Source organism: Dermacentor albipictus, chromosome 9 (genome assembly GCF_038994185.2).
Source record: "Dermacentor albipictus isolate Rhodes 1998 colony chromosome 9, USDA_Dalb.pri_finalv2, whole genome shotgun sequence".
NCBI lineage: Eukaryota > Metazoa > Arthropoda > Arachnida > Ixodida > Ixodidae > Dermacentor > Dermacentor albipictus.
In genome coordinates, this window is record NC_091829.1 from 112,874,590 (window position 1) to 113,162,947 (window position 288,358).

Consider the following 288,358-nt stretch of genomic DNA (forward strand, 5'->3'; position numbering starts at 1 on the left):
GGCTCGTCTACACCCTGATTTCGTAATGCCTCCATGACTGCTGAGGTTTCGACAGAATCAAACGCTTTCTCGTAATCAATGCAAGCTATATATAAGGGTTGGTTATATTCCGCGCATTCCTCTATCACCTGATTGATAGTGTGAATATGATCTATTGTTGAGTAGCTTTTACGGAATCCTGCCTGGGCCTTTGCTTGACAGAAGTCTAGGGTGTTCCTGATTCTATTTGCGATTACCTTAGTAAATAGTTTGTAGGCAACGGACAGTAAGCTGATCGGTCTATAATTTTTCAAGTCTTTGGCGTCCCCTTTCTTATGGATTAGGATTATGTTAGCGTTCTTCCAAGATTCCGGTATGCTCGAGGTCATGAGGCATTGCGTATACAAGGTGGCCAGTTTCCCTAGAACAATCTGTCCACCATCCTTCAACAAATCCACTGTTACCTGATCCTCCCCAGCTGCCTTTCCCCTTTGCATATCTCCTAAGGCTTTCTTTACTTCTTCCGGCGTTACCTTTGGTATTTCGAATTCCTCTATACTATTTTCTCTTCCAATATTGTCGTGGATGCCACTGGTACTGTATAAATCTCTATAGAACTCCTCAGCCACTTGAACTATCTCACCCATATTAGTAATGATATTGCCGGCTTTGTCTCTTAACGCATACATCTGATTCTTGCCAATTCCTAGTTTCTTCTTCACTGTTTTTAGGCTTCCTCCGTTCCTGAGAGCATGTTCAATTCTATCCATATTATACTTCCTTATGTCAGCTGTCTTATGCTTGTTGATTACCTTCGAAAGTTCTGCCAGTTCTATTCTAGCTGTAGGGTTAGAAGCTTTCATACATTGACGTTTCTTGATCAGATCTTTCGTCTCCTGCGACATTTTGCTGGTATCCTGCCTTACGGAGTTACCACCGACTTCCATTGCACACTCCTTAATGATGCCCACAAGATTGTCGTTCATTGCTTCAACACTAAGGTCCTCTTCCTTAATTAAAGCCGAATCCCTGTTCTGTAGCTTGATCTGGAATTCCTCTATTTTTCCTCTTACTGCTAACTCATTAATCGGCTTCTTACGTACAAGTTTCTTCTGTTCCCTCCTCAGGTCTAGGCTAATTCGAGTTCTTACCATCCTGTGGTCACTGCAGCGCACCTTGCCGAGCACGTCCACATCTTGTATGATGCCAGGGTTAGCGCAGAGTATCAAGTCTATCTCGTTTCTAGTCTCGCCGTTCGGGCTCCTCCACGTCCACTTTCGGCTATCCCACTTGCGGAAGAAGGTATTCATTATCCTCATATTATTCTGTTCCGCAAACCCTACTAATAACTCTCCCCTGCTATTCCTAGCGCCTATGCCATATTACCCCACTGCCTTGTCTCAAACCTGCTTCTTGTCTACTTTGGCATTAAAGTGGCCCATTAGTATAGTGCATTTAGTTTTCACTCTACACATCGCCGACTCCACGTCTTCATAGAAGCTTTCGACTTCCTGGTCATCATGACTGGATGTAGGGGCGTAGACCTGTACAATCTTCATTTTGCACCTCTTAGTAAGTTTCACAACAAGACCTGCCACCCTCTCGTTAATGCTATAGAATTCCTGTATGTTACCAGCTATATTCTTATTAATCAGGAATCCGACTCCTAGTTCCATTTCTCCGCTAAGCCTCGGTAGCACAGGACGTGCCCGCTTTTTAGCACTGTATATATGCTGCTTTTGCATTGTGAAACATAGTTCCAGCGCACATTTGAACAAGGACGAGGCGAGAAAGACAACACGAACGCCGGCATTGTGAAACATAGTTCCAGCGCACATTTGAACAAGGACGAGGCGAGAAAGGCGTTCGTGTTGTCGTGTTGTTCGGCATTCGTGTTGTCTTTCTCGCCTCGTCCTTGTTCAAATGTGCGCTGGAACTATGTTTCACAATGCTAATCATAACCAACTAGCCCAGCTGTCCATACTTATGCTGCTTTTCGCCCCCTAACTTCACTGAGCCCAATTATATCCCATTTACTGCCCTCTAATTCCTCCAATTCCTCTAATTCCTCCTGTTTGCTTAGGCGCTCGCACATGCTGAGCCACTCCTCCAAGTTAATGGGGTTGGCCCGGAAAAGGACCCGGGATCACGTGTTTGTGTGAGGGTGATAAACTGGGTTGTGGTCGCCGGCGTAGCCCGCAGCGAAGTGTCATCAGCTGGAGGCATGGCGGTAGATTCGAGGTGACGTCCGCTGCGAAGTTCCATTGTCAGAAGTACACCGCAACTACACCAAATAAATGTAACGTGAAAACACAGTAGCGAAACTATTTACAGATTGTATTTACAAGGATAGCAAGCACTGGCCAACATGGAAGCCAGCCAACACAAGCCAGGCATGTCGTCATCAGATAAGCAGTGGCCGCTTACGGGTACGTCCCACTTAATCCACAGGTCAACATCGTCGTCTTCTAGTAGCACGTAGTAATATTCTGGCTGCTCATTGTCACTCCGGAGTGTGAACACAGCACTTGACCCGTGATTGCTTTGTTAATAAGCTTGACAGACTCCGCTCAATTTGAATTCCTACAGATCAATACAAACCTCACGCTGGCTACTGCATTGGCGACAGCAAAGCCAAACACGCCAGAAAACAGCAGGATGATTTGAAATGATGAGACCAGAAAATCCCTAAGAGCTTTGCGAATCTGAAATACGAAACCGTTCAAAATTTCTTCAACAATTCTAGGAAAAATGATGGGGCCATAGCTCCAGTTTTGCGCCTAGAAAGGCTACCTCAAGATGAGATATCCCGCTAGAAGACGGATCTGCGCGAGGTGCAAGAAGAATGGCCGTTTCGCAAAGTTTTGTCAAGATAACCTAGCGTCTATGCCGATGAGGTGAAGGGGAAAAGTACTGAATACTCTCCTGGTTCCTTCAAAGTGATTCCTTGGAAAGTTCTGTTCGCCAATGTCAAAATTAACGGTTGTCCCAATTGCGTGCCAAGATACCGATGATACCAACTATACCGAGATACCAACTTGCGTGCCAAATTGTCGATGAAAGCATTCCCGCGATGTCCAAACACTTCAAGCGAAGCAAATTGCTTGAAGGTCCGAGGTATAGACCTAGACTTACTAGGCAATTTTCAAGCATAGAATGCCTGGAAACAGAAACATTCGACCCAGATGATTTACTCGTCAATAGCCTGAAGACGTCTCTCTTGGGGCTATACCAGCTATCGAAGCGTTAAGCGTGGTTTGTTTTCTAGACGTCGTTAGCTCGATGGGGACAGAAGAACCGTCGGTTGAAGACCTTTCTGCACTTGTCATTGAAGATCTGAGTGCACTGCCTACTTCGGACAGTTTCCTGATCAAAAGCTAGGTTCATAATGTACCGTTCGTATGCGATATTGTTAAACAGGATGGCCATACAAGCACTAAATTCCGTACTACATTCAGTTCTCCTACAGAGATCAAGAAATGATCACCACATGCCACGATCTTCTGCTGAAGGTGGTTGTCTGATTGTTCCGAAGACCGTTAGAGGCGATTTTAAGTACGGAACACACAAGGGACACCAAATAATTGTGTGATGCCGAAGCCAAGTTCGATAAGCAATTTGGTGGCCCGTATTACTGAACGCGAAACACCGTACTTGCTGAAGAGCCAAATTTCATATATGTGCCTTGCACGGAGTGCACCTAAGAGAGCCAATGTTCTCCTCCGAGACACCTTAAAACTCATGGCCAAAATATTTCTGCGGACTTGTTCCACCAGGATGGCAAAGACTGCGCAGTACTCGCGAACTATAGGGCCAGATTTGCGGAACTCGCTTCGCTTTCAGGATCGACACGTTCGAAATCACTCATCGGCATAATAACAGAGATCGCACGGCAGAGAATTTCCGAGGCGCTGATTACAGACAACGATCCCGAGTTCAGTCCAGAAAAAATTTACAGCATTTGCTTCATACTGCCGCTAGGTGTCACGAGCCAGTGCTGAGGAAGACGTTGGGACTGGAACGCACGCTCGGCAAGAGGCGGGCGCTGAAGAAGAACCTGAGGACACCGGCTTGAGTTACTATACGCCATCTTGTACAATTGTCTGCCTCGCCGCCGCCGGGTACATCTTCCGTTGCCTTTTCGTGACAAAACTGGTGGAGTTGCGGGGTACGGTTCATCCGATGCCACAAACCCCTCCAGGTTGCAGGAGCACCAGTCCTCTACTAGGGAACATACCTGTTCACCGGGCAAGCAGGAGAATCCGAGAATTTCCTCCGGAGCTTGCTCATCTCTCCGCAACAACATCGACGCCCCCACACACCGGTATGGAAGGAACGTCGACGTCCCTACCGACCATTAGGCAAGGTACGGCCACAACGGCAACTCAGTATCTGCTGCAGAATCTCCGAGCGCCGAAAGTGTTCCACGGGAATATCTTCGAGGATGTAGAAGACTGGTTAGTCCAGTTTGAGCGCGTTGGCGAAGTTAAGGAACGTCTACTTCAGCATGAACGACGGTGCCCGCCCTTGCTACGATTACCGACAAGGGCTCATCAAAACGTGGCTCGAATTCCGTCGTGCCTTGCTGGAGACTTACACCAGTGCAGACCGCCGTGAACGCGTCGAACGGGTGATCCAATCCCGCATTCATCTGTCGAACGAGAGTGTGACGTCGTACGTCGAGGCTTTGACGCGCCTCTTCCGTCGGGTGGACCCAACCATGTTCGAGGAAAAGAAACTGCACCATCTAATGCGGGGAGTTAAGGAATAGCTATTTGCTGGCACGGAATGACAGAAAGCTGAGCTAGTTGGTAAGGATTCATTATGCAAAAAAGAGGTGAGGCGTGCAGACAGGACACAAGAGTAGAGAAGTAAAATACATGAACGCCGTCGTTCGTGTTGTCCACTTCTCTACTTTTGTTTCCTGTCTGCACGCCTCACTTCTTGTTTGCTGGCCTTGTTCGAAGCCCGCCGAAGACCGTGGCTGAATTGTTAACCGAAGTCACCACGATGGAAAAGATGTTACACCAGCTCTCAGCTCTCTATGAAAGGCAAGTGAACGCAACTTCACCTTCGGACTAGGGCTCAGCTCCGTATGACAGGCGCGTGAACTCTGCTTCACTGGCGGACGCGATTGCCTTTGGAAACGTGGACGTTTTCCGAGACCACATCCGCTCTGTGGTGCGTGATGAGCTTCAACGGCCCACCTTCCCCCCTCAGCCCACGCTAGGTTCCATTTCTGCCCTTGTGAGGAATGAAGTGCAGCAAGCGATCCAAGGTCCCGTTCCAAGCAGCAATGCACCACCTGTGACAGCACAGTTGCAGCGGCAGTCGTATGCGGCAGTTTTGAGGCGAGTACCTGGCCCCGCTCCAACCCATTTCGACGCCGCCACGTCTTACGCCACGTCATGCGTCCCGCCGGTCCCATCAGTGCAACTGATCCAACGTATGGAGGATCGGCGCCCACTCGAAAGAAAATCTTACGTCTGGCGTACCCCGCACAGAAGGCCTCTGCGCTATCACTGTGGAGAAGCCGGTCACGTATAACGCGAGTGCCCATACCGCAACCTCGGACTGCAAGGTTTTGCGGCGGATACACCGAGGGCCAGATATGGCAAAAGGCCTAGGGCGATTGAAGAATACCTGAACCAGCAGAGTATGCCACTGTGCCCGTGGCTGCAGTCGTGCTCGCCATCCGCCAGGGGTTCTTCCCCAGCTCCTAGAAGTCCTCCAATGGTAGCGCAGGGACGATCGCTAAGCCATCATCCAGGAAAGTAAGAGCAGCGACCTTCAGGGGCGAGGCCACTGATCATTGCCCTTCCGACGACCTCCCGTTGATCCGAGCACAGTCTATTCAGCACGATTCAACGACGACAGCAGCCGAACTCAGCGACAGACTCTCGCAAGACATACCTGTTGTGCTCAACGGCCGCCATGTTAGTGCTTTGTTGGATATGGGGCCGACTACTCAAACTTGTGCGGAAAACTAGTGACGGAACTTAGAAAAGCTATCACGCCTTGGTCTGGAACGCACATTCGTACTGCTGGCAGGCATATCGTAACACCGTTGGGCATGTGCACAGTCAGACTACAAATTCGTGGGTCCACGTCTCCAGCCAGCTGCCTTATACTCCGCGATTGTTCTCGGGACCTCATCTTGGGCGGTGACTTTATGCGAGAGTATGGTGCCATTATAGACCTCCGGGAGCGCACAATGACTTTTTCGACTGAGAGAACAGCGAACGGCCGCGACAATTGCCGACGTAACACGCTTCGGGTTTACGCCGAAAGCGTAACTGTACCACCACGCGCAAGTGTCCTGGTAATGGTCGTATGCGACGATGTGCGTGACGGCGAAGCTGTTGCAGAGAGCAATTCCTCTCTTATGCTGATTCATGGTGTATGTGCAGCCCGCAGTCTCATTGTGCTTCGGGGTGGACGTTCTGCACTCCTCGTGACGAATTTCAGCCAGGAACATCGACACCTGTTTCGTCGTACTACTATCGCTTTCGCTCAGCCCATAGCCGACGTTGCTGAATGCTTTGTGTCTATGACGAAGGAGAACCCAGCTCAGACACTCGGCAATATCGACATCAGTTCAGACCTTTTGGAGGAAAAGCAGAAAGCGCGGCGCGAGTTGCTCCTTAGGTTCAAGGAGTGCTTAGTATCTTCTTCTAAGGTACGCCAGACGCCCATCACGAGACATTCAATAATCACGTATGACGATTCTCGTCCAATACGACAACTGCCTTATCGCATATCGGCGAAAGAGCGCAATGCGATTATAGCACAAGTGAAAGAAATGCTTGACGATGACGTCATACAACCATCCCAAAGCCCTTGGTCGTGGCCGGTGGTCCTTCTCCAAAAGAAAGACGGAACGCTTAGGTTCTGCGTTGACTATAGAAAGTTGAATAACGTCACCAAAAAAACGTTTATCCGCTTCCGCGGATCGATGATTCGTTAGATCGACTGCGGCCAACCAGGCATTTTTCATCCATAGATCTGAAAAGCGGATATTGTCAAATCGAAGTTGACGACCGAGATCGCGAAAAAACTGCCTTGGTTACCCCAGATGGACTGTACGAATTTAAAGTACTTGCATTCGGCCTGTGTTCTGCACCGGCCACATTCCACCGAATGATGGGCACTGTTCTGAGGGGTCTGAAGTGGCACAGTTGTTTTGTATACTTAGATGACGTCGTCATGCTTGCGGCGACCTTCGAAGAACATCTGAAGCGTTTAGAGGCGGTACTTGAGGCGCTCCGCTCCGCTAATCTCACACTAAATCCAGAAAAGTGTCACTTCGGTTACGAAGAGTTGAAGTTTCTCGGTCATGTCGTGAACGCCGACGGTGTCCAGCCTGACCCAGACAAAACATCCGCTGTTGCTGCTTTTCCGACTCCTCGTGACAAGAAAGCAGTACGCGGCTTTCTCGGTCTGTGTGCGTACTATCGTCGCCTTATCGCAAATTTCTCCCGGATCGCCGAACCACTCATACGCCTCACGCGAGAAGACACACCTTTCGTTTGGACGGATGAGCAGGACGCAGATTTCACCGCAGGAATCGGAAACAGGTGGATTATTGTCGCCACGGACTATCTAACACGCTACGCCGAGACGAAAGCTGTACAACGTGCCAGGGCCTACGATGTTGCCCAGTAACTATCGATCACATAGTCGTCAGACATGGTGCCCCATCACATGTCATCACCGACAGAGGCACTGCCTTTACAGCCCAACTGATAGAGGACATATTCGAGCTGAGCTGCACGCAGCATCACAAGGCGGCTGCCTAGCATTCGCAGACCAACGGACTGACGGAACGGCTAAACAAAACCATTGCTGACATGCTGTCTATGCATGTGGACGTCCAGCATAAAACATGGGATCAAGTCCCGCCATACGTTACATTCGTGTACAACACCATTCAGGAAACCACACGATTCACACCCTTCCGGATTGTCTACGGGCGTGAGGTCCAGAACACGCTAGACGCTATACTCCTGCACGACACCGACGCATCACTTACTTCCGACGCCGTGCAACTTACTCAACACGCAGAGGAAGCTCATCAACTCGCGCGCATACACATCACGAAGCAGCAGAGTACAGATGCACGACGCTACAATCTCCGACATCGGCAAGTCGAGTACCAGCCAGGTAACCAAGTCTAGGTGTGGACTCCAGTCCGTCACCAGGGGTTGTCTGAGAAGCTCTTTAGTAGATACTTTGGAGCCTACAAAGTGATACGCCGCGTTAGTGAAGGGAGCTGTGAGGTCATTCCCGATGGTGCCGCGATCAGTGTATATCATAGCGATCACAAAGTCACTGTGACCATCGTTATTAAGTAACAGTGAGTGATTCAATAAAGTCTTTACCGCAAATTTTCTCACCACGATGTTCGCAGCTTCGCTGGTCATCCACCTTCACATAATAGAATGGGCCATGACATATTTTTTTTTACAGCGGAGCTGTATGCCTATACCATCCAAGCAAATTTCGTGTCGTAAGCAAAAACTCCCCATACGTGGGCCCACCCCGAAGCAAGGGACCGGCTAGTAGACCGACTAGCGGCGGAACTGAAGCGGGCGTTAAGCACTCCCCATACGTGGGACGATCCCCAAGATTGTGCAATGCCGCGCCAACCCGCGGCGGAGGCGAAGCAGACGTTAAGCACTCCCCGTACGTGGGCAGATCCGACGATTGTGCAATTCCGGGCCGAGCCGCGGCGGAGGTGAAGCAGGCGTTAAGCACTCCCCATACGTAGGTCGATCCCAAAGATAGTGCAATGCCGGGCCTACCCGCGGTGGAGGTGAAGCAGGCGTTAAGCACTCCCCATACGTCGGCCGATCCCGAAGATAGCGCGATGCTGGGCCGACCTGCGGCGGAGGTGCAGTTCGCCATTAAGGGGCCCACATAAACAGCTTCGCTGGTCATCCTTCTTCACATAGTGGAAGGGCATTGAGTATTTTTACGTGAAAAACCGCAATATGATTATGTTAGCATGCCGCAGAGGGGAACTCTCCATTACTTGTGACCACATGGGGTTATTTTCCGTGCACGCAATGCACGGTACACAGGCGTTTCTGCGCTTGCCCCATCATGAAGCGGCAGCGGCGACCAAAATTTGATTGCGCGCCTTCCGGCTTAGCAGCGCAATGCCAAATACACTACGCCACAACAGCGCATAACATTGTTTGGGCTTCTGTAACGCTTTACGAGAGAGGTAACCAAGTCTGGGTGTGGACTCCAGTCCGTCACCAGGGGTTGTCTGAGAAGCTCTTTAGTAGATACTTTGTACCCTACAAAGTTATACGCCGCGTTAGTGAAGGGAGCTGTGAGGTCATTCCCGATGGTGCCGCGTCGCCTCGACGTCGACAGCACCACTCAGAGATAGTGCATGTTATTCGCCTCAAGCCGTATTTCGCACGTTGAGGCGGCACCAATCCGATCTCATACGACTTCCACACTTCCACTTTCTAGTTTAGTAAACATCGGGTCGATGCCTTTCCTTTGGCGGGGGAATAATGCCGCTAGGTGTCATGCGCCAGCGCTGAGAAAGAAGTTGGAATTGGAAAGCGCGCTAGGCAAGAGGCGGGCGCTGAAGAAGTAGAAGCTGAGAACTCCGGCTTGAGTTATTGCACGCCATCTTGTAGAATTGTCTGCCTCGCCAACGCCGGGTACATCTTCCATTGTCTTTTCGTGACAATACCATGGATTCAAACATGTCACCAGCAGTCGATGTAACCATCAAGCCAATGACCTGCATCTATCTCTCTGTGTGTTTCGCTGCCGCACGAAGCCCCTCAACGGCATTCTCAGCCCGGCTGAGCCCTTGATGGAATGAAAGCTGCGCAACCCGTTGCCACTGCTGCCTGAAGAGTGTTGGACCCGCTCTACAGGCCGAAAAACTTGGACGGAGGAGGACTGTCGCTATCGCCACAGACAAAAATGGGAACTCTACAATCCACACAGTACACATCGTTGCCGCCTATGTCAGGCGAACATGAAGTCGGGCTTCCAGAGTTCCAATGCGCCGCGAAGGTTGCTGGTCAAGCTAATACACCTACGTCAATTGCAGTTGAATCGAAGCATCGACAACCGAGGCGGAACCACAAAGTTGACAATACTATGTCATCTCCTCTGACACTCGCTAGTGTCACAGGACGTGCAGTCGACAGAGCCTCGGCCAATGGGAAAAGAAATATAGAAGAGGCAGTGCGACATATCCGTAATGTGCCCGGACAGATATCGATTTTTCACATAAGAAACGCACGTTTTACTGAAAATAACGGCAGATGTATATTTAGGGGCGCATCTAGCGGCAAGCGCTATGTTATGCAAGCGAGAATCACGCCTGTAGCGGAGACGGCTTGAAGCATTATAGAGAAGCAAACGTTCCCTTTGTGCGCCTGCCACCGACGTGTACGCTTCCTTCACGGGATGCATCCGGCATCCTAGAGTGAGCGCAGCACCGTTCTTCGTAATCAAATAATAAATGACGACACCCAACATTTATTTATTTATTTATTTATTTATTTATTTAAAATACTCTCAATGCCTAATGGCGTTACAGAGAGGAGTGGTGAATCATTATACAATGTCACATATAGAAGTCTGAAAGGTTGATTGAACCGGGTTGCTGGCTACCGAGGCGGGGAGGTGGTTCCATTCGGATGCTGCCTTGGGCAGAAATGAATTGAAGAAAAGGTTTGGTATGGCAACTTGGTACTTGTGTCTTGATGTTCTGGTGAATTTGCGATGAAATATAAGGGGGTGACGTTAAAAGGTTATTTCTTAATTCTGGGTTAGTATAGTACATTTTATGAAAGAGTGATAACGGGTCGAGTTTCTTTCTTGGTGATAGGTCTGGCAGATGAAGGCTAAATTTGATGGCGGATACACTGGCACTGCGGGAATAATTGCATACAATGAAAAATGCATAGCGACTTTGAATGGCTTCAAGTAAGAATGTTAGTTGAGCTGTAGAGTGATCCCAAATTCATAAAGCATACTCTAGCTTAGGCCTTACTAAGTTTTTATATAATGTAAGTTTTAGAGAAGAGGATGCGCGAGAAAAATTGCAACGTAAGAGACCTAGTGTTCTATTGGCAGAGTTTGTAACTTATTCTATGTGAGTTTGTAATGACAGATTGTTAGTAATGGGAACACCTAAATATTTATAGCAAGTGACAGAGGACAGAACATAGTCGTTAATTTTGTATGAGGATGTAGAAACAGCACTACCGTGATAAAACTTTATCATTTTAAATCTGCTGACATTTATTTTCATTGACCACTGCAAGAATTAGGTCTTACTTTTAGAAAACAATGTTGAAAATAGCATTCATGGTCACACCACTAAGAAATTGTGTTCAGGTAAGACTGAAGTAAAAAGGAATCGTCTGGCTTACTTATTTCACGATAAATAACGCAGTCATAAGCATAAAGACGAATGTTAGACGTCAATTTCTCCGGCAAATCGTTAATGTAAATGAGAAATTAAAGAGGCCCAAGGACTGAGCCTTGTGGCACTCCAGAAGTTACGACACAGGTTAGTGAGACGGAATTGTTAGCAGATACGAACTGAGTCCCTTTGTCGAGAAAGCATTCAATCCACTTATGTAAATAGGGGTCAATGTTAAGTCGGCTTAATTTCAGAAGGAGACAATGGCATACTGTTCCCAAGGATTTTTTCAAAGTCTAAAAAGACGCATTCAATGCAAGAACCTCGGTCTAGAGATGAAAACAGGCCATTAGTAAACATAGCTAGTTGTCTCACATGAAAGAAATGTTTCGGAAACCATGATGATATTTACTAAAAATGTTGTTAGATTCAAGGAAAAGCACGAGATTAGAGAAAATGATGTATTCCAGAAGTTTCCCACGAATGCTGGTTAACGAGGTGGTCTGTAGTTGATAGCGCATGAAGGGCTACCTTGTTTTGGAATAGGCACCACCTTCCCCGCCTTCCAGTCGCTTGGCAGCGCACCGCATTCTAAGAACTGCTTGAAAAGTTTAGATGCACACACACACACATATATATATAATATATGTGTGTTTTGACTAATCCATTCGTCATTTTTTAATGTCTTTTATACAGGTTTGTTGGAAGCTATTAGCTTTCTGAATAGAACTACGGTAGGTGCTCCAAAAAGGACGCAGCGCCAACTCCCTACCTTTCCACGAAGGATATAGGCAACGACGTCATCAAGCATGTCGCATGAAGCGGCTTTCCAGGCTGCTCAGTTCACTTTCTGGTTTGTTGTGCTGTTTGTTCTTAACATTCAATAAATTTTCCGAGCTTCCAAGCAAATCGGCACGTGTTTTAGGAGAACCTATGCAATTTAAAAAACGAATTGTCTGAATATGGCAATAAAAACCCGGCCGCGCTTGCGCTTTCACATAACGGGTTTTTCCCCCTGTGGGGACAGGGACTCAGACAGCTGCAATGTGCGTTTACTTAATCTTGCTTCATGTATATATATATATATATATATATATATATATATATATATATATATATATATATATATATATATATATATATATATATAAGAAGCATACACTATAATGAGGAAGAACGCCTGGACGTAGGCAGCAGGATTGCCAAAAGCATCACGTGTAGCAGAAGCTCGAGCTTCGCGACAGTGCTCCATGAAGCGCTTCATCCGTCATCAGCCCGTCGTGTATTAAACTTCCTTTATAATTGGTGGACGTGCTGGGTACATTTAAACTCTACCATCCTATAACTCCTTAGTCGGACGCTACCTGCCCCCATGCCAGACGCCAACCAGCAGACGCTTCCGTCGCCGTCTGTTCTCTGCGCTTGCTCTATTCGCCAGCGGGATCCTACCATCTTCAGCGGGACGGACGACAACGACGTTGAAGATTGGCTTGCTTCTACGCGCGGGTGAGCGCCCATAACAAATGGGATGACTCGACCAGGCTAACCAACGTCGTTTTCTATCTCGCGGGAATCACCAACCTCTGATTCAAGAACCATGAGGCGGATTTCCGAACGTGGTCTTCGTTCAAGGCGAATTTTACTGCCGTATTTGCCCGTCCCGCCGTCCGCAAACTCCGAGCCGAGCAGCCTTTGCGCACATGTCTACAGGACGCGGGTGAAACATTCCCCAGTTGCATAGAGGACGTTGTCGATCTCTGTAAACACGTCAATGCCACCATATCAGAAGCAGTTCATACATTAAGCAAATCATGAAAGGAATTGATGATGATGCCTTTCAAACGCCACTGGTCAAGAACCCGAACCCTGTTTGCGACGTTATCACCCTCTGTCCGAGCTACGACGAGCTACGCAAACAGCGAGCTTTGGCGAGGCCTCCTCCTACAACCGATGCGTCGATCTCCAGCCTGGCCGTTGGTTCCAACCAAGCGTCGCTGATCACGCAGATCAAGGCCTTTGTTCGCGCAGAATTTGCATGACAGCTGTCCCTCTTAGCATTCACCAAGGTGCCTGCTAGTCCTTTGCCATCTGCTCTGCGCAAGGCCAAGCAAGGAGAAGTCGCTGACACCCTACCGGTTGCTGTCCAGCAGCCGCTTGCGACCGCTCCGCTCACTTATGCTGCAGTAGCGGCCTGGACACACCAAGAGCCAATACGACCCTTTCGGCAGCCCCTACGCCACCCTTCTCCTCACCTTTCCTGGGTCGGTCCTCCTGTTGCCAACCCGTGGCGTACGCACGACAATCGGTCGATATGCTTTGCATCTATCTGTGCATGTAAATGCCTGCATGCATGTATGCGTTCATGTAAATACATGTATCCCGGACAAGTCACAGGGTTCTGCCACCCGGGACAAACAATTGACAGTGATCTCCGGGCACCTCGTCATCCGGTCGACTCCAATGCAAACTACGCTCCATCTGACCCTCCATCATCCCGTACTCTGACTGATCGTCCTCTCTTCGACCATAGCCGTTCGCCATCCCCACGTCGCTTTTCGCTTTCAGCGATGCGTCGGCGGCCCGTCTCTAACAACGACGTAAACTAGACGACGCAGTTCCCGATGCATGAACTGCGCCAGTTTCGAAATGCCTAAGTCTTCATTCCTTACCTGTTAATGTTATTGGCCTGTTTGTCCAAGGTGTCGCTACAGTCGCTCTTGCTGATACCGGGACAGCTGTTTCTGTTGTGGATGCCAGATTTTGCCAATCACTTCATATGGTAATAACGCCTGTTTATGGGTTGTCACTGTGGACTGCAAGTGCTCAACCTATCGAACAAACCGCGGCCGCTGCAGCCCGTGTCCTGATTAAAGACGTTGTGTAAACTACACAATTAGTAGTGCTCTCATCCTGCTCCCACGCAATAATTCTAGAAAGGGATTTTCTCACTTCTCACAACGCTGTAATCGATTGCGCTCTCGATGAGGTTGGTTGAATTCACCCAGCTCACTGACCTCACCTTAATTGATCCTCGTTCTTTTGCTAAAGTTGTCATAAAGGAATACGCCAATGCACCACCGTTCTCGTCATCACTTGTACCAGTCTCATGTGATGCTATCAACGATGGAACAGTCTTCCTCACGCCATCCGACCTCTTCGTCTTCCTCTGCCTTTTGCTACTCTTGACCTCGCCGGCGGTTTCAGCATAAAGCCCATTTATAACATGCTTCCATCTCCGCTGACATTGCTTCGTCACGAATGCTATGGCCACGTCGAGACCATCGATTCTACGCAGATTGTATCCGCCACGACGAGGCGTCCCCTACGGCCGTACTTGGCCTGAGCGCCCTCCCTGCTCCTGATCCCTCATCCACGGATGTTTTCAGCCCATTCATCACCGAGGATCTGACACCCTCGCAGCAATCCCAGCTTCCTACCATTCTGCAGCACTTTCGAACTTTTTTCCGAACTTCCGAACAAGCATTCTTAGGCCGCACATGAACAGTCGAGCACCACATCGACACTGGCTCCCACTCACCACTGCGACAACGTCCATATCGCCTATGAGCTGTGGAACACCGCGGCATTGCCGGCCAGGTTGACGACATGCTCAGTCGTCGTCATCGTCTTTATCATCATATCGTCTTTATAACATCATCGCCTTTAGCTTCTCCTGTGGTATTGTCAGAAAAAAAATACGACTTCATACGCTTACGTGTAGATTTTCGGCGCTTAAACAGGATCACACTGAAATACGTTTACCCATTGCAGCGCATTGATGATGCCCTGGACTGCTTGCGAGGAGCCTAGTTCTTCTCTTCATTGGACATGTGGTCAGCCTACTGGCAGGTCCCGATGGCGGAGGCTGATCGCCCAAAAGCTGATTTTGTTACACTAGATGGCCTATATGAGTTCACCGTCATGCCTTTCGGACTTTGCAACGCGCCTGGCTACATTCGAAAGAATGATGGATAACGTTTTGCGCGGCCTTAAATGGAAGATATGTCTATGTTACCTTGACGACATCATGATGTTCGCTCCCGATTTCTCAACACAACTGGGTACGTGCAGTACGTGCTGAGTTTCTTAACCAACGCCGGTCTGCAGCTTAATCTCAAAAAATGTCGCTTTGCCGCACGTAAGTTGATGATCCTGGGTTACGCTGTATCCAAGGATGGCATTCTTCCGGATCCCGAGAAATTGCAGGCCGTCTCTGCTTAAAACTTCACAGTTTTATTGGCTTGGAATATATAAGAAACACAGAAGGTCAGGTAAGTCCACACTGCAGTTTGTGTGCGTTTATCTAAGCCCCTGTGTCTACAGCGGCCAAAAGCCGTTATGTGAAGGCGCAACTGCGGCCGGCTTTTTTTGCCAAATGAAGACAATTATTTTTTTAAATTGCATACGTTCTCCTAAAACATGTGCCGATTTGCGTGGAAGCTAAGAAATATAATATATATATATATATATATATATATATATATATATATATATATATATATATATATATATATATATATATATATATATCGCTACCATGTACCGCCGCGAGGGAAGCACGTCGCTGGCGTAACTCGCACAGCCAACGCATTCGTCACTGCCCTATCACCTTTTAAGCGGCAGCACGCCCTGCTAAATATTATATATATATATATATATATATATATACTGATATTCATGTCTAAACGAGTTAAGCGTAATTTCTTCTTCAGGATCCCTATACAGGGTGTTTCAGCTAAATTTATCCAGGGTATGAAAATATGCCGATTCACTCTAAGACGACGCGACCAAATGCATGTTGCTCACTTTTGTATGTAGTGTGTTACGCCATTTTTTTATTTTGCTTAATTCGATAATTAGTCAAAAATAATTCACCAACTTCAGCAGCAATGAAGCCAGGAAGAAAATTGCATATACAAAATTGCAGAGTGGTTTGCAAAGCGTCCGAATAAACAATTTCTGTCTGCGTATCTATAAAGTATTGGTGTTTTTCAGGTTTCTGCGGATGCCCGCGAAATACAAAAATAAGCACCACGTGGCCCGCCTGCTTGCGCATCGTGAATGCACTACTCCCAAGCGTTCTGCGCACAAAGGAACGTAACACTTGTCCGGGTGTGGTGTTGCTGTGTCTGCTTATCGCTACCATGTACCGCCGCGAGGGAAGCACGTCGCTGGCGTAACTCGCACAGCCAACGCATTCGTCACTGCCCTATCACCTTTTAAGCGGCAGCACGCCCTGCTAAATATTATGTTCGTTTGTAAGCTGACGTAGCGCTTGTCTGTGGTATTTGTTTCCTTGTGTCCTCGTCTTTTTCGCGCTGTTTCAACTCAGTTCTAAGTATGAACCAACTAGCCCTCATCAAGATCTTACTAGTACGCTGACCATTTGGGAGCGCTGCAATCATGGCGCTCAAGCTGGTATGTCACGTGTTATTTTGTTTTATTTCGCGGGCAACCGCAGTAAGCTGAAAAACACTAATACTTAGTGGAAAGAAACTGTCCAATTGAACGTCTTGCAAGCGCTCTACAACTTTCTAATCGGAATTTTTCGCCTAACTTTGTTCCCTAAGAAGTAGGTAAATTTATCTTCACTAATTATCTAATTCAGCAAAACAGAAAAAGTAGCATGGCGCACTACATACAAAAGTGAGCAACATGCATTTGGTCGTGCCGTCTTAGAGTGCATTCGTATAGTTTTAAACTCTGACTAAAGTTAGCTGAAACACCCCGTATATAACAGAGGAACGTTGGCTAATCGGGACGCTCACCCCAGTCCGTGTGTGTTTATCATGCGTCCTCGCCTCAGAGGTGCGAAAAGCGTATATAGTAAAAATGAGACCTCATATCGCTGTTACAATCCATGATTGGTGGTTTACATAGTAAAGTTTGAGATTGGGGGTTAGTCGGCATACGTAGTCAGATAACCCTTATTTTACCCATTATGCAATAATCCCTTTTTAGGAGATTTTTAAGTAAATAATGTGAAATAAAAAGAACATTAGAAAAAAAATTGAGACGACGGAAGGACGATGTGAGCGCTACATCGGCTGTCTTTTGCCTTGTCGCCTGTTTTGCGATACCTGTAGCCATGATAGTTACATGTGATGAGTATTTCGGATATTGTTTTTCATCTATATATGCCTTCTTTTGGCAACAATGGTTTATTAATTGCAAATATCAACTTTCAGACCTATCATTACTTATTAAACTGGTTGCCGCCCCCTAAAGTAAAATCTTGAGGCAGAGGCCTTTGCGGTGATGAAATACAATAAATAAATATATAACCCAGAGACCCCGCTCACTACTGGAATGTACCTTATGCGACGCATCTTGCGGCTAGCTCGTTATGCAATATTAGTCCTCTTTTTTCAGTGAAGCTGTATGTGGCTAGGGTTCCGTGCATTTTTGTTCTCCGTCAAGAAAAACTATCATCAATGGCTCACCCCTGTAAGCAAACAGAGATTGTTATGGCTCATAGCCTCGTACGGCAGAGGTTACATTCACTCAGCAAATTGACGCGAACAGTGCGCACAATTTTTTTTTCTAATTACGCATACAACATACACAACAGCATGTCAAAAACTGTCATCATCAACGGCTCTTACAACCGTAAGCAATGGGTCATACATCCGTAACCTGTCAAGCAATGCAATGGCTCATAGCCCCGTAAGGTTCATTGCTACTCACTTTGCGTGGGTTAGTTGCGATGCCACTACACCTGTCTTCGTTGTTGGATTTGTCAGGACTAAAAAGGTGGTAGTTTGGACTGTTCGCGTGGCAGCCATATCGCTTGCGATGCCACACCGATCCGGCCTAACCGACAACCCAGCGGCGTACACTCTTCGATATAACGTTACCACATAATGTGTTTGCAATTGCCAGTGTACCGATCAGTGTATATCATAGCGATCACAAAGTCATTGTGACCATTGTTATTAAGTAACAGTGAGTGATGCAATAAAGTCTTTACCACAAATTTTCTCACCACGATGTTCGCAGCTTCGCTGGTCATCCACCTTCACAGAATAGAATGGGTCAGGACTTATATTTTTTACAGCGAAGCTGTATACCTATACCGTCCAAGAAAATTTCGTGTCCTAAGCGAAAACTCCCCATACGTGGGCCGATCCCGAAGCAAGGGCAATGCCGGACTGACTAGTGGCGGAAGTGAAGCGGGCGGTAAGCACTCGCCGTGCATGGGCCACTCCCGAGGATAGTGAAATGCCGGGACGAACCGCGGCGGAGGTGAAGGAGGCGTTAAGTACTTCCCGTGCGTGGGCCGATCTCGAAGATAGTGGAATGCCGGCCCGACCCGGGGCTGAATTGAAGCAGGCGTTAAGCACTCCCCGTGCATGGGCCACTCCCAAGGATAGAGCAATGCCGGGCGGAACCGCGGCGGAGGTGAAGGAGGTGTTAAGTACTTCCCGTGTGTGGGCCGATATCGAAGATAGTGGAATGCCGGCCCGACCCGCGCCTGAAGTGAAGCAGGCGTTAAGCAATCCCCGTGCATGGGCCACTCCCAAGGATAGTGCAATGCCGGGCGGAACCGCGGCGGAGGTAAAGGAGGTGTTAAGTACTTCCCGTGCGTGGGCCGATATCGAAGTTAGTGTAATGCCGGCCCGACCCGCGGCTGAAGTGAAGCAGGCGTTAAGCACTCCCCGTGCATGGGCCACTCCCAAGGATAGTGCAATGCCGGGCGGAACCGCGACGGAGGTGAAGGAGGCGTTAAGTACTTCCCGTGCGTGGGCCGATATCGAAGATAGTGGAATGCCGGCCCGACCCGCGGCTGAAGTGAAGCAGGCGTTAAGCACTCCCCGTGCATGGGCCACTCCCAAGGATAGTGCAACGCCGCGCGGAACCACGGCGGAGGTGAAGGAGGCGTTAAGTACTTCCCGTGCGTGGGCCGATATCGAAGTTAGTGGAATGCCGGCCCGACCCGCGGCTGAAGTGAAGCAGGCGTTAAGCACTCCCCGTGCATGGGCCACTCCCAAGGATAGTGCAATGCCGGGCGGAACCGCGACGGAGGTGAAGGAGGCGTTATGTACTTCCCGTGCGTGGGCCGATATCGAAGATAGTGGAATGCCTGGCCGACCCGCGGCTGAAGTGAAGCAGGCGTTAAGCACTCCCCGTGCATGGGCCACTCCCAAGGATAGTGCAAGGCCGGGCGGAACCGCGGCGGAGGTGAAGGAGGCGTTAAGTACTTCCCGTGCGTGGGCCGCTATCGAAGATAGTGGAATGCCGGCCCGACCCGGGGCTGAAGTGAAGCAGGCGTTAAGCACTCCCCGTGCATGGGCCACTCCCAAGGATAGTGCAATGCCGGGCGGAACCGCGGCGGAGGTGAAGGAGGCGTTAAGTACTTCCCGTGCGTGGGCCGATATCGAAGATAGTGGAATGCCGGCCCGACCCGCGGCTGAAGTGAAGCAGGCGTTAAGCACTCCCCGTGCATGGGCCACTCCCAAGGATAGTGCAATGCCGGGTGGAACCGCGACGGAGGTGAAGGAGGCGTTAAGTACTTCTCGTGTGTGGGCCGATATCGGAGATAGTGGAATGCCTGGCCGACCCGCGGCTGAAGTGAAGCAGGCGTTAAGCACTCCCCCTGCATGGGCCACTCCCAAGGATAGTGCAATGCCGTGCGGAACCGCGGCGGAGGTGAAGGAGGCGTTAAGTACTTCCCGTGCGTGGGCCGATCTCGAAGGTAGTGGAATGCGGGCTCGACCCGAAGTGAAGCAGGCGTTAAGCACTCCCCGTGCATGGGCCACTCCCAAGGATAGTGCAATGCCGGGCGGAACCGCGACGGAGGTGAAGGAGGCGTTAAGTACTTCCCGTGCGTGGGCCGATCTCGAAGATAGTGGAATGCGGGCTCGACCCGAAGTGAAGCAGGCGTTAAGCACTCCCCGTGCATGGGCCACTCCCAAGGATAGTGCAATGCCGGGCGGAACCGCGGCGGAGGTGAAGGAGGCGTTAAGTACTTCCCGTGCGTGGGCCGATCTCGAAGATTGTGGAATGCGGGCTCGACCCGAAGTGAAGCAGGCGTTAAGCACTCCCCGTGCATGGGCCACTCCCAAGGATAGTGCAATGCCGGGCGGAACCGTGACGGAGGTGAAGGAGGCGTTAAGTACTTCTCGTGCGTGGGCCGATATCGAAGATAGTGGAATGCCGGCCCGACCCGCGGCTGAAGTGAAGCAGGCGTTAAGCACTCCCCGTGCATGGGCAACTCCCAAGGATAGTGCAATGCCGGGCGGAACCGTGACGGAGGTGAAGGAGGCGTTAAGTACTTCTCGTGCGTGGGCCGATATCGAAGATAGTGGAAAGCCGGCCCGACCCGCGGCTGAAGTGAAGCAGGCGTTAAGCACTCCCCGTGCATGGGCCACTCCCAAGGATAGTGCAATGCCGGGCGGAACCGCGACGGAGGTGAAGGAGGCGTTAAGTACTTCCCGTGCGTGGGCCGATATCGAAGATAGTGGAATGCCGGCCCGACCCGCGGCTGAAGTGAAGCAGGCGTTAAGCACTCCCCGTGCATGGGCCACTCCTAAGGATAGTGCAATGCCGGGCGGAACCGCGACGGAGGTGAAGGAGGAGTTAAGTACTTCTCGTGCGTGGGCCGATATCGAAGATAGTGGAATGCCTGGCCGACCCGCGGCTGAAGTGAAGCAGGCGTTAAGCACTCCCCGTGCATGGGCCACTCCCAAGCATAGTGCAATGCCAGGCGGAACCGCGGCGGAGGTGAAGGAGGCGTTAAGTACTTCCCGTGCGTGGGCCGATATCGAAGTTAGTGGAATGCCGGCCCGACCCGGGGCTGAAGTGAAGCAGGCGTTAAGCACTCCCCGTGCATGGGCCACTCCCAAGGATAGTGCAATGCCGGGCGGAACCGCGACGGAGGTGAAGGAGGCGTTAAGTACTTCCCGGGCGTGGGCCGATCTCGAAGATAGTGGAATGCGGGCTCGACCCGAAGTGAAGCAGGCGTAAGCACTCCCCGTGCATGGGCCACTCCCAAGGATAGTGCAATGCCGGGCGGAACCGCGGCGGAGGTGAAGGAGGCGATAAGTACTTCCCGTGCGTGGGCCGATCTCGAAGATAGTGGAAAGCCGGCCCGACCCGCGGCTGAAGTGAAGCAGGCGTTAAGCACTCCCCGTGCATGGGCCACTCCCAAGGATAGTGCAATGCCGGGCGGAACCGTGACGGAGGTGAAGGAGGCGTTAAGTACTTCTCGTGCGTGGGCCGATATCGAAGATAGTGGAATGCCGGCCCGACCCGCGGCTGAAGTGAAGCAGGCGTTAAGCACTCCCCGTGCATGGGCAACTCCCAAGGATAGTGCAATGCCGGGCGGAACCGTGACGGAGGTGAAGGAGGCGTTAAGTACTTCTCGTGCGTGGGCCGATATCGAAGATAGTGGAAAGCCGGCCCGACCCGCGGCTGAAGTGAAGCAGGCGTTAAGCACTCCCCGTGCATGGGCCACTCCCAAGGATAGTGCAATGCCGGGCGGAACCGCGACGGAGGTGAAGGAGGCGTTAAGTACTTCCCGTGCGTGGGCCGATATCGAAGTTAGTGGAATGCCGGCCCGACCCGCGGCTGAAGTGAAGCAGGCGTTAAGCACTCCCCGTGCATGGGCCACTCCTAAGGATAGTGCAATGCCGGGCGGAACCGCGACGGAGGTGAAGGAGGAGTTAAGTACTTCTCGTGCGTGGGCCGATATCGAAGATAGTGGAATGCCTGGCCGACCCGCGGCTGAAGTGAAGCAGGCGTTAAGTACTCCCCGTGCATGGGCCACTCCCAAGGATAGTGCAATGCCAGGCGGAACCGCGGCGGAGGTGAAGGAGGCGTTAAGTACTTCCCGTGCGTGGGCCGATATCGAAGTTAGTGGAATGCCGGCCCGACCCGGGGCTGAAGTGAAGCAGGTGTTAAGCACTCCCCGTGCATGGGCCACTCCCAAGGATAGTGCAATGCCGGGCGGAACCGCGACGGAGGTGAAGGAGGCGTTAAGTACTTCCCGGGCGTGGGCCGATCTCGAAGATAGTGGAATGCGGGCTCGACCCGAAGTGAAGCAGGCGTAAGCACTCCCCGTGCATGGGCCACTCCCAAGGATAGTGCAATGCCGGGCGGAACCGCGGCGGAGGTGAAGGAGGCGATAAGTACTTCCCGTGCGTGGGCCGATCTCGAAAATAGTGGAATGCCGGCCCGACCCGAAGTGAAGCAGGCGTTAAGCACTCCCCGTGCATGGGCCACTCCCAAGGATAGTGCAATGCCGGGCGGAACCGTGACGGAGGTCAAGGAGGCGTTAAGTACTTCTCGTGCGTGGGCCGATATCGAAGATAGTGGAATGCCTGGCCGACCCGTGGCTGAAGTGAAGCAGGCGTTAAGCACTCCCCGTGCATGGGCCACTCCCAAGGATAGTGCAATGCCGGGCGGAACCGCGGCGGAGGTGAAGGAGGCGTTAAGTACTTCTCGTGCGTGGGCCGATATCGAAGATAGTGGAATGCCGGCCCGACCCGCGGCTGAAGTGAAGCAGGCGTTAAGCACTCCCCGTGCATGGGCAACTCCCAAGGATAGTGCAATGCCGGGCGGAACCGCGACGGAGGTGAAGGAGGCGTTAAGTACTTCTCGTGCGTGGGCCGATATCGAAGATAGTGGAATGCCGGCCCGACCCGCGGCTGAAGTGAAGCAGGCGTTAAGCACTCCCCGTGCATGGGCCACTCCCAAGGATAGTGCAATGCCGGGCGGAACCACGACGGAGGTGAAGGAGGCGTTAAGTACTTCCCGTGCGTGGGCCGATATCGAAGATAGTGGAATGCCGGCCCGACCCGCGGCTGAAGTGAAGCAGGCGTTAAGCACTCCCCGTGCATGGGCCACTCCCAAGGATAGTGCAATGCCGGGCGGAACCGCGACGGAGGTGAAGGAGGAGTTAAGTACTTCTCGTGCGTGGGCCGATATCGAAGATAGTGGAATGCCTGGCCGACCCGCGGCTGAAGTGATGCAGGCGTTAAGCACTCCCCGTGCATGGGCCACTCCCAAGGATAGTGCAATGCCGGGCGGAACCGCGGCGGAGGTGAAGGAGGCGTTAAGTACTTCCCGTGCGTGGGCCGATATCGAAGATAGTGGAATGCCGGCCCGACCCGGGGCTGAAGTGAAGCAGGCGTTAGGCACTCCCCGTGCATGGGCCACTCCCAAGGATAGTGCAATGCCGGGCGGAACCGCGGCGGAGGTGAAGGAGGCGTTAAGTACTTCCCGTGCGTGGGCCGATATCGAAGATAGTGGAATGCCGGCCCGACCCGCGGCTGAAGTGAAGCAGGCGTTAAGCACTCCCCGTGCATGGGCCACTCCCAAGGATAGTGCAATGACGGGCGGAACCGCGACCCAGGTGAAGGAGGCGTTAAGTACTTCTCGTGCGTGGGCCGATATCGAAGATAGTGGAATGCCTGGCCGACCCGCGGCTGAAGTGAAGCAGGCGTTAAGCACTCCCCGTGCATGGGCCACTCCCAAGGATAGTGCAATGCGGGCGGAACCGCGGCGGAGGTGAAGGAGGCGTTAAGTACTTCCCGTGCGTGGGCCGATCTCGAAGATAGTGGAATGCGGGCTCGACCCGAAGTGAAGCAGGCGTTAAGCACTCCCCGTGCATGGGCCACTCCCAAGGATAGTGCAATGCCGGGCGGAACCGCGACGGAGGTGAAGGAGGCGTTAAGTACTTCCCGGGCGTGGGCCGATCTCGAAGATAGTGGAATGCGGGCTCGACCCGAAGTGAAGCAGGCGTAAGCACTCCCCGTGCATGGGCCACTCCCAAGGATAGTGCAATGCCGGGCGGAACCGCGGCGGAGGTGAAGGAGGCGATAAGTACTTCCCGTGCGTGGGCCGATCTCGAAGATAGTGGAATGCCGGCCCGACCCGAAGTGAAGCAGGCGTTAAGCACTCCCCGTGCATGGGCCACTCCCAAGGATAGTGCAATGCCGGGCGGAACCGTGACGGAGGTGAAAGAGGCGTTAAGTACTTCTCGTGCGTGGGCCGATATCGAAGATAGTGGAATGCCTGGCCGACCCGCGGCTGAAGTGAAGCAGGCGTTAAGCACTCCCCGTGCATGGGCCACTCCCAAGGATAGTGCAATGCCGGGCGGAACCGCGGCGGAGGTGAAGGAGGCGTTAAGTACTTCCCGTGCGTGGGCCGATATCGAAGATAGTGGAATGCCGGCCCGACCCGCGGCTGAAGTGAAGCAGGCGTTAAGCACTCCCCGTGCATGGGCCACTCCCAAGGATAGTGCAATGCCGGGCGGAACCGCGACGGAGGTGAAGGAGGCGTTAAGTACTTCTCGTGCGTGGGCCGATATCGAAGTTAGTGTGTAGCGGCAGCAGCATCGGCGTCGCACGAGAGTTGACGCGGACGCTCGCGTCTACACGAGGCTCGAGCGGCTGGCGCGTTCCGGCGCAGGCTAGCGTTCCGAAGATCATTAAAAAGAATGCTACGCTAAGCGACGGAGTGTTGGTTTTTCCTCTCCTGCGAGAGCCCGATACTTTGACGGTCTACGTGGTCGCTCGTCGCCGCAGTTTGGTGACCCCGGACGTGATATTGCCATACGCTCCTGTGGTAGAGACGACCAACGACCAGACCGACGCTACGAGAGCTCAAGGCCAGGACCCTTCCGAGGAACGCGGTGAGCCCTCCTGTTCCGCCATCGCTGTCCGCCTCCCACAGTACTGGGACCAGCATCCTTCGGCGTGGTTTCTTCAGGCCGAAGCGCAATTTCAAGTCGCTGGTATCCGCTCTCAAGCCTCGAAGTTCCATTACGCCGTCGCAGCGCTCTCGCCCGCCGCCATTGACGAGGTAGCAGATTTGTTGAACTCCCCATTGTCTGCCGCCGCCTATGACGATCTCAAGGCAGCACTGCTACAGCGCACAGCAGCTTCACAGCGTTCTCGCATCCAGCAGCTTCTGTCCGCTGAAGAACTCGGCGACCGACGCCCTAGTCAACTTCTTCGCCTAATGAGCCAGCTGCTCGGAAACAACGCGAGATCCATCGACGACACGCTGTTGCGCGAACTGTTTTTGCAACGACTCCCGGCTAACGTGCAGATGGTCCTGGCGACAGCCTCTACCATGGACTTTACCGGACTTGCCGCTTTGGCCGACAAAGTCGTGGAAGTAGCCACCCCAACCATCGCAGCCTCGTCACCGTCTCCGGGTGACAATACAACCGCTCTGCAAACTCTTCCCTGCTCTTCTGCAGTGCAATCTCCGCTCGACTCCTTGTGTGAGCGCCTGGAACGCATCATCTGTGGAACGGAGCATCGCCGCACGTCTCGTCGCCCACGCAGCCGTAGTTCCAGCAGATCAAGACGCACGGGCACTCGCAATGAAGCCTCAACTACAACGCCTGGCGTTTGCTACTACCACCGCCGTTTTGGAAACGACGCTCGTCACTGTCGGCGTCCCTGCGCTTGGCAGGGAAACAGGCCGGCCGACCTCTAACGGCGACGAGTGGTCCGGTCCAGCACACAAGTCGCCTTTTCTACGTGACGGACAGAGTTACGGGACAACGATTCTTAGTCGATACAGGTGCTGACGTCAGCATTCTACCCGCCCAGCGCTCCGACCGAAAAGCGACTCCTGTGTCGTTTTTGCAAGCCGTCAACGGCACCAGGATTCCAGTTTTCTCGTCACGCTCCGTCATGCTAAACCTTGGCCTTCGACGAGCGTTCCGCTGGATTTTCCTGGTTGCAGACGTCCGTCATCCAGTCATTGGAGCAGACTTCTTGCATAACTACGGACTCCTTGTCGACATCCAACGACGCCGTCTCATCGACTCCGTGACCCAGCTATCCGTTCCCGGCGTCCCATCATCAGGCACATCGCCCATAGCGCCTATTTCTGCCACGTTGGACGAACCTTTCGCCGCACTCCTACGCGAGTTTCCCACTTTGACGCGCCTACCGGACTGGACGCAACCGGTGCTACATGACGTGTGCCATCACATCGTCACCTCCGGCCCACCGGTCTACTTCCGACCCCGGCGTTTGTCCCCGGAGAAACTCAAGATCGCTCGCGCGGAGTTCGAACACATGCTGCAACTTGGAATCATCCGCCCTTCTTCCAGTAACTGGGCATCACCACTTCACATGGTGCCTAAGAAGACGGGCGACTGGCGCCCCTGCGGCGATTACCGGGCACTAAACAACGTCACAGTTCCTGATCGCTACCCTCTACCGAACATTCAGGACTTCACGGTAGCGTTGCACGGTGCGACGATCTTTTCTAAGATCGATCTCGTTCGCGCCTACCATCAACTACCGGTCGCTGAAGAAGACATTCCCAAGACCGCCATCACCACGCCCTTCGGTCTTCTCGAATTTCTCCGCATGCCTTTCGGTTTACGGAACGCGGGCCAATCCTTTCAGCGTTTCATCGATTCCGTCACCCGATGTCTGCCTTTCGTTTTTGCATACATTGACGACCTCCTCGTGGCAAGCTCTTCGGCCGAAGAACATCTTCACCACTTGCGGTTGTTGTTTTCACGCCTTGCCAGTAAAGGAATTGTCATCAACGCCGCCAAGAGTGAATTCGGTCAAACCGAACTCGAGTTCCTCGGTCATATCGTCGACGCTAACGGCATTCGACCTCTGCCGTCCAAGATTCGCGTCATCGAAAACTTTCCCCGACCGACCACACTCACCAAGCTTCGCCAATTTCTCGGATTCGTCAATTTCTACCGCCGATTCATTCCCGAGTGCGCACGACTTATGGCTCCGCTAGACGCTCTCCTGGTAAACAAGCGCAAACAAGTGCTTCAGTGGACTGAAGAGGCCGCAGACGCTTTCGCAAAAGTCAAGTCTGCCCTCGCCGACGCCACGCTGCTTAGACACCCAAAGCCAGACGCACCCACTGCCATCATGACCGACGCTTCAAATACCGCCGTTGGTGCCGTTCTGCAGCAATTCATCGACAATGAGTGGCATCCACTCGCTTTTTTCTCCAAGAAACTGAAGCCTGCGCAGTCCCGCTACAGCGTTTTCGGCCGTGAATTACTCGCTGTTTACCTGGCTATCAAGCATTTTCGCCATTTCCTCGAAGGCCGTGCATTCACTGTCTTGACTGACCACAAGCCCCTTGTGCACGCAACGAATCGTTCGGCGTCCTGTTACTCGCCCCGCGAGATTCGACAGCTTTCCTACATCTCCGAGTTTACAACAACGTTCCGCCACATCAAGGGCACCGACAACATTCCAGCTAACGTCCTGAGTCGTGTCAATGTCGTTTCCACGTTGACATCGGAACCTTTCATCATCGAGGCCGACTTACTCGCCAGTCAACAGCGTGACGACACTGAACTTCGCACACTCCGGAATTCGTCAACGTCCCTGAAATTGGAAGACGTCGTTGTGACCCCAGATGGTACGTCCATCGTCTGCGACACTTCTAACGACACACCTAGACCATACATTCCGGCATCCCTTCGCAGACGTCTATTCGAAACCGTGCACAACCTGTCGCACCCTGCCATACGCGCGACACAGAAGCTTCTTTCCAGTCGTTTCGTTTGGCCTCGGCTAAACGCGCAAGTTCGCGATTGGGTTCGCTGCTGTTTGTCGTGTCAACGTTCGAAGATCCAGCGTCACCCCATTCCGCCTGCCAAGTCTTTTCTTCCACCGGATGCTCGTTTTGACACCGTACACCTGGACCTCGTCGGCCCTCTTCCACCTTCGAAAGGATACTGCTACATACAGACATGCATCGACCGTTACACACGGTGGCCAGAAGCTACACTTATATCTGATATCTCAGCGCCCACTGTTGCAGCAGCGTTCGTGTCTACGTGAATAGCAAGGTTCGGCTGCCCATCCACAATAATCACAGATCGCGGTCGACAGTTTGACTCGGCGCTCTTCAACGAGCTACTCAAACTACTCGGAACGACACGTTTTCGCACAACCGCTTACCACCCGCAGTCCAACGGACTAGTTGAACGTTTTCACCGGCATCTCAAGGCCTCCCTTATGGCACATGAATCACCGGAGAAGTGGGTCCTACATTTACCCCTCGTCTTACTTGGCATCAGAGCCGCACTCAAGAGCGACCTAGGTTGCTCCTGTGCTGAGCTAGTTTACGGCACTCACCTACGCCTTCCGTGCGATTTCTTTGTCGCCACCCCCAAAACGCCTATGCCATCACCTGACGAATACGTCGCCGACCTGCAAGCCTTCTTCAGCCAGATGCGCCCCGTGCCTACACGTTCACAAGAAGCAAGGTCCCCGTACGTTTCTCCCGCACTCAGCTCTGCTACCCACGTTTTCGTGCGTAACTGTGCCGTGCGGGAGCCTCTACAACCACACTACTCCGGGCCATATTGTGTTCTAGAGCGTCGTCCGACGACGTTTGTTGTCAATGTCAACGGCCGATCAGACACAATTGCCCTGGAACGTCTCAAACCCGCCTACATCGAAGCACCCGCGCCCTCAGCCCCACCAGTATGCGACGCGACTCTGCTGCATCCTTCGCCGCCGCCAGCGAACGTGACACCGAAGACCAACGCCAAGACACGCCGCGTCACGTGGACTTTCCATCGTTCGTCGAACTTTCCTCCTCTCTAGGGGGGGAGCCCTCTGTAGCGGCAGCAGCATCGGCGTCGCACGAGAGTTGACGCGGACGCTCGCGTCTACACGAGGCTCGAGCGGCTGGCGCATTCCGGCGCAGGCTAGCGTTCCGAAGATCATTAAAAAGAATGCTACGCTAAGCGACGGAGTGTTGGTTTTTCCTCTCCTGCGAGAGCCCGATACTTTGACGGTCTACGTGGTCGCTCGTCGCCGCAAGTGGAATGCCTGGCCGACCCGCGGCTGAAGTGAAGCAGGCGTTAAGCACTCCCCGTGCATGGGCCACTCCCAAGGATAGTGCAATGGCGGGCGGAACCGCGGCGGAGGTGAAGGAGGCGTTAAGTACTTCCCGTGCGTGGGCCGATATCGAAGATAGTGGAATGCGGGCTCGACCCGAAGTGAAGCAGGCGTTAAGCACTCCCCGTGCATGGGCCACTCCCAAGGATAGTGCAATGCCGGGCGGAACCGTGACGGAGGTGAAGGAGGCGTTAAGTACTTCCTGTGCGTGGGCCGATCTCGAAGATAGTGGAATGCGGGCTCGACCCAAGTGAAGCAGGCGTTAAGCACTCCCCGTGCATGGGCCTACTCCCAAGGATAGTGCAATGCCGGGCGGAACCGCGGCGGAGGTGAAGGAGGCGTTAAGTACATCCCGTGCGTGGGCCGATCTCGAAGATAGTGGAATGCGGGCTCGACCCGAAGTGAAGCAGGCGTTAAGCACTCCCCGTGCATGGGCCACTCCCAAGGATAGTGCAATGCCGGGCGGAACCGCGACGGAGGTGAAGGAGGCGTTAAGTACTTCTCGCGCGTTCGCCGATATCGAAGATAGTGGAATGCCGGCGCGACCCGCGGCTGAAGTGAAGCAGGTGTTAAGCACTCCCCATACGTGGGTCGATCCCAAAGATAGTGCAATGCCGGGCCTACCCACGGTGGAGGTGAAGCAGGCGTCAAGCACTCCCCATACGTGGGCCGATCCCGAAGATAGTGCGATGCCGGGCCGACCTGCGGCGGAAGTGCAGTTCGCCATTAAGGGGCCCACATAAACAGCTTTGCTGTTCATCCTTCTTCATAGAGTGGAAGGGCATTGAGTATTTTTACGTGCTAAAACCGCGATATGATTAAGTTAGCACGCCGCAGAGGGGAACTCTCCATTACTTGTGACCACATGGGGTTATTTTCGGTGCACGCAGTGCACGGTACACAGGCGTTTCTGCATTTGCCCCATCATGATGCGGCAGCGGCGACCGAAATTTGATTGCGCGCCTTCAGGCTTAGCAGCGCAATGCCAAATACACTACGCCACAACAGCGCATAACTTTTTTTGGGCGTCTGTAACGCTTTACGAGAGATACGACCACGTTTCTGTATCGACAGATATCGTGTGTGTATATGATGACCGCAGGAACTATGTGACGACAGCAGGGCAGCATGGCCATATGTTTTTTGTTTGCTCCTGTGAAAAGCTTCGCGCTTTCCTGACACACAGATGGGTATAATAACTAAATGCAACGTTTATATCAGTGCCGTACACCATTCGCAAACTATACCGAAACGCAAGCATCAGTTCTGCATATGCGCACGGTGAAATGTACTCCAACCGATGTTAAAAGCGCCCGGATTGCAATGTTTTTGGGGAAAAAACATGTTTATAAGAGGTCTATGGGGCCCAATATGTGATACAGAAATTACATTTATTTTTATTTTATGGTCTTAAATTACCCCGAAAGAAGACGTATTACATATGGGGTGAGGGTAATATCTAAATATGTTTAGGCGCTCTATATATAGCATATAGGCTACAGTAACACGTGCCCATTACAAAGGATTGGCCTGGTATGGGCACACCACTCACACGGCACGTGGTATAACATATAATATTTGGAGTTTTACGTGCCAAAACCACTTTCTGATTATGAGGCACGCCGTAGTGGAGGACTCCGGAAATTTCGACCACCTGGGGTTCTTTAACGGGCACCTAAATCTAAGCACACGGGTGTTTTCGCATTTCGCCCCCATCGAAATGCGGCCGCCGTGGCCGGGATTCGATCCCGCGACCTCGTGCTCAGCAGCCTAACACCATAGCCACTGAGCAACCACGGCGGGTATTTAGGTAGGTCAAACAAGCCAATAAATATTGTGGGCAAAAAAAAAACTCAATCAAGACGTTTTTATGGTTTGTAGAAAAATCTGTGAGCCAACATTCGAGACACAGAGCATAGGCAGACTCACTGGCAGTAACTTGTGGTTTGATTGCGTGCTGTATAAGACGCTTTAATTGCCGAGACCGCGGAGAAAGTTACGAAACGCGGGATAGTTAAAAAACAAAAACAAAGCTTGGCTTTTTTTTTTAATCGTCAATCTACACATTTTCTTTCGTTCGTCACTCATTTCAGCCCAGTCTTTAAATTACCTTTAGCCCGGAATGATTTTTTATAAATGTTTCAACCTATTTTCTTTCTCTTTTTTTTTACCCGCCGTGGTTGCTCAGTGGCTATGGGGTTAGGCTGCTGAGCACGAGGTCGCGGGATTGAATCCCGGCCACGGCGGCCGCATTTCGATGGGGGCGAAATGCGAAAACACCCGTGTGCTTAGATTTAGGTGCCCGTTAAAGAACCCCAGGTGGTCGAAATTTCCGTAGTCCTCCACTACGGCGTGCCTCATAATGAGAAAGTGGTTTTGGCACTTAAAACACCATAATTTTTTTTTTCTCTTTTTACTCAAAGCCAACAATTTATGGAGACACATTTTGCTCGCAAGCACTGGTGCCGCCGTTATCTCAACTAACGTGTCTATATTTAAGCAGTACGCGTTTCTTTTCCCCTTAACCAATCGAAGCTAATGCACCAATTAGCCGTCCCTATAAATCTAGGAGGTACTGCGAATGTTTTATAACGGCTCAGATGACTTACATATTTCGGCTTGCCGAAGCCTTTAAAATATTTGAAAGGCGCGATTTCCACCAACTTTCTTCATCGGTTTTTCCATAACATGTGATTGTCGAATGAATACACAGAAACGATATGAGGAAGTCAACAAAGGCTCACACACAGACGCACAGACACAATGACGAGCGATTAGCATCTGCGCGATTCAATCTTTGAACAATGTAGTTGGGTGGACAGGCACAACTGCACAGCCGTTGCATCCTGGATGTGATATGGTCTCCACAACACAAGTAGTCCATTTGCATGTTGGAGGCCGTCCAAAATCGTCCAAAAAACTAGCGATCGTAGCGCAACCATGATTGCTAGTTAAGCATATTGCGAGTCAAATTTGACTTATCACTTCACACATTGAGTAGTCGTCGTGAACGTGTGACTCGCCACCTTGCTCCAATAAATATTTAGTTAAACTCATCATTGACGCTCCCCGAGAGCACATGCTGCAAGTCATGACGACTGAATAATGAATAAAGCTTTACTCCCATTTGTCGAAACACAACAGGCATTTGATTTCTCGGTCTTTTTCACGAGCCATTCGCTTATGCGTTTGGCTGCCTGACGTCACTGTCATTCAAGCGAACAAAAATAAATTCAGGGTACACTTGTCCCTGCATTTCTTGTCTTCAAGGTTTGTTATTCTGTATGATAGGTATTACCATTTAACGTCACGCTCGTTTTTCCTGTTATTTTTTTAATTTCTTGTTTTACGTTTTTTAAGCTACGGTTGTTCCCTACAATGTTCTATTATGTACGGAGGAATGGTCCTGGTAAGGTTATGCAATGTTTTGTGAATTACCCCAAACTGTAATATTTCTATTGAATATTCTTTTCTTTTTTTCATTTCTAACCCTGTTTTGGAATCATGTTGTCTACTAAGTTTATTGGTTCTCTTGCCTTAATGTGCTTATTTATTTGCGTATACTAAGTCATCACTTAATTTCAGCTGCGTTTTTTTTTGTAATGCCCCCTTTCCTCTTACTCAATTCTACGCACGCGGACCGAAGGTATAGTGAAATAAATAAATACATAAATAAATAATTCTATTTATTTATTTATTTATTTATTTATTTATTTATTTATTTATTTATTTATTTATTTATTTCAGATTGTTTGGAGGGAGAATGCATTAGGGAAATGCCGAAAAAAATGAGAAGAAAATGCAGCATTCCTCAAGTTTATTGTGTCAGCCATGAGTAAAAGTGATGCTTCAGCAATGCTTAGGCTGAGAAAGCAAGTGACTACGTAAAACAATGCAATATACAAGATACCTATTGATCACAAGGTTAAATAGAAGCAAAGAGACTTTTGAGCAGCGTGAAAAGAATTGGCGAACAAAAAGAAGTTTTACGTACTCAATATTACATATGTATGCGTTCCATCTTTACAGCCCACAGGCCTGTTGCGCTTCGAGAAAACATATTGTTGACGAGGCTACTTAGCACGACAAATCCGCAACGCGCAAAAGGAGGGAAGACAATGACTTCCTGAGCATTGTCTTCTTGTTGCCGCAATTTTCCTCATCAGCTATGCAAGACCAACTAGCGCAACAAGTTATTATTCTTGAGAAAACGTACTTTTCGAGGGGAGGAGAAATTTCTGGAAGCTTCCCCTTGACATGGCCTCCTCCGTTTATGAAAAAAGTTTGCGTAAGGAATCGCTGTCTAAATGTACCGGTACAAATGAATCGTTTCGCTTGCCTTCTTTTGCACCGAATTTGAATAAATTTGTTGCACCTGAAGGAGACGTTAAAGAACACAGCGAATGCAGGCAGTGCAGTAATAAATTAGGCTACCCATATTTTCTTGCGCAGACTGGCAAAAAATGCGCCACATTCTCGAAAAAAAAGCACTAAAGCACTCCTGCTTGGGCCAAGCAATGGCCTGCAGTATTCTGAAACAAATAAATAAATAAAACTCCTCAACGCTGTGGAAGCTGCGCAAGAGGTTCGGTCAAGAAAAGCTATCACTCCACTTGTTGCGTCTGCGCTTCGCTACGAGCCAAAAGCGTTCACTCGCGTGAGCATGCACATGAGGGTCCTCGCGATGGGTCACAAATAAACAGAAGCGGAAACGTACTCCAAAAATTAAATAATCTAAAACAACGCCTTAGCAGCCGTATCCCACAGTGCATTTGTTTCTAAGAATTACATCTTGTTTCATTCAATAATGATCGTACGTAAAAAAAATTGCGCACAACCACGGTCAGGGAAGAGTGAACTATATCCAAACGCGAACGAAGCCACTGCAAGAAGTCTCTCTAGCCTCCACAGCGTTGACTGCTATGCATTGAACTGAGTATAGCTACAACATTGAGACGAAGGGGAACCGAGGGGTTCGATTTTGTTAATCATGACCAAGTCAAGCCAACAGGCAAGGAAAGCATAGGGAAATTAGCTGTGGTTGAAATGAAATGTACAAAACAATGAAGAAAAGGAAAAAGAAAGTGGACGAAAACATAACTTGTCGCCGGCGAGAGCCCAACACACAACATCCTCATTAAGCGTGCGTCGCACTACCAATTTTGCTGCTGTGAAGGCTGAAACGCACGCGTGATGCGGATCTTGTGGGTGCGACTCCCGCCGGCTACAAGTAATCTTTTCCGTTGCAGAACCCATGGCACACACAAGACAAGCGGGCAATTTTTTACTCCTGCGGAACTGCTGGCAGAAGGTGCGCGTATAGGCCGGCACCGGAAGCCACCTACTGCTGGCAACCGACTTTCAACGACCCACCAAAAGAATTTCAACTCCGTGTTTGACCGCATCCGCCTTTCAATTCTGTGAGCCCATCGGTCGTCGACCGCTGTCCCCTCGCCGTTGCTCCATCTCGCCCATGAGCCGTCGACCTAGCACTCGTCCCCAGAAAAACCAGTCACCGCAGTTTGAGATGCGAGAACTGCGTGCCCTGCTAAACCTTCAAGGCTTCCGATTTGCCCTCGTAACGTGATTGATGTGATCGTGGATCGGCACTCCTAGACACGGAAGCCGCACTTTCTGTAACGCATGCCCAGCTCTACCGCAGACTTCGCAAAGTGATGACGTCGCTTTCAGGTCGTTCACTATGCACGCCTAGCACGCAACACAGCAAGCCAGCAGGTGCCTGCACAGCCCGAGTCGTCACTGAAGAGGAAATTAATGTTATTGAGCTATTTTGTCCACGCCTCTTGTTCTCATGAGGTCGTCTCGGGATAACATTTTCTTTCAAGCCATCATGCCGTCATTGACTGCGCCCGCCCTCATGTTGCGCTCTTTCCTCTTTGTGACGCGCCATTTGAAGAGCAGCCTCCTGCCGAACTTGTCACAGAAGACATCGACATACCTCCGCGGCTATCTGTGATCGTCCCCTTGTCTCGCGACTCCCTATGTGTCGGTAGTGTGCTTTTTAGGCCATCTGACCTCTTCGTCCGTCGCCGAATCTGCCATTCGCTGTGCTACATTTCCGTGCAGGTGCTGTGTCCATGTGCGTTTGTAACACAACGTCGCTCCCGCTTCATTTGTTACGCCACGAGTGCCTCGGTCCCGCTGAGCCGGTGCACGTATCTTCCGGCGCGTATGGAGACCCAGTTGCCTCTAAAATCGCCGCTGTAGACCCTGTTTCTTCGAGTCCCTCACTGCACCTCTGCCACATCCATCGACCGCAACCTTACTCTGACGCAGTGGGCCTAGCTCCTCCGCCTTCTTCCTCAATTTATCGCTTGATTTGATTGTCACAGTTTTTTTTTTATAGAGGGACAGCTGTGTCCTACACCATCGACACTGGCTCTCGTGTTCCTCCGGGGCAGCCACCTTACCGGGTTTCGGCCACAGATAGGCGGTTTATTGATGAGCAGGTGACCGACGTGCTCACTAGAGGCGTTTTTCAGCCATGAAACAGTCCATGGACATCCCCAGTCATTCTAGGTAAAAAAAAAGATGATGTCATGCGATTTTGCATCGGTTACCATCGTTCCAATATGGTCACGCGAATAGATGCCTATCCTTCACCGCGCATAGACGACGGACTTGATTTTCCTACGAGGAGCCGATTTTTTTTCTACCTTAGATCTTCGCTCGTGATAATGGCAGGTGCAATGGCCGAGACTGGTCGCTGTAAGATCACATTTGTCACACCTGACGGGTTGTGTTAATTGAATGTCATGCCGCTCCCAATTTATAATGCGCAGGCCAAATTTAAACAGATTATGGACACTATATTGCGCCTATTGGCGCAAACATACCTGAAGGGATAAACATGCCTCTGTTACTTAGGCGATGTTTTGGAATTCTCGTCCGACTTCGACACATATCTTCAACACTTGAGACAAGTTTTGACCTGCCTTACATGGCTGGCCTGTAGCTTAACTTAAAGACGCCTTTTTTTGGTGAAAAACAAATAACTATATTGGGTCATGCTGTTTCCAAGCATGCCGTATTTACTGATCCGCTAAGCTGCCCACCGTGGCTAAATTTCCTAAGCCAACGACATTTAAGGCACTGCGTGGCTTCATAGGTCTGTGCTCATATTTTCGCCGTATTATGTGAAATTTCGCTAACCACCGTGTCCAGCAATTGCACCTCTCACACAGATGCAATTGCTGTTACCAATGACCTTTCCAGCTGGTCAGAAGGGCGTCACGCCGCATTTACCACCTTATATCGTCTGCTTACCTTACGAACAATTTTATGTCACTTCGATCCTAATGCTCCTAGGGAACTTGACATTGACGCCAGCGGCGTCGGTCTGGGTGAAGCGCTAGCTTAACGACAACCTGGGTTTGGCGAGCATGTCATTGCCTGCCAGCCGAACTCTCACCAAAGTCGAAGCGAACTACTCGGACTTAAAACGAATGCTTAGCCGCTGTGTGGGTTCTTGCTAAATTTCAGCCTTACCTTTACGATCGACCTTTCAACATTCTCGCATACCACCACGCGCTTTGCTAGTTGTTGACCCTGAGAAACCCGACCGACCGCTTGGCGATATGAGCCTTACGCCTACAGGAATAGCTCAGTGCTGTCTACCGCTCCGAGCGCAAACATTCGGACGCCGACACTTTGTCACGTTTGCCAATGTGACTCGACGTCAAGGGCGTTTCGCCCCTGACGCCTGCTCTTTTTCGTTTGCACATCAGCTACTTGGCTTCAGAGCAGCAAAATGACCCATGGATAGCCGTTGTTCTGAACCTTTTAAACAAACCTGTCGGACTACAGGTTGTCTAGGGTGCTCCGCAGTCAAGAATCACATTTCGCAGTTCGAGATGGACTTTTCTACCGCTGAAATTAGGAATGCGATGGCCGCAAGTGGCTTCTAGCAGTCCTGCGCCAACTCCGTAGCGATATCGGCGCTTCTTTTCACACCGGCCTGCAGTGTGGCCATGGCCGTGTGTTCAAGACCTACACGCGGCTTCGACTTCGATTTTACTGGTTGGACACGTGTGATTTATTCACCAAGTACGTCCGCTCGTGTCCCGATTGCCAACATCCGAAATTGGCTCCTCATCCAGCCACTCCGTTGCAGCCACTTCCATGCCCAGTCCACCCCTTTGACCATGTCCGGGTTGGTTTATCTGGTCCTCTCCCATGTATGGCTGCTGACAACCATTGTGCCATAGTGGTGATCGATCACCTGACCCGACATGCAGAAACATGGGGCTCTTTTATGTTCACTCAATCTACAGTACACGGGCATTTTTTGCATTTCGGCCGCATCGAAGTGCGGCTGCCACGCGCGGGATTATATCCAGTAATCTCGTGCATGACCGCGCAACGGTATACCCGCTAAGCCACTGCGATGGGTCATATGACACTGACCCGCGTCAACTACCCTAACAAATTCAGTTCACGGAACTGCGATGAGTGTTTTCGGTGCATAGTGACGAATATGTAAACTTCGTGCATCAAAATTCTGTCAAATTTATTCATTTTGGCAATTGTTTGCGATAACTGGGAATTTCCGAACAAAATTTTGCTTGCTGCAGTGGGTAGACTTCCCCTTGCTCTCTTCAGTGCATTAAATGTCATTGATATTAGTTCAGCGGTTGTGCAAAGAAAACCCTTACGCGTTTCACGTGTGCTAAATTTGAGCAGAGAAATAGGAGCTGACCCACTCTTGTAGCTCGGTGACTATGGCTGCGCAGCGTGGAGCACTAGGTCGGGGCTTCCATCCCGCCGCAGCAGCCGCATTCGGGCGGTAAAATTATTTCGGAGCCTCCTACAACAGCCTGCCTCGTAGATAGATGGCCGTTATGCTACATAATACCACCGAATATTTTTTATTTCTCGGAGTTGGTACAGAGTTGAAGCCTCCTACAAAACTCAACTCAGATTTTGGTTCACGTGCGGCTGTGAGGTTGCTGTGCGAAGAATCTGTGTTGTCATTATTCTGGTACGGTCCACGGAAGACACGGCAGCGAAAGCCACTTTTCTATGCGGAAAAGATTGAGCTCGTAAACCACATCCCCCAAGAACGCGATAAACACAATCGTGGAGCTTCCGTACGTCCATATTCTGCACGCGTCCTCACCTGCCAGTGTCACGTTCGTCGCCTTTCGTATACGTACCAGCGATCATGAAGGCTTCGACTACATCGATTGGAACGACTGGCAGTGCATGCGTGCCGTGTCAGCGGCAGTGAAGTAAATATGAAACATTTATTGCGCCCCGGCGCTCACTTTCAGTCACCAACTATCCAAGCTATACGATGACTGGACAAACGGCCGCTGTCCGTGAAGGCGCTACTCGAACATCATTGCCATCGGCGGTCGGCCAACAAGGTTGCGAATACTTTTGTGTTCCTTGAGGGAGACTGGCGTGTGAGAGCGCGTTTGGCATAATGGCACCCCCCCCCCCGCGCTTGAGTGAACTCACCCCTTTCTCGCTCACCGCTTCGTTCCACCTTCGCGTTCCCTCCCCCCAGCTTAGGGTAGCCAACCAGACGATCCTCTAGCGATGCGTTCTGCAAGAGTTTCGACTAGTGAACATGCCCATTTCGTCTGTTGATGAAGTGCTGATCGACTGTGGTGCCTGGTTTCTGCGTACGCGCAGCCCAGCCCAGCCGAACAAAATTTCAACAGCAGACGAAATGTACATGTCCACTAGGTGGACTCTTCAAGAATACATGCCCTGGTTAACAAACTCTGCCTTCTGCCATCCTTACCTCCTATTTCTCGGAGGCTTAGCGCCGAATGCTCGCGGCTGCTGAGATCTATGTGACGTGTCCATTTGGCGATGTCCCACCAAACAAAGCGAAGGAAACTTAATACACAAACGTTCGTTTACTAATGTGTCGCCGCCCCTAAGGCATCAAACGGGGTGAAAACTGATCTGAACCCCGTTGGGTCTCTTATCGCGAGCTTCGTGACCCAAAAGCCAATAATTCAGTCATACTCATTCCTTCATTGAGTCAGTTAATAAGACAAATAATCAACGAGTCAGTAAGTCAGCTGGTCAGTCAATCAGCCAGATGAACCAATTTTCAATCCGACGAACAAAAATATCGATGAATTGATCACTTCTGTTCGGCTTCTAGATGTTCCAGTTGTAGTCACCAAACTGCCCAACATTCGAAACATTCATCGAACAATTCCTCTATCCTGTCCGTGCTATTAAAGGAATAATTTACGAATAATATTTATCGGCCAAGCGATAAAAAAATGAAAGAAAACAAAAATACAACGAAAATAAAACTGCACCGGAGTTTTCGAGTATGCGTAACCATACTCCCGAATTTCAGTTGGCCCACCAACAAATTTCAAGTTGGCCCACTCCAATTCTTTTTAGATGGCCGAATGCCAAATTTCTAGTTGGCCCACCCCTACTATAGGCTTCCCCGTACATTTTCTGTGGAGCCATACGTATCCCTACGGATCTGCATAAATCTGATCATATGGGTATTCGCTCAGATCAGATTCTTTATTTGTATTTGGTTTCAGTTCTTCCTTATTGCTTATCAAACTAATTATCAAAATTTGCACTGTTACAACGATTAAATGTCTTCGCTAACTACGCAGTTTCGGGAAGAACAAAGAATCACACGCTTCGCCTGACGGACAGATTTTGCTTGATTACTCGCCAAAGAATACTTACGCATTAAAAAGATGCTAGCGACTAATGGCTACAAACAAGACGTCGAGTGGTCGCAAAAACATGCTTATTACGACAATTAAGAAATTAACAAATGTGGTTACTGTTTCTTCTGCACCTTACAAAAATCACCAGTCACCTTTCCTCCAAGCTTTACTTCGCTTCCGCCAGCTTGGTCGCCATTGCTCCCCGTCGCGTTATCACCTGGCTTCGGCCGCCGCCGCTGTGACGAGGCAGATTTCAGCAGCAGACGACGGGGAACAGACGGCGTCTCGCACCCGTGTGGTAGTCAAGCCCGCCGGAAGCAACCGCAACAATTTTTTGTCAAGCCGCTTTTGTCTGGAACTTCATGACCGCTTTTGTGTCCTGTTTTTTTATTTTATTCCTGCCTCGAAAATGTGAACCTTGTCTGTGGGAAGAAACCAGCCTCGTACAGGTCGCTTATCGACGCAATCTCGGTTCGATGCGCAAAGTTTTCTGGGTAACGGCGTAATTTCCGTGCCTCGTGGCAGAATCTCGCCGTCCTAGCCACCGGTGCGTGCGTAGTTTTAAGCGCCGCGCTTTTTTTTTTCTTTCCGCGTCCCTTTAGAACTCGCGTGCTATCTTTTAGGCGAAAGCCGGTTATTAGTTGTGGCTTTTTAATTCGTCTCACCCGCCGCACATACCACCTAAACCTCCCCCTTTTAGAACCCGTCAGCTTAGCTAATCTCATTATCGCGCGCGTGTTCAACACTAATTGACGCCGGGACATTAGCCTCCAGCCGCACTTATCGGGACTCCGGCCATTATTTGGTGCTAAGCCTACCGTTTCCTACCGCAAGCGGCTTACCGACTCAGCGCCGACGGCGAAGCTTCCGGAACGACGTGTGGCCTTCACGTCGTCTGACAAGCCTGTGTCTTGTGCTCCACCGCCATGTCATCGTGTCTGCGACAGTCTGAGGACGACGGGTGCATCTTTTACATTGACGACGGTGAGTCTCCTTACTGTTTTCTTTTATCGGCTATCTCAGGTACTGGGCGCTCTTAAATGAATACTTAGAGCTGGCGACTTCAAAGCTAGTCGGTGCTTGAGAGTTTAGGGAAAACACTTGGATTAAACACGGTTACCACGAAGAAGGAGCTCGTACATCACAATATCTCACGGTGGTAGTTCTGGAGAAACCACATGGAGAGCGCGGAAACGATTCTGTCGCAGTGACGACGAACTTGTTGGCGCGGGCAGACGGCCATTGTGCATGTGCAGCTTTGCATTGCGTTGCTTAATAGCGGTGTGACCTTATGTTACTGATATATGACATGTGTATAAGCGAGGATAGCGCATAGTCGGTCATGTGACACACATTTTGATTATCGCTGGTCGATCTACACATAAACGCTTCTACATTTATTTATTTTTTCTGCAGGCGCTGCTAGTGTGCTTCACTTTTCATTTTCCACTTCGGTAGTTATTGCTCTAGATATATTTCCCGGCGTTTTCTTATTTATTTTTCTGTTCCCTGCCTCCAACCCTGAATGCTTTCCAAATCTCTGTCTTCCAAATGAAAGGGTTGCATTAAGACAGTTTATCCTCGTGAATGGCAAGTTTTTCACGCGCTCTTCCTTTCGTTATTCCCGCGTTAAGGTAGCATATTGTGCCGCGCAGCTCTAATATGGTAATTAACGAATACGCAGACCTGTCAGTAAATTTTGTCCGTATATGTTTATCCTATTAGCCCCTGCTTGTGCAAGCATTGCATTTTTTTTTTACCAGAAGCAAGAGCCTTAAATCTTCCTGTGGCGAATACGATAAAAGGCGTGTTTGCATAATCTGCGCGTGTCGGCGCGTGCAGTCTCCTTAATATTCAAAAATAGAGCTTAGTCTGCATATTTAATAATTATCCTTATTCAGGTATCGTGCATATCATTATCGTTGAAAACAGAATCATCGTTGCTAAACGTGACGGGCATTTGCGTTTCGTATTCTTTTCTTAAGAGAAGTAATTATCATTTTTAAATACTGCAACCCACCTCACGCTTGAGTACATGGCCATTGTATTGCGTTCGCATTATTTCCGCTTGCCTGAGAGTTGTTCTCTGAATTCTGACAGTGAATCCTCTTATGATAAGCTACTTTCGAGTTCGGCGACATTCGCTAAGTATTTTGAAGGCCGAACAAGATTACCTACAACTCGGTAAACGGTCCTTAGATCGAGATTTGAAACTATGTTTGCCCCATTTTCGTCCGTTGCCTTATTCGCCTGTCGTTGCTACATGGACTGCCCTCATTCTTTCCCCAAACAAAAGTTAATTACTTTTCCTTGCAGACGACTTTGACGAAAGCAAAATTATGAATGGGTCATCTTTATTTTAGGAGCTGTTTAGGAGCGAAAGCTAATTACGGCATTCGGGCACGAGGATAAATGAAATGAAAATATGAATCGCCGGGCATTAGCGACCGAGTCTCGCCCACAGGCTGGCGCCATCTCGTTTTCAGTTCGTGATTTGCGACATTTTCCAGCGAGCACTTCGAGTGCATCGGTTGCTTGGGAAACGTGAACTTTAATGAATTAGGGAACTGCGCGTGTCGGTGCTGATGTCATTCACAAGTGTGCCAGCACCAGACCGTTATTCATTTCGGAAGTTTTTCTTCCCTTACAACCGGTATAGTTGTTTCCTGGTTTGCATCACTGGCGCTCACGTGGCCGTCTGTAAACGTAACTTGGCGATGTGTTGAAGAACGAAAGACAATTAGGCAATGTCCACTTGCTTCAATTGGTTAGTCAAATAGTCAAACATTAGTTTATACGCAAGGAGGAAGAGGGAGTCGGGAAAAGGCTGCTTAAGAACAACTTGAAGTGCGTGGCATGTATTGTTTGATTGGTTAATTTAACTTAGTGTCACGATGTACGGCCGTGGTTGCGTAGAGTCATTAGCATTGCACTGCTACGTTCCAGGTTGCAGGACGAAATGCCGGCCATGGCGACCGGATTTCAGTGGGGCCGAATTGCAAAAACGCCCGTGTAACTTTCAGTGGGTTAGCGGCTCGGCACGTATCTTTTAGGCGCCCGAGATTTGTTCGCATGTACTCAAAGCTCGTTCGACGAACGTTTTATCGCTCCGTTGCCAACGGAACGAGGCAGCAACGGCCCGGACTCAGACCCGCGACCTCGTGCTCTCAGCGTTCGCTGCATATTCACGGGTTGCACGTGCAGGGTTGAGCAGCATATACTGCTACGGTGCCGATCTGGTCTCTTCCTTCGCGTCACGGCGAACAAACGCGTAGCGTCCGAGGCACCTCGCTTTCTTTCCAGCTTGTTTGCTATTTCGCAGCCAAGCAAAGTAGAATATTCTACCGGGGGGGCCCGTCCCATTTACGCTGCCTGTAGGCGCACTCTTCGCCGCATTCGCGTTTGGTGCAAGCACGGAACCCGCGTTGCAAGCATAATGCACGAACGACGCAGCGGTCACTCCAGCAGCGAGCGCAATCTTCGCCCGCGCCTGCAGCAGTCGCGCCTCGCCGGCGAACCTTGTTTGCGGAAGCGTGCACGCGGCCGCGCAGTTGCCGGAGTCGTACTTCACGCCGGCCCGGGAGCGAGCTTGTTCGAGCGCGCCGCCATTTTCTCGCGGCGACGCGCGAATCGCTTCGTCACCGTCGCGGAGCGCAGCGGCGCGCCGTCTGCTCGGCGCGCGATAACGCGGCGCCGATCTGTTGCCGGAGGCAGTCGGCCGGGATGCCAGTTTACCCCGGCTTCTCGTAATTGCGTGCACCGCTGCGGGATGCAGCGGTGACTCTTGTCTGCCACCGTCCGCGTATGGTAGTAGCCTTGCGAGCCTCCACTCAACGACGCCGTGGCATCATCTATAAGTACTTGTGGTGTTTTTTTTTTCCTGGTGCCTTAAGCGATGCACTAGGTACAAATGCAGTGCGCAGAACTGCGGTCTGTATGTGTGTGTGTATTTTACGTGCCGGAGCGACAATGCGATGAGTCACGCTGTAGTGGGGGACTACGGACTAATTTCCACCACCTCGGTTTCCCTAGCCTAAATTGAAATGCAAGTGCACGTGGGTTTTTGCATTTTTTTCCCCCATAAAGACATACGGCCGTAGCGAGCGGAATCACACTGGCTACGTTGAGCCCGGCATCACAACGCCATAGCCACCGGCCTACCACAGCGTGTGTGCGTATGTTGACATAGTGCGCCACGCCATCATGTACTCGCGAGCTCCACCACTCACCCTTTCGAGAGCGAGTTGCTTTGAATGAGTCGCGCGTCCACCGTCATCGAGGCTTCGCGGACGCCCCTTTAGAAAAGGCATAACTGCTCGTGGATTGGAGTACATCGTGCTTCTCAACCGCTTGCCGCAGTATCGGTACCCCCAATCGCACAATCGTGGCGTAAAAAACGCCGGAGCCCAGCTTATTCCGTGCACAGATTCAGAAAACCACTGTTGTGTTCTTTAAGCATCAACGTTAAGCTCTCTCGTTTTCCAGTGACCGACGAGGGCGGAATGCAAAAACTCTCCCCTGTCCACGGCGCTTTGAGCACGCACTATAGAACCACACGTGGTCTAATTATTCTGCAACCTTTCGCTGCGGCGTTACTCCTAAGCCACGCTGAAGCTTCGGGATGACGCCGCGCGGTAGCCCAGCGGCTAGATCGTTCTCGTGGGTTATATGCGGGCCACGGTGGCCGCAAATGGAAAAAATACTAACAAAGAAAAAAAAGCGTTCGTTTAGTGTGCACACGAAGCAAGGCAAACCGCATGTAGTGAAAATTGGTTTTACGTGGCGAAGCGCGGGATAGTTGGCCGCACACAAAAAGCTGAGAAGGGAACCGCCGACTTGCGCGCGCAGAAGCCGGTAGTGTGCTACTCAGCGCCGCCGTATCCCAGCACCTGAGACTGTGTACCCAATATCAGCCGGCGCGAAGTCAAGCCCCAAGCCGGAGTCATATCTTCGGCAAGAGCCATATCGAGAAAATTCGCTCTCGTGGACACGCGAGAACGTCCCGGAAAGCCCGCAGAGCACGCGATGGTCGCTATGCAGCTTTTGCAATGCTGTGCGCGCGCGCAAGAGACCGTGTGTGCTCCTTTGTATTGCGCATGCGCACTGTTGCCTCCGCGGATTTCCTGTGTACGCTGTGGTGTTGCTGTGGTGCCCGACTGTCCAATGACGGCATAAAGTACGCTCACGCGAAATACGGTTTCACTTCGTGCAACGAGGGTCGTTCTTTTCATTGCTATCATTGTCAAAGTCTACCATATATCTCATTTAGCTTTGTTTCTCACTTACAAACTTATCAGATGACCTGACATCCGCTTGTTAGCGACATTTCTCACATGCCGTAGACATGATTTTTTTGTTGTCATACTTACACTACTTGACCTGCCCTTCCTTCTGCTCTTTTATTTTCTTTTTTTGGCAATATACTATATTCGATGATACATTGGATGGCCGTTTTTCTTGAATATGCATGTTCAATTGGGTTCGAAATATTCCCTATCGGAACACCCCGCACATGATATATACAGGCGATAGCGGAATGATGAAATTAAAATGGACGCAGCTATGTGAATTGGACACTGTAGGAACCGAAGTTTCGTGGCCGCCCACGTTTATTCAGGCGTTCTCGTCCAGTCCGATGATGTCCCACGGCAGTGCATGCAGGCCTAATCCCTCGGCGTTTTACTCGTAAGTGCGCCAGCCGTTCTTCGCCTTAGGCGGTGCGGCTACTGAATGCAGCGCCGCTGAAGAGCAATACGTGTGTCGAATATTACAGTTTCAATCTCAACCAGAATGTTCGATAGCTATCTAGCTGGGTATCAAATTTAAAGTGTAGGGCAGATAACGGCTGGTCGGTTAAAATCACAAAACGGGTTTGATGAAAAAAAAAAGAAAACACTGTGGAAGGCGGCAGAGGACTAGCGGTGGTGGGGCGAAATCAGGACATTCGCAGGTGGTGTCAGGGCGCGCGAGACAAGAGTCGGAGGAGATCGCTGGGAGATTACTTCATCCTACAGTATATGGGTAAATAGGGGCTCGAGATGATAATAGCAACGAGGACGACAATTGCGTGCACCGGTGCCGAAGGCAGCACGCACGCCACGCGAACACATGTTCCACATGCACCCTGGACAACGCTGCGCGCAATTCTCGGAAACGCAGCGTGTGGGCGCGCGGTCGAGTGCTTGTGTGCGTATAGTACCTACGGTGCTTCCGCGCACGCGCGAGCGAGCAGCAATCTCGGCCGCCCGCATGATTCATGGCGGGCTTCTTCGTTCCGCGAGCAAATTGAAGCGCTAGGGCGGCGTGCATATGGCACGAGTTGGAAAAGTTCTTCGGGGCTTCAAGGCCCGGCGCAGAGAACGTTAAATAAGGGCGGACGCGGAAACGAGTACGGCGACGTGTCTTACGCTATACTCGTGCTTTCGGCTTGAGGAGTTGGCGTTTTTTCTCCTTTTTTTTTAAATTTCAATAAGAAAACCCACATACCCGCAACTTCCCCGTCATTCTGGCTTACTACCTTGTCCGAAACAACTTTGCATGCGCTAGCGCATATGAAATGAACAGCTCCATCGCGAAGCATGAAGAAGCAAAAAACTCTCCTTTATCAACAAATTTGGTACTATAGGTATAGCGCGTGGTTCTGCATAGATTCGTGTTTTCTTGTATGAAGTTATCCTCCCACTGGAAGCAATATCAGCGACTAAAACTGGACTTGATTTGCCAAACTTCTGACCAAAAAGGAGACTCGCCCGCTTATATGTCTTTCATGAAATTTACTTCCCTAATTCTTGACCAACACCCGGTCAGATTTTGTCGCCGCTTTGCTTCTCGTGGTGAATAGACCACAATTTCGAGGTGCCGATGTGAAAGTGCCCAGTAATACTTAACTCCCAATCATGATTGCACAATCCAGCTAAAATGAAACGCCCAGCAAGCGTCTCTCACCATCACTCTTGATCATTTTTGTTTCTTGCTGCCCTATCTACCAATTTATTAATGGAAAGGGAGCAGCGCGAATGACAAGAATCCATGGAACATGACATAAACAAGCGCTGACTGGCAACTGAAGTTTATTTCGTTAGAGTTGCTATGGTAGCACAGAAGATCACGCATGCGCATTGTGACCTAGAAACAAAGCTGGAAATCAAACAAAGAGAAACAAGACAAACGGCGCTGAAGTCACATTATCGGCGGGCAAGATTCATAACTTCATTTTCATGAAAGGCAAATTGAGGCTCACTAATGCAGGCGCGCTCGCCCTTTCTTGTGTGGTATACTTTCACGACAAGACGCGTGCTCTTATGCTCGGTAGCGATGTAAAATTTAATCTGCGTCACAAAACTCGCTAGGTCGCATATCGTCACGTAGTCAAGAGTGCACGTGCCTCGACTTGGAAGCATGGCATATAAAAAGGAAGCAGCACAAACGTATTATTGAACTTTCCCTTTACCTACACGAAAAAGACATTATCTATGTGGACTGCTGATAATGTAATCCATGTCCTGTGTTTACTTTCATTTTTACGATTTACTTTTTTTCTGGTTTGTTTCTTTCTTTGATTCCTGTTGACAACATGCTCGCGTGATTTGCTGCGTTACATAGCCACTGTTCTTCAAGAACAAATTCCAGTTGCGAACAGGCAGCAGTACTGCGTAATGTAATACTCCTACTACGGGGTCTTGCAAGAAATGAACTCAAATGAAAATAGAAGTGTGGGTAAGACAGACAGTATTGTATAAGCCATCTAGCCCGCAAGAGAGTATACTTCAATTGTGAGTTAGCGTTTGTTTACGTAACCTTTCAATGTGGCAATGCCATTTCCGCTGGCGACATTTATCGTAAAGGAGCCGCTGCCTGACCCAGCTAGCAATTATTTTGTGTTAGCCGCATACGTAAGCCACTCTTTTCTCGAGCACCATGAAGCAATAAGAACTTTTCAAATGAAGACAGAGCTATCCTGTACGGGACCGGCAGAGCAGCAGCGATTGTTCCGTGGCAATGCCGTTTGTGCTGCTGAGCTTCAAGTGGCGGGTGCGATTCCCGAGAATGGTTAGCCGTATCTCAATGAGGGGGGGGGGGGGGGGGGAGCAAAAAATATAAATGGCGATCTAGCTGTAAACGCTAGATAAATGCGTCAACATTTCCTCCCACTTTTCCACGGTCCAGAATTCACGACTTCAACCACGTTCACCACATTGCGAAGCTCTTGCAACTGAGTTGAAAGTTACTGTTCGTGTCGTCGTTTTGTGTTCTCTTACCCTGTCCACGTCTTTATTAGCGGTCAACATAACATGCAGTAAACGCCAACTAGACCAAACTCAAGTTCTTCTGAAACTGTGTGTAAGGTCACCGAAAGGCGTCCTCTCTTTTCGAAAAGTGATGTGCAACTGATGGTGGTCGGGAACAGACCCCTCTCAGTGGCGCTCTCTATAATTTATACCTCTACCACGTGACCAGCTTCCCCCACACACCAACTTTTTTCGTCACACTCCCGATAGTGACACAATAACACGCACGTTCAGCGTAGCCCATCTCACAATGGCTGTCGTGCGTTAATGCGATGAGCGTTCTTCCAATGTAGCGACACGCAGTATTGCTGAAGACACCTTCATTTAGAGTAAGCATGTAGGGTTCACCCGCAGCCGTGGCTCAGAGTCTGCGGCGTTGCTTTGCTTAGCACGTGGTGGCGGCTTCAATTCCTGAGCGCGGCCTCTGTGTTTAGTTTGGGAACAAATTAAGAGCAAAATAAAAACAACCGCGTACCGCACAGTGTTAGCACGTAAAGGGACTCCAGGTGCTGAGAAGTTCTTCCGGAGCGATCCATTACCACGTGACTCATAATTTTATAGTGGTTTCGACGCGTAAAGCAGGCGAATTTAGCTTTTTAGCCTGCGTGGTAGTGGAGGTCGACTAAGAATGTTAATCGCCATAATACATGATGTTCCACATCTCCAGCAAAAACCACAGCGTCTCCATCTTCTGACGCCGCAAAGAAAGCTTCACTATTGGCGGGCTTCAAACCGCAGCCACTTTTGTCCCTGTGGTACTGTATAATTCTGGTTCGGCGTATTACCGACGCCGAGAGAGAGAAAGGGGGAGAGAGAAAAAACAAGGGTAGGAAAGGCAGGGAGGTCAACTAGAACAGCATCCGGTTTGCTACCCTACACGGGGGAAAAGGGGAATAGAAAGAGGAGCAAAGGGGGAGAGTAAGCACTGAGTACGTGTGGGAGGGACACCACACACAAGGACACCATAAACAGTCTCTTAAGCCCGTGCACTTCAAGTACCGCACTAGTGCACGAATCGCTTTTCGAGCCAGTAACGAATGAACTACGCCGCGATTGCATGGCGTCTTTCTCCACCACAAATCTTTAATTTTAATTGTTAATTAGAAGAGCCCGTGTTAATTTCACGAGTCAGACATGTAACTTTATTTTTTGTTTCGTTTATTTTCATTCTTTCTCTTTTTTTTCGCGAGTAAGAAGGACGTTTCAGCGGCGAGATAGCAGGCAGAACAGGTCAAAGCGGGCACAATGGGCCTAAAATAATCATCGCATGAAAATAAACCCCTTTTCTACTGATATTCAGGTGCACGTTAAAGAACTGGGAAATTATTTGTCAAGTAGGAAATAAACGTTATTATTATTAAAGGAAGATTGTAAGTCATCAATATATAATCCCTACCCTCCACTTTGCGGCGCCTATTGTAGTTGCAGTGCTGATTATGAAAGTTAAATCCCGGTCAACAGGAATGGCAGCCTTCTAAGTAAGATTGTGTCCCGTCTCACTAACTGGTTGCTGTTTTTGTTCGTTCTGGTTAGTTACAGTATTCTGAGGGATGGGGAGGCCAGCTAAATAGCACTAGAAACGAAACACAACCGTGGCTTTTCTGATAAGTTTTTGAACAGAGCAGCAGTTATAGCACCCATATAAGAGCGTTCGAAGGGCGGTAAAGTGGACAAGCGTGTTGGATTCATAACGTACGCCCCGAAAATCTCCAGAAAGGTTGGTTATACGTTCAGCGAGGGTTAAGTAAGGAAAAAGGTGCAAAAACGACAGACGACTGACTACGCTAATCCCCGCTAATTTGCCACACATTCAGCACGTGACGTCGTATTTTGACTGCATCTGCTTTCGACTATTTTATTAGTTTATATTGTTTGTTGTTGCGGTTGTTTTCGGCTGTTCTACAGCCGGAACCTTACGAATTCCTTGATCGACCTTTTGGCCTACTTTAGCTTTCACTAACCTGAAGTTATCTGAAATGGCGTTTTCCGTGCCGAAACCACTTTGTGATTATGAGACACGCCGTAGTAGGGGAATCATGAAATTTCGGCCACCTGGGGTTCTTTAGCGTGCACCTAAATCTAAGTACACGGTTGTTTTTGCATTTCGCCCCCATCTAAATGCGGCCGCCGTGGCCGGGGTTCGATCCCGCGACTTTGTGCTCAGCAGCCCAAGACCATAGACACTAAGAAACCACGGCGGGTAACCTGAAGTTATCACGAAATTTGTCACTCTTAAAGGGGCTGACAACTGGCCGGAATGTGTTGTGAGACACTGATGGAAATGAAATGGCCGTTATTTGTAGTTATAAAAATTCAGCCCGCTGTTCACGATTCAGGTACGAATAATAAGTTTATATTGACGAAGAAAGTATCAAAAACAAGTAAGTGGCGAGACCTGGCTGGAAACCATGGTACTTCAGATGTACTGTATGAGATTACGTAAGTCGACTGTTATTAAGTGCGTCGTAATTACTGCTTAAAATTGCAGTTGCAATATTATTAGACATTCATGCATTATTCTATGCTTCGGAAATCTACGGCAACACGCTGAACCCAATATCACGTGTAAAGGCGTAGTTTCGTTTTCAATCAGATTAGTTTCGTTTTTAGTGGTTAACTACCAAAGCAGTTGCACAGGAACCCAAGAAAACACGTAGCTATTATTGCAGAAATCGTTTAACAATTCGGAAAACATGAATCGCAGGAACATCGACATCATAATCAAAATTATACCTTGTTAGAGCTACGGTCACACTTTTCGTCTGTCTCCCACTAATGCCGGCATATAATCGCTATCACTCTCACCTATCACCGTTTTCAGCATGGTTTAGTGAATGACTACATCCTCACTGCTTATGGAAAAATTCTGATAAAAAAAGTCCCACGGCGTTTTCCGCGTTAGCACTTCATAGTTAAGCACTCTGACCGGTAAGCTTCCCATAATACCAAACAAACGGGTACCATGAAATTTGGCTGTCAGTCCCATTAAGCCAAAAACCGGAACGTATAATTTTCATGCGCTGAATTTGACGGCTGAAAACATATTTATGCGCTCATATCCCAATGTATAGCCTAAACCATTGTTTTTGATATGCTGTGGTGAGTTTTAATTGTGCAAATTTCAGCAAATCAAGATTTAATTCATAAATAACTTACTAATTATTGTTTATTCAATTATCACTTCACTCTTTTCTTGCTAACATTACTTGTGGTTAGAAATTAATATGAGCAAATTGTTTTATTATTTTTATGCGAAGTGGTGCCTGGGTTTTATGGCGCTTAATAACAGTAAAGCAATTGATTCGTTGAGCATGTGAATTGAGCCTGTAAATCTAGTCATTAATAAACATACATCATAACTATGTAACGAATATTTTTATTATAGTCTCAAGAACAAACTTTCCCGCAAAACTTGCATGCAGATTGCGAAGCTGACGGTTGCGTTTCGGAAGAGAACAAGAAATACGTGAACTGCAATCTCTATCGTATTGATATTTTCTAAAGGCTTTGAAAAGTATATTTTACGACGACTAGCTTCCTTCAACGATTGTCATAAAATTGGAAACTCATCACAGTGTGGATTCCGCAAACACTGGTCTACTGAGCTAGCGCTTCTCGAACAAAAGGTATAATATATTCTGTGAAACTTGGAACTGAAAATATGGTACTCGAATTTGCGTAGAGTTCTCAAATGCCTATGATGTAGCTAATCGTAGCATCTTTCTGAATAAGCATGAACATTCGAGTATATTCGGTAAAGCCTATTATTGACTTAAATATTGTCTAAAGCTCCATTCAAAAAAAGAAGGAAAAAACGGAGGACGGTTAAGTTTCACCTTGAAGGGTGGAACGCGATAGCATTGAAGATCTCTGACGGCTTCTCACGCTTCCCAGTAACTGCGGCTTATGTAACCGTAATGCTTTCCTGGAAACGCAGGCGGCGAACGCTATGCACGAAGGCGAGCTTTCTGGTAGAAACGCGGCCTCTTACGTGGGCCGATATCGGACGTAGTGCACAGCCAGGCCGTAAGAATTACGTCATTTTCGGGTTTCTGTTATTGTTGAGAAGATTTAGCATAAATGGCATGCGCTGGTGGTGTTTTTGAATTCTTTGAATTTTGAATTTCAGAATTCTGAGGATTAGCTTTGTCGAGCCTGTACGACAAGGTATGAGCAACTTTAGTGATATAATGGCGTTGCTATATAACCCGCATATACCGCATGTCATATATCATGGCATTGAACATACATGTACACCCGTGAGCAAAAGTATATGGACCACAGGGTCGCCGAAAAAAAAAAACAGAATTTCTTCGTAATTAACACGCATAAACGGAAACTGATGAGTGCACTGGAAAATTCGTAATTTTAAGTTTCAACCGCAGTCTTTAATTTCAAGTTGCATTCACAGACAGAGCAGAAAATTAATTTTATCGCGCAATCCCTGGTCCGTATACTTTTGCGCGCGGGTGTACCTCAATATACGCGGAAACTTTCGCCTACGGAAACGCCGGCGCAGGACGCCGGCACCGCATTTTCTGTGACATGAGGCCATTAACGCTGTCGAGTTAAAAATAAATTTTATCCTCTAATGCTTGTAAAGTTGGAATCCTGCTTATATAGAGCTCAGATACATTGGTTCGACAGTGGTTCCACATATAGCAAAGGACATTTTCCGAGATATGTTCTGCTTCGTATAAGAACCACTGGGGTTAGATAAGGGTGCATGTGTGTTCGTTGTGAAGGTACGAACTGGCAGTCATTTGTTGCACACCCTTACAGTTTTTATATTATCACGCAGGCGTTGACTACATGGCGTTTCAGTGACCTTACGGGTGCACGGGGCGGCGGTAACCTGACGTTATAACCTGTAGTGTATAGGATTCCCCTGAAATGCGGTAGGTCTTATATAGGACAGACTGGTAGATGTCTTAACATCAGGTTACAAGAACACAGCAACAAAGTGCGTAAAGGGTGGGAAGGCTTCCTTCATGTTCACTGGCCGCAATGCGGCTGCGTCCCAATTTTTGAGGAGACGACTATCTTAGCTAGGCATTCCAATAAAAGTACCAGAATTATCATTGAAGCAGCAGCGATTGCCGATTGCGACTCAGTAAGCCATCAATCGCACTAACAGATAAAGAACTGGTTTTCCTGAGGTCGCACATGCGCTCTCGTTCATCTTAGGTAATAAATTCTGAATGCATTCTCATGTCGGGTTGCTGCTTGTAGAGGGCGCTTTTGTAGTGGTATATAGGGTATATACGTTTGTTTCTGAAAATAAAAATCAGTTGGAAGTCAGCGCTTGTCCACGTCGTCCTTTTTTGTCCTCCGTCTATGTATGCGCTGTAAGTGACGATTGACACCATGGGATACCAACTAGCCCATACTCAAACCTTGCTAGTGTATATAGTATCTCATTGTACCATAACATAATCACCCGCCACGTACTTTTCCCTGTATTACCCACTTCCCCTTTCCCCAGTAAGGAGTAGCAGGCTAGAGACACGCTCTCCAGGCCGACCTCTCCTCCTTTCTCTTCATTAAAATCTACTGCTCCTCCTCCCTACGGGGTGATCATTTTTATGTTCTCCGGAATTAGTAAAAATAACTTGTGCTACATAATTCTTGTCATTCAGCTCGTTTCTGGCGTCTGAAAGGTTCACTGAACGCACGTACCCAGTTCACTGAATGGCACATACTTAATGGCGCATACCCAGCGACCACAGTGGCATGTGCTCAAAGACGCATGACCTGCAGTGCATACCCAGTGGCCCCAATACCATAGTGGGGGATCATTTAACAGCGTAAGCTGTTATGGCTCATTCCAATGGCGCTTTTGGTTGGCGGTGGCGTCCGCCGCCGTCGCCGGTGTCCGTAGCAGCTATCGCCGGGAATGAGAACAAAACTAGCCAGTTCTCGCCGGGATCGAGCGCGGGCCCGCTGTGTGGTCATAGCTAGTCTACCACTCAGCCACGCCAGCGCTTGCTAGCATTACGCAGGAAAACGCCCTATAAACGAGTCCTAGCTCGCGAGGAGACACGCGAAGTCACATGCGCGCCGCGTAGCATTGATGCGTGCCAAGTTGCTTTGTAGTTGCACATTATTACACCAGATGAAATGCCATGTAGCAGATGCACAGGTAGCAGTAGAAGCCAGTTAAGAAGGTTTGGGGGGAAAAACAAGTGTAGGGAAATGTATACGAGAATGCTAGAAAATATGTACCCGATTAAATCAAGCTGGCGAGGTGACTGTGTCACCGCCGTGTTTCGAAGAGCATGCCAATAAATCATCATTATTACTATCTTATCGTGCCACTTGCTTTGCGATGTGAGATGCGCTCCGCGTAGCGCTTATACGTGCGCACTTTACATTGCAGTTGAGTGTTATTACAACAGGAAGCACTTATGTAACTGTTTGCATAGGTGACGGTACAAGGTTGATAGGGGAAATCTTGAAGAAGAAAGAAGATTCTGGAGATGTATCAATGATGATATAATGAGAAACATGAACGGTATGCCTGTATAATTCAAGCAGGGTAGGTGACCGTATTTCACCGTCCCGTTTCAAAGGGAAGTCATTACATCATCGTCGACATAAGCATCGTCCCATGCCATTCGACATGGATGGCTGGATGGATGTTATGAGCGTCCCCTTTGGAACGGGGTGGTGAGTTGCGCCACCAAGCTCTTGCTATTATACTGCCTAATGTCCTACTTAGGTTCAACTATGAAAAAAAAAAACCACTATGAACTACCACGCCCAACTTTTCTAATCCCGTATTGTGAACTGTGCTTTTGTACGTCTCCGTCATTTGTCGTTTCCCTACTTTTCTTCCACCAGTCCTCCAATTGCCTCTTATTAATGCATATTGCGGACATGTTTACTTTTCCACTGATCCCGCTGAACTCAAGGGCTTCAAAGAGGCCAGTGGTGCCTAAATCGACCACTGGATAGACGTCTTCACATTCTAATAAAACATGGTCCGTCGTTTCCCTAGCTTTTCCGCAGCAAGCACATGCTTCTTCTTCCTTCTTATATCTCGCTTTATAGGTGCGTGTTCTAAGGCATCCCGATCTCACTTCGAAAAGTAATGAGCTTCCCTTTGAGTTATCATAAATGGTTTCTTTCCTGATTTCGTTTTTTTCCTCTCAAGTAGTTACCCATAGCAGGTTTCTTTTCCATTGCCGCCACCCATGAGATTATTTCAGCCTCTCTGACTTCCCACTTGACCTTGTTTGTTGCTGTGTTGCCCATCCTACAGGCCCCATACTTGCTGGTAAGCTTCCTAGTTCTTTTCCTCCACTGTGAATCAATGTTTTTCCTGTACAGATACCTGAACACTATCCCAGCCCGTTTACTTTCTTCCATATTCCTCAGCCGTTCTTCATACCCTATTTTACTGCGAGCTTCCCTCACTTCAAAACTAGTCCAGCCCATATCCCCCTGCACAGCTTCATTTGTAATCTTCCCGTGAGCGCCCAATGCGAGGCGACCCACTTTCCTTTGGTTCCCGTCGAGTCCTGATTGTACCCCTGATTTAAAGCAACCAACTGCATTTCCAAAAGTAAGTCCTGGAACCATTGCATCTTTGCACATACCTCGGAGGACCTCGTACCTATTGTATCCCCATAGCGCTCTGTGCTTCATTATGGCTGCATTTCTCGTCCCCTTCACTGTTATGGTTTTTCCTCTGTTTCAATATATCTATTGCCTTCGTTTATCCATATACCAAAGTATTTATATTCTGTTACACGAGGTATTTCATAGTCCTGTATCTCCACTGTCTGTTCACTGTTTTCATTGAATACCATAACACCTGATTTTCTAACACTAAATTTCAAACCTAAATTATTGCCTTCCTGTCCACAGATATTAGCCAGACGTTGCAAATAACTTTGCTTGTTAGCTAGCAACGCAATGTCGTCCGCATAAAATGAACCAGGGAGTTGCTGCTCTTCTATTGTACCCGCCTGTTTGTATGAGAGATTAAACCCGATATTACTTCCTTCTAGCGCCCTCCGTCCTCACCATGTACATCATAAACAGCAGTGCGGATAAAGGGCACCCCTGCCTCAGTCCCTTGTTGATATGAACTTTCTCCTCGCTCCTCATCCCTTCCCATTCAACGGAAACGGTATTTTCTAGGTAAATCTCTCTCAAAAGTTGTAGAAAATCGTTACCTAAGCCTTCCCCTTCCAGAATATCCCACAAAACGTTGCGCTCTACGTTGTCATAGGCTCCTGTAATGTCTAAAAAGGCCACATACAACGGTTTGTTTTCTGCTTTTGATATTTCAATACACTGTAACATGCGATGTGACACGCGCGCCACGTAGCGTCGATACGTATAAACTTAGCATTGCAGTTCCGTTATATTCCACCAGGTGTCCCGACATGTAGCAGTTGTATATAGCAGTTGCGTGCGGCGTGTAGCTGGACCTGGTTAACCTAACCACGCTAGGTGGCTATTTTTCGCCGCCCCACTTCGAAGGGGATGCCAACAAAGTATCATTATCATCGTCCTTGACAATAACGTACCGTGCCACGGGTCAAGATATGTGACATGTGCGCCACGTAGTCTGGATACCTGTGTTCGCTCTTCGGTGGTGCACTATTCATGGCACCTCCTCTCAAGCTACGAACCGCTGCTGAAGAAGCGAATGGTAGAGCTGCGTGCGTCGCTGCAACCAGGCAACGTCGAGCTCAGCGGACCGCTATGCAGACAGGAGGACAAGCTGCAGCGCAAGCCACCACTTGCCGTCAACGCCGGGCGGGCAGTTCGTATCCTTCTCGTGAACATGACGCGAAGAGATTTCGTCGTGATGACCCTGTAGTGGGTGGTGCCGAAAATGGAGCTCCTATGGAGGCGCTCCTCAAGCTTGCGCTGTGACTGTGCGGCGCGTATCACGCAGGCCCATGATTTCTTAAGATTTCGATAATTTTTTTAATATCCCTTGTGACAGCGTATTTCTTGTCGATGAGATAGATTATCCAACGAGGCGGATATCGCTAGCACCACAGATCGAAACACGTATTTAAGTAATTAGCAAACACCCAGTAATTAACTCCTTAATTATTTATCTCACGGCACATACTGCACCTTACGAAGTGCTGCCGGTGCGTTTGCGAGAAGTTGCCGCTTGAATCTCCAGATGACACTAGGCACTAGTTACGGGATGTTCCCAAAGTGTGGGATGAAATACACGAGCGTTTAAGTAAGTGTGGAGTGATTGAGTGTAACAACAATCTATGTTATGGCGTGTTTGATGGCGCATATCTCCACACTTCTCATTCTGTAAATTCATTCTACGTGGATACCCCTCGCAACCTGAACGTCTACAATTCGTAAGTTGCAAGATATGCCTTGAAATATCAGGAAGGTAATTCGTGGCTTTCTTAATTAGTTGAGTACGTGTTTAATGTTCATGGGCAAGTTATGTCCACCTCCGTGAATCATTCAGCTCATGGATTAGAATTGTTATCGGGAACAGGCGATGTCTAAAAATTCCGGAAGCTCCATATAATGTAAATGATGAAAGCACAGGCTGCATAAAATGCAGACAAGTGAATCGATTTGCTCATCCATCTCTCGTCGAGGGCTAGTTCGCTTCCAAGTGTATACATGTAGATGCTCTGCTAACTGTTCCTGTGAGGTAAGTAATGGTATTTTAAATGGTACAGGGTCTCATGGTACAGAATACAGCTACGTTTCCGATTGACCGATTCAGGATAGGTAGTGTTGAGTGAATATATACGTCAATTTGGCAGATTGTTCCTGCTGAAGATGGTCGTTTGTTGCGTTCTGTTTTCAAAACCCTGATCTGGGGGCCGTGGAGCTGAAACGCACTTGTCCATGCTCTAACCCCAACTCTTGTATCATACACATGATGAGCCTGAAACAGTGGGGCTAACGAAAACTACCATCAAGGAAAACGAAGTAAGAAGTAGCAATAAAAAATGGAAGACCGCGTAACATAAGGATAACATAATTTTTATCCGGCCTATACAACAAAAAAGGTAAATACGCCTAAGCCAGCGTAAACCATCAGGACGCCTCAATTGAAGTTGAGCACGGCTGCTGTCGAAGACGTGAAGCTCGTACATAACTGACATTTCAGTTTTTCGATCTTGGCTTCTGTTTCCTATTCCAATATTCCACTATGTACGAGGATCGTCCATATCAAGCGCGTTTTCTTTGCGTTTAAGATCCACTTGCACTGCAAGCAACTACCTACATATCGCTGTCCGGTCTTTCCGAAAGAATGGTCCCTCTGAGAACGCTTTTGGCATGCGACGGATGTCTAGCGGACGTTAGGTAATGCGTTCCGGTCGCCGTGACCCGATTGTAATATAGGCGCAGTGCGTACGCTCCCGTGCACGGGGCCTTGACCGTCTGAGGAGAGACAAGCGCACTCGCGTGATATATGACCCGTGCGCTGTCCTTTGCCATACGAGCACTAGTCGTGTCGCTCTGGCACGGGGCAATAACGGTGACCTACGGCCAAGAACGATCGCGTTTTGTTATCTCGTCTCCTCAGAAGGAAGGTGAGGAGAGTTACGCTTCTATTTCCAATATGTCAGTATTTCCCCTCATAAGCTGTGGTTTTACCGTTCGGGAAGCGGAATTTTTTTTGTCCATGAATATCCTCTCTGTTGTCAATGTCGCAAGGTACGCAAGTCTGTCTGTCTGTCTGTCTGTCTGTCTGTCTGTCTGTCTGTCTGTCTGTCTGTCTGTCTGTCTGTCTGTCTGTCTGTCTGTCTGTCTGTCTGTCTGTCTGTCTGTCTGTCTGTCTGTCTGTCTGTCTGTCTGTCTGTCTGTCTGTCTGTCTGTCTGTCTGTCTGTCTGTCTGTCTGTCTGTCTGTCTGTCTGTCTGTCTGTCTGTCTGTCTGTCTGTCTGTCTGTCTGTCTGTCTGTCTGTCTGTCTGTCTGTCTGTCTGTCTGTCTGTCTGTCTGTCTGTCTGTCTGTCTGTCTGTCTGTCTGTCTGTCTGTCTGTCTGTCTGTCTGTCTGTCTGTCTGTCTGTCTGTCTGTCTGTCTGTCTGTCTGTCTGTCTGTCTGTCTGTCTGTCTGTCTGTCTGTCTGTCTGTCTGTCTGTCTGTCTGTCTGTCTGTCTGTCTGTCTGTCTGTCTGTCTGTCTGTCTGTCTGTCTGTCTGTCTGTGCGTGCGTGCGTGCGTGCGTGCGTGCGTATGTGTGTGCTACCCTGCAATTCGCGGAAAACGCTTACGTCCTCGTAACTTCTACTTCCTACCTCCCCTTCATATTGAAAGCCGCACCAACAAAGCCCTCCCACGACGATTCCACGCTGCAGTCTCTTTTCGTGCTTATTGCTGGCGAGACTGACTTCTCGTCCGTTACTCACGCGCTTTGAGAGCGCAACGAGTACGGCAAGAGTTACGAGGTGCCCGCATTATTGGTTCCACGAGTGATGGCGCTTGTCCTCTGGCGTCACTGTACCGACCCATATCGGCTCCTCTACTTCCAGAGGGGACGGTCTTGCTGGCCCATCGTCATTTATTGCATCTTTTCTTTTTCTCACGTTACACCAGTGCTTGCCGAATGCCTCCATGCAGTACACGTGTCCTGTCTCTGCGATGTTCAGTGAGTTTAACTGATCTCATACTCTTTTTGGGTACTATGTTATGCCTGATTTGCGTATTACATCACGGCGAGGCTTTCAATCAAGGCCAATCTGACTGCGCACTGACCGCGATCAATTTCGCGCAATTGTTGGCGAGCACCACGATTACTCCGATCATATGTATTTCTGCAGCAGCCCACGGGGAAAAGCTTCCCATTAGACTTGACCGGCCCTGGCGGCTCATGAGCGTTCTAACCGCCAGCCCAATCCCGGCCACGGCGGCCGCATTTCGATGGGGGCGAAATGCGCAAACACCTGTGTACTTAGATTTAGGTGCGCGTTAAAGAACCCCAGGTCATCCGAATTTACGGAGTCCTCCACTCCGACCTTCCTCATAATCAAATGGAGGGTCGGGCACGTAAAGCTCCATTGTTTATTCACTTATTTGTAACAGCGAGCCTGTGGCATCGCGAAACATACGATCACGCGCCTTCTCCGCCCACTACGCCGGAACAGAAAGCGTGTCTTTAGGTTCTTTCGATATGCAGAGAGCCCCCATTTATGTCTTCAGAAAAAAAAAAAGTGGGTGATGCCTCGAGACACGTACTTATAAATTTTCGCATGACTTACGGGAAACTTGTAAAATTGTGATTACATACCAGGGAAACGCGTTGAAAACCTACGAGGTAATGCATTATCGCACTTACCGTCGTTGTCTTTGTCTACTAAATTTAGCTGGCTATGTGCGGGTGAAATTCCCGAAACATAGAAGCTGCTATTCGGCCCCCTTTGGCTGCTTCTGCATACGCCTGCTTCGGACGTTTCATCTCACTCTGCTTCCAATGTGCGAAGGCGGCAAAATCAAAACTTTCAACAAACGCATATCGCGGGTCCTACGCGTTTTTTTGAACCATGACAACGCGAAGCTTTCGCTGTGTTTGTGTGAGCGTTTATACTTAAGGGTGACGTCTGACGTTTTTTTTTTCTCTCTTTTTTTTTCCTTGGGGCTTTACGTGCCAAAACCACTTTCTGATTATGAGGCACGCCGTAGTGGAGGACGACGTAGTGGATTCTTTAACGTGCACCTAACTCTAAGTACACGGGTGTTCTCGCATTTCGCCTCCATCAAAATGCGGCCGCCTTGGCGGGATACGATCCCGCGATCTAGTGCTTAGCAGCCCAACAGCATAGCCAGCCCACGACGTTGTTTCCTGCGTAGCATTTGCCAGTATCTTTTGTTATTCCGCTTCTTCGGAGGTCTGCCTAAGCATCCCTGGTTGTGGCGTTCCACTGCTGCTTAAATTTATACATTACCCGTAAACAGTTCCATGTCAGCACTCTGTTCGGCGAGAGTGATACACCCATGCTTGAGCTTTTAATACTATTACCCTCCTTTGGCAACTTCACCCTGTTTTGGGTATTTGTTTGTTTGTCTATATTCATGCCTAACCTTTTTCCTGCCAGCTTGGTTCAGTAGGTAGTCCGTGATCAAATAGAGCAGTGGCTTGAGGAACCGGGTTTTAAACCAACCATTGTGCCAACTTTGCTCACGGGGTATGTGTGTCTCGGTATGTTCCTCCTTTCATAATAATCTCTATATAAGACAAAAACATGTCAACATAACCCCAACAACTATAGCATAGATTGCAAATAGCATTGAAGTCGGCAATTGTATCTAAAGATGGATGCGCCTCCCAATTTTGTACAGTCAAGCTCTTAGGCGCCCGTTACCTCGGCTAGGGTTGGCGTTGGCGGAGGCGCAGGCGGCTAAAAGCGTGTACACTCGCGCAAAAAAGCGCGCCGCGAAAGCTGCCCTGCGGAAGCTTTTTCGTTCCGAGAGAGGGCCCGGTCCTGGACCGATTTTTCGCGGCTTTCCGCGACGGCAAGCGAGTCGCGAATGCCGTAGAACGATGAGAGCGGCCCTTTCACTGACGTGATCGGGGGAAACCGGTGTTATGCGGACCCACCCAACCGCTCAATTTGTACTCGCATGTGGTGTTGGCCACACCGCTCGCTTCATACTATCGTATGCTCACGCCAGCTCTCGCTCGCGCATGTTTCGTTTGTTATGGTTTGCGATTGCTTTTTACAAAGGTGAGTATAAGCCGAGACGTTTCGACGGTATGGTTTCTGGGGAAAGTCCGTCCTATCCGATTCTACACAAGACAGGCCCTCAATACAAGGACGTGGCGGCGACACCCAGTAACTCATTGTCACTGTATTTCGCTCACGGCTACGCCGCAATAAAAAGGAGCATAGCAGCACGATTGTGATCGTTGCCAACGATGTCGTCATCTCCATAAGACATGACTCGCTTGAAGATTGAATGATGGGGAACGTAAACACAACGCCGATTTGTCAGCTGACGAAAGAAAACGCACGTGACGTCGCGCACCTACACGCAGAGTAAAACAGAGAAGGCGAGACTTTCATGCTGTCATATGACTGCCGCAGCGGCTCGCTGCCTGTTGGTGTGGCCGCTCCGTCGCCGCTGCGTATTGCCGCCGCCGGCGCACCAAGCGCGCTTTTCCGCTCGTGTGTATGCCCCTTAACCGAGCGAACTAGCACAGCAAAAGATGAAAGCGCCAACTCGGAGCGGCAAATGGGACACGAGCCACGAACGGCAGAAACCGATGAGAGTGACCCCTTCAGTGACATGCGCGCGGGAAACTGGTATTAAGCCTAGCAGTAGCTACACTAATAGGCAAAGCGTATAAAGCTGCAAAGCATGCACAACTCGTGCTGCTGGGAGATTTTAACGCGCATCATTCGTCCTGGGGCTATCAAAAATGTCAAAGGGCACTAAACTCTGGGAGACCGCTCAAGTCCTTGGTTTTACTCTTCTTGTTGACCCTGAAAGACCAACCCGCATAGGCAATAGCGTGAGTCAAAACACCTCGCCTGATTTGACCTTCACCAGGAACATAGAGAATGCCATCTGGGAGAATACCGAACTAAACGTTCGCAGTGACCATTACATTCTCTCCATTATGGTACCATCCAGAGGCTACAAACGAAATAAGCTGAAAACTAAGCACCGCTAAAAAAAAAATTACGCTTCCGCTATGTTCGCAATGGACGCGAACCCGCAACCATTACAAACCTTGAAGAGTAGATATCCACTCTTCTCAAAGACGCAGCAAACACGACCACGGAGGTAGACCAGGAGGAGGACGGCCCGGCTCCTGATGCTAAACTGGTCCACCTGCGGTCTGCGCAGCAGAGCTTGCAGAAGCGCTGGCTCGCGCAGAAGCACGACCGTGGCCTACGCGGACGCATCGCGCAACTCGAACGGGATATCGAGAAATACAACAGCTCAGTCAGGAACACTGGCACCAGCTATGTGACCTGCTTAACGGCCAGATAGGGCGCAAAGACAGCTGGTGCCTGCTTAAACACCTACGTGACCCCAGTCAGACTAAAACAGCATCACAAGAGAACCTTCGGAGGATCATGCACTCTTTCCCGGGAGATAATGATGCCCTTTTTGAAGCTCTTCAAAACCGCTACTTTAATACAAGCACCAATATTCCTCTACCCGTTGCTTACACCGGAAAAGAAAACAGGGAATTAGACAGCGAAATTATGGAATGTGAAGTACACGCTGTCTTAAACAACCTCAACACTACAGCGGCGGCTGGCAAGGACCGCATCACTAATAAAATGCTACGGAACCTAGACGATCAGTCGGTTACCGAAATCACCAATTTTTTCAACATCCACTGGAAAGAGGGAACTATACCCACCAGCTGGAAACATGCAAACGTAATTTTCATACCCAAACCAGGCAAGAAGCTAGAGCTAGAGAATATCCGCCCTATTTCTTTAACCCCTTGCCTGGGGAAGGTTATGGAACACGCAATTCTTAACAGGCTAAACGAGTATACTGAAAGCAATGGGCTGCTGCCACATACGTTGATAGGCTTCAGATCAAATCTGTCAACTCAAGACATTATGTGGCAAATTCAGCAAGATATCCTACACACGGGCCCTATAAGAGCCACCCGTACAATTCTAGGGCTGGACGTGAGTAAAGCGTTTGACAATGTGTCACATGCTTCAATACTCACAAATATAGCCCAAATGAATGTCGGGAAACGCACTTATTGCTATATTACAAGCTTTCTCAAGGATCGCACTGCAGAAATACATTTTGGGGACACTAAAAGCGGACAATTTCGATTAGGTACAAGGGGCACCCCTCAGGGTGCGGTCCTCTCCCCCTCCTTTTTTAATGTGACTATGGGAAACCTGCCTCCATTACTGGAAAGGATCCCGCATATCAAACACTCCATTTATGCGGATGATATAACTATCTGGACCAATAGCGGCTCCGATGGAGAAATCACGGAAGCATTACAAGCGGCCGCGGATACCGTACACAATTTTGTGCGACGGAATGGTCTAGCGTGCTCGCCGAAAAAATCGGAGCTTCTCGTCATCCGAGATAAATCAACCAAACACGCCACCGAAAGGGACGCCACCTTACCTATACGAGTCAGTATGGAAGACGGCCCAGTTCCGCCCGTACTGACTATAAGACTTCTGGGCATGCTAATTCAACATAACACATATAATTCTGAGGCGATTGCCCGATTACAGATGACAGCCCGCCAAATATGTGGCTTAATCAGACGAGTAGCCACACGACACCGCGGTATGAAGGCGGCTGATATTTGCCATCTGACGCAGACTTTCCTCATCAGTCGAATTGTGTATTCCTTCCCTTACTACCACCTACGCCTTTCTGACAAGGAAAAGGTTAACAGCGTCATTCGCACAGCTTATAAAGCTGCCCTTGGTCTCCCGAGGTACGCGAACACTGAACGATTACTTGAGCTAGGTATATACAATACCCTAGACGAACTCGTGGAGGCCCATAAAAAAGCCCAACGTAAACGACTCTCCAGCACCGCAACTGGCAGGGTCATTCTAAGTAAACTCGGGCTGAATCCCGTTATGAATTCAGCAGGAAGAAGAACATTACTCGGCGCGGTCAAACGCCGTTTGGTTATAAAACCATTACCCAAGAACATGCTCCCTGGGAGACACGACAAGAGGAGGTCTGCCAGAGCCAAGGCCCTTCAAGAAAGGTACAAAAGCAACCAGCACAGCGCTCATGTCTATGCAGCAAAGCAAAATCGCCAAACTTGCGTAGTGAGCGTCGTGACTGGAGAGGGAAGTACCCTTAACGCCGCGACCATAAAAACAGTGTCCACCATGGAAGCGGAAGAGACTGCCATTGCTTTGGCCATCATGAATCCCACCGTGCAAACTATCATAAGCGACACAAAAAGGGCAATGGTCAACTTTTCGAGAGGCAGCATAGGCGTCTGTGCAGCGCGAGTCCTACGGGACATTACAAATGAAAATACTGTAGAACTCGTACGGGTCCCTGCCAATTCGGGGAATCGAGGGAATGATGAGGCGCACTGGGTAGCCCGAGGTCTAATCAACCGGGAGGTGTGCCCCTCAGACTCGGATCCCATGGATGAGGCACCGACGACATACGAAGAGATAACAAACTATTACAGGCAAAAAAGGCGAATCTAACCGCCTCCAAACGTAAGCCTCACGCGAGCGCAAACCTGAATCCTGCGTCGAATCCAAACTAAGTCGTTCCCCTGCCCACATTCACTGGCCATAATTACCAACGGGCAATGGAACCCAATATGTCAAAATTGCACAGATCAAACATTGGCTACCCGAAATCACATTTTTGGGGGGTGCGAGGGCTTACCCCTCCCAGGTCGCTCTTGCCAGCTCCCCCACAACAGACGTGGGAGGAGCTGCTCAGAACGCCGGATGAAAAACGACAAAAATCCCTCGTTGGCTGGGCCGAAAGGGTGGCTCCTCGTGAGGGGCCATCCTAGGACTCGGGCCTGCCAGATAACTGAGCAGAATCTCAAAGTTGTTACCACCACCACCACCATGCCGACGCACCCGACCGCTCAATGCGTATTGGTATCAGTTCTCAGCCGGATCGCTCGTTTCTTAGTATGGTCTGCTCGCGTCACCTCTTACAAGTGCTTGTTTGGTTTGCTTTGTTTGGTCTCGTTCGCTCTTCTTTCGATTGTCATGACATGCGATTGTTTTGTAATCTAATTGTATGCGTGACACGAATTGTGTGGTTCTCTCTGAAGCCATGCGACACCAGCAACTACACTGCAACCTTGGACGAGTCATGTGTAAAAGCCGACGCGTTTGATCCGCAGATCAGATTTTCGACAATCACCGACTCTCTTTCATATCCCTCTCTAATTCTTTGCGTCCATATATCGCCAAATCAAAACACATATAGAAATGCGCTGAAATTTCGCGTTAGGGTGTATCGTGATCGTCGGTGATACTTTTTTTCTTTTTTGTGGGTGTTATGCCGTTTTCATGCTGTTTTAGAAAGACGCTAGAAAACCACCCTGAAGCATACCAGGCGAAGTCTGTAAGGATAGCTTTGCTGTGTTAATATCAGCATTTCAAAGACCGCTACTGCTTATACGACGAACCTTAAAACATAAGAATTAGACCGTCCCTAGGCGTTTTCCCTGGGCTTCGAGGCGTGATGCCCGGCGACTCCACGAAACGTGGCGGAAAGCGCAAGTGACGCCTTGGAAATTCCAAGGTCTTGAGCCATGCGGCCTATAGCCTTCCTCCCTGATTCAAGGCCGCGTACTTGAAGCGAAGTGCGAAGCGCGCGGCAGCCGAACACCGCCTATTCCTTCCATCTCTAAGCCTTTAGCTATGACAGCAGGTGCCACAAAAAGTTACCACGAACCAAACATTCTCTTGGATGGTCCGACAGCCATGCCAGCCTAGTTTAGTCCAGGAGCCACAGTGCAAATAGACCCCGGTCCTCGCGGCTTCAGCACCCGCAAGATCCTAGTCAAGTGGTACTTTTCAAAGCCTCGCGAGCATTCCTTGCAGCCCTTGGGCCACTATACTCCGTTCCATACATAGCGCTCAAGGCTGTGGAAGACAGACTTCTTTCCGTGGCTTCGTTCGAACTTGAGTGCAGTTCGATGTTTATAGGCAATTCTGCGCAACTGTTTTTTATATGCGATCAGCATTGAAAGAAACAAGTTTCAACCCTTAGACACAAACCCACTGTGGTATACATCTGCTAAGGCGTTGTTTTTGATCATTTTCATTTTTGTTGTTCTTTTCTGGCTTTTCATTCGCAACCAGTCACGAAGAGCCTCGCGTGAATGTTCGCGTGAGCGATCGCTGTTGGTGCGCAGGGAAGCAAAGAGGGAACGCGCGGAGTGACAACTTTTCTTGACCAAACTTCTTGCGCAGCTTCCAGAGCGTTGATTGCTATGTATGAAATGGAGCATAGGTACGTGTTCCTGGTCGTAATGCCACTGTTTTCATTCCATTGTCGTCGTTGCAGCTTCGCGACACCCCTCTTGTCGTGCCGTCGTCATAACGCCTTCCACCCCAACCTAGCGGCCAAAGCTGGCTACTAGCGTGGGCCACTACATATGGCCTCGTAGTCATGATGCCCTCATGGTAGTTTCGTCACCCTCATACTAGCTTGGTAAATCGACACTTGTCATGCGGTCGTCTTCACGCCAACATCGTCATATAGTCGTCATGTATTCGTCAAACAGCCATAGGGATATCGCTGTGGTCGTTCAATCGTCGTCATTCCAGTTTCATGATTTGACTCTCGTCATGCTGTCGTCGTCACGATTTCTTCTCCAACCCAGTGGTCCAAGTTGTATAATAGCTTTGGCTTCTGACTATGTATTCGGGGTTGTAATCCCGTCGTAGATGTAACATCGTCATCATTCGAGCTCTGACATTCCACTCTCGTCAAGCAGTCATCATGCCATCGCCGTCACAGAGCCGTCTTTATGCAGCTGCCGTCATACTGTCATTTTATCATTGTTGTCACTTCTCTAATGTCATCCCATTATTATGCCATCGTCATCATGCCACCTTCGTCGTTCTATCGACGTCAATGTTTCCTTGTCATTGCATTGTAGTCATAGTGCCATCATTCCATAGTGATTATGCTGTGCTTGACATGCCGTACCGTCATGGCCGTGAGATCATGTTCACTCCAGCTTTGCCATCCGACTGGTTATGCCGTCTTCGTCACGCCATTTTCTTCGTACAGGTCTTGTGATAGTCATCGTCAAACTCGCCGCCATCCCATTGTCCTCATGCCATCATCATGCAATAATCGTTACTGCGTTGTCATCGTTGAGTCGTCACTGTCATTGGTCGTTTTATCGTCATCATTGCAACTTAGACATCCGAATGTCGTCATGCCATCATCGTCACATCGTTGTGATTATGCTGTTGTCGTCACACTGTTGTTTCACCATCGTCATAACTTCAGTTTCGTAGTTCAATTGTCGTAATTCCGTCGTCGTTATACCACCTTCGTCGATTCATCGACGTCATTCCTTCTTCGTCATTTTATCGTAATCTTGCTGTTGTCATTTAATTGTGATTATGCCGCGGTTGTCATTACATCGTTGTCATGCAGACGCTATCACGCATTCCTTCTCATAACGTCTGGTCTCATGCCGTCTTGGTCTTGGTATCGTCGTCGTTCCCTCTTGTTCATCCGTTTGGTGTCATACCGTGGTCGTCACACCATCGTAGTCATAAGTCGCCATATCATTGTCCTCAGGGAGCCTTTGTCACGTTGTCGTTATGGCAGAGTTACAATTTAGGTATTGACATCTCATTGTCATCATGCCATCGTCGTTATACGCCTTTATAATTCCGTCAATAGCGTTTCTTGTTCGCAATTCCATCGTCAGTGCTTCGGCGTCGTACAATCGTCATCATGCACCAGCTCATGGGAAACCTTGGCAAACGAGTGTCATAGCCACATGTTTCTCAAACCAAGTTTCTCATAATTATCACACACCTGGTAAATTATTGTCACGTCAGGAAAATGGTCTGTAGCTACACTACTCGATTGTCACTCGCATTGCCGCCTACAGTCATCGTGAGATGAGTGATACCGCAATTTTTATTATACTTCGTCTTCATAAATTATAGATAGATAATCATCAGATAGATAAATCAGATAGATAAATTATATAGATAATCATGTATAGATTTCTATACATGACGAGGCAATAAGCTTCTGCGCACTACCAGGATCACTGCGCAAGGTTGTGTTTATAACGCATTGTTTTGTTGAAAACGTGGCCAATCTGAATTGTCGCCACTGCGTCTGTACCCGCAAGGACCAAGTTTAGGCAAGCCGCGAGTTGTCCATAATTCCCACCCTGGCATAACCACCATGCCTGCCGCTCCGGTAGACCACTAGAGCCAAAATTTCCTTCAGATTTTTTTTTTTGGTAAGCAACTATATGCGTGCTAGTCCCTTGACCTACTCCTTTGATGAGCCAGAGATTTCGCGATAGATTGAATTATCCTCTTATGTACGTAACTTATTTAAAATTGAAGACTACAGTCCTAACTCAGCATTACAAACTTTCTGGTGCAGTCGTCAACCTCAGCTTGTGCGTGTGACATTACAAAGAAATTCAGATTTTTTTCGCCGAGCCTGTGTTTCGCAATATTTTCTCATTGTTAGTGAAGACGCCGAATGCTGCTATAAAGCTGCATACCCTGTTGGCCCACTTGTAATTCTTGTCAGGCAAATTCACCTAAGTAGTGTCGGACATATAACGAATAAAGCTTTGAAGTTACCATGGTGTGTTGTCGCCTCTGCTTCATCGTTCCGTGTATTCCGCGCTGTACAGGAAATGATCTCTTCGAAGCGCACAAGAGATAGGATTGTTTTAAGTCTGAAGCATTAGGAGTGTGGTCTTGATAAGATATTATTGCCAAGGTAAATATGAAATATTACCAGCATTTTTCACGCGAGTAAAATATGGAATGCGTATGAGCCATTGTGCGCATTTTATCAAGCAGAGCATTACCGGCTTATATTTCCTCACGGCGATCTGCAAATGAGCGGAAGCAACCTACAAGGATGCGCAGGACACGCGTGCATTTTTGCATGTCTTGTTGTGTTTGCTGCACACCCTTTATATTAGCATTGTCTTTCGGGGCCGTCCATTACCGTAACACTCCTCGGGAAGCGATCACTCCATGGAAAAATTCGAAGTCTACGCATTGCTCATATATAGTGACACGATATGTGAGTAAGGATAATAAATGGTTCGTATATTCTTGGTAGGTGTGGGTATGGATAATTCCGCTGCCTAACCTCACCAAATATTCGAATGCACCTGGCCCTCTCTCAACATTACCGGCAACGACGTGTCCTTCTCAAGAAAATTATTGCGCCTTTCCCTATCACTCGGTCTTGAACAGATTGTCGCCGAGAACACCAGGGAAAAGACTGTCCTAGATTTACTTTTTCTTAGCTCAAGCCTTTTCGAGAGTGGGTTCCAGTGCTGCTTTACTGACAGGATTTCTGACATCAAAGCTGTACTGTTCTCAGTTTGCTGTATTGTTCCCAAACCACGGATTGAGTACGGCACTTCTCGTAATTTTAGCCGCGCCAATGATGCTGCAATTACCGAAAAACTTAGCGAATCGTTTGAGATGTTTCATGAATTATCTTTGACCAGTGATATTGATGCTGCCGTTAGGTTTTTTGAACATACTGTTGAAACGTGTAATAACCAGTTTGATCCCTTGAAAACAAAAAAAAAACAAAAATATCAATTCACCGTGGATGACAAGAGAACTACTGCATTTATCGCATCGTGTTTCGAGATTCCGCAAGTCTAAAAGAAATGGTAATCCTGTCGAAACTTCAGACTTCAATGATGCGAAGGAGGAATTTCGTGATAAACTGACATCTGCCAAGGATTTCTACCATGCTGTTACCTTGCCAAAATTAATGAAAGCAAGTCCTCTTCTGGAAATCGAGAGCGCCAACTAACAGTACTTCTAACAGTTTTATTGTTAACGACGTTGCAGTTTCAGATTCACTCACGATTGCCACCGCTTTTAACACTTATTTTCATTCCGTGTTCACACAGGATAGCTCTTCACTTCCACCTTTTAGCGGTGACTCATACCCTCCTATTGGGGACATCGTTCTCTCCAGTTCAGATGTTCTGGAAATGATCGTCCATTTAGATGCTAAAAAGAGCTGTGGCCCAGATGACATACCCAATTCCTTCCTTGTTCGCTACTGACTTTGGACAAGCAGATACCTCTCCGTCATCTTCCGCAAATCATTACTGTTCCCCAATCCTGGAAGCTTGCTAAGGTATTTCCGATATACAAATCCGGTAGCACTCAACTTCTGCAGAACTACATACCCATCCACTTAACTGCCCATTCATGCAAGTTACTGATACATATAATTTTGAAACACATCACCGAATTTGTTGAAAGCCACAATGTGCTATCTGATTACCACCATGGTTTCCGTCGCGGATTTATTTATTTATGAATACTGCGATCTTGTACACAAGATCATAGCAGGTGGGAAACATTGTGTGAGATACAGAATTACAGACACAAAGAAAACAAAATTGCACATAGAGATTCAACAAGAGAATACAGCGACAAGGTCAATTAACAGCAATCAATTCAAATGCTCTTGAAATGAATGTAATGATGTCTGTCTGACAACGTCATCCGTGAGGTTATTCCAATCAGTGATGGTCCTTGGAAAAAAGGAATATTTAAAACAATTAACTCTCGGATTTAATGGTGTTATAGAAAGAGAATGGCGATTTCTAGTTTGGTACCCCGAGGAATAGGTAAGGATATTGGAGGTGTCAACTTTGAGATTATTATTAATTAATTGATAGAAAAACTTTAAGCGACATATGCGATTTCTGTTAGGAATAGAGGGTAAACCGCTTTTCTTGAGGAGGTCACTGACTGATGCTCGCCCGTAAGTGTTATATATAAACCTTACTGCTTTCTTTTGGATTCTTTCAAGTTTATGTATGTTTACCTTTGTAAAAGGGTCCCAGATAATTACTGCATATTCTAAGATTGGTCTAATAATAGTGTTGTAGGCAAGGAGGCGTGTGCCAGGGGTTGCTAGCTTGAGCGAGCGTCGTAAGAAAAAAAGCTTTCGGAGAGCGTTTGCTGAAACATAGTCGACATGCCTGGTCCAAGAAAGGTTATCAGAGATCCATAGACCTAGATACTTATATTCTGTGACTTCGTGAAGAAAATTATTATTAGCAGTGTAGTAATATAGAAGAGGGAGCTTTTTAAGTGTTATTCTCATAAATACGGTTTTTTCAAAGTTAATTGACATTTGCCACTTCTCACACCAAGAAACTATTCTTGCAAAATCATTATTCAGCCTAATTTGATCATCAGTCGAACTTATTTTCTCATACAGCACGCAGTCGTCGGCATATAACTTAACACGTACTGACAGGTTTTTAACAATATCATTAATAAATATTAAAAACAGTAGGGGGCCGAGGACGGATCCCTGGGGAACACCAGAATCGACAGGAACGTAATTGGAGCAAGTTTTATGCAGTTCGACAAACTGACGGCGATCAGATAGGTACGATTGTATCCATGTTAATATCTGTTTATTATTTTAATAAAACTGAGTTTATGAAGCAGTTTCTTGTGGGAAACCTTAACGAAAGCTTTTCGAAAGTCCATAAAGATAACATCAGTTTGTTTTCCTTCGTTGATTGCTGTCGCAAAATCATGGATTGTTTCGACCAGTTGAGTGCATGTGGAATACCCTCGTCTAAACCCGTGTTGAACATCTGCCAGTACATTATGCTCGTCGAGGAAATTAGTTAGATGCTTATGAATGATGTGTTCCAATAATTTGCACGTTGTCGAAGTTAATGAAATAGGGCGATAATTTTCAATACACGTCTTCTCTCCACTTTTATGCAAAGGCTTAATTCTAGCAGTTTTCCAATCACATGGTAGAACACCTTCTTTCAATGATCGAGTGAATAGGACGCACAAATACTTTGAACACCACTCTGCATACTGTTTAAGGAAGGCATTCGGAATATCATCTGGTCCAGGTGATTTCTTAACATCCAGTTTTAATAATAGATTAAAAACACCCTCTTCAGAAATTATAATATCAGGCATGGAAGGAAGGGACATGCTAAAGGGTGGGAGACGCCCGTCATCTCTCGTGAAAACTTTCTTAAAGGTGTTATTAAATGCTGATGATACCTGGACATTGTCACTTACATGTTGTCCATTTATAATAAATGCATCGGTAGAACGAGAAACTGGTGCAATTGACCGCCAAAACTTTTCAGGTGCAGTTTTTATAAAATCCGGAAGTTTTTTATTGTAGTATTTTTCTTTATCTTTCAGAATGAATTGTTTTAATTTCTCTGAAACTTCATGAATTTTTGCCTCTAAAAAGGCTGAGCTTGATTTTTTTATTCTTTTCTTTAATCGCTTTAGCTTGCGCTGCAATTGCAAAGTTTCTCGCGTAATCCAAGGATTGTGATTGTCTGACTTCTTGCATATCACTGGTACAAAACGCTGAATGCAGTCACGAACAATGTTTTTGAAAACAAGCCACAGGTCATCCACGCTACAAGTGCTGTGCAGAAAACTATAATAATGAAGATCTAACATATCAACAATCGATTCATTGTCAGCACGGGCAAAATTCGGAAAGTGTCGAATATCGCCCCTTCGGTCCAATAATATGTCTTCTATTACCAAGATTACGGCTTGATGATCAGAAATACCGGCCACTACATTACATGAAAGGTTTTCTTTGATATTGCCTCGTACCAAGAATAAATCCAATATTTATGAAGAATCTTGTTGGATTCTAGTAGGGTTCTTCACAATTTGTAAGAGATCTAAATGAAACACTACCCACTAATCGAATTCAGGCACGATATTTGTCAGTAATTAAACTTAAGCGGACAGATTGACGACATCTTTGTTGACTTATCCAAAGCTTTAGACACCGTCCCACACTCAAAACTCATCTACTAGCTTAACTCCATTCTAATTAACCCTTCTCTGGTTGGTTGGATACATAGCTTCCTAACCCAGCGCTCTCAGTCTGTGCACTTTAACGGCTCTATTTGCTCTCCTGTCATTGTTTCATCCGGCGTCCCACAAGGTTCCGTTTTAGGCCCACTTCTTTTCTTATTATATATTAATGACTTGCCGCTTTGCGTGTCCGCAAATATTCGTCTTTCCACTGATGATTGCATCCTCTTTCACAACATTAACACACCAGTGGATCATGATTTACTTAATGGCTGTTTTGCAAAATTTTGTAGGTTGTGCAAGGAATGGCAAATGGACATTAATTTCTCTAAAACTGTTTCCATGTCCTTTTCCAGACGCCCATCTCCATCACTTTTCACGCACACTTTCCATCATCAGGAATTTAAAAAAGTAACCGAATTTAAATATATTGGTCTTCATTTCTCTCATGACGCGTCATGGTCGAAACACATTGATATCATATGTAATAAAGCATTTAGACCTCTCGTTTACCTCCATCGTTCATTGCGTAAAGCTCCAAAGGACACCAAACTGCTGACGTATAAAACACTTATCCACCCCATTCTTGATTATGGCTGCATCATATGGAATCCTTGTAAGGAACCCGATATTAAAGAATTTGAATCAGTCAAATAGAAGTAAGTGTGCTTCATTTTTCGCAACTATAGCCGTGATTTTTCCCCTTCTTCTCATTATGCAGCTAGATGTCTTAGTTCTTTCTTCTCGCCGCCGCTTAGAATGCATGAAATTTTTACACACGCTGGTTCATTATGAGCGCATTGTTACACTAAATAATTATTTGAACTTTAGTCCACCTTCTGTCACTATGAGTCCTCATAATCTCAACCTCATTCCTTTCTTTTGCCCAATGGAGATGTTCAAGCGCAGCTTCTTTCCACTGGCCATTGAAATCTGGAATTCTCTACCTGGGAGCGTCTGATCTTTATCTATGCAAGGATTTTTGAAAACCATTGCATTTACTTGATATTCATATTTTTTGTGCCTGTATTTTGTTCTGTTGCTTTCTTCTTTTCTCTTCGCTCCCTCACTGCCCACTTCTGCAATAGCCACACCAAGCCTGCAGTATGTGCAAATAAAACAAATAAAAGTAAATAAAATCAGGAAAGCAAAGCAAAGATAAAAGAAATAGCAAAACATAGGGAAAAAGTAAGTAAGGAATCGTGATGACTTCACGAATATGTAATTAAAGGCAAAAACGTCTTCTAAAGACGTCTCAAAAACATGTCGCAGAAGAAAATCCCGCTTCAGGACGGATGCATTTAAGAAGCGCATTGACGAGCTTAACTCTACAAAGCCCAACATACCCTTCTTGATGCGTGGAATTTCGTGCCTCTAATTCTGGCTTGAGTTCTAGAAAGAAACCTAAGGCAGAGAGTCTACAGCCGCATTTTTGACTTGCTGGGTGGAGTTTTCAGTTGTACATAGTTGAGGTAATCAATTACTAATTGCGAGATTACTGTACTCAATAATCGTTTTAGCATTTTCTTCATGCAAATATACTCTTCATGACCAGAAATACATACTGACAAAGGTTCTTAATTTTCTTTGATTTGGAATAGTCTTCGAGCTTTCTGGGGTTAAATTTCAGTGCGCAAACCAGCTCAGAATGGCGACTAGTTCAGGCCTATATAGCTTGAGCAGTGAATGCGGGCGCCACTGTGATGATACTGCTCCTCCGCATTACACACCTCCGGCGGCGGCGGCTGCAATGGATCGCCCGTCTCGTCGGTGCCGCTGCCCACGGGCCTATTCTTCTCGGTCGTCCTTGGCCGGAGAGATGCGTAAAAAAGGAGCACGAAGAGCGGGACGAGGAAAACCGGGTGGAGAAGGGGAGGTCTGGCGAGGCTTAACTTCGGCCGGAGGGCGAAAGGAGCGTGTCCCGGCGTGACGCGAGAGATATTGTCCGGGCGCGTGAAATATCGGCGGATTGGGCGTCACGGCGCCCGCCTCCTTTCCCTCCCTCTCCTCCTCGCTTTCATCTCGCAGTGTTTTTCTCCTCCTCCGAAGCGGAGACGGACTCCCTCACTGTGTGCCATCTTCTCCTTGGCCCACCCGTCGCTTGTTTCGAAACCTTCTCCTTCGCCCACCTCTTCTTGGCCGTTACGCCCGCTTGGTCCCTCCGCCTTGGTTCTGCGGGACAGCAGTCGTCCTGATCCTCGGTGCCGTTTCTCTCCCTCCCCCTTCCCTCCCCTCTGCCCTCGCTTGCGCCGAGCACCTACGCGGTGTAGCGCAAATGTCGGTGAAACGCCGTCCACCACGAACTCACTGGCCAGAGGAAACGGAAGTGTGGGGGAAGTAAAAAAAAAACCGAGGGAGGAAATAAATGACCGGAGAAGGGCGGCAGAAGCCGGTCGGCACGACGATGTCGATCTTCAAGCCTAAATCCCCCTCCTTACTGCGAGTTCCTTACTTCTTTGCCGCTGTTGTTCTCTCGCTTTTGCTTTTCTTCTTTGCTGGACAGTTTGAAAGACGAAGGCTAGTCGGACGACGTCAGCCGTGCGTTCTCGTGAAGTTGGTATTGCGTAGAAATAAAAAGAAAGAAGGTAAGGGCGCCTGCGAGCCCAACTAGAGACATGGACCGAGAGACGAATGTGATTCAAAGGGGAAAAGCGAGGCGAGATGTAGCGCCAACAGTGTGTGCGGGCCCCGTCCTTGTCCCGTTCCTGCATTTCTCGTGATTTCTTTCCTCTTCTTTCCCCTTCTTTCTATTACCTTAAAGAGCGGCATTGCTCTCGATGGCTCTTCTCGGAGTTTCGGCCTTGAAGCGTCGCTGAGACTAGGTATCGAAAAGGGGAGAGAGCGTGAAATGAGCGGCCGAAGAGCAGCAACAGCGTCGATGGCGGAGACGGAGCTATTCGATGCCGCGCTCGCTATCGATTCTGCTCGGCTCGTTTATCGCGGAGAGCACACTTTCTTTGTTTACATATAAGCCTCCTCTTTATCATCTTCTATAGGCAATCACCAAAGTTCGTCGTTCTTTTCACCATCCACGAAACTTCTATAGAGCATATAGTCTTCCACTCTCCGAGGTCCCGAGTTCCGAGAGGAAAAAAAATGAAGACAGCGTGGAGTGACTTCCGTATACGGGCAGCTGCTGGCGGTTTCCCTCGTGCGTAAAGACAGAGTGAAAGGGTTATAACTTCTAGTCAGGCATGATTATAACGTTTAATGTCCGGCGCTTTCTGTACGCCTATACATAGACAACTGTTCCAGTCTTCTTATCGCACCCTGAAGGAACTTCAGAATAAATGTCCTCCGTGCGACAGAAAAGGCAGATGTGAACGATTTGACTTACGTGCCCTTTTGCTCTGCCCTAAGAAGATATTTCTGAGAGGAGCACTTACACCTAATACATTCCCATTTCCAAGAATGCTTTTTCTTTGTGTGTTGACCAGTGGGAAATAATGCGAAGGAGCTCGATGAAAACCAGATATCAAGCTCTATTATGTCGATGTCTGTTAGCGTCAAATAAAGAAATGAGATGGTGCTTAACCGAAAGGCGAGAAAAAACATTGTAATAGCAATTCTATTCATTATTCGTAATCAGCAGTACTTGTACTATGATTCTTAATTGTAAGAACAGTAATTATTAATGGCAGTTGAGCGCAAGTGTTCGGATGCTGATTGTCGTAACAGCTTCTGGGCAAACATACTAACATATGCTGCTAAAGCACTAATGGGTTGTACAAGGTTATTGATATCAGACGTGTGCTAGCTGTACCGCATACGGACGCATAGAAGTACACTCAAGCAGGTAGTCTTCAGCCTCAATGGCTGACGAGTGCACATAATACCGCTCATTGTATTCGCTTTCTCAATACCTACTGTTACCCCATCCGATATGATGAAAAACTGTGCCTATCAAGCATCGTTCTTCCTAATCAGGTGGTAGGGTAACGCTGGCAGTCACATACCACATATTCAACGCCATGAAGGAACTTCGTCGTGTGTTCCATCGGCGTATTTACCTATCCTACTTTAAACAAGGTGATCAACGGGCTTCTGCAATTCCTTCGAGTCTGAACTCATTCACTGTGACAGGCAAAAGGCTGCCACAGCGGACATCACCATTTCCCGAGGAATGGTAAGGCATCAATTCTTTTGACTACATGTAATAATGCGTCTAAAGAAGAAAAAAACACCGCGTTAAGTATATTGCAAATTTGTTAGTAGGACTTTTGCAAAACTCTCGTATGCATTGTAAGAATTTCACACAAGCTGCTAATTCATATATTGGAAATGTCAACTTTAAATATCTGACGGAAGCAGCTTAATGAACAGCGACATCTGCATTTGGGGCAGAGCTACAGATTTGCTAACTTTGCAACTGACCCGTTTCCGGTAAATTTAGTAAAGAATTACAGGCCCTACATCAACTCTCTGGTTCTTCAAGTTGCTGTAATTTACTCTGCTGTCCCAAATCACGCAAATTTAGTTTTAATCGGTCCACCGCGTCTCCGGTGCCATCATTTTTGGGTTATACAGGTGTTTCAGCACAGAAATAGAAATTTGTTCCAAGCTTAACATCTTAACATAAGGTCTTAACATAAGGTCTTAACATAAGGTGCTGCTCAGGGCAAGCTCGAACTGCTCATTGTGTAGTTATGAATTGAAAGCTACCAGAGTCCCTTCAGTCATGTTGTGCACATTTGTTTAAGTGTCTTTGTGCCAATTTTGTCCAGTATACTAATCTAGCAAGCAAACAAAACTACGGAGATAGAGGTGCGCCTACAATGGATCATGTACTTGGTAAACCTTGTTGTTGGGCTAGGTGGTACATCCGTAGAAGAGGTTCGGACTAAGGCAAAATATGAACGAGCGAATTTGTGCGGCTGCCATTGTCTATATTATGTCTGCATTTTATTTTGCGCATGAAATTCCTTCTAGCTCTACTTACTCCCTGCCGCTTCATTTCGTTTCAATCTTCCTTGTGTTTGTACACTTGTCCCCTTTACTGAAAACACTTCATGTGCCGTGTTATTTTGGCTGTTCTGGTTTATGTCAGCAGTGCTGAATGTAGGCGTTTCACATCCTCTTAATACGCAAAGACAATAACTGATCACGTGCTTTGAGCGAGGCATTTAGTTCTTTTTATGTAAACACGCGACCTGCCTTACTGTATGCTTAATCAACATTTAATCGCCCTATAATTACGAGTACTTGCAAGAACGTGACGAAAAAGTCATCCTATGACAGATTTTCTCTCAGTGTAGTCTACAGAGGACCTTGGAATGAAATTTTGCAAATCAGACGCACTTAAACATAGTTCATCTCAATTCCTGGCTACTGATACGATCTCCCGATCTGGTGTGTCTTCACCGCAAGAATCAGGAAACGATGACGAAGCCGGGCATCGTGATGATGAGAAAAGTTGAAAATATTGTATTCTTTTCATTGGCGCAAGGTGGTGACTCTTATCCGAGTCTCGAGCGGTTGTGATTAACACGGGGGCCGGGACGACCTTAAATAACCCCTGGCGATCCTTTGGTTGTCGACGTCTTGGTGGGGAGCCTGCGGAAGTAGGTTGGGCCGCCGACCTCACCCTGCGGGTTTTCTTTCCTTCGTCCGTCCCTTTGTGTCAGCTCGGGGAATAATGGGGTTGACGCCATTTCTGAGAAGACGACAATTATGTTGACCCGCGAACGCCCACATGAATGTCTCTCACACAGGACATGTCGATCATAACACTGCCGCATCTTTCTAGTGTGGATGGCAAGTGCTCTCGTGCAGCAGTCTCGCAATTCAAATCTCGTTAAGCATCCCCACGATCAATTAAATCGGCGCTGCGTTCCTTTATGTAAATGAAGCCTAAAATCGATTTCGCGTATGCGGCTGCATTCTTTGGAATGCGAAGGCGATAAAACGCACAACTACATTATCGAAAATAAAGAAAAACAGCTATAGAGCACACTAACCCTTCGGAATTTCCGTGGGCGTATGACAAATACTGAAAGGCACACTGTAGCAATTATAATTATCCCAACTTTTGATATGGTCCTGTTCTCCGTGACCCTGAACTGCCTCGTTTTTGCGCCACTTCGTTTCCTTGTATCAAGCCGCTGCGCTATTGGTACGGTGCCAGAGGACGAGCGCTGCGCGACTATTCCGGATGGTGATTCGACCAATTATTAGACACTAGTTGCGTTTGTTCTCCAGCGGAGGTATACTGCAAGGGTCCACCTAGTGGACATGCCCATTTCGTCTGCTGCTCAAGTGCTGAGTGGCTGTGGCACTTTGTGCTGCGGACGCGGTGCAGTCCAACCAACCAGAACTTCAATAGCAAACGATATGGGCATGCCCACTCGGTGGACTCTTACAGAATATCTCCCCTGGAACACGCAAGCTGTGTGTGTCACTTCTGAAATTTGTGTTACCTGCCGCGCTGTATTATGGCGGGATTGTCGTTCAGAGCAATGGAACCCAGTGCTAATTGCGTCATGGGATCAAACCACACATGCTAGATGAGTCGCCCTACAGGGCTGGTATTCTAAAGCAATCACTCTAACGGACTTTGGAGATTCATCCACACTCGGCAATGCACTCCTCGAAGTAAATACGGCAGACGACGCACTTCGTACTCTCTGAAGATAGCGAGCGTGGTACAGCGCCGGAAGCAATGTCGGAGTAAAGGCGGACGCGTCTAATGCCGAGTAATGCAAAATGAAACTGAAATGAATATGTCCACTAACGTGATCATCCAAGAATAGCGACGCCGCTGTTCTCCCCACAGCTGTTCACATAGTCCTATGGGTGATCCGATTGTCGCCCAAGCGGATCACGGTGCCAGCCACAGTCCTCGGAAAGCGATAATTTTCATTCAGTTTCGAATAAATTCAAAGCACAGAGTTTTGAAACCAGCATTATCTTTTACAAATGAATAAAAAAGGTTTGGAATAATCCTCACCACACGAAAACCCCGTGGTAGTATTATTCAAATTATGAAATTTGTATGCACGCATGCAGCGCTTGCAAGCACCATGAAAAATCAGCCTGCATGCATTTGGCTTTCGTCGTTGTTGCATGATTGCTCACAGCCGCTATTGCGTATGACCTATAAACACCAACGCGCGTGCGGCTAAGGTAGCCTAGGGGAGGAACCGTAGCAGATGACGCGCCAGGTGTTTAGGACATCGCTGTGAATGCGCCTGCGCCGTAAGGTTTCGCGAGGCGCCAGTTGTGACGTTGCCATGGTCTTCCGTGTTCCTGCTAGCTGTGACCGCGACTGTACACGGTGTCCTCAAACGTGATAACGACAAAGCACCTTTATTACAACTACTTAGAAAGCCAGCGACTCTCGACGCACCATGTATCAAAGCCGCTCCAGGATGCCCGTCCACTCACGCAAAATGAAGTCTGGTGGCGCGAAATAGAACAGAGGTAGAGCATTGGACTCTTATACTAAAGATGGTCCGTTCGAATCTTCCTCCAAGCTTCTTAGCCGTTGTCGCCGGACTGTCACGTCGGAGCTGCCTCGGCCAAGAAGTGCACTACTTACACTATTTGAAGTGCCATCCAGCGGGGTGCGCCAAATTGTGCCAAGAGCAACCCTTTCTGCCGTCCGGCTCCATAGCGGTATGTTTGCGAAGTAGTGCACCAAGCATGTTCCAAAGGAAGCATAACGTATAGCAGCGTACTGTCAACTCTGCCTCGCAAGAAAATTGACACCAAGGCCTAAAGCAACGCTATCGGGCATAACTCGTAAGTATACGGGTGACCATAGCCGCGGATAAAGCTTATGTCGTGGGTCCTCCATTTGCTGTCTTCACGCTTTAGAGGCATACATCCCAGGTGGAGGTTCCCGTGTACTGCATGAGACTATGCGTTCATGCTGATTGCGCCACTTGTGCGGCAGTTCAGCATTACTCGTACCAACGTGACATCAGCCTCGCTCAAGGTGGATGTCGAATTTAAAAAGAAGCCAAGGGCGACGACTGTTGACACATCGTTCAGCATAGCTGTTGACAGTGCTGCTTCAGAAATACCTTGTAATATGCGTGCTCAACTACTGACGCATATTTTGAATTTTAACGCTCACCTTTCTTGCGACCATGCAGCAGCGGAAACGCAGATCTCTATGTTGTGATTTAGACATGTTTCATACGTTCCACGGTACAGTTATGCACGAGGGATTTTGAACGTGGAAGTAAAACCTGCGCAGCACTTTCACTGTGACTGTGGGTCAATCACCCTGGGTCTCATTTCGATGTCCTAGTATCCAAATGCCTTCTTTTTTCTCGCTTGGAGCACGCCGTATTCCCAACGCCTATTGGCAGTGAGAATTGTAAAGAGCTACTATATAACGCAATAAACGCACAGGGAAAGCCATTCCGTGAAAATGATGCAGCTATTTTCGTTAATGAAATTTTTATTATTAGATTTATTCGCATGAAGCCGGATCCGCTGTATTCGTTATTTAAGTAACACTGACACAAGGAGCCAGAGTGCTTGTCGTTGTGCCAAATCAGCTTCTTGCCTGTGCCAAGGCTTGCAGAAAAAAATACAATGGCTGTTCCATCACTACAAACCACGCAGGGAAAGAGAACCGGCGACAGAACATGTACTTTTTCGCCAGAGCGGGAATCGGTTAAACTGACGCCGAAATTGTCTGTTCCCTCCTACACGAATCTTGCAATCTTGGTAATATACCTCATTGTGACTTGGACGTAAATAGACTGGTATTGACTATTTCATGACAACACTTAATTACGCTAATAAGGAAATCAAAACGGAAGCGAACGTGGAACATATAACATGAGCCTAAAGATTTTGGTTTCAATGCCATCTTCATTGCCAAGAATGTCTGCCTTCAGGAACTCAGAGATTCGCGCTGCAAAGCGTCTCAGATGGCCATAATTGTGGAGCGTACAATCATTGCGTTCTACAAGCACTAACCTAGTGGGGCGAAGTTTTGAATATTGTATAATTCGAAATCGAGCTGGACACGAGAATATGGTAAAGACCACGCCACTAGCGATTGCAGCAAAGATGAGTATGCGTAACGTTAAGGGACCGGAAGGACAGCGGTTTGGAGTGGAGAAGAGGCGGGCTATATTCTAGTTGAGATTCATAGAAGGAATGGAATCGGGCATACCATGTAATGAGTATGCCCCATTATGCACCAGTGTCCACATCTGCTAGCTGGCGGTAGCTGCTAGATTTCGGTCACATTGGTCCTACATGGGTATGGACCTATTCTGCAACGTGACCATGCGTGGTTTTATTGTGGTGTCAGTGTGTTGGACTTTTTTCTTGTGTGAAACGCGGTGGTCGAAGTGGCCGATTGACCACTCTGTACATGTTTGGTTCATACTGTGCAGCATGGGGAGACGAAGGCACAGCAAGGAGCGAGAGAGGGCGGAGGGCTGACTTCGTCCTCTTCTGCTCGCACTGCTGGTACTTGCGATGTCGCACCAGCTAGCGCAAAGAACGGTGTTCATGGCAAATTATTAGGGTGTGTAAAGAGGTTATAAAATGTTCAGGCGTACGACGCAGGCAGTGGACGTAAGGGAGGCGTCACTATAGATCCTGGCGCGAAGCTTTCGCTTTGAAGTGAACAGAAAATTGGCAATGATGATGATGATGACGACGTTGATTATCTTATTGACGGTGATCATCGTGACGAGGAGGAGGTGGCTCTGTTTCTTTATTTTTCTGCGTAAAAACCGTTGCCTTCTGTGGAAGGCCGGCCACCTATATTGGAGTAACCGCAAACTTATAGTACATGTGCTGTGTAGTCTAAAGGGCTCTGTGACCACATGCCACGCAATAGAGCAAAAAAAGCAGTACCTGGGACAAAAAATTAAGGGCTGCGGCCGACAAGGGTGCTGTGTCATCCGTAATTCCTTCCTTCATTCATTCATTCATTCATTCATTCATTCATTCATTCATTCATTCATTCATTCATTCATTCATTCATTGAATGCCCTCAGGATCAGATAGGCATTACAGAGAGTGGGTGGTTATAAACTCTACAAATACAAGAATCTCTCGTTATACAGTGTTAGCTAAACATTTCATAAATTGGTCATGACCTTGAAGGTTGCTAACAGTGCGGGAACGTGGTACCACTCTTTCAGCTGTGCGCGATAGTAAGGACGGCCAAAGAGCATTAGTTCTGCATGTGGAGCGCCAAATTCGCGAGAACTGGCTAGTCGCTGAGAAGTATAATCAGGGGAAGAAAATACATCGCGAAGGCACTGGTGATCATAGATATGGTGAAAAGTTCCTCAACGAAAGATTTTATGGCTAGTTGAGAGATCTAGTAAGCTTACACTAGATTTTATTTCGGTTATGCTTGAATTGAGATTGTAATAATAGAGAGACTAAAATGAATTTTTTTTTGTCTGTATTTGCTCCGATTTTTCGTAATATGTCATCGTACCAACAAGCCCGCTCAACTACTATTCCGCGCATATCTGTGTAGCCAGTGCTCAATGCGCGTAGTGCATTGTTCCTGTCCCTATTCTATGATTTCCTTTCTGCGCTGCCTCACCGTCTCCCAGAATTGTGTAACGAAGCGGGCGTACTTTTAGTGAGCCTTTCCTGCCCACCATAATTGACAGGCGAGGGGCATATTTTGTAATAAGATGGAACGTGCCACACTATCGTACGCCTTAAATGCATGTACACTATACGTCTTTTCATATTACCTGGTCAGGCAAGCAACTGTTGTGGTGGCTCGTTTATATTCATTGCCTTTACCATTTTGAAGACGCGCAACCTCTTGGTGACAAAATACGAGCACAGCAGTGCAAAAATGCTTAATTTCGAGCATCTTGTAAACATGGATACAAGTTGGTGACTTAGTTGATTTCATACACCTCAGTTTTGAATTGGCGCCCTCCGACAAGTGTTATCACCCCCTCCCCCCCCCCCCCCCAACCGCATCAATTCCCGAAGAAGGAAAAAAACAAAAAAGCTCTTCATTTTCTTCCGTCGTCGTTCCGTTTGAAAGCAATTCAATATCTACAACCGTCTGTCGCAATGGTCACGAGCCGAAGTCACGAGAAAAGCCAGTCGGCAGCCCGAACGACACCGCAGTGACAGCTGGCGCCTATGCAAACGCTAACCGAGCGCGCCCTCTCGCCCACCGTCGTCCTCTCCGCGGTTCTAGCTGTTTCTGCGGGCGCTCGGGGGAAATTGTTCCTAGGTGACCGCGCGCGTTCGAGACAGGACACCCTGTGTCGGGACGGCTTTCGGACGTTTACAAATGGACGCGGCGCGTGGACGGCACACGAAGAAACCGGCCGAGGAGAAAAAAAGAAAGGGAGAAAAACTTCATTATCGCGTTCTCATTAAGGCCCCGCAGTATGCGTTGTCTCCTGCCCCAACATTCCGCTATGGTTTTCGTGTTTGCATTTTTTTTCTCTCTCTTTTTTTTGCACTGGCAACGACTTACACGGCGCTGATTTCGATTCTTTCGTCCCTGTCGACGCAGCAATTTCTCCTTGCGCGTTTCTACCGCTTCTTTTACTTCGTTTCACCCTCCCGACTTTCATAGTCAAAGCGCGCCCCAAGCACGAGATGTCAGCCGTACTGCGCGCGAGAGCCTTCAATTCCCTTTCACTCCGCGCAATTCCCTTGCACGAGGCAGCGGCGTGTCGTCGGCGAAATTTCGTTGTAACGCTCGGGTGCCGGGTTCCGTTGGCGCGGGGTTGGGGAGGGAGGGAGGGTATAATCGTAATTTTCGAACTGTCAAAAAGCAGAGAGAGAGAGAGAGCAGAGAAAGGAAAGAATGACGGCGTCGCGCGGGAAGTCCAGGCCAGAAGCAGCACCGCGGCGGAGCGTGCTAATTGGGCCGACGAGGCGGGAAATTAACAGAACTGTCGTCGCTTCGTTGTCATCCTCGCGGACGTCCATGTTTTACGAGTATGGCGGTGTCGTGTTGCAGGCTCACTCTCGCCGCCTGTGACCCTGTGCGCGTCAGTCGAGGCGTGTGAGAGATAAGGCGGCGCCCTTATTATCGCGGCCACCCTGTTTCGCTGCCTCTTCATATGTACCGCCTTCGGCAAGTACGCCCAGCGCATTTCAACGCGGCGAGTACAGTGAACGTAGAGCAAGAAATAGCCTACCGGTACGCAGTAGAGGCGTATGAAGGATACATTAATGAACGCGAGATGGTTTCAACCCCTAAGTCACGTCCGCGAACTAATTATGAGTCAAGAGACGTCGTTCTTAGAACAACGCAGATAAGAACACATTGTAGAGCACAAACCATTCAGTTTCAGGTAATAAATTTTCCTACCATTAAGGAACACATTAGGAAAATCGTCTTATGACTGTACTTCATTTAGAAAGCATAGATAGCGTTACACTTTATTTGGTGTATAACGAGAAATTATAAATGTATGCGGTGTAGGTGCTGCTGGATAGCGATGCTAAATCTGTGTTGTTAAAAAATATTCAGAATAATAATCTCGTCCAACTACGCTCGCTTTGGCGGGAAGTAGCCTTGCTGTTCACTGCGAAATGATAGATTCATAGGCATTAATGTTCTAAAGCAGCCAGCAGTGGTGGGGTCCGCTTAATTTTGACCGTCGGTGTTCCTTTTAGGTGCGCCTATGTTTAGGCCTGTGGTCGTTGCTGCAATTTGCCTCCGCCGATATTCAGCCGGTGCTACCGGGAGTTGATCCCGAGACCTCATTCCACAGCCCCTAAGCTACCACGTTGAAATACCCGGAAATGTAGTGACTGTTTGGAGAGCGATGGGCCTTGCCAGGCACTATGCCTTTCGCCCTTCTCCTGAAGTATGCAAGTATTCATAACATTTTGAGACACTCACGCTTCCCGCTGCCACTCACTGGTGAGCGGTAATGCTTCGATGCCTTCGCCACCTATTGTATGTATGTATAGCGGTAGCATCGTTTGCATAATATTAACGCAGGCGGGTCCAGCGGCTTGTCGAGCGGGAATCAGGTCGTCGGCTTCACGTAAACTCTGAGGACTCATTCACGCCAACGATTCGCCGAGGTCGGACGAACAAAGTGGACGCAAATATTCGGGTAGAATTTCTCGCTGCCCCATTTTCCAGTCGCGCGCCTAGAAAAACGAGCACCGTACTACTGGCCCAAAACTGCAGTCTTTCTGACCAAAAGTGACTATTTGTGACTATTCGGGACTATTTGCGAGCGGTCGCTTTTAGCCTTCAAGTTCGCCCAGAATATTTGCGACCAACTTGGCTGCGCGACCTCTGCGAGTCGCCGGCGTGAATGAGACTTAATGGGTCACGCCAACAGAGCGCCGACGTGAGCGGCAATGGGTGGGTTGATTCGCCCAACCCCCTTGGCAAGATGCATGTAAACACGCTCGGGTTGGGCTGGGTCAGTTCCGCTTTTGAGTCGGCTCGCTCGGGTAAATTTCATGCAAATGCAAATCGCACTACTCCCGAAAGGGTAAGTTGCACGAGGTAATAGCCTTGGAAGTGGCCCGTGCATTTTCCTAAATATTCCCTCTTGCCAGAGAAGTAACAGAAGCGAGGGAGTCGAAACATTTACTGCGCTCTCAGCTCAACATGCGTATCACATCACTAAAGCTCATTATGTCAGTAGCTTACAGAAAGTTCTTTTGCGTGAACCCCTCTAAGCCGGAGTGGGTCGGCCAGTCAGACGAAAAAGCGTTCTCATTTCTGCAAACGCCGTGCCGGGTCGAGCCTACGGAATGTCGAGTCAGATCGAGTGATCTCGGTAAGGATGGGTAGACTGCCTCAGTCGACTGGCCCAGCGGAGCGCGGTTGAGTCGTTCCAGGTTAGCCCGACATATGACTCGACCCGCTGGCGTCGAACGCCAAATTCGCCAGCGGTCAAAGAAAAAAAACCGAGGTTGCTTTCTGAGCAGGGGATAACCTTGTCCCGGCTGTCTACCATGTTTAGAGGGCTGAACACACGCACGTATCTTATGGTTGTCTTTTGTTTCGGCTTGTCGAACGTTGGATATACAGCTTTTTAGAGACAGTTTATATACAGAGAATGGGCCCAAAGTAAGACCGACTGCCAACAACCTTAAGGGTCGTTGTTTTTTCTGTCTTTTCTATTTAATACACTTTCTACGCCGGTACTGTTCTACAATCTGTTACCCTTATTGTGATATCGCTTAATCCTCAAGTAAATGAGCGTTCAAAAGACTGATGAATTGGGCTGGTACATTAGTGTATGCGCTATAAAACGAACAGGACACTCTAAAGGCCCAATAAGTAACGTATGATTTTCATCTCTCTCATTTTCGTCTTTCTCTCCGCTTGAGGCGTGCGCTTCGTACGTCGTGTTTAGTTCTTTCTTTTTTTTTATTTTCCATTGATCCCGGAATGCGATGTGCTGCTTACTTGTCCATTAGTAAGTGTTGCTCTGTACATGCAAAGACGAAATCAACGCTGCAGGAGGTGTGCCTAATTACGTTCCACCTACAAATTCAAAGCACAGCTTTTACCTTGAAATATAACGTTCTGGAAAATAACTGCATCCTCTTTTTTGCATTGAACTGTAAACTTAGACACTATTTCTTTTTATTCAAGAAACATTTTAGCACGTCAACAAACCATGAATTTTGCTGTCCGAGTTTTCAAACGCCGTTTGCGCTGAAAGACTGTGCGTGTTATATATATATGTATCTATATATATATATATATATATATATATAAGGTTGTGGGTTCGGTTTCCACGTGCGGCAAGTTGTTTTTTCATCCACACTAATTTCCATTAATTCATAGTTTTCTATTTGATTTATTAATCACAAGTAATTTCCCCTATGGTATCAGAATATCCACAGAATATCAATTCTTTTTGCACTGTTTTTTCTTCCTTCGTCAGATTTGGTTGGTGAGGAACTCGGGTCTTTTATGCCTCTAGGATATCACGCTCAGGGGCGTAGCCAGGGGGGGTCCTTATGGGGCTTGAGCCCCCCCCCCCCCCGAAATTTTTTCGTGCTGTCCATGCACCGCCGACCAAAGCGACCCCCGGCGCCGGAAATCACTCTGGATTTTGTCTAGAATGTCTTTTTGACGCTCGAACAGACATTTAACCGCGAAGATTGCGAACTCGGGCTGGATTTCGTGGCAACGCCCATACACCGGCAGTCACATAACGCCAAGCAGTGCCATCCGAGCACAAAGTTTCAAGGGCGCTTTAATGGTGAGCGGGCTCGCCGCGGCATCTCACTGAGGCCACGGAATCTATGGAGCGCATGGATATCAATTGCGAAACTTTATGGGTGTAAATCTCATAAGCTCTTGATGTGAAACGTGCATTGACATTTCCAAAGTTGTGTTTTAAATTTTCTATTGCGGAACTTTGTGGGTTTAATGTTGTTATAAACATTTGACGCCAAAGATCCATTGACTTTTCTAAAGTCTTACATAGGAACATACAACGAGACAAGCCAAATCAACACACTAGCAGACGAGTTGACCAAGCACGCAGCGAGGTCCAATGAGACGAAGCGTTGGGGTGGTTCATTTGTGCCGTCATGTCACATAAAAAAATATCAACATTTTTTTTAACCTACGCCAGAACATCCATGTCAAGACACTAAAGCCAGCCAAAGTAACTACGTTCTTATTTATTTTTCCACTTTGACTTTTATTCGCCGAGGACACATTGAGCCTCTTAAATTTTTTTTGTTCTCGCTACCCTACCCGCGGGCTGCCAGAGCGAGCCAGAGCGCATATGTTTTTCTCGTATGGCCCCGACCACCGCGCGGTGCACTTCGGTGGGCGTTCGGTTTGCTCTGGCCGAGTGGATTTTCACCTGACAGAGTTTTGGAAGCTTTCTGGCTAGCAGACGAGAAAAAAAAAAGAATGGTCGCTCGCCGCCATCACTGTGGGGACTCGAAGGATTGCACCGCGTTCCTTGAGCGGAACCTTTCCGGAAAGTCTTGTTTCGCCGGTGTAGGATACTGAGCAGTATGCGTATGGTTCTCAGTGGGCCAAGCGTCTCACGTTTTCTTCGGTATTAATTCCGTAGCCCCATTAGGTGCCCGATGTAGGCATTCGATTCTTGCCAACATACTTTCCTATGCGTTTTTTTTTCATTTCTGTGCCTCCGCCCCACAGAAGAAAAAAATACATTGTTGCGGCGCAGCGAATCGTCGCATGGTGAAAGTTCGATTTTGATACTTCTTTTGCGGAAAGTAATGGACGACGGGACGCTTCAATTGCCGGATACGTTTATTATATTATTGCAAAAGCAATTATATGGACACTCCAGGCGCATTCCTGCTATCGCCCTCATGTTTCGTATAAAGTCCAAGGGTGATAACATCGTGACCACGCGCTGCATGCTGTATGTGCGAGTGAAAGCGTAGGAGGGGAGGTGGAATGGGTGAGCCGACGATGGTGGCTCAGTCTTGTGTGCGCAAAGGAGAAAAGCGGGAAGCAAGCGCGCCGCCTTCCGTCGCGCGCAATACATCGGGGGGAGTGGATGGAATGGGGGCGGAATCTAGGATTCTGTGAATCTATGATTGTGCAACATGTTTATTTGCCTTGTTTGACGCATTATATACAGTTACTTCTTCTTACATACGTAGACTCATTGGATACTTATACGTATACTTAACTATCTTGTTGCGAGGTTTTGTGTATACATGCAGTGAACTTTGTTTCCAGTGACACTTTTTTGTCCTTTATCAAGCCGTATTTTCGCATTTGCATATCCCATTGTATCTTTGCATTTCTAATGTACGAGGGCGAGTCAAATGAAAGTGAGCCTACTCTAACCGCGCAACAATGGTTCGGTTCATTATCTGCGAGGCATGCGCGCAGGAGAACGGCATGTCTCATTTACTAAAGTGACACGCAGGTGTGAAGATAAATGTTCTTTAATGCTCTCATACACTGGGTTGAATGTGGTTGCGTCACATAACGGACCCTTCAAAAGTTGAACAGCTCGGTGTCGCGAAGTTTTTGACAGCCAAAGGTGTTTCCAAAACAGAAATTAATCGCCGTATGGCTGCCGTTTACGTTGAACACGGCATTTCATTGGCCACTGTGAAGCGTTGGAGCAAACGGTTTAAAGGACGTTGTAAAGACATTCCAAGACCGGGCCAAAACATCGTGAAATCACCCACACACAATTTCAAAGGTTCATGAGCTGATGAAACAAGAACGGAGGATAAGCATCGATGAACTGGCAGACGGTCTGAACATCAGTCACGGTTCAGTTCACAGCATAATTCATGAGCTTTTCGGTTATCGGCCCTTTGGTGCGCAATGGATCCCCAAGATTTTGATCCATCGCGAGAAGACGGAGAAGTTTCGCGCTGCCTTTACTCATATGATCGGGTCTCACAATGAGGATGACGACTTTTTGTTTGCAATTGTGATCGGGGACGAACCTTGGTGCCACTACTACGAGCCTGAAACACGACGGCAAAGCTTACAGTGGAAACATTTGAATTTACCACGCCCAAAGAACGCAAAGGCCATCATTTCCACTGAAAAGGTGTTGTTGACTTTTTTCTCGGTCGTCAGGGTCCATTACTGATAGAATTTGCTAAATCTTAAGAGGCTATCAATTGTTTTCGATATTGTGAAACGCCAGAACGGCAGCGTGTCGCAATCAAGAACGAACAACGTGGAAAATTGACGAATGGGGTCATCTTGTTCCACGAGAATGCCTGTCCCCAAGTCGCTTATGTGGTTAATACAAAACTGGCAAAGTTCAAGTGGGAAACGCTGCAGCATCCGCCATACAGCTCAGACCTGTCACCTTGCGACTTCTACATATTGGGGCAACCGAAAAAACAGCTCGAGGGAACCAGATACAGACTTTTTGAAGCAGCAACCCAAGGAGTTTTATAAGACGGGAATCACGCGACTCGTTAGTCAATGGGACAAATGTCTAAATTCTCATGAAGACTACTTTTAAATAAAGTACCACGTTGTTGGCTCACATTCATTTGACTTACCCTTGTATATCTTGCAGAATTCCTGCTTTTTATACATGCCCTCTGTTGCGACTATAATATCGGTACAATTACTCACGATACACGACCGGTGACAGCTGCTCCTGCATAATACATTAAAACAAATTACAGCGTCATTGAGATTTTTCATTGGCCATTGCATATATACAAGCATGTAAGCACGGTTCTTGAATGACAGTTTAATTAACATATTTGTCAACAAACAACGAAACAAAATTACCATTCACAACAAAATTTCAAAATTTCAAATTAACAAAATTTATCTCTCTCTCTCTATATATATATATATATATATATACACACATGAGGCCAGTGGCGTAGCCCCCCCCCCCCCGAACAAAATTTCTTGCTACGCCACTGATCACGCTGTATAGCACTGGTGTACATATCTAGACATTTATCACGTTGCGGCGGTGGTGTCCAGTGCTTATGTGTGGGCACAAGTAGTCTAGTTTCCCAAGCACTTTCACGGTTATGAAATTACTCCTTAAGGCGCATGTTTCGAGCAAAGTTGCGTAGTTCTTTTAAAAGCTGAAATTCACTAAATCCACCCGACGCTGGGCAAAAAGTAACACCTTTCGATAAGGCAGTTACTCATATGAGCATCGGAAAGAGTATTGTTGCTCGGTTCAGCGGGCTTGCTTCTATGTGATGGTTCAACGAGGACATTATTTGTATTGGTAATACATTTAGAAGGGGCTAGGCCGTCGCAAAAAACTTATTGCGTTTGAGCGCGGATAAGTTGTTCTTCTTAGTATGTTTAAAGGCTGCCAAGCATTCAGGGTCACGCGCCCCCAACTGTGTAGCGAGGCGCTTTTCTTCGCCATGAAGGCGTAACATACATGATTTGTAGTGATCAACAACTACACGTAGCAACTCCAACGAGGCATTATTTAATATCTGTTGCCACTTTGTTTTGTTAAAAGCGGAAAATTTTCAGGTGGCCGGTTTCAGCCTTAGCTGTAAGCCTTTTGGAACTGCAGAAGCGCTAAAGAAGGGCGACAACGTGGTGACATGCAACTCCGAATGGATGCCTTTCTCAGCGATCTTTCTAACGTTTAAGAACGTGCGAGAAGGCAAATGTGGAACAGAGTTACCGGGGACTGGTAGTCAGTTAGCGGCGTTGTCTCGGGAGTTGTACCAGGAGTTGATCATGTTGCTCTACAATTTTCTCAATGACACTCTCGATGTAATTATATTTTAGAAGTGCCTTTTATTAACTAAGAGTAAGTTCCTAATTATGTATAATGAAAAAAAAAATGATCCGAGTATCTCCAAGCGATGGCAAACAGTACCTTGTTTCTGTCCAGCTACGTGGCATTTGCCTACTTTTGATGCTTGATCCAAATTACGTGGGTCTATAGGACCGCGTTTCGCGGGGCTGCCGGTCGGCGTAGTGATTTGGGCGAGTTCTCTCGTGCGCTCCGGTGGTCGAACTTTCGATTTCGACTTCTGAGTAAGTAGCTGCGCCCGGCTCCTTTGGACGTCCACGCAAGTACGCAAACGAGGCCGGAGCACGTGATGGAGAGAAATGATACGCGGCAACGTGAACACGAGACCATAACATTCGTAAAACGAGTCGTCAGCGGGGACACGTCCCAATGTGTTCGCAATCGTCCACATAGGGGTACATAAGTGCCGTCGACTTATATATATATATATATATATATAGATGCAGCGGTGGCGCAGAGGTAGCACACCCGCCTCGCGAGCAAGAGGTACGTGGTTCGAATCCCGGTGCCGGCACTTTTCCACCGGATTAAGACAAAAAAATCCGCGTGTTCATAAAATTGCACAAACAGGCCTGGAGTGTGGCCTGATCCCGGTGACCAGAACCGGTAACGCACTCCCTCACCAGAGCAGGATTGGCCACCCTGGTGCAGTACTTGGCCACAACCTCCTATATGAACACATCAATCAAACCCCGGCCCTCAGTCCCCAGCAGCTGCGAAGCAACTGACCACGGCTGCGGTCAGACCTGCGACGCAGCAGAGGGTGCTTAGAATCACTGGCTCCGAACAGGCCGCCATTGGAATATGAACCTGGCAACGTTTAACGCTAGAAGGTTATCTAGTGAGGCGAGTCTAGCAGTGCTATTGGAGGAAGTAGAGGGCAGTAAATGGGATATAATAGGGCTCAGTGAAGTTAGGAGGCCAAAAGAAGCATATACAGTGCTAAAAAGCGGGCACGTCCTGTGCTACCGGGGCTTAGCGGAGAAAAGAGAACTAGGAGTCGGATTCCTGATTAATAAGAACATAGCTGGTAACATACAGGAACTCTATAGCATTACCGAGAGGGTAGCAGGTTTGTGAAACCTAATAAGAGGTACAAAATGAAGATTGTACAGGTCTACGCCCCTACATCCAGTCATGATGACCAGGAAGTCGAAAGCTTCTATGAAGACGTGGAGTCGGCGATGGGTAGAGTGAAAACTAAATACACTATACTAATGGGCGACTTTAATGCCAAGGTAGGCAAGAAGCAGGTTGGAGACAAGGCAGTGGGGGAATATGGCATAGGCACTAGTAATAGCAGGGGAGAGTTATTAGTAGAGTTTGCGGAACAGAATAATATGAGGATAATGAATACTTTCTTCCGCAAGCGGAATAGCCGAAAGTGGACGTGGAGGAGCCCGAACGGCGAGACTAGAAAGGAAATAGACTTCATACTCTGCGCTAACGCTGGCATCATACAAGATGTGGACGTGCTCGGCAAGGTGCGCTGCAGTGACCACAGGATGGTAAGAACTCGAATTAGCCTAGACCTGAGGAGGGAACGGAAGAAACTCGTACAAAAGATAGCCGATTAATGAGTTAGCAGTAAGAAAAAAATTAGAGGAATTCCAGATCAAGCAGCAGAACAGGTATTCGGCTTTAATTCAGGAAGAGGACCTTAGTGTTGAAGCAATGAAGGACAATCTTGTAGGCATCATTAGGGAGTGTGCAATGGAAGTCGGTGGTAACTCCGTAAGGCAGGATACCAGCAAACTATCGCAGGAGACGAAAGATCTCATTAAGAAACGTCAATGTATGAAGGCTACTAACCGTACAGCTAGAATAGAACTGGCAGAACTTTCGAAGTTAATCAACAAGCGTAAGACAGCTGACATAAGGAAGTACAATATGGATAGAATTGAACATGCTCTCAGGAACGGAGGAAGCCGAAAAACAGTGAAGAAGAAATTAGGAATTGGCAAGAATCAGATGTATGCGTTAAGGGACAAAGCCGGCAATATCATTACTAATATGGAGGAGATAGTTCAAGTGGCTGAGGAGTTCTATAGAGATTTATACAGTACCAGTGGCACCCATGACGATATTAGAAGAGAAAATATTTTAGAGGAATTCAAAATCCCAAAGGTAACGCCGGAAGAAGTAAAGAAAGCCTTGGGACATATGCAAAGGGGAAAGGCAGCTGGGGAGGATGAGGCAACAGTAGATTTGTTGAAGGATGGTGGACAGATTGTTCTAGAGAAACTGGCCACACTGTATACGCAATGCCTCATGACCTCGAGCGTACCGGAATCTTGGAAGAACGCTAACATAATCCTAATCCATAAGAAAGGGGACGCCAAAGACTTGAAAAATTATAGACCGATCAGCTTACTGTCCGTTGCCTACAAACTATTTACTAAGGTAATCGGAAATAGAATCCGGAACACCCTAGAGTTCTGTCAAGCAAAGGACCAGGCAGGATTCCGTAAAGGCTACTCAACAATAGACACTATCACTCAACAATTCACACTATCAATCAGGTGATAGAGAAATGTGCGGAATATAACCAACCCTTATATATAGCTTTCATTGATTACGAGAAAGCGTTTGATTCTGTCGAAACCTCAGCAGTCATGGAGGCATTACGGAATCGGGGTGTAGACGAGCCGTATGTAAAAAATACTGAAAGATATCTATAGCGGCTCCACAGCCACCATAGTCCTCCATAAAGCAAGCAACAAAATCCCAATAATGAAAGGCGTCAGGTAGGTAGATACAATCTCTCCAATGCTATTCACAGCGTGTTTACAGGAGGTATTCAGAGACCTGGATTGGGAAGAATTGGGGATAAAAGTTAATGGAGAATACCTTAGTAACTTGCGATTCGCTGATGATATTGCCTTGCTTGGTAACTCAGGGGACCAATTGCAATGCGTGCTCACTGACCTGGAGAGGCAAAGCAGAAGAGTGGGTCTTAAAATTAATCTGCAGAAAACTAAAGTAATGTTTAACAGTCTCAGAAGAGAACAGCAATTTACAATAGGCAGTGAGGCACTGGAAGGCGTAAGGGAATACATCTACTTAGGGCAGGTAGTGACGGCGGATCCGGATCATGAGACGGAAATAATCAGAAGAATAAGAATGGGCTGGGGTGCATTTGGCAGGCATTCTCAGATCATGAACAGCAGGTTGCCATTTTATTCCTCAAGAGAAAAGTATATAATAGCTGTGTCTTACCAGTACTCACCTACGGGGTAGAAACCTGGAGGTTTACGAAAAGAGTTATGCTCAAATTGAGGACGACGCAACGAGCTATGGAAAGAAGAATGATAGGTGTAACGTTAAGGGATAAGAAAAGAGCAGACTGGGTGAGGGAACAAACGTGAGTTAATGACATCTTAGTTGAAATGAAGGTAAAGAAATGGGCATGGGCAGGACATGTAATGAGGAGGGAAGATAACCGATGGTCATTAAGGGTTACGGGCTGGATCCCAAGGGAAGAGAAGCATAGCAGGGGGGCGCCAGAAAGTTAGGTGGCCGGATGAGATTAAGAAGTTTGCAGGGATGGCATGGCCACAGTTAGTACATGACCGGGGTTGTTGGAGAAGTATGGGAGAGGCCTTTGCCCTGCAGTGGGCGTAACCAGGCTGCTGCTGCTGATGATGATGATATATATATATTGTAGCGGGTAATATGCATGTGGTACTGTAGTTGTAGTGGGTAATATGCATGTGGCACTGTGCGGACTGCCACCGCTGCGGCGCGAGACAGGAGCGCGGGTTGTTGGTGCGAAGCGCTGGGACTCGTATCTAGAGCCACCTGCGATCCCTCGAACGAGCTACATAAACCCCACTTCATTTGGTGGAGGTGCGGGGTAACCTCAAAAACTGGAACTCCGAAGCCGGACGCTACCGACTGCTGCGACCATGCCTGACGAAACCACCCAGGAAGATGCACCCCAGCCTCCGACGGTCATCGTTTCCGGTGCATTGCGCCAGCGTGATCCTGCCATCTTTAGCGGCACCGATGATCATGACGTGGAGGATTGGTTGTCATCTTACGAAAGGGTGAGCCAGCATAACAAGTGGGACGACGTCACAAAGTTGCACAATGTGCTGTTTTACTTAACCGGCGTCGCGAACCTCTGGTTCCGAAACCACGAACACGATTTCACAACGTGGAGCAGATTCAAGACAAGTTTCACAGAAGTGTTCGGGCGCCCCGCTGTGCGCAAGCTTCGCGCAGAACAACGCTTACGGGGGCGCGCGCAACATCACGGTGAAACGTTCACAAGTTACATCGAAGATGTCATTGACCTGTGTAAGCGCCTGAATCCGTCAATGGCGGAACAGGACAAGATAAAACACATTATGAAAGGCATTGATGAGGACGCATTTCAAATGTTGCTAGCGAAGGATCCGCGTACGGTGGCCGAAGTTATCAACTTGTGCCAAAGTTTTGACGAGCTACGGAAACAACGCATCTTAGCTCGGCGCCCACCGCCTACGGAAGATTCGTTAGCAGCATTGGTTATTGGCGACAACCACGCAACTTTGCTGACGCAAATAAAAGAATTTGTGCGCGAGGAGGTCGCGCGACAGCTCTCGATTTTGCCGACCACGGAGAAGCCTTCTCAATATTTGGCTCCAGCGATCCGACAGGTAATTCAAGAGCAAGTGACCGAAGCTCTTCCACCTCCGTGTCAGCCGGCTCCCGTGGCCGCGCCTCTGACGTATGCTGAAGCCGCTGCACGGGCGCCTCGTCTGCCGGGATTCTCTCCTCCGCCTTCAGCGCCTCTCCAGCCGGTGTTCTCTCATCCGCCCTCGCCTCGCCAGCATGTCGCTCCCTTTTTCAGCGCACAGCAGCAAGGCACAAATCCTTGGCGTACTCCTGACAACCGCCCAATATGCTATGCCTGCGGTACACCGGGGCATGTAGCGCGCTTCTGCCGCCGGCGCTTGCCGGCCTTCGTGGGCACCGCGCGACCACCCAGCTCCGGATTCCGACCATACCGTATGCCTCAGCAACCACCATCGGAAGTCTACGCTACTGATGACATACCAGCACCGCAGTCACATCTCTACAATACTCGTCGCTCGCCTTCCCCTCGTCGGCGCTCACTCTCACCCATGCGTCGTAGGCCCAGTGCCAGTACTACTGAGGCGGAAAACTGATTTCCGCAGTTCCTGAGGCACGAACTGCGTCATCGTCGGAACATCAAAGTCCTCGTTTTTCCCCCGCCAACGTTATTGAAGTGTCTGTTGATGGCATCAAATGTCTTGCCCTCGTCGATACAGGTGCTGCTGTATCTGTGATTAGTGAGAAACTCTGCCGTGACTTACGGAAAGTGACCATGATGCCTTCGGTATTATTGCTTAGAACAGCCAGTGCACAGCAAGTTCAGCCAGTCGCTATGTGCACTGCCAGGGTGTTGATTCGAGACATTTTGTATCCGATTGATTTCTTTGTGCTAACTTGTTGCTCCCACGATGTGATTCTCGGTTGGGATTTTCTGTCGCGCCATCACGCCGTCATTGACTGTGCACGTGCTGAGGTTCAGTTCTCCGTTCTGTGCGATATGCCATCTCACGACGTTAAAGTTCATGATGTTACCAGGATCTGTGTAGCTTCCGATACTGACCTTCCCCCTCACAGCGCGGTATTTGTCCCTCTTTCATGCGCATCGCTTGCCGAAGCGACGGTCATGTTTTCACCCGCTGCCGTCTTCATTCGCCGCCAGCCTATATTGTTGCCTTTCGCTCTCCTCACGGTGCACCATGGGGCTGCAGAAATACTGATTTCTAACCCAAATTCGTACACTTTGGCTTTGCACTGTGGCGAGACTATTGGTACCATCCAGACTGTGGACGCTGACGTTATTGTGCATTTCCCTGTTCCCGACGACGTGGATACTGCCAACGTAACAGCACTAGCACCTCATGTGCCATCTAACCGAGTACCACCGGATGTTTTTTGTCGCTCTATTGCCGCTGACCTCGAGCCGACACAACGTGAGCGGCTTATTACTCTTTTAAATGATTTTCACGCCTCTTTTGACTGCAACCAAGCATCATTAGGCCGCACAAGTACCGTCTCTCACCACATTGATACGGGACATCACGCACCATTACGCCAGCGTCCGTACCGCGTGTCATCCACCGAGCGTCGTGTCATCGCCGAGCAAGTTGAAGACATGCTTGAACGTGGTGTTATCAAGCCATCCTGCAGCCCTTGGTCATCTCCGGTAGTACTCATTAAGAAAAAAGATGGCTCGATTCGTTTCTGATTCGATTCGATTCACAACAAGCTCATGCTGGCGTCCTGAAAACCTACGAGCGGCTCCGCCAGCGGTACTACTGGCGCGGCATGTATTCTTATGTCCGCAAATACATTCGGTCATGTGCAGCCTGTCAGCGACGCAAGACATCTTCTCATACGACAGGCCCTCTGCAACCTTTACCGTGTCCTGCACGTCCTTTTGATCGGGTTGGCATCGACCTTTATGGGCCTCTTCCATGCAGCGCTACCGGAAATCGTTGGATAATTGTCGCAGTAGACCACCTGACAAGATATGCTGAGACTGCTGCACTTGCTTCGGCTGCTGCTCGCGACGTCGCCGCATTCATCTTACGGCATTTCGTCTTACGGCACGGCGCACCGCGAGAACTGCTCAGTGACCGAGGCCGTGTCTTCTTGTCCGAAGTTATTAATGAGCTACTCGCCGCGTGCCGCACTATTCACCGCACCACTACGGCGTATCACCCACAAACTAACGGTCTAACGGAACGATTCAACCGCACCCTTGGGGACATGCTCACCATGTATGTTGCGTCGGATCATTCCAATTGGGACGATGTCCTCCCTTTTGTGACGTACGCATACAATACCGCCGTTCAGGCTACCACAGGCTTTTCACCATTTTTCCTTCTTTATGGGCGTGAACCATCCACTACCCTCGACACCGTACTACCATATCACCCGGATGCCTCTGAATTCACCCCTCTTTCCGAAGTTGCTCGCCATGCTGAAGAGTGCCGCCAACTGGCTCGCTCGTTCACGTCGGATACCCAAGGAATCCGCAAAGATCGCCACGACAACGATCAGCCCACACAGTCCTTCGCCGTGGACTCTCACGTCTGGCTTCGGCTGCCCTTCCAAGCTCCAGGCCTTAGCCCAAAGCTTGCCCCGAAATATCAAGGTCCGTACCGGATCGTCGCGTGTACTTCGCCTGTGAATTATGTGGTCGAACCGGTGACGCCATCTTCGGACAAACGCCGCCGTGGCCGCGAGACTGTTCACGTCAGCCGCCTGAAGCCGTACCACGACCCCCTTATCGTATCATCGCCTTAGGTCGCCAGGATGGCTCCTCTTCGCCCCGGGGGAAGTTGTAGCGGGTAATATGCATGTGGTACTGTAGTTGTAGTGGGTAATATGCATGTGGCACTGTGCGGACTGCCACCGCTGCGGCGCGAGACAGGAGCGCGGGTTGTTGGTGCGAAGCGCTGGGACTCGTATCTAGAGCCACCTGCGATCCCTCGAACGAGCTACATAAACCCCACTTCAATATATATATATATTTAATATGGCGTCCCGGCTAACTTGGACCAACATTTTAAATATACCCAAGAGCTCTAGAGCAATTGTACCTACTGCATATGTACTTACAGCCAGTATTGTTTCGTCAAGAAGTATTACATAATTATTTACTTGTATTAGTGATTTTTTTCATTTTTGCTTGAATCGCAAACATAATCAATGACAAAGTTGTAGGGCACCTTAAATAACCTCCGAATCAAGCATTTATTTCGTGCTGAAGTGGTCTTGGCAGTTTTTTCTAAGAAAACACAAAAGCCCGCGAAATATCAAATAGATGCGCACTGACATGCCGCTACTGAAGCGCCTGCAAGCAACCATTGAAAGATATACGGCTGCATTTTCTTATCGCCACATCGTGCAAGGGTCCGTTACGCTTATCTATGCGTCAGCGGCGTGTTCTCTTGATGCCGCGACCATCACATAGCGTGAAGCCCTGTATCGAGCTGCCGGCGCTGGTAAAGCCGTGTATCCTTGGCTATTCGCTTGGGAGCGCTTGAGTAGGGGCGCGCGAGCACGTATCTACTTGGTATTTTCGATGTTTCGCGTGCTTTTGTTTTTTCTCGGAAAAACCAACGAGCCACAGCTGAGGACTAAACAAATGCTTGATTCGGAGGTTATTTGAGGTGCCCTACAACTTTGTAATTGATATGTTTGGGATTCAAGCAGGAATTAAGAAGTTCACTAATTAAAAGTAATTAGTAATACTGCGTGATGAAAGAAATACTGGCCGTAAGTACATACGACTACGGCTACTATGCAGTTGGTAGGATTTCTCTAGAGCTCTGGGCTATTTTTAAAATCTTCGTACAAGTTAGCTGGGACAACCAAGTATATATATACGTGTGTAAACAAAACTTCAGCCGAGCACACACGATGAACGCGAAATGCAAGAATGCTCGTGTACACTTGAATTTCGATGCATTAAAGAGCTTAAGGAGGTCGCAATCAATCTGGAGTCATCCGCTACAGCGTGCCCCCTAATCAGATAGTGATCTTTGCACGTAACGGAAGTAAAGACTACATGACTGCGTCAGAGCTAGAGAACCGTAGGCTCGAATATTGTCAAGCTCCTCTGTAGAAGTACTGCTCAAGAAAAATTATAACACTGTTTTACGAGTTTTAAAAATCAAATGTCGCCATGCACGGCTATCGAAGCGACACATAAAGTTGACGTGGAACACATACAACTTAGTGATGATATATGCAATAAATTGCAATAACAACTGCAATATATGCAGGCAACTAATTTATGTTCTCATAGATAGCAACAAAGTAATACGTGTGACACTACAAATGTGTAAATCGAGAATTGAATACTCCGAAAACCCTAGATTTGCGCGAAAATAAAATAACGAAACTGTACCTCTAAAAGTATTCGACAGCAAACATCGAGGAACGTTCTTAGTCATAAGACACTCACTCCTACGTTTCACACCAACTTAGACACATGACAATTGCCTTTTATTCCAACGCATACGATGCGAGTGAATTCGCATTAGCGTTTCTAGTTTGCTTACGAACGTTCTCATGCGTAAACATGAACAGTGCATGATAATAAAGTTGCGACCTGTGTTGTGCAAACGCAGGTCACAGGTCGTATCTCTTTCTCTTTCTTTATTAAAACCGTCTTGTCTGTACGTTTGCGACGGGTCTCCCTCCTTTCCAAATCCCCTAATTACGCTTCCTGAAATGCGCAAATTAGTTGAAAGCATGGGCGCGAAGCAGGTTGCTTATATCGCTATACAGCCTGTAGTGCAAGATGAATTGAAAAACGCGGTGAATAGATGTCGCTTATTGTCCAGCATGCACAAAACCTTAAAGAAGCTGTCCAAGACTGCCCCAACGAAGTGCAATATATTTGAACTCTTTAAAGGAGATTTGCACAACACTGGGGGAAATCGAGAACCACGCAGCCATTATAACACGCTTTCTCAGCAGTCCGTAGCACTGGTTAACCTTTCAAATAAGTATTTGCTGTCTCAGTAATTCCGTAGAAGTAGCGTACTGCATCGTCAGTGTTTGTTCTTATAGTTTGTCGGCGGCTTGTGCGTTTCTGCGTGCATTTGTGTATGTGTGCGCCTGTGGGTGTACATTATTCAGCAGTTAAAGCTGACGTTCTACGCACTCAGTGCGGCGCTTCTCCAAGAAACGCAGTGGTGTTCGAGTACTTCGATAAGCAAGCCCTGGTCAGCGACTCATTGTTCCTTTATTTGTCCTCTTGCGCCTTACGGCCTTTATTGTTTGGGTGCTACGCTCCCGCAAGTTAATATTTTCGCCCATGGATTCGGAACTGTTTTCCCGTTTCTTGTGGATTTATTGACGAAGGACAAGTTATCTGCACAATAAATTGAAATGTGGAGCTAGTAAGTATAAATATATTATTTTCTTTGTTAGACATGCTCAAGCTGAGAAGTGGTGAAGTCATCTTCATAGCTCAAATTATTAGGCTACCCGAGCTTTCCACATACTGCGACTAACATTTTCATGAAAAATTAGTGTGCGTTTTAGTTCATATTACCTCGATCGACCTACAAAACGGAATGTTTGTGGGACACTCTTGACGTAAACCTCTTTCCGTCCACTAACACGAATTGAGGGCTGATGTCTAGGAATGTAGAGCCAGTCCTGGGAGGCCTCCTAAGCTGACGTGACTTCACCACTGCGAGGATCTCATTTCACAATTTCAACAACGGTCCTAAAGTAAACAACTGAAAAGATCAGTTCGTGTTTGTTAGACATGTACTGAATATCGTGAATGTACAGTTTTTCAGTTAACCTGGCTGATCAGGCAACATTGTGATACCGTTAAAGAACCCCAGGTGGTCCAAGTTTCCGGAGTCACCAACCACGGCGCGCCTCATAATCAGACCGTGATTTTGTAATCTAAAACCCCATAATTTTTTTACGTTGTGCTACATTTTCCGGGAGAGATTTAGAGAAAACAATTATTGAAATAATGAAACAAAAATACAAGACACGCTGCAATTAGACAGCCAATGACAACATGAGGCAATGGCATGCCTTTCATGTCTGGTTGTTCTTGTTTTTGGTATGATGGATATTTCTCTGAACATTTCACGAATGTCGTTTGGATGATATCGTACATGTGTATCCCTGGCCAGAATACACACTAACACACACATTTGAAGCGCTTGTGTTAGAAATTCCAGTGGTGTTCATTTATTTGAATACCTACAAAGGTGAAACAGTTGAGTGATTCTAATTGTCTGCGAACATTTTCCTTGTGTTGTGTATGTTAGACGTATAACGATGAAGTCGAGGACAAAAGTGGTGATTTCGATTATGACTATGGTCGCGATGACATACGCCGCAAATAAAGGTATTAGTATGCCAGACTATATTATTTTCAGAACTGCCGATAACATGAAAGTGGATAGTGAAATAATGTCAAGACCATGATCATTACTGCATTTTATTCAGAAGATAAGACAAAATAAAACTCCCTTAGTGTTGATGAATACAGTCTTGTGGCCGAAAGGAAAGTTAGAAATCCGGACATATTGTTTCAAAACATATTCGCGCGGTTGCAGTGTCGTGATACATAAAGTACGCTAAGTTGGGAGCTACGTAAATAAGAGACTCCCACGCGCTGCAATGAGCGGTAGCCTAACTGCTACTGAAAAAAGGGGGCTTTCCGGAGTATATCGAATTGTTCCTCCGCCAGTTTCTCGAGGAGCTAGAGAGCTTTCGAAACAGAGCAGAAGACGACGACGCCCAGCTATAGCCAGTCGGAACGGGTGAACAAGCGTTCTCGCTCGAGTCAGTGTCTGCCGGAGAAAACCACTCCCTCAGCAAGCGCACTCTTCTGCCGTCCGCTTCAGAAGTAGCAGACGGCGATGGCGATGAAACGAAGCCGATGAAAGGAACTCGGAGAGCGCGGAGCGAGGAAGAACAGAGCGCTGGATGAATGCACAGAAAAAAAAAGGAAAGTGAGGAAGCGGAGGAGGTGCCGCACGAGAGATGCGAGAAGTGAAAGAGGAAGGGCTGGATAGAAAGAGAATGAAAGAGGGACGCGTTTGGGAGGAGGAGGGTTGCGCCGGAAGCCGCGGTGCGCGCGGGCCCTCGCCCAACGCTTGCGGGAGTGCGCTGCTGAAAATAGTTCTCTCATGCTCGGCTTTGAAAGTCTGTGAACGAGCGCAGTCTTAGCTCGATGAAGCCGCTTTTACGCTATTCCCCATCCTCAGCAGCGCCGACAAAATATTACGGCACAATTGATTCTACCTGGGAACGCGGTTACTGACGCGATCGCGGAGTGCTACCTCGGTGCCAGTGAGTGGAGCGGCTCCCCTTTTATCCGGCGCCCGGCTCCCGGGTTCCGTCATTTAGTTGGTACGGTCGACGGAACGTCGGTTGTGTTGTGTTCTGCAGTAGACACGTCGGGGTACACCGGTTTCGTTTTTTCTTCTGTTTTTTAGCTCCGTTTTTTCTCAGTCTATCTGTCTCTCTCTCTCTCTCGATCTGTGTCTCTCTTCTATATCGGCTTTTGCGTTCATCCCGCGTGTCTGAGTTGCCTGCCTTTTCGGCGCCAAGTTTTCCACCAACATCAGCTCCGGGAGAAGAAGAAGTATCAACTGAAAAAAAAGGAAGAAGAGCGCCCCTCCAACTTGCCTGATTAGTTTTCTTCGTCACAAACAGAAAAAAAAAGAACAGCAAGAGAGAGCAGGAGAGAGAAAACTTCACCCGACCTACAAGTTCCCCATCCAAAGTCCTCACCTCCTTGTGTGCTATTACGGTGTGCTTTTTCAGCGTCGTCTGCTATACAGCGCAAAGAGAATCGTCTGCTTCGTCGTCGCCGTCTTCCACGCAGGACGTGTTTGTCGTCTGTTTGCTACTGCGTGGTGATTGGACGCGTGGCCGTCGTCGCGTCGTCTGCTTTGTTACGAGTGTGCAGAAGACCTCCCCCACGAGTACGTCGCTAGCGCGAAAGAGTTTGAAGAGAGCGAAGTACGCAGCGCAGAGGTCCAGCCTCCGTCAAATCGCTTTTGTTGCACAAGAGAACGCACAAGTTCCACGCCGCGTGGTCGCTGCCCCACCCGCACAGACAACCGGAGGTGACAGAAAAGAAAAAAAAAACAAAGCCCTTGTTTGCTCGCTCAGCAGACGACAAAGGTCTACTCTCGCGAACCACCGGCCTCGACAGGGATTCTCCGTGAGACCAGCTTCGTGTTCACGTGGCCGAACCTTCGTTCCTTTTCCTCCAACTGGTGATCGCCGACTCAGAAGATAATCCGCGCTCAACAACTGTCCTCCCCTCGGTATTGGCTACTCCAAACACCTCATCACCACGACGAGTTTCGCTTGGGTTAACTCTTCGGAGAGCGGTCTTTTGAACCAAGGTGAGTAGTCTGTTCTTGTTCCGCCGCGGCTTCTGTCGAGCATTTCATGCTTTACTTTTTGCAAGCCTCGTTGAAAAGACAGCTAAATAACGCCCGCCGCATTGCTTGTCCTGCTCGCATGCGCGTAATATAAAAACGAGGTAGACACGTTTCCATCCTGCGCCGAACTATCGCCTTGCGTTCCCGAAAGTGCGCTTGCGTTGATGTCATGCTCCCGACCCGCTATTATTCACCGCGACGAGTCATTTGATCTCGTACCACGCTGTCTTCTCGTCGATGCAGTGTTCAGTTGTTTTCATTTTCCATCGCGCCTATTTTCATCATGAAATATTTCCCGAAAAGGTCTTTGGAAGTAGCATGACAAACGGCATACGCCAACTAACTCCATGGTGCCCGGTATGCCCTATCCCCATTATGCGCTTTTGTGTGGCCAAAAAGCCGCAACCAGGGAGGTGTTGCCGACGCCTTATTTCTTTGTAGCAGCAGTTGACATCCTTGTGACTGGTTCATCGCCATCTACAGTTGTCAGCACGTGTTTCGCTGCAACCTTCACTTCAGTGCGTTAACAATTACGAGGAAACAATTCAGTGAGCGCGAAACACTGGATACGAGGAGTTGCTACGCTACCAAAAGAGTTGTGCGTCATCTAGTCAATATTAAACAGCGCCAGCCTTACTAAAAGAGACCGCCGTAAATAGCTATCGATTGCCGGTGCTGGCCTCGCTTCAAAGCTGCCTAGAAAAGCTATAAGCAGCGACTGCCGCTATAACTGTCGTCCTTTGGAGAGTGTAATAATAGTTCGCCAGTGCTTCACCGATACACGGCATAGCGCGACAGTATCGCACCACGCCACGCGCCCCGTCGAACCGCGTCGATGCTGAGTCAGCGTGGGACGCGTTCCTTTGTTCCCGAGGATCCCGAGGTCTCCCTTCCCCCGGGCGCCACGCGTGTCACCCGCATGGTCCGCAGTCGACAGCAGCTGGCCGCCGCTTTATTTCCTATCGCTTGGCATCGTGCGCAAAACCGTAGCCGAACGCTTCGAACTGTCCCGTTCCCGTTGCCAACGTCGGTGGTTGTCGCAGGCATGCCTCGAAAACACGCTACCGCGACCACGTTTTTTCTCGCGGTGGAGCGCCGGCTCCAAGATGGCTTCTCCGCACGGCGTCGCTGTAGCGGGAGGAAGCGCGCGCACTCGTTGCCCTCCCGCTTTCGCGGCGCGCCAGGAACGACGGGAAGGCCGGCCGGCCACTCGCCATTTCCTCACTCTGCTTTTTTTTCCCCTCTTCTTTCCTACTTCCTCCCTCCGGTATCTTCTCTCGTTTGCTTTCCGTTTTAGCGCTAGATCGGCCTCGTCGAGTCCTCTTTTTTTTTTCTTCCCTTTTCGCGTCGTTCTCCCTATATTTTCCTATCGTCTGCTTTAGCGCGAAAGCGCTCGCTTTTTCGTCTGCTTCTACCTCCTTCGTCGGTTTTTTTGCCCGCCTGCTTTGTTTCGTCATCTGTTCCTGTCTATCGTCTACCACGCCACCGCGTCAGTACTCTGCGCTGAGCACACAAGCTTGCTTTCTTTTTTCATTTCAGGCGTTATTCGCTCTGTGTGCGCCTTTTCAAAAGCTAGCAGCGCAGCGCACGCGCCATGTACGCCATGCTAAAGCGTTCCGGCGGCTATTTGTCATCCTTCAGCGCTCCCGAGTCCAGAGCGCTTGCGATGTGGCTGGGACGGTGCTTCAGCCGCCCTTGCGTTTGTGCGTATGTGTTTCAGTCGGCTGCCTTTTCAGCCGCGAACGCGTGCCTAGGTCGTACCCGGGCCAGTGCGGATCCGCTGTCGGCCGGCGGCTCAAACCAGCTTCATTTTATGGAAAGTACACAGCACGGCGCGTGTACTCTTCGGCGAGCGTTACGCGCTCCCCGCGGTCTCGCGCCGATGATGAATTCGAGAGATCCTTTCATTCTCCCCCGCCCCATCCCCACAACCTCTCCCCCCCTTCCGCAAACCCGCCTCCCTTTTTATATCCTTTCTTCGCAACTTACAACTAAAGCCATCGTCTCTACCCCGCGCTTCTTTGTTCGACGCGAACCCCCAACGTCGCCGCCAGCTCCCCCTCGTGGTCTCCCCGCGCATTTTCGTTGTGTTTTCGCGTGCTTTACTTGTTTCTGATTTACATGTCGGTTCGCTTGATCGCGTTAAGAAGTGTGCCGGTGCCATTGTGCCTTCCCCAGAAGATCGAGAAAATCTAAAGGAAAAAAAGCAAAAAGAACAGGTTTCCCAAAGGTTGTGCGGCTGCTTGAATGACGCTTGTTTCGTTTTTGGCAGGCCGTGCGCACGGTTTCTCGTCGCGTGTTTTACTTTCTCCGGTGTGGGAGCCATTCTCTCGCATTTACATGTTTAGCTGGCACTGCCGGCAACAGCGCCAGGTACCGTTAGAAGTGGGCGTTTCTGATTCGCAGCAGTCGGCGGTGCGAAGGAGAGGAGGGTTTCCTTTGTGACGGAGCCGCTTTAGACGCGGGTTTTGATTTTCCTTCACCTCGGTCGGGAGAATGTACGAATAGGTGTCGTTGAATGGCTCCACTGCGAAGCCCCAAAATTCGGCAGTAACGGTGACTCGTTGCTGGCGCTGCTGCCGGGCGGATCATGATGAAGTGCTAACGCGAGCGTCGAAAAAAATTCGACAAGCTCTATAGAGTCCGATAGAGGAGCCAATTTGATTCGTAGTTCGTCACCTCTGCATCCCCTTCAGGGGCTGCACGCAATTGTGAACGCCAAGATACGGCGTCAGTAGCAAAAGTACTGATTAAAAGGTTGTTTTAACCCTGTACGATGCAGTGTCAAACTATTCTCATTGAACCTGTGCCGGGAGTTTGGATAGTATATGTAGAGTCTTTGAATAGATGGAGTCGGAAGGTTGTTTTTGATCTAAGTGTGCCGTCGGGTAGCGGGTAGAGTTCTTTATTTCTTTTAACTCAATATTTCATAACAGGTGAATTCTTAAAGTGGCTGGATAGGTTTTTCTCGAGTATGCTGGGCCGAAAATTGTTAATTTTCTTATATCTGGCGCTCCCGTACGGAGATCTCTCATTGAGCCTACATCCTGTAAATTGGACCAAACTCATCGAAGCATTGAACATTCTTATTCTGCTCTACAGCTGCGTGCTTTTGAATATTCTGGAGAAAGAAGAAATAAAGGGGGAAGGGGTATAAATATTCAATGAAGAAAGTTAATTGGGCACTGAAGGCAGTACATAGACTCCCTTTGCGATTCGAGCCTTCACCCATTGCCATTTTTCTACCGTCTGCCAGCTAATACTCATTTCTGCTGTCCTAAAAGCTCATACGCGGCGCTTTGGCTCTTTCTTAAAACGCTCCCTAAAGCTGTCTGAATCATAATTAAGTAACATTCGCATTTCTTGGCCATGTCATAAGCCCTAAATATAACGGACCGAGGAAAATATTTTCTCAGGCCAAGTAACGAGAGTTGTAATTCGTTCGCCTCAATGGCCAGGGGACTATGTCACTCTGCTTGTAAAGGCAGGTTTAATTCCCCAATGTCGGCATCCTGTTCCGCTCAGATATCGTTGTTCTTAGCTCATTGAAATCGAGGTGATCGGAATAATTTCGTAGTCAGCCGCTTGTATCTTTGAAAACAGGTGACGTATCTAACAAATTTCTAATTTAGGACACGAATCTACAGCTACACAAAGGCACACTGATTAAATTGCAAGCTGTCTTAATATTAGCTGGTTTCGTTCGTTTACAGTTATGTTTGGCAATTTATTAGACTTTCCGCGTAAATTATTAATTCACCTGATCAAACCGTGCAATGTGCATTTTTCTGGTGGTATATTAATGTTCGCCATTATTTCCGCAGCGTGGTCGCATGCAAACAACAAATGCAATGTTCCAGCACGGTCACCTAAATCTTAACTGCGTTTGCGCGCGCTACCTAACGATCTGCGGTCAAGGAAAAAAAAAATGGGTGAGCCGATATGTTCGGAAAGACAAATAAAGCCGGCAGTGCCTCACGGCCGCCACCGCATCGCGCTTCAAGAGGCCGACGCGTTTCTATGGCGGCGCCTGATACATTTACCACCTCTCTTTCTCGCCTTATTTTTATTTCTTGTGCTTTACTCGCATTTCTTACGACGCGTTTCTTCGACGAGTGCTGTGTTCCGCGTTCGGAGCTTCGCCTGACACGCGCGTGACTTTTCCAGCTTTCGATGTCGCGTTTCTGGAAGTTATTTTCTCTTTTCTTTTAATTAGGTTTTGCGAGACCCCGATGTTATTTAATTTTGCGTTGCTACCTTGGTCCCTTTATAGCGACGTCGGTGCTATCCACTTTAATCTTCGGCGTGACGATACTTGAGCTGACAAAGCAATGACGCGCTGTTGGCGGGCTGATGGGAGGGAGGAGGAGGGGGGAGGGGAAGGAGTGCTTCAGACGAGACGTCTTCGCTGGTGTCGCGGTCTCCTTTAAATCTAATCACCGCCGGTGTCTACCACTTCATTCGCCTGCGGCGGGTATGTTTTGGGGAGTTAATTTTTTCTTGAAGAACACACGTGCTGAGTTGCCCTCAGGAGGGCTTCAGTTCTTTTTCATGATGTTGTCTTCTTTCATCTTTAAGGGTAGGAGGGAGGAGGAAATGTCACCAGCCCAAGTGTTGGACTGTGCTACAAAGCGACACCCATAAACAATACGGCGTGTCTTTGAGCTTCGATTTATTGATTAATTTTACCTAGCGCTGCTATCTGCTATAGCCTCCTGGTTAGCCCAGATAGCAGAGTGGCCGCCCCATAAAGGTGCTGGTCTGGTAGTCAACGCCCGGACCAGGATGATTTTTTCTTCAGCTTTGAAGCATTGCAAGAAACCCGCACGGGGATTCCCTTAATAGGATTGCACTGCTGTCACGTGGAGGACAACATTTTGCAATGATCCATTCAAGAGATTTCTGAAGGCACGCCATTTATTTATTTTGTACTCTGTCTCGTAAGTCCTAGACCGTGAACATGAGCATTATTGTAGTGGCATTGAAGCAGCGGCATAAATTAAAGCGTTCAAAAAGCACGCGCAGTTCAGCACTTGCGCATTGAACTAAACCGCATGTTCCGCAAAAATGAGAATGCATGTGTGGCTAGATCCACGACGCTAGCGTCCAAATTCTTCCTCTCTCGAATCGTAACAACGAAAAAAGAAGTGTGCTATGAACAACGAATTTGTCTAACATTTTGAGCGCCATCTGTTCTGTATGGAGCTTATGTGCTTTCATGATGTAAGGACTTCTATCAAAATCGATAATTGAATTGAGAATTGAAACGGAAATAAATTTAATCGCATTCGTTTTTTTTTTCGACGGTAAGAAGACAATTTGGCAGTGGCCTCGTGTCGGGAAGACGTCTTTTGACGCATTTGGAGTCTGTGTCTTACAATTACTTCGAGGTCGTTTCTTATCAGCTATTATTGCTATTAAGTTTTACTGTTATTATTAACATTTCTTGCGGTCAGTTGGCGATGCATGTCTGAAAGAGAATAACTTCAGAAAACGCACGAAGGAGGAATGGGTGAAGTGGGGGCCGAACCAACAGCCCCGCCGCTGCGTGCGCTATCTCCGGCGCGAAAATGTTTATCCAACGCCCTCAGCGGCTAAGCCAAACATCTTGCGGGGCAGCCCCACGCCGTATCTCTCTCGAGCAAAGAGTCGCTCCACCGAACCTCTTTTTTCGCCGTTTCAAGGCCCGCTGATGAGCGGTTTGGTCGCAGTTGACGTCATCGCCCGAGTGACTTTTTTTTTCTGTAACGTATCTTCTTGCTATTTCGGGTTCGGAACTTCTGAACGACACAGTCGGTTTGAGGATCGGTGTTATGCAACGGTTGGTTCGGATGTCCGTTTGGGAGCGCGCGCGCTAGCATCACGTGATCCGCGAGGCTTCGAACGTCGATACAAGTGGCGGCCGGGGCTGACGAAATCGGAAAGTCTTCGAGGAATTTGTCGAGGAAAAAGTGCCCTGGGGAAGTAAATCAATGTGCTACTAAGTGGTCTCACCCTATTGAGCACGCAAATAGACATACAGCCTCCCACACAGTGAGAGCGAACACGTTTTAATCTCGCAATGCCCGACGTTTCACGTATATTACATTGAGCTTGGTACCTGAGCAGTGTACTTTAGGCAAGGAAAGCCTATATATAACAATGTTTTTGATATGCTGTAGAGAGATCCACTTCAGTGATCCATCAGTCACCGAAGCAATTAGGTTCTAAGACAATTTTTTTCCCGAGATATCCAATGAAAGGTGAACAAGCTAGTATATTTCTTGATGTCGAACTATATTCGGATAAAGGAGGTTTTTATTTGTTTTGCAGATAATGCTCGAGAGTGGTAAACTAGGGGCCCTGAAACCAACTGGGGTAAGGCTGGTTATCCTGGCTGCCTTCTCATTAGGACCTCTTTCTCTTGGTGCCCGCGGAAGCTCTAATCATTTGTTCTGATTATATTTACTTTCTTTTGCCTCACTTAGAGCAGTACTACAGCTCTACGAAAGCCGGATCTCGTAATAGACTGAGAGGCAATGGTGCTGTGCCCCTGTTTCCGGTTAGTTTGAACAGCGTTTAAGCACGAACGTGTTTGTGAAACGCGTGTATGCTATGTAGCACCATAAAGCTCATATCATCACGTGGTGATCACACCGTCTAAGAATGTTTGGCAAGGCAGGTTTCATCAGTGTAACTACATTCGTCATACAGCGCATGCCAACAAAGGAACATGCAGGAGCACACAGGGCAAGCGCTGATGTGTGCTGTGCTGTGTGCTCTCTCTCCCTCTCTCCCTTCCCCATCTTTAATCTCCCCCATCCCTCTCCCATGTGTAGGGTAGCAAACCGGTTAAGCCAAACTGGTTAACCTCCCTACCTTTCCTTCTCCACTTTTTCCTTCCTTCCTTCCTTAAGGAAAAGTGTATTTCACGCACTACAGTGTTCTGTATAATGTTCTGTACACTTACCACGAGTGGAAAAACGCTACTGTCAACGGGTTAAAACAAAACTTTAAAAAAAAACGGTTTCAAGTTAGGGAAACTTAGGCGAGTTGCTCTTTAGATCTACGTGGCATACGTGAACAAATTCTCCTTTTGCCTTTTTTTTCGTTCATGGCGTGATGAACCGGTTTCTTCTTTCCCGTCCGGTGCTTTTTGGGCCAAACGACCAAAGCACGCTCCGGCCTTGCACAAAGGGGTCTTCTCTGCATGTCTGCGGTGCGTGCAAAGAAGCCCAATCAACGCAACGCGCTTGCCCGCTTTCGCGACTTTTTTTTTTAACCTCGCCCCATTTTCGCACTGTTTTTTTTTTTTTCTCCCGCGAGCGACAGATGGCGCGGATGGGAGGGGCGCTCTCGTGAGAGCCCGCTATGTGCAGCGTACGGCACCGCACGCAATGGGCCCCACCCGTTTTGTTAATGTCACGGTCATATTTCTTTTTTTCCTTATTTAGGTCTGTGGTTTTGCCGATTGAGGTGTTTTTATTTCGCTTTATTTTGCTATGGGATAGCGCGTGTGCCTGCCAGGTGGGTTCGTCAGTGCGGTAGGGCACGAGGTGAACGCTCGAAAAGTGACCTTCTGAACGCTATGCCGAGCGGGCCTAATAGACCTGCGGCTCTGGTGCCCATTGAAGCGGCGAGGAAACAATGAAAGAAAAGCAAATGGGGTGTGGCTGCGGACAACCGCGTGTGTTGTGGCACTGATACGCTTTTGTCTTTCTTATTTTTTAACCACAGCAAGTTGTCCATGAGTGGTCGGAGAAGTTAACAACTGTCGGGTCGAGCTTTGGTAACTTGCAACAAAAACAAAATGAGAACACTGGCGAGGTGAATGCAATTACTCTCCCGCGTAGCTTGTCTCGTCCAAGTGCGCTATTTGAATAGCCGCCGGTTTATATGGGCCCGAATCTTCCCGGTGTCTTCCGTTTAAATCTAGCAACTCTTTTTTTCAATATATGTCAGAATATTTATGTGCAATAATATTTTAACTTCTATCACTATAGTCATCCTGTCATATGTACACACTTGTTTCTAGTATGATTTGGAACCTCTGGAGGGTAAGACTCTGGAAAGAAATTGACTTCGTAACCTACATTTCATTTTATCTTCCACTCGGCAGGATGAAATATATGAACATGATGACGATAATAAAGACGTACAGTTAAACCTGCATAAAAATAGATTTTATAAACCCAGTTATTCTTAATACCCCACACGCGAAACTTATTGACAAACACTCGTGTGAAATAACTCAACCAGAACGGACTTCACGTTGGATATATCGAACTGGGGACGCCCACTGCAATCGCCATGATGGTGTTGACATATCATGACGACATACCACCTGCCATAGGTTAGAAGAAAACGAAGATAAAGACTTATCCTAGCTGAATTTCTACACTTAGCGTTTGTGAACCTGTGAAAAACAGACGATAGCTTACACTGAGTTCATCAGAAAGCGTGACTATGTATTCCCGCGAGGAGACGAGCTTCCTGTCGAGTTTTAATGCATATGGCTCAACCGCCATCTTGCTTTAATAGCAAAGTAGCCTTTATTGTTGTGGCTTCCATGTCTTAAAGAAGCTGTATTTTTTTTTTTACCAATCTCATCAGAATTAGATGGGCGCTGACCGACCGTATATTTGATTGTTTCTGGTCTAAAGCAACCATTTAAATAGAAGCATAAGAAAAAGGAACGGTACTATATCGTAATACGTCCGAAGAACACCTGAAGCACGCAGATTTGACTCCCAATATAATGTGCTAACCATTATTCCCTTCGTACGTAGCTGCATGATCGTCGCAGCCCCAGAGTTTCCTGTAGTATATTTTTTTGTAGGAAACTGTGGTGTTTGGCCAGTTTCGCATTACGCGCCCGTTGCGCCGATCCTGTACACAGCGAGGACCGTTGCCTGAAAGCCTCAGCCGTAACGGTTTCTGGTCCGCCGATAAAACACGACCGGCCGTAATGTGTGCACGTGGATCTACGCGCGGCCGGTGTGAGCTCGTTGCGGGGTCGGCAGCGCATGGCGCGTGATTAGGCTGGAGAGGCCGGCGACATCTGCACGCTCTCCAAGGCCGGAAGGAGCAAACATGGAAAATCTGGGAGACCGTTTCTTGCAGTATGTTTTTTTTTACCTCCCAGATGGCATCCTCGTACGTTTTGGCGTCGTGGAACGGTGTTGCGCTCGATGCCTGATATGGGACCAGTAATTTTGGATTGGGTGAGCAGATTGGGTGAGGGAACAAACGCGGGTAAATGACATCTTAGTTGAAATCAAGAAAAAGAAATCGGCATGGGCAGGACATGTAATGAGGAGGGTAGATAACCGATGGTCATTAAGGGTTACGGACTGGATTCCAAGGGAAGGGAAGCGTAGCAGGGGGTGGCAGAAGGTTAGGTGGGCGGTTGAGATTAAGACGTTTGCAGGGACAACATGGCCACAATTAGTACATGACCGTGGCAGTTGGAGAAGCATGGGAGAGGCATTCGCCCTGCAGTGGGCGTAACCAGGCTGATGATGATGAATTCTGAACACCGTGAGCGAACAACCCAGTGCACGAAAAAATGTCGTACCGAATGCAAATGATACGCTGGCCGTTGCGAGGGGACACAATGACGCCGCGCGTGGGAGGAGCTGTGGCGGCTAGGTTCGCTGCTGTAAACATAGATATCTCCAGTAATACTCTTTGGCTGAACGTAAGCTATATGAGGCATGCCATCGCGGATGTGTCGAAGTCGTTGCTACCCGTTTCGTCATTTCACAGTGCTCATTACAGCCAATGTAAGCGAGCGGACCAAACAGTCTCTGTTACAATAAACGTTTACTCTCTCTCTCAGCGTCTTGTCTCTCTACCCGGATGAGGGGGAGGTGGGTGGAATTCGAATCCGCGTCCTCACGTTGATAGTTGAACAAATGGGGCCTAGTTGGTGTACGCCCATAGTTTGGATGAGCTGTGTTCTGCACGGAAGAAATAGGAAAGAACGACACAAACCGTAAACTAAACCCAAACCCAAACTAAGCCGTAAACTACCTACAGTTTGTTTATGGCAAGAGCGTGTTTATGCATTGTAATATCTAGGCGACATTAGAAGGCGCGTGAACACTGAATGTATTGCATGAATTTCCGGAGAAAAGAAAAGACTGTTCCACTAACGCACTCCGTTTGCCTGTCGCCGACTCGGTGGGCTCTGATATGCACATTGTATAGCGTGACCGAGTGATGCTCTATTCCATAGCTATCTTTTCTTTTTCTGCTTTATGCTTTCGATGGTTTATTGTCTGACGCTATCATCATGCAAACATTATTCCCGTTCAAAAAATTATATTCTTGGGTTTTACGTGCGAGAACCAATATATAATTATGAGGCCCACTGTAGTGCAGGACTCTGGGCTTATTTCGGCCAACGCGCACCGAATGCATTTTGCTGCGCCAAAGCCACATTTCGGCCATTTATCGCGTTTTCGACTACACTATCTAGTCTATCTGGGGGCAACACCACTTGACAGTGTACTTTGTGGTTGGACGTCCCTATTGCGAACGCCTACTGCTTCCGTGTCGGCGTCGATAGTGCCTCGAGGCACTGTCTATGCCGACACGGCAGCTGTAGGCGTTAGCAATAGGGACGCCCAAAGCGTTTTGGATATCGGCGATTCCATAGAATATAGCCTGTTATAATGCATTCCCTTCTTTTTTTACAGTGAAAAACAGACACAACATGCCACTTTAATCAAACTTGACTACACAGGTTTTGCATAAAAAACTTTCCAAGTCACGAACGGCATGCGCGTTATGAGCATGACAGAGCTTTCTCCAGAGGAAAGTAGCGAGCGCAGCGTTTTCAAGAAGGGAAACGCAAGCAAGACAGATGACGATTATTGGTGTATGGCACATATAAATCTTTTGGGGTGTACATTTGTTGAGAGTGCAGAGCTTTTATCCACGTGGTTATGTGGGCACTGTTCGCGGTGTAAATGCATAACCCCACACGGAGCACGGGATACGCGTCTCGCTAAGCGTATACGCGAGTGTACGCGTCTATCCGCATGCGTGTGGGAAAGGGAGGGCAAGCAGTCCGGCGTTCCTTGCCGAAAGTAAACGCTTTGGGCGTACCAGAGTGATGCCGCATCATCTGCGGCGGGAAACGCTTGAGTTGGAGGAAAGCTTACTCTGGCGCAAAAGAGGCAATCGCGATAGAAAAATGGCTGTGGCTTAGGTAAGGTTAAGCCCAGGATGCGAAGCATACTAGCCTTTATTTTAGTTGTTGAACCACTGTTTAGCCTGGTGAACTGCTGTTGCTTGGCTATATTTGGTTCGGCTAGACAAAGAAACAACTCGTGCGTTACTCTGCTTCGCCTTCAAGAGTGGAACGCGACAGCGTTCCCATCGACCCGCCAAGGGGTGTAAGACAATGAGCTACGGCGCAGCGACTACGCGCCCCGCATTGGACGCGGTGAGCGTAGAGCAACGCAGCGTTCGGCGCGGCAACGAAATGTGCGCCTGAGCAAGCGACGCACGCCTGAGCCTTAGAAACAGCTCGTTTCTAAGGCAACACCGCATTCACTAGAGACGCTTTTGTACCGCTTTGAAGCATCGAACTCGTGGCTCATTTTGCGGTGACTATGACAGTGTCAGCGAAGTGGTAACTCTGGCGAAAACTTATTGTGAAAAAACAGGTAGTGCCATAAATTGGGATAAGTGCATCGGGTTTTGGCATGGCACGTGGCAAAGCAAACCACGCAGTTTCGCAAAGATACAGTGGGTGACCACGCCTGTGAGATATCTTGGCGTGCCGCTTGAGCATTACAAAGACAGTAAGCAGTTCTGGGAACAGGAAACACAGACGGCGAAGGAACAAGCGCTGGCATGGCAAGGGCGCAATCTCTCAATGTTCGCGCGCCCCACTGTGTGCAACATTTTTCTGGTTGCAAAAATATGGTACATACTACAAGTGCTATTCATGTCGCGAGTGAATGTACAAAAACTGCATCGAGTGTTTGCTGTGTTCATTTGGAACTCAACCTGGGAACGCTGCAGCCGCTCTAATCTGTTCAGATCAGTTCGCAGCGGTGGTCTTGGACTATCACACCTATTTGTACGCCAGATTGTATCGCGGTTTATGTTCTTGCGGAACCACAGTGATCCATTTTTGCGCACCATGACACAAGTGCGATTAGGTAATCTGTTACCTGACTTCCTTGTTTCGTGTTCGACTGTTCACTCCCCTCCAGTGAAAGGTTTCCTTCAGGAAGTAGTGCTATCTTTCCGTATGCTTAGTGTTCGATTCTCGCTAGAATATTTAAGTTCCGTCAAAAGAAAGAAATTGTACCATGATATGATAGACTCATTAATGCCAGTTCCAATGTATAGGTTAGCATACTATGGAGGTTCAGGCGATGATGTCCTCAAAAGGGTCAAAAGAATGCCTGTGAAACCATCGGTAAAATCATTCTTCTTCAAACTCCACACAAATACCTTGCCTGTAAAGACTTGGCTGGCCGACAAGGGAATATATGTGCCGTGGACCACCGATTGTATAAAGTGTAAAAAACCAGAGACTGTCGATCACGTCTTCATTGATTGTTGGGATCCCTTTTTTCATTGGGACATCTTACAACGAACATTAAAGAAAGCATTACCAATAACCCCACGTGGTATCAGATACTTAGACACAGGCAATAACGATATTCCATATGACCTTATTATGCTGCTGAGCCTCCATAGTATATGGTCCACAAGAATGTCGGTATGTCATGCTGATGTGAATGCCCATTCTGTACGAGAAAACTTTATTGAAAGTGTCGTCTACATGCGTGAAGTGTACAAAGCCCAGAAAGAACCGCCCGATTGGTTGCCGCTGTTCGATGAGTTGGCGAAATTCAAGCGATATTAATTTCAGAGAGTCAGCATAAGCTAAGCTGATTCTCTTTTAACAATGTATTCGCATGGCATTTCTGTGACAAGGAAATAAAAAAAAAAAACTCGTGGCTCAGTGGCAGCGCCTCCGTCTCACACTCCGGAGACCCTGGTTCGATTCCCACCCACCCTATCTTGCAAGTTGTTTTTTATTCATGAAGTGCCTGCTTGGATTTATCGCTCATGGCCAACGCCGACGACGCCGACACCGACACCGACGCCGACGACACCGGCTTTTCGGCGACACGAGCTCCTTAACGCTGTCGCGTTAAAATTTTGAGGACTTCCCCGTTACGGCAGCGTTGGGAATCGCATTTCTCGCCCTCCTCGGCCCACGAACACTGCTTATTTTTGTGTTGCCTGTGCGTCACTGGCCAAAGAGGAGGTCGAACCCTGTACGTAGGCGACCAGCAGTTCGTTATTGATCTAGTCCGTCGTCTTTGATCGACACAGAACCAGCGGTGGCTCCCGGGGTACGTGTACGCACGAGTCCGAAACCATCACCCCCTGTTTCGAAACCCGCGCCAAAGGTTTATATGCCGGCGACGTGACAACGAGACACAGGCTGCCACTTCCATCGCGTAAGCTCGAAATGACTCTCACTGTCAAGCGCTGCCTGAGCCCGCGCGTCTCCGCTCTTCAGACGCGTAGGACAAGCGCGCATGGCTCCGCAGTCGTGTGGCAAGTAGCCGGGCGCGTACGATTAGCCGCGTGTGATTGGGAATTCTGCGGAGAACAGTAAGGAACGGACACTTTTGTAGGGATTGTGCGGATTGGGCTACATATAATCCACGCTGCAACACATCGGCAGCAGCTGCGGCAGCCGCTGTAGCACATACCGAAAGGGTTCGCAGATACAAAGCTTCGCGTCTGAAAAGCGCCCGTCGATTCGGAAACTGAACTGTCTGGAAAAAGCGCTAGGCGCGGTTTTAAGCGCGTCCGCTTTCTTTGGCGCCCCCGTCATCGTGGACGGCCGCTTCATCTACAAACCCTGTGCTCCCATGCCACACTCTGCGTTGGCCTTATGCACGCCTTCATGTTTTTTATGTCTGTGTAGCCGTGCTCTGTTCATGTAATCAGGTCACCGTGTCACGTCGCCCTGAGCGCATTCGGGATCAACTCATTCCCGCGTTTTCTGCATCGGCGTCCGTTTTTCTGAAATCGGTGGTCAATCCTACGGACGTCCGGATGTGCGCTTCGTCTTCTCCGACCTGACAACGGGACTGGCCGCGCGAGTGATTTTGACATGCCTCGTAGAAGCCGTGCGAAGTGCGAGCAGTGAGTGCGTCTGGGGTGTTCGGACTGCGTTCGCCGTATTGTTCTCCGCTGTTGTTCCTGATTCGCGCCGCCCGTCTTCGGCCCCGTCTGAACTTTGCACCGGGTGCTGCTCGACCTCTCGCTATCCTCGAAGTCGCTGTCACTCTGTGATCTGGTATTCGTGAATGGCGGGGGCACCAGGTATCGCGTCATCGGTAGCTCGTCGGCGTGCGTCACGTATGCGTTGAGACGAACTGCCTCGCGTCTCGCACCCGGCGCCTCTTTGAGCGATGCTAAAGGACGCGTGAGCTGTTGTGTCAAGTGGATGCTGCTCCTGCTGTGGGGTGTTAACGTAGTTTCGTGGACTTTTATTTTTCTCTGGCGTTGGTGACGGATCGCGCAAGCTTTTCTTTTCCTGCGGTGTACTGAGACGTGCGGTGTCTCGTTCGGGTTATTAAACTTAAGATTTAGCTTCGGGAGTGTGGCCCGGGCGCGCTGGGCAAAAATTTGAACGACTCACTTTAGCAGTTACGCGACTTTCCCAGATCGAACAGGTTGTCCGTAGATCGCGAACTTACACAGGAACTTAAGATCTGCGATTTCTCAGTTTCACCGCTGTGGGATCTCGCCGCCACAGCTCTTCTCTTCAGCGTCGGGTTGGTAAGGCTGAAGTGACGAACGGATGTTATCGCTTTGAGAGCGTTAGCGTTCCTTCAAGGTTGTTGCTGCTGAAAATGCCACGATAAATTGGTAGAGTCCTTCACTCACAGGCCCTTGTTTACTGCAAAGATTAGCTGCTTGTATACAGCACTCTCGTTTAAAGTTATCGTTTAACATAGTTCGGCTCGTTCAGTATGGTCAGTGGTGAGCAAAGCTGTCACGGCCCTGGCACTGAGCAGCTTTCTTTCACGTCGTACCCGCGTTCGCCGCACTTTGTGGTAGCCGTTCGCGTTCTCCCTCGCATTTGCATTTCCGCAAGATTCGATCACAAGAACGGCAACGTTTCGTTGCAATCGGCCGCACCTCAGCCGATGGCTAGTGTTCTCGGGGTGCCGCCGATTAGTGCTTCGACGTGCCCTTGCGGAACGGGTAGTCGTGCCAGTGCTTGTTCGACGCGACCACGGCCCGAGCTGCCTCGATTCTCCGTCGAGTCGAACCCACGACAGCGTCGAGAGGACGAACCGCCCCGTGTCTCCGCGTCTCCAGAATCGGAGCCGTTGACAATGCCTACGGCGTGTCACGTGTCCTCGCGGCATCTGGACGACGCCTTCGCGCGCTGTGGCGCTTCCTGCGTGGTCTCGCAGTCGACTCAGCCAGTCGACGAGGACGACTTCGACGCTACTGCCAACGTGCTATGTGCAGCCATTCGCAAAGTTGGTAAGTGGGTGCTGCAGGGTGCTTTTCTCTTACACCGGTGGTTTAACGTGGTTGCTTCAGTGGCTATACCGGTTTGGGCAGCAGGGCATCCATGGAAGGCAACCAGCGCAGAAACGCACTAAACACGAAAACCCGGAAGTGATGCTTTTGGACACGCCGTTACTTCCCAACCAATATCTGCTTGTTACCCATGGTTCAATGTCGTTTGTGTCATAGGATCGCATAAACTTACGTGGACTGTTTAACAAAACCTTAAAGAATGGGCATCGGTGGTTGTAGATAAGGGTGAAATTGAATAGATGGGTTAGGGGAAGCTACCTCAGTCATCGGAAACTCATCATCCCAGATGTGAACTACAAAATATACAGGGTGTCCCGGCTAAATTTAGCGAGAGATTAAAGATATGCTAGTGCACTGTAACACGACGCGACCAAATAAATGCATGTTGCTGACTATTGTATGCAGCAAGTCAGGTAATTTTTTATTCTGCTTAATTGCATAATTAGGGAAGCTTAATTAACCAACTTCTGAAGCAACGATGTTTTGTGAAAAATTTCAATTAGCTAGTTTTAGAGCGCTTTGAAAAACGTCTGATTAAACAGTTTCTAACTTTACATCTGTGAGGTATTAGTGTTTTCCCGCCTACTGTAGACGCCCGCGAAATTTAAAAAAAAAAATGCCACGTGAAATGTCCGCTTGCGCGCCGTGATTGCAGCGCTGCCAACCGCTCCGCGTGCTAACATAGCATTTAGCCAGGTGTGCTGCCGCAAGGCGACAGGCCAGGGGCGCAGGCGGCGCGATTTACACCATCGACGCGTGCTTCCCTCGCGGCGGTTCGTGATAGCGATAAGCAGGCGCAGCGGCAGCACACTGGCTGAATGCTGGTTTGTGCGCGGAACGCTTGGGCACAGTGCAATTACGACGCGCAAGCAGGCACTGTACGTTGTGCTTTTTTATTTTATTTCGCTGGCATCTGCAGTAAGCGGAAGAACACTAATACCTAACAGATATAAAGTTAGAAACTGTTTAATCGGACGTTCTGCGAAGTGCTCTGCAACTTTTTAATTGCAATTTCTTGCCTAACTTCGTTGCTTCCGAAGTTGGTTAACTGATCTTGATTAATTATGCAACTAAGCACACAATACAAAGAATTTTGTGGCTCACACCATACAATAATCAACAACTTTCATTTGGTCGCGTCGTCTGAGAGTGCATTGGCATATTTCTAAACTCTGGCTAAGCTTAGCAGGGACACCCTGTGTATGGGTTACTGAAGGTCTGCATGGTGAGGCGTTGCAATTGTGGATCCTGCGCACATAGGCCCGCAGGGGCTTCACGTCTACACCTAAAAGCGCAATGACTCTTCTCAGGGATAATGTCGGGAGGCTGGTGATCGCGAATATCGTAATGCTTCATGTGCGTAATCCGGGTGCATTGAGTTAACTCTAAAGATTTGCACGCCTAGTGTGATTTCATTTCGCTTACGGCTGGCTGCTTCCACTGTCCTTTCGCTCCTTTCTTCCGCATGCTTCCCCTATCCCCGTAGCTGCTCATTCGTCGGCCTTTGAACACGGCTGTCCAGCATCAGGGGGCGTGTCCAGCATTCTATATAAACTGTCTCTGTGCACTGCTCAAGCACCTTCGCATAGCTGTGGCGCGCTTAACCTCCCTTCACATTTATGGTCACTTGCAAATGCATTGCGAGCCTCCTTTTAGCGAAGCAGCTTGTAGTATACCCATATTCCACAAATTTATTCTCTCGTCGAAAAACCTCGATTGTGATCTTCCAAATTTTGCTACCATTAGTAACATCACTTGACTGTCTCCTTGGTTTGCTGTTTAGGCAGCACTGTTATTATAGTAACGATACTTACTAGGACTGCGTCACTGTTGGTCGTAGCGAATATCATCTGGTTTTATAACAGTAATGATGAGAAAGATGAAGGAAAATTTTCTGCTGAGCGCACTGTGGCTTGCGCTAGGGTAACGGGTGCAACAATTGAGCGGCGGCCAGCAGTGGAAGTAGAAGGGACAGGAGTAGATGGCGGAGGTTTAGAATCGGGGAGAGAAGTTTAATTGCGGAAATCCTCTAGCCTCTGGTTCTGCGACGGCCTTGTTGTTCTGGAGATATTTAAATCAATCAGTGTTGTGAAATTCTGCGATGGAGGCATTTTAGGCCTGTCAGTGTCGCCGTGGCATCGCATTAGGTCAATAAATGCTGACAAGATGGCCAATTCCACAGCATGGCGAAATTTCGGAATGTCCATAATAGGCACCCCGGGATACTGGAGAAGAGAAAAAAAAAGGATGATGATGATGGCAGAGGCCACCTAGGAAAATGGAGGGGGGGGGGGGGGAACTAATTATATCCGTTTATTGATACTTCGCGACTCTTCTAAGCTTTCTTTTTACGTTAATTTTTCTATATCCGCGTGTTACTGGTTTTCCGCGCGTTGTGATTCCGGCAAAACCTCTCTGTGATCATGGAATATAGTTTCGAGTTCAAACTTGTTCTGTCTCCTTCGCTGTAGTGCTGCCTTATTTAGCGCGATACCATCTCTTAAAAGTCGTCTGGTGCTACTTGCTTGGTTCGCGGGCTATACGCATGTGATGCCGAGCGGTGGCAAAACCAGTCAATGTTATTCCCACTCGGCTCGCTCGATTGGTCCCGAGGCCGTTTCCTGGTATCTTCATTTTCCACCACTAAATAGTCTGTCGCTGCACCTATCATTACTCGTGTGTACCCCGCTTCTCCCATCTCGTTACGCAGACGCCTCCCGCTGCGCCGCGAGTTCCCTACAACGGCAAGAGTGCGGCACCGCTGTCGTGTGGGCGAATCGATGCGGGAGCAATCGCGCGCGCGCCGTGCTCTCTCTGCGATCGTGTTCGCGCGGCGGGTGGACGACCCTTCATTCTTGTGCCAAGGCGGCCGTTTCGCCTGCTGGGGAGCGACCCCGACCCGCGGGTTGCAAATAGCAGGGGAGCGTCGGGACGCGTGAAGGGGAAACAAGGACGTTCGATCACCTGCTCTGGACCTCCCATATGATTTCTTTCTTCCCGGTTGCGTCAGGAAACATTGCACGCACGTTTATGTATGGGCAGGCTGGTCGGTTTGAAACGATTGCCTTATCCATGCGTACGTTATAACAAACCTATATGTACATTAACGTGCATTTTAACTTCAGAAAGCTTTCCGCTGACTAAAATATCGTCGCATGTTTGCGCACTTAACGGTATGTAGTGTTCAACACGTGCAACTATTCTTTGTGCGGCATGCAAAAAAAAAAACAAGTGCCGTTGCCTGAGCCCTGGGCTTTGTACACATACGAACCTAGAGAGACGGCTGCGTAAAAGGGGGAAGTAGTCTAAATATCTTTACTAACAGCACAGTAAGTATGTCAATTTTTCGACGTATAAAAATGATGTGGGGGGGGGGGGGGGTGCGCAGGATACCTATTTGCAGCTTTTAACAGAGAAACAGAAATGCATCTCGAGGGCTGGGCCTTGTCCCAAAGCAGACGCCGTAAGTGTCCACTGTCGTCGTGGCCGGTGTGTTTAGAGCGCAGCTCTAAAGGTCGCCCCACACTCAGTGTTTTCACGGTGCTTTCTAGCATTTCGTGACCCGGCGTCGCTCGGCGTCGACGCTGAGGGTGGAGCGCTCAAGAGACACTTATCTCTCCGCCGCCGCCGCCGCCGGAAGCGGCTCGATGAGCGCAGACCAATCAGTGCTCTTCCTCGTGCCGCTCATGTGGCTGGACTCTCTCTGGCGGCGTTCATGCGACGACGCCGCCGAAAGACGCAACGCCGGAAAACGCAGGTAAACACGCTGAATGGGGGGTGGCCCTTAGGCGCCCATACCGGCGTTGTGTATCGGCGTCCCTCAGCGTCCCTCCTAACCGACCGAACGAGCACAGCGGAGGACGAAAGAGCGAACTCGGAGCGCATCGGGTGATGAACGACGGCGATAGTGAAGAGACCGCGGCGAGGAAAGTAGAAGAAGAGCGTGCAGTGGAATTATGAGGAGGAAAGCGGAGAAGGGGGATATGGCAGAAGCATGAGAAGAAAAGCGTACGGTGCAAGACGGGCTCTGCGGCTACGATGTCTACGAGGTGCCGCCGCAGTAGCGTGCGTCAGACACACGGAAAGAAAGCGCTGCGTGAGCGGAGGTCTGTCTGCGGGGGCGGCTTTGCATTGCACCCACGCGTCACCCATGCGCTGCCTCTTGCAATCTCCCGATTTGCCATGCAGTCGCGCCACACATCGCTCCATTTGCGACGTGCCGCACGAGACAGATCCTGCGCGTTAGCCAAGATATCGCGAAATGAAAACACGTATACAGCTGCGCTAAAATTTCGCCGTAGGGAGTATTGTAATCATCGGTGAATTTTTGTTACCTGATTTGGCGATGGGTAGAAGCGGGAGCAGCATCGCTTTATCTTTAAATGTCTTTTTCAAAAAGAGGAATTAATATTGTCTAGTTTAACATTGAACAATCGGGACCTTAAATGAAAGTGGCGCGATGGCGACGTAGCGTGGAGCGTAGGTAATTTCTTGAAGATTAATTAAGATACTCTGTTAAGCTATTGTCATCATTTTCGTCTGACAATCAACTGCGGTTGCTCGATCGCTGGAGCAACCTGCTGCTGAGCACGAGGTTGCAGGTTTGAGTCGCGACTGGGGTGGTCGCATTCCTGTACGGGAGGCTTTTGAAAGCACTCATGTGCTGAGCTTCGCGCGCACGTTAGCCTTTAAAGTGCGTACTGCTGGTCTGCAGTTGTGACTCGAAATTAGCATGAATAGGCAGTTAGTGTGCGGCAGCCTTATTCCATTTCTGCCTTTACGAACGGTTTCTCCTTACAGTGCCGTGCGGTTGCAGTGGCGTAAAACGGGCTGGCTTTGACGGTCTGAAAATAATGCGCGAGTGTGATCAGACCTTTATTTACATTTGATTTTAATATTTTTAGTTGTTTCTTTGAGCCGGCGTAACTTAGATATCTACAATTTGACCAAGGGAAGAGTAGCGCCAGCCACTCATGATGCCCAACACTCCTGCACATACATATAAGGTCCTCAGTGTTAAACTATTGGTAATATTAATAAAAAAGATTTGCGGTTTATGCGGTTGATAGCTTTGGTATGTGGTTTTTGCGCTCTTAGGGACCTGATGACAAGTAGATTTAGTAAGTACATTATATATTTAAAAAAATCGAAGCCTGACGCCTCTGAATGGGGAATTTACATACTGAACGTTCAATTTCATGATAAATCACTCGGAACACGTATGCTTTGGAAGTTTCAAATAAACGGAATTGTCTTCAAATACGATTGCCTTCAGGTTTATGATTTCAACCTATACCGCAATCGTAACTTTAAAAAAAAAAAACATTTCAACGCTTGAATATCTACTTGGTAAGTGTAATTTTCAAGAAAATTGTGTCCATAAATGCCAATTAACCGCATCTACAAGCAGCATTTGCGTAGCTAGCGTAGTCTTTGTTATTAATATTACTGATAGTTTAACTTTGCACCCCCCCCCCCCCTCAGATCCAGTATGATAATAAACCTCGAGCAAAGGAACCCCGCAGTGAATGGGAGCGTCGCTCGGGACTGATACCACGGAAGCTGTCGCGGTCGCTACGGCGTTGTTGACTCGTTGCTATGGCGACGCCTATTGTCCAACCGGTGCAGCTTCTGAGCCCCGTAGCGGATTGCGGGCAGCCGAACAGGACGGGGGCGAAATTGTAACGAACGAAACCCCGAGGGCAGCTGCCGAATCGACAGGCGGGCTTCTGCGGGGCGCCCGCGGCGACTGGGGCGCCACTCTAACGTGGCGGAAATAGATGGAAACAACGCTGAGCGCAGCCATAGTTTCCTACAAAAGTTACCACAGGGAACTACGTCGCTGAGACCGTCCAACCACACCGTTAGAATGGGGGTTTGTACAAGGAAACTGTTTCATTGTTTGTACAAAGAAATTGTTTGGCTGCTGCGTCCGTCAGGGCTGGCGTTTTCGAGCAGCGCTCACAATTTGTGTACGTGCGTGCGTGTTTGTGTGTCGGCAGCTCAAAGCGGAAAAAACTTCTTTTCCGTGTCTCTCCGCATCGCCACCGCCATTGAAACTGTTGTACTTTGCTTGACGGTGCATGGCTGTCGGCTGCCCAGCTAGACCGTGGCCGCCGATCGCGTGCAATACGTCCAAACGCTTTTCTCGACGTATGCAACTTGTTCGCGTCTCATCTTCGGAAACCTATAGCTTCTGATGAATTAGCTGTGACACCGGTCAACTTTGCTAGGGCAGCCGTCCCGAGCGACCGTCTGTGACCCGACGCTGATGATTCATATGCGTCAGCGACTGCGTTTCACATCAACTTCCTCCTTTAGCTGTTCTTCCCTAACACTTATGCTTCCTTTGCCCACAGCCGGGTAGCCAGTCGGGCTCAGTCCTGGTTAACCTTCTTTCTTTGTATCGTTCCTACTTGTTATTCTCTTATAGCGGTGACATGCTCTATAACCCTAGTGATAAAGTTGCTGTCAGACCGCTGTTTTGATGTCCGAACTTGGGATAGAAAGTACTGGCTGTAGAGCTGAAATTATAAGAACTTGTTAACGTGTAGTCTTACAGTGTCGGTGGAATATCTAGGTTTGTGACCGCAGCATCGATCCATTTGGTATTACTGTGCGCCTCTTTGATGCAAGTTGCAGTGCCGTCGGCTTTACGAACCTAGCTGAAGTCGAGACACTTGCTAAAGCAAAAAAAAAAGGAATGTTCTTATAATATGAGGACGTAATGCTGTGAATGATAATTGCGATTTGATAAATAGGGTGGGCCAACAAACACATAGATGCAGATCGGGGCTACGGACAGTGTACAGCACGTGCAGGGTATACGTAGGCGGTTGCCTCTCGATCGTCTGACTATCGGCGCCAACCGCAACACCCTGTGGCCCTCCCGTGACTCGGCCCCTGCGGATGTCCTCACTGGTCCAGGTTACCGCTGCGGTGTTTGAGCGTTGTGTTTTTGAGGAGGCAGCGCACGCGCGTGATGGATAATACCGCAGGGCGGGGTGGCGCGGTTTTTCTTGTTCGGGGGTAGTATGTCCGTTTCTCTCTATTTTTGTCGTGGATGTATCGATTGTGTTACATTTGACCCTTGGAGCGGGATGAAGGGTGGGCTTTTTGTAAGTGTCTCTTTCTCCTTTTTTTTGTTTGTTTTATACTCTTTCTTACTGCCATCTGAATTTGGTTATGCGGATGGTTGCCGAGTGCTAGCTGGCTTTCGCTGTTTACGCTTGGCCGATCGTGATGGCGTCGGGGCGGAGATTTGGGTGGTATGGCTGGAGACGGGTGGGTCAGGCGATGTTTCGTACTGCCTGGGCTATTGGCCTCGAGCTCCACCACTGGAAAAGCTGGCGCCACCGTCCGCGTGACGTGCTAGGAGGGATCACGCGGACATAGCGGCCGCGTCGGCTGCTTCGGGAGCGCCGAAGCGAGCTGAAAACGAGTTTAAATTCCCTCGTACGCTGCGGCCCTCATTTAGTGGCGAAATTTTCCCCCTTCGAGTGTCTCCTTTACAACTCTTGACAGCACTACAATAGGTGGCTTTGAAGGCGCGTAACATGGTAGGCTACTGCTCGGTGCCGCAAGGCCGGACGCACGTAACGGAGGCCGGTGTCAGCCTTATTCACACGTAGCCGCAGGACAAGAAGCTGCGTGAAGCTTGGCTCGCGAAACATAAAACCGGCAAACAGTCATCGGCTACAACTCGGGTATGCAGCAAGCACAGACGCGAGGAAGATTTCTGCTTCGGCGCCGGGTCTGCAATGTTCGAAAAACGCGCACTGAGACGCTCGCCCGAGTCCGCTGCCCGACTAATGTCATGACGGTTTGGTCTATGAACTTGTCGATGCTATAGATACTGGCAAGTTCACCGGAGTAGACAGGGAGCGGCAAGAAGCACATTTAAATAAAAGCATGGCATATATGGTCATGTTTATGTTATGAATTAATGCACTGGATTACAAAAAAGGAGCAGCGGAAAATTGCACGCTGAGAACACCGATAAACATACAGTGCGACGCAACTCGAGAAATAATATTGAAAGTTCAAAGAATATAGAAGAAAAAAAACAGTCCTTCGATGCCTACAGTCCCTGTAGGCATCGAAGTCTCTACAATGAAATTATTTTTGAACAGCTCTGATAGCGCCCGCGCAACAATGGTTGTTTGTATACTGTCAAATGCTCATATTCTGTGGCCTAAAGCTCATGGCACGGTGCGAAAACGCGCGCGCGGAGAAAGCGAAACAGTGCGCGGACAAGCATGCAGACGCGCAGTCGGTCGCTGCGAATCTGCGCGTTCGCTGCATTGAGGCTTCGTTCTATTACGCTCCATTTAGTTATACAAACACTATAAGAACATATTTGACATAGTTTGCTCTCAGCGTTTACCTACCTTTCACGAAAGAAGCCGGTTCGGGAGACTTCATCGCGGCGACCGCGCGCAGTGGCGTTCACTGTACGTATTCGGTAAAGAGATAGTGTCTGTAAACGATTGTGTGCTTTCAGTTTGCCCAAGATTATTATTTAGACAGTGAAAAACTTCTCTCATTTCTAAAGTACTCACAGAAATGTCCGGGAGAGCTCGCGCATGGTGTTTCCAGTGAGCGCTGACAGCAAAACCTATGAGGAGCGCGCCACGTGATCCCTCATACTACGCCAGCGAGGCGCTTCCGATAGATGGCGACTCCGTAACTCCTCGCCGCCAATAGTCACAAACACAGACAGCATGCTCACGTACCCCCCCACACACGCAAAAAAAAAAAAACCCACACACGCAGGCTTGCCCAGACACGTTCGCGTAGACACTGCATAGTTCTGATTTCATTATGGAGATTAGCGTTACTGCGGTGGTTTTTGTCGCTATATCCCTGTGATTTTGTTGCTGTATTGTTTCGTATTCGTGGCACTGTATGCCTCCTGTCTACTACAGTATTAGCATCCACCCGAGCGGCACATCAAGCAGTGCCGAAGGTTCGGCCAGCATTGCCCTGACGTCGGACAACGCGAGCCTAATATTGACCAGATGTGTGCACGATTTCCTCGTTCTACCTGTGCAGTGATCCCACTGCAGCTTGTTTTGCCTGCAACGTCCATTAGCTGCGCAGAAAACGTTTTTGCAGCGTTCCCACGAGGCGTCGAGGGCGGAGTTCGCGAGTGTGGGTTGCATTTTTAAACCTGGTCTGTTGGAGGCCTGCTTAAGCAGCGGACTGCGTTCGTAAGCAGAATATATGCAGGTTTAATTACTCGAATTACACTAATTGCTTGCCATAGATTGAACGCTGCGGAAAGCGGTTGTACAGTATTCGCTCCTAAAGGCGTGTCTGTAGTTTGTGTTCGTGAGTTGCTGTTCGCCGATATAAACGTGGACTCGCTGGGATTGTGTCTTTCTTTTAACTTCTCTCTCCAAATGGAAACTTAAATGCTGCCTTCTTTCAATAAAATTTATTTATGTCACGTTATTGATCGATTCACGTAGCGGACGCCAACATCTCCGTAGACAGGTCAACTTCTAATAATTTTGAATGCGTATTAGGTCGTGGAGTAAATCACATATAAAAGTTTGTTGCTCAAACCAGGACATCTAAGTGTGAACTTCTTGCAGTCACCTCCGTCCACTCCTTTCTGCAACTCCCGCTATGTGATACCACACTTGTTTTGCTTCCCGTTTTCGCGCCCTTTCTTTGTATCTACTTCGCTTTCTTTTAAATTTGTCGCTGGAGCTCATTTGTAAAGATAGGAATAGGCGACTTTCCAGTTGCCTATTTTTCGAGATGTTATCGCTTCATAAACAAGTAAAATTCCGTTCGATCATACGAGTGTTAGCCCATATCCACGCAAAAGATTCTCGGAGCCCTTTTGGAAACATTACGTTACTCTGTTTAGAAACAGGTCCAGCTCTACACAGTATGCGCAGTCTGATATCGCTGCCTTACAAAGTTCACTGCAGTGATATCGATAGTGGATTACGATTTCCATCCAGATCCCCGCTTTATGCGAGCAGGAAAAAAGGAAAAAGGGGAGGACACGCCAGTGATCGTGTTATACGGTCGCCGTTGCAACCTGTACCGTGATCCATATGCATGCAGGTCGACTAATAGGGAAACCTTACCGGTTCTAACCGGTCGCGCAGCCTTCATCTGCACTGGCATAGTCTCGCTCTCTTTGTTTTCGTTTTTTTGTTATCTTTTTGTTTTTTCTAGCTGTCGCTGCCTCGTCGCTTTCCTGTTCACCGGCTTGTGCCGTTCGATAAGGGTGAGAAATCGATTTATCATCGATCGGCGGCGCGGCAAGCTCGTGAAGCGCTGCACGCGTGGACTGCCGAGAACAAAAGGGAGCCAGCCCTTCGCTCTGTAAATGAACCTCCCCATCTCCCTTCCTCTCTGTGTTCCGTTCCTCGTCATTAATTTTTTACGTCGCCGCGTTTTGCCTCTCCGGTCCCACACTTTCCTGCTTTCCTTTTCGTTTTCTTTCTCTTTTTTTTCGGCGTCGTCAACGTAGCGGTGTGCCCGTCTGTATCCTCCGCCCCGACGTACACAAAGCTCTTCGCAGCTCTTCGCTCCCCATTGTCCCGACTTTCGTGGCGTGGCTGATAAAAGGGGCGAACGGGGAGGTGAGCCAGAGTGGCACGGTGCTGGTTCGAGGAGAGCCGAGTCTAGTCTTCCTTTCATTTTCCTTTTTTTTTTCGCGTGTGAATTTTGTGCGCTTGGGGCGCTTGTGCCACCCAGCTGGCAATCTCGCTGCGACGCGAATGGAGCTCATATTTAATTTACACATCACTTGCGCCGTGGCTGAGCGGGCGTGCTCGTTGGCTGCGGCTTGCCCAAAGGTACTCGTGAAATGAACGACGGAATTGCACGCATTTTGGGATGGTTAGTTCTTGACTTGTGCTAGGGCAGAGCAGGCTCGGCCGTCGGGGACGGTCAAGCCCTGAGACGGAGACAATGCGTCAGCTCGTGCGCATACATCGCGTGCCCACGTGGCACCGTACGCGCCTATACTGCTTTCTCTTCTTAGCACGCCGCTTGCTGTAGCAGACGGCGCTGTTTGAAACCAAACGCTTCACTGGCAACTTCAGCGGAAACAGTGCAAATGAACGGGATGCAAAAAACAAAAAAGGCCGTTGTCCGTTTCTTCTTCGTTGGCGCTCGTCGTGCTCAGGTTTTGAAATGAAATGATGCAGTCTATTTGGAATAGTCGTAGTACTTTGTTGATTTCCTTGGCTTTTTTCACACGTGCGCTTTTTCCCCTCCATGGAGCATCAGTAGCTGCGGTTGCTTCGACTCCGGCTTCCCGACGACGCAGTCCTGGGTTCGAGTCCCATTAGCGGCGAGCGCCTTCAGTTGAAGGGGCCGGGGGGGCGTAGGGATGCAAAAACGGCCGTACGTACCGTTCTCCAGATTGCAACTTTAAGAACGACAGGTGGCCAAAATTACGGCGTCTCTTGTATATACGCTATGGTTTCTTTTCATAGGGCTCTAGTTACATTGGGACGCAAAGTCATAAATGACATCTATGAACAAACCAATCAGTCAATCTATCAATCGATCAGTCTTTTTGTCGTGACAAATGAAGCGGACTATAGGGCGTGAAAGCACCGCTGTCCTTCGTATACTTCGTGTTCTTTGGCATTTACTTTGCGAAGCTCGGCCGACTACACGCTGTGTGTCAAGGTGGATGTTAAGGATCCGCTTTGTATCGAAAATGCGGACTCCTCAACCAGAGTTACGTTGGGACGTGAAGCTCACTCAGACGGTCAATCGTCCTAGCATTCATTCATTCATTCATTCATTCATTCATTCATTCATTCATTCATTCATTCATTCATTCATTCATTCATTCATTAAAGTCGGTCTGTCGGTCAATCTGTCGGTCTGTCGGTGAGTGAGGTTGAGTGAGTGAATGGATGACAGATAGGAGCTAAGTGGTCGGGTGCCGAGCTGGCGAGAGAACACCGAGCTGCACTTGGCACGGTATGAGGACGCTCGGCGAAGACCGCGAGCGGAGAACACCCCCGCGGCCGCGTCACTTGACGGTGACTGACAGCCGCTGCTCGGTGGCGCTTCTCTGCGGGGCGACATTGTTACACCCGGTGGGCCCGACCGTGAAGGCATCGAGCCAGCTGGCCGGCCGGTCGCCCGGCCTCTCGAAATAGGCATCGGCCCCGGCCGCGGGACTGGCGCGCGAGTTCGGGATTCCCCGGCGTCTAGCTCACTGCCCTGCAGCCCGCGGCTAGGCGCAAGAAAGACGGTAGAGCAAGGCGCATACGTGGCATTCGAGGGCTATAGTGCTGTCTAAATGAACGCTCCAATTTGTGCGCCGCGGATACCTCCCGGTTTCTTTCCTTTCCTTTTTTTTGAGAGCGCGTTCCTTCGCGGAAGCGTTCGCGCCGCAAGCGTGGCAATCCTCTCACTCCTTCATTTTGGCTCTGCCGTAAGGTGCTCACTGCGCCACTTCCCGCAATCATTTGCTGACCGCACTTCGATGCGAGTTCAGTGAAAAACAAAGAAAGCTATATCAGGGCAGAGTGCACGTTCCTGACGGAACCGTACTGAACGCGTTAAAATTCCGTTATCTTGATTTTCTTTTAGTTTCTTTCAGCGTCTGTTTTTTTATTATTATTGTCCTCGTTTAGCTAATTGCCACGCAAAGTGACCAGCCATGAAGTTACAAAGCTGTACTCTTTCCGTGTCTCCGTGTATCTTTTGCTCGAACAAAGGAATCTGCAAGTTTCTCTCGGTGTTAACGGTCCAGCTGCGTTGTTGACGTTTACATGGGAAGCACCTAATTTTATATAGATAACTGAAATCTTATTGTCGTCATCTCAATATTCCTTATGTGCGTGCATGTGCGAGCTTCCCGGCTATTTTCTTATACACTTGCTCCCTCAAATAATGCCTTCGTTTGCTTTTCTTTTCCCCGCTGCATTCTATGTAGAACCATTACTGATGAGGATACATCGTGGGCTCGCAATGGTATTATACATATGCGCCACCCTTATTGTACTATGTGTGTCGCCCCACGTCACACAAAATTAGAGGTGGCTCGCTCCGGGGCAGATCTAATTAATCACTGCGCAAACTTGCGGCCCTAATTCTCGCCGCAACGAAGTGGCTGATCCAATGGCGCATAACTTCAGCGACAGCAGGCGACCGGCCGCGCGCTTCTCTGCTAATTGGAGAGAGCTTCCACTTTAATCGGCTTTCCTTGTTCACGGCGGACTTTTTTTTCTTTAATTGCCCTCGGGCTCGTAATGTTTCCTGTTCGCGTCTGGCTGCCTTGCGAGCGCCTAACGAGCGCCCTGAGCCGACCAATCTGGTCACCGCAAGCACCTTTACCAGCCGCCGAACAAATTGCCTTGACTCGCTGCGCCTAAGCCAACGGCCCCTTGAAAAAAAGAAAAAAAAGATATATAACAAAATCTCGTCGGCCCCCTTGCATACGGTTGGCACGCGCTGTGCGTTACGCCGGGCACGGTTGGACGATCTCGGACACCGGACTCGGGCAGCTGTTCTGCCTTTTTTATTTTTCTCGAAGTACAGTTGGCTGGGCAGCCATGCCGGACAACTAACCGACCGACCAAGCCAGCGACCGTGCGTCGTCCACGTTCGCACGCAAGGCTTCGTATGTTACGTGCTTGAACGCTTCGTCTGCTACACGCGCCGCAACGTCGTCTGCTGAAGCGTGTGAGCGTAGCCGTCCGCCATACTGCGCGTGAAAACTGCGCCTACTATTCCGGCATGAGGGTGCTTTATTTTATATTTTGTTTTCTCCCTCTCTACGTTTAATCAGTGCGAATCTCACAATGTGTGCAGTTTCATTTTTTGAATGACTGAACGAAACTTTCGTACACCCTCTCTAGCTCTTTTGTTTTCTATGTCGCGCCGCGTGCTGGCACTCACTGTCTTCTGCTACCCACCCTGCCGTCTGCTAAGCGCTAGCAGCTGCCCGCGCACGTCGCGTTTCTCACGAAGGCAGCTCGCGCGCGCGCCGTGTACCGTTATTATTCCGTTATCCCTTTATCCCCTCCCGTAACCGCCCCCCCCCCCCCCCTCCCGGTCCCTTCGCCTTCCCAGCGGACACCCGAGGTTTCGCTCTCCAAAAGCGGGAGGCGCGCTTCTTTGTGTTATCCGTTTTGTGATCCCCGCCTGGCGTCCCCTTTCTGATCGTCTGCTTCACTGCCCCAGGGCCTCGTAACATCGTTTTTGTCTTTCCGTGCTGCATGTTCGCTGCGTATACCTTCTCCATTGCTCGAAGGAGCCCGCTTCCAGCGATGTGTTTTACTCGATCGACCAGGAAGCCGGCGTTATAGAAGGTTACTTTTTCTCATTTCCCCTCCGCACTTAGAAGTGTTCCCGCCTCCGCACCCGCAGTAACGTCGTCTGCTTCTAAAAACTCGACGCTCCGGCAGACGCCACCCCTCTTCGATTCGATGCGGTTCGCTGCCCTCGAATCCCTTCTTCCGTCCCTGCGCTGTCTCCCGCTTCGCGGCGAAGCTCCCTTCTCACCCCCTCTGCGTTCAGCTGCACTTACCTCGCCCCTTCCCCGCGCCACTACAACGTGAACAAGCCGATCCAATCCAATTCCCTGCCAGACGACGACCTTCCTCCGTGCTTTTCTTTCTGGTATAGCCTCACGCAACTTCTTACAGTTCCTCTCCTCTTGGAATTCGCGTTGCCGTTCCGTAAGCTAGCGTGTCCATTAGTAAGGAAACCGAAAAAAAAAGGCAAATAATAAAGCAGACGGAACGTGTGCAAGCTTGGACGAGCCCCCGCGTGGACGGCGTCTTACATGTCTCCCTGTAAGACCTCTTGGTTTCTAAAGCAAACACCGCCAATGCACGCGAGTTGAATTACGATGAGACCATAAGGGGCTCGCCGGGGGCCATTCGCCGCGTTAGATGAAGGGGCCGCCTGAGGGAAGGCCTAACCCGAGGGCGCTGGGTTACGTCGAGTGGGAGGAGGTGACGTCACCTGTCGGTGACGTCAGCTCATCCGCTATCTGGTTTTTTCCCGCTTTCCCGTTCGTTACGAGCGGCAGCTCCCTTCCCGCCTTGTCCCTCGTAAAAAGCGCCCGCGCGTATTGTACCGGTCTTTGTGTGCTCTACGGGAAAGCGTCACTCCCCCCCCTCTCCATCCCCGAGGGAAATCCCGGCACCGCTGAGCTCGCCGGAGCGTGTCACGCGCCATGTTGGATCGGGTCCCCCGCCGAGCGTTCGCGTGGCGCTTGCTCGGTGGTGATGCTTTAGTTGTTCACGCTTCTGGTTTCTGGTACACATCGCGATTTTTTTTTAGTGAATTGTAGGCCCGTGCCAGCGTCTTTTCGTAGTCCTACCGCGCTGCTCCTGTATTAAAAGTTGGACGCGGATTGCTGGCACGCGCTGTCTCGGTGTGCCTTTGTACAAATTCCCAAGGCGGTATTGTGTTCTGTATACAGCAGTTTGGGAGTGTCGTCGTCTACTGATCGAAGCGAAGCATCATCTGCTGGTTAGCCCGGCATAGATAATAAGCCCCTTCTCTTAGAAAGAAGGGAGCATTTGGAAGAAATTTATTATTTACACAACCGTCTGCCTGCTTTAAAAAGAAATTATGGGTTTTTGCGTGCCAAAACCACTTTCTGATAATGAGGCACGCCGTAGTGGAGGACGCCGGAAATTTCGACCACCTGGGGTTCTTTAACATGCACCTAAATCTAAGTACCACGGGTGTTTTCGCATTTCGCCCCATCTAAATGTGGCCGCCGTGGCTGGTATTCGATCCCGCGACCTCGTGCTCAGCAGCCCAACACCATAGCCACAGAGCAACCACGGCGGGTCGTCTGCCTGCTTTAGCGGCTTATATAAATAATGCGGTTTCTAAGCTCATAAATACTTCTCAGTATTACTGTTTATAAATACTGCTCAGTAGTACGCATAGAAAACTTCGATGACGATATTCTGTGACACAATCAACTAGGGAGCAGGTTATGAGGCCGCACGCAAAATAATGCCGTTACGTGGAATCCATTGTACCATTACGCTCCATGCATTAAGCTGCACCGATCCCGCCATAACAAAAAAAAAGACTATACGCCGAAGATTTTACCTTGGAGGGCATCCTGTATCAAAAGGCGACAGAAATGAATGCTTTTATTTTGTTTTGTTTTCCAGTACCGAAACAACACAATGCGTTATGAGGGACGGCGTGGCGAGGTCTCGCGAATAATTTTGAATGCCTTTAGGGCATTTTCAGGGCACCGCAAATTGATGAGTGGAGCTAAAGATCCGGGGGGCGGGGTATACCGTAAGTGTCCACCGAGTGGACGGTCCGTTTCGGCTGCCGCCGACTGGCCGAAGCTGCACCACTGAGGAGGAGACTGGCTGGGGGGGGGGGGGGTAGGGGGAGGCGCCTGTTTTTTCCTGGTATGCCCCAGGGCAGCCACCGAGCTCTTCAGCAGCAGCTGAAATGTACGTGACCACTTGGTGGTCACCTGTCCGCCCTGTATCAGTAAATGTATCAGCTATGGCGTAATAAAATAGGACGCGAAACGATACGAATTCATAACAGGCCGCCAAAGACGCTCTTCACCGCCCTGTTGTCGCTTTATACTGTTTCGCGTGCGACTAAACCGGCGAATTAATGTATTCTTTCAATTAATTATGTATTAGTTAATTAGTGATTTAGCACTTGTGTTTACTGTACCGCTAACGTGTCCCTAATGAATCTAATTGCACGAGCAATTCTTTCTTTCTTTAAAATCAATCCGGCTCATTTGAATGCAGCCGCCGTGGGCGGGAATCGATGCCGTTACCTCGAGTTGGACAGCGCATAGGCGTAGCCACTGGGCACTGCGGAGTCGCGCCTGACGTACTGCGATGAAGTATTTTGCTCGACCTTTGTCAGTGCTATAGAAGTGTCCATTGAAAAAAACAAAAACAAATCTGGCCCGTGACCAGGGTGCGTCGATCCATAACCAGACTGTAACTCAGATCGGTAACTGCCTTAGCCCGTTCACTGATTATAAACATTCTTCGACTTTGTTTAGTCTGGCTGCATCGTACACACGAAGGCCACGTGGCTGCAGCCGAATATAGTCGGACGGCGGCAAAAAGTGGTGCGCGCTATTTTGGACGCCGCGTGCGCTCATGAATGGGGATCGCCACGTTATGCGAACACACACTATATATATATATATATATATATATATATATATATATATATATATATATATATATATATATATATATATATATATATATATATATATATATATATATATTTTTTTTCAATGTAGTGAGAGAAGCGTCATACAAAATAATTGTGATAAAGTTTCGTGAGAGATAGGAGCCTTCGCCATCGAAGATAACGGTGAAAATGGTTTCGGCGCTCTCTGCCTCGCTCTACCAAAGACGGAAAAGAATATCACAAGCTAGACACGTCTGCAGATACAGCACGACACATATTAACGACGATATCTGCATGTATCAGAATCTGTTTTATTTTTTTCTTTATGAGGCTTCATATATGGTTATGTGCGCTTAACCCTGTAATACTGGAACACAACTCGACACCGAGATGTTGGAAGAACTTGTTGACCGTTATTTGTGGTCAGGGATAGTATAATTCTGCAAGATAATAGCAGTGAAATATTATTCGAGTTGTAGCCGAATAAGTATAGTAAATAATAATTGCCTTGTTTGACAAAATCGCCTGAAATGTGATCCCGGCACATAAGAAACACGCTTCGCGTGAAGCTGCCCGAGCGTTAGTATTATGAGGCGTCCTAGTCTGATGTAAGTCTGATTTAAGCATGTATGATACGTTGGAAATATCATGGTTAAAACTCAGTTGGTTCTCAGCAAGGCGTGATCCTCATTCCGCCTTTTCCAAAAAAGTGTGCGCCGGATTCGCGGAAAGCATGTGCCAACAAGCTCAGCCGAGAGCCGTCGTACGTTCAACACGCCGTTACTCCTGTTCCCGTTATGATTTCGACCGCGTCAGGCGTCTGTCGTGCTAAAGAAAACCCACGGACAGGCACAAAGTAAACGGTGGTGTTTACGTTGTGCCAAAGGTCCATTTACGATCCCGTTCTGCGAGACACTGTTTGGCGCGCATGTCACCGGCGCTATTCTCCGATGCTGGTGAAGCGAGTCGATACCTTTCATCGTGCCGAGGTGGGTTTCTGGGGACGTACGCGGAGAAAAAAAAATAAAAAAAAAACGGTATTGCGTCCTACCGGATCCGTATCTACGAAGAGTAACGGGGGTTGCGTGGAGCGGTTTATGGGGAGGGGGATCTCGGAGACTTTTTCTTTTTCTTTATCTAACGGTACGCGCGCACGCAGCAACAAAGCCCCATCGACGAGAACGAGTGAAAGGTGGGTGAGAAGAGAGCTAATGTGCGTGTGCGTGCGTGTGCAAGCTTGCACGCCAAGGCATTCCCGCTGGTCCGGCTGGCACTAGCGCTCACACAAACGACAGCTGGTCGTGGCCATGCTCCCCACCTCTCAGCCACCCGGCTTGCCGCCTGTTATGCCCCCTGCCCTTGCAAAAAGCAAAAAAACACAATTAGAGGGGGGGGGGGTGCTGCTGCTGCCTGCTTAGAGGTGGCTCGCGCGAGGCGCGTGCGGCAAAAGCCCCTTCCCCTCTCTTTCCCCCTGCGCTTTTCACTTTCATTCGCAACGTCCCCTCGCGGTGTGCCTTAACTACCCGCGTATACACCGCCCTCCTCCTCGTACACCGGGCCTATGTTTGCTCCATTCTCTCTTACCGCCCACCTCGACTTCTCTCCTCCTCTGCTCATCACGGCACCGCGTGGCAGTGCGCGCAGTGTTTTCTCCCCTCCTCCTTTTTCTTCGTTTCCTTCCCTTTGTTTGGGCGTTGGGGCTCCTTTCCGTTTAGCTGACGCTCTCTCCCAAGCGTGCGCGTTTCGCACTGGCAGTCGCTTCGCGTCGGCTCCTAAAACTGGACCTTGAGTCCGAGTGCTGAGTGGACGGCGCGGGCTCGTTTGCACACTATGGCTTCGATTTCCCTCTCACCTCTCTTCCATTTTCCTCCCCTCTTCTATACACACGCACAATCTGACAGACAAATACACACGTACGCGTACATGCGCACACGCACTTCCTTTGCGTCTTTGTCGCTTGTTTTTCCGTAGCTTCTGATTACTGCCCGGCTGCCCGCATCCACTGAGGCTTTCCCTGTGATCTCTCTCTCTCTCTCTCTCCCCTTGCAGCTTAGTTCTCGGGTTTCGCTCGCTGCTCTTTCAATGATTCAGTGTCCTTCAACTAGCAGTAACGTAGTTAGGCGTCGCTGGTCAGGTTCTCCTTTCCGGCGGACTGGCAAAAGGAGGCAGGAGACGCGTCCCTCCTGCCCTACCGACGTTAGCCGCCGGCATCCGCGTCTCGCCTTGCCCGTCCAGTTATATACTCGACGGCTGCGCCAAGTACGGCAGCCGCCGGCACTCCTTTGATGATTGAGTTTTCTTACCCCGTCGCACAAAGGGAACGCGAGATGACAGGGCCGCTACTTGTGCGGGCTTCCCCCTCTTCGGCGCGGTGGCCCGTTGCCCGCCGTTTCGGATTCCCTCTTGGGCGCCCGCATTCGCCTACTGTACACTCAGCCTGTCCGACGCGCGGGCTGGGGGGCTTCGGAGATCTTCATTAACCTCCCCAGACCGAACGAACTCGTAGTGACAGAAATCCTTTCATAGAGACGCTAAAGCGAATAATGAATTGAGCTGTATGAGTATACTATATTTCTACGATATCAAGAAACTGCGCTTACAGTAAAAGCGAGCTTCGTGAAGCCAGAAATGGACGCAAGAACAAAAGACTGCTGACGACGCTGTCACGGAGTTCTCGCACCAGCTCGCCCATGACGTCAGGGACTTCGACGGCGTGTGCTCGGGCCCAGGTAATATTTATCAGTAAAAGATTAACTAAAGAAGGCGAGTAATGAGCTTAGCAAATGTTGAGAGCACTTTAATAGCCACGAAGGCCAAAGCACGAGAAGAAACCTTGAAATTCGTTACGTCACGCTGACGTAGGTGTTTCGTTGCGAAGTTCAAAATTCAACTTGGGCGTTTGTTTTATTTTTCTTCTACTAATTATCCCGTCGAAATTCCGTGAAATGACCGCGAATAACGTTTTGAATTACTGCCCTATCACTGCAAACTCTTCAATGTCACTCTAGTTTTGCTGACATGGTAAAAGGAATTGGGCTCGTTCGAGGATTCTACTAATGTTCTGTCAGATTTCACAAAAAACGAGTTTTGTTAGCCAAATAGGTTTGCTCGTCGGTCTCCGACTACACGCATGGAGACTTCGATGAAAGGACATGAGAGGATATATCTTCTTTTAGCAAGTTTATTCAATCCAGTACCTGGAGCAGACGAATTTGGCAAGCGCAAGGTGGCTGAAAAAGTCGTACTTTATTGCTTCACAGTTGGGCTGTTCGAACTTTGCTGCTGCTTGCGTAAAATGTCCTGTAGGTAAATAAATCAGTGTCACTAAAGTGCGTCTGTAGGTATCCTACACACACAAAAAAAAAAAAACAAGTGTGGGCTCGGAGTAAAACTTAAACTCGGGCTTTCCCCTCTCTTCTCGTTCAATAGTTTTGGGAATTAGCAATTGTAGAGTTCACAGGTTGACAGGCATGCACATGGGGTCGTCAGTAACTCTTCGTATCAGTGAAAGGGAAAGTTTATTTCTTCCAACGAAAAAAAAAAGTATGTTAGCGTTTCTACTACTTAAATTTGTTTCCCAGCCATCGGAAATGACGTCATCAGCGCCGAGCTTCTGGAACTTTTTTTTTTCGTTATATGAGGCCGTTGCTTTCACCCACTGTCGGTCTCAGTCGATAAGCTTTCTCTGGACCTTATCTCGCGATGCCCGCTCGCGCATGCTGACCACCTTGTGTAAACATTGTCGTGCCTGTTATCTCAACGGGTATCGCCGTTTTTCGTTAGTTACTTTTTCTCTAGCGATATGGTTCTGGCTATCAACCGCCATTTTATGTTTTGCTTTTTTTTTCTTTCGGGCTGTTTCCGTAGTTTTAGAGATTTGTTCGTGCGACGATTACCCCGGGCGCTCTCACAACGAGGCTGCTGCTCGTCGACGGATAGCGCACGCTGCGTAGGGACAACGGTTTCGTGTCCGGCAAACGCGAGGAGGTTATAGAGGGAAAATGGGACGAAAAAAAAAAAAAGACAAGTGAGCATTTACAAAGAGCCACGCAATGCATGCCGCTATGAGCGGACAGTTATAGGCGCGTGCTCACCGGGCGAGAACCTGTTTGCATTTGCGCTTGCTTTGTCCACGTTCCTTCTTTTCTTTTTCCCTCCTCCCGTTGAGTCTCCCCATTTCGCACGCTTCGCATCTGTCGCGTCTGTTTGAGCTCGCGGCCCCGCCTGCTGCATTGAAAGGGAATTCCCCGCGGCAGGCGATTAAAAGCGCCGCTGCTTTTCGGCCGCTCTGCGGCGCCTGATCACCGAAGCGCGTGGTGCTGGTTTTTATTTCTGTTTCTCTCAGTCACAGTCGTCCTGGTTCGTAGATTTAACTTTGCCTCGTCTGCCTCTGATCTCTCTCGGTTTGCATTGCAGAGGACCGAAGTGCGTGCTTTAAAGTGCGCCGGCACTGAATATCCTTGCTTTGAAGTACCTCGATCAGCGAATGTGGATGTGAGCGTACGCCGATTTAGATAGTGTGCCGAATTGTCCCTATGAAAAGAGCGCCGTTAATTCTGGCTACGCGAGCAGTTTTGCGTTATCTAAACCGAGAGTCTCGTTCGTGTAGTTTGTGTTTTGCATTAGGCAGCTGCTGCGTTCGATAAAGGAGCACTTTTGTGTTCGAGCCGGTTCACTTTCGCGTCAACAAGGTCGTAAGATAAAAGCGGGATTTCGGCAACTAACGTCCCGCGAAACGGCGCAGCGTGTTCGGAGGAACGTCGTGATGCTGGTACTTGTTGTGCGGTGCGATGTAGCAGCACGGCAGAGCACCCGGAGAGGCGAAGCAGGCGCTAGAACGTCGTGTTGTTGCGCTCCCATACGGACACTTGCTCTGAAAACGCCTCCTGGAAAATAGTGAAACAAAACTGCCTCGTATAGAAGCCATTTTAATAAAAACTGCATATAATTCTCGGGGGCTCTCCAGTATGTTCTTTTTAAAGCTTTCGGCCTTGAGAGCCTTCACGTAAGCAAAACATAAAAACAACGCTGCAGAAGCACATCTAACGATGTCGACGTGAAAAACAATTAGCGCCGAGGCAATGCAGTGACACGTCGTATACATTGCTACCGCCGAAAACGACTCGTGCATGATCTGTCCGCTGGAGACACCCTCCTTAGCGGCGCTTTCTTTCTGGATGGATGGAAAATACGAGCGTCCCCTTTGAAACGGTGTGATGGCAGTTGCCACCATGCTCAGCTTTTGCCGCCATGCTTCTGGACACACTGCGCGCGCGCCGTCTAGCGGTGCGCCCGCCAAGTACCCCTCACTTTGCGTGGCCTCCGAGATTGCATTGGCGGTGCGCCGCCGCGTAGTTGCGCTGACAATTAATCCCTCGCCTCCCGCCCAATTTCGTCGCGCAGCGCTAGAGCGTCGGCCGCTGTGCTCGAGAGAAACCGCGTTACGCGGGTTTCAATCCTTCAGTACGGGAGACGTTATAGGTGACTCTTTAACATGTAAATACGGGTTAAAAAGCACGGACAGGCAGACGGACACACGCAGATACAAACGGACACACGCACATACAAACGGACGCATACATACATACATACATACATACATACATACATACATACATACATACATACATACATACATACATACATACATACATACATACATACATACATACATACTGCATGCATGCATGCATGCATGCATACATAGATAGATAGATAGATAGATAGATAGATAGATAGATAGATAGATAGATAGATAGATAGATAGATAGACAGACAGACAGACAGACAGACAGACAGACAGACAGATAGATAGATAGATAGATAGATAGATAGATAGATAGATAGATAGATAGATAGATAGATAGATAGATAGATAGATAGATAGATAGATAGATAGATAGATAGATAGATAGATAGATAGATAGATAGATAGATAGATAGATAGATAGATGGGTTCATGGGTGGGTGTGTGGTGGTGCGGCGGTGGCGGCGGCTGAAATAGGCTAAGAATTCTAATCAAATTACCGCGAATGGTCGGAAATTTCGTGCGAGTACCCGCGATCAAGTATTTCGAGTGCGTGTACGGTGTCCGCCGGTGCGGTGTCCAGTGCTCCATGACTGCGCGCTGCGTCCTTCCGGAAGCCCGAGAGCATCGGTCTGTAGCCGTTCGCGCCTCGCGACCGCCGAGGTGGGATGATTGGTCGGAGAGAAAGGAAAAAAATGCGACGAAGGGGGGTGGCAGAGGGGAGTGGGGGGTGAGTTCGAGTGCCGTCTTCTCCTCATCGAGCCGCGAAAGAACTCCGTTCGTCTCCGCGCTTGGTCGGTTTCGCTGGCGTTCGGCACGCTCCGCCAGCCGCGGCGTGTAGGGCGCTATTTCGGGAGCCCTTTCGGCCAACGAAGCCTCGGCGTGTGCCGAGGCTGCCACCGAAGAAGCGGAGGAGGAGAAGAAAAAAATATAGCGCAACTAGAAATGTGGCTAGGAAAGATGTAAATACGTGAAAAAGAAACGAGGGAAGTGGCGCGGAATGCAAAGAAGCCAATAAAGAAAGAATCAGTAGTGGCAGACCTAGAAATGTAGGCAAGAAAAGGAAGGGACAGCGAAAGAAGACCCTAAAAGAAAAAAATTTCGTGAGAATGGGAAACAGGTAAAAACACATAGAAAAAAAGAGAGAAACGTTTTCACTATGTTCATTTCCTGGCGCTCCCCCCACCCCACCTCTCCGTAAAACATCTTGTGGTCATGTTTTAGGTTTCTTTTCTTTGTTAATTTTTTTAGGGAGGAGGAGATGCCTCGCGTTTCTTTTTCTCCTATCTCTTTCTGCCATTTTTTTTTGTTGGACTTTTATTGTCATGGCTGTCGATGTTTCAGAAGTTACGTGCGTCCCTGTCATCTGCTCTCCGCCTACACTTAGACGTCATGCGTTGAAGTTGGCGTCGATTTTCTGCTTCTTTCTTCTTGGTCTCTTTCTTTTTGAACTCCGTACTCAGCGCTTAGTCGGGTGTTGGCGCACGGGTTGGTCGCCGACGAACGTTTTCTTTTTTGTTTTTGTTTTTATGTTGTTTATTTCGTTTTCTCGCTACAGGTCTGTCCTCTTGCGTAGTTCCCGGGGTATACGTGTTGCGCGCTCGTCCCTCACGTTCACTTGTTCAGTGTTTTACGAGCATTTCTTTAAATCTTTTTGTTCTGTTATTGCGGGCTAAAAAGAAAGAAAAGAAAAAAAAAGGGAGGGCAGGAGCTCCAGCTGACCTACTTTCATGTTAGGTTTCGCAAACCCCTCTGGCTCGAGCCGCGCCAAGGCTTGTGTATGCTTTGCCCTGTAAAAAAAAAAAAAAAAAATCCATGCATCCATTTTTTTCTTTACTTTTTTTTTTTACTGTTAGCGGTATTGCGTGCGCCCCCTGCAACAGAAGTAACAAGAACTGCGGTCCGATGTAGCGGGCAAGCGATCCGGGTGCGTGCTGCAGTGTAAACTACCGCGAAAAGATTTGAAAATACATTTTTTGTTTCTATCGCATTTTTTTTTTCACTTTTCCGTAGCCGGCAGTTTTTCTGCGTGCCGTGAACCTGGCCTTGGGCCGTCAGTGCTGCGGGACGTTTATTTTTGCTGCCATGTTTTTTTTTTTTCAGTAGCGAATGTGAAATACTTGGGTACTTGTTGTCCTCTAGAGGCAGCTTTTGCCAGTTGAGTCGAAATGCATTTCTCGCAAAAATGATGAAGGCTACCGAACATGCAGAAACATACACACACCACAAAAAGAAGGAGGCGATTACGAAAATAAGAGAGATGCGGAAATGGTCGCTTGATAGTCGCTTTTCGGGGTTTTCTTTTGGAAATTATCTTTGCTGCAGCTGTATACAAAGCTGCGTTATCATCGTCATCATCATCAGCCTATATCATGTCCACTGCAGGACGAACGTCTCTCCCTGCGATCTCAATTACCCCTCTTCTGTGTCAGCCGATTTGTACTGACATGGTGATGTAACCAGGCATGTAAGTTTTACATACACTAAGGCAATGGTGTGCATTCGAGAGTGAAGCGTATATTCCCTCGGATTTTAACGTATTTTGTCGCAGAGTGTTACGTATCCAGTATTTCGCATCCATATACTATCAGCGTAGTGCATTGAATCATAGGGTTGAACTTACGGCAGGTATAACTTCATTCCGTTGCTGTTTTTCAAAACCGGACATTAAAGATAACATGCTCGAGATGGGATTACTCGATTACCCGCCTCCGAAGCCCGATGGTAGGGAATGTCTGGCAGTATAGCAACCTGCGAATCCAAGGCTGTCTTCGTTCTTCGGTAGCATTTGATGCTGGCCTTTTCATCATTAGTTCAGGCCCTCAAGCAGTGATAGCGGTCTTTTGTGGACCCGTCAGCAGTCGGTGTCAACTTGACGTCTGGATAGGCGCTGATTGATGGGTGGTGGTTTGCCTCGTGGCAAACGTCTAATTAACCACTGTGTGGTGTTGATACGTAACAGGCTCTGTGTGAAAAGATCCCGCAATCTTAAGTTTTTAATAAAGGACTCCTACATGAGTTTAGCTTTATTATCATGACATTACTATTTCTTTTTCTGTTAGGCTCTCTCTATTAGAATATTTCTTTCTTTGCTGCGCTTGCTTATTGTGCTGTTCTTTTTCATTAATTATTTAGAATGTTTGCGTCCTTGTTGGCCTTGTATCCCTTTTGAGGGGGCCCGCTTCTGACTAGTAATTACTTAATGGACCCACTACCAGCCTCTGGCGCCTGCTTCTAAAGGCGTTTGTATCTTGTATATGATCTTTGAAAGACTAATAAATAAATAAATAAATAAAAATAAATAAATAAATAAATAAATAAATAAATAAATAAATAAATAAATAAATAAATAAATAAATAAATAAATAAATAAGTAAATAAATAAATAAATAAATAAATAAATAAATAAATAAATAAATAAGTTAGTCAGTTCGGGTAGATTATTTAATGCGTATGCCGATCACAATTACAGGATGTGCTAAGGTACAAAACCACAGTTGAAGAGGGCACCTAAATCTACGTTTTAAACACTTCACTCACCGCTCCGCGACTCTGTCCTCACGTCCTATCTCCCTATTCACTGTCTCATCCAATGAAAAACTTCATCAGGTGGCTAGAAGAAGAAAGAACGATCGCGAAGCCGACAAAGAGCCAAAGAAAGCTTCGGCGATTTAAAAAGCTTTGCTCACTCTATTAAGCTTTATGTAAAAGTAGGAAGTTACGCTGATTTTAAATACAGTTAATTTGACTGCAAAGAGTAATCTCCTACCGTTAACACAAAGGCGAGCGTTAGGTATCACCCGACTAGCCAGATGAGAAAATTCTGCTTAGCCACGTTCAGTTGGCTTCGCTCACAATTCGTGCGTATGCTTAATATTGTTGCACCGGAGAAACTGGCATTTTATAATCAGCTTTGTTGTTCGGAGAGTCCGCGTGTATGGCCAGACCTCCATGCTATACGCCAGTTATAGTCGCGGACAACTTCTTGCAGCGAAAAAAAAAAAAAAGAGCCCACGGATGCAAAACACGCGCAATTGTTAGCGCTCTCACGGTATACTTGCTAAATTTTGTTCGCGTTATCTTGGTATGGGGAATTGAAAACGCGAACGTCAAATACGCCACTCGGTGTCATTTTTCTTTTTCCCCCTTTTCTCTTCCTAGTTTCGGCCAAATGCGAAACTATCGCACAGGGAAGCTACGCTGATTCCGAGTATCGGCTCCTGAATGCCGAAAGCACCGTAACGCTACTTGACGTAGTAACACGCGTGCAGGAGCTCCGCCCTTGTAGCATTCGCTCCATTGCACAGAGGTTTTGAAACGTGGGCCATTTCGCGACTGCCGCAGAGTTGAAGGGTTCGGCCTCCAGGGAGCCGGCGGCCAAGCGTCGTCTGCTCCGCCGCTCCCGTCATCTGCTTTGGCGCTCTCTCGCAATTTTCGTCTGCTTATTTACCCAGCGCCGACCACGACTCCCAAGGGAGCCCTTCCTCGCTTTTTTCTTGCGCGCTCGGCGATCCTTCTGCAAATACTCAACCCCGCGACCTGCTCGCGGTGTCTTCGAAGCCTTCTGCCCCATGGGCTCGTATGTTAGCGTCTGTTTTTGGTTTCCTTCTTGCTCGGTGCGCCCTTTCTGGTTCATTTTCTCCCTCTCCCTCAATGAAGGATGAGCACGTGTCGCGTGCAGCGGAGGGCGCGGAACGCGGAAGTTGGGAATCCGCGCTCTTGCGCCTCCCACGTGCACACGTGCACGTGATCGGGGCCGGCGACGAATGCTTTCGTTCAGTCCTTAACTTTTCTGGGGTGCTACCTCTACGACCACGCAAATTCCAGTTTGGGACCGTTTTCCGGATTCAGAGCGAATGCGCAGCTCTCCGCCGAAGAGGCGATTGCCTCCACAGAGTGCGAGCTAGAAAGTTATGATAAGGTAACGGGAGTGGGGTGAAAATTTGTTACCCCCTCTCCTGTATACCTGCGCCACTTAGGTGGTTAGAGGAGTACACCTAAACCTCGATTTACCGAAGTCGATGCGACACGGGAATTTTTTTTCTTTCAGTCGAGAGCTTGGTTGAGTGAAAACTGCCTCGAGAAGTTGCTTAGACATTTATTTTAGAAATATACTGCCGGCTCCAGCAGGAGCCGTCGCTAGAGTGGGTAACAACCGGTGAATACTCATATGCAAGTCTCCCAGAGAGCAGTACTGCCAGCTGCTCATGCAAAAGAATAAATTGTTCAGAAGAAAAAGTTCGTGTCGATCTGAGTTTTGCCTACGTAAGCATATTTATTATGTCATAGATAGGTAGCCCATGGAACGGGTCATCAGACCCTTCGTGAAAGAGGGGAAGCCTAGCAGGTCAGTGTCTTCTTTCACGTGAACAGCCGCCAGGCGTGTCCTGTATATTCCGAATTTACGCACATTTCGCGTTAGTAGTTGCACTCGAACAATACGCTTAATTGATTTTGTAACGTCGTGGTTTTCAACGCACAAAGCTGTTAGATAAGTAGCGGATTTTGTTAAATCGGATTTTGTTGCGCGAGTCTTAAGGTCCTCACTTAAATGAAATTACAGTAAAATATTAAAAAATATAATTAAAGAACAACAGAGAGAAAGAAGGGACATACTGTGGATCATCGCAGCTCTTCGCAAACCGTTACTGGGTATGCGTGGAAAGCTGCACGCCAGACTTGTTTTGCTGACCAAATTTTGCAGGTTATCAGATTCCAAGCCGTTTGAGGAAGCGTGAACACTCACTATGAGACCAGGCAGTTTGTTCGCGAATGATTCGTGCAGAATGACCAGGTTTTTAGCGCCGTCTTTCCTCGGCTCAATCGATTACTCCTCTGTTAGGCTCGACAATGGCATAGGGCTCCAACAATCGAAGCCACTGGAGTTCCCCGAGAATTTTAAATTTTTGTTTGCCCGCTCGCAATTTGACGGCAGAGACGTGCGCCGCGTCTTTGTGACGTCACTCTCTAGCAGCCTGGCGAGTTCAGCGAGAGCTCACACAGAGACGGTGAACGCTGTTTCTGCAGCAGAAGGACATGCAGACGTGCACCAGGAGTGGGCAGGCGACGTTGCAGCAGGAGTGCAGTTACTGCGATGGCAATTGTGCGGACCTTCCAACCGCACTCCTGGCATTCGTGTCCTTGCACTTTGCGGCGCGACCAATGCTTCACGTCACGCTGACCACAGCGCATCGCATGTTATAAAAAATACGTCTAGGCAAAATATACATCAGCGTGTATGTGTAATCTCGTCGAGCGCATGGTGGGGCAGAAGCCTGCAGTGCTAGCAGCACCTACGTGCCTAATAACATTAACAAATAGCGTTAACTAATATATTTGGTGTTCCAGCAGCTTAGCAGGCGTCCCGCGTAAATTGTGAAAAAAAAAAAATGTGCGGGTGTCACGCGGCGTGAATAGGACCAAGCTAATGCTTCTTCCGGTCGCTTCCAGCAAGTTGGCCCATTTATTGTTTTGCCTAATTACATAATTACATAATTAGTTATTAATAATTATTATGTGCCTCAAATATCAAGAGCAAAGTGTCAATGACACTTCTTGTATTCCATACACGTTCAAGACTGCTTACGTGCAAGAATGCGGAAGCATTCTGGAACCTCCGGAGAAATGTTTTTCCCTGCGCGTTCGTTGTCCGCGCAAACTCTCGCCTGCGTTCCAAGTGCGTCTCGGTGAAGGCCAAATCACAACGCGCCGAGCGTCTCAACACGCCCGCTTGCCAGCGAAGGGTTTTTTTTAAAAACCACTCAGCGCCGTTCAGTTCGACCTTACTGGTTTTTTATTTTAACGATGACTGTTGTTATACGCTTATTTTTTACACTAATTTTACGCACACATTTTATACTCATTTTGTGCACTCATGACGTGGCGCCGCGTCCTCCCTATTGGCTGCGCTTGCACGTGTGCAATGACGCACACGTGAAAGGGGAAATACCGAACCAGACCGAAATTTGCCTAATTTTCATTTGAGAGCCATTAATTTAATTTGTTTACAGGCACCTCCAGGAAAAATTTGGCGTTAATCCGAGTGTTTTGTGACGTGTTCGTACTCTCCGCTGAGTCGGCCATTTATGGTACCATCATTAGTCACGCCGCTAACTACGAGAAATTTTCATGTAGTGGGGCATACACTGCTTTCGCTACGAACATTTATGTAGCACGTCTTAAGCAAGATAGAGCTGGATCTGGAATTTTTCAGGATGGTCTACAATTTGCTCAATAGCACGCTAAAGTATCGACATGAAACTATGGAATCTGCACATTGGTCGGGTGCGGCAGCTCATTGTGTGTGCGAAGAAGCAGGCGAACTGACGCCTGTTTCGTTGCTATTGGTAGAGCCTGTTCGCGAGCAGAGACGTTACAAAGAAAGGGGCGTTCGACACTTGGTCACTTGCCATAATACTTACCCTTGGTTGCAATACCGCTGGCACGCATCCTAAATGAACGCGAAAGGCGATCATTCATTGTTTTTCCAGGGCGTTACCGAGCGTCTCAGGGCGGTACGTTCCCTCATTTAGGATAGCGCGTCTAGTAACGTTGCCTTCAAAGCTTCCCTTATACTCGCCGTACAAAAGTATCGCGAATAAATGAGTCTACAGTTAGAAGTATGTACACATATGTTGGTATGGAGAGCTGTTCTTGCGATGAAATCGAGTTCGAGAATGCGGAAGCGGCCGAATCAGTTGGTCTTGAGGCCGTTGCGAGGAGCGCGGACAGACGACAGCAGCAGACGCGTTCTTCGGCGCGGATGACTTGGAGACGCCATGTTCCTGCTGCACGTGCACGCGTCGCCTCCGCGCGCGAAGCTGTGGTCGTCGGAGGCGAACCACAGCCCCCGTTTTCTTCCGTCGCAGGCTTCGCAAATGCCTGCGCGAACTTTAGCGTGGAATGTGGCCCAACGTGAGTACGAGCGGCGACTCGTTGGCGAAACCGTCCCTGCATAGTTTCAGTAGAGTATGAAACGGCGCTCCTTTGCACCGCAGACGCCGCTAGCGGCGGTTGTGTCGCAATGATAACCATAATTCTGCCGGGGCTTCTGTTGTCACTATGGACATATCGGAAATAGTAATTTGTGTGGACGCTTGTTTGTTGGCTGCTTTCATAGTGTCTGCTGTTTCTCGTCCTTTTGTAGAACGTTGGTCGTCTTGCAGTTGGAGAAGTGCTTGCTGAAAAATTTTGTCCACGGATTTAGTGACCGTCAGCACTTTACCGTTGTGTATAAGCGCGTGCCGATATGAATGTAACATGGGTATTCGCAGGCGCCTGTCGTACCGCGGTATCGCCTGATGTGTTAAGGATATGGTTAAAGGTAAAACGAAGCATCCAAGCGTTTCGCATGTTACGGAGAAATCAAGTTCGGAACAAGCGACACTGGCTACTTGATGTTCAGATCACTCTCGGTATTTGGCTTTCGGTGTTATTCCCTGTACTCTTTGGTACTTAACGTGCGACGCTGTAGAATCTTCGCAAGTTGGTTGGCCTTCAAAATGTTCCACTCCGCGCGTTTCGCAGTCAACTCTGGTGCTCACACCTTCTCGCGCGACCCCGTGCGTGAGACTACCGCGAGTGTCTGCTCGTGAAAATTTTCTAAATAAAACGACTTAGGATAAAGGGATCTAAAGCAACGTGTTATGTAAACAGCGATATAATAATACGTTCTTTTTAGGTCACTTCGCTTTTGACTATTTCCGTTTCAAGTTCCACAAAACGCTGCTCGAATTCATACAGAACACAGGTCTCAGAGCACAGAAATAATACACACGAACCAATATGCCTTGAGGCAAGTCTTCGTGTACATAAATAAATAAAACAACCTGTTAACAGCCGTATAATAATCTTGATTATATTTACCTATACTTTTTTCGGTATTTTTTACTTAACTGAGAAACGATGTCACAAAAAAAGGACACCGCGATATGTTTTGCTGCGAACGCAGCTGCTACAAGTTTCGTGAACCTCCACAGGATATATGAGACGGTGTGTTGGTATCGCCATGCCCACCAATAGTTCACTTAATTGGTGGTGTATTCTTTTTATGTATCGCGGCAAGTGACCGAAACGTGACCGCTTTCGATGCCTCGTGGAGTCGCGCTGTCTGCGCATGGGTACGCGCAGACAGATTCGACGCGCGTTTTACTAGCATCGCTCACCTTTCCGTGCCTAAATGACAATGAGGGCGAAGAATAAACGTTGTCCCGCTCGTCCTGTGTCCTTCTTTCCGTGTTAAAGTGCTCGTATTGCGCATCTAATATCTTTGGTGCTTTTTTTTTGCTGCAAGTTCCGCACTGTTATAATAAGATATAAGCACCCACTGTGGTGGCTTCTCTGTTTGGAGTGGTCAGAGCGGCGCCGTAGCAAAGGTGTGAGCGAGGGAAGTTTGTATCAGCAACGGTGTAGAATCACGATTTAATGGCTGTTGCGCGACAAAAAAAAAGGGAAACGAAAAAGAAAAGGAAAAAGATTCAAGCGTCATGACCTCTCGAAGGAGTGTGTTGTAGGGATTCTGTATATCGAGTTCTGTTTCTTTCGTACCGTCCGGCACGCCGATTGTCCAGTCAGGGTGATAGCGACGGAGCTTCGCAGGGCTAGGCCATTGAAAAAAGGCACCGAGGTTGACAACAAAAGGGAGTAAAAAAAAGAGAAGAAAAACGCGATTATAAAACGCAGCCCCGCAAGTGCGTTTCTCCTGCGCAACAGTCCTTCAGTTTGGCTTCGCTGCAGTCGCGTGGCTTCCTTCAGTGAAGCCGCCTGCGGCGCAGAAGGCCAGACAAAAGAACAACATGTGTTCCCCCCACTTCAGAAGACACGGAAGTGACAGTGAAGGTTAGAAGTGCTTTCGAGATGAGGGCTCCTTATGTACAAGTTAGTCAAGGAACACCAATTTTGACGGTTGCACGTGTTATTTTTTCTCCTTCTTCTCTATCCACTTCTCACTTGCGAGAGCCATGTCGGTCTTACGTCGGCGCGCTCAATTTCGAAGCCGCTGCCTCGTGCTAGCACTCATCGGAGTCAGCGCACGATACATAGAGGGCGCCACGCAACCATAGCGCCGAGGACGGTGTGACAAAAGAGGCATCGGCGAGTTTCTGCATTTAGTTTTCGAATGCTTCTGTATATACAGCCATTCGATCATCTTGAACACTCGCTGCCAGAACGACTTCCGTCACGTGGCACGGCGCCATATTACGTTGTACAGTACTTGACGTAGTACAGCGTACGTAATATTCTCAACAGCGGCATACCGGCCAACGCTCCCCGAATGTGACGTAAAATTTGCTCATCAGGGCTCGTTATATGTGTTTACCAATGTGGTGTCAAAGTGGGCGAAAACATCAGTTCTGTTCGTTAAAAAAATAAAAATATAAAAGAACCTTATCAATCTGTACAGGCGGCGGAAGATTACGAAAACTCCTTCCTAATAAAATCAATATAATCGTACCTGTGCCGCCCTCTTGTGGCAGCGGAAGATGCCATATAGCATAACTTCGTATATTCTTTTCAATGCTTGCGGTTGAGGTTCCCGAAACTCGCGGTGATAATGCTGGGGATGATCCCCAGTAGGGATATTTATAACTGCAAACAATACCTAAAGGCAGTTTCGCTCTTCTGTATCTTCTGTAGTTTCGCTCATCTGTATTTGGAAGTCTGACGGTGAAAGGGCACCCAAAGGGTACTTGGTCCGATTTATGGTATCATCGACTGGTCGCCTCAATCCGCCGAAGGAGAGTTGGGCAGATCCGGCGTTCCCTGAACTCGGAGGTAGAGGACAAGCGCGCAAGGCGAACGTGTGTCTCGTTCTCGGAGGAGGAAAGGGCAGACGGGAAACCACGTGACTACTGCGATCGTTTTACGTTACGCCTATCGAAAGCAACCGGCTCCGCCGGGAAAACCGGTGGACGCGCCTGTGGGACGAGCGTTCGTCGAGACGCCAGCGTGCAGTGGCCTCGGTTGCCTAGCTTACGGCGCACCGTCGCCGTACTGTACCGACGCTGCGTTGTGATGACGTTGCTGGAAATGCTTCGATCTCGACGACTGCTGCGATGACAGGGCTCGGAGCGCCTCGGAGCGCTCGAAGATGGAGAGCGATGGAGAAGAACCAGCCGAACGCAGAACGCGCACCGTCTTTAAACCAGCAGAAGACGACACCGCTCGCGACAGCGCTGTAGAGCACTCATTAACGCCCATCCGAAGATGCCATTAGAGGAGTTCCCGAGGCAAGCTACGGGAAAAGTCACTGCGCTTGTCGGCCTCTGCTGTTACATGTTTGCGGCTGCTTCTGTGCCGCGGTTAATGTAGATCATCGCTAATCGAACGCACATGTATTCCAAAAGAGGTGTATGTGCTCTAGTCAAGCTTTCAAAGCGAAGAAAAAGAAAAACTGCTTTCACCTAGCCGGATTGACGACAAAAATAGTGTTCCGCCTCGGTGCGCGCAAACGCAGAAATCGCAGCCGCCTCGATCGTTGCTTGCAAGGCGGCATTGAGAATTTCGCACTCGCGGAACTCGCAGCCGAGAAAACCGCGGTGCGCGAAATCGCCGCGTCCTAAAAACGGGCGTTTACACTGTCGCGCCGTCGCCTGCGCCACAGTTACAGGATTAGCCGAACGCTGGCACCGGCTGGCAATGCCTTCGTTCGTCGTATAATCAACGGTCGGCGCCTTCGCCAATCCCGACGGGTGTGTGTATATATAGAAAGTCTTGTCTGCCCTCGCGCGACGCCGACATTCGTAAAGCAGGCCGGCCGCGTGGCCACACCGGCCATTCGAGCGAGAGCTCGGCGATGGCTGCGCCCGCGGCGGTAATGATGATGGCGGCGGTAATCCGCCGGCGTCCGAGCCCAGACCTTGGCCGCCGCACGCGCCCGGGTCGACGACGGGGGTGCAACTATTCTCTCTGTTCGCTTTGCCTTTTCTTTTGTTGTCGCGGCTGGAGCCGTTCCTTCGCTTATCCCCGTTTCCCTTCTTTTTTCCCCCGTTACCGTGGCCTCTCTCTTCGGGACTGTTTGGGGAAATGAAGGCGCAGTGGGAACAGCGGCAACAGCATCGCGGCGCGGAAGCGCCGTCAAATATAGATCGCGGTGAATGGAACAGACTGCCGTCTTTCCGTTCTGGCGTTCGTTTCTCCGCGGCTGCAGTTACATAGGCTCGCGGCAGTGGTGGTATACCCTGAGTGAATGAGCAAGACGCGGTGCTTTTTGTTTCTTTTTTTGTTTTTTGCGGTGGTCTTGCTCGTCCCGCGTCTTATCCGCGGTTACTGCCCCTGGCTCTGTTCGATCTGCCGAATTGCTTGCCTTGCTATACGAGCGGCTATTTTGTGCAGGGTGCTCGGTGATTGCGGTCACTGGTAGGAGCCGGACGGCGGCGCCTATTTCTTTTTCTTTTGTTTTGCGAACGCCATATTGTAGCGGTCCCGTCAATGCTGATGTGATTTCGTTCTTCGAAGAAGCTGGGTTATTGGTACTGCACGACCCCTAATATAGTATACATTCAGGAAAATACGTCTCTGGTCTTAAAAAGCTGCGGTAGAATTTCTTCTACCGACAGCAGCATACGGCATGAGTACATAAGTCACAGCGCGATTAATTGGACAAAAGGAAGTCTACAGGCGTGCAGTTCCACACGTAAATGGCAGCGTAATGGCCTATGTAGCTAAGGCATCCGTACTCAGCTAGAGAAACGAAAACAGGTGGAGCATCGTGCAAGAAATATGAGCGAAAAATCACGCAATTGACACAAAACCTTAGTATGGTACCTGTCCCATCGAAACTGCGCATTTACGGATAGACGACCACAAGCTTGGAGGTAATCACAAGTCCAATAAACCTGTGAAACAAGCAGTCCTTGTAGCGCCTTATCACGATGTTCTGCCAGCTTCGACATATCGGCCCCGAACTGTGCGCTTACGCGCTGGAAGGTCAGCTATGGATCACCAAAGCGAGCGGTGGCAAGAAGAACGTCAATGTTGAACTCCAGCAATAAAACAGTGGGCATTCAGTGCGGTTTGGGATATCACAGGTACCATTGCGCTCCGGCTGGTATTATTTCTATGAGCTGGATCGGGACCAGTAATGTAAAGTGCAGAAACAATAATTGAAGGGCTGTCACTGACTTGTACAACGTTCCAAGGGAATTGAAATGTTCTCGAGAGCTGTAGAGGAACAGGTGGGAGTGACGATCCATGATAGAGTGTATAAGCGCGACTGAACGAGGACGTACAACGAGGACGTAGTCGCGCTTACACACTCTATCATGGATTCTAACCGACTGGCCCGCCAACGTGTTTGAACCGAGGAGTGACGATGCTTGGAAATCTTTTGGTATCGAGTTGGGTCAACTTTATTTGAGACATGGTACTACTTGACAGCCGGGGATGATGATGATGATGATCAGTTGCTATTGCTTGACATGTCGACCTTTTCCTGACGGTGGTCTCTCTCTCTCTGCGTCCACTTGCAGCTTCCCAAATGAATGGCATGGACACCGGTCCGTCGGTGCAGTCTTCGCAGCAGAATGGGACGCTGCACGGCTCGTCGGCGCAGCAGCAACAGCAGGGCTCGGCCGAGGACTCCAAGACCAACTTGATCGTCAACTACCTGCCGCAGACCATGACGCAGGAGGAGATCCGATCGCTCTTCTCCTCCATCGGAGAGGTCGAGTCCTGCAAGCTCATCCGGGACAAAGTCACCGGTACGTCGCCTCCTTTCCCCATTACACCCTTTTATTTTTGCTCTGTCTGGTGACGATAACTTCGGGGGATCAACTTAGAGGGCCAGCTGCAACGAAATTCAACTCCGTCCAAATTAGTAGCAATTAAATGAGTAGCAATTTTGACAGATCGGCAGGTTTGTAATATGCGTAAGTTTTTATGCGAAGCATATTACGAGGGCTCAACCCAGCTCCTCAGGCGCGGCGGTGACCATGAAATCACGTGACACCGTGACGTCACGACAGAGGAGAAGTGGCTTTGGCTCAACTCTTGCAAGACGGGCTGGGTGGGAATCGAACCAGGGTCTCCGGAGTGTGGGACGGAGACGCTACCACTGAGCCACGAGTACGATGCTTCAAAGCGGTACAAAAGCGCCTCTAGTGAATGCGGTGTTGCCTTAGAAACGAGCTGTTTCTAAGGCTCAGGCGTGCGACGCTTGCTCAGGCGCACATTTCGTTGCCGCGCCGAACGCTGCGTTGCTCGACGCTCACCGCGTCCAATGCGGGGCGCGTAGTCGCTGGCGGGTCGACGGGAACGCTGTCGCGTTCCACTCTTGAAGGCGAAGCAGGGTAACGCATGAGTTGTTTCTTCGTCTAGCCGAACCAAATATAGCCAAGGAACAGCAGTTCACCAGGCTAAACAGTGGTTCAACAACTAAAATAAAGGCTAGTATGCTTCGCATCCTGGGCTTAACCTTAGCTAAGCCACAGCCATTTTTTTTTATTATATCACTTTAGCTAGGGCCTTTAACAGGCGATGACAGGTAGCTTTCGTTTAAGGAGAAGGTACCAGAGCATGACCACAGAGTTTGTCAACGTGCCGTGGTCACCGCCCCATTTCGGAGGAAGTCATGCCCAAGCGCCGCGCTAGTTCTCAAAATTTATTGCGCGGTCCAAAATTTTGTTGCAGTTGACCTTTAAGCTGACTCGACCGAAGTGAACCGCGATATCTCTTGTGGCTTTTGGCGGAAGCAGCTTTTCGGTGGTTTCACTGATCGAGAGGGCCTGAACGAAGCATTTAGTTCGGTGCTCGATTTCAGCCCGGTAAGCATGTTAACGATGTCCTCTAATGACATGACGTAAACGTTACGAAACCTTTAAGCTACGCCCCCCACCCACGGTCCTTGTTAAGTGGCTTTTGACACGAAATAAGCGGCGGGCGGTCGCTCGTTACTCAACACCGATTGTCCGGCGCTTACTGTTACGAACTGCAATGGTACAAGCGAAGTGGCTGCAGCGTCTTACGAATTTGATGACTCGAGCGATGCGAGGTTGGAGCCGCGAACTATCTTTCGAACTGCAAGCACACCTTATTTTTTTGCGATTCCTAAGCACAACAACTTTGCAGAACATAAGCAGCCTATGAAACGTAGTTCGTTGTGATTAGGCGTAAATGTAAAACCATAGCTGTATCACTGAAAGAACGGCATACTCTAAATAGTGAGAGAAAAGAAAGACAAAATGTAGACACGTGTTTTGAAGACACGCGTTGGCGTCATATAAACAAATAAGTAAAACGATATGAAATACAGAATCTGTTGGTGATTACTACGTCCCTAGCGGTACATTTACGCCTGCAGGCGAGCACAATGCAACCGACGTGTTTTGCTTTACCGCAGCTTCAGAAGGTGGCGCCGGCCGCATACTGTTTTTCGCATCTGTAACTCTCGGAATGTGTTCCACCCACTCAGGCGGGCCTCAGCCGTACGCTAAAGCTATAGCAAATCTTGCGCGACGCAGCGTACCCTAGAAGTCGCTCGGCGTTCTCGTCCGTATAGCCGTCTGCGCTCCACCGTTCGCTGGTCATCCGAATCCCATTTCCTGGCAGTGGGCTCGGCAACTGCCGTCGCGCTCGAAAGTACTCTCTCTCGAACGGAATGGCTCCTTATTTCCTTGGCCATTTTTCAATCTCCGCCTGCTCGGACTCTATGTATATATATGTGTGTCTATATATATATGTTTGTTCCGCGGCATCTCGCGGGCGTTCCTTTCGCCGTCGGCGTCGGCGCAATAAGAGCCGACGCGAGGACGAAATATGCCCGGCGCGGCTGCGCGCTGGCGACTCCTGCGCGCGCAGCGGCGCCGGGCATATTCCTCACGGCCATAGAACGCCCCGGTGCTCCCGTTCTGTTCTTTTTTTTTTTTTTTGCCCTGGCGCATTCGCGACAGCTCCTCGATGGGCGGCGGCGGCCTCGTCCCCTCGCCGTCTCCGTGCGGAAATTGGAAACCCTGTCCTGTCGCTCGGCGGTGCGCCCGATGGCGACGCGGAGAGAGCGCCACTTGCAGCCTCTCCGCCGCGGCGTCTTGTTATTATTTTTTTTGTGTGTGTCTGTTGTCGTCGATTCTGGAGCGGGCACCTTCGTCTTCGGTATCTGCTGACGCCACTTCGAAAGTTCGCCCGTGGTTGACCGCGTCGTCTTGCGAGGTAGCCAGAGGGAGGGAGGTAGCAGCAGAGAGGGGGCTATGTATAACGACAGATAGAGACAGAGAGAAAGAAAGCGATACATAGACAGATGCAGGGAGAGCAACACAGAGCGACGCATATGGAAATGGAGTTTTGGAGAGAAAGCTATACATAGAGAGAACGAGGTACATGAGATATACATCGGGATCAAAAATACATGGATAGATGACAGATAGATGGATTCTTTCGTTAATAGGAACATGTGTTAATAGGACAAATCAAGGACACTTAGCTATCCTTACGTGGATCAATGCGAAAGCATTTCGGCGTCTCTCCGATGACGCCTCGGCCTCGTTCGCGCACTTCCGTGGACGTCCAAAAAAGCCGGGCGCAGCTTCTGACGAAATCGATGTAAAAGATTCCTTCATCGGAGCGAACGAGAGAGCTCAACGAAACCACCGCACCTACTGCCAGTGCCATGACGCCTAGCGCTCTATTTAAACCGGCCACACAGTCGCCGCTTCCCGGCAACTGCAGCTTATGCAAACGTAACCTTCACCGGAAAACGCCTGCGGCGAACTCTATGCGCCGAGGCGAGCTTCCCGGTTCTTTTTCTCCCACACGGCTGGCGCCGCTGCTTCCATCGATGCGCGAACGTGAGCGCCATCTGGTGGCTCTTCAAGGAACCCGGCGCCAAGGTGGTGCGCGGCTCCCGTGATTTTTTGTGCCATGGCCTACCACGACACCATGATAGGTTTCCGATCCCGCCTGTCCACTCAGGACGTCATGCTACAACTGAAGAACCAGATCTTTGACCACAAGACAAATACCAGAGCCATCCTAGGGCTAGACCTGGAGAAAGCATTCGAAAACGTCGCTCACGAGTTCATCCTAAAACAAGTGTCTAATCTGAACGTGGGGGAAAGGGCATAGAACTACGTGATGGACTTTCTAAACGATTGCAAAGCCACGCAGACGGCTGGTGACTTGGAGTCCGAAGAAAGGACCCAGGGATGTGCAGGCACCCCCAGGGCTTAGTTATATCTTCGCTCCTTTTGAACGTGGTGATGTTGGGGCTCCCAGCAAACTACGGGATATCGAAGGAATGCGCCACGCTGTACACGCAGATGTAACGATCTGGGTGGACCGCGGCTGTGACGAGCAAACTGAAAACGCACTACAAACGGCTAATCAGAAAGTCGAAGATTATCTCAAAGAAACGGGACTCAAATGCTCCCCGCGCAAGTCTCAGCTACTCCTTTACCGGCCTACGTGCAGAGGCATGCCACCAAAAAGCTACACGGGACCCTAGGGGTACAAGGAAATCGGCCGGTACACCCAAGACGGAAACGCAATCCACAAAGTTATGAAGGTCAAAATCCTCGGAATGATCATTGAAGCCAACGGAGCTAACGGTGAAACCGTGAGGTAGCAGGCAGAGTAACCAGCGCCACGAGTCTTACAAAGAGGATAACCAACAGACGCGTGGGCATGAAGGAAGAAAACGTCATTCGACTGATCCACTCCGTCGTTGTCAGCCACATTGCCTACGTAGCCGCCTACCACAACTGGTAGGTCGCGGAAAAAAACAATATCAGCACGCTCATCAGGAAAACGTACAAGATAGCCCTGGCCCTCCCGGAAGTGACGAGCATCGAGCTCCTGGCCCAGCCGAGCATACACAACACCCTGGAAGAAATAGCCGAAGCACAATGCATCTCGCAGCTTGAGCGCCTGTCGTATTATGAACGTATTATGAACAAGCTCGGCATAACGTACCACAATCAGCACGGCCAGAAAATGCAGCTCCCAATGAAGTCAGACACACGGTTACGGTGGCAAACATCCCGAGAAACGTGCGCCCCGATTACAACTGAGGCACAAGAAAGGCGAGAGCCGGAAAGAAAGGCATGGAAGGCAAGGAAGGCACGAGGCTCCGCACCGTTCACTGAGCAGGGAGAAAAACTCGTGCTTTGTAGACGCAGCCGAATATCGGAACGGCCATAAATACGCCGCCGTAGTCGTAGACGCAAACTCGAAAATCAGAATCGCGTGCAACGTGTACACCAAACACTCGGATATAGCGGAGGAAATAGCGATCGTGCTGACCCTCACAGATCAGGAATGCCAAGTCGTACTAAGCGACGCGCAAACTGCAGTTAAGAACTACGCCAAAGCTAGAATTTCCGAGGAAGCCCTGTTCATTCTAGTCAAAGCGGGCAGATCCAAAACCACGGATGTCACCACGGAATGTGACGCGCTCCCGAATCTAAACGAGATGGCGCACCGGACGGCGCCAGACATGACCCTTCCGCGCCGAACAGGGCATTGCCTCTCGCACGATAGCGAACACTCGTCGCGCAGAACGGGATAGGGTCACCAGATACAGTGGCATAACCAGTGCATATCTAAACGCCAGCAGGATATACCCACCGCCGAGTCCCAAATTAAACAGGAGCTGTCTTCAGGCCGTCGCCTGGAGACAGCTCCAGAAGAACACCTTCCGTAACTCACTCCATCTTAAACGTACGTAGTGCGGCAAAAAATTTGGTGGAGTGATGAAGTTAGGAAATTCGCAAGCACAAGTTGGAATCACCTAGCTTAAGGCAGGGGTAATAGGAGATCGCTGGGAGAGGCCCTTCGTTAGGGGCAATGGACATATAAGTAAGCTGATCACGATCATGATGCACCGGAAGTGATTACGTAGCCCGAAACACGTCATGGCAGTCAGGATTTAGACGTCACCTATTGTGCGTGGAACGCCCCAGGTGCCTTTTTCACTCCTTTCATTGGTGCACAAATGCGCTGCGCTGTCTTTCTTGGAATCCATGCAAGCTAGTGCCGCTCTGCAACAGAAGTAAGTCTTCATAGGCTGCCTCGAGAAAGAGAGAAGCCGAAGAAACGCAGGCGGGCACGTTGACTTTGTGGTGTGCTTGCTACTCTGCAGAGGAAGTCAATGTAGCTGTATTTAGAGAGATGGGAAGGGAGAAAGATTAATACCGGTACTTTAATCGGTGAGTGCGAAATTCTCGGGCGACACACACCGCTACCTCGCAGGCTGGTAGACCGCAGGAGGATGTTAGATGTGCTATATATGGCTGATTATGGACCTGCTGCGTTCTAAATGTCGCCGTACATTTTATTGCAAATAGTTGCGAATAATTATCTGCTACACTAGCGAATGTTCACGGATCGAACATTTCAAGTGAAATTGCCGAACTTGCAGCATTAAATCTCATTAAAGTCGGTTCTGTGAAAAATAAACAAATCTTTTTTCTCAGTGCAATTCCAATCCGGTTAAAACCACCGTGCTGTGAAGCACAAGTACGACGTGAGCACCGCGGATGTGAAGATTACAGTTGCCTCATCGTTGTCACAGAGCCCACATGCCGACAAGGCAATTTGGCCATGCTAACTTGCAGCTGTCGAATAATAAGACGCTTCCTAGAAAGCCACTTTTTTTGGAATCAACTTTCCTAACTTCGAAGTCGCTAAAATGGTGCCAATTTTTGGCCGGTTCCTCAAAAGAAACATTTGCTACTAAACTGACAAGTCGCTAAATCTAGCGGCAAGATCGCTAAACTGGAAGCACTGTTCACGTGTCGTGCGGCGAACTGTAGCTGCTGCGTCGGTTTCGGTAAGAGTGCAACTGAAACAGATTTACCACTGCCCGGAGTTTAGCGATTACATTTTGAGGAGTCGCCGGTGGTGGAGGAGAGGCACTGGATTCCTCCTCCTCTCTTCCTCCTCATGCGCCCCCCCCCCTCTTTTTCTTGGTAATGATGGAGTGGCCGTATTTCCGTGGCGGGTATAGCGTTTGTCGTTCGTGGTTTGCTGTGCCTGTAGTCATGGCGATACGGAGCAAAACGAACTGGCGACGGGGGTGGGTGTGGAGGTGAGTGTGGAGGTGGGGGGGGGGGTGGAGGGGGGGGGGGGGCGCTATGGAACTGGGTGCTGCGGCTCTATCGATTGGGCGGTTGGCAAACGGCGAGCGCATCGAGTAAGGCAGTTTGTGGAGAAGCGGTGCCGTAGTAACGCGGAAGCGGTGTGCCATTTTTGTGCGGGAGTGTAGTGGTGCAGACCTCTCTGGTACCGTAATCGAAAATAAAGAGACCAAATTCGAGCGTGCGCGCTTCTTTCGTTTTCTTTTCCTAGTGAGTGTGCCTCGTTTTGGCTGTGGTAGAAGGTTGAGTTTTCCGTGTAAGGGAGGCTGATTAAGGAGGAAATGGTAATTTCGTAACGATGAGGTCTGGGGAGGGGGGCAGGTCGGCGGATGTCAAGATTTAAGTAAGTAATTAACGTGCCGAGCTGGGGCAGCTATTATAGATGCATGATCTACAGCATCACTAAGACCAGAACGGCAAAAAAAACGAGGAAATACAGGCCATACCGCAAGTCTAAAAAAAAGGGGGAAATATGTACGGGAAAGGCAATTATCCTTTCCGCTGCTCATTCCTGGCTGTCAGGCATTATCGTTAGTGGGACTAGGTCGTGAAGATCGTACATATCTCTGTCTTGTGCCACCGTCTTACTGTCGGGGCAGCTAGGTGGTGGCGACTTTGTTGTAGGCCTTCCACTCGCGGGTTAAAGTGCGGGTCAGGGCCGCCCTATCCAGGATCCTCTCGAGGGAAACTTTCAGCACCCTTGTGATGTCGCGGTGGACGTAGCGTGCATAGTGAAACACACGACAACGCGAAAAACTCGCCTTCACTGAAATCTTTGGTGCCAGACTGAGTTACCATTTTCCCAGACGTCACGCCATCAACGACGCCCCCCCCCCCCCTTCCTGGTAATTCTCGTCGGTAAGGAAAATGTGTTTTTGTTTCTCTTCTTTGCTGTTTTTTTGTTTGGCGCTCCCACGCGTGAGAGGAGGAGCGCGTGCAGTGCGACGTACGCGACTTGCGGCCGGTGTGCCTGCGCGGTGTCCGGCCCGTCGTTGCCGGGTCGATTGTCGGCGACAGCGGCGATGACGGCGGAGGGATCGATGTGTCGTGACGCGTCCGCAGGCCCCGCGGAAGCTAGATGCCGCTCCTGCCGCGTGCAGACGAGCGGGGTCGGCGGCTTGCTCTTCGCGGCTGGTTCGCCGGCGGGCGCGTTGTTTGATTTGAACGCAGGCGTATTTGCAGGCGCTTATCCGACGGCGGAGGAGCACACGGGGGGCCACACACGGGGATCGCTTTCGAGGGCTGTCGTTTGTTGAACATCAGGCACCGCTATGTGCTGTGTATCACCTCCACCGCCACTTTTAAGACAAAGATGGGGGGCGGGGTGGGGAGGACAGGCGCTTTTGCTCAGTTGGTCCTGGACAGGGCACGTGAAAGAAGCTGACGTGTACAATAATGCGATAATTAATGTTGTGTACAGTGAAAAGCATGAAGAGGACGAAGAGCGTGTAGAGTAATAACTTGCCATGTGTTTTTTTTTGTTTATTTGTATTATTGGAATGATTCGATTGACTGACGTATGTACATTCAGAGAAATTACCGAACGGGTCGTTTTGCTCCAGCTCTTTCCATGAAGAGTTGCCGTTTGTCCTACATAAAGTAAGTTCGTTTGCCAAAGCTGATTTATTACCGTAACGTTTTCTTATCAGATCGTGTTGCAATCGTTTAACCGGTGAGCAATTAATTTTTGGGCGATAGTCCTACGATAGAATGCCAGCCAACATATCCGATTTAAATCAAATCGAATCAATCAATCACAAACTTATTATACACGCGCTCCATGGCACGTTAAAGAAACCGAGGTGGTCGAAATTTCAGGAGTCGCCCACTACGGCGTGCCCAAATATCGGATCATAGTTTTCGCGCGTAAAACCTCATTATTTTGTTTACGTGTTCCACGTTCAAGCATAAGCGAGGGTTCATCCCTCGGGGTGGGGATTGATGAATATAAGGGGCGGGGTTTGATTCTTCGGGTTTAGCGTTTTAAAGAAACGCTATAGGGCTTAGAGATATTCTCTGCTGGCCGGCTGCGGATGAATTTCGAATGCCCCGAATTCTTCACGGGAACTTAAGCCTAAGTATGCGAGCGTTACTGCCTTTCGCCCCCGTCTAAACGCGGCTGCCGCATTTAGGCACGGGAACCAGCGAGCTCGTGCTCCAACGTGCGCGGGTTCGCCACCCTGGCCACAGCCAGCGTCTCGACTGCCTCAAAATTCACAGTGCGTGTGCGAAGCCAATTTTCTACGCGCAGAATTAGGCGGCGTCTGAATGAGGGGAGGGTGGGTATAGAGAGGAGGGATATGTGCATATCATATCGAATTCTACGTTATTGCGTATGTTTACGTGACAATCAAAAGTACCATTTGATTTGGGGACAACAAAGCAGATGCACTGGTGGAGTACTTGTTACCTTGCTAACAAGACAAATTCGGAGCAAGATCGAAACATTGGTGTGACGAGTGGTAGCAGAACAGGAATCGTGATGATTATCATCATCATTTTTGGCGCGTACCGTTTGAAGGGATATGCCAACAATCGGGCGGCGAGACGTACCGTAATCGAAATACTTATTTCAAGAGGAGGAACAAAAAAATACAAAAGCTCGGAAAAAAGCAATAGCTCATAAGTAAGCAGTCATACTACCTGAAACAAAATTATGAAACAATTAATAATGGTGAGATGTAAGACCGCACTAATGAAAAATTTAAATAATTGATTTCAGCAAAATGGATATTGAAAACAGCAGCACAGCGAATCTAAAGCTAATCAGCATAGTCGTTTTATTTCACTGGAACAGAAAAGAGAAATCAAATGCAGCGAACAAATATTCATGTGGTAACATCCAAGTGCCAAGGCTCCAAAAAATAATAGTGCAGTAATGTTTAATCCCAGTTCTTTATGGCAAACAGCACCTAATAGGCTGACGGCGAACCACTTTTAAGAAATCAGGTGAGACTCCACTATTTTTGCTTGCGAATGTGTACAAACGGTAAGCAGTAACTCATGTCTGCTGTAGGCCGAAGGCGTCTTCCGTAGCCATCTCTATCTTGCGTGAGCAGAATGTTTGGCTTCCTTTTTTTTGTCATTTGGCATTATCCTGGTCTATTAGTGATCCATTTTATTCCCGATAATCACTTTACAAAACTGTATTGTATTGACGCATTATAATCTATAGCCTGTGGCGAGTTGGGATTTATTTATTAGTTGCTGTATTCTGCTTGGCACCTGTGACATCGCGATCAATCTGTACAGATTAGCCCAAATTTCAGTTTGGATGTCGGGCATTGAGTTTGTTCCAAATGACCATGTACCAACAAGCCTAGTAGGAAAATTGTCTAGGAGTGTAACCTGTTGCCGCAAATTTTCTAGTCTTATCGCCCGACCTAACTTAACGCAACCCCGGATGTTCAAAATTAATCTGGAGCCCACCACTACAACGTGCCTCGTAGATCCAGTGTGGCTTTGGGATGTTTGGAACGAATAAATAAATTCTAGGAATCAACGCATCCAAACTATGCTGTATTGCTTCCCTGGGGTAGGTACAGCACTGACAAAAACACCGCGGCATGCGGGAAGACTTCTACTGCGCGTTTTGCCTCTGCGGAGTTTTGATTGCATTCGTGATTGTTGTAGTCGAGCGTTTCCTTTATTGTTCTTTTCACATTTTTTTTCTCTCTCGCGTTTCGCAAACTTCTCCCTCGTTCGTGCGTCGTCTGCAGCTTCGCTTTTCACAGCGTTTGGCAGGGTAAAAATATATATATATATATATCGGGACGTTTAATAAACGAAAATTTTGCGAGATAGGCCGGCGAATCGCCGCGCATGAAAAGCGTGGCAGCTTTGTCGTCGTCGAGGCATCAGCGTCACTATGGCGTAGTTCGCGTGGGAGGCGGTATATAGCAACTCGGCCGGCTGGGACGCAGTAGCTGGCTCGCTCTCTCACACGCACGCACGCACGCACGCACGTGTGCGTTTGAACTTCTTTCCTCACTCCCCTTCAACCCACTTCTCCCACTTTTGTTTTCTTGTGCTTCTTTATCGTGCCCGCGTAACTGTATCGCCGTGTCTCACGTATTTCGGGAGGAGGCCTCAATCGATTTCGCCGCCCCAGCGGGCCTCGCTATCCTCGCTCTCTTCACAGCGCCGGTATATAGGTGTAGCCCCCAGTCGAGGCCGCTCCCTTCTTTTTGTATCCAATCTTTCATTTCTTTCGCGCTTCCCTTCCGGTCCGAGCTGGCCGCCCACCGCGTTCCCCCTATCTATATTTTGCGCTCTCACGTTTATACCGCATCCGCTAGCGTAAGCGTGGCGTTTTATTTTATTCGCAATCTTGACGAGCTGCGGCCCCTACGCGGAGGCCGGCGATATTGGAGCAGTTTTCTTTTTTCCGGCCACGTGTGATCGCCTCAATATCTTTATACGAAACGAGCGAGCGCCGCTTTTTTCGTAACGCCTTTATTTTTCATGCACCCGCCTAACACCTGGTGTCCGCCTGGTTCTCAACACTGTTGCCGCTTCTCCGACTCAATTCGGCAGTACACTCGTGGATGCGGTCGTGTTTCGTGCCAACTCCGCGGCGATAGATATGCCCCGGACTTCGAAGCTTTCCGCAACGATAGCCGATCTGGGAATCCATATGCAGATAAGAGGGTGTCTGCTATCAGGGAGAGAAAAGGGAAATCTTGAGGTATTGGGGTTTTTTGTACACGAAAAAAAATCAACCTTCACCGCGATTGCTCTGAATAAGAAAGATTAGTACATACACTGGTTATGGCGTAGCTGCGCAATCCACAATTAGTGCCGCCGTTTTGCTGGCTTTGAGGGGTGTCAGTTTGATCGGATGGCCGAAATATCCCGACACCCGTGATTCCGTTAAGTTGTACAGTGCATCGCCACTGAGTTGCAGATTACCAGGTAGTATTTGTTGAATGTTACGGCATGGCATAGTAAATTGGCAAGATGGAAGCCACCACGTTTTCTTTTTGCCCTAAGCTGCAGTGCCACTGACTGCCAGTGAAATTTTGATTTACAAGAAGTCGGGAAAAATTTGACAAATTGCGCAATTTTGAAAATCCCAACGATCCTTGACAGTATTCCTAACGTTTTCTGTTTTATTTTGGGTAGTGCAAGATGTGGTTGCGGCTCTAACGAAGATTGCGGCGCTTAATCGAGTATATGCGGTATAGTGCGCTGGCCCCGGAGTTCGCTTGCCTCCCACGCCAGAGCGACGGCTTCTGGTGCTTCTTCTTGCCTTCCGGCGTTCGTTTCATATACGCCCGACCTGGCGCGCAGGGCCGCGTTGTTTTACGTTTCCTTTCCCGATCGCGCGCGATCCCACTCCCGACCTGGCACACGGTGTTTCCCTCCTACTAACTCCCTCCCTGCTCCATCTGGCGGGCGGTCTTTCTTCGCCAGCCGCGCTATCTCCCTCTACGCGGTTGTTTACGACCAACTTGCGCAACGATCTGATCGAGCGCTTTTCGCGCCCCCGATCTTCCATCCTCGGCCTGGATCTCGAGGTTCTCGCTCTGTGTCTGGCGCTTCTGGCATTGCTTATTCCGTGTCCCATAGAGCCTCGAAACGCGCTTTAGGCTCGGAATGGTGGTTCGCGGGTGCGGACAAGGCGATCCTGAAAGAGAGCGGAATTCGGGATGTCGTGGAGGCGATGGTCGGAGTGATACCGGTGCGCACCGCGTGGTTGGTCTGGCAGAGCGAAGGGGGTGCTGGGTGAGCTGAGTTAACGGAGTGAGTTAACGAGTGAGTTGAGCTGAGTGAGTGAGTGAGGTTGTGACATAGTGAGGGGGGGGGGCGCTGCTGAGATCCGCGTATCCAAAAATTCATCTTAACTTAAAGTCCATGCGTGACTTGATCTAAATGACGTCTATTGTGAGCGCGCTGAAGTAAACGCAATGAGGTTTCTGGGTACGTTCACATATACTGAAGCATGGGCTTGTTCAAGTTCGGATGCATTTCTGAATACCCGAGTTATTGTCCCATTTTCACGTATGCTGAGTTGCCCAGGTGGTCATAACATCAGCACCGGCCATGTCTCGCGCGAACCGTCATCGCCTTTTCTTCAGTACTTAGCCGCTGTGATAAATGTCTGACGGGAAAACCTCACGGAACCAAGCCAACGCTAACGATGGTAAGCGGTTCCGGACGAGCGTCCTGTATTTGAAAAACCTATATCGTATACAAGTGCCGTCTGCTATAGACGACAACCTCGGTGATCGTCCTGTTGCGGCACCATCTCTATCCTCAGTGGGCAGTATACCGAAATAAGCCAATCAGGAAACTCCTACGCAAGACAGTGTGGCGTAGGAGGCCGAGAAAGACGCTTCTCTGGCCAAGCGTCTGGCTTTAGTGTCAATGAAATTTCTCCCTTCTCTCTTACGTAAGACAACTTTCGTGAGTACGACCCCATGTGTCAGACAATAAAGATCTCTCGAAATCGCACGTTGCATAAAGCCCGTGACGCTGAGCTGTCACGCCGGATCACACCTCCCTTCCTTGAGGGAAAAAGAGCAGGCGGATAGGGTAGCCCCCCCTTCCGCACGTCCCCCCACCCTGTAAAACGCAGCACCTTATACCGCATAGAAGCAAATGTGTTCCTTTCTTTCGCTGTTATGTGTATTTCTTCCCAGCGCATCTCGATGCCCTTCACCGCTTTAACGGTGATCTCGAATCCTCGGGGTGGAGTAAGTAGTGAGCAACCAAAATAAGGCTGTCGGATGCGCTGAAGCTTCTGGAGATGAGCTCAGTGGGGTGGTGTCTGGCGCAACACCTCCAATTCCGCTCCTTTACCCTTTTGTGTTTCATTACTTCCAGTTTCCTCTGGTTCCTTTCAAGTCTCGGCGAGCATTTGTATTTCTTTTTCGGCTATCGCACGCCACCTCGTGGTAGGGATTCATTGCCTGCTCGCCGGCCCGTCTGTTTTTTTCCCTATCAATTGTTTCGCTGCACCTCTGCATCGTTTCTCGTCGCCCTTCGCCGTGCCTTCGGGTTATCCTAGTCCCTCCTAGTCCCTCTTTCCCCAACGTTTCCCCGCATGAGTTGCTGCATCAGTCTGTCCTGCCTCTTTCCTATTCCATCCCGCTTTCCCGCAGCACCCTTCCCACGTGGGGAGCCATGTCAGGCTGCCCTCGGGGCACTGCGGGAAAGCTTCCTCCTTCCTTCTTTCTTTTCCCTGCGCCTTCTGTCAACAAAACTTGGCGGCAGCCTGATGCGTGCGCAGAGCGTGTGTCGAGTGACGTTGACGGCGAAGAAATTGTCGAGAGGCGCGTTCTCCTCTTCTGCTGAAGTTTATTTACTCTTTTTTCTCCTTCCTGATTCTCTTCTCTGCGCCCCATTTCGCTAAACAGGGCGGGTGGCCTCACCCCGCGGCCATGGTTGGATTTTGCGGGGCACCTGCTGTTCCGTTCTGCTCACGTTGTAGGTTCCATGTGTTCTTCGTGCTTCTCTTGATGACGTGTCCAATATTTCTCTTAATTTTTTCTTGCCCAGGGGCCATATGGATAGAACGTGGGGATTGTGCGAGCGATAAATGTACTAGAGGCGGTTACGTGCCTTTTTATTGCTTACAGTAGTTACTGTTCGCGGCAGTATGATGAATGGGCTCTGCTGGGAAGGACACCTTGTTTTATGAAGCTTGGAAAGCTGCAACTCGCAAGAGTATTTAGGGTGAACAGTTTTTTTTCTTTGCTATTATATGGTACTTAGGAGGTGTCGTTTTTAGTTGGCGCTGGTTACTCCTTCTCGCATATAAATATAAATAAATATATATATATTGCATCGAATGTGGGCGGGATTTTTAATTGAAGCGATGTGCCATTGTGAAATAAATCTGAAGATTTCCAATTCTGATCAAACCGTGTAGGTTTGCAACCACGGGCTGAGATATGCCTGAGTATGTACCGCAATTGGCCTTGCGTTATAGGGAGACCATGCGGTCTGTTTTTCATGCGCTTGTCCAGCTGCCTTGTCTGCTGCAACATTTCCAGGGATATTGCAGTGGCCAAATATCAATTGGAACATTATTGCGCAATTCCCTTCACTTGCTTTTGTGAGTTCGTTTAGCGTGTGTGACAACTTTATTGAATATCCTGCAAATTGATGGCCTGTGTCAAGGACGAGCCTAGGGCAGCAGAAAGACCCTGTCTCTTGGTAGCTTCCCTGGCTTGCTGGATGCTCCAAAGTTGGTCCTGGAGATCTGAGCTAGTCAGTGCGGCTCTCCACCGCGTCCCTTGTTCGTCCAGCTGAACTGCCATTCTCCTGTGAACTATTTCACATTCCCAGAGTATAGGCGATGACGGCTTTACGGAGTCGCCATCTGTCGGAAGCGCCCCGCTTACATAGTATGGAGGGATAACGGGACGCGCTCCTCATCGGCTTGGTTGTCAGCGCTAAATAAAAACACCACGCGGGAGCCCTTGTGGTCTTTTTTAGTGTCAAAATGATATTCTTGGGCAAACAGAAAGCACAGAGTTGTTTAGAGATACTATCTCTTTGCCTAATACGTACAGTGAACGCTCACTGAGCGCGGTCTCCGCGATGGAGGTCCCCGAACCGGTTTCTTGCGTCAAAGGTGTCAAAAAGGTGTAAAAAAAAATTGTACTTCGCAACTTACCATGTCGAAACTGTGCTTGCGTGAATTCAGGGTGTCTAGGGCCTAGTCAGGTGACCACATGTGTCACCTTTAGCCCTCTTCACCCGGACAACTGTATATTGTCTAGATTTCAATAAAGTCAAAGTCAAGGTCCCCCCCTGCTCTACCACCCTAATCGGGCGCGGTTAATGAGTCATCGCGCAACACGATGGGCAGACTCGTTAGAATTCGGGGTGCCAGTGCATTCGCACTCTGTATGGGCTGGGAACCAGATGATATCCTTATCACGAAATTCCTCAGATGATATGAGTATGGCTTTACTATATGGAATTCTCGCAGCTTCAACTCATATCCGTCCGCTGGCGTAATTTCGTACAGCTGATTAAGAGTCGTTAACAATGTATCTATATTTGGGAAAAACGATAGTTAGAGTGATGGCAGCCTCCTCCGCAACCTCAGATACCGTGGTTTTGATTAAGAACGTGTGCATGCTGTCTTGCTTTGTATTAAGTGCTGCTGCTGTAAGTGCTTGGTGATTTGAATATTCCACGGCGTCCACGAATACCTCTTCCTAGTCATTGCCATATTGTTTGAGTAGAGGTTTAGCTTTGCTCGTTCTCCTGTTCTGATGAAATTCCGGATGCACATTTTTGGGTAAATTGGGACTTGAATCCTACTCCTGATCTCTCTGGCCAAGGTAACCTTTAATGCTTGATGCTTACGGTAATTTATTCGTAATTTATCGAGTATACTTCTTTCAGTCCGGCTGCGGGCTAGTCTTTCCAACTGAGCTAGCTGCTTAGCTTCAATAAATTTTTCTAAGGTGTTTTGCATGCCCAGCTGCATTAATATCTCTGTACTGGTGCTTTCGGGCAAGCCTATGGCCCGCTTAAACGTTCTCCTTATGAGCGTTCCTTTAGTGTCTATTAAACGAACACCATATGTGTTGCGAATTGCTGATGAAGTCATGATGATTGTCATGAAGTGAAGACAAAGCTACCTCCGAGTCGCAAAGAATGACCCATTGTTCCCATTTTTGCATTGTATTTATGTATCGCAGCAAAGGGAATAATCCAAAGAAGCTCTGCTATTCTTGATGATCGTGTGTGAGATTGCTTAAGCGTCTGTATTTGGATGCATTCTGGAATGACAAAGGCAGCTGCAGAAGAATTCGTTTGGCAAGAACCATCTGCATACACTTGAATATAGCCAAGGTACCGAAAGTATGCCCCGTATAACGCTAGCCATTTTGCTGCTAGCGTAAACATATGTCGTTTGCGAATAATTCCTAAAACGGAAAGCTCGATTTTTGGCGCGACGAATCGCCATGGAGGTTAGGAGATATGAGAACCAAAATTCGGGATGTGGTAGATCTTTGTGCACTTGAATCACCGTATTCATGTTCGTCCTGTCTCTCCCAAGTAGTGCAGTTGTTTGTGGGTGCCTTTTGTGCTGCGCTGAAACGCGAAAGTAGTGTCGACAGGTTGAAACCGTCCTCGTAGTTGGAAATGGAGGATGACGTGCCTCTGCATTTACTAAGGAACTTGAGGCTGCTCAAGGAATGCCTAAGCGTGCTTTAAGGCTCCTAGATATTAATCGTTCTCTCTCTCTCTTTAGGTGAACGGGAGTTTCCGTGCAGAACAAGAAAAGAATGATATCTTTTGCTTCATACGTGCATTATGTACCTTGAGTAGGGATGAGACCTACCATACCCACGTCGTACCTGCTACGCGGCGAAGAACATCTATTATTGAGTTTATTTGTTATTCTAGGACTTAAATGTGAGAACTCCAAGAAAGTTGGTTATCTCGTATAACCCCCACTAACTTGTGTTGTTTCACTATGTCTAAAGGTTGTCCCTCAAGGCAAAGCTGAAAATCCTTTACATATGCTCTACTGAACGGTACCACAGCTATCTTACTGCAAGGCATTTTCATTCCTCTTTAAGAATTTGTCGACAATGTTTAGTCCTTCCTGCAAAGTTCATTGCACAAGGCTTCTACTTAAATCAGAGACCCAAATACAAACATCAACCGCATAGGTAAAGTAGTGTAGTGCAGGTGTAAATCTCCGCGGTAAACCTGACATCACACAATTAAAGAGAAACGGACTTAAACCACTGCCTTATGGGACTCCTTGAATAAGATTATGAGAGGAACTTTTTCCTTCGCTTGTTTGAATAAATATTGATCTACCATTCAAGAATTTAAATATCCGCCGTAGCGCCCTTGAGCATTGCCGACTGTGTCGAAGGCTTGTTTAATGTCTAAAAAAAACCGCTATTGTGACATTTATTCTAGCTCGTGCACGTTCAACATAGGTGACAATATCCAAAATTGCATCCATGGAATATTGCCGTCTTCGTAATCCTGTCATGTGATCGAGAAGTGCTTCTGTTTGTCCACGCCACCATTGTACCCGAGTGTCAACCATTTTCTCCATGACCTTGCATAGACAGCTCGTCAGATTCACAGGATGAAAAGACTCAAGAGAAAAAGGAGTTTTACCAGGCTTCAATATAGGTATCACACGTGCTGTTTTCCAAGAGTCAGGGACACACTTCTTTATCTACGATTCACTGAGTTACGCCAAAAGTGCCTGTCGACCATTAGGTCCTATGTCTTGCAACATACTGTATACAGTAGAATCTGGATCTGCAGCAGTTATTGTCTTACAACTCGCAAGGGCACATTTTAGCTGCATCATAGAGAATTCGTAGCCTAATTTTGCATTCTGTGACTGACAACACGGAAGAACTTCTTGTTTTGCCATTTCAACTGAACATTGAAACTCAGCACAAGTAATAGATACGCTTGTTCTAGTTATAACTTTGCAGAATGCCTCAGCAGGAAATAATTCTGAAATATTCTTGGCTATTGCGGGAGAACGAAATGCTTCTGTTTGAACAACAGGTCCGTTTAATGCACGAATGGTCATCCATACACGTGGAACTGGTGTCATTGGAGACAACGTATTGCAAAATTCCACTAATTTTTGTAGTCCTCTACGGATGACTGAGTGGATTTCAGCCCAGTGGATAAGCCCTTTCTGCCCTTCCGCTTACAGCTATCAAATGTTGATATTCTCCATGGAATGATGTGTGCTCATCAGGAATGGGCATTTGTTTCACACACATTTGCATTGTTTCTTGTATCACTGATGCGAGTTTCTATACGTCAGCTTCACAATCCATTCGACTGGACAAGTGTTGAGGAACGAGCTGCCAGTTTATTCACGTATCTTCGTGTCGCGGTTATTTTTAATCGTTGATGTGATTTAAGAATTGGGAAGTGATCGCTTCCACGTGTTTCTGCGTCTGTGGTCCACCCAGCATCGCTGACAAGATCGTCAGAGTGCCGTATTACGTCTGTACAACTGGCATAGCAGTATCCTCGCCTAAATGTCACAGATCCATCGTTCAATACTGACAGATTGCATTTTGTCCGCGGCGCATTTGAGCGATATTAACACGGGCATCACAGTGACTATTCATCCATGTTACGTTGTGTGCGATAAAGTCCCCACATGTGATAATCTTTGATCTTGTTATGCTAAAAGTATTGACCAATTTGTCGATCGTGATATGCCTCGATGGTTGCAGGCATATGCTTACGACTGTCACTCATATTTTAGCGAAGTATACGTTGCAGGCGATATGCTAAGCAAAATCTGAACTGCTTAAGTGAACAAGGATAGTGGGCAAATCTTTTCGAACTCAGAGCATTGGTCTACTGATTCCAGCTGGACCAGAGGATCTATGTATTACGTGATTAGCCAGATGAAAGTTCTCACGTACTCGACTCTTGTATGCACAGCACAGGGAAGCTGAACTCTGCTACTAGCTTGCGAAAACAAGCAGATTTGTATCGAGTGCTATTAGCGTTCCACTTAAATATTGCGACAATTTCGTAACGACTATTCAGAATCGCCATCCGATGGCACTGATGTGGAGAGCTGACTCATTAATGCCTCCATAAACAACAGTGTTTTAACCTCTGGAAGGTTGCTCGTCTGAGCTATAGCTGTGACAGCCGCTCTAACTGCAGCAAACAACATGGGTAGATTCATCTGTCCAACATTGAGTGGCGAGGTGTTATCCTGGAATGGCGATGTTCCGGTTGCCGTGTGCGGTGATCGCGGAGGCGTGTTCTGAGAAGGTCGCTGAGGTTGTCCTAGTAACAACTTGATTCGTAGTAAGGCAGAAATGGGATTCAAATTTGCCTCACCTGAGGGCAAAAAAAAGAAATGTGGGGGTGGTAGATTGCAAGCCTTGATGCCAGCGGTGCAGTACTATGGCCGGATTCCTGTCTTTTCTTGAGCCTCGTGCCTACTCTGTGCTGCAATTATTGTTTGGCAACGTACTTAATTTGCATTCTCGCCGGCGGTGTACATGAGCCAGATGATCGGCAAAAGCAATGCGCTGCTGCAGTTTGTCGTTCGTCGTCTGGACTGTGAGTCCGGAATAAACGGCTGACTGAACCCTGGTCGATTATCGTAAGTTGTGTTAAATTTACAATTTGGCTATAGCGCGTCAGCCACGACTCTAGGCCGGATTCATTCTTACTGCAACAAGTAGCGTTTCATGTAGTTGTATGGCTTGCTCTCAGCGCATTCAGCGAAGTACCCCCACTATCGTCTAACTTCTTTCTGCTAACTAGAATTACCAAAAAAAAAAGAGTAATAGCGGCGCACCTTGAATTTGCTATCCTAATCATCACTTTGGGTTATGCAAATGGTTACCCGTTGGTAAATTGCGTCCGTGTAAAGCGAGTAGTTTTGTGTGTGAGGCGATGGGGGCGCGCGTGTCTGCCGTCTCACTTTCGCGCAGCTTGAGCTTGCACGAGACTGAGATACGCCTAATGAAAGACTGAACTTGTCGGTGCGGCTTTGTAGAAAGCTTGCATTTTCTTATGAAAGTTGCGAAAGCGTAAAACAAATGCATGTTTCTGCGCATCTCTGCTTTAAAGTAATAGTCCCTTTAAAATTTTAGCTCTAACGGTATTTGAACTCAGTAATGAGAAGCATGCCGCTTGTGACGATTGATTCCGTTTCTTTGGTTGGGAGTTGAAGATATGCATAACAATGAAGTTCGCGTTCCGAAATCGAATCTCTCGGCGGTTTCCCAATGCCGCGTCTCTATCCTTCTGTGGCGCGGCGTCCTCTATCGCCAGCCGAACACCAGCGCCCACATTCGAGTGACAATCTGGGCTCGCCGTCTGGCGGCAACAAAGGGCCTCTCAACCCTGCCCCCGCCGTGTCGCGCGTTTTGAACCGCCCTGAAAGAACCGTCGCGGTCTGAACGGCGGGCTGGCACCGCTGCTTTGGCGGCAGCTTTCCGCGTATGAATAATGCAAATGCGGCGCTTCGCAAGCGAGAACGCTCGCCGGATCCCGTGGCACGCGCCCCGGGTTGAAAGTGTAACGCGCGCGTGTCTGTGAACGCGTGCGTGCGTACCCGAGCACGGGGACGGATCGCGGAGGACAGCGCGCATCGCCTTAGCGAATTCACGGATATATTTTTCTCTCCTCCCTCACCTCCTCTTGCCTGCGGTCTCGCTAGAGCGTTTCTAAGAGCAGCCGAGAAGATTGCTGTCCCTTTCGCGAAAGCGTGCTCCAGGGTCGGAGGAGTGGGCAGTCGACCGCGACATTCGTTAAGTAGGGTGTAGTAAAAGTTTGACAATATAAAATCGGAGACCCCTTCGCTGTACCACCGGTTATAATGGAAGGAAGACAACAACAGTGCGAACAGCTACGAGCAGTTGATAGAGAAATGAAGGGGCGCTTACGGCATGGTCGCTTGCGCTCGCAACTGCGCGTACAGCCGCCGTCAGGGTATATATGCTCGAACAGTGAGGAGACATGTGTAGCGCCGTTAGGTTAACAGACACGGTCCGTGAGAAGCAACAGCGAGTGCCTCGGAAGGAAGGTGCATTAAGCTGTAGCACAGTCGGCGTGTTTCCACCAGAAATCTGCTGCTAAGCCGTAGGCGGGGGGAATCAGAAAGGCGTGTTCGGGGTAAGTGCGGCATTCTTTACTGACGGACACGCTTACTGCTACGAGCACGAAAAGCAGGCAGGCAACACAACGACGAACATTTCCGGAATCGACGCTGTCTCTGTGGCGCCTTCCGGCGGCAAACGTCTCCTTTGGTAAACACCGACTGGGCGATGATGTTCTCGACCATAAACGGCGACAGTGCGGGGCGCTTGTATACCTTGGTCGCAGAGCGCCGTCGGAGCGCGCGCGCTGCTCGCGAGAGGCGTGGACCCCCCCTGCGCCGTCCTCTCGGAAAGTCGAAATTTGCATGCCCCCTCCCCCCCCCCCCCCCCCCTTGCAGAGTGCGCGGAGCCACCGCGAAGGTGACGCTGCATTTTCGCTGCCTCTTCTGCTATCGGTCGTTCCCACCTTTAGAATGCTGGCGGGAGGAGCCGGGTAATGAGGCGCGCGCGGTGATCTAGCGCAGAGAGAAGAAATGGGATGTGCGGGAAAGTGTAGGGAAGAGGGGGCGCGTGTGTTTGCCACTCTGTGGAAACACTGCGTGCGTTCGAGAACGGGCAGGATAGGCGAGTCCTTGTGTCTGAGAGGCTATGGCCCGAATGAGGGAGGATCGTTAGTTTGCAGGCTTCCCCCCCTAGAACGGCGAAACTAACCTCTTTTCGCAATGCTGTGGACGGGTACAGTGGACGAACAGCAGCGATCGTGGCTGCACCTTGCCAAGCTTCGTTCAAGCGCAACGTTCACCGTTCGGGCCTCTTCCTGTGTACCAACAGTAGTGGTCGTCTTGCGTCTCTTTCGTTTAACGCTGCACTACCGGTAATTTGACGTCGTGAACGGCGAGCGCCTGTCGGCATGGCATAGTGTTCGTTACGCGAAACCTAAGAGCGCAGAGTGGTTAATATAGAAAGGGTACGCAAAATTGATCACGGTTGTTCTCTAGGGACGATATAAGCTCTTAAGGGTGTAAATTGTGCTTTTGTCATCTTTTTTTTGTCTTTTACTTGTTTAGGGCTTTACGATGGTTTTTCGTTGAAAGTGCTCGTCCAAGGAGAAAAGTTGACGTGACATGATTGATCATGTAGTTGCTGACGTAATTACGCCAGACTTTAATAATACAGTCTGTCATTGCACCTATACTTCTGTTAGATCCGGTTCTAAACGGCGTCATAAAACGTCGCCGCCAGCTGTGCTCTGCACGTTGGCGTCATTGGTATGGCGTGTACCCGCCGTGGTTGCTCAGTGGCTATGGTGTTGGGCTGCTGAGCACGAGGTCGCGGGATCGAATCCCGGCCACGGCGGCCGCATTTCGATGGGGGCGAAATGCGAAAACACCCGTGTACTTAGATTTAGGTGCACGTTAAAGAACCCCAGGTGGTCGAAATTTCCGGAGTCCTCCACTACGGAGTGCCTCATAATCAGAAGTGGTTTTGGCACGTAAAACCCCATAATTTTTTTTTTATTGGTATGGCGTGAGTGCTCATACGTATATTGATAACGAAGGTTAGGAGGCACTAGATTATCCCCGTCTAATTTGTCTGTATAGTGACGAAATAGCTTTAAAGACACATGAACGCAAAAAGGACAATAAAAACTTATAATGTTTAGACGTCATTAGGAGCATGGTTACAAATGGGTCGTTCACGGAAGGGCAAGGGACAATAAAATGTTCTTAGGCTAACTTTATCCATTGAAGTTTCATCATGCTTCAAACGAGGGGTTAGAGGAAATTATCAAAAGCTGGATTTAGGAAACACGTAAAATTATTTGGAACGTATTGTCGACAATGAGCCTCGTTTGGAGCGCTGCCCCATTTACTATCCGTACAGAAAAGCACACGTGTCTTCAGAAATCACTGCCGATATTTTGCAACACATGACAAGGAAATAGACAGAGGAATAGTGGTGTACTGGTCAGGTTGCCAGCTTCGATACCGGAAGTTTAAACGCCTTGCATGGCAGCGTGATGTAGCGCATTGATGCGGCAGGCTAAGGTCTAATCTATCGCATAGATGCTGATGGTTTTGCTTCGTGATACTCTGCAGCACGCATCACCTCGGCTGATTAATAATGCGTATTTTGCTAGGCGCAAGCATGCAGAACGCGTGAGCTGGTAAACTGTCGTCAAATTACTGTTTTCCGTGGGACATCAAAAGCGTTCAATGAGGGGAGTGATCTACTTGTCGCAAATATCTCGGCTTCCGCAAAACAGTATTAAGTGATACTGGAGCCTTGCAGGTCCAAACATATAATTAAGCGCAGGTAGTGTTCGCCTGGTGTGGGCATTTCGCCGCATGCAGGTGAGCGATGCACAGTGCGCACTTTACAGGCGCAGTTACCGGGGGTGGGGGGCGTCGTCACCATTGCTTTCGGAAATGGCAGAAGAGCATAATCCACCCAACTGACGCCGCACTTTTTCTATTAGGTGGCGTCTTCGCGCCTTGACTTCTTTTATTTTGATAACGTTAAAAAGCATTGAGTGCTCGTTGATATAGTAGAATCTGAGGAAAGTTAAAAGACAGAGGGGAGTGTGTCTTTCCTTCGTTTGTGCTTGTCTGTGGCAAACATTTTCTGAACCGGAAAACAAAAATCTATCGTCTTTTTTTAAGTGTGGTTCAACGAAGGTTATTTCCAAAAATGAAATATACGTAAATGAGGCCAAAATGCTTTCTTCCCTTTGCCAACATTCATAGCAGTTGCGGGCTTGATAAGTCGTGTAGTTGTCAACGTGGTGTCTTATTCCTTAAATTTTCTAACTAAATTAAAAAAAAAGAAAGCTTGGAGTACTTGTCTTAATAGCGCACAAGTTTTGATATCTCCACCCCATAATATTTATACCTTAATGCATGTCTGCGTATCGCATAGGTTGATTGGAAGGCATTCTAAAAAAATAACTGGGACTTCTGTTAATTCTAGCGCAAGATTGCGAACTCAATACCTTGAAACTTTGGCTAGCCTCAGAAGTTCTTCTGATTTTAGCGAGCCTAGAGCAGCAACCTGGCTTCGATTCCACAGCTGTGGTACGCAGGCCGAATATAAGAACTGTGAACTACAAGAAGCCGTGTTAAAATCGCCACAGTTTGTGATGTCCGCCAATGTTGGGAACGAATGGTCGCCAGAAATAGTCTGTTTTCCATCGGAAGTGTTTTCGATTGTACCAGAGGCCAGAACGAAGGCCTGTCCTAGGTATCTCTAGCTACCCCTAGCTTGTGCCAGCTATCTGCGTCATATTACTTCAAATTTTAACATTTCGTCTCGTAGCCTCCACCTCTGTCTTCCTCACGGCGCTTGCCTCCTCGTTGCACCTGTTCCGTAACGCTAGTTGGCCGCCGGTTATCCGCCCTACGCATTACGTGTCAGGCCCAGCGACATTACTGCATCTCCATCTCAACTACGGTGTTCGATGCAACTGTTCGTTCTCTATTCATAACGTTATCTTTCTCTCTACTAACGTTTATTTCTGTCATTTTTCTGGCATATTGTTTGTATCAACGCTGGTCCAGAGATGGTAAAACGAAGGACGTGCTGCCGATGTCAGCGGGGCAGTTTAGCAGACGGTTGGTTTGCTGCTGTTGCCGTCTGCTCGTTTATCTCTGTTGCGCTGTAGCCTCGTTCTCGGAGAAAGAACCGTAAGAAAAAAAGAAGTGCGGGGGTGGGGAGGGCGCGCGGGTGGCAGTAAGAGAGCAGAAAAAACGAAATGTCGAGGCACGCGGGAGGATTCGAGAGATGGGAGTGTGACACGAAAATCGGATACGTAATCCTCGCGTCGCTCGGCAGGTTCAGTCGAGGACATGAAGCAAGCGGCGAGTCCGAAAATCGGATTTGCCGGGTCTGCTTTTCTGGGCGGCGCTCCCTTCCTTGATACCAGCGAGAATAGGGTTGTTCGGGTCAGTTCTTGGGGGGGGGGGGGGGGCGGAGAGGGGGGCTGAGTGCAGGAAGTGGACATGACCAAAGAAAAGTGTCTGACAAAAAGAAAAGCGTGCACAATCTATACCAAGTGTCGAAAGAAAAACGCTGAAATCTTACTTGAGGTGAATGCTGTAGTAAATTAATATGTATTGATTGCTTTAGATATTCAGTAGCGAACCATTGCCACTGCGTATCAGAAACGTAGTATGCGATATGCGTTAAATTTGCCGCTCATAAATATACATTTTCTAGTAGGAATCATGACATCTCAAGCTTATCGTACCAAAAATGTTACGTTCGCCTTTGTGGCGTTAAACGAGGGTAAACTATGCGTGGAAGTAGGGAACAATGTGTACTGAGGATCTGCGTGCTCGCTAACGTAAATTACAAGAAAACGAAATCAACAACACCTGTTTACTTGCTTATTCAAATACCTCATTCAAGGTACGCGTGCTTGTGAAAACCTCTCAAATGAATTTTAAGGTGTCGACTTACCCCCGTTGAAACGACTCGTCATTTAAAGTTTGTGGGCGGGACTTGATGCTATTTGTCTGGAGCATAAAAATAAAAGGCAGACGCGGGCCACGACTAACGCAGTTATGAGGTATAGTTGTATAAGTAATTATAGTAATAATAGTACAGGATATAGTCGTAACGTGCAGTAGCATATAGATTACGCGACACCTAAAAAAGGTAAGTACGCTGCCCCTTACTTCTGTGAATCTCTATCTTGTTGACGTTACCATTAAGAAAATTTTCGTTTTCATAGCCGCTAGAGGTAAATTTGTTTGCTGTATTTTCTTTTTTAAACACAAGAACCGTCGTTTACATATCTTAAGTCTCTCTCGTTTAGTGCGCTTTCGTTTAAGCGCGTAATCGCAAGGTCTCGCTAGAAGCGAGGCTCCAACAAGGTCCGCACTTCGTTGCGAGGACATTAATTCCGCCGCCTATATGCGTAAGCTGAAATTCCCAAAGTTCCCTGGCTTGTGGCATGTGGGCAGTCGTAAACAGATGGTGCAAACTTTTTTCTCGTTTTTTTCTTCTTAGCCACGGTATCACTGTTCTCGCATCTCAAAGCGAGGAAGCAAAATGGCAAGAAAGATCAAGTTAAGACGAAGAAGAAGCAGGCCACGACAAAGATACGGCGGCAGCTGTTCGCCTTTTCAAGATATTCCCGGTGCATGCCTGGCGCGAAGCGCAATTTCTTCCGCATTTTTACGCAGCCCTGCAAGCATGCAGCGATATGTCGGTCTTGGGAAAAAAGTGCGTGAAGATGAAAAAAGAAAGAAAGAATGGAACAAAGAGAAAAGCAATCGTTTCCTCAAACTATGGCGAAGGAGAGCCCAGTGTGCGTGGTCTTCGCGAATAGCAAAAGGCTCCGGTCCTCGGACTGCTCTTTACTTTATTTCTGGCAAAGGAATATGCAAACTAGGCTGGTCTGTTTGCCGCCAGGCGTCTGCTCGAGATCTCTACGCTCGGGGCGGGAACAAGGGGGGAGGGGGGGCAGCAACGAGTGCGGCCTGGAATTTTCGTTGCCTACAGGTTGGGTGCATTGTTTTGTTGGCGCCGCTTTGGTCCTCTTCCTTCTTTCTTTCTTTTTTTCTCTTCTTGCGAGGGCACATCGTAAAACTGCCCGCGGCGCTGCAGGTTCTTGCTGTCACTGGGAAGTACCCTGCGTTGCTTTCCTGTATTATTGTTGTTCGTCGCGAAGCGATGTGCTCGCCATGCGCGAAGTTCTTCGAGTGGAAAAAGATCGAATTGCCGGCACCGTTTTGGGCGAGACGCTGTTTTCGGGAACTTCTGCGCGAGGTCTGCCTTTTCAGCGCAGCGGCAGAAACAGAGACTTGGCGGAAGTTTGCCGCGACTTGTGTTGCTGCCGCGCTGTCTTCCACCCTGAACCGTGCAGAGACTTGAACACGCTTCCTTCGCGCGCGCGCTCGTATTTGTTTCCGATGCTGAGCGGGTCACAGATATGCGTGCGCAAGCTCACTGGCACACTCGTTCGCTCGCTTGCTCACACTCACTCACTCACTCACTCGCTCGCTCCCTCAATCATTCGCTTGCTCGCTTGCTCGCTCAATCACTCGATTGCTCACTCACTCACTCATTCGCTCGCTCACTAACTCACTCACTCATTCGCTCACTCACTCACTCGCTCGCTCGCTCACTCACTCACTCACTCACTCACTCACTCACTCACTCACTCACTCACTCACTCACTCACTCACTCACTCACTCACTCACTCACTCACTCGCTCGCTCCCTCAATCATTCGCTCGCTCGCTCAATCACTCGATTGCTCACTCACTCACTCATTCGCTCGCTCACTAACTCACTCACTCACTCACTCATTCGCTCGCTCACTCACTCACTCACTCACTCACTCACTCACTCACTCACTCACTCACTCACTCACTCACTCACTCACTCACTCACTCACTCACTCACTCACTCACTCACTCACTCACTCACTCACTCACTCACTCACTCACTCACTCACTCACTCACTCACTCACTCACTCACTCACTCACTCACTCACTCACTCACTCACTCACTCACTCACTCACTCACTCACTCACTCACTCACTCACTCACTCACTCACTCACTCACTCACTCACTCACTCACTCACTCACTCACTCACTCACTCACTCACTCACTCACTCACTCACTCACTCACTCACTCACTCACTCACTCACTCACTCACTCACTCACTCACTCACTCACTCACTCACTCACTCACTCACTCACTCACTCACTCACTCACTCACTCACTCACTCACTCACTCACTCACTCACTCACTCACTCACTCACTCACTCACTCACTCACTCACTCACTCACTCACTCACTCACTCACTCACTCACTCTAAACACACGCACAACCACAGACGCACACAGAAATTAGGAAGTTATAATGTATACCACGAAGACATATCAAAGCAAGAAAAAGGGGTACTGCTAAGAGATTTATTAGCAACGGGCGCGAACGGGTAGCAGTCACAAGCGTTCGGCGAAGGACGGCAACCACGAGCTCATGCCGGTAGCGATGGTGCTGTGGCACAGGCAGGCTACTCTTCTTCGTTACAGTACAAACGAACTTCACCAGAACGTGGCGCTTCAGGTACGCAAATTCGATATCTTCCTATTATTATAAGCTTGGCTTTTCGGCGCTGTTTTGAGGTGGACGTCTGATATTTGCGTCTATTGCGCATCGATCTTACGTTTACGAGGATGATGCTCCCGTGGCTGGTTTCTCTACGAACAACGCGTTGAACATTTCACTTTGTCAACTATTACTGCCGGCGGCAGTCATTTATGTGCCGACATCGCTCACGCGACGACATATTTCTCAATAAGTCATCTCCTCGTTCAATTATTGACTCTTCGGTGGAGGTGATCAGCATTTCTGCCATACCTTAGCGATATCCTGCTATACGGTAGGGCTGCATTTCTATGTGAATAATAAAAGACGTGGTAGTATTATTCATGGCGTGGTGTGGTTAGAAGTCCTGCCAGTATATGTACACCTTTGCCGAAAACTACATTAATCTTTGCGCGACGTTCAGAAGCTACACAATATAGACGGAGGTGCACTGTCACTGATATCTCAAGCGCGGTACCCTTACCGCCGATTTCTTATGTTTAGCCTTGCCATTCGTGGCGGTGCCGTTTTAAATATGAACTTCCTGCTGTACGTGTGCCAGGCGACGTGGCTCCTGCTAGGATGAAACACCTGACAGCGTTGTCTAAGCCGGCAGAATTATAGCTTTCACCGACTTTCCTCCCTGGATGTGACGCTCGCATCAGTATCGGTCGTCGCCAACGGTGACTCGGCAAACTTTTGTTTTGTCGCTTGCACTGTCGCGAGAAGGGCGAAGAGAGATGAGCAAAATGAAGAAGGCGGATAGGGAGGGGCTAAAGCCACTTTGGCGGAAGCCTCCGACGCTGGCTCGCCTCTTGGAGGATTTGTGTCCTCATCCATAAACGACGGCACGCTAGGCGGACCCACGAAGAAGGAGCGTTCCTCGGATGCGGGGGGTTACTACGGCCGTCGAGGTATACGCGTTAATCATCGGGCTCTCGGGCCCGGGCTGCTCCGCGCTCCTGTCTCCACCATTAAAAATGAATGCCCAACGCAGTTTTACTGCTGCTTCTACTGCTACTCCTCCATCTTTCTCTCTCTCTCTCTCTCTAGTTCTCCACCTGAGGCGAGAACAGGAGAGGGCAAATAGAAGGGCCTTTGCCGAGTCCCTCGCGAGAACTTCTACCGGCTCGCTGGCTGCAATCCTTCAATCGAGTTTTGCTGCGCGAGTTCTTCCCCGCCGACCTTCCTCGCCGTCTTCCCGAAGTGTTGCCGCCACCTCCCCCTTCTTCTTCGGATGCCGCTTCCTTATGTCTCCCTCTCGGTGTCCGCAGCTGTCTGCGCCACGCGCCAGTCCTTCCTCGACTGCGCGCCTGTGTAGCTACGCCGGCTGAAGGTGCAGACTGGGCGATGCACCAAGGCTGCTCTTGGTGCTCCCTGCGTGCCGGTTGCTTTTGCGGCACCGCGGAGACGAGATGCTCTCTCACGTTGTGTTTATTTCCCACAACCGCGCTCGGTGCGCAGGGACTTACCGTCTGCGTGCCGTTTCGAAAGTCGCGCATTCGATCATTCTTAGGGATGTGCGGCTTTTCGAAGCGTTGGCGTCTCGCTGAGAGAGATCGGGCAGCGCGTTTGTTGGGGGAGTTTCGCTCGAATAGGTTGGGCCAAAGAAAAAGCCGAGGATGTTAGAATTGTAAATATATTGACGCCGTACCAGCGTGCGAATGGGGGAACGCGGCGAAGACTTGTTTCGGTTTCTCGAGTTGCGTTGTTGGTCGACACAGAGGTTTGGCATGGATAGAATTGCTCATCGCATAGCAGAATGTGCCCCTTTGTTGGAGGGATTTAGTATTTAACTTGAGGTCTTGCTTTTCTGGCCATGATGGCTGAGGATTGGCTTCAGACTTCTTAACGGAGTGCATGTCGTATAATATATATTTACAGTGCCTTCTGGTTCCAGTTATTTATTCCGTAGTTTTTTTTTCTTTCGGGCTGAAACAATAGCTCGTGGCACGGCTTATATTATTTTTCCGACATGTTTACGTTATATTGACGTCGATATTCGTTTATGGGCTGCTGGGTCAGCTGGTCTTCTGATATAGGCGCCCGCCCCTGACTGCTCTGAGCCTGCTTGCGCATTTTTCGTCAACAAAGCTTACTGCTTAATTCTTCATTGCTGTCTGTGCGACTGGATTTAATCGCGGTGCATTTGCGTTTATGGTGAGACCACGAAGGAGGCGAAATATATGTTCATTGAAACTCCTTTGCGTGTCTGTTTCCGTGGGAACGCAGTTAGCTTGGGAAGTAACATGAAATAGATGAGGTATTTGAGCACTGTGTCTGCGCCTGCCGGTTATTACATTCGTTAACACGGTGAACGCAATATACGCTCTTGCCATGCAGCACAGTGAAATTGCCCATAAAGGAAATCTGTTGTCTGTTTCGCTGTACCGATACGCAATGCGCATGTTGCTGCAACAGGGCCCGTCCTCATTTAAAACGGCGACAAAATGCATGACATGTCATGTTCTACTTTTGACGTCTTACCTAAATTCCAATCATTGCCGTGAAATATTCACGCTCGACCTGCATGGTTACCGGTTTACGATACCATATTTCGGCTTAACGGGCAGCCGAGGTTGGGTAAGCCAGGAAGGAATGAGAAGCGGAGTACAGCTGATGTCGTCACCTTAACATAAGTATTCGTGCCAGTTGCGCGTGAAGCCGTGTTTTTCTTAGTTTGCTTGCGGCTGCGCAGATATATCATCATGTACAGATTAACCAGGTTATGGACAAACAATGATAACACCTCGGTTGTAAACACACAATGACAGGGCTTTAATTTTTTCGTGGGCTGCTGCGAAATGCGTCAAGTTACATTGGCATCATCGCGGTCAAACTTTGCTCTCGAAATTTCTTCTAAAAACAGCAAGTTTCTCATTACCTTTGTTTCCTCGGCTAATAAGAAGGTGTGGAATATATTCCCGTAGAGAATAATGTTTTGAGCCAACCCAATTCCTTGTCCGCCTGAAGTGATGTTTCTCTCCAGCGTTCGTACATATGCTGGTCACGAAAGGCATGCGCGTTGTCAACGTGACATAGCACTCTTGACGGGAAGATAGCGAGTGCCGTGTATTCAACACAATTGACGATTGCTGTCCGGAATGAAGCACCAGAGGGTGCAAACTTCTTTTATAAGGGTGTGCACCGAGGCAACTGGTCAGTCTTAATTAGTGGCGCATGCACTTTTCGTCAACATTTTTCTACGTGTTTTCATGTGCGCGAAATGCAAGCACGCCCGTGTACAGTGCATTCGGTGCGCGCTGGTGAGCCCAAGGTGGGCAGTATTAATTTGGGGACCACGCTAGGGCGTGCCGCACAATCAGATAGTGGTGTTGGCTCGAAAGCCCTCAAATTTAAATTCTTCTTAGGATAATGGAAGACCGGTACGGTGTAGCTATCGGTTCCACTCGTTCTTCTATGGTCTTCAGTCGCTCGTGCCTTGCGTTTCTCCGTCGCAGTAGTGTCAACACAGTTTCCACCTTGATTGTTCTTGGTTCTTTCGCTAGCAATCCATTTTCCACTGCTTGAGTGCCGGGAAGCGTTCTACGAGAATTCGTCCGATTTGTGTGCTCCTTAGACAGGTGGCGGTGGCTTTACGCGAGTGTCTGCTGCTGCTCGGTAGCTGTTGGAAGCTTCGTGGTGGAACTATCCTTCTTTTCGACACGTCAGCGCTGCAGATAAAGTGATTACGAGCCCTTGGTCTTTCGTGCCCCTGAAATTATCTTAGCGCAATACCAAATGACGCCTCTGGCACATACCGCGCTGCGGACCCCAAGTCTTGCATGAGCGCTTACGGGTCTATTCGCTCTACAAAGTCTTGCAGCCGCTGATTTTCGTTATCCGATGCGCTGATTTTGCCGTTACCTTTATGAACTCCGCAAGTGGTTGCTGAAAGCCTTTACAGGGCGCTGATCACCTTTTGTTCATTACTTTTGTATAGTTTTTTTTTTCTGTGAGCATTAAGTTGCTCGTATGCTCTTTCAACGCTGCCGTCGTACGCCTGAACTCCGGATGCCCCCCTAACGCACAACTCGAGAGCGCACCGTCCATGTTCCAGAGACGGCAGCAATTTGTTGCGTACAATCTTGTTCAGCGTCGAATCACTAGCCGCCGCCCACTCAGAGCACATTGGTGAAACAGCTGCGGCAATTGCGCCAAAGTGCGCCGAGAACGGGCCTTTGCGCCATCCTGCGCCAAAACGGCATTTTAGCGGAAAATTGCGCCGAGCATGCCCCAAAGTATATATCAGAGCGAAACCCTCCTTCCGTTGATTTTTAGTAGCGACAAAAACTGAAATAAAGAACAGCAGCACGCTATCATCATCATCATAAAAGGAAGCAGAGGCCCGTCCATGGAGATTCTCACTGTATAGTGAGAAACTTTATGGGCCTGTCGTAGTCGTCCGGTTCGTCATTCGCGCATGTTTCTCTGTCGGGCGTAGAATGTGGTGCCCCAGTACCGTCTTCCTGGCGCTTTATTTCGGCGTTCATCGAACCCAGTACTGCGGGGTTTCCTGAAGGAGAGTGTCACATTCTAAGATTAAAGCTAAGCTTTTCCGGTCTTTGTGGGTAGTTGCGGGGCTTTGCGACAGGGACGGGCTGAGATTAGAATTGCACGTGGTGCATGGTTAAGAATGCTATTAGCGAATGAGGTCGAATGTGCTACACCGCGAGAGCCCGCACTTCGACGGGTGCCGGGTCGTTCACGTAAAGCTATTGCGCCTGGCTTGGGTCGCCGCGCTCTTTCGATGAAATAGCGTCGCCGACGCAAATGCAAAGCCCTGTATGCGTCACGCGCATGCGCAATGGCGCTGACGCTTTCTTTTTTGGTGGCGACAACACCTTTGCTGCCCCTATTCGAAAAATTCGTAATGTGCATGGCATGACATCAGCATATTGCATAATGTGTACAGCGTAGGCCCGCATACTTAATCGCTTTTGTAGTGAACCTTTATCGACAAGCGGAATGTCGCAAGGTGTTGCGTCTTGGATAAATAAACAATCGTTTCTTCACTATCCGCGGCGCGTTCTCCGTGCCGTATCGACGAACCTCGCCGTAGCGCCCTTTGCGTCGTGGTGTGGAGGAGCGTCGCGTCCTTTCGTGACCGCGCTTGCAGGGTGAGCCTCGCGCATACCCGTCTACACAACATATCGACTATATCAGTTAGAAGTTGCCTGGTATATGGTAAACACACGTGCATTGGACTCTGTGCCAAAAGTGCTTGTTGCTGCGCCATATCGGCTTTTTGCCTGCGCAAGGCTCTGCGCCAAAAGGTCTAGTGGCTGTTCCACCACTCTAGTCGCGAAACATCGCTAAAGAGCCGCGAGAATTTGCCTTAAATGTTGTAGCATCAGTAGAAATTTAAATACGAATAGGAAACAAATGATAAGAACGCCAGTTAAGTGTAATTGCATGGCAGTGTGACGTAATCTTTCTCTGGCCGGTTTACAAGAGTGGAGCAGTCCAAAGACTGCGTTTTGATTTCTTTCTTCAAATTTAGGTGAACATCGAAGGCAAACAACGCACGAGAGTAATGAAATGGTTCGCCTTTGAATTTATGACGATACATGCAACAAGTATTCTATGTGATAATGTTTCTTTTTACCGCGTTTGGTCCCTTTCAAGTAACGATCTTGTTTGACTGGGAAGCGTACTTTCTTTATAGCCTAATGATGCTGTCGGCAGAGATGGCATTTTTTCTCGTTCGATATAAATTTTCCCACCTTGCGAAGTTCCGTTGACTGATTTGCTCTCTACCGGTGCACGTAGTTTCCCGACTCAATCGAAGGCTTCGGGAGTTATGGCCTCGTGGCGCGCGTTCTCGCTGTGGCAGTCAAATACGAAGCGTTAGGTCGATGTGTCAAGAAGCAGACGCAACCTTCCGGAGGTTGCGTTATACCGCAGCAGCTAGGCCTTGTTCTGTGCCGGGCACCAGATGCAGCGTTGGGCCAAAGACGCTCGCAGGCGAAGGCAAGAAACTTCCAACGAACTCCTAACAAGAGAGCCCCGCAACGATCACTCTTTTTTTCTTGCCCCCTGCATTTTCTGCGCGCTCTGTCGAATCTGCTTTGCGCAGCGTCTGCCGAGCCCTGATGAAGCGCAGCTGCTATGTTCGAGCTTCGAGCCACTCGAGCCCGTTTTTCTTTTCCTCGTCGCGCTCGCCAGGAAATCTGTCGATGGGGTTAACGAGACGCCAGCCGTGAGCGCAATATAGAGCCACGAGCTCTTCAGTCTTCGCTGCGTCGGCAGAAACTCCGGGAAAGGCGGGCCGCGCCAAAGGAAACGCTTCGATAAAAAGGAAAAAGAGAACGCTTCTCGAGAAAGTGTGAACAGAGACGTGTGGAAATACTGAGCACCATCTCGGTCAAGAGAGCCGCGCGAAGTGCGTCCTTTATGCAATCTGTTTGCGTGTACGTCGTACCGATGTGGTCGGCGCTCGTCAGCGTTTTGCTGTTTCGTAAGTTTCATTTCACCGGTTCATTCGCTCGCATAGTGTCGGCATTCAGGCAGGCTCGTTTGCAGGGCGATTGATGCGTTTTGGTTGCTGGTCCACGCGTCAGTTTGTTTTCGCTGTCTTATTGTTGCGTTTAACATGTGGCGCGTATCGGTGTTTTCTCTGTCGCGCGTTCGTGGGTACGAAAACGTCTTAGCTGCAATGCGCTTTCGCAGGAAAGCGCCTGTGGAGCTTAACTTGGAAGCTGCTTTATGAAAAGGAAATCTGGATGAATGAAATGATTCGGATCACTCGTTATGGGCGTTCCAAAGGCTTCCTTCAGATGCCCGTAGTGAGTGTATTCTGACCATTACTAACGCATATGCCTCGAGTGAGGATAACGAGGCATAATACGGCAGTCGTACCCACGAGTCAATTTATTGACAGCAAGTGTCAGAAGCAAGGTGGTGCGCTGCTACACAGGCAAAGAAAAATAGTGCAATTTGGAATTGATGCCACCGTCGATGGGTGGACCGGTAATCGCATTACAAGCTTTTCTGGCGATAATTGCAAACTAACCTTTCGTCATAGCGAAGAACATGGTTCAGCATGGAATTTAGCGTACATAAAGTACGCCAACTTACCAACTGCATGGACACGAGGAACAGCCGCCACGAACCAAGTCGAGACAGCATTTCATCCAAAGCCAGTCGAGGAAGAATGGCGGTTTCTATTAAACACACCCATTGCAGTGTGGCCCAGTTACTATGGCTTTGCGCTGCTGAGCTCGAAGTCGCGGATATGATCCTGACCGCGGCGGATGCGTTTAAATGGGCGCGCAATGCAAGAAAGCACGTGCACTTCGGTTTAGGAGAGGGTAACGAACCCCAGGTGGTCAAAATGCTTGTGCAGTCCCCCACTACAGCTTGCCTCATAATAATGATGCGGTTGTTCTGTCACGTAATACACCGGCATTTTTATTTTGTAGTGAGAACAAATCTGCCCGTCAGACAGGGTGCAACTTGAAAGCAACCGCGCCTGTGATCCGCGTAATGGAAAATGAGAGTTCTGACGTTGATACAGGAAGAACGACAGGGTACACTAGAAACTTAGCTTTTTGCTACCACCATCTTCATCGTATGTCTGTCTGTCTCTTTCTTTCTTTCTTTCTTTCTTTCTTACTTTCTTTCTTTCTTTCTTTCTTTCTTTCCTTTCTTTCTTTCTTTCTTTCTTTCTTTCTTTCTTTCTTTCTTTACCTTATTTTACTTCTCGCCCGTTTTTATTCCCTCGCATTTAGGCTCTTCCTATGGCTTCCGGGATGACCGCTGCGTAAGTCTTCGCAAACCAGCGGTCCCCTTTTACGACGGCGAAATTACTAATGCTTTTCCAATCCCCGAAACGGCTTCTTCCAACCAGCGCGCAATCGTAAGCACTCATCGCCGGAAATTCAATCTCGATAGATCCCTCGCGTGGCTGTGATGTGGGCGTAGCTCATCTATAGCGTATCGAGCAAATCTCTACAGCAGTTCTACGCTGTTTATATAATACGCTTGATTTGTACGTGCCCACCTCAATTTTTTTCGTGAGTTTATCGCAGGCAGTTCTTGCAAAGGAGTGTTTTGCCCAAGCGTGCTTCGCTACTTATACACCCGAATTAGTGATCTGTGAACGTGCGCGATGTGAAGCAAGAACTTAGCACGGCCTCCCGAGCAGTGGGAGGCCGTGCTGAGTATCTCGGACCCTCGTGATCAGCAAGGAAATGGTTCGGTGGGCCCGGGAGACAGCAAGAGCTGCAGGAGCTCCGGGCTGAGAGCGCCTCCCCGCACATTCAGAAAGATGCCTACTTATGTTTTATTCTCTTTCAATAAATTTTTCTATATTTTTTCCTACTCCTTCTCAGCACTGTTTCGTTCACTTCCTTGCTGCTTTCCTCACTGGTAACGCAATTTCAAGCATGTCAGGCGGTTGGGCGTATGCGTTCGTGACCAGAAAGCACCCAAAGCGGTGCGTTCGGTGCTTCCAGAAATGCGAGTAAGATAAAATTGCAGGTACCAACGTCCCGCAATTGCGCGGTGGGTCATGAGGGACAACGCACTAGTGGGCTCCGGATTAATGTTGACCACCTGGGGATCCTTAAAGGGTGCCCGAACCACCCTTCGGGCGTGGTCAAATAACATATTCCGGGGGTAGCATACGCCGCTGTGAACATCTCAGCCAAGTTTTATTGTCGTGCGTGGAGCTCGCGTGTGTATCGCGAAGTCACTTTTCACTGAAAGCGCTCTCTTTTCAACAGAATTCCCTTTGCTCACTCTCTTCTAGACGCAGTATCTTGTGATCTGACGCACTATTTCGTCATTCCCTTAGACGTCTGCCGATAGCTGACGTCGAGCTGCGGTCGGTTACACGTTGGATACCGCGGCCGCCGCGCTATGCCGCCACGAGTCCACTGGCTTAGCGCACTGCCGTTCGATGAGGGCAACCGCGTCTCGCTTATGTTTAGCGCGTCGTAGGCACCCAAGGCAGATGTCATGGCCATCCGAAATGAATTTGAACTTCTCGCCACGGTGACATTTAAAAGGCGGAGCGTTGTGGCCACGCTCCACTGCGCCGTGGCCTTCGCAGTGCAAGGCATTGAAGCAGGAACGGGAGCACAGCGGAGGCCGTGTTTGACTGCCAATAACTCCCCTTCTGCTGAACGCATTGAACTGCTTTTTGTGGCAAAGTTTCTCTGACGTAGCATATTTTCTGTTCCAATGCCTTTCTCCGCAGCGATAAAAATTGGTCCAGGGTCCCTTTAACGTGCGCCCAAGGCACGGCACATGGGCGTTCTCGCGTATCTCCCCCGAAAGTAGGCGGCAACTGCGGCCAGGTTTAGAGCCCGCGTGTTCGTGCTCAATAGCACAACGGCGCAGCCACTGAGCAACCTTAGCGGGTTACCGCAAGATCACGATTACTGCTCGTGGGGGGACAAGGTCTGTGATAACGTGTTGCAAGTTTTTTTCAAAGTGTAGTTGGACTATCGCTTTGCGACACCGCAACCGACGCGCCGCTACCGCCTAATCTTGGCCCCTTTTCTCTTGCTGTTTGCCAGCGCTTCGAACTAACACGTCCACTTGTTTTCGTTCCGACTTGAGGCAAGGAAGGTTTGTATGCCTCCGCGGAAGCGTACAGCGTAATCTGCACCGGTCACGCACGTGAGGCCGCTCGTCTGCAGTCCCTGTGCTTCGGGGGCCCTCGCTGCAGCCGGCCGGCTCCGTTATTAGTGAAGCAATTTGTCTCCATTTGGCGGCAACCCGGGCGCGGGCCCGCCGCCCAACGAAAACCCCGCCGCTGTGCGGCAGATAAAGTGTCCGCGGCTGCTGGCACCGGCGAGGAAACGGGCCGGGTCAGCGGGTTTGCTCAACGCGCGCCGTTATGCGGAAGCTTGGTCGGTGGAATTCTCGACACTTTTTTTTTTTCGCCTACGCTCGTGGCACGGTCTCATTACGGTCCGGCACGGTGGCTCCTCGTCTCGGCTTGCACTTTGGAGCCTTAATTAAAAAACTGCCTCGCCGCTCGTAGCGGCCAGCGCGAGCCACTCCGTCCCCCCCTATGTGCCGCGTGAGAGACGTGCCGTCCCGAAAGCTGTCGGGGCCGACAATTGTGGGGAAGACAGGGAGACGCTCTTATGAGCACGGGACGCCGCATCGCTCGATTTCTACGAGCAACGAGGCTGTTCCAGCGCTGACGCTGAGAGATGTGGCTTGGCTTAATTCGAAGCCGTTCGACTTTACGATGACTGCCGCGATGAGCGTCAACCTTAGTAAAGCGTTCTCCCGATATAACTTCGATCCTTAAATGGTTTCAGGCTCACGAGTGAAATGTCAAGCATACTGGGAGCCATTTCGCCTCGGCGCTGCTTCTTTAGCGGCAACGCTTGTTCTACTGTAGGTATAAATGGCACAGGGAAAAACCTGAGTGGAGGGCACCACTAAATTTCCTGTACATTACGGCTGTGTGCTACGAACGATTATGATTGACAGTATGTGACTGCGCTTCGAAGTAAACTTAGATTAATCACTCGTTCGGGAGCACTGGAGGAGTTGTGTGCCAAAGGAAGCCACATCTTGAGAGTTAGCACGCCTGCTGCACTCCTGAAAAAAAAAGAAACAATAAAGGCGCAATCCGTGCACTCGATGGCTGCTATCCTCCGCGGTCCCCCAATGGCTGAGGCTTGGCGCTGTTCTACTAGAGGTCGTGGGTGCGATTTTTGCCGGCCTGGCTTCCGATAGGGGTGGAATGCAAGAGCCTTCGAGTGCCGTGAATTGAGTGCTCCTTAAAGGACGCCGCGGGGTCAAAATTTCTCTTGAGTGACCGAATTACGCCGTACCTCACCCGTATGATGACCCTTCCTTTTCTTTATAGCTCAGTTCATGATAGCTCGGAAAGCCTGTTTACACACAGTTACAATTATACTTGACAGTTCGGTAGGACTCTTAAAATTCGTCACTTAGATGTGAGCGGAAATACTGTAAAACGCAAATTACACTCCTCGAGAAGCACAAGCTGCAACATCATTTAATCAAAGAAAGCAGAATCACAGTAACTAGCATTACGACTACACTGATTGTATAGCTTAGTGCAGCTTTTGTGAACTGCCGACACTTGCCTTTTCCTCCTGCTTCTCCGCCGCTGGCAACGCCGATTTTTCCGACGACGAGGCGGCGGTAATTATATTACGCAGCCTCCGGCCTGTAGCGAGTTCTGTGGCGACTGTCGCCCCGCGCTTACCCAGCGAGCTGTCACAGGTGCAACTTCGCTCGGCCTGCCACCTGATCCCTAGCGATGACTATGCCCTCCCCCAGTACCGCCCACTAATTGGGGCGAGTCAGCGAACCGCCGCCATTGTGGTGCCCGTCGCACTGCGGTTGGTCCTCGCAACAAGTTCGTTTCTTTTCTGAGCGAAACTAAAGCAAGAAAAAATTATTCGTTTTGCGGAAATGAATGTGTTTACACACAAAGAAACGTGTAGCTTGAGGTGCGTTTTTTATCGCCGCAAATGGGGCTTTCATGACATGGCAAGAAAGTGTGCCGAATTTTCGATTGGGGTCTGTCCTTATTTGATTGATGTCGATTTGTTGTCATTTGCTGAATTAAAAAAAATTGCGCAACTCGAGCTTAATCAGCCAATTCTTCAGAATAAAAGTAACGCAGAAGTAAGCAGACATTAAGCGGGAGTTTTCTAATAGATGTAGAGGAAAATGAGAAAGTGGTTAACCGCACCAATCATTCATTCATTTTTCTGAGATGTAGTGCTTACGGCAGTGATATTCGCAGTCATCATGGTTTAGTCTTACGCGACACGCACGGTACTTCAAAATATACCACTGTTCTAGGTATCGATTTCATTTGTTCAACAGAGGGTCACTACTGCGTAATAAGTTGAGCTATATATATATTTGCAAATTACATCTCCGTAATATAGAAACCGCCGCTTTTGGTGCGAGACGCAAACCCAGAAAAAATATCAAGAACCGAGGTCGAGGGGTGATACGCTACGCTCGCTGTAACGTCATGCATACATTGCACGACGTAAGAACGAGCTGGCTCGGGGAATTTATTCCCGGGACACTGTGATAGCCTCTTCTTTTATTCTGATGTACCGTGGCAGCAAAAATTTCATTACCTTCATAAAAGTACTTGAAAGAGCAAGACTGAACTGTGTTCTGGACAGTGTGAACTCTCGTATTTGTCTCTAAAAGAAGTCGCTTGTGAAGGTTTGCGTTTTGCTTTAAGTTCCCGCTTTTGTCATTTGCCAATATGTTGTTTTCTGTGTTTTAGCAGTGCGTACTTCAGTATAATCTTTCACGGGTATGTGGGAACTGGATGTTTCATAAGCGTCTTTACGAACAACGGTAATAAGCTCGGAGTGGCCCTGCCAGCCCGTGTTTTGCTTCATAATGAATTAAACGAAGACTTTATTTGTAGTGGTTTAAACATATGGCCTGGGCGGAGGGCAGCTCAGGATTTAGTGTCATCATAACTTATGCAATTGTCTACTGTCGTGTATTAAAACTGGTTTTAATTTATGCTAATCCTGTGTGATGTCCCGAGAGGCTATTTCTTCACTGTGACGGGGGCACATGCTCAGCGATAGCGCTGCGCATTGCGGGCCGGGTTTATTAATAATTCATTTTCAGCACCGCCCTGTCGCTTAATATTCCCGCAGCCCTTCATGTCTATGGATGAGGTTATGCGCTCGATTAAATGCGTGGTTCCCTAATGAGCGTCTCGAACCATATCTTCAGAAGGGTTAATTTATGCAAGAAAGAGTCAGTGCTGGTGTTTGTGATTTGTGTTTACTGTGTTATTAAAAATCTTATTCCTTTTTTTTCTTTCTTTTATGTTGTGTGCATTGCTGAAGTGTAGATTAAGTTTTGGTGAGTGTTTTTTTTGCTTTCTAATTCGTTCTGTTTTCTTCTTTTTTTCTCCCATTCCCCAACTCCTTTCTTCCCATTCCGAAACGCTCTAACGCTAAATATTCCCATTTGTTTTCGGGAATGCCTTCCCCATTTCTTTGTCTTCCCTTCCCCTCCTTTATTTATAACTTCCATCTTAACCCGCATGCCGTATTAACGCACTTCGTGCTGCTTCTTGAAAAAACTTTCGAATATTCTAATTCTAATTATTTTCCTCTTTCACGCACCCTTCTCCTACGTCATGCCTGCTTGACTTCAAAACCTTCCCCTACCACCGTGGCACTTTCCTTCGGACAAACCCCACTTCGCTGCCGTTTGCACCAAATGACGGGGGCTGTGTCTCGCACGCTTGTTAATGCTTCCGTACCGCGGCAAAAACGCACCTGCGTCCCTTTGCCCGCCTTCACTTTTCCGCCTTGTTTAATCTCCCCTTTCTTCTCCCACTTCTTCAACGCCGCTTTGACGTAACTGGACGCTACCGCCGTGCACGGCGACTGGCCCTTCCCCTCCCAACCCGCCCCACGAACCCGGATCCCCCGTCGATTCCCAAAACCCGTCCCGATTCGGTGATTCGCTTCTGCCTTGGTTCCGGTTTCTCTAGAAGAAGGCACCTCACCACCGATCCGTATGTAGTCCCTTTTTTGGTTTTTAACATTTGCTTTCTCGGTTTTTAGCTTTAAATCGTATAGCTTCTTGTTTTGATTTGTGTTTCGTTACAGCCTCACCCTTTGCTGTGTTTGCTGCTGCTGCTGCTATTTTTCTTTCAGCCCGTTCTGGAGAGCGTATTATTCTGATAGCTTTCTCTGTGATGTGTTTTAGCCGCATAAGCCTCCTATTTTGTATTGTTTCATGGTACTAGCTCCAGCGGTAACTCCGTGCCCGCGGCGATTTGCAGCTGAGCGCTCAGGGTTGCGAGTTTCACTGCCCACCCCCGCCAGCCACACCCCGTCGTGGGAAAATAAAGAAAAAACTGGGCGGTTTTCCTTGGGCGCACGTTGAGGAAACCGTGCTGGTCGAAAATAAGCCGGCGTCTCTTTTTTTTTGTCTACGGTGTCTCCGGTAATTTTGTGACGCACTGTTCGTTTTGAAAACTTTAAATTTAATGATCTAATTTTAGGTTGTTCCTTAGGCATCCGTGAAATATATCTCCCGTGAAGACCTGCGCATTAAGAAAGGTGGCCTGTCTATTCAAAACGAACGCGTGGAAGTGAGTTGCGCGGGCATCTGTCAATTCTGTTTGCTGTCTTTAGGACACGTTCATCGTCTGACGTTGTGGCAGCTGCAGAGGTTTCGATTAATAGATGCCAGTATATTTCACTGGCGCGCGCAAAGCTTCCTTTACCGCTAGGCTTTATTGAGTAAGCCCTCTGAAACTCGACACTCGACCGTGTGATGACGTGTGTATCCGATTTGTGCAGCGGGCATCCGCGGGCATCCGATTTTGGGCAGCGTTTGCCGCAAACGAAAGTTGCAAGTATGATGGAGATTGAAGCAACCTCCAATGCAATGTAATGTTTTCGAGAACTTCTAGTCGCATTAACTGGCTTCGCTGTAGAAAGAAACAGAAAAGGAAACGAAGGCGGTTTAAGCAACGCATGGTGTGCGCGTTACTGTTGAGAGGTGCTGCCTGTTATTTTTGTTAAGCTTGTCAAGGTGGTAGCAATCAAAGCGCTGAAGCACCGAGTGACAGGTCCTTTAGATCTACAGCTTCAGGGGATGCCAGCCCTTGTGCTATGCCACACTAAAATATGTGTTAGATGCCAAGATGGCGGGACTTCAGGTCGTTGCCCTGCATGTCATCAGTGCATTGTTACGTCAGACTACGCGACTTAATGGCAATGCCGAAAACCGCTGATGTACTGGGTTAGGTGATACATTGTCAGTGCCTGCTTTTATTGCAGATCCGTTTTTTAAAATTTTTTTTTGCGTGTTACCGCCCCAAAAGAAGCTCCTCTACGAAATTGTTTCGTTTTGTAATCCTTGTTTATATTTTGCTATGTTTCTGAATTGCAAATGTAATATGCTTTGTTGGCTGTCTGGGTGCAATTTCTTGCTTCAGTGCAAGTCTTTAGCTGCTGCTGTCATGGTAATCTAGGGCGAAAAAAGGTGGTGCGTTGAATTCGAATTTCCCTCGTGCCTTCTTCGTCAAGTGGCCGTGGAAACTTTCAGCGTGCGCTTGACGATGTCGCGCCCATCTCAACGTCCATAAATGAACTTGCTAGATTGAAATAGGGGAAGGCTGTGCACCCAGGTACCGACAATTGAGGACACATATGCACTTCCTTGTCTTCACAGCCATGTTCGGGCTTTCTTTCGCACTTCTATAGGCTCATTATGATATTTTTTTCTGCTGTACGAAATGTGCGCGCGGGTTTCTGAGGCTTCTTGTGTAAAGGCTCTTGTCATATCTGCCCCAAGTACTGGCGCTCAGCTGGCGTTTTACTTACGTTAAGAAGTTATATTTCGTGTTTGCGATCGTCCACGCCACGTTGTCTGAAGCCTATTTTCTGTCATAGGTCTATCTGCGCAAGAAAAATAAAGAATGGTCATTGTGTGCACGGAAGTCCCGGAGACAACAAGCGCCATTCACTGAGTACATCCTGTGCTGCGTTACTGTGCATTGTTGCCGCATACACAAAGGCATCGCCAAGCTTATTTGCGCCTTTATTGTGACAGTTTCTCACCTTGCATCTGAAGCGGCGACTGACATACGAGATCACGTACAGTGTAGTCCGCTGTTCAAGAAAACTCATCAGCTCGCAGCATGTGCGAATTTCGCCCTCTGGCAAGTGTAAAATCGTCCGAATACGCGGCATATGTTTTGTAGCGATTGCACCAGAAAAATGAGCGCCGCACATTGATGTGTTTCCCTTGAAACTGATCTCCGCTGTATGTTCGTGGTACGTGCACAAGAAACACCTGAACTATCCCGAGTCCACTCAGTCGCGTTTCTGTGGCTAGAGCTTTTTATGACACCTGTGGTCTATATACGATGACTCATCTGTCTGACCACTCGGCCGCATAGGAAGCCTTTTTTTCCTCAAGTTCGCATTCGTCTATCACCATCCCAATGTCGTGTACACGTTTTAAAGCTGCAAGAAACGGCTGATCAGAAATTGCGAAGTCTGGTGTCACGTGACTTCGAGGAAATCGTAACCGTACGCGTTATTGCAAAGAGTCGCAGCTATACACAGTGCCAGTTTCGCTTTGAATGAGATTGTATCTCGTTTCCAAATCTTCAACACTGGTTCTAACGTGTGCTGTTGACATCATGCTACTCAGGGTCTCATATGTTTTTGTCGGACTCACGTTGTGTGCTCTTTGCATTCACAGGTCAAAGCCTAGGCTATGGCTTCGTGAACTACGTCCGTCCGGAGGACGCCGAGAAAGCAATCAACACGCTGAACGGACTGCGATTACAGAACAAGACCATAAAGGTGAGCTGGCGCTGGAAGGATTCGTTTCTGTATGAGCAATTTTGCTTTTTGTATCTGTTGCGCACAACCTGACATTCGTTCTACGCAAGCATCGCGCATTTTGTGAGCCGGCCGTATGCTAGAAAGCAGTGCGACCCATCTAAACGGTCCCGCCGAGAAAAGAAAGTGAGCTGAAAAGGAAGCTTCTAACCTACTGAATGTTTTGTAATGCTGCAATCACTTGGGTCATACCGTATTCTTTGAGTGCAGCGATGCGAAGCCCATTCGAGTTCAGAGCTGGAGAAGACGTGACCAATCCGAACACACATCCCATCGCGGGGTAGTTGGAAACTGGATGCAATGCTGTTTTTTTTTTTAAGGAAAGAAAGGAACTGGCGTTCGAAAGAGCTTATATTTCGGAGTTGTGAGTTTCCTTGCGTTTGCTTTCTGCACATTTCGCACTGTCATACGGGATAGTGCATGGGGACTATCCCAATAGCCACAGACAGCGGTGGCTTAGCTCGCACTTCACTACTCTGTGACTGGCGCTTCGACGTGACAAAGCGCGATCGCACGACATGCCAATTCGCCGATAGGAGCAAATTTCGTGATCCAGTGCGAATTTATTCGCAAGAAGTGGCCAATCCCCCTTTAGACGATTGCGTAATGCATGACTTAATAGCAAATGAGAACCATGTCACTGGACTTCGAGAAGATTTGCATGCCATTCTTAACTGGTGTAACTAGTAGAAAAATGTATATGAATGTATTTCTGTGCAAATGCATGTACGTGTATCGCACTTCGCGAACCTGTCCAAAATATACTGCCAATAATACTGCCATTTCCACTGCCTCATTCATCAAATGTCTTTGTGTTGTTACTGCCAGTAAGCTAACTGAAGGATCATGTCGATACAATCACCGCAAACGCTAACCGGAAGTTGGCATATATGAAACGAAACTTCTTATCACCAGTTAGCTAACTTTGAAGGATCATCTAGATACAATCACTGCAAGCGCTAACCGAAAGTTGGCATATATCAAACGAAACTTATCACCAGTTCCGTTAAAAGCGTTACTCTACGCTACATACATTTGCCCGCTTCTTGAATACACTTTAGCTATTTCGCATCCGGGTAGTGTCATTTTATCAAACCATCTAAGAGCAGTGAAAAACCGCTGCGCACGTTTCATATAAACAGACTACAATCGCACGTCGAGTGTATCCAACATGAAGTGAAAGCTTAACATTTCCCTACTTGCAACGCGCCGGAAGTTGTCTAACCTCTGTTTCACGAAGAATTTCATGACAATCGCTACCTTCAGACACTTTTGATAAAATCATCACCGTACATCATACGTGTTGGCCATGGACAGAATATACGTGTGTGCCAAGATAGAAAACAGCAACATATTCTGAATCTTTCTTTTTCTTTTTTGGCGAGAACTTGTATCGATTGGAACCACCTCCTTCAGAACATTGTACAACTAACTGACCCCGCTCTCTTTCGTGCTAGACTAGTCAATTTTTTTTAACTACGATTGTCTTTCGTTCTTGCTTCAGGTTGTGTTCCTCTGACGGATTATTTTTGTACTGCTTGGTACATCTCTCTATATAATTGCAACTGCCTTTTTTTTTCTTTGTTTTTTGCTCGTGCCCGCTCCCCCCCGTAATAGTGAAAAGCCCCGAGGGCAAAAATAAATAAATGAAATAAAAGAACATGTGTAGGTGGCTAGAATCAATCATCATCATCATAATCATCATCACCGAGAGTTGACCATTGCAGCGTAGTTACCATTCCTGCCGACTGGCGGCGCTGCCATTCGTTTGAGCAGGACTATCTCGGACAGTAACGTCCTGAAAAAACGAGGGTAAAACTCGGATAGGCTCTTCGAAGCGGCAGAACTGCAATAAGGGCGAGTAAAATAGAGGCGTCGGAAAAATGAACCGCGTGGTCGTGCCTCGAGAGCTGCGCCAATCTGCGGTTTCATTGCGAAATTCGCAATGGCCGCCTTTTCTTCTCGCAGTCTGCTCGTGAGTGGCGCGAGCCGATAGGAGCCGAAGCGCCGGGGTAATAGCGCAGTCGGCGAGCTTTGGAGCCCTTGCGCAAGGGCCCGCCGAGCGCCGTTCTTGAGGAGTCGCCCGCCGCCGTTGGCCGCTGTATGTGCGGACGGCAATCCTTGGGTCATTTCGCGCGCGAAGTGTACGGAACCACGGAGAGTCGGAAAACGCCCAGCTTAATACCTAATGGGCCGCCTAGTCGGGACAAAAGCGCGCACGCGCCGGCGAGCTAGGTTCGAGTGCGACAGATTCGCCGTTGGGGGAACGGGCGCCTTTCTTTCCTTTATCGCTTTCTCTCTTGCCCAATTCCCTGTTCCTTTTTGTGACGGCAGTCCGTCCTTGCCTTCCATCCTTGAGACGGTCCATTCTTTTCTCCGCGCCATTACACTGGGGCTTGGCTGCGGGCGAGCCCGTGGCTTAAGCCAGCGGCCGGCCGTTTGTCACCACGGCTCACGTGATGGGATCAGACCGTCTCCCCGTATGCGTTTTTCCCTATCCCCTCTGCTTAATCCTTAACGTTCCATCTCTGGTTCGTCTGTCCATCTTATTCAAGTTTTCTATTCCTCCATTGTCTGGTATTCCCAATTTGGGAATCATGAGCTTTGCGTTCCCTTTCCGCGCTGCAGCTTCCCTGCACGTACGGCTTTTTGCCTGTAGGTGCATTGGCGGGAATGTCCATCGCCGCTTTTGCAGCCAAGCTGTAGTAGCCAAGTTCCGGTGGCAGCTGCAGGTGACGTGTGGCCGCGTGGTCGTCATCGAGGAGGCACAAAGGCACAATCTACATTTCAGAGCGGAACCGACGCAGTACGATCTCGGGGACGTATTCTGCGACGATCACTTTCGGCTATAGCATCGCCTTGGCTACGCCTTCGGCATTAGGCGCACGCTGATTGGCTGTTTTAGAAATACCGCAAAAATAAATAGCGCCATCTAGTACTTCTGGTCTACGTAAATATTACGCCACGGTGCTTCTTTCTTTAGGGGGGGTGGATTTCTCGACATATATTGAATAAATTAACTCGTTTTTTTCGCAGTCGGTCTGTGGTGAAGTGCAGTAGAGACAAGACAGATGACCCGCCGTGGTTGCTCAGTGGATATGGTGTTGTGGTGCTGAGTACGAGGTCGCAGGATTGAATCCCGGCCATGGGGGCCGCATTTCACTGGGGGCGAAATGCGAAAACACCCGTGTACTTAGACTTAGGTGCACGTTAAGGAACCCCAGGTGGTCGAAATTTCCGGAGTCCTCCACTACGGCGTGCCCCATTATGAGAAAGTGGTTTTGGCACGTAAAACCCCATAATTTCATTTTTACAGGACAGATGCTAGCTTAAGGTCGTAGCGAGGAAGACAGGGGCATCGTCAATGCCTCTTGCAAAGATTGACTCGGTGCCTGACGACCGACTAAGAGACTTACCTGTTTGTCAATTTGAATGTGTATTTCAACTGTTTTTCATATTACGTGGAGGCTTTCCCCAACCCTGCTAATCCCCACTCGGAAATTGCCGGCCATCATTACTGACGATGGAAGCCACACACCACCGCAGGACTCGCCCACCTGAATATGTTGCGGGTCACTGCGCCGACGGGATCCAGCAATTTCCAGCGGCTCTGACGAAAACGAACCTAAGATTGGCTCTCATGCTACGAACGCGTGAGTGGCCACAAATGAGGCGATACTCATAAATTCAACATCGCGGTCTTCTCCCTCACGGTCGTCGCGAATGTGTGGTCTCCCGCAACCGCAAATCTCACCTTCGCACCAGAGCCGACTTCTAGGCATGCTTCACGAAATATTTCGGTTGCCTCGCGGTTCGAAAGCTTCGTGCTGAAGAGCGCTTCCCAACAGCCCGATGAGAACTTGAAAGCAAATACACAGAAGACGTCATCGACCTTTGTAAGTGCGTCAATGCAGCAATGACGGAATCCGATAAATATGTTGACTGGCATCGAAGACGATGACTTTCAATTGCTCCTGTCAAAAGACCCTCAAACCGTCGTGAAAGTCGCTGACCTTTCTCGGAGTTATGACGAAGTCCGCTGAAAACGTCTCCTGACCCGATGTTCTTCCACCCAGGATGCCTCGATTTCGAGTTTAACGCAGTTTCCGACCAGGGCCTCCTGCTCTTCGAGATCGAGGAGTTCATTTGTGCCGAAGTCGCTCGGTATCTTTGTCTACTTAATGCCGTTCCAAGCCCTCTGCCGTCGTTGACTCGAAGTCTGGCAAGTGATACAGAAGCGCGTATCTGAGGCTTCCGGTTACGCCAGTGGAATGCCGTCCGCTTGCTCGCTCTTTCACGCCTGGAGGCAAATGACAGCAAATGTTCCGTCGCGATAGCGACCCACCCACCTGCGCATATCAGCCGGAATTTTTATTTTGGCTCTGAATACCTTCGACCACTCCTGGTCTTTCCTCTAAGCTCGTCGCCAAGTACCACGGTTCCTACCGCGTCGTGCAACAGGCGTCCCCTGTGAATTACCCCGCTGAGCCACTCACGCCTTCCACTCACTTCAGACGCCGTGGAAGCGAGAAGTGCAGGTACAGCGACTCAAACCGTTCTCTCTCTTCCCTTGAGTCGCCATCATGGCGCTGTCTTCTCCGGAGAGGGGTATTGTGTGGGACATACCGTATGATACTTAAACTCCTTCAGCGTAAGCTCCACCAAGTAAGCAGACATTCTAATCTCGTTCCACAAAGCCAATACTGGGTGGGTGCAGCGTAAATTGCACAAATGGTGCACTTCGTGGGTGTTACGTGAACCAAGATGAAGAGAAAGATGGTGAAGTGGGATAGTTGGTGCGTTGTAGAATGGGATAGTCCTGGATACTCCCGTCGTCTTCTTCATCTGGTCTCGTGTGTCTCTGCTGTTTTTTTTTGTGTGTGTGCTAGACGAATAGTATGTAATCTTTCGAGAAGTTCAACGAAATTGTCCCATAGTTGCGAACCAGAACTAATTTTGAAGAGTGGCAGATGAGTTATGCTGAAATTCCCAAGGTGTAGGAATGTTGGTGAAATGTGAAATCGATCGTCCGCCTGACACGTAGCATCAATCTGTACAAAGAGCGGCTTGCGTTCGCGATAGTTAGAATGTCATAACTAGAAAACAGCGCTGCAAAAAGACAGACACACTACGTGAACACGAGCTCAGAAAATGTTGCCCTTCTATCGACTGTTAGAAAACAACACAAGGTGAGGGGGATGAGATGGTGAGCTGAAACAACACGCGAATAACTACGGTCAGTAAATCGTGTGCGTTGTGCATCTGCCTTATCCCTGCTTCGCTGGGTATTCCCATTATACAAAGGAAATCTACGCGTTTATGAGAAAGGAACCTGTCGCACTTAAATATTAGTACTCTTGTGGGGACCGAACCCGCGACCAACGCCCCTCTACCATCTGAGCCAAGCAAGGAGGCGAGTGAATCGCAGGCTGAGGCGGGATTAATCGACAACTCGAAGGCGAGAAATATTAAATGTGACAAATTACTTATGCGGAAGACCGCGAGGGAGCGGAGGTTTCACAAAGGGAAAATTGCTATCCTGAGCAAACCGCCCCGTTAAGACGTTGGTCCCAGGTTTAATCTCCGGACCAGGGTGAATTTTTTTCTCTACAGCGAGGCTTTAATGAGAAACCCATGTTCGCTTCCTTTGTAGTTTCGTGCTCAAGTGTCAGTTGGATTCAATTTTTCACTTCCGAAGTGCACGAGCACTTTCTTACAGTTTTGCTATCTTTGATGTATCTTTGAGTATGGGGTGGTTTTTCCTCTTTTGTTTTTACCGTAATGCTTCGGTGTTTTTGTTCCGTTAAGTATTCAGCGTTATAACGACCACCATCATTTTTTCTCCTGCCCTCCGCTCTTTACATTAGCCGATGCCCGGTTAGTTTTCGGCTCTAGTTGCCTACAAAAATCACAACTTAGAATTCAGGAACTAGTGTCTATGGGAGCTGCAACTGTCTCAGCATATGACATCATAAGGCCACTATGGCAGCTATAGTCAACTATGTAGGCATAAAGCAGATATGGCAGCATATGACAGCATAAGAAAGCTGTGGCAACTATGGCAGCACATGGCAGCTATGGTAGCGTATGATAGCATAAAAGTAGCTGTGGAATCTCAAGCACCAAATGGCATATATTTCAATAAAACTTGGCGCGGGGCTAGTTGGTGATGCATTCTTTAAAACTGAAGGTAGCGCTAAAAGGGACAAAAACACTGTGAAAGGACGACAGGACACGTTCCCTCGTCGTCCTGTCGTCTTTTCACCGTGTGGTCGTCCCTTTTAGCGCTACCTTCAGTTTTAAAGCACAAAAAATGGCACATGTCAACATATGACAGTTATGAAAGCGCGTGTTAGCTGTCACAACCATGGCACCATATGGCACATGCCAACGTATAGAAGTTATAAAAGCACATGGCAGCTTGGACAACTATGTCAATATATAGAAAATGTTGTACGAAATGACAAGTATTGCAGCGTAAGGCAGTAACGGCAACTATGGCAGCATATAACAGTATAAGACGGCGTAACTACGGCAGCGTTTTGCTGCATACGGCATTTTGGCGGCAAATAGCAACTATGGTGAACTATGTCAGCAAATGTAAATGAGGCGCCACATGGCAAATATGGCAACTATGGAGGTCACCACAGAAAGAATGGGCAGTACATGATTCGTCTAAATTTGGTACCTCTGGCTTCAAACGACTTTGCGAACTATTGTTTTTGAACGATATGTATCGCTATAAATGCGACAATTCGGACTGATTACGCATGTGTGTAGATAGCTATTTCTATGCATTTTTTAACATCACAAAGTGACTGCTCGGAAATTTAGAAAACATAAAACGTAAGAAATCCTTTAGAAAGTGTGGAGCCACAAGCACGCAGATGATAAAATTGTGCGTATTATCCGTCGTTACCATGGTAGCTCAACGACTACACTGTCCAAAATCCCTCTAGCAATTCTTGTATAGGAAAATACGGTTTATGTACTGCGGGCCTCCACTTTTTGTAGGGTCCTGTTTTTTAGATGCGTTCCATCTTTCTATCTTTTGTGAATGGTGGACTGAGTCGAACAGAAAAGCAGCTTTTTAGTTTGTTTCTTGTTCGCTCGGGTAGGGGCGCCAGCATTGTGTTGTCTGCTCCCTTAGAATCATTTCAGTTTCCATTAAGGCACCATTTGTACCCGGCATTCTGGATCATTCGTTGGCGCTGTTGTTGTTATTGATTATCCTGGGTAGCTCTCAGTCCTCTAACCGGCTGTCCATTAGCGCACTTCGACCATTTGCAGTTTTCCTGTGGTTCAAGCTGACCCAGCCACATGTGCATTCCTGCAGGAGTTAGTTCAAGCGTCGTATCCGATAGAGCGACCAGAAAAAAAAAAAGAGGCCGAAACTTAATCCAAAGAATTAGGACGGTCCATACAAAGCTTCAGAAAGACTTCCATTCGCCCTTGTTGTGATGGGGATTTTATATTTCTTCCTTTCACTGCTGTTTTACTACTAAGCCGCGAAACTAAGAGCGATCTACGATATAACGGGGCGAGGGTACGCTCAAAGGTAATGAAGTTGCCGCACTGACGTCGGCAGCGTATTTATCTATTTATTTAGATTCTTCCCCCTTCAGGTACAGCTAGTTCTTTTCTGCTGCGCGTTACTTCATCATCAGCCTCTGTACATACATTGCGGGATGAATGCCCCTCCCAGTGACCTCTACTTACACCCGCCTTGCGTCAGCTGATTTCATGCTTTGCCTGCATGACATTTCCTAATTTCATTCCCCGCTCAGTTTTCTGCCGTCCTCGACTGCGCTTCCCTATCCTGGGCGCCCATTCTGTAACTCTGGTGGACCACCAGTTATCTGGCCTACGCATTACGTGGCCTGCCTAAGCCCATTGTTTCGTTTTAGGGTTAAATTATTTGTGGGAGAGCAAAACGCAATATTTCCAGGAGGACTCACAATGTATGAAGATTAAGCGTCCATCTTTTAGTTGTAGCGTGACGGTGTTATACAGACTCAGTTTGCGGGAAAAAAACATTTTTACATGAACAAATAAGAGAAACGCCCTCAAAGTGTGTTGCCGAAACTGCCTGCGAAATCCTGTTCGGCGGGGAAGTTAGTGTTTCTTTTTAGTGACGGTGAAGAATCAAAAAGTGACACAACGGCTAGTTAACAATCTAAATCTATCGGGTGAACTGGTGCCCAGGAAAACATGCGAGGTTCAAATCACAACGACAGCGACGAGTGAAGTGGTCGGTCATTGAACCTAAACTGACGGGTCAAGCGTGTCTGCTATTCAGATGGGTCACAGGTATAAAGCAGAGTAATCGCTGGTGTCTGCATAGGAGCCAGAATGTACAGCACTATTCACTGCGCGCCTGCAGTCCGATTAAACAAGGCTACTTTGCTGTAGAATGGGCGACAACAATAAAAAGAAAAAGAAATAAGAACCGGCTAGACGCAGGCATGTTCTGCGACGGCGAATAACATTTGATATAAAAGGGATATCTTAATGAAAAAGTCACGAGCAAAATGCGACACGATATATTTGGGACAATTGCAATGGGGAATCACTGTATCGACTGTAGCGTATATTGAAAGAGGAAAGTTATACTTCTGCTCCCCCGACCAGCTTCAGGGTTCGCGAGAACATTTGACGCCATATTTTTTTAGTCAAGCATCGTCGTGCTCCTTTGGCAGCTCGGGTAGCCCATCTCCAAATTTGCCTTTATGCGAAGACTTCGCTCAGATCAAGAAAAATACATGTCAGCTGCGCGATAGAGGACATCATCCGCACGATCCCACTATTCTTTTGTGCTGCAGAGCGAATTTCGCCACCGCTTTTTCACATTCCTTCGTGCACGTGCATCCTAGAGAGTAAAAAGGCAAAGGTCATCGACGAAATAAATAGCTGAGAATTTTATTAGAATGTCGCCATAATAAAAAAAATATTGTATGTTTCCTCGCAGAACAAATAGGAACCGTCATCGGCCGACATTAAAAAAGAAAATGTGGAAGGGAATAGTGTAGCGAAACCGAGGAAGTAAATGAAAAAGGTCTGTGAAGTCGACGAAATTGAGTGAAGGCGCAGTGCAGTTATAATAGGCACGGAAGGGGTCAAGAGGGAGAACGGCGGCATCCCATGGGCGACGGGCAAAAAAGAAATGTGAAAGCAAGCTCAGACACCGAGACCCGCCGTCGCCGGGAACATCGAAAAGACGCACGACGAGCCGCACATTTCTTCCTTGCTTTGCCGACAGCACGGGCGCGCCTGGCGTTCGGGCCCAGGGTCGTTCATTCTCTAATCGATGCGTCTCCATGGAAACCTTTCTCTCTCCTCCGTGCTCCTTTCCGTGTGAGGGCTCTTCCCTTTTTGCCCTCCTCTCCACGCTTGGCATCCCTCGCTCTCTTCAGCACCTCGCATACAGTTATCTTTTCTGGCTTTCGCTTGTTCTTCCTACGGCGTTTCTCCCGTGGGGTGCTTCTGCCGTTTCTTCCTCTTTGTCCCCCTGCTTCCCGTGCCGCTATCTGCGTCCTTTCTTTATCTTTTTTTCGCTGTGGGAGAGAGAGAATCCTCTCCTTCCCGCCTCATTTCGGTTCCTGACGTCGTCGTCGTTTTCTGCAGCTACACGTACGCAACGCCGCCGCTCTGCCTCGTGTCATCGCGCCGCCTCGTGAGCTCCGCTCGTCCCGTCCGCTCGAGGTTCGAGCACGTGGCGCTCGGTGTGCGCCACGCCTCCCCTCCCCCGCTCTCTCCCCAACTCCGCCCTAATCCCGGTGTTGAAGGATTCTCCGCTTGCGACGGACTGACGAACGAACGCTTCGGCGCGTCTGTACGTGCGCCCCGTGAACACCTTCCCCTCTTTCACCTCGTCTCCCTTACTCTAGTAAAGGGTAGCCAACCGGTGCTAGCCTGTTTAACTCTCTTGCTTTTCCCTGATTGCTTCTCTCTTCCCTTACCTCGTCCTTCCCCGTTTTCGTTGTTTCTCCTTTCGTACCGTTGCTCCCGAGCCTGTCACGGCTTCTCCTTGTGCAGCGAAACTACGCACTCTACGTCCGTGGGGTGAGACTGATCGCTCGCATTGGGTAGTCTCGTTTCCTTATGCTGTTTCAGTTGCCCTTCCCCCTCTGTGCCCTGCGCTCATGCGTGAGGTTGATCCACTAGGGCGTTCTAGTTGAATAAAACTACACCGTCGAATCCGTGGGCCGATGCTGATGAGTGTCGCGCATTCGGGACGCTCTGACGTCGCGTCACTTGTCTTTTCGCTTCCTCTGGCATCGAAGCTGCAATGATGTTTGATCCTAGTGTGTTAGTTATTGCATCGTTTACCTGAGTGAGAAAATTCATTCCGTGGTGCAGCGATCCGCTTGTTTAACATTTCAACAGATGTTACCTATAACAGAGCTAGTGTAACGCACGTTACTCGTATTATCAGTATGTGTTCCGGAGGTGGAAATCTTAGTACACGGACTTCCATTATAGGCGCGAGATAATTTGCAGTAAAGGATAAGGAAGTACGTGCAGCTTGCTTGTTCGTGAACAGATTTTTTGACATCTTGATTTGACTGTACCGCTGATTTACTTAACGATTATCTCCTCTTAACTAGCCCCCACAGAGCTTTTCTTGTATTCTGTTGATAGCGTGGCCTGACATGCTCTTAGAAATATTTTCTCGACGGCGTTATTAAAGAATTACACCGAATCCACAAAAACAACAATCAGTGTTTGTAAGTAACTGCTGACATATTTCAACGCTGTTGTCCTTGTTGAAAAATAGAAATAGCAGGTTATCAAATTTTGCGTAGACTGGGCTTGGACTGGCAGCTTTACAAAAAGTCGGACTCTCTTCGATACCACTGGGTGTTCCACGGAACTTTAACAACATGCCAAAGTTTAAAATCATGCAAATGCCACGTAGCTGGACTGAAACAAGGTAATATTGTTTGCCGTCGCTTGGAGATACTCAGAATGTTTTCATTTCACTTAATTAGATAATTAGTCATAATTAATTGACACATTTATCAATTATTATAGTTAGATTAGTAGTGTCCGTGTCAAAATTGTAGAGAAACATGAAAAACGCCCCTTACAGCTGTATCTTGCTCACTACGTGTTACCGAGCGCTGTGTCGGAGGTACGTTTCTTATGTTGCTCTGCAATTTTGTCATTTACACTTTTTGTCTAATTATATTTGTGAAGTGGAATAATAATTAAGACTAATTATGTAGTTAGGCTTAGTGCAAAAATTATTCTGAGGATCTCCATGCGATGACAAACATGACCTCCGCTCTGTCCAGTTACATAGCATTTGCATATTTTTAAACGTTGCCTGAAGTGAAGCACCCTGTATACTGCTGAGCGGTGAGCTGGATGAGGTGGTAGGCAAAACAATAACCGACGATTACGATACTCCCTAATGCGAAATTTTAGCGCCAATGTACGCGTCTTTTCATTTGGCCATATATTGGCTTGCGCGGACAGTCTGTTTCATGCGGCACTTGCAAACGGACCGATGTGTGGCGCAACTGCCTCGTCAATTATAAGATCGCGAGAGGGGGCTCGTGGGTGACAAATGGGAACAATTCACAGCAGCCGCATCAGAGAGGCCTCCGCTCATGCAGTGCTTTGCTTCCATACAGACGACGCGCGCTACTCTGGCGCCATCTCGTAGCCATCGTCGCCGCAGTGCCCGTCTTGCGCGGTACTAAGCATTTCTTCTCACGTTCTCGCCATAGCCCTTTCCTCCGCTTTCCGCCTCGTGGTTCCACTGTACCCTCCTCCTCCGCTGTCCTCCTCTCTTGCTCTTCGCTGTCGCCGTCTTTCATCACCCGCTGTGCTCCGCGTTCGCTCTTTCATCCTTTGCTGTGCTCATGCGCTCGCTTACGGGCGATGCCGAGGCATGCCGACGTTCAACGCAGGAAAGGGCACCTAAGAGCTGCGCTCTAAAAGGAGTTCCGATCTGTATCAACTGTATTATAAGTTCGCCGCAGCAGTGCACAGTTCTGAAATATAACGTTATGACAATGGTCACTCATGCTCTAAATACCGCCGTACAATGTAATCATTAAGCGGACAGCAGCTCCTTCGGGCTGGAAGAAGTATTCATGGGCATGTAGTGCGGTGAGCGTTTAGCGAACGGTAGCCTTAAAAGTCGCGACTTGCGTGATGCGTTCGCTATAGGCGTAGCTTTAATGTCAGCAATCATGCCGTGTACCGGCCTGTTAAGCCACCAGCTGGTCATGCTCGCTATATCGTTCAGACCAAGTGATTGTGTGGTGCCAGTTGGCTGAAATAACTCGGCAGTGTTTCGTATACAGAGAGAGAGCTGGAAGCAGTGGCCAGGGACGTTAACTCTCTTCAGTAGGCTACCGTGCACCTGGGGAGGTGGAAGTGAAATAGGAGATAGGCGATATAAAATTGCGCCCGCAATACAAGATGCGGCGTGTCTGAATCAGCGTGAGGCTCATTAACCTGTAGACTTGTCCGAACCTTGATTGGCGCCACCTCCTACCCCAACCGTACGACCTTGACAGAAGACACGGATGTGCGGCACCTGCTGCGGACATGCCCAGGCACTTGACATATCGGGAGCCCTTGCTTGGGTATCGCCTCCTGAGTGACGGGCTTGCTGACTTTATCAAGTGGAGTCAAGATGGCTGTAAGAAAAGCCTTGCTGTAATTACTGCGTATTGCAGGATTGCATTTGCATTTATACTTTTTTGGCTGATTCTATACCTTAAAGCAGCACTCTTAGAAACAATGGAAAAAATAATTATAACTAGCACTGTCGCATTTCGGAGGGCAATTCGTTGTTTCTTGTATTTTCCTAAGGTTTCGCCTGTCCAGTGTCCTAAGGCAGGGAGGGCTGGGCGCATAATTGGTCGAGCAGCAAACATCAGCCGGCGGGCGAAACGGTTGCCCGAGTTTCGCCTCGGACGAAGCGAGACCGGGCGAAACGGAGCGTTCCTCCATTCATTCGGCGCTCGGGCGGGCTCCTTGGCGAAAGATAACGGATGATTCCGGGTGCGACACAATGCCGGCCTCGCGGGACCCCGCGGGCGTAGCTCTCCACGGGGGCGAGCTGCCGTCGTCGCGTCGGCGAGGCCGCGCTATTGATGGAAGATGCTTCTTATCGGTTTTCCCCGCTGGGCCGAAGCTTCGGTGTATGGAAGCGCCGCTTGCACACTGCGCTCGCCTCAACGCGGGCGGGACGCTTGAGAGCCCGGTATGGTTTCTTTATTGGGCCGCTCGAGGAGTGCGAGCGTGGGGACGGTTCGAGAAGCGTTTCGCTCGAGGCTTGGATGTGAAGTTGACGATATATGTCGTCGTCTCTCCCCTTAAGGGAATAAGGTTCGAAGGGGTTGGTCAAAAGTTTCGCGAATGAGGGAGCGAAAGGTTATAAATACCAGGTGCATTCCTGCACCAAGTGGCGTGTTTTGGTGCAGCCCGTCGGGTGTTTGTCGACGTTAGAGGCTTGCTTGGGTCTGGAAGGCCGCGCTCTTCATTTGCTACGTGCTTCACTGCGGTCCTCCTCTTTAGCGGCTAACGAGTCGGTGTCGGTAGAAAAGTTAGTTCTTCCATAGTCGCGGTAGTGGTTTGACCGGAAGCTGTTAATTTCCATTTTTGTTTTCATAAATTTCGGAGCCGTGTCGTACGACGGAGAATACTTGTCGTTGGGCCTCCTGGGTTCACACCTCTCGTTTCGATATCAATGTACCGCTCCACGGGTAGTCTTGTCACGCGTGCAGGTCTGTTTCAAAACCTTTAGCAAAGAATATGTCTAACAACACTCCAGCATTCCCTCCAAATTAGCTTTTCCTGTGCGCCGCGTTTCTTTTCTGTCGGTGCTGAAGTGGTTGGTGTGATCAACAAGTATGCGTAAATCTCCACTTTGGATACTCTGGGGACTTAGGCCGGCAGTCCCTGCGCCGGAGAGTGTCTTCCGTCAGAGGATTTCTCAAAGTACTGGTACGGGGACAAATCTCGCGCCATCGTCTCAGCCGCTTTCTTTTAGGGCGCAAATGGCAGCATGTGAATTGCATGTACGCCTGAGTTCTGTTCGAGCGCTTGATCGTCGATGTGTATTATGGCTCCCTAATGGGAATATTGGTGTATGGGACTATTGGAATATGTTGGGAAGTCTTATGGGAAGTGGCTTGGTTGAAGACGTGTTCATCGCTGATTGGTTTAGGCTTCTTTAAAATGGTCACACAGTCGTGGTTTCCTCTTAATGCACCTTGCATTATTCGTTACTCAGTCTAGCGCAAGAAATATCGCAGGAAACAGAACAATGCAATTTAATTGTAGATATAGTGACTACGTACAGTCTCCTCGGTCACCCAAAGGAGTGCTGATTTCTTCCTGTATTATTTATTAAACTTTTTTTCTTTCTTTATCTTCTTTTATCTTAATGCAACTACATCCAATATTGCTAGTGCCATTGTGTAAAAAACAAATAAAATATAAACAATATTAGAGAGGACGAGCACTAACTATAACGCTATTAAGTAGAGAATGAACTATGATGTCATTTTAAAGACACCAATTGTTAGCAATCTTCCGTGCACATCTCAGCACGGTCCCGCCACTTTTCGCATTTCAGTTTATTGTGAAAACGTTTTTGTTGGTCGAACAAGTCGCAAGATCGATGCTGCGAGGGTTGTTTTCTTCTCCATATATGGCACACATACCCAGTGTGTAGGTATTAGAGAAGACTTCGCCAATACCTATATTGCTAAGCCATGTCGAGAAAAAAAAAAGGAAAGGACAAAATTCTTGACAAATTTCTCTTTCGGAAATCAAAGGAAAAATAAGAATTTCGGATGCTATAAAATTTAGCAAGGAAGTCGTTATGAATCAACGCTTTCATAAGCTCAGTGCACGTTGCTTTGGCAGTGTCTACAGAGAAGCGTTTCATAGAGGCGCATAGGCTGCAAAGTTCTTCGTCGACTTTCATGTTCGAACACACTGTCCTAAACAAGCACCAAGAGAAGACGACGTAACGTAGGAGGAACTTCGCGGGCGTTACGCATTGCGCGTCCAGTCGATAAGGCGATATTGGTCTACCACTGAGTCAATGCCTGGCACATCAAGTCGACAGCGACATTTGTGCTCCCTCGCGGCCGTTTTCAGCAACGAGTCTGCCACCGCTGCGTTTGTGAAGGCCGGTATCATTCGTGCGAGAATCGTTTCTCTGTCAGGACAGATGATGCTGGAAGGTAAGAGAAAAAATACGAAAAAAAGGCGTAAGGACTGCAGCGATGCACAAGAAGGAAAAAAGAATGTCCAGAACGAGCGGCAAGCTTAGATTGTATCGCTAGCGGCGAGGAAACTGGGAAACTGAGAAAGATAAGGGACCGGAAGGAGATCATCGGAAGCGGAACTAGGCAGGACGTTGGTCGTCAGTCGAAATAGGAAGATGCAGAAACACTGCGTTGAGGTGCTGGCTGCTGGTGATTGCCTGATGCGACCGCTGGCGGAAAAAGAAAGCTGGCTGTTGCCGGGTGGTCGGTCTCCGTTTTTTTTGAACAGATGGCGTCCGCCGGTCGCGACCAGTGCTGCCTCGTGTAGTTGTGCTCTTATATAGAGAGAATTGAAAATGTTACTAAGTTTAGTCAATGGCCTCTGAAGAGAAATAGATTGCGTGTACAGCGCAAGTTCATTGGGTGTTCCTTTAATGGCGTCGCGGTATTGTCCGACAAGAAAATAGCCTTTTGCGGGATGGGTTAGTGTGACTGGATTAGGAAATTTCTGAGGGGCTTGCACATTAAAAATAATTTACCCGCTGTCGGGCCGTATCGTGGTTCCACAACGATAACCGTCGTCTATCCTGGGCGCATTTCCTTTCTTTGACGTTGTGTACCCCGTACTTGCAGGTCATGAAAGGCAAGCGCGTTATCGGAGGGATGCAGTAGGGCTTTTTTTTAACCTACACTGGCTACAAGAGTGTAGCTAGTGCAGAAAGTCGCTTCCTTTTTCTTGCTGTGGGAAAGTGTAGCTCCACCCACCTACACGAAGCTTTTTTTTTTTTTGTAGCCGTAGTGTAGCATGAAAGCTACGCTTTCTACACTGTGGTTTCGATGAGTGTTGGCAGCAGAGGACAAACAAGTAGGCCGGCGTTGCAAACACGTGACGCCATTTTGTCAGTGACTGTCGGCGCTGATGTAATGACGATAGTGAATGTTCGCTGCAAGGACGGTAGCGAATTGCTGGCGTGCCATGTATCACAGAGGAAGGTGAGTTAATCTTCTAAAAAGACAGTTATCTTACTCACGGATGGTGCGTACTGGTTGAGACTCCGCGCTGTATTATACGGATTGTCAATGTATTTCGCTTCACTTTGTCTGGGTTTGTTTACGAAATCAAACGCGTACATTGACGTTTAGTTTCAGGCAAGGGCACATGCGCAGCTAGTAAGCGTAAAGTCGGGCAAAGTGCGGAGTCAGGCGCTTTTCGTCTGCTTATGCAGAAGACGACGCTCAGTCTGCTCCGATTGGCTACAGCCCCGCCAGCCAAGCGCAGCGCACGAAGTCATGGCCTCTGTTCGGCATTACACTTGTCTACACGAGCCTGTACTAAGTGTGGCAAAAAAAAAAGCGTAGTGTTTTTCGCATGAAAAGAGCGAGCGCATGGTTTTCAAGAAATGAAATGCAAGCAAGACAAATAGAGGTTATTGTTGTGGGACTAGTATAATGTGACATGTATGCACCGGAGAAGTATAAACTGTAAAAGTTGAAATTTTGGCGTGTTTGTGAAAATTCGTGCTTGACTTTATACGCGAAAGGGAAAAGCAAACATGGGAACAGATGAACAGACGAACGCTAATCAAATCGGGGTTTTTCCCGTAAAATTCCAGAATTCAGTTATATGTAAGATAATTGGTATTCCAGATAAAAAGAATATTTCTATGGTCGCTTCTTTTATAAACAAATCATCAGGCAGTAGAGGTACGCCGCAAGCAGCGTCTTTTTTATGCATGAAAGCTCACATTGTCTTTAGGGAACTTGAATTACTGATGTTCCTCGAGTTTCTCGAATCTGGCCCTTTAGCATTTGTTTGTTCAACGGAAAGGAGGCTCAATTCCTTCCGCGTCTGGGTCTTTTGTTTAGAGCGGCGGTATCGGACAGTGGTATGCATTCCAAGTGAGAGTGGAAACGTGCAAAAGCGTTAAGTCAAGAGAAGCAAGTTGGTTAAATTTCGTTTTGAAAGCATTCGGAACTGTGTGAACCAAGCTTGGGGACAGAAGAGGGAAGAGACGCGCAGCTCTTCCACGTTTTCTTTGTAACCTTTCTTTTGTCTGTTTTGTAGGCGATGTTTTGAATCCTTTCAAAACAACAGAATAGTCACTAAAAGCGCACTAGTTTCGTCTGGTCGAGATATACGGGCGAAGCAGGAGCGCAGAAGTTGTAGAATAAGGCTCCGACGGCGTCAGCCTTTGTTGACGTGGAGTCGGGTTACGGTTGCTTTCGGCGAGCGCAGCTTAAAGAAAAATGCCCAAGACCCGTTGAGGCGGGCCATCATGAGCCATCGCCTTCGAGGACTATCCGAGAACATCCGAGCTACCAATAAAGAAAAAAAAGTGCTGCTGCCAAGCGGCGTGGCACGGTTTCGCACTTTTTCGATTTCTCGCCGTCCCTTCCCTCGCGTGCTTTTCTCCCTCCACGCGCACACTCAGTGCACACTTTTGGCCTCTGCACTGTATATAAAATGCGAAACGAGTTCTCGAACCGTTTTCGTCGCGGTACCCCATTCCTTCCAGCCGAGTGGGCTTCTTCCCCCTTTTTCCCGTTGCTTTTGAGCGGAACAATGGGGAACGTTAGCCGGGCACCGTATAGATGATGGTCGTGCGTGTCCTTAAAAGAGAAAAAAATAGGACGCCCGAAAAAGAGGATAACCTCCTCTTGTTCCAGCTCGCCGTGTCGCTGCTTCCTTCCTTCCTTCCGGTCCGTGGCAGAAGTGAACTTCCTCCCCTGGGAAGAAAAAAATGGGGAAAAAAAGGACGTGGCGGGCACCGTCGCCGGGAAGTTTTTAACGGGCCGAGAGGAGATGGCCTGGGCGGCCGTCTCGTGGGTTCGCGCGCAGGCTGCCCGGGCCGGCTTCGCCCGATTGTTTCTCGGCCTCTCTCTCTCTCTCTCTCCCCCCCCCTTTCACCTCCCGTTTGCCTCCCTTTTCCTCCGCCCTCTAATGTCTTCTTCGCGGTTGTTCCCTGGGGACGCTGCGTTGATGCCTCGCCTCGTTGTGCGCCCTGGGTCTCCCGGCCTTCGTCGTTGCTACCCTGCCAGCACGGTTCCCGTTCTGTGCGCTTGTGTATGTGTTTCGGGTGTGAGCGGGAGCATTGTTTCGTACCGGTATCGTCGTCGCTGCTTGATGTGGCGGAGGCGCACGGCGTGGATGTCGTCGCCCGGCGGGCTTCGTTCTCCCGCGGGCGCAGATTGCGTGTTTTCATAATCCCTTTAGGGATTTTACGCGGACCGCCGCCTTGTCCCTGGCGCGCGCCTGCGGCGGGCGAAGGAGAACGTCGTTGCTGTTTCGTCGTTTCGTGCTTTTCGCGAGAGACATCTTGCAGAGGAGACGGGGTCGCGGAGCTTTCTTTAAATGGCTGGAGGGGCGTGGACCGTGGCGCGATGGTGCAAAGCGCTTCAGTTTGGCAGTCGCGGCAGACAGGAAAAGGGATACGCATGTACTTGAGTGATAGGCGTGCAAGCCGCCGTGGTTGCTCAGTGGCTATGGTGTTGGGCTGCTGAGCACGAGGTCGCGGGATCAAACCCCGGCCACGGCGGCCGCATTTCAATGGGGGCGAAATGCGAAAACACCCGTGTACTTAGATTTAGGTGCACGTTAAAGAACCGCAGGTGGTCGAAATTTCCGCAGTCCTCCACTACGGCGTGCCTCATATTCAGAAAGTGGTTTTGGCGCGTAAAACCCCATAAATAAATTTCTTAGTGATAGGCGTGCACACGCACTTTTGGTGCTGTTTTGAGCTTCTATGAATCTTCGTTATCTCCTATTTTTTGAATACGAACGTACGAATAACTGACACGGAACAGTGAACTGATTTTTGGGGAGACCGGCCAGGTGCAGGTGGATTCAGAGAGAATTAGTGTTGACATGAAAGCAGCGTGAATGTACTAAAACAGGGCATAGGGTATCGAAGTCTTTATTATAGAGTTATAGAAAAGGGCAAAAACATATAAGCGAGCCAAGGCTGCTGAACGTTGCGTTGGGCTTCGCATATTTACAGTATTGTAAAAACGGAAGCGTACGACGTGAAGAAGACATGCTGGCCGCTGAAAATCAGCTGTGGTTTCTCAGGACCCGCCATGTCTCGATCATATTGTTTGCTTTCCTACGTTCTCGTATGTGAATATGCGAAACTACTCACGAACTAGTTCAGCTTTCTGCCCTAACTACTGCGTCGGACTTGTTGGTTCGACATGATGCGATGCAAGCTGCAGGAAACATGGACAGGAGAGGGACAATGTAACGTGGAACCGTCTTACTTAGCACTCTGCTGTGTCGAGCCCGCCTCGCCTAACGCTGCTACGGCTTCGCATAATTTTGTCAAATATGTCTGAGCAGACAGAAAAGGAAAATGCGCGTGCGACAGGGACGCAGGAAGTGACACGTGTGACTGCGCGCCTTTCTTGGCGGATTGCTTTGCACACGCGCGCCATAAAACAAGGCGGCTCGCGAAATAACTTCAGCGGACTTCGTCAGAAAGGCGGTACGCTTATGTGGCACTCTTGCGTCGGCTAATGTACCGCTTAAGGAAATTGCCTTCTTCCAAGCGCAGGCGGGTTGGTGTGCTTTGGCACTGGAAGAGTGAGTTGTGGGAGAGCTAGGGCGCTTTCAGAAGGCCGTTACTTTCTGCAATAAATCTGTTAGAACTAGAGCGCAGTAGTGTACTTGTTTCTTTGTTCGAGTGTCCTTGTCGTGTGCACTTTAATGTTTTGGCAGTGTTTTCACAGAAATAACACGAAATGGCCCCTGCGGAAAGGGGAAAATCAATTCGGTTATCTCAGTTCACATGGTTCCTAAAAGAAAAACGAATACGGGAATCTAATACCTGTGAAGCCTAATAAAGTTTACCGCCAGCATGTGTTCCATGAAAAATCGAAGGGAAAGAAAAAAAACTGCCCGATGTGGCCGCGCTCGGCTAATAACTGCAAAGCCAATATGTAGCCCGATGTCATTACAGAGCTTGTTTCGCTAACGCGCTTGCGTGCCCACGTTCTCTTCCTTCTCTCGCTTCGTTTGCTCGCTAGGGCTTAACGCGACACTTTTTTTTCTTCTCTCCACCCCCGCGCTCCTCTCCAGTTTTCGGAGGAAGATTAAAAATTTGAGCCCGTTTCGCCGTCGCGCGAGTTCACTTTGCCTTCGTCGTCGTTGCGTCATCGTTGTGCTTCCTTTTCGCTTCTGTTTGCTCCTTCGCTGTCCCTAATATCGCGTTTCTCTGAGTAATCCAGTTTTGTACCTTCTCATCACTTCGTCGCCAGTTCTCGTGAAACTAGTTTTTTTTTTATAACTCTCTTTTTCAGTTACGTTTATGTTGAAGAAAAAAAAAAGAAAATTGGACCGCTCGCGTCATAGGCGCCTTCCGGTGCCCGCAATCTTCTCGTGCCCGGCAACCTGTGTGGATTTCTCTGTTGACGGTATGAGTCGGGTTACACCGGATCTACTTCCTTTCTTTTTCTCTTTCGTAGGGTTGTTATTCACGTGGGCGTGTTTTTCTCCCGTTCTCTGCCATCTCAGGGTAAGCAGCGCCGGTCTAATGAGATTCTTTTGCCGCGTCGAGGTACTCTCGGTGTTCTCCTGCGTTTCTTTCTTTCCTTCTTTCTTTCTTTCTTTCTTTCTTCCTTTCTTTCTTTCTTTCTTTCTTTCTTTCTTTCTTTCTTTCTTTCTTTCTTTCTTTCTTTCTTTCTTTCTTTCTTTTTGCACGCGTCCTCTTTTTCGTGCGTGCGAGAGATGGCGAGCATAATGACGGCGCTTCTCGAGAACGGCCAGCTTTCTTGGTGTCTGCCGGTGCATCAAAATAACTTTCGCCGTCCGACCTGGATAACACGAGAAATGATGCTTTATTTATTTTTCCTCCCGCCTCTCCTTCCCATGGCGGCGTGTAACGTTATTAATAGAACCACTCTTAACTTCGCCGGGAACCTCACGCGTGAATGCCTCTTCACCAGATTTAACTTCACCGCGTTGAAACTCGCTATCAAATCTCGGGCAACCGAGCGCACAAAAGCTACGCAAACGAGAAAACGAAAGAGTGGGACAGGCGCAGTTCACAATTTTTGTTTTTCCCGTTGCCTTCGTGGTGCGCGTCTTGTTCAAATTTTCCACCGCGAGCGACAACGCATTCTCTCGTTCTGCCACCGACGAAGCAGCAGAAAATTCCAGGTGGATAATTAAAATTCAATCTGAAACTGCAGTGGACAGATATGCGAAAAAAGAAAAGGCACAGTCGAGAAATCTTGGAAACGGATGTCCGTCGCTTAAGCTATGTACCTGTGAGTGTGTTCACAGCAGGGAGTCTGTGCATTTTTCATATCGGGCAGTCCAATATGTCAGTAGTTTGATTTTAGATACTGAACGTGCTCCGCCCAACAGCGGTACTGCATAGGTGGGGCAGTGATCGAGGTACAACAAGTTTCTTTTTTTTTTTGAGTGTGCAGTCTATTCAACCACATGAGGAATGGAGCAGTGGGTACCCAACAGTTCTGTCCCAGCATAATTAAAGCGTTTCAGAATAACAGTAGACAGATGTATAATGACCGTTTCTCTCTTTCACTGTCTATGCGCGCGCAGGTGTCGTATGCCCGCCCTAGTAGTGAGGCTATTAAGGGTGCCAACCTGTACGTCAGCGGACTGCCCAAGTCCATGACTCAGCAGGATTTGGAAGGGCTCTTCTCTCCCTATGGCCGCATCATCACTTCGCGCATCCTCTGCGACAACATCACCGGTCTGTCCAAGGGCGTCGGCTTCGTGCGCTTCGACCAGCGCGTGGAGGCCGAGCGCGCCATCAAGCACCTGCACAACAGCGTGCCGGCCGACGGGGGCGCCACGGAGCCCATCACCGTCAAGTTCGCCAACAACCCGAGCAACAACGCCAAGGCGATCGCGCCGCTGGCCGCCTACCTGTCGCCGCAGCGACGCTTCCCGGGGCCCATACACCACCCGGCTAACCGCTTCAGGTGAGTCGGTTTTGCGGGGCGGGTGGGCGATGTTCGCCCGGTTGGCGTGGCTGCTCCAGCGTGTTTCAAAGGCTTCTCCAAGTGTGGCGGAATCCTGGCGCCAGTGGGAAGCGATTCAGATTTGAGCGAGCCGTTAGTGCACTTGTGACTGCGAGCGCTCTAGCATTTTAAAACCTGCTGCAGAACAAAGTGGACTAGAGCTGAAACAGTAGCGTTTGCTTTCCTCTTGACACCAGGCACAGTAGGGGTGATCTCTCAAAGCAGCGATCTTCCAAGCTGGTAGAAGAGGCATTCCGTCAACTCTCCCACATGTTTAGTTGAGTTCCCTGGTTCGAGCTCGCTGTACGATTTAATGAATGTGAATTGCGTCATGTTTTACGAAAGATAGGTTCCGTTTGCGAATGGTGTCGAAAGATGGGTCTATCGACGCTGGGTTGCAAGAAAATAATGCGTGCGAAAAGTAAACGAAATTGGGGTTGTACTTGTGCCACCCTCTTTCGGCAGCGCCGTATGCCACAGGCATACTTGCTTTGAGCAAGTTTGTCATGTAGTTCCCGAACCAGGAGAAATCGGCAACAGCAAAGTCGCTGAAGTAATCGCTCTCTCTAAGTAAGCCTCCGCTGATCGTAGTTTACTCCTGCTTGTGGGTGGCGTCCATGGGTAAAATGTCGTTATTAATGTACATGTGTATTCCGCAAAAGGTATGCAAACTGAGCAGTGGTTTAAACTTTGCGTGCAGCAAAGCCAGATTCGAGAACTGGCAGCAAAGTCAAAATGCAGACACCCCAACGTTAATCAGCAAGCCACGATGCAGAGGGCATCCCGCGAAGTGTCCGCAGTCCTGTCGAAGCGATATCGAGGTGCTAATTTGAACGCGACGTTGCGTCATCTTTAGGGTGCTACATCCCGCAGGGAATAGGCCGGGCTGTCGGGATAGCGGAATCGGGAAAAGCTCTATGCGGGAAAACGGAAGATCGCGAGCGCCCATCGGAGGGCGGCCTGGCGGGAGGGGAAGGGGCCGCGTTTGATTGCCTTCTAATGACGCTAATTGCGGTGGGCGCAGGTCTGGCTCGGGCCGATGTCCCATTTCGCTCGGTCTTCGGGGGCGGGGGGGGGGGGAGCAGGAAGGAGGGGGGTGTGCCGTCGTCTTCGCGTTCTCACTTTTCCCTCCTCCCCGACAATTTTCTTCGGCCTCCATAATTGAGGCCCCGATCGCGATTTCCCAGTCGCGTGTAAAGTTGGCCTGCGTCATCCCTGCTTTTCTAGGGCTGTCGCTACCATTTCGGGAGTAGTCGTCCCGTATCCGCTTTGCGACTGCCGATGCACTCGCAAGGGAAACTCGCTGGGCCTGTCGCACGTATAGCAGTGACGTTGCACACGCAGCTTTCGTCAGCCATGAGGTGCGCGACGCGGTTGTGGCGAATTCGTCACCTAATACGTGCAATTTGGTTGAATTAAGCGGTCAGCGCGTTTCGCAACAGCGGTTCGACACTGCAGAGCGTCTTGTTTAATTTCGTTGGTGGCACTCGCTCTGCTGCCATGTGAAATGGGATAGCTAATCTCTATTCGGCTAGCGAACCTTAAAAAACTCGATTGTTGCACCACACTCTGCTATTTGCTGTATAACAGTTGCGATTAATTCCCACGTAGTGGTCTGTCAACGTAGGAACCAGTAAAACTTCAAACTTCAAACGCAAATCTGGCGTTGCTTTTCGCATTCTGCACACAGAATACACAACGCGCTTCTGGTGTGTGTTGCGAGTGAGCGTTCAGTGGGCCTAATGCATTCGAAGCGACGCGCGGGCGCTGAACCGCTCGCTGCAAATTTCGCCTGATGGCTTCCTCGCGACAGCGGAAGGACGATGAGCAGCGGCACATCCTTGGCGGTCACCCCGTCGCTGCTCTCTCTCGCTGTGATGCTCATCAAGGTTAATATCGGCGTCGTAAACGAGAGCGACGAGCAAAGCACCGCCGCTCGTCCTGGCGGCGCTCTCCCGAGCCGTGCCGGCCCCGCGGGGGCGCGCACAAACCTCGCTTGCCAGTGGCGCGCATTACGTCTTCGCGCTTCGTCGACGCGAGCAGCCTCGGGTCTTTAGTCGGGTCATTTCTGCGCGCTTGCCTCTCCCGCCTTTGGGCGGCGGGGGTCGTCTACACGCTGTCGCGGTGGCTCTCTGCATGCGCTAAGCCTCCCGGGGTCGGCGAGGAGAGGCTACAGTCAGGTGGATTGGGTCACCGCGCGCTGTCGCGAGGGAGTCGCACTCGTCGGTGGTGCCTGTTTTGCTTGTTGTTTAGGGAGTTTGTTTTTGATGTTGTGGGCTGCGAGCGTAGTTTATGGGAAAGGGCTGTGCTGTGGCGTCGTGGTCGCGTACCTTGCAAAGTCGCATCCGCTTTCTGAGCGGCTCTCGGGGGAAACCGCTGAACCATATAGGGATTGGGGTCGGGGAATTTCGGGACGGAAAACCGGCTCTTACGTGAGTGGCCACGCGGGCGCCACCGCCAATTTTTGTGCGAAGGGAGCGGAAGTTGATGGCCTCGTAAGCACTGGCGGCCTCTTTGCGCTTAGGCGAGCGACGAGGGAACGGCGATTGCTTGACGGGCGGTCCTCCTCGCCCTTTGTTTTTTTGTTTTGGAGTAGGTGTACTTCGGGCGCAATTGGAGGCTCTTAATTGGGGCATCTGAGCCTGTTCGTTGCTCTCAGTGTGCCAACGTGCTTACGCAGCCTTTTCTATGCTTGGGTTGCACACAATATGGCAGCGTCTCTGCACCGTCAAAGTGCAGAGTGCCTCATCTAAGGCACTTTGCCGGCCCTCCATGGTGGTTCTCTAGGTATGGCGCCGTGCTACGGAGTGAGACGTGACGGGTTCGTTCCCCAGACGCGGAAGCCTCGTTACGATGGAGGTCACTCGCCTACTTTTATCGTTTACGATAGAAAATATATAGGAAGAAGGAAAATAAAACCTAGTGGTCTATAGTACTTCGTAGCTCTCCACATATTACTCATAATCCGCGGCGTAGTTTTGTGTCGCTAAGCCCGATCATTTAATTAACATTAAGCACTTTATCACAGCAAGTACTAACGGCGTTCGCCAGTTCTCGATGTAGACGCTACACTGCGAGAAATACTTTGTAAAATATTGTTTTGTACATCGTGCCAAAAGAAAGAAATGATGCCTGTATTTGCTGGAGCCTCTGCATATGCATTACGAGGGTATACCAAAGGTGGTCGTTTTGTAAGCTATTTGTGTCAAAAGCTTAAAGGTGGAGAAATGCGTTACCACGATTTCAGCATTGTGCACCTCGACGAGGACATGAAGCTTGTTTCGCACACCCTAATTGCTACTTCGCTTCTCATTACGACATGGAAATCCTTGGCCACGGGAGTTGCAGCTCTGTGTTGTCACGCCAAGTTTTGATCATCTCTAGCTACATGCAAGATTGTTTGCTTATTACCAGTGAGGAGAACAATAAACGGTATAGTGTACTAGCTTGGGACAGTGATCGCGTTATTCTTCAAAAAATTGGCTGCAAGCTGTTGCAAGATTGTGGCACATTCGGTATTTAATGCGCTTTGAAAGCAGAAATGCAGAGGTTTCCTGATTAAATTTGTGCCGCTAACATGACAGCAGGGTTTTCGGCAGCGCTGATGACGTAGCTTGCGCAGGAGCACTTTCAGAGTCCACTTAGCGTTATAGGTCTTCGAGGTTAAGCAAGCAGACGTACAACAAAGCATCTCCATCGGTGAAAGGAGCCAGTTGCCTGGCACTCAAATACGTTCAGACTGGGATACATAGCGCAAAAAATTACACAGGGACAAGCAGAACACAGGACGAGCGCTAACTTTCAACAATTCATTTATTGCAGCTGGTGAGTATATATATACTCACTGGGACGCCACTACAATAGAACACACTGAAGGGAAGGGGGAAAGGACAGTCATGTGACTATTATGCCCAAAAATTCAAGCTCATTCCTTGATAAAGGAAAGAGCTTGAAAGAGCTCCCTGTCTATCGCCACAAGAATAAGATTACGAGGGAAATTGTGGAAGCAGCTGAGATAGCCAGAGCAGGTGACGAGTGCGTTAGCACGCCGTCTATATTTTTATCAAGGAAAGAGATTGAATTTTTGGGCATAATAGTCACATGACTGTCTTTTCCCCCTTCCCTTCAGTGTGTTCTATTGTAGTGGCGTCCCAGTGAGTATATATATACTCACCAGCTGCAATAAATGAATCGTTGAAAGTTAGCGCTCGTCCTGTGTTCTGCTTGTCCCTGTGTAATTTCTTGCGCTACGTATCGCAGTCTGAATGCATCCCACCAACACGCCCAAACTTCTTCCCTGCTAAAACTCAAATACGATTGACAATAAGTGCTGTGACAGCGGCTTTATATATTTTTTTTGCGCATGACGACCACTTATTCCTTGTTGTACCAGTGTTCTTGTGCAGTGCGTCCCATCTACTTTTTTTTTCTTGGTGACAACGGTTCTGCTGTAGACCGTGCCGCCCGTGGCTCCCTTGCGTTGTCTCTCCCGCCCAGCCAGCAGTGTCCGAAAAGGGTGACCCCCAAGCGGCAGGCAGTAGTGGGCTTCGACACGACGTAGCCACGGAGAACACGCATGCGCTCCCGATCTGCACGTTATCCGCGCCAAGTCCCACGTGACAGCCTTTTCCTGCCTTATTGCAGCACGCACGACGGAATTTGCCCTGCTCGCCCTGCTGTTGGCAAAAGGAGACGTCGGGCTCGGATGTGCATCTTTAATCTAGTCGAGTAATTTGTTAATGTTGCTTAATTATAAAGCGGGAGTTTCAACAAAAGCGCCGTCTGGTTGGAAAATGGATAAATGGATGGAAATGGTTGGAAATGGATAAAATGTGGAAAATGTCCACATGTTGAGGCTCACTTGAGCACATAGATTGAAGAGCTCTGTATTTGTGAAAGCCGGCTCCCGTGCAGGTGGCCGAAACGTCGTCTCTTTTCGTCAACGACTTTCGTCCTATGTATAGCGCGCATTTTCTACCTTTAGTCGCTTAATCGTGCACGAGACTGCCTCCTCGAGGGAGGGACCTGTTTCGGGGGTGACCGCGAGGACCTCTTTCTCTCCTTCGCTTCGCAGCCGGTACTCTCCGCTGGCGGGTGACCTGCTGGCCAACCCGCTGCTGGCCGGCTCGGCCATGAACGGCTCCGGCTGGTGCATCTTCGTGTACAATCTGGCGCCGGACACGGAGGAGAACCTGCTGTGGCAGCTGTTCGGCCCGTTTGGGGCCGTGCAGAGCGTCAAGGTCATCCGAGACCTCCAGACCAACAAGTGCAAGGGCTTCGGCTTTGTCACCATGACCAACTACGACGAGGCGCTGGTCGCCATCCAGAGCCTGAACGGCTACACGCTCGGCAACCGCGTGCTCCAGGTCTCCTTCAAGACCAACAAGTGCAAGTCTTAAGGCGCTCGTCTACAAACACGTGCAGACACACACACAGACACACACACAGGCACACTTACACACACACACACTCACACTTTTCTGTTCACCCCACCATCCGGTGCGTGTGTGCGTCTTGCTGAAGACAGATCGTTATCTGGGTAGGCAACCGTGAGGCTCTTCTGAAGGACACATACGCAGTTATTAGGGTCTAAAGCTGGAATAAGTGTTAAATAATTGCATGTGCACTGAAGCCCAAGCACGAGTGATCGTGCAAAAGCGTGTCCATTGCTTTTTCCGCTGCTGTTGTCATTTGGCATTGCCTGAGCGAGGACAAAGTAATGGACGCAAGTTTCCCGACGTCCATACAGGTAAAAAAGAAGATTAGTCATTTTACTGCGCCATGCTTCTCAATATTTCATTTAGTGATTGATTTATTGAATTAAGGAGCATAATTTTGTACCGGAAAAAATCATTCACCGATGAAGCTTTTATTGGTAAGCAGACTAAGCGCTCCATTTCGGTTTGTCCTCGTAAACACTATACGAGGGTTCGAATCGCTCGTGAAATCATTGGCTTTCCCGAACATCCTTCAGCCCTGACGGCCTTACGGGCCACACTGTTGTACCGGATGGTCACGCAGACACAAGCTTTACCCACTCCCCCTTTTATTGCCTATCTCCCCTCCCCAACCTTTGTCTAAACAAAACAGGGGAATACCGACGAGTACGATGTTCTTTAGAAAGCATCCCTTCAGTGAATCTGGTACAGAACACACAGAGGTGGAAACTACATCCCTTGGAGACACACACACAACACACGACACATTTTGCTCACCCAGACAGCGGCACAGACCGACACTGAGACCGGAGAACCCTTCTCGTCAGCCCTTCACCGAATGACTCTTTAAAAAGCGCTGATGACGTTTGACGCTGGGAGACGGGAAGCAAGAAACGGGAAACTGGAGCTGAAAAACCAGAACGCTAGGGCCCTACGAACGCGATACGCCGACTGTTTGTCGAAGAGAAGGGAAAAAAAAATTCGCCCGTGCATTTCTGCTGACTCTCTCAACTTCCAAATGGATAGAGACCGCGTGTTTAGTAAGTTCGCGCGCAAATCGCTTCTAAGAGATGGCATCGTGCTATGTTGACGCCTTTAATCGAATTCATTTCTTGGACTCTTGATCATTGGATCGTAGAAGTAGGACCAACTTCGTGATCTTACATTGCTTGTCAACAGGTCGCTGCTACATAATAGAAACTGCGTGAAATTACGTCATTGCACACACGCACGATCGCCGTTGACTCCTGATTTTGCGAAGGTTTTCTAAAGTGCATCGCTGAGCAGGAATTTTGGGAATGTCGGAATGGGGATGCACTTTGGATTTCCACGTCAGAAAGAAAAAAGAAAAAAAAGTGCAGGAATGGAATCTGCTATAACTGCTTTGTTTAATGTCAATCGCCATTGTGTTTGCGTGCTTGAAAGGGACGCTGCATATCATGTTGACCTAAACCTTGTAAGGAAAGCTTTGAGGTGTTTTGCAGAACTTTACGTTTCCAGGCTGATTGATCATTTAGCGCTTCGCTCCGGTCACTGGTTATCAAAGGCGGTTCTTAGGTTGGGAGAAAAGAAAGGCGTGCTTAACGCGAAAACGTAGGTGCCCGCGCTCGTGCGTGACACACACACCCAAACAGAAACGACGTGAGGAGTCGCTAGCCTATGATGCTACACTACTGCGCCGTTGTATCGACGGCAGCCCAAGTCGTAATAACAGAAATGCAAAACGAAAAAAAAAATGACACGAGAAATGCATCCCTGACACCTTCATTTATCGCCTGCGCAAACTCTTAGGCTGTCGGAACGATTTTTCCCTCGTTGCCCTGGCATGTGTGAAACTTCTTATTTTACGAGTGTCATAAGGCTTTGTAGAGAAAGAAAGTGAGGGATGGACATCTCTCGTTTCTCGGAGATGGCTTGGTTTTTCTGGGGGGATATCGTGCAGAAGTATAGGAAACCTACATTCGACAACATAGTTGTGGACAATGTTGGTAACGAGGCACAGATGGATGATGTGAGAAATAATTAGCTTGCTTGCAGTTAAGCGCACAGTAATTAACTTATATACGATAGTACCGGAAGGTACCAAAAAAGTGGAACTTCGAGTTTATTATTTGCTGCAAACGCAAGTAGTCGCAGCTTTGCTGACGTTGATAATAGAAAGAACGACAGAAAGCTGAACAGCACAGTCCTCTCTGCTGAGCAGCTAGCAGCTACGCCTAAATTGGCTAAATTGTGACTACTCGCACCGGAAAAGAAGAGACTAGTCAGTCGTTGTGTAGTGTACTTAATGTGTCTATTTATCTATTTATTGAACTATTTATGAAAAAAAAAACATTTATTTATTTAAGTATTTCGTCCTCTCCGTTGGGACGTTGACAACCAGTCGTCTGGCGCGCATGCAGCAATCTCGTCGGCTTGCGAGATCCTCTGCAAAGCAAGTGAAAACGCCGTCTGCTACAGAGCTTTGCTCGTCCACTAGTCCTCCTGCGGCCAAAGTACTTAATAGGTCAGTCGCATCACCCGTCGACGTTTGGACTGAAATGCGGAGCCTTTCTTTTTTTATTACGGAAACGTGAGCAACGTGTGGAAAACGTTCAAATTTTGAGCAAATACATATTTTGGACACGTAAATTGAAAGTTTTGATACAAATTTATATAGATATTTTTATTCCTATTGGCTTTCTCTGCATCGTAACTTGAGCGATAATTCAATGGATAGGTTCTGGGGTAGTACTGAGAAAAATGTGCCGAGTGGGGCTCTAAATTATGGCTCTGGAAGTTTTTAAGGCGCGTTGAATTCTTTTGGTAGTAAACTAAGTCATTTATTCATTATATCCAAGATTTATTCTTTGTTCATTTTGAGCTCTTAGGCGTTCGTACTTAAGCATTAAGCATTCATTTTTTTCTGCCAACTCTTCCTGTAACATATTCTTGCACGAAACGCTTCAACTCAGTTTGAGGTTAGGACAGTGAAGGGTTGCCTGTGAAAGTGTAATTATACGTAGTGTGCATTTGGCGTTGTACTATGTTGTACACATTGTAGAGTGTGCGTGGAACTTGTAAGTGGAAAAAAAGTATATGTTGCCCGTGGATCGTCATTTCTTTCCAATTGTAAATTTCGTTTCTTGCACACTAACTTATCGTACACTTTTCTATCGCACGAAGCTTCGGAGGCGAGGCTGCCCGGTTATCTGTAGGTATAGTGTGTCAGTTGTCCAGTGTTATCTGCAGCGCACAAGCCATTTCGTGTACGCTACGTCACTGTCTTCCGTCACGTTGCTATCCAGAGCAACGCAGAACGTGTGTATCGCGAGGAGCTACCAGATACACAGTGAACCATAAATCAAGCTAGACGATTGTTTTGTTTCTAAAGATAACGCTTGCTCGCCATATCCGTCGGAAGAAAAGCTTGGAGGTAGCGCCCACATGAGACAGATCTGTAAAAAGAGAAAAGTAAAAGAAAAAAAAAACAGAACATGCGTGATTACCGTAATCACTACCTCTTGCCGTAACCAAAGGGCTCATAAGAGCATGCCTTCAATTCGCTGTTCAATATCGCTTCGGATGCTCCTTGCGATGCGCACCACTTTTTGAGATTTGTGCGAGTCGCTTGCGCCGCTATCTATCGGATGAGGATAACTAAATTACCGCGTGAACTGTATTCTTATGAAACTAGGGGTGGTGTGCAGAATACACAAGGTGTAATTGGAGAACCAGCCAGCTTAGATCTAGTATCGAATGTTCTATACGCCTGTCGTTTACACATTTAAAGATTTACGTTTCACAAAAAGACTTGCTACTGGAAGACAAGTCCTGAGCGTTACTAGTTTAGGCAGTGAAACGATATCCCCTCTTTGATGCAGGGGCATAGTTTGCAGTAGCTTGCAAAAAACTTGGGGCAGTGTAGGATTATGCCATGACTACGATGGAGTGCTGGTTTCAACAAGCGCTTTGTTACACCTCGTAAACCATTTGATGAAACTAGCGCAAGCACTCGCACAAATCGTGACATAGTACTTTATCTTATCTTCGTTGTCGAAGGGCCGCAGGCAGCTGTCGCCGCCGCCGTATTGAGTGAAACTCTAGTCCTCTCGCTGACTCACCAACACAGAAAAAAAAAGTCATGCATCCATCGATTTGTCATGTGGAAATGGCCCGCAAGAAGCGTACAGTGCTGATCTCAGGTCTTTGTCACTCACACGTGTGTTCGAATCTTTGTACACTTTGGTCAGAACATTGTGCGTCTAATTGTCCGTGTGCAAAGCACTTCTCCTCTATCACGTGTGTTTCATAGCTTCGCTTTGGAAGGGCAACCTTGTCTCGCAAGGACAGTTTTTGTAATTGTCACCCACAATCCCCAAGTGGGGTTTTTCCTCTTCGAAGCCAGTCGATGTTCTTAACGCAAGTGAATACGGTCCCGAACGTTGTCGATCCAGCGTATGAAGCTTGGACATCGCAGTCTGTTGTATTTAAACACCGCCTAATGCATCAGCACAATGTACGTTAATACGCACCAACACCCTTTGCAAAATGATGTGCGAATGTCACTCCTGTTAAAGATGTAGAAAAAATTGTGCTGAATATTTACGTTTCGCATCTGTATGATTGTTCCTGAGCATATCTTGTGCGACACTTGATGTTCCAGCGCACGAGATTGCAAAAATATTTGTGTGTGTGGTTATTTATTAGATTTTCAGCACCCTTGACAATGTGCATACCACCCTGTGATGGTTTTAATAGCGTTCATGGAGAAATGTGTGCGTTAACCCCCGTTTGTCGTTTAGAACTCTCTTGCTGCTTTGAAAGTGCGCAGTTTTGCTTTGTGTCGTGTGTTATGTGCTGTAAGAGTTTTTAGCGGCTTTGCGACTCAAATATGACCCGGTGTGATAACGTCTCGAGTGAGTGTCGATATGCTTATCATTTACTCGCTTGCGTCATTGTATAGGTGTGCACATATTCTGTATCATGTCGGGGCGTGTTTCTTTAAGGGTTGGGGAAGGAAGGGGAAGAACAATCTGTCCTCTTGGCTGAGTCCATCCCAGTCTTGAACCTATGCAGCGCGAGAGTGAGTGAAAGAAAGGAGTTGAGGGGGGCAATCACTCAGAGAAGCGACACCCGATTTACCTCACCGACTTGCACGGACCAATGGAAAAACTAGGAAAGTGCTCCGACATGAGAGCGCATGACCATAATGTAAAAAAAAAAGTTGAACGGAAACTAAAAAGCACACGCATGCAGACAAAAACACACGAATACTGACCTAAACTATCACAATTTAAATGAAACGCAAACAAGGGGGGGTTTCCCTGTCAGGGGCTCCTCGGAAAAAAAGTGCATGGGCCTCCTTGGCCGCATCGCATAGTTTTTTTTTTCTGTGCATAATTCAGGCATTTAAGATGAGTGAAATTATCTTCCTAGTAATCACATTTTAAAGTTGACTTTTACTCATGATCTTCAGACGGTCGTGCTTCTAGCATCCTGATCGAGCACTACAGATCAGAGCCGAGTCAAAGAGAGGAAGGAGGTGATAACGCAGTAGCTCGGTTTCACAGAGAAATCGTGACTGCTTCCTGTGGCTGCGGTGCCCGTGATCGCATTTAGTCGAAACTCCTTTTTTACATTCTCGGCAGGGCAATGTAAATCTGCCAAGTTTTAGAAACTCAACTCGACATTGAGTTTAACATTGCCATTGACATGTTGGTTGAGAACAAGCAAACGCACTCGTTCACATGACGAGAAACAATGCACACAATTCACTGTGTACGTGAAGTTTGGTCGTATTTGTCTTTTTTTCCTTTCATTTGATTGTACTGCTTGTTTAGATTCAAGCTATATTTACATCCATATATTTAAGTTGGCACTAAGCTAGTCGCGTCTCACGTGCATAAATTAATTTTTATTTTGCCTAATTTCACATTGCTTTGTCTGTGAAGAAGTTCCTGTGTCTTTTTACGTTACAAGCACATTGTGAGTTTCATCTTTTGTTGTTTTCTCTGAAAGTTTGGTCAAGAAACCTTACTTTGTTTCATCATTTGCTTGAGTTGCACATTATCCCCGCCTGCTTGTTTTGCTGTCAAAGACTGACCTCATTGCGAACAAGAACGCTTGTTTCGTCAAATCCTTGGTTTGGGTTTGTTTTGATTTGTTCATTTGCTTTTGGCCTTGCGTTTGCCTATGTTTTGACCCTGAGTTTCCACATGCACCCGTTTGAAGCATGAAAACAGTTCTTTATGAAAATGTACTACTTTGTCCAATGCAACATTACAATACTGTCTGCCATTCCGCTTTCAACGTTCGCATATTGTCTGTCAGAAAGATCAAGAATATGCATTAAAAGTATGTCCCATTTTTTAAACTGACTAATGGTTTTCTTTTGTTTCTTTGAGTTTCTGTTTGCATGCGTTTGTTTTACTTTTTGTTTCCTTTCGTATTTTGTGTCTGTACCTATTTTTTGTTTACCAATTCACTTCGAGAACTTTGAGGGCGATACGTCGCCCAGCTTGGTGCTCGAATGAAAGTAAATTTGGCGGAGTTGTTTAGAGCGGCAGTTGCGTCTCTTCAAGGGCTGCCTACGTGAGAATGCTGAAAAATTGTGTTTGGGATCAAGTTTACACGAAACATTCTTCATAACGCGGATTTTAGGTGCCCAGAAAAACTTTGAGGGCTTTTAAGTGGTATAATTCACATGTAAAACCCGTTATTTTCTTAGTCATAAAAGCGCTAGAAAAGATTTGGCGCAGAGAAAGTAGTGCCTTCGCCGGCTGTATGGAAATTCATCTGCTGTTGCAGTCGTTAGAAAATGGTAATAGTTTAGAAGGCGTGATAGCGCTGCGTCGTCGCAGGTGCTAAAGAAACATGTCGCGCCTAAGCGCCAACACGAATTCAAAGGTGCTACCCCACTGAATTGTTCTTAGGACGCTTCTAGCGCTGTGAGTCATTCCAGTCACGTCAGTGAAACCACTTAAGTCATGGTGCCCAGCACGTTGCCTGCACCAAGGTTGCTGCAACGTGATTGCTAACTATGGACAGATACTAGTTCTAACACTGTTTTTTTTCTTTCGTTGGAGTAGTTAGAGTTTTCGATAATTTACGTGAACCAATCACAGTAAGAAATGCCCCGAATTCGACACTTGCGAAAAAGTCCGTGAAAACAACCGGGATTTATCCCATACTGCGACCGCTAGGAGATAATTTGATGCTCTAGTCTTGAAAACTACTTGCAAATAGTTGGTAGGACATGGCTTTCTGTGGTATAGCGGAATATCTTTGGCAAGACACACTCCTAATTCTTGTGCACGGTTTGCTGATTGGCGCCCTAATATTTCTGATCTGTGAAGCTCCGAAATTTGACAACCACGCCACTCTCATCTATTTTATCGCGTAGTTTTCAGCGAATACTTGTACTACGGCCATGCACATTACGTGTGTCACTAAAATATCTACTAGGCAGCAACAGTGACCGCTCGGAATTGTTTGGCATCCCCGCCAATTATTTTTGCGGTCTTCTGAAAACGGGCTAACGTCCGCCCTCGGGACAATAGGAAATGGTTCTTGCCGAATGACAAATTAGCATTGCAAAATAAGAGCCTGCGAGTACAGTTTAGGTGAAGAAGAAACTTTAGACACAAGCGTGTGCTGCTAAATTATAATACGGTGTTCTGACCACCGCAGTGGTGGCTGGTGTGGTAACTGCTGCTAAGCTCTCAGAGAATCGCGATAGAACTCTGCACCCAAGAGCTTTAAATCCGGGTAAAAATGGCCTGGTTCTTCTACGGTGCTCTTTCTCTCACTCTCTCTCGCCAATCTACGTCGCTGTGCATTGAAACTCGTCAATCACAGCGGCCAGGCGTTTATTTTCCAATAGTGTAGTTTTATCATCGTTGTCTAGCAGGGCTGGGTGTCAGTCTGACATATTCGCCCGCTGTAATTGCCCTCGTTTATTGCCTCGATTGTTGGAATAATCAGTTGCATTGATCCACTAAACGTGCCGTAAGGCGAAGAAATTGCTTTGAATGCACGTGGCATGAAACATTAGGCTCCGTAATACAACGGCTTAGATGACCTGTACTTGGTCTTTTGTGTATATGTCTCTTTCCTAGCTCAGCTAGAATTGATGCGCTTGATCAGATTTTCGTGCAGTTTTGGCGTATATAACACTGAATATTGGGCTGCAGCAGCATGTGTTTTATTGGATGGGGTAGCAGACGGGTTTAGACTAAGTTTAGGATTAAGGGTTTGGGCTGTTTCAAGAATATCTGCGTCATTCAGATGACGTCACTTTTGCGGCTTAAGCTAGCGTAACAGCTAATAGCATAGAAATCACTGGTGGTTCCAATGGAATGGTTAATGGAGGCATCACCCAGCCCTGCTTCAAAAAAACATATATTATGAATGTGTAAGCGTCGCTTCGAAGTCCTTCGAGTGCAGCTATACGACTGAAAGGACTGTATGGAAGCAAGACTATTTTGCTTTCAATATTTCCGCCCTCTGGATATTGGTGTTTTATTGATGTGTCGTCTGTGATCGCGACATGATCTCTTAGTGCGGTTTGGATGTTATTGTACATATGGTATTTATTGAGAAATTTCTGTTGGTGAAGTGCTGTTGCCGATGGCACCTTTGTGTATTTAGAAAGAGAGGTGCCGTCTCTCGTAGCACAGACGTTTGAGCGTTAGGTAGTACAGTGAATGGTAACCTGACTTGTCCTGGCTTCTCACTGATATAGGAGCTGCAGTTTTCTTTTTGTTTTTTTGCGCCCTAAGTTTCACCATACAGTCCAAGTTCGGCGGTCTATCTAAGTTATACGCATTCCTCTAGAGAATTCTCTGGCATTTAATACTGTGTCATTCTTGGCGATAAGCGAGCTTAAAAAAGCTGGTATCCCGTAGGTATATCAGTTGGACATTCCCGTTATAATAAATGTCAACGTACTACGCTGAGCACTCAGGTATACATGTTATCTGATGACATTCCCCAGCCTTATACAGGAACATATTTGTTAAATTGTCGAGTACTCTGGAATAAATGAAGGTGCAATAGATAATACAGTCAAGTTTTTATAATGTTAAAGAATGAAAGCACTCCTTAAGTGCGAGCACGAAAATATTCAGACTGTATTTTTTGCTGACAAAATCGAAATATCTCGCCAAAATTCGTACCCTGTCAGGAAGTGCTAGCAAAAAGACAAGAAATGTAACCGTGCTACACAACATGCAGCTGGTCGTCTGCAACGGCTCTGCATTGGCTGTGTTTCTCAGCATGCAGCGTTTCTAGCATGCAACGATAATTTTGCTTCCGCTTGGCATGCAGCATCCATCATTCCAGATCCGCCTTGTACGACGGTTCTCTCTGTACTTCACAGACATTCCAAAGTCACTAGGTTTCAAGATGGCGAAGCCTCTGGAAAGTTTTTTTCCGGCCTGACACAGTGATCACGTTAGACAAAACAGGTCGCGGCAAAACACTGCCCCCTACACACCGACTGTGACGGAACTGTACGGCGCGGCAAGTTTTTTATAAATCTAGCACGGACGAGATACACGAAAGGGCAATCTTACGCCGCCTAAATACTGATATATATCTTCGAAAAAGTGTAATATATACAAAGAGTATTTATGAACAACGAAACGTTCTTTGCCGCTCCGACCCCTGTTTCCCATGCCCTTGGAACGACAAACGTGTCGTCTGCGCCACGGGCGAGCAGACGACGGTGCCCATTCCCTAGGCGTTCGGTGCGGCAATGCCGCGTGCGCCAACAGTGCCGTCTGCTCGAAGAACTCTTCCTCCGTTCGTAGCGTGGCAAAATCGGCCTCGGGGATGGAACGGGGTGTCACGGTATTTTGCTACCCAGAGCACGCGGTCACGTGATTTGTCGGGACAAAACACGAACGCGCTACACGCAAGGCATGTGCAATAGTATGTGTGTATACTAAAGAATTCCGCGTTCGGTGTTGGCGGGTGCTTTTTTTTTACGCCGTGCTACAGGGCGGCGCCACCTGAAAAATGACAGTTACTAGAACGAGGATGAGAGTCTATACAAGCGCAGTTTCCTAAACCAAATACTACGCGGCACCGCAGTCTGGTGCGCGAGAAGAAAAAAAAAAAGATGTTTTTTGCTCACTCGGTCCCGAAGGCTTCGTGCCCTAGCAACCCTATTCTTGTTTGGGTGAATGCAGGGACGGCTCTAGGCGGGAGTACATCTGCAGCACTTGCTACCACGCTCACGCGTTACTGAACGCGCTGTACAAATAAAAAGACGAGAAATACGTTTCTATATCCCTTGCAACCTGTCCGCCGTGTCTCGTGTGAATATCTCTATGACGACATTAAAAAGAAAAACACAGGCTTTTTTGAGTGAGGTTAAGTGAGCATTGAGTTTCTTCGCATTGCAGCTCTTTCATGTGTGGTGACAAAAGTCTCGAGAACTCGTTGCACATTCGTAACTTCGAGGTCCTTAGACATCTTCGTGCCGCGTTGCGAACATGCCTGAACGTGTGTTTTCGTCGGGGCCGCTTTCTTGATTTCGGCAGCAAGCGTGGAGGCATCGGGCACGCGACACACATGAAATGAAGTGCGACGCAGATCGCCAATTGGGTGGCGCGTGCCACCCACGAAACGCACCCTCGAAGGGTTATACAGACTAAGTTCGTCGGAGGAGTGACGATACTGGTGCCTGTGCTCACGTCACGTCGGGTCGTTCTGCCCTTCCATATTGAAACACAAAACCCATCTTCTTGGAAGCGGGAAGTGCTACGAGCAGTGAGGTAATCGGTGCGGGACACTGGTTTCTACAAGCTAGACCTCTGGGAACGGATATCGCTGACGTAAGCGTTTACGTCTGGAACGATGGCGCTCAATTCAGGAAGCTCTTGTCGGCGAAAGACTTAAGAACGAGCGGGAACGCGCATCTCATCCTTTTTACTCGGGGAGGGCTTCGTCGTATCAACAAAGCGCAGTCACAACATCCCAACACACTTGCACACTCGGCGTAGGCAGCTGTCGCTCTGGTCCCAGTTGCTGCTTTCTGCGTCGTCACTGAGGCGCCGTAGGCAAGATCGTACTTTATTTTTGCGTCGCTCTTTGCTTGCAGCCCGTCGCGACCCTCCCGCGTTACGTTAGTTCGCAGGCACGCACACGAACACTTCATGGTACCTCCAGAGGGAGCACTGCACGACCGCCATCTTCGCAATCTCGGGACGAGTTTCGTATTACCTTTGTTTCTTTACCTAGAAAGCACGCAGATCGAGAGAGGCCGAGCATGGTTTAACGGCAAGTCCTGAGCCAAGCTTGAAGGTGAAATACAATGGGGGGCGGAGACCGCCTCGCGGAAGCTCAGCGGATTCTCCTAGTGCCCGCGTAAGAAGAATGACACGCCGGAATGTAGGAAAGTGTTGCAGTTGGGGTTGACATACACCGACAGATATATATAGATATATAAATATATATATACATATACACGCATACACAAAGTTTATATATACCTGAGGGGGCAAGAGAGACGAAGGCGTTCAGGTCGGTGGTTTTTATTGCGTACCGCGTGTAAAACTGTGTGGACAAGTTAAGTCTATTTACACACAACATACACACTCGTAAGAGAAGAGGAAGCTCTCCACGCTGCTGAAGCCGCCCTTTTTCCACCTATTTCCTCTCATTGTGACAGTGCGTACGCTAAGCGACTATTATATTAAGCGTAGGTGTCTTTTTGTATTCAATGGCCCCGTACACCGTTCGCAACCGGCATCCTCTTTGTCCGTTTTACGGAACTCCCCCATCCCCTTGTGCCCCGTCGTGCAGTATGTGAATATTTTAGTGGCGAAGCTTCGTCCGTCTGCGTGCAGTCGTGTGCGCTGCTGCCCGGAAGTGCTCCGCATGCTCAAGGTGACGTGCGCGGTCACTTCCGGTTGCGCAGATCCAGCGACCGGCCGGTGCGGTGTCATGGTCGTCTGGGTCTCTTTCGCGTGCGCACGACTTCACCAGGTGTTACGTATAATTAAGCCCCTTATAGAGTTACTTCTCCGCTCACCGTATACTGGCCAGGTTTGCCTGTTCGTCTGTCTATTTCGACGTCTGCTTGCGTAGTACCGTTCTTTTATTCCGAACCTCGCCGCTTTCCGCATCGCCTTCTGGAATCACGACACGTGGGGAAGCCGTACACTGATGGCGTTCCGAGTGCAAGCACGGCCGCAAGTGCCTTTTTGCATTTTTGCACATTGGCTGAGCGGAGACGCGATGGTTTTATCATCCGCTGCATCGGAAGTGTCGACGCGAGGAACTTAAAAGGCAGGCGTTATTTTCGTGTAACGTGTGGCGCGCGGGGGAATTTCGCATTTGAAGGCTCCAGCTACGCAGTGGCTGAGGTTTCGTAGAGCGCTTGTTCAGCCCATCCACAAATGAGCGCTAGCGATTGAGGTCTGTGAGCACGGCCGATAATATAACGGTTTTATTATCCTGTGCTGTCGATCAACGCATCAACAAAAGAAAAGATTTATGAACAAGCCAACTTTGCAGTTCTCCGCGCTAAACCCGTCGCATGGTTTCCCGTGGTTGCGAGTAACTGATCCTGCGCAGTTTTTCGATGCATGAACATCTTCTCTCGTTCTTGGACTTGCAGGCAAATGCCGCATGCTTGAGGAACTGAAAGTTCTACAACCGCAGTTCGTGGTTCGAAGGCGATGATTCCTTCTTTCCTTTTTTGGGGGGCGAGGAGATTATGGGTGTTTTAGTGACAAACTGAAATGCTCTCTACGAAAAAAAGAAAATGAAAACATGGCAAAATAATATTTTATGTCGCGCTGAACGTAAAATTATATAGAAAAGAACGGTCTCGAGCTATTTTAAGGTTTCTTCGAGCACAAGTTTGTCATCTTTTTTCTGCGTCAGCCCCAACCTCCCTGCTACCACACTCAAAACTTTTTGCCCCGTATCTTTATCCCTGCTTCCCTTTCCTCCAGGCTTTCGACCTTTGTGCAAAGCCGCTAGCGTCTCATAAACTTCGCATCTAGAATTATATGTATGCTTTTTAGTCGTGTGTCGAAAGTAATCTCCTATCTTTTCGATGTGCACTATGCTTATTTAAACGGTGGTATACTCTCGTAAGACTCTGTGTTCGTTGAAGTTACGCTAACCACAATGAGGCATTGTTCCGTCTTCGTCACAAGTTCCATTATTTTACGGCTTTGGTATTTTTACGCTGCTTTTTCCGACCCATTTCTCGGTTTCTCCAATGGGAAAGAGATTTCTTGTGACGACTATGCGATGTAATTTTTTCCTACCATTTCTATCCAAAATTGTGTTTTCTACTTTGCAGCCGACATTTATTTATGTTATGGTTTGAAATTTATTTTGCCACAGTGACCTAAGTAAGCCCATATTTGCTACATTAACGCAACGTAAAAGTTTGGTCAGATCATTGACTGTGATGACTGCAAATTAGGATTGTTACCCGTGTGGTCACGATCTGCAGGTCTCGTTATCTGATTTTTTTCGTACGGAACCGCGATTATCTTAATTTTCTGCCTTTTTTACTTTTACGTTAAGCTTGACGATCAATGCCTCTGAGACTTTTTGCTTGTAATACTGTTTATTCAATGTTTAGTAGTAGTTAGTTGGATTGCTGGGTTTCCCAATTCTTCATTGCCGACGTGGGTTGCCACTTCCCGGTGGAGCGTGACTTCCAGCGGAAGAAACGTTTGTGTAGACTTCGTTTCCTGCCAAGGGGTGGGAAAAAAAGGAAGACCTATGGTTTCTGAAGCCGGGGCTCGCGAGCCTTAAGCTTAACCCACGAAGGAAAGTGTGAAAAAAAAAATCAAATTGCTGTAAACTGAATGCAATTGGCCACGTTTTTAGGCTCGGTTACAATCTTCGTTGTGCTTTCGTCATGATTCCAAGCACTCAGAGCGCAGGCCAGCGAGTGCATTGCGCATGCGCGCACAAGCTGTACGACTTAGTCATCCTAGCCACTGATGAAATATGTGCTGTATCGCTATTAAATATACACACTACCCCCTTAAAACAATGTTATTGCCGAGAAAAGCGGTAGGCACGCAGAAATCAACGTAGCTTTTCACTCTAGGCAAATGTGCGGCCCATACTTTGAAGCCAGGAGACACTCGGAAACAGCGAAGATAACGTGTCTAGGGACAGACGTACTGACCTCTAACGGAAATCAGTGAAAGTGATGCCATTTTGTAAATAGCCGGACGACCTCTGCCGCATATCAGTGGCGTGTCCTACACGTTGAAGGCATCCGTGGTTCGAGGAATGCAACAGCACGAGAAAGTGGCCTCGTCATTTCAGCAAAGGCCTTCCAACATAAAAGTTTAGAGGCACATATTTTTGGCAGCAGCGTCGTGCGCCCCGTGCACTTGTTGCTTTCGTTCCTCGTTTCGACCGTCCACGTTCGGCGAGCGATTCGGGCCCCGCGGTGGCGCATGCGCAAGCACTCGCGCAGGCCTAGCAGATTTTGGTTACCGCGGTTGATGTCACCAATTCGTCGTGCGGTTTGACGTTTGCCACATTCCTCCCCGTACTTGTGCGCTAGATCTCTCCGCAGGGAGCCACCAACTTAGGTGTGAAGAGACACAAACAAACAAAATATGGCCGCCGGAGCTGCGTCCGATTTGTCCGCTTTTCGCCCGACGCCGCATTCCGTTCGTCGTCACCGACCGAGCCCGGCCGAGCGGCTTGCACAGCAGACATTCCCCACCGCATTCGCCGTGCCCCGTGCCTCGGTGTCGTCTGTTCGGGGGCCGGTCGACAGGGCACTGCGAAATGGGGCAGAGCGTGTAGCGTGTTTTGGCACCGCGTCTCTGGCTACAGGGTGAACACTTATCACTACTTGCTGCTGGGCTCGTTGGTTCACACTCGCTGTGGTGAATCAGGGCGTGAAACGGTACGAGGTAATGCACAGCACAGGGCAAAACTTAGTTGCGAGTGACGCCTGGTGCCTGTCCGATCCCCTAGATCGCGTTGCTTCGCATCCTCTTTTCCACAAGGGTAAACACTGCGTTTTCAACCATAGTGCTTAAGCGACGCGGACAATGAGTAAGAGGAGGATGCGCTAACTTTCAACTCAATGTTTACATGTGAAAGCGACGCATTAATACGCAAGCTCGATGACACCAGTAGCGCGCAATATGTGGAAACAAGGCCAGCCGACAAGACAACGTGCAGTCCTGCAGTGTCCATATGGCCACTTCATTTCTGCTCAGTTATTGTCGTCTGCCTCGCTTGAACGCTGTTGTCGCAGCACGTCTATAAAACCGACTAGCCAAAACGTTTGTACGCCTGAACACTTTTTTGACTACGTGCCACAGTGATTCAGCCAGTATAGCGTTCGTCTGCACGGCCTGGAAGTCGAGAGCACGATCCCAGCTGCGACGACGGCATTTCGTGGGGAGAGGATTGCGAAAATGTGTGCGTAAGGTGCGCTTGATTACGGCAGATAACCTCAGACAAAACCGGAAGCCACAAATATGTCGATTCATTTGCCAATCGCGGTATTTTTGGAAGATAAACCGCGCAACCAATTCGATTGCAGACATTTAACGTGCGTGTAACATGGGCAAATTAAATTGATCAAATTTTGCGATGAATCAAATGTGACCTTTAGAACGTCGCGTATTCCTCAAAGTCATTCGCCAAACTCACGTCCTATAAACGAATCTGGCGAGCAGAACAAGCCGCATCTCTGGATCAAATAAAGTGGTAGGTAGTGGCAGATTGACTCTAGAGACTATAGTGAGTGGATCACCCAACACTGCGCGCTCAACTTAGGTATCGCGGGACGTACGGACACACCGTCTGGAGCGCCACCCGGCGGTGGAGAGGTAAATTTCGCGTTCGTTTGTTTGCCCTACCCTTTCCCCTCTTTGAGAAGTGTGCAACGGCCCGGGTACGTTGACGACGGCCGGAAATGGGCGGCCGGATCTTTCTGTTTTACATTTCTATCGCACTCTGGCGGTCGGCAAGTACAAACGGCAAACAGCGTGAGGCGTTGGTAACACTCTGGAGCCAAGATGGCGGCCAGTAGCGGTGCTCTGAATCAAGGGAATAGGGAAGAAAAAAAAGATTAAACGCAACCAGAAGCAACGTTTAAACACTCGACACGAGATGTGCTGTGGGGGTTGTTTACACAGTCCGACGAAGAAAAAAAAATCAGGAACGCAGCGAAATCGTTAAACGTGAAGTGCTGATCTAAAATAGGGAAAGCTAACTTAATATTTGTGATTACTGTCGTCTTTACTGTTTCTATATAAAATAATAAAAAAAACATACCGAGAGAGGAAGCCTACTTGTATGCGACTGGGTTTTATGGTCGTCTCTTATTTCGTGGTATACCTATATATTTCTGGAAATCGTAACGCTGTGTTCGTTGTTTGCTGTCTCTGACTCTTTCACTTAGTGGTGTCGTCTTGTCGGAATGGACTTTTCATTCGCCTTTTATGTCGCTTTTACGACGTGAAGCGAGAAAAGAAGAAAAAAGAGAAAACACAAGTACACACTGACTGGAAACATTGGTTGTGTATTGAAAGTGCCGATATGCATGCGAGTGTTAAAAAAAATACTCGTCTATAAAAACTCTCCTGTAAGCAGCTTTTATAGGAAAAAATAAAAATGTGTAGGCCAAAAATTATACAGTGGAACCGGTGTTTCACCCGACTTTCTTTTTTTTTCTTTTCTTCACGTGCTGGGAACGGGCTCGTGTCCTTGTTTCATTATGTTCGAAAATGTCGGCGAACGACATTGGCTGTTTTGTTGGTCCGACTTTGGAAATTCGTGAAATCTAGAAGCAAAAAAATGGCGCGCCTCAGCAATTCGGAACATTTCGGAGTTCTGCGAATTTTGTGAATCTCGCGCCACCTTATCGCCACTCGAAAAGCGGGACGACCGCTCGGTCGGATGTGATCGGGTGAAGCTGGCGATGCAATAAATTTTCATGACGTTCGCGTAGCGCGACGTTCACGAAAAGGAGCGTTCCCAACACGTTTGCAACGCAACCGGCGTCGCACAGTCATTGGAACAACCACAACAACAGCAACAAATTTGCAACAAAACGCACTCTGTGGGAAATTTTGTTAACCGGCGACAGAGATTCGCGTTCAGGAATGGCGTCATGATGTTGTGATGCCGACATTCAAAATTGAGACGAAACTGCGTTGAAATAATAAAGTGCTAATTAAACCAAGAGCTCTAAACAGAGATTATCTACATAATCGATATAAAAAAAAGATGTTATTCCCGGCATATAGTTCTGACTGTACTGCAATATTTGTACTTTTCCATGTTAATAAATTTCCAATCTCTTGGAAAAAGAGTGCTCATCGCGATTGCTCTGTCTCATTTTCTTCGCCGTCGGTGCGTTATGGCCCTGACGCACTTTCTGCCGACGAATAGAACGACCTTGAAGCGGGAGTACTGCATGTCTTTTATTCCAAACGCCCAGCGCAGTCACTATCGCAAGCGCACCACTGTAACGTCTTTTTTTTTATCCCGCACGTGGTTTTCAGAGGCTAAAATCCGTAAATTTGCTTTAATGCCAAGCGCTCAGTTGTGTTGTGGCATGTGTGGCGTGGTACTCACACGTAAGTATTGTGCGAGGGTACGTGTTGTGATCAAAAAAATACATCATTTAAAAAATAGGCAGCGAATTGGACGAAAGTTCTTGGAACCTTCTACCATAGAGTAAACAATTGCACCAGCTGGTTTCAATTCAGAATTGTAAATTGCGGATGAAAAAGACTGGGTAATGAAAGGAATATACGCACAATTGCTCGCTACCAAGTGAAACTTTATCGAAAGTATACACACGTTCTTATACTTATGTAAGCCTTGATCGCGTAATTTTGGTGCTTGCAAAATATGTTGATCTTTATTGAGATGTTCAGTGTTGCACTCAGTGATAGCGCCTTTCGGCGTGATGAATGCGAAGCTGTATTACATCTGTGTAGCAGAAAAAGGTTTAGATATCCGAGGATGGTACTTTTTATTAGCTAAACATTCGAGCTGGACAAAACTCGTTCCCTACATATTCAGCTTTCGAAAGAACTTTGATTTGACAGTGGACGTTTCGCTTATTTACTCCCCAAACTGCGCTGAAGTCTGGCGGAATTTTTCGTGTTGCAATTTAAGGCCATTGCAGCTGTGCGGAAATGTCAAAAGGTCGTTTTATTTCTACTACACTCATTAAACACATTCATTACTTGGAAATAATTTGCAGCCTTGGCCTACAGCCAAAGCGGATCCGCGAAGGTGATTTGTGTGTTCTGAAACGAGAAATATTAAAGCGAGGTTTGTGTGTCATCAAGTGCAAATAAAGGTATTTGTTTTGCAATTGCAACAAGAGTATGGTAAAGAAAATGGCTACCTCGAGCACCAAAAGCAAGTGCGGAGTGAGCGTAAATCACTAGAGAAAGGTTCACGTGAAATTTCAAAAGTTGTTCAAAAAATTCAAACCCCATCACACCGACAGTAGGCACGTCCGCATATATCGGTCAAGAAACCGAACTGCTCTTTATGCCAGGACATGGCATTGGTGGATATCCAGCTTTGAAATTCTCGTCGGAGGTCATGACAGCTGCACAAATCTGAGTAAGGGTATGTTTTTTTTATAATGACCTGCGGTGGCGAAGCAAACGGCGAAAAATACTGCCAAATGTATGAGTTAGAAATGATTTTTTTATTACTCTCTTTATTTGAGGACTATTAGCACTCAGCAGCGATAGCAGCGAGCACAGTCGTATCGTCATCGAAATGAACTCACGGGTCGAGTGCATCAGCGATTCATACGCGACTCATCGTACATTCCGAAGTAAACACTGGTGCTTGAGTACCATCGAGAATGTAGTACGAAACTGCGAAACCATGACACGCACAATCTTATCCTACACGCCTTCCTCTGCTATTGTATTAATTAATCAAACAATCCAGCAGTCAATCAGTCGATCCCTGTTTTCGCTTTATGCGTAAGACAAACACATGAAAAAAAAAACGCAAGAGCTGCCCTGTCACAGCTTGGCTGAGCTCCTGCTGACGATACCGCAACATTCCTATAAAAGATCAAGCATTTGCTTTGACAATTTCAATCTTCATGGTAACCTTTCACATCTCCACACCTAGACACTAACTGTATCTCGGTTAACACTACCGAAAGTGAATTATTCTATAGTAAAAAAATACATGCGATACATATTTACACACACACAAAAAAAAACGCATACGTATAGCGCATTGCGTTGTCAACGTCTTCCTTCCGTCTTCGTCTGCTGACGCTGAAATGTTTCCAGAGTTACAGTAACAACATGTCCAACGTGCAGCAGGTATATGGCCCAGTCACGTATACACACAAAACGGGTAAATTAGCATGATGATCCTATGTGATCCTATCATAGGAAAGCGTCATGAACATAATACAGCGACGAAGCCAAAATATTCAACTTCATTTATCAAACACGCAAATGCAATGGAATTCACGGTAATGTTAAAGAAATTTCCGATACTGTAGCTGCGTCACCAGACGAGCGACAACTTCGAATCGCTCATAGTCACCCGATAACGAGCAACGCCAAAAAGTAAAACAATGGCGCATGCCAATCTGCGCAATTTTATTGCGGTCCTAATTGTTCGTGACATATATGTAGCAACCAATTATGTGCATCTTAAGATATTGCATCACACGCAATAGCACTGATTAAAATAAGGCTTTTTAAAATGTGTTGTAAACAACTTGAAGAACTTGTGATTAGACTTGAGGTGCAACTTTCAATGGTATGTTTAAGGTGTTTTCTTCATACTGCTGGAAAGGAAAACTTCTGGGCTCTTGCTCTGGGTATCAACGTCTCATCATATAGCACGTTAGGTTATTTCATTCTTATTCACAATGTTTTAGAACCAGCACACATATAAAGTGGGAGGAAAGGTGCTTTAAGTATGACAGACATCAAATCAGTGATGCCGTCATACCTGGCTTGCCTATATAGAAATTTCGCACGCAGGGCCCACATTCTGTAAAACTGATGAAATTAATTTGAGCGATGGAAAATTCTTATTGTCTTCGGCACCAGTACTTCTTTCGTAATCGTTAAGATGGAAAAGTACTGCCGCCAAAGGAAATTTTTAATCAACAGCATTCGAACCACTAATGGTTAAAACAGTCATCAAGTTGAAGGAAATTATTGGCAGTTTTTGTGCGAATATATTTTTGTAGAAGGCTTTTGTTCCGTAGTCAAAAGTCTCTGTGGCCCTGCAATTGACTTAGGCTATCTTCCACGGGCGGATTCATCCCGCAACGGGATGCATACATGTGCGGCGAATAGCTGCTGGTGAGCACGGTGGCGCAGTAAATGTTTACAATCACAATAAGAAGCAAACGAAATGATATCATTGGTAATACCGTCCCAAAGAAACGCCGCAAATGTAACTTAGCCGGGTGGCTGACTCGGCAAGTTGGTTATCCGTAATCGTGAGGTGTACAGCGCGAAGGTTAAACGTGGTCGAAGCAACTGACAAGCACCAGCGCGGACCACCAGCCAAAGCTTTATTAGCATGCGCCGAATTCATACGAGGGAGTGAGAGAGAGCTATCTGAAAGACGAAGAACTACTGAAGGCGGAAGCAAGAAAACAGTCAGGTAAGTAGCGGAATTTGATTCTGAACGACAGCCCGCGGCAGCGGTACTGAGCTTCTGCTCGGACAGTTCCTAAAGGCCGATCCACACGACGGACCAAGTCCGCGGGCCGATCGGTCACGTGATGCGACGTCATGGCCCGCCGCGGTCTGGTCCGGCGCAGAACACATCCACACGGCGGACCGCCATAGCAGACGGCAGAGCAGACCAACCAGCTACACTCTCGGCCAGGGTGTTATCACTGTTATCATTCCGGCTCGAGTCCCACAAAGCCGGAACTGCTCAACGAGGTATACAAAATGGAAGAACCTCCTCGTCACTCCAAGAGGACACGGTGTTTAAAAAATATACCTGCCTCATGCACCTGTAGGCAGAACGGCGTACATGAAACGACTGGCTTGACTGGCTTTTGTTGAGCCCAAAACTAGATTGGATTGTCTGTTGCCGGACAATATTCGTTGGCTAAGCCAAAATCGCTGCGGTTTGCATGCGGTCCGCCGCCGAAACGGAAGTGGGAAAAGCCTCGGCGACTTGTTGGACCGCGAGGGCCGCGGTCTTGCATGGGCCAACGGCGGTACGTACGAACTGGTGACATCCTATAGCGTGATGCGCGGACCGCGGTCCAAAAGAGCAGTTTGGTCGGTCGTGTGGATCGGCCTTAAAGGCTGATCCACACGACGGACCACATGATGCACATGACAATGATAACACCCTGGCCGAGAGTGTAGCTCGTTGGTCTGCTCTGCCGTCTGCTATGGCGGTCCGCCGTGTGGATGTGTTCTGCGCCGGACCGGACCGCGCTGGGCCGTGATGTCGCATCACGTGACCAAGCGGCCCGCGGACTTCGTCCATCGTGTGGATCTGCCTTTAGTAGCAGCGGCAGAGAAGGCATTTCCGTCGGTTGCGTCGCTTATTGTTGAGAAAGAAAGCGTGAGCACGGGAACTCGTGGTTCGATGGCGCGGAGCGCATTGTCTAGCGGCGGCGGTGGCGTAGACGAAGTAGCGCATGCGCAGTGGGTCCGGAGCCTGCGCCAGCGTTCTTTTATACAGGTTGTCCCGCAAAACTCGAGTCAAAGTTTTAAAAATGAAAGGCACTCCAGACGCGAGTTGAACCGAACACATAATGTTGGCACTTCCATAGAGTTACTCAAGCTATTTTTTAGTTTCCCGTTAAGTAACGGATTAGTAATTTTTAATTATTAAACTTTTAAGTATTTTAACTTTTACGTTTTCAGCGCACGAAAAGGGACGAGAGTCAGAAGTACGACGCAAGTATCCCTTGAATGCCGGAATGCCTTACTAGCTGTTTCGCCAAGTGCGAATAGTCTTAAACTATGTCTTCGAATAAAGTTTTTGGTCGAGTGTCACAAGGGCATGTGTTTTGAACAAACGACGTCCACCGAGATTCCGATATAAGCAGTGGAATGTTAATGCATCAACCCCAATATGCCCAGCTTACGAAACCAAATGATCGTCTGGCTTTTTAGTCGTGTCTGGAGAGCGAGGCGACGCCAGTCGTCTGAACGTATTCGAATGCAGTTATGCAAACTGCGGCTACAAGCACCCAGAGGGCACTCGTTAGTCGGGGACACCACGTAAGTATGCACTTTCACGTGCCTTGAAGCCTCCTTGGAGCTTTTAACCAATTATGCGGCAGACACGGGGAATCTTCGGCGCCGTGACGGCGCGAGGTCTTCGTCGTGTCTCGGAAAACGAACGTTAGCACTGCCAACGTTTTTTTTTACCTAGCTCGGTTTCGCAACCGTGGACTGGAACGCTTCCTGCGGAAATGGTGGCTTCTCGTCAGGCGGGAGAGAAAGGCAAATATGAGAACTTGGTATCGGGCGAAATTCGTTTCCCGAGGGACGTGCATCGACCCGTGGCGCAGGGATGGGGTTTCGGCTTGAAGAGAGCGATGATTCACCTACAAACGTTGAGCTACTGAGCCAGAATAAATAGAAAAAAAAAGACATCGTACTACTGCGACCTCGCAGAACGACAACCCAATTTATGGCGAAGTTTATTTCGAGCAGTTGCAATACAAATTTCAGTTGCTGTTGAGTAAATCGAATGTATTAAAGCTGTTTCGACCGTTCGAAACCTTGGCCGCATATAACGATTTCGATCGCTTGTTAAGAAAATTTTACTAAGTAGCTAATCATTACCCTTTTTACATCGCCAGAACAGTAACCTCTTATTGGCTAAATTTTATCTTCGTTGTATTCCTACTTCTGCCAAGCAGCGGCACAAATTCTGCTTTGTTCGTAAAACACACCTACAATGCTCCGCAGCGCTGGCATACGAGAATAATTGCAAAGGCCACAAATAGGCCGCCCACATTGAACTTTGCCTGCACATCAAGCACTACTTAGCCCTTACTTTTAGGAAACGGAAAAACAAGAGACCTTGTTTGGTTCACCTAGGACATTGGCCGAAATCCCCTGCCACTCTACCACCGCACGCCCCCCCCCCCCCCAGAAATAAGGCAAGTGTTCAATATTTATTTCTAAAGCTCCTAATTAAGCCAGAAATCTTAAAAGTTAGCAACACATTGCACTTAGGATGCGCTCAATTTGGAGATGCCCTCCAAGCAAAACCCAGCCCAGAGAACTCTCAAGACCAGCCCCAAACAGCCAGCCCACCAAAAGGAGCTCAAGGCCAAGTACGCTCCGAAGTCAAGAACATGCTCGTAACACTCTAAAGCATGGTAAAAACTTTACGCGATTCTCTAATCACCCTTATGGACAGAGTCACTGCCATGGAACCAAATATTTAAGCCCTTCTCACACAAACCGCTTCCAGCGCTCAAGCCGCAGCCATGGACACAACGGGAACCGTCGTCGTCACCCTGCCACCAAATATAAACTTTATGTAATGCAGACCTCTCTCGCGACATTGGTAGATGTCGCTGGAAACAGCCGTGTGACCATTTCGAACACTTACCAATGAAATGTTCATAAAGCTTGTGTTTACGAGGTGTGACATAAAAGAAACGAGACTAAGTGTGTAGCTTGAAAAAAAAAAGTGGAGTTGGGAACAACTGTTCTGCTGACATAATCCCATACACCTCCTCTATTCATGCGTCCAGGTTCGACGGAACCGATCACGCCAGTTGGGAATGCTGCGTCATTGAGTGAGCACGTGCAACTGCATTCTGCCTGAAAAATGTCTCATGTAAAAACCGAACAGCGAATCAACAGCAAGTTTCTCGTCAAACCTAAAAAATCAGCCACGGAAACATTTCAAAAAATAACTGAGGTTATGGAGATGTAACTTTGCCTCGTGCACGTGTGTTGGAAAGGCATAGGCGGTTTTCAGGGGGAAGGGACAGTGTGGAAGATGATGAACGTGCTGAGCTCCCAAGGTCAGCGATTACAGACAAAAACATTGCCAAAGTTCGCGATGTGATCAGTGGTGACCGAAGATTAAGTGTCCATGCAGTGGTCGAGTTGGTTCACTTGGATAGGGAAGCTGTTCGACGCATTTTAACGGACGAATTACACATGAGGAAGATTTGTGTGAAGGTTGTTTCAAAAGTTCTGTGCGTTGACCAAAAACAGTGCCGTAAAGACGTGTGTGTGGACATGTTAGAACGCATCGAAAACGAGCCAAATTTGTTGGAATCTGTTGTAAGATGTGATGAGACATGTATTTTTACCTATGACCCAGAAAGTAAGGGCCAGTCAATGCAGTGGAAGTCTCTAGGATCGGCAAGACCCAAAAAAGCACGCATGTCAAAATCAAAATTTAAGGCAATGGTAACTGTCTTTTTCGACATTAATGGAATTGTATTGATTGAGTGGGTTCACAGTGGTCAGACTGTTAATCAACATTACTATATTGAAGTATTAAAAAGACTTCGTGAAAAATTAGGTTACACCTGCGGAGTGATGGGTGGCTGTTGCACCAGGACAATGCACCCGCTCACACGGCCCTATCTGTCAAGCAGATTCTGACCAGCGAAAACATTACTGTGATAGGCAATCCTCCGTATTCTCCTGATTTGACTCCATGCGACTTCGTTTTACTTCCTGAAGTTAAATCTTGCTTAAAGGGAACCCATTTTACCTCAGTTGAATTGGTTCAGGCAAAAACGGAGAATCTCCTGAAGGGCCTTCCCAAAACCTCGTTCCAGAACTGTTACCAGCAATGGCAGCACCGAATGCAGAAGTGTGTGAATGCTGAAGACGACTACATTGAAGGTGGTAATCTCACAGAGAACTGATTCAGTAAGTACAATAAGTTATTAGACCAGTCTCGTTTTTTTTGTCACACCTCGTACTCCGCATGCATGCATCTTCGCGCACAAATTTGGCACAGCTTTCCTCCAATGCTCGTTAAGTTTGACGGTGGTGGCGTTGGCAGTTGCGCCATGCCAGCGGGCGATAGATTGCGCCCCTCGTAAAACAGAATCTTAACGTTCCGAAGCACTTGAATATGTAATTTATAGCAGAGGCCACGCACAACTCACACACTTTGAAGATTGCCTACGCAATACCCTTAATGCGCCCAATTATTTCGTCAATTATAAACAAGGTGTCTTGGCTACTTGATTAAGGATGTCGGTGAAGCCAACCACAAGCCTCGTATGACACCGGAAAATAACGAAAATAATGTTCAGTTTATTCAGAATACGCAACAGTTTTATTTATGTAAGGAACGTGAAAGCTGCAGTACACTTTACAGTTCACATTCAGCCAGTTTTCACCTAAATAAAAGTTGGTTTGTTCTGGAAATTATTTATTTATTGGAACACCCTGAGTGCCCAAAAGGTATTACATAGGGGGTCGGTAAACTGTGTTCATAGAATTGTAATAAAGGAAACCACATTGTTATATAATAAATAAAATAAAAAACTGAGCAGGTTATTCTAACAGAGATCACTAACAGAGGCCTTCACTCACAATACCGTAAGCAATACTATTCTACAACAGGAAACGGAATTAACAAATAGCAGCGGAAGGTATTCTGAGACGTGCTCAACGACGGCGGCCTTGAATAACTGTGCATCTTCAATGCTTGCCGTGGTACTGGAAAGGTGGTTCCGCTCATAGATAGTCTTCGGTATAAATGAGTCCTGAATCAGGTTAGGATGGCAAAAAGGAATGGCGACTTTATCATGACAAATACGATGACAAATACGATGGTTCACGTTTCAATGACTGGTTCAAGAAAAATATTTTATGAAAGATGCAAAGACGTGATATTTTTCTCCTTAAGAGCAAGCTAGGAAGCCCAAGATTAGATTTCATTAATTAAAAACTGACAGTACGGGAATAGTTTGATGAAATAAAGCGAGCTGAACGGTTCTGAGCAGATTCTAGTGTATCTGCAAGGCCACGTAAGCCCGGATCCCAAACCACAGACACATGCTCGAGTTCAGATCTTATCTGCGTTTGATATAGCAATAATTTTAAATGGCTTGGTGCTTTAGAAAAATTTCGTGTATATATCCTAGTGCAAGGTTAGCAGTGTTGATGATATAATTAACGGGAATATCCGATGAGAGGACATTTGTTATGCGCACACCAAGATACGTATAGGAAGTTACGTGCTCTAGTAATGTGCGATCAATTTTATAAGCAAGGAATTCAGCTGAGTTAAAACGGCGGGAGAATGTTGTACTCATGAATTTATTAGCATTGAGTGTCCTGGGACATTTGGTACACCAGTTAGAAATATTGTCTAAGTCAGACTGAAGGACAGAACAGTCAGATTCTTTAGTTATCTCGCGATAAACAACACAGTCGTCAGCAAACAACTTTATATTGGAAGTAACTGTGTCAGGAAGGACGTTTATATACATTACGAAAAGCAGAGGGCCCGAAACGGACCCAATTTCAATCCGCGAATTACCTTGGCAATGCCTGCAGAATCTGTGATTGCAGGATCCATGGGAACAAATTCGCAATCGTGAAGTCGTGGTGATACCATAGCAGGGTACCCTGAAAAACGATTTTGCGAACACTTATATAACACATAGCAACATTCTTCTCTGTGTAGGGCATCGTTACCGAAATTTGCAAGAGACATCACGTTCTTTGCTCTGGGTTTAATGCTATTCCAAACCTTTGATGGGTTGGTGGTCAAGTGGGAGGGAAGTGTGTCAATAAAGAAAACCTGCCTGGCCTTTCTGATAGCGGCGCGATAAGTTTTAAGGCTATCACTATAAGTGCGCCAACGTGCGGGGCTCTTTACATATTTGGCTTGACGCAGCTGTCTTTTCTTTTGTTTAGCAGTCTCTTTAATGTTGAGGTGAACCTAGGCGACAGCTGTTTTTTTTTTCGGTACTTATACGGGTTGGTACATATTTATTAATCATTGATACTAATTTGTTTTCCAAAAGCTTCCAGTTATGTTTAATAGTATGATCAAAAAGACCAGGCATACAGTGGTCCAAAAAATAATTCAAGTTCTATATTAATTGAGGTATAATCTGCTTTCGTGTAGTCGAGTATTGTTTTAGGGGCACTTGTTTTCTGTGTGACAGGGGCTGTTATAAAAGAAATGAATGAACGAAATAGCGGTCGCTTAGACCTTGAAACTGACTGAATGAAACAATATCTGGAAGAGTTGTAATAACTAAATCAAGTATGTTAGCTGACGTCGGGCAAATTCTAGTTCGTTGTGAAACGAGCTGTGTGAGATTGAAATCTAGGCATAATATTAAGAAGGTTGCGTTTTAGAATGATGATTCACTAACAACGGCGCGAGAGTTGGACTAATTTATTTTAGGAAAGTTGAAATCACCTAAGAGCGATAAGGAAGCGCCTGGAAAACATAATAGTAGGTTGTTTAGTATGTGGTGCAATTGTTCGCAAAAAACCTGCATTTGCACTTGAGGGGCGGTAACAAGCACAATGTATTGCATTCTGGTTATTCACCCGGATACTAACACAAACGAGCTCCAATGATGTATTGAGCACAATCAAACTGGAAAGAAGATGGTCCCCTACAGCAATCAGTACCTCGCCACCAGGTCTGACATCTCGATTATAGTGGTAAATGGTGTACCTTTTGTCACAGTTGAACAGTTCATCATCCCCGACCCGCCGCAGTTGCTTAGTGGCTATGGTGTCGGGCTGCTAAGCACGAGGTCGCGGAATCGAATCCCCGCCACGGAGGCCGCATTTCGATGGGGACGAAATGGGAAAACACCCATGTACTGAGGTTTAGGTGCACGTTTAAGAACCCCAGGCGGTCCAAATTTCTCGAGTAACCCCCCTCACCCCCCCCCCCCCCCCCCGCCACGACGTGCCTCATAATCAGATTGTGGTTTTCACACGTAAAACTACAAACATTTTCTTCATCATCCCCAATTTTCGTGGACAGCCAAGTTTCCGTGACCACAATGACGTCAGCCAAGCGTGCGGCAACAAAAGACGACAAAGAGTCAGGTTTATTTAGCCTACGCCTAATAGTAGTGAATAACGAAGACAAACCTGTGTAATTCGTATTGTCCTGTGCATTGTTAGCTAGGATATGAATGTGCCCCTGCCGGCAAGCAAAGAGCTCGACGTACCCTCGTCTGTAGTCAGGTCATGGTTCAGACGAAGTTTACAGATACTGTCAGTATATAGATGGAGAGTAAACGTAGCACTTCTTATTTATGTACAGTTTATCATATCGCAAGGAGAACTGCTGACCACTGGCTTTACCGTTATCAAAAATCTTTTTGCGCAGGATTCTGGTTGTCCGGCATAAATCTTCATTCATATTCTAGAAGTTTTTAATTTGCTGCGCGATGAAAGCATACTGTCTCTAAATTTGGAAGATAGGAACTTGACAAATAACTGGCCTACATTTTCCACTAACAAATTTTCCCGAACATTGCGCGCGAGATATGCGGTCATTGCTACTGCTTAGGTTTAGGCTTAGTGCGCTGTTAATGGTTGCGCATATGTTCTGCTCAGATTGCGCCCATGCTTCTGAAGGACTGTCAGCGATACCGTAAAAGATTAGGTTTTCTTTGCGTGATCAGTCTTCAATGTCGTCGAGATGATGGTTCAGATTGGTTACCTGAGGGACGATGCTTTCGTGTATTTTGCCTTCAGATGGCCTGATAGTGCTTTCAACTGTGGATAACCTATTGTCAAGTTCAGCAATCTATTGCTCGAGCGCAGTTTGGGCATCCCTGACTCCGTTAAGAGAAGTCATGACTCCCTCCTGTTTCGCCTCAACTTTGGCATGCAGTCCCTTCTGCAGCGACAACAGCTCGTTATATTGTTTTCATGTGTCGTATTTAGCGGGACTAGGGCCTGGATTGAGCTCTACATCAGCAGGTAGTAGCTACATTTTAGACACATGAATACATTCGCAAGCAATGCAAAATAACACTTGGGGGCATGGAAGAGACAGCAAAGAAATATTATTATTATATTTACAGAAAAGTGCAGCACCTGAACCCAGCTGCATCAGAATGCAAGAGGGCGTGTCAGGGGCCTTCATCGTTGCTGTTCTTCTATCCCCACTGAATGGGCGCTAGCAGTGCCAGCTTCTCATAGAGCGCGCCGGGGATGCATCTGGCGATGGCGATGGCCATGTCCGATTGAGGAAATGGTAAGATGCGTGGAACTGAATTTGGCCATCCTGTAGTGACGCCTGGCAACTTGTGCTGGTGGTCTCCGTCCGTGCGAACTGAAACATTGCGAATAACGGCAGCAGTGTTAATTGATTAACGCCTACGTAAGTAAGTTTCTACAACGGCTGTTATGAACATGCACAAATTAAACATTTCCTGTTCATCACTCACAAAATGGTCGTTAATTTACCGAAATATTAACAGCACACCTTGCGTAGTCTACTAAGGAGACCGGAAAACAGTAACTACGTGCCTTGTACAAGGCATAAAGATTGGGAAAAGACGAGTATCCAGTAACTACTGTTACAATGTATAATTAAACTACACACTTAAAATTCTAGTATAAGTCCCCCATACAGTGTCCGCCATATGAAATGTCCGCTGTTCTCGGTCCTCCGTCGGAAGCGGTGATATTTTAGAAGCGGTTTATATAACGACTCTGAACGGGCCGAAAATGATGGCTTTCCAATCTTCATTTAACCCCCAATTGATGAAAAGGTTTCAAAAATTGCCTGCGTATTGCCGCCACCATTTGCAACATTTGATCGAACTATATATCTTTTGAGTGGTGTAGTTTTTTTTTCTTCAGAAACATACCCAAGATTTCAGGACATGCCCATGTGGCCATCCGTCAATTTTCACCGCCGGGCGTCAGCGTAACTCGATACGGGAGTACATACGTAAGAGCATAACAATTCAAAAGGATGACAGAATTTCGATGACATTAGGCTAGCAACATCGAGAGGGCACGCACATCTATTATTTGCATATTTATGGCTCCTTTTCTTAACTTTCCTGCTGCGTGATAGCAGCCTTTTACACCTTACCAACATTCTGTTGCAACGCAGCAAAGGCGTTACGGTGTCTCAAATACGCATGTTACTAAAGTGGCGTGCCCTTTCTGCATTGCTAACCGAAAGTAGTTTAAATTCACTCGGCCTTCCGAAATATTTTAATTGTGATATCAAATATATAAACAGTGCAGGCGCATTTCCGCCGTCGACGCAGTCGTTGGCGACGCCGTTGCTGTGAATTTCCGAACGAAGTCGAAGTGCGGCAACAACTCGGACGCGCGCCGTATGCGGTGGGTGCGAGTGAACGCGTGCGAGGGTGGGCCAAGCAGGACGGTGGCTGGACCTCGCGCGCACAAGGGATGAAAGGCAGGGAAGCAGCGCGCCGTCTTCCATCGCGCGCAAGGTAGCAGGAGGCACAGGTAGGGGAGGGGGGGGGGAGCGTTCCACTCCGACGGCGGCTGTGTACGGCGCCAGCCCTAAGCAAACTGAGGTGGGTACAGAGTTTAGGCAGCCGGTGTCTGATGGCTTAGTTTGCGCTGTGCTCTCGCCGCTTAGTTAGCGTGGGAGCGAGAGGCAGCACAAAGGACAATTCGCTCGCTCGTGCTGCTGCTCTTGCTCACGCCAGCGTGCTGACCGTGAGTGTCCGCGGTCATCGAGTGAGATGCATTATTGTTTGTCTGCGTGCGGTTGGCAATGCTTGTGAATTTAATTAGCAAGCCAATGTTTACAACTTTATACGGCCGATAAAGATGTTATGCTTAGTTCTCATCGATGTCTAGTGATTTGTTATCGCAGTCGATCCTTAGCCTTTCGGGCGAGATGGCGACATTCTTTAAAATGCTGCCGATTGAGTTCAGCAGCTGTACTGAAATATGGTTCGCCAGATAGCCAAAGGAGAAATGTGCAAAATTTATAGACATGAAAGTGATAACGGCCCTGTAACGTTTCCAGCGCTGCGCTAGCCCCAGTGCGCATAAATTTACCCTTGTTCTTTTCTTTTCTGCAGTATATCATTTCTCTAGAGCTATGCAAACACAAAAAGAAAATATCTTTGTCCCGATGACACTATAAAAAATTTGTCAGCCTGTGCAGTTTTACTAGCCACGTCTCAAGAACAAACGTAGATGAGAGAGATAACATCGCAAGCACTTCGAAATGCTATCTTTCGTTCATGACGCAGAGTTCTCAGGCATAAGCAAATTCTGAGTCAGGAGCGTTAGTAACATTGAAAAGGCTTTCCTCCGGCTACTATGGTGCGCGTTCGTTTCAACGTTTGTTGGAAAATTCAGGAGGCACTCCTACATTTCCTGAGACACATTGGCCTAACCGAGTTACATTATTATTGTATTTTGTGTTATAGGTGTGCCTTGTGCATGGTAGATGCCGTATGTCTTCAATGTAATATACTTCATTTATGATCGCGCTCATTTGGAGAAGCGTTCAAGGTCCATCGCCAGGCAGAAATCTCCATCTTTCATTAAAGAACTTGTATCTCCCAATAATATTTTAATTCTTAATAATCAGCAAGATGATAAATACGTTATTTTAAGAATTTTAGTATCTAATACTACTATATCCAGATTATTCAATGAATGGAGCCTTTGAATTTTACCAGAAACTTTTAAGGCACTTAGTTGCTAATGTCTAGCATGGCTCCACATTTATTTAAATATCGGTGAGTAGGGTGTACGAGAGCTTTGAAAAGGCTCTGGATGAACCGGGGAATCTGTACAAGCGATGTGACTTCTGTGGGCGCGCAAATAAATACATGCGCCTAGCAGCGAAGGTGCGTATGAAATTGCGAAGCACATGCTTTGTGGTTTGACATGTGATCCCGCAATTTAGTATCGGGCCAGTTTGGACTCCATTATCAAAGTTTACCAGCGTATGTGACACTGCCAACAAGAAACGGACAGTCGTGGTGCGGGTTTAAAGAACTGAAATTTACTTTGCCGCGAGATGGTATAGATACGCTTCGGTGCGAAAAAAAAAGAAGAAAAGAAAAGAAAAAAAGACTGAAAAATCTGAACTGTGAACACAACTGAACTGCAATGTGTAATCGCTATAGTAGAAGAGTGACTCGCCAGAGAAACAATCGAAGTGCAAGATTTGAAACCAAGTGGCATTCTCAGTGGGGCTTGGTTGTCTTTGTTTAGTAACGAGTGTGAACCCCTGTTGCGCAATAAGTGATACGCGAGCAGGGATGACAACGCAGATATAATTTTAGTGTTCTCAAAATTTTCTGTCAAATACCTCTTTTGTTACAGTTTTTCTAACGTGAAGCCTAATCATTGCAGCTCTCGAAAAAAGAGTAGATGTTTGTCCAGCGCACATTTAGGGATGCATGCGAAGTTTTGAAGATTTCTCTCAGTCACCACCAGTTATCTTTCCACGTCGTTACCATCCATACAAAGTCAAACGCATCAACTGACAGTCATCCTATTATGCATATTCACCCTTACCGCGCACAATAACTGAATGGAACGCCTTTCCATCAGACATTGCCGCGGAGCTAGACTTGACTAAGTTTCAAGATCTAATTCGCTCACGACTTGTGACCTATTATTATTATTATTATCTTGGGACTTCTACAGTGTTTTCAATGTTTGTTGCTGTTTGCATTTCATTGCACTTGCCTTATGTTATCTTAATATGTACTATTGTTTTCTCTGTAATAATTGTGACCTAATTATCTCGCATATTACTTATGTTTAACTCCATTATTACTTCTGTTATATTCTCTTGTTCTTATTATGATGTGTAATCTATGACCAGTGCCTGTGACCCTTCCCCGCCATATTTTTTAATATATAAATACATGAATAAAGTGAAGCTTTTAGGAAGCGGTTAATTAAATGCTACACAACTCATCAATTTCTGCACAGCATAGTTTTGCAGCGTAGCCGTTATGTGCCTGACTTATAAGTGTGCGACGTAAGGAAGCCGCCACCATGTGAGGCATAAACGCGACAAGCGTGTTACACTATTTTTGCTACTGGCGTGCTTTATTCAGTCAGAAACCAAGAGTGCGGACGCGCCAATACCCGGGAAATAAAAAACATTTCTTGGATTTCACGTCGCCAAATCGTGATCCGAATGTGAGGCATGCCGTAGTAGGGGACTACCAAGTAATTTTGACCACTTGGGGTTCCTTAACGTGCATTTAAATGTTACTTCACAAATGTTTCTTTCCTTTCTTTTTGCGCTTCGCTTCCTGTCAAAATGCGGCCGCCGCGTTTGGTGTCACACCCTCGACCTGGAGCTCAGCCACGCAACACCGTAGCCGCGGCGGATGCAAAGAAAGCATAAACAAGCTTCACTTTATTAAATGATTGACGCGCTTGAAGTGTTCAATTTGTTGCGGATAGGAAATTTAGTTACGGAGGGTTGCTTCGCTACGCAAATGCCTATACAACTGAGCCTGCCACAGGTACATCATCTGTAGGGGTAGTACAGACGGGGCTACATGTAAGCCACTGCGTTATGTCAGTGCTGTCCTGAGTGTAACCATTAGGCAGGACAGCAGCAGCAGCAGGGATTGTCACTCAAGTGAGCGAAACTTAAGAAAGAACGCTTCGCGTTGAAAAGCTCCCGTGGTTAGCTCGGCGCTGTGATCGTCGATTTTTCGTGGTCACGTTGTTGGGCGCTGGGAAACTTAGTAAGTTAATAATGTTGTAATATTATAATTCTGGCGCATTTCGACCCGTCGGCCCCTACAGAAGTTCGCACCGACGCTAGTTTCCACAACATAGGGGCAGACTTCGCCCAACGCGAGAATGACAGGGAACGTGCCGTAGTCTATACGCCAGTCACAATTTCTCGTCGTCGGAACGGAATTTCTCGATAACTATCACGAATGCCTCGCTTTAGTCTGGGCTGTGTCATAATTCCACCCCAAGTTATGCCGCACGTTTCCTGTCGTCACAGACCACCACACCCTTTGCTGGCCCTCATCACTGAAGGATCCTACAGGAAGGCTTGTTCGCTGGGCATTACGGCCCTAACGGTGCAACTTTGACGCTCTCTACAAGTTTGGATGGATGCACCAAGATGATGACTGTTTCATTTGCTGAGACATAGTTACTTCGCTAAGACTAAGAAAAAAAAGTTGGGACAGGACAGAGCGCTAGCCAGCGCTCTGTCCTGTCCCAACTTTTTTGCCTTAGTCTTGTTAGCGCTAGTAGCTATGTCTCAGCAAATGCATCAACATCAACTAGCCCCACTTTCTCCGCTAAGTTGATAACTGTTTATGCCGCTACTCTGTCGACTCTACAGACGCCACCGAGCGTGATACCGGTGACCTCGACATGGCTATTTCAGATCTTGCCAACGTCTGCGCTGAAAAGAAAAGCGACGACACCCTACGGCCTATAATAGGCAGTCTCCATTATCGTCCGCCGGACAAATCGCTCCATTTATTTGAGCTTCACGACGATGTTCTTTACCGTCTTAGTACCACTCATGACGGCTAAGAGCTTATGCTTGTTCTCCCTAAGAAACCTCGGGATACTGTTCTCCATGAACTCCACGACGCCTCAAGCACTGGCCATCTTGGAGTATTGCGCACATACGACCGTGTGCGGCACCGGTATTTCTGGCCTGGTCTGTACCGATCTGTTCGACGCTACGTAGCTACGTGTACCCTTCGTCAGTGACGTAAACGACACTCGGCGTTGCTTGCAGGCCTCCTGCAGCCCATTGACATTCCTAACGAGCAATTCTACCACATCGGTATTGACTTCCTCAGTCCCTTCCCTACGTCTACGTCAGCAACAAGTGGGTCGCAGTTGCGACCCACTTGTTGCTGACGTAGACGTAGGGAATGGGCTGAGGATGTCAATGCGACCGACTACGCCACGCGGTATCTATTACGCGAGCTTTGCCAACCAGTTGCGGCACTGACGTCGCCGATTTCTTGCTTCATGACGTTATCCTTCATTATCATACCCATTGACAATTTCTCACTGATCGAGGCCGCTACTTGTTGGACAATGTTGTCGATGACCGCCTTCGTTCTTGTTCAGTGCAGCATAAGCTTACTAATGTATACCACTTGAAGGCTAACGGGCTCATCGGGAAGCTGCACTGCACCTTAACCGATATGCTGGCGAAGTAAATTTCTGATGATCGTCATGACCAGGACAGCGCTTTCGCATACACCACGTGGGTGTACAGCTCATCCCACAACGGCACCGCCAGTTTTTTCGCCGTTTTACCTACTGTTTGGCCACCACACATCATTGCTTTTCGACACGCTACCACCTGCTCCTGTAGAACATATATGGCGTACAAAAGCAGGTAGTAGCGTTTGCCCGTGATGCTGCCGCTCGAGCACATCTGGCACATTGCATTGCTCATGAGCGACTGTCCAACTCGCAATTAGTTCAAAAGGACCGCTATGACCGCAGCCACCGGCACCTGTGCTTTTCTTCAGGATCTCTTGCACTTCTCTAGACTCCATCTCGTCATGTACGCCTTTCTGAAACGCTTTTGTCGCGTTGCAAAGAACTTTACAAGGCTTTACGGCCACTTAGTGACCTTAAATATGATATCGCATCACTGGACAGTTCTTTACCATTTATCCTCCCATCTTGTGACGTCGAGCACGTACCCAGGTTGGAACCGTACTTTCTACCGCCTCCTCCTTATGTAATTACTCTGTGCAGCACCTTGACGGAGCTCCGCCCATCGCGGAAGTTCAATGTTACGAGCCGCCTCCTTGAACTAATGAAGAAGCCGACAATCACCGGGACGTAGCTTGCGTTCAGTCATTGTGGCCATCCATCTGAATTAGTCTCTTTATAAATCTTGCTATAACGCTTTTAATCTATTGGACGCCTCGCCGCAGTATCTTGAAAGATGAAGGATTTTGCAATATAAAAGTTTTATATTGGTTTGAATAGGCCTTGAAAGTACCACATATCGGCGTTCTTTTCATAATGCTTTGCGTTTACATATGAAATAACAAGTTTTCCTGCATGTCCTCAATATGGTATTAGAGCTATGAGACTTTTTTTCCCTGGGAAAAGAAGATAGTGTTGCCGGAGCGCTGTTGCTTTTATTTGTAGCCTCTAGTGAACGTTTTCCTGAATTCATCCCAAAGAGTGAAATAAAATGAAGAACACGACAAAACAGGAGACATATACGGGCACTAATCTTCTGTTTCATCGTGTTCGTGGATTTTCGCACTCTTTATGAGATTAGGTAATTGATGAAAATGCTATGCAATACCAATTGACCGAACCTGTCTACCCTTGGAAGCCGGCAGTTAAACTTACCTGCGCATATCTTTCTACCTGGAGAACACTCAGAGGCTGCCAAAAAAGTGCTACAGGGTCTGCTCCTGTTGTGGTGTAACACTGCTCTGCCGAAATTTGCATTGGAAGCATGCGCGGTCACACTCTTCTACGAACCTTTTTAAAACAAAGCTTTCTTTGCCTCTTTCTTTGTGCCTTCCTTCGACTTTCCCACTGCTGCTGCTGCTGTTGTGGCTGTTGGTGGTTTAGAGCGTGTGTATACATGACACGAGCGCATCAGAACGAAAGCGACACGAGAAACTCGTTTGGAACCCACCGCATCGAATTCGCACAATGCCCCTGGAGCGCCCTGGGCGTTGCAGCATTAGCCTCTTGACAGCTACAATTATCCGTGGCAGCACTCAAAAACATTGCAGAAACTGCAGCCACTTTCCTTTCTAATAACGCGGAGGTCCAGAGGGGACGTAGATAGAATTATGGAGAGGAGGGAGGAAACGAGGCAGTTACAATATAGTAGGGTGGTGGGGCGGAGGGGACGCTTCGTTAGTAGAAATCGTGATCCGAATGTGAGGCATGCCGTAGTAGGGGACTACCAAGTAATTTTGACCACTTGGGGTTCCTTAACGTGCACTTAAATGTTACTTCACAAATGTTTCTTTCCTTTCTTTTTGCGCTTCGCTTCCTGTCAAAATGCGGCCGCCGCGTTTGGTGTCACACCCTCGACCTGGAGCTCAGCCACGCAACACCGTAGCCGCGGCGGATGCAAAGAAAGCATAAACAAGCTTCACTTTATTAAATGATTGACGCGCTTGAAGTGTTCAATTTGTTGCGGATAGGAAATTAAGTTACGGAGGGTTGCTTCGCTACGCAAATGCCTATACAACTGAGCCTGCCACAGGTACATCATCTGTAGGGGTAGTACAGACGGGGCTACATGTAAGCCACTGCGTTATGTCAGTGCTGTCCTGAGTGTAACCATTAGGCAGGACAGCAGCAGCAGCAGGGATTGTCACCCAAGTGAGCGAAACTTAAGAAAGAACGCTTCGCGTTGAAAAGCTCCCGTGGTTAGCTCGGCGCTGTGATCGTCGATTTTTCGTGGTCACGTTGTTGGGCGCTGGGAAACTTAGTAAGTTAATAATGTTGTAATATTATAATAAGACCAATAATAATATTGTAATAATGTGAGACAATTATATGCCCCATTGCGGGAAAATCCGGTGGTCGCGTTGCCAGCGTGACCGAGCGATGGTGTTAAAAATGGCGGATGGCGGACAATGTACAAGCACGTTAAAAAATTTCGCCGACGATTACGATACTCTCTATGGCGAATTTCGAGCACAGCTACTTAGGTGTTTTGAATTCATGATATAGTGGGGCAAAAAATTTGTGTCTGAATGAGAATCTGGGGCTTACCCCCTCTCAGGTCGCTGCTGCCAGCTCCCTCACAAAAAAAAATTAAATTATGGGGTTTAGCGTGCCAAAACCTCTCTCTGATTATGAGGCATGCCGTAGTGGAGGACTGCGGAAATTTTGACCACCTGGGGTTCTTTAACGTGCACCTAAATCTAAGTACACGGGTGTTTTCGCATTTCGCCTCCATCGAAATGCGGCCGCCATGGCCGGGATTCGATCCCGCGACCTCGTGCTCAGCAGCCCAAAGCTCCCTCACAAGAGACGTGGGAGGAGCTGCTCAGAACGCCGGAGGAAAAACTGCAAACAGCTCTCGTTGCCTGGGCCGAAAGGGTCGCTCCTCGTGAGGGGCCATCCTAGGGCTCCGGCCTGCCAGATAACTGAGCAGAATCTCAATAAAGTTGTTACCACCACCACCGGTGACGGCGCTGAGCCTCTGCTCGGGCACCTGCGGCTGACGAAACACCTCCACCGGTTGCGTCGTTCATTTCTCAGAAAAAACTGGCTGACACTATTTCGTATTCTGATTAAGTCGTCGCGTTGTAGTGACAGTGAAGAAACATAGAGTTTCATACAATAATTACTTCAGGGAACCCTGGCGCTAGTGTCTACCGGAGCTGCAGTGGAAGCGGTTGACCCAGCATGGGAATTATGGGAAGTACATGGATATGCTTAAACTTCGTCCTTCTTGTTCCAAGCGCCTTCGTGGCTTTGTAAAGCTCGTCATTTTCAACAATGTACTGCGTAACAAACAATTAAACGAACATTATTAAAATTGTCTCACGACAGGATTCGAAAACATGACCTCTAGAACAAAAGCATGATATTGAAACCATTACGCCACGGACGCATGCATGGACAACCGATGTGAAACTCCCATATGAATTTATCGCAGGATTGCCAGGGCCTTGAGATCCTTGGCGCGTTTGGATTTGGCAACCTCGACAAACTGAATCGCTGCAATGAGGAGCAATTGTGTGTGTTCGCAGCGTCTTCTGCACATCGAACAGTATAGATTACTCTGAAATTTGCAACAATGAAGGCACATAAATCATAATAAACAAAGCCGCAGGAACGTCGGACTCCACGAGCACGAAGCGCGGACAAATTTATGTACTTCCAATCATTCAGATGGTGCGTCAACGACTGCAGCGCCATAGTTCCCACTGGTATGTTGTAGGAAACTCTATGTGAAGAACGACACTGTGTCGAAACTGTGAGTTACAAATTTAACTCTGTTGGGCTGCTCATGCCCAGCAAAACAAGCAACGCTCAAGCACAGCGATGGTGGCGTGCAGAGTCGGCGATCGTCAAAAATCTGATGTGTGGTTCAAGTGCGTCGGCTTTTATACAGACTCGTCGAAGAATCTAGTGTAATCGTTAATTCGCATCGTTGTTGCCCGTGTGGCTTCCAGAAACTACTGCATAATTCCTGTCGCGTATGCAATCAGATTACCAATACTACGGCGCCATATCATATTCTCGTGCGGAACTCTGCTGTCCTCCACATGCTTTCACCATACTCTCCCCCTCCGCCTCATGCATTCCCTGTAGCCTCCTGCTCCGCTTTCCTCCTCACGCTCTCTTCGGTATTTCCACCTTTTATCCCTCGTTGCGCTCCAAGTTCACCCTATCATCTTTCGCTCGCTGTGCTCGTTCGTTCGGTCACGAGGAACGCGGAGGCACGCCTACGCTCAACGTAAGAACGGGCCCTAAGCGCTGCGCTCTAGGATGCACGGATTGGCGTCAAATTTCCCAGGGACGACCCTGTAGACAAAGTAAATTAGTGTATGTGACAAGAAAAGTTGATACATATCAGTCTAGGTGAGAACGGAACCCAGGCCTCCGGTGTGCCAGATGAGCACGCTTCCCCGACGCCACGGCGGCTCCACAGTGCTGGCTGACTAAATTTGTGACATAGTACGTGCGTCATTGGGCACGTGACGGTGCAGTCAATGGGGAGGCGGTGACGCCTTGTCGTGGGTGTATAAAATCAAAACATTTCACCAAAAGGGCTATAATTCTTTCTCATTCCCACACGCAAGTAGTCTTTAGTGTCCATTTCCATTTTTATACCATTATAATAAAAGCAATAAACATCATTATTACATTTCATATGAAAAGGCATATACGAGTGCACAATGTATAGCGAGGAAACTGAGTGAGTGACGAAACTTTGTTCTAAAAAAAAAACTTATAGAAACTTATAGCGAGAAAAGTAGGGAAGAAGTGAGCTGTCAATTTTCATTGAGGGGGCACAACGCTTAGGCTTTGGGCAACATGGGATAGAAATATATATTGAAGATAGTAAAGAGCGAAGTAAAGAAGAAAGAAATAACAAGGTGAAAGCGGGGCCTCCGTGACTGAAGTAAAGCAACGACAGTGGATGGAGTACGCCAGAAGGAACAGAACGGACCCGCAGGAACTGAAAATAAAACACGCATGCAGGGCGCACTAAATACAAAACACAGCAGAATGTTTCGTCTCTCGCTAAGAGAAAACTACCTACAAACGGATAGCCAAGTCACTGTCTTTGCAGTTCATCTGATGCTTTACGCAGGTGCTTCAAGGGCAAGGCTTTAGGGACACGGGTGTCGACCAGACGACTTATTTACTCGTTACGCTGTGTGCTTGTGCACGTTATGTGCATGTGTACTGTGTAGGAATGCGTCGTTCACAATGTCACCGTCATCACTTGCAACATCTCGTTAAGCGCATGGCGAGATGAAAATCTCGAACGTTCGTTCACACGCACTCGGTGCTCACTTTCTACCCTTTTCCTCTTTCTGTTCTCCTTTCCCCCACCCCCCAGTGTAAGGTAACAAACCGGATGCTCTTCTGGTTGACCTCCCTGCCTTTCCTATCCTTGCTTTTTTCTCTCTTCTCTTCTTCTCCAACGTTCGTTAAAAGCTGGTTCTGTTTTCGGTCCCGGGCTGCTTCTGTGGACAAAATGCGTGCGCCAACACGACAAACGGCCCATTTTACGACAGTCATCAGCCATGGCGCTTACAAGCATCCCACGGAAGCTTCCCCAGGAAAGGTCATTGGCAGGGCTCTTCGATTACCAAGCGGAAACATTTATTCGTTGTGTCTTGCCATAAGCTCATCATTCTGCGTGAACTTTCCGCGATGCGTAGAAATTGACTCTTCGTATTCGACTGGGCGTTGCGTCTAGAAAGCACGCCAGCTATTAAATTGCACCATGCAAGTTCTCCACCGTGTGTTTTTGAACTGGGCGAAAAAGAGCTATGCACATGTTATGGGCAACTCACTTTATGTACAACGAAAGAAGAAGCTAAGGGACACATTGGCACTGACACAAGCGGGAAACCATGCGCTGTCTATTCCGTTTGGCTGTAAATGGGTTGCTTTGGAGAGACTGAGATAGAAAATACCTCGGGTTGTCCACTTGTGTGCTAAATAAATAAATAAACAAATAAATAAATAAATAATTAAATATGAATGACAATAAAATTAATAATAAATACTACGCTTCAACGCAGCGTTTATCGTGTGTCCATGTCACTAACCAAAAAATATAGGCACACTGCTGTCCCAATTCACTTACGCAAGATTTCTTCCCTTACTGAATGGAGGGTAGGTGCAAACACATAGCTCAATTAACAAGTCCACAGAACATCTTGTACATACAAGTACATCAGTTCACGCATAATTCTACAGGTCTGCTTATTCCATTTGGTAATCTGACTTATTGTTCACAAAGAATTGTTTTAAGACTCTATAGTCTTACTATTGCGGTAGGTGACTTGATATCCATGGTATAAGTCTGTCGCACATCACTTCGGCCCTGATGTGTTTCATGTTGTTACGAGCCACCTCCTTGGACTAAAGGAGAAGACGTTGATCACCGGGACGTTACGCGTGTCCAGCCATCTTGAGGATCTCTTTACACAGGCTCTTTATAAATCGTGCTTTATTGCTCATCTATTTGACGCCCCGTAACACGTTGTTGCGCGTGCGGGGTATTCTCTGATGACGGAGCTCCAAAGCGGTTGGCGCTATTGTGCTACCCCAATCACAGACGAGCTAGAATCTGCTTCGGCGCCACAATCCACGATTGTGTTAGTCCACCCTCGAGATACTGGAACGGTCAACAGCATCGATGACAGCGACGTTGGGAAGTGGCTGACGCAATACGAGAGAGTGAGCAATCACAATCACTGTAACCTGACATTGTGCTGGCCAATGTGGTCCCTTATCTAAGTGGAACGGCGAAGTTGTGATATGACAATCATGAGGATGAACTTGGGAGCCGGGATACATTTAAGGAAAAGCACCGCGACCTCTTCGCTAAGGCCTCCAGTCGAAAAATCGCTGCGAAGAAACAGCTGTCAGCTCGAGCCCAAACGTCCACGAAGTCATCATACCTCTCGTACATAAAGGATTTGCTGGCGCTGTGCTGTAAAGCTGACAGCGACATGCGAGAGTCTGACAAAGTTGCCCACCTCCTGAAGGGGACAGCGCACGACGCATTCAATCTGTTCATGTGCGGAGCTTGCGCTACCTTAGATGCCGTGATCGAGGAGTGCCAGTGCTTCGAGCAGGTAAAGAGCTGCCCGATTCAACGACAATTCGCCGGGATTCCCAACACCGCCGCGACAGCTTCGTGTGAAGAATGGCCCCATCTCACCATTCACCACCTTCGGCCGAGTTGACGAGAATTGTCCGCCACGAAATCGAAGCGATGGCTCCAGCTAGCCTCTTTTCCATCTCTAACGCTGGCGATTCGAATGCACCAGTGGTTTCACTGGTCCGAGGCTTCGTGCGAAGCGAACTCGCGAATCTCGAGGTTCACAGTGCTTGCGTTGTTGTCGGTCCTACGTCCGCTTCAGGGGCCTCGATGTTGTTTTCTCGTTGCCCACGGTTCGCTCCACGCTTACCGAACCCCTCTGATTACAGAACTAAAGAGGATCGGCCTGTCTGGTTTAACTGCCGCCGTATCAGTCACGTTGCTCGCTACTGTAACCACCGCTGGTGGTTCCCGTGACGTAGTCCATCCATTGCCCTTGCTCGCCGGCTAGAGCCCAGCCATTTTCAGCCACTATCTGCGGCATGCACATATCATCCTGACGCTGCCATGACATAGGTCCAGCCGCTCGCCATCACCGAGAAGTCATCAGTCGCGTTCGCAATTTTTCCGCCGTCTGTGCTCCCGCTCCCAGCAACCTCGCCGCGTGACGTTACCGGGCATCCATGGCAACTTGGCTGCGGAAAACTAGACGATGCAGCGCCCGGGGGTAACGCTGAACCATCGACTCCGCCCCCAAACTCGGTAGTTACTCTGCGGACTCGAAGGTGCATGCTGGGCGCTGACGTTCATGGCTTGACCATCGGTGCAGTTGACACCAGGGCTCAAATTTTTGTCATAAGCTCTGGTATTCGCCGTCGTCTAAAGAAGGCGCTCACGCCTGCTGTATCTCACGTTGTAAGAGTGGCCTGTGGAGGAAGTCCCGCCGTCTTTATCATGTGCACCGCCCGCCTCACCATCGCCATTCACCCAACTTCTGTTTGTTAGCCGTTCATTAGGAATGTCCTTAGGATGTTATACTTGCTGTGAACTTTCTAACAACTTATTCTACCCTAATGGACTGTGCGACTGGCCTCCTGCAGCGCGAATTACTTCACCTAGTCCATGTTCCAACCATGCCTTCGTCCTGTCTTTGCTCTCTCGAGTACGCTCTGGAGTACATACGCATGCTACTCCACCTCCCCCCCTCCACCCGCACCAAGCCGCCGCATATATCTCCACCATCTCCAACCTTCCTGTGGCTGATGGCAATGACGTGCTCTCCACAATAACAGACGTTCTGCTGGCTAAAAACATTGCCGTGCCTAAGATGCTCATGACTACAACCGGCGATCGCATCTCTGTTCCCATTTTAAACTTCTGATTCTTTCCTAAACTAATTCCTGCAGGTATGCCGCGGCCGAACACTGCGAAATTTGTTCGTTGCATCCCACCAGTGCTTCCAGTTCATCCTTAATTTGCACCACAACTAGTTCGCAACGCGATGCTTTTGTAGGAATCATCCCCGCTGACATTTCGCGTGCTCAAGCTGCCGACCTTCAGAGTCTCCTGGAGTCGTACCATGACATTTTCGACTTTGGCAATCGCCCCCTGAGTAAAACGTCTGTTGTCCAGCATTGAAGTGACACGGGGGAAGCGAGGCCTATCGGCCGCCGTCCCTATTGTGCCTCCCTCGGCCGAACGTCGTTTGTTCCAAGGCCAAGTTGACAAAATGCGCACAAGAGGCGTTATCGAACCTTCTTACAATCTCTGGGCGCCCCCTGTGGATCTGTACAAAAAGAAGACGGCAACTGGCACTTTTGTGTTGGCTACGGACAATAGAAAAAAACAAAAAATATGCGCAATGACTTATACCAACTGCCCCGCATCGATAGAGCATTGGACTGCCTATACGGAAACACGTACTTTTCTTCCATCGACTTGCGCTCCGGATACTGACAGATTCCCGTTAATTGGTGCCATGGACCGCGAGTCACCACCAGATGCACCTTACCTGTTAAATGTTATGCCTCTTGGATTCCTTGATAAACCCGCAACCTTCCAGCGAAGGGTGGATTCTCTCCTTAGGGGCAAAAGTTGTCTAATCTTATGAGCTGGATAACACTACAGAAAAAAGCAATACGATATGTCGAAAATCTCTCGTATAACGACCATACAGGTTTATACTTTTTCGAACACTCTGTTGCAAGAGTGAATAAATTATATGAGCTAAAATTGTTTTCCTACATCTATCACGAAATCGAGCTCGCTCCTTCTAAATATCTTGAATTGTACTCTAGTAGTAATGTGCCTTACAGATTAAGGCAGGACCATTACAGAACTCCACTTGTGAGGACCAACTACGGAATCCAAATTCTTTCACAATTCCCAGTCTTCTCAACAGACATACACAGGCCATAGAAATTATTCAGAAATGCGTGTCCCTGAACTAGTTAAAAAAGAATGGTAAAGCCTACCTCCTGTCGTAATAATGAATAGGCTGTATATACATAGTTTCTTTTGTGACCCTAGTGTTCCTTATTTGTACAAATTTTCCTTTCAGATTGTAAAACCTTGTACATTGTTCGGTTATTTACTTTGCATAAAACTGTGTTGAGTATGTAACGGTAGGGTATTATGTTATTTCTGTTGCTACATGCTCTGAGTGTGTGTATTTGGGTGCTTGGGTCCCGTCAGGCAGAGCACATCTGCCTTTTGCCCTTATGTCCGAGGCCTTGTTGTATGAAATAAAGATTCTTCTTCTTCTGCTTCTTCTTCTTATTATTATTGCTTTGCAATCTAGATGATGAGATAATGTTTTCACCTGCTTTTGAGAACCACCTGACCCACCTGTCAGTCATTCTCGGTGAGTTTTGCCGCGCTCGCCAGCAACTACACTCCTCCAAGTGTCGCTTCCCTCGACGTCACATTGCCGTTCTCGGTCACCTTGTCAGTGCTAGTGGTGTCCATCCTGACTGGGACAAGGTGTGCGCCGTCCATGACTTTCCTGTTGGCTCAGCCAGAGGTGTGAGGAGCTTTATCGGCTATGCTATTACTTCCGCCGCTTTGTGAGGAACTTTGCCGTCATTACCCGACAGCTTATTGACCTACTCAAGAAAGGCGTCTCTTTCCCTGGGGTCGCGTGCAAGCTCCCGCACTCACCACCCTGGTCAGTTTAAATACATCACCGCCCATTCTGGCGCATTTCGACCCGTCGGCCCCTACAGAAGTTCGCACCGACGCTAGTTTCCACAACATAGGGGCAGACTCGCCCAACGCGAGAATGACAGGGAACGTGCCATAGTCTATACGCCAGTCACAATTTCTCGTCGTCGGAACGGAATTTCTCGATAACTATCACGAATGCCTCGCTTTAGTTTGGGCTGTGTCATAATTCCGCCCCAAGTTATGCCGCACGTTTCCTGTCGTCACAGACCACCACACCCTTTGCTGGCCCTCATCACTGAAGGATCCTACAGGAAGGCTTGTTCGCTGGGCATTACGGCCCCAAGGGTACACCTTTGACGCTCTCTACAAGTTTGGCTGGATGCACCAAGATGAGGACTGTTTCATTTGCTGAGACATAGTTACTTCGCTAAGACTAAGAAAAAAAAGTTGGGACAGGACAGAGCGCTAGCCAGCGCTCTGTCCTGTCCCAACTTTTTTGCCTTAGTCTTGTAAGCGCTAGTAGCTATGTCTCAGCAAATGCATCAACATCAACTAGCCCAACTTTCTGCGCTAAGTTAATAACTGTTTATACCGCTACTCTGTCGACTCTACAGACGCCACCGAGCGTGATACCTATGACCTTGACATGGCGGTTTCAGATCTTGCCAACGTCTGCGCTGAAAAGAAAAGCGACGACACGCTACGGCCTATAATTGGCAGTCTCCATTATCGTATGCCGGACAAATCGCTCCATTTGTTTGAGCTTCACGACGATCTTCTTTACCGTCTTAGTACCACTCATGACGGCTAAGAGCTTATGCTTGTTCTCCCTAAGAAACCTCGGGATACTGTTCTCCATGAACTCCATGAACTCCACGACGCCTCAAGCACTGGCCATCTTGGAGTATTGCGCACCTACGACCGTGTGCGGCACCGGTATTTCTGGCTTGGTCTGTACCGATCTGTTCGACGCTACGTAGCTACGTGTAACCTTCGTCAGTGACGTAAACGACACTCGGCATTGCTTGCAGGCCTCCTGCAGCCCATTGACATTCCTAACGAGCAATTCTACCACATCGGTATTGACTTCCTCAGTCCCTTCCCTACGTCTACGTCAGCAACAAGTGGGTCGCAATTGCGACCCACTTGTTGCTGACGTAGACGTAGGGAATGGGCCGAGGATGTCAATGCGACCGACTACGCCACGCGGTATCTATTACGCGAGCTTTGCCAACCAGTTGCGGCACTGACGTCGCCGATTTCTTGCTTCATGACGTTATCCTTCATTATCATACCCATTGACAATTTCTCACTGATCGAGGCCGCTACTTGTTGGACAATGTTGTCGATGACCGCCTTCGTTCTTGTTCTGTGCAGCATAAGCTTACTACTGCATACCACTTGAAAGCTAACGGACTCATCGGGAAGCTGCACTGCACCTTAACCGATATGCTGGCGATCTAAGTTTCTGATGATCGTCATGACCATGACAGCGCTTCCGCATACACCACGTGGGTGTACAGCTCATGCCACAACGGCACCACCCGTTTTTTTGCCGTTTTACCTACTGTTTGGCCACCACACATCATTGCTTTTCGACACGCTACTACCTGCTCCTGTACAACATATATGGGGTACAAAAGCAGGTAGTAGCGTTTGCCCGTGATGCTGCCGCTCGAGCACATCTGGCACATCGCATTGCTCATGAGCGACTGTCCAACTCGCAATTAGTTCAAAAGGACCGCTATGACCGCAGCCACCGGCACCTGTGCTTTTCTTCAGGATCTCTTGCACTTCTCTAGACTCCATCTCGTGAAGTACCCCTTTCTGAAACGCTTTTGTAGCGTTGCAACGAACTTTACAAGGCTTTACGGCCACTTAGTGTCCTTAAATATGATATCGCATCACTGGACAGTTCTTTACCATTTACCCTCCCATCTTGTGACGTCGAGCACGTACCCAGGTTGGAACCGTACTTTCTACCACCTCCTCCTTATGTAATTAGTCTTTGCAGCACCTTGACGGAACTCCGCCCATCGGGGAAGTTCAATGTAACGAGCCGCCTCCTTGAACTAATGAAGAAGCCGACAATCACCGGGATGTAGCTTGCATTCAGTCATCGTGGCCATCCCTCTGAATTGGTCTCATTATAAATCTTGCTATAACGCTTTTAATCTATTGGACGCCTCGCCGCAATATGTTGAAAGATGAAGGATTTTGCAATATAAAAGTTTTACATTGGTTTGAACAGGCGTTGAAAGTACCATATATCGGCGTTATTTTTATAATGCTTTGCGTTTACATATGAAATAACAAGTTTTCCTGCATGTCCTCAATATGGTATTAGAGCTATGAGACTTTTTTCCCCTGGAAAAGGAAGATAGTGTTGCCGGAGCGATGTTGCTTTTATTTATAGCCTGTAGTGAACGTTTTCCTGAACTCATCCTAAAGAGTGAAGCAAAATGACGAACACGACAAAATAGGAGACATATACGGGCGCTAATCTTCTGTTTAATCGCGTTCGTCGATTTCCGCACTCTTTATGAGATTATTTAATTGATGAAAATGCTATGCAATACCAATTGACCCAACCTGTCTACCCTTGGAAGCCCGCAGTTAAAGTTACCTGCGCATATCTTTCTACCTGGAGAACACTCAGAGGCTGCCAAAAAAGTGCTACAGGGTCTGCTACTGTTGTGGTGTAACACTGCTCTGCCAAAATTTGTATTGGGAGCATGCGGGGTCACACACTTCTACGAACCTTTTTAAAACAAAGTTTTCTTTGCCTCTTTCTTTGTCTCTTCCTTCGACTTTCCCACTGCTGCTGCTGCTGCTGTGGCTGTTGGTGGTTTAGAGCGTGTGTATATATGACCCGAGCGAATCAGAAAGGAAAGCGATGCGAGAAACTCGTTTGGAACCCACTGCATCGAATTCGCACAATGCCCTCTGGAGCTCCCTGGGCGATACAGCATTAGCCTCTTGACAGCTACAATTATCCGTGGCAGCCCTCAAAAACATTGCAGAAACTGCAGCCACTTTCCTTTCTAATAACGCGCAGGTCCAGAGGGGACGTAGATAGAATTATGAAGAGGAGGGAGGAAACGAGGCAGTTACAATATAGTAGGGTGGTGGGGGGGGGGAGGGGACGCTTCGTTAGTAGAAGATAATGGCTGGTAGTAGGAGGCATAGTGTTTCCTACAATGTACTAGAGGGAACTCTGGCACTGCAGTCGTTGTTTTACCGTGGGTATGATGGGAAGTGCATCAGTTTATCTGATCTTTGTGCTTGTGGATTTAGACGTTCTTGTGGCTTGGTATGTTGAGATATAGAAATCATATTGTCGTAAATTTCACCGCGATCTACACACTTCGAAGTGCAGATGACGACGCGAATGCGCGCAATTGAATGATTGAGCTCGTCCAGGTGGCCAAATCGAAACGCTTCAAGCATCTCAAGCCACTGGCATGGCCGCGATAAATTCATAAGGGCGTTTCATTCGCTTGTCGATACATGCCTCCGTGGCTTAATGGTTTCAATATCAGTCTTCCTTGCTATAGTTCCTGTTTTCGAATCCTGCCGTCGTATAACTTAGTGATGTTTATTTAATTATTTATTACGCAGCGCGTTGTCACAAATGACGAGTTTACAAAGTCGCAAAGCCGTTGGAAGCCAAAAGGACGAAGTTCAGGCAAATCTATGTACTTCCCATCAATTACCCTGCTGGTAGAACCGTTATCATTGCAGCTCCTGTATAGAGACTAGTACCAAAGTTTCCGCTAGTAAGTATTGTATGAGACTCTATGGTAGGAGGAACCCAGGCGTGCGTTGCTTTGAGTGCGAGTGTTCCTACGCCCTGGAAGCAGCGTGGACCGAATCAGTACGCGATGTAAACAGGGCAGCTTTCATCTGTAGGATGTGTGGGCTAGGGTCGCGACGAGTCCAACTAAAGCAGGAGAGGGATAAGCCAGCTAAACGGGTTGGGAGGCTAGAAAAGGAACTGAAGAGCTAGCAGAAGCGGAGGAATGTGGTAGAAAAATATCACAGCTTCCCTTATAAGGGTGAGGCAAGGAATGCAATAGCAACATGTTAGAACAAATACACAAAGTGTAAGACTCATAGCTGTAGTGGCCGTTTGAATTGAAGTAAGCGTACGCTGACTAAGTAAAAACGAGGTGTTGTGCTAGGGTGCTTTTCCGCATCGAGTACGTTTCAAACCTTCTTTAGGAGGCCGATCCCGGAGGGATAGTGTAGCTTGCTGCCCCAGTCCAATAACATGAGCTTCAAATTTCAGCTCAGATATTGTTTGGCATATTTATAATTTAATAGTCTGAGACGATTTAAGATAAAAGCATGCGCTGTCAATATTATGTTTGGTGCCATCCTGAATATTCTGAGGTATGATATTGTCAAGAACGTAAGACCTGGTGTGAACGACTTTAGTGATAGAGTGGTATGGCAATTTAACCTGCATATAGCGCATGCTATATAGCATGGCATGGCATACAGCTTACATAAAGCTAAATATATACGGAACCTCACGGCGACGGCGACGACGAAATTTCGGTTGGGGTGTGTATAAGGTTGGTAACGGAACAATAAGCAAGTCAACGTAGAATTGAACTTGAGGGCCACCTTTCCGCAAAGCAATGGTCAGCCCTGCGACGCTAGCACCACAACCGCGCCTGGCTCCGAAGCGAGAGCAAGTAGCGTATCCGGAAGCGCCAAGCGGGAAAGTGGGAATGATGACTCGAAGACCTAAGCTGCCACTTACCTGCCAGCCTCGGAAGATGATTTCAAAGCGAAGGATGAGGATGAGACAGCGGGGAAGGGCATCACAGCCTCAGGTACAGCTTTCGGCGGCGAGGAGGAGGAAAAGTGTCGAGTTGGCTTTCAACAAGGCTTATTCTTGGGCTAGTTGGTACTGTTTACTCTTTATGGCAACACCTGCAGCGCAATTCGAAAAAGACATTTTTTGAATTGACAAAAATATAAAATTTATTTTTTGGAATTGCGCTAAAGGCTTTGCCATTGTGAGTTGTCTTTGTTTGGGATTGAGACATGCGTAAAGTAGATACGGTGATAACAGAGAGAGTAGGTGCAGGCGAGCGACTGCAGATTATCGCGCTTCCCAGGAAGCCGATTAGGCGACTCAAAGAGAATGTCAAGCGACAAATATTGGACACAATGGAGGAGAGGCACCTAGTAGGGATAATGGGTGGAATGGTCGACGTACAACACGGATGGCGGAAGGGATCGCGAAGCAAATAGCCAAAGGGTTTACCGATCTGCTGAATGCTTTAAAGGAAGTGGAAATCACAGTGTGTGCAGTGCCAGAGGTTGAAACGCACAGGCATGGACTTGAAGAGGCAGTGATTGCCGTCAACATGGGCATTTGAACGGTACCTAAGACAAGTAATCTTCCAGGCATTGTCATCATTCGAGAAGTGCATCGAGGAGGCCACGAAGGCGCTTTTGTGCGCGAGTGGATACATTTAGCGATAGTCTAGAAACATCAGTGGGACATTGATTGGCGGCACGGGCGGCAGCCTTTTTAGGCGGGCCTCAGGCAATCAGCAAGTTACAATAGGTATTTAATATGGAGACACACCACCAAAAAGCAGTATTAAAATACAAGGATTTAAGAGAATATCCTCCAAGAAGACGTATCAAGACGGATCCTAACGATGCCTGTCCACCACGTGCCCATTCCACTACGTATCAACGTTCTTTTTTTCTGCACACAGCATGTGAATGGGATATCGTTCCTTCTGACCCCGCCGTGATCACTGACACTTCTCGTTTCAAAGCTGCCATCGAAGACCATCTTTCAAGTCACGCTACCTAACCTGACACTCCGTTTTTCCACTATGTGCCCAATACACATGTAATGTCATGTTCAGGGAGCTTAAGGTATAATATATAAATAAATAAATAAAACTTACATAAACATGCATGGTGGTGACAAGTAGGAAACAAATGGCTGGAAATTTAAACATGGCTGAATGACGAAGCTATTAGCGCGTATGCCTTGACCTTCACGCATATACGACATTTGCAGCAGCCGCCTGTTATTGGAAATGTTGTACGGGAATGGTGCAACAGAATGACTGGGTCAAGGATAAACGGAGGCGTAGGCAAGCTAATTAGGCGAAGTATCAAGTGGCAAAGAATGAAAAAGACATGTAAGGAACATTTATTGATTAGCGGGCCGTGGGAAAGAAAGAAATACTTGGCTTGGACTAGCTTCCCTTTGAGCAGCTAGAGATAGCGCAGATAAACATTTCACGGATGATTATAGTACTCCCCAAAACAAAATTTGACCACCGCTCATTACTTGTTTTCATTTCACGATCTATAGGCTGGCGCAGACAATCTATCTCGTGCATCAGGTTGCAAACGGAGCGAAGCGTTGCAAAACAAATAACATTTAAACCCAACGATAGCGGCGAGCAGAGCTGGCGATCGTCGAAATCTGATCTGCGGGTCAAGCGCGTCGGCTTTTATACAAGACTCGTTGAAGGTGCCTGGGTAATTCGCCGGTGCCCGCTCGGCTTCGACAAAGTGCTACACAATTCGCGACGCGCACACAGTCAGATTACAACTGCTATGGCGGCATCTCGAAATGTTGCGTGGCACTCTGCTTTTCTCCTCACCCTTTCACCATACTCTCCTCCTCCGCTTTCACTGCAGGCGCCTCCTCTGCTTTCCTCTTTGCGCGGTGTTCGCCATCGCCTCTTTTATCTCCTGTGGCGCTGGGCATTCGCTTTCATCTTTCGCATTGGTCATTTGCTTGTTTTCGATGGACAACGCCGATGCATGCTGCTGGAACGGGCGGCTAGGAGCTCCACTCTCATATGAAGAATTTGCTGGTTGCAGTAGAAGAGATAATAATGATTTCAAGAAATCGAGCCAGGTGATATTAGTAGGAGATGTGAATGTATAGATGGGAATACTGATGGGAGGTAGTATTATAAATATACTGATTACAACGACTCTCAAGAGCTGAACCTGCGCAGTGAACAAAACACTATAGTTGTTAATAGCGATAATAAGGGTAATGGACACGTGCTGTGGCATTGCGGAAACAGACATTCATATATCGACAACGCCTTAGTCTCAAAAGCGGTCTGCGAAGGACTAGAAAAAAAAAACGGCGACAGATGAACCTGTAAAAAATAGGCTGGGTACGGATCATAAACACTTAACCTCAACATTTGTTAGAGATACTAACACAAAAGGTGAACCAATAGCAGCGGAATTCTTAAGAATGAATGTTAAGCAAATAACGCAGATCGCTAAAACACAGAGAAGAAATTGGAGGCGCTTCCAATAACACTCTCACCCACCTGCTCAGTGGCTATGGTGTTGGGCTGCTGAGCACGAGGTCGTCGAGGTCTTCGTCGTTCTCCTTTCCTCTTTTCTGGGTGTGTGCTGTAAGTCAAGTTTGCAATGGATTACGACTAGCCCGCACCCAAACCTTGCTTCGGATGTGAGGCAGACTAGAGTCAAATTGCTGGACTGGAAAGAGGGAAACACGGAATAGGTGGAATAAGCTAATAAATCAAGCTTTATATTAAAGGCAATACTAAATAATAAATTATTATAATGTAATTAGTAATGCATAAAGCAAACACCACACGCCCCCACGCAAACAGACATGATCCTCACACACACGCACAAATGCTTGCGTATGTTGGTGAGGTTCTTTTGTTTAAAGATACCGTGGGTTCTAACGGTGCAGCATGGTTTAGACGAGGATTGGGCAGCTCATCATCCACCCCTTCTCCCCCCCCCCCTCTAATGGCATCCATAAGCGAATTCTCTGAGAGCCACACGGGCCGGACTTGCGTGAGAAAAATTGCACCTTTGCACAGCAAAAAAGCATGTGGCTGCTAATTCGGCCGCTGAGAGCTGCGTTTGGTGTCAAAACACTCGTTGTCGTCCTCAGCAGGTCTTGGAATGACAAGTCGTCGAAAAAGACCGGAGGCGGTTCTTGTTCAGAAGCGTCGTCGAGAAATTCCGTGAGCTGAATTAGGTGATTCGACAACGCCAGTTTAACGGCATCGCTTTGTATTGCTGTGTGTTATTAGAAAGTTTCTCTATAAATCTGAAGGAGTAGCTGTTCACGGCGCGCGGCTTTTAGCCCTTGCGAACACTCAAGGCCAGTTAGTTCTGGCTGTGTTGTGTAGTTGCAGTCTTCACCGAGAAATGGCTTCAAGAAGATGGTTTCTCGCATTTTTTTGTGACTTTAAGATCTTTAACAACCCGGTTAACTCTTCTACACGTGTTTAAGACATTGTGTAATGTTGTTGTTTGTCCACGTGCTTGAATGTTAAGGTTCAAATGGATATACCTTTTGTCACGGTACAAATTATTGAAAATGACCCAATTTATTTTAGTTTTCACTTCGAGATAGATAGAAAACCTTCCGGCCTTCACGCTTACAATTGACGCGAAAAAGTCATGTCCGGCCATATGCGAAAGCTATTATTGTGAGCCTAGATAGGAGGCTGTCAAGCCTTGTTCACTTCATTACCAGCTCCTTGAAATACGCTACATAAGTGGGGCAAGTAAATCGCATTGGCCCAGTAAAATAAATAAACAACCATCGCATATGCTGATTAACACTTTCTCCCGATGCGCTGCCGTAAACGTCAATATTTCCGATCGAAAAATAGAATGCCTGAAGCACAAAACAAAATGAAAGGTTGGCAGGAGCATTCATAAACATTGGTAAAGTGTGTGCTTCGAGATAACGGACGGCGAGCAACTATTACGACCTCGGCATTAGTAACCCGATCACTGGTCACTCACCTTGCCTATTTTTGTCGCACCGAGAAATTTTTCGTTCCCACCTCAGAGTCTTCTTTTTTTCCTAATGCGCTTCACACCGCTAACATTTATTGTCATGTATGGCACCTGGCTTGAAGATGGCAATTTCTTTCATCCTACGATAGTGCGCTGATTGCCAACAAGAATAAAAAGTATGAACTCCGCCAAAGTCCGACAAAACACCACTCACTGCTACATGTTATGCATGCCTGCTGTAGACACAGGCGTGGAGAAAGAGAGAAAAAGTGGCCAGTTGATGCAGCGGGAAATCACGAATCTTGCGGGTGCTCGGACGTGGCGACGATTGCTCGTAACGGATGGTAAACGAAGGCAAACATGCAGGCGCTTTGTGTAAAGCAACGATCGGCCCTAATTTGCTAGAAGGCAATGCCAGTTTTTCTTTTTGGAGCGTTTGCCGATGCATTCTTGACCACTCACTGATTCCAGAATGAAATGTGAGGGTACGCTAAAGCAAACGCATAAATGTGCGATGCCGTCAATGTACGCGTCGAGATGTCCATTTATGGCTCGGCTCACGTGTGTGTGCATGCAGCCGCATCCTCTTGACATTGCTGTTACTAATTTCGTAGCATGGTTCCCAAAACTAAAGGCAATTAGCCAAGAACGCGCTTGATATAGCGAAATGTATGTAAATATTGTCTTTCACGTACTAAGTGTTAGCGTTACTGAATAATGAAGACTGCAAAAAAGCGTGAATTGCACTTCAGCAAAACTGAGAGCTTGGCGAGTTCGTGTGGTCCTATTTTTAGCAAAAAACTGCGGAAAAAAGACAGCGTCTGTGTTTGTCGCTGCTTTGGTCGTCCGCGTCTTTTTCACGCAGCTTTACGCTAAGATGGATGAATTGCAAGTTGCAAGTACGAGGTGCAAATGAATCGGAATAGCATAAATTAATAAGAAAAGTGAAAATGAAATGAATAAATTTCAACCTGCAAACGGTTGGAATCGTTAATGGAGTCCTGAAAGGTGGCACGAGAATCCCTCTGGCTAAACCTGAATATGGAGCCTTCACAAGAAAGGATAAGAGGAATTGCATTGTCCAACCAACTCTGCGAAAGGCAAATACCGAAAACCATTTTTTCTTATAATAGCGAAGCGCAAGCATGACAGTACCTAGTGATCTATCATCCCGTCCTCACTGAAAAGAGAGAGAAATGATGCCATCCTCATTACAGAACGAAACAGAAAAAGCAAGAAGTGGTAAGGCCGGGAGGCCAACCAGACTACCATCCGGTTTCCTACAGTACACTTGGGGTAAGGAAAACCGGGAACAGAAAGAGGAAAAGAGGATGAAAGTGAGCAAAGATTGCAGGTGGGATGATACACAGCGGCTCTGTAAGTGGGCTTCCAAACATGTGCACTTCAAGTACCGTACTAGTGACGAATCGCTTTTTGTGCCAATGACTGATGGGACCATGGTCCGAGTATCGTTGACTCAGACAACGGTCGCCAGTCCAATCGGTTAAATGTCGTCCTGAGAGGCAGGCGTTGGCCATCGTAACGAGGACAGATACACAATAGGTACTCGATGATTTCCTCGCACCTACAGGAGTCGCATGTCGGGCTATCGGCAATTCCCACGCGATAGGGTTAAGTGTTCGCAAACGCCACTACCAGCCACAAGTGAAAAATAAAGCTTGCTTCGCCGCACGAAATGCTACACCCAGATGCGTCCAATACCTTTGGTGACGGCAGACGCTGCCAGGTAAGTTTGCGGGCTTGCACAAAAAAAAAGGTGCCAGCTTTCTAGAGTTCCCCAAGTGCTTTCGATTGCCGACTACATAAGCTGGACCCCTTGCTGCGGATACAACTGCCATCTAGTCATTATTACTGGAATTGCCAACAAACAGTGCATCACACCAGACCTCTGTACTGAATGTGACAACGTTATGTGGTGAGGGATTCTTCAAGCCTGCGCGTATTGCCATCTTCTGCCTTTCCTACGTAATTGATCTTCTCCATTCTCAACTGTTTGGCCACAAACACTTTTCACGCTTCGCTTCCCTGACGGTTGCCGACGTGGCCCTGCTTCAATTAACCGCGCACTGCTTAGCGGCAAAGCCGCCATGGTTGCTCAGGGGCTATGGTGTTGGACAGCTGAGCACCAGGTCGCGGCAGCCGCATGGTCCAGCCCACCTTGGCCAGCCACCGCAGCCGCACTCCGATGAGGGCGAAATTCGAAAACACCCGTATACTTAGAATTATGTGCAAGTTAAACAACCTCAGGCGGTCAAAATTTCCAGAGTCCCCCACTACGGCGTGCCTCATAATTAGAAATTCGTTTTGGTACGTAAAACCTCATAATTTGGGCTTCGAATTATCGTCATCGTATAAGTACCTGGGCAGCACAGTATCTGATGATCTCAGCTGGTCGCATGATATGGCAAGTATAACAAATGAAGCCAACTGCATGCTTGGCTATGTCCTGCGTAACCTAAAGTTTACCCCTTCTCATGTAACTCTGCTGACGCACCAAACATTTGCTCGTCTCAAGCTGGAATACGCATGCGCAATTTGGAACCCACACCTGATCAGCCTACAAGAAGCTCTTGAGTCCATCCAAAACCGCGCTATTACATTCGTTTTCTAGGATTATTCTCACTATTCTAGCGTTACTGAACTAAACCATAGAGTTAATCTTCCCAGTCTTGAGTCACGCGGAAAAATCGCGTTGCTGTCCCTCTACCATAACTTTTACCACTACTCTCTTGCTCGCTCGATTATCATACCTGTTGATCGCCGTTCGCTCCGTAACAGTCTTTCTCATGCTGTATATCCACCGCCTGCGCGCACTACAACGCATCTCACCCAATTTTCCATTCGAACAGTGAACGACGGGAATCATCTGCCCACCGACGCTGTGCACCACTCCTATCCTAACCACTTCTAGTCATTCATCGAAGACCTGGAACAAATATAATACCCACCCCTCACGTAAAACCCAGCATCAGGCGTATTTGAGGTTTAAATAAATAAATAAATAAATAAATAAATAAATAAATAAATAAATAAATAAATAAATAGAATATGGCTACCCACGGATTGCTCAGAAACATGCTATCGGCATCTGCCGGAGAGCGTGTGTTTATTTGCGCATAATAAAATGTTTTGAGTACCAGTATAACGTTATCGATCCCTTTTGGTACGTATACATCACTCTGCCCACTCTTCTTTGCTAAGAATACGTTTTAGCGGCATTCGTTATCTTCTATTGCACGCCACCGTGATTTTTGATCAGCCACCGCAAGCTAAGCGAGGGTAAGCGGACCAATCGCAGACGCCGGCACCACCCTCCTCACACGGTTCTCTATTTTCACTGCGTTGGCTCGGCCTCATTGAAACAATCTCCACTTGAGGGTGCTCCTCGTGTCTTGTCCGCAAATCATATAAGAAGAAACGCTCAATGTAGGCAATTTCATTTGCTTTTAAAGCAAACAAATGTGATCTTCTGTAAACGAGAAGAGCGTTTGGTTGGGCTTTTCGGCTAACACTGCGGGTTACCGTCCGATGTCTGAGCCGGCGGTTATGTAAGTCTGACGTCAGCTGGTTGGAATAAAAACAGATTGGAAACATTTTACATTATAGGTGACCGCAAGTGACACACACCTAAATGCTCGTGTTTTTTACAGTGAACATTTTTGGCACCTCTTCCTGGGTTAGCGTCGGCTTGCTTCCGCGTTGTACCTCGTGACCGAGCGAACGAGCACAGCGAAAGATGAAAGCGAACGCAGAGCGCTGCGAGATATGAAAGAAGAGAGCGTGAGGAGGAAAGTGGAGGAGGAGCGCAGTAGAAACGACCTGCACATGCGCTGAGGTGCCAGAAGCCACGGCATTCGCAGCCGCGTGGACGATCTTATCCGCCCTTCCGTGCTAGGGGTGGGGGGAAGTTGGCGTGAGGTGGGTAGGGTTACGCTCGTCGGCGGCGTCAGAGGCTGAGGTGAATCAGCAGTACCAGCTCGTGTGACGGGGATCACTGCTCCTGCAAAAGGCAATGGCGAGCGGCTAGGAGTATGGATCGGTGTGACGTTCTCTTGAGCGTTGTTGCCGCTGACACTTGTAGCACGGTTTCCGCGCGACGAAGGGTCGCTCTTATCGTTGGTGGAACGAAAGCGTGAGAAGAATAGCGTAGTGCCGCGGAAAATGGCTTGTGCGCCGACGACGGCTGTGATATGGCACCAGAGTAGCGCACGTCGCCTGCGTGGAAATAAAGCACTGTATGAGCGGAAGT

At 48.2% G+C, this 288,358-nt stretch overlaps 1 protein-coding gene and 1 long non-coding RNA gene across 7 annotated transcripts; one reads left to right on the top strand and one right to left on the bottom strand.

The window, feature by feature from the left end:
• The first annotated feature begins 40,212 nt into the window (after nt 1–40,212).
• fne (found in neurons) lies at nt 40,213–236,279 on the top strand. Of its 6 annotated transcripts, none has more exons than XM_065453271.2 (6): nt 40,213–40,922; nt 157,636–157,866; nt 199,379–199,402; nt 202,111–202,214; nt 224,058–224,443; nt 229,557–236,279. In XM_065453271.2, exons 1-6 carry the CDS (start codon nt 40,865–40,867, stop codon nt 229,879–229,881), a joined length of 1,128 nt encoding a protein of 375 aa, XP_065309343.1. In that variant the 5' UTR covers nt 40,213–40,864; the 3' UTR covers nt 229,882–236,279. The 6 variants fall into 6 exon arrangements, with proteins under 6 accessions (XP_065309343.1, XP_065309344.1, XP_065309341.1 ...); XM_065453272.2 differs by lacking the exon at nt 40,213–40,922 and adding an exon at nt 104,870–105,852; XM_065453268.2 differs by lacking the exon at nt 40,213–40,922 and adding an exon at nt 119,849–121,422 and having other exon boundaries at nt 199,382–199,402.
• LOC135919441 (uncharacterized) lies at nt 141,877–191,838 on the bottom strand. Its single transcript, XR_010569960.1, has 3 exons — nt 191,610–191,838; nt 145,893–145,956; nt 141,877–143,525 (listed from the first exon to the last, which is right to left on the bottom strand). It is a non-coding gene; the product is annotated as an uncharacterized lncRNA (long non-coding RNA).
• Nucleotides 236,280–288,358: the final 52,079 nt, after the last annotated feature.

Coding starts and splice junctions, on each gene's coding strand:
- fne (XM_065453266.2), top strand. CDS start 120,900: ATGGTCAGTGGTGAGCAAAGCTGTCACGGCCCTGGCACTGAGCAGCTT. Junction 202,215..224,057: donor TACAGAACAAGACCATAAAG/GTGAGCTGGCGC, acceptor ATGCGCGCGCAG/GTGTCGTATGCCCGCCCTAG. Junction 224,444..229,556: donor CACCCGGCTAACCGCTTCAG/GTGAGTCGGTTT, acceptor TTCGCTTCGCAG/CCGGTACTCTCCGCTGGCGG.